Raw genomic sequence first — 288,358 nt, 5'->3', positions numbered from 1 at the left:
CAATAAACAACAACCTCTCTCAAACCATTTATTTCTTAAAAAACCAAATATCCTTCCATATAACTTTCCCAATTTGTCAAATTTCAAAGAATATCATAATTAGTTCTTTACTACTTACTACTTTTACAACTAAAAACTAATACAGTTTGTTTACCACATTAAAATACCTTCCCGGAAGGATCTTAAAACCGTCTTTGTTTTCGACCACGATGTCCAACTCTCTAATCACCGCAATGTTTGTTCATTGCCCCGTGCATTTCGTCGAATCACTTATTAGTCGTTTCACTTTTTCCCGAAACACTTGCTTAATAGCAAAATTAAATTCTAAACAATTTTGGTAATATACAGGGTGATGAAAAACTATGATTTTATGGTCGTTGATATAAATTTAATTTTTTTGAATTTTCTTAAAAAAACAATTCCACAACAATATCTTAGTTTCACAGAGAGACAGGAAAACCGAATATATACGAAATCAATAGCGCTTGAGTTCAGCTTTTATGCGGTGCCTAACTAAACGGAGACACATTGAAAACCAGACAGAATCATGTCTACACAAGAAGAAGAAGAAGAAGAAGAAGAAGAAGAAGAAGAAGAAGAAGAAAAAGAAGCTCTTTTTATCTGGAATATTATGTGCGCCACTCATTTTTACAGAATTAAGCGGTTTTTTATGCTACAAACAAAGTGTGTTTAAAGAAACGAGATTTTTAATGCGATTTTCTACATTTTTTACGTCTAGTTTTATATGAATCTGCCGCTTCTATCATTGATAACTGATCGATAACTTTCTCTATGTTTGATGCGAATGGATTGAATGGCAAATATGTTTTTGAGACTAATCCGAAGGGAAAGTCACATTGAGGTCAAACCGCATCACAGCAACGGTCATTCCATTAATCAAAAGTTGCGGACTGGTGATGATTATTATCAGTGTGGCTAAAACCGGTGGTTATTTTTGGTACTTTTTTTAATGTACCTAGTTTGTCAATAGGAAAGTTTTATTTTATTTTTTAGTAAGGAGCCGAAATGGAGAGATGAAAATATTAAACGTAATGTTGAGTTGTGTATAATTAAACAGATTTTTAAATTTCTCGTTAGAATGAATATACCAGAAAATTGAAAAATAAATGTTGTGGTAGGGGAGTCCAAACGTGGATGTTTGCAGTTACTTGAGCGCGTCAGATCATCATATTATGGGGAGAAACCTTGTACCCTGTAAATGTATATCTACCAAATATTGGCTCTTAATACAGGGGAGTTCGTTAAGGGGCCGAATAAAAATCTTCTTCGTCTTCTTCCTACTTTATAAATAGGCTCAATGCCTGTTTTACTTCGGTTTTTAGCCTCAATTGACATTGTCTGAAAATCTTTTCCTCGGTCGTCCCAATGATATTCTTCCATTTGACGATTTGTATTTTTCTTTTCGTACTATTCTAGTTTTTGTCATTCTTTCTATATGCTGATTCCATTTTATTTTTCTTCTTTTGGTCCACATGTGTATTTCTTCTATACCACATCTCGCTCGTATTTCCTCACTTCTTACTCTGTCTCTTAGAGTTTGATTTGTTATTTTTCGTAAGACTTTCATTTCTGCTCTTTCTAGCAGTCTTTGTGTTTTCGCCATTGTTTCCGCTGTGTACCTACGTCATTATCGGTCTTATTGTTTATTTTTATATCCTGGTTTTCGTTTCCATTGTGAGGTATTTGTTTCTCCAGATTGTGAGATTGTGTTGTTAAGACATCCTGCTGCTCTGTTCGCCATGTTTACTTGTTTTTGTACTTCTTCTTCCAGATCTCCGTAGCTTGACAGTCTCCAAAAAAATCTATCCTTAGAAAAACTTGAAATCGTCAGATTAATATAAGGTAAGTTTAGTACATGCAAAACAGTGTATATTTAAAAAATCTCACGATTTGAGCGGGGCGTAAGGAAATGGGTGAGTCACAAAAAGCGAATATGTTGCGAAATAAATGACAGAATGAAAAACTAAAAAAATGCGTGCTCAATATTTTTCAAAAATCTATCGAATTATACCAAACACGACTCCACACAAAGCGGGGTGGGTGGTAAATTTAAACTTTTAAATAGGAAACCCGTGATATTTCGCGAAATGAACATCAGATCGAAAAACTGAAAAATACACATCAATATTTTTTAAAATCTATTGAGTGGCACCAAACACGATCCTCAACGGAGGTGGGTGGGGGGTTACTTTAAAATCTTAAATAGGAGCCCCCTATTTTTTATTGCAGATTTGGATTCCTTACGTAAAAGTAAGTAACTCTTATTCGAGACATTTTTTCGAATTATGGATAGATGGCGCTATAATCGGTAAAAACGATTATTGGAAATGGAAAACTAAATTAAAAAATGAAAAGTCCCCACCAAAATGGAAAACTTAACATCTTTTGGTTTTAGGATCTAATCTTCACAACCCAATAGGTCTCCATAACGCTCGAGTGACTGCACATCTAACATACTTTCCTCCCCTACTTAAGTTAAAATTACTGTTATTATTTAATGGCAAGTGAGTAACGAGTGTTATAAAATCTGATGAAAATAATAGGGAGGAGAAAGATAAATGTAATAGTATTGACTATTCAACTCCTATTTTTAGCCTTTACGTTATTTATTGATTGGCTAGGCCAACGACCTTTCTCTTCTTTTTTATTAAGTCTTTCAATATTTCATATTCGTCTTTGGTGTTTAATATAACTGTACTCTAATTATTTCGTTTAAGCAACAGTATTTCTACCTGGTCTGATAAGTTTGTTAGTTTTTGTTGCATTTGGCTGGTGTCTTCAATCAGTAGACAGACACCGTAAATAGACTCTAAATCTTATAGTTTTAACATCGTTCATATCAGTTCTAATTTCTCATGTTCTATATTTATCTACTACTACTACATGTCTGTTTATAACGTTCTCCGCCCTTTTTAAACTTCCAATCGCCACTTCGTCTCGTTGTTCCATAGGTCCGCTTCTATGTCTCTTTCTCTCAGCTCTTTGTGTATTCCTTCGCTCCAACTTTTTCTCTGTCTACCTCGTCTTCTCTTTCCTTCTGGTTTTCATTTTAGTGCTTCCTTTGGTATCCGTTGTTCATCTGTTCTTTGTATATTAAGTCCCAACCAGATAAGTTGCTTTGTTGACAGGTCATCCGTTATTGTTTGTTTGATTCCCATTATTTCTCTTATGCGTTCGTTGGCAATCCTTTCTATTCTAGATCTTCCTGCAGCTCTTCTCCAAAAATCCATTTCTGTTGCTCTCAGCGCTGCCAGTGTTCTTCTTTCAGTGGCTATACCTACTTACCTCACAGCTGTATATGAAGAGTGATACTTTTCACTATAGTCTCATACATATAGTTTCATAAAATCTAAAAGAATATTTATTAGTTTAGAGCAGTGATTCCCAAAGTGGTCCATGTGGACCCCCAGGGGTCCACGAGAGACTCAACGAAGGTCTACGTTGGCGTGAAATAAAAATGAGGGTTCACAAGTTGTAAGTGATGGTCCACGAAAATTTAATAGTGATTTAGTATTTATTTAAACAAATTTGCATTTTTTTATCGTAAAATAGCGATGGGAAAAAATACTGTTTTAATAGTAGGGACTTAAAAATGTCATTAAAATATATTATAACAAGTTATTTTGATTAAAAACGAGTTTTTGATCAAATTTTAGTGTAGAAAACTTTAAAATGCCGTAAAAATTAATAGTAAACGAGATAATTCCATAATTATGCTCTAACTGTCACTATTTTCGCCACATAACTCGGAAAATATCGACGGCACAAATAAATTTATGATAAAGGAAATTATGGAAATCATATTTTTAACAATTTCAGTCAAAACAGAATAGAATCTTGCTGGGGTAGCTCGGCATGCTAGATCAAATGCTAACCCGACTGGATTACCTTTTCTTGTATTGTAAAACTACACAAATTCTTTTAACCACTTAAAGTCCTGCGTTTTGGCTATCTGTTGGAAAATTATTAGCCAAATAGAAAAACATATATTTTGGGAATGGAGGAAAATGTAAAAACAGTATTTTAACGCTTTCCACACTAAAATTTGATCAAAAACTTGTTTTAAATCAAAAAACTATTAGTGTTCATTTTAATTCTTTTAAGTCTGTTATCATTATCATTTTAATAAATAGATCGTAAGAAAATATACCTACTATTTTTTCTTTATTTTTACCACTCCGAATTTAGCACTATTTTCGAAGACGACGAACAGGAGTTACCGATGTAATTTCCCGAATTGCCACCCTGAAATGGAACTGGGCCGGACACGTCGCCCGAATCAGTGATGAGAGGTGGACGAAGAGATTAGTTGAGTGGAGGCCGAGATTAGAAAAAAAGAAGAAGAGGAAGACCACCTATTCGTTGGACTGATGATCTCAAGAAAATGTCAAGAAATGGGATGCAAAGTGCTCAAAATAGAGCACAATGGACAAAAATGAGTGGGTTCCATGTCCAGCAGTGGACGCAAAGAGCTGGGTGATGATGAATGCTGATGAATTTAGGGTTGGAACGCACCCGCGACGCCATATTACATCGTTAGATCTTCACATTTGGGACGAGTTTTGGGAATATGGTAAAAATGTAGCAGCAGGGGTCCACCGAAACCAGTAAATTTTTAAAGTGGTCTACGAGAAAAAATAGTTTGGGAACCTCTGGTTTAGAGTTTCACGAACTGAATTCTGTTTTAATTTAAAAAAATGTTACGGGAAGGCAGAAACAGTGTCTGCCAAATTAAAATGCGCATTTTAGAAGACGCCCAGTATTAAAACCAACTAAAAATGCTAAAAAATATTTTGTATATCTCAAAACCTTCGTTTGATTAAATATTATTTTTTTTTATATTTAAAAATTGTCTTTTTCCGACTAAAGTAAAAGTCCCCTTAAGATAACGATTATTTGATATAATTCCTTTTACATAAAAAGATATCCGCTACTTAAGATAATTCTTTTTGTTCGAACCTTCCTCGACATTTTCCAAGTCATCTACACATACGAGAGTTAAATTTAAATTTTTTTTGCATTTTTTATTCTTTTCATTCGAACCACGTTCCTGAATACAAAAGTTATCGGTGGCTCAATAAAAGTGATGCCGACCCCTCGCTGCTGATAATTGAAATTTGAATTTCAAAGAAGAATTTCTATTCATACCACTGCGATGTACTAGAATGTACGTCGACAATTTTTATTTAGCAAAATTGGTTTTCAAAATTCTTTTACTCGTGTAATTCCCAGCGACATTTTGAAGTATTACCGAGATTCACTTGTTTAATAACAGACGTACTGGCAGATTTGTTGGGACTTTTAAAGAAGGTTTACATCTACACGATATTTTTGGGATATTTATTAAGAAAGGGAAGAGAAAATATAATAAGATTTTTTATAATGATAAATTCTTGTCAATAAATTGTAAAAGAGAATTTTAAACTAATTATGTATCCTAGGAAACAAAATTCAAGTTTTGAACTAAAAGGTAATCAATGGAAACCAAATCTAGTAATAGACGGGGCTGTATCGTCGCCCCTGCTAGCGAAATTAATGTGATTTACTTTTTTTGCACAAAATTACTCAAAAAGAGATCCTTATAACAAATACACAGGGTGCCAGGCGGTGCCGTGTTCGAAAAATCGTTTAAACAATTTTTTTAAACAAATTAACAAATTTTTTTTTCATTTCGAACAATTTTATTTTAGATAAGTTGGGTAATTCTAAGTAAAAAATGTCTTGTCAGTTTTCTCTAAAATTAATTTTTGTCGAAATATACGCGATTTAAAATTTGAAAGATGCAAAATTGGACATTTTTAAGGCTTAATAATTCGATTAAAAATTATATTATAAAAGTCAGAAAGTGATCAAATTAAAGTTTATTACCCCTTCTTCAAGATGCTGAAGAAATTTTTGTCATTATTTTATTACAAAGCTGTTATTTTTAATTATTAACAATTAGCGCTATAGTCCAGGCTTTATCGTCGCCCCCGTTAGCGAAATTATTTCGATTAGATTTTTTTGCACAAACTTACTCATAAAGAGGTCCTTATACGCTCTGAGCTTCGCTGGTGTCGCTCCTAGCGGTTATTAATTCAATTTTTACCGGTAATTTTTAAATGTATTATTTAATTGTTATCGCTTAATATTTACAACGCAAAAAAGTAATTAAATTGTAATCGATTTTTTTAAGATTTTGCTAATCATTTTGACGTTCTATTGATGAAATATTAATTTCTTACTTCGGATACTTTCACAATTATCGTGTAGATGGCGCTAAGATTTTTAGATTAAATTATAATTACATATTACGGAATATTAAAAAAACTTAAATTCAGTATTTATAACGTAAGTATATTTAAGGTAAAAATATATACCACAGCTTTGACCAACTAATATTTTTTATAATTAATGTTTTTAATTTTAATTTTAAATTAATCACTTTGACATTTATGTCAAATTTCCGGTAAAGGTTTACAGACTTGCCACTGCTGGCGCTCGCGAATTTGTCAATATCCCCTCTACGTACGAGCTCACAGCGTATAACAAATCCACAGGGTGCCAGGCGGTACCTTGGTCAAAAAATTGTCTAAATAATTTTTTTTAAACAAATTCACAAAAATAATTTTTTCACTTCGAACAATTTTTTTTAGATAATTTGGGTCATTCTGAGCAAAGGTCTGTTGAGATTTTTCTCTAAAATTGAGTGTTACCGAGTTATACCCGATTTAAAATTTGAAAAATGGCCATTTTCGCATTTTTCAAATTTTAAACCGCGTATAACTCGACAACAATCAATTTTAGAGAAAAATCAGAAGAAAACTTTTTTGCTTACAATGACATAAATTATCTAAAAAAAGTTGTTTGAAGTAAAAAAAATATTTTTGTGAATTAAAAAAAATTGCTTAAACAATTTTTCGATAAAGGTACCGCCTGGCACCCTGTGAATTTGTTATAAGGACCTCTTTTTGAGTAAGTTTGTGCAAAAAAATCTAATCGAAATAATTTTGCTAACGGGGGCGAAATACAACCTGGACTATAGAGTTTATTGTTATTAATTGAAAATAACAGTTTTGTAATAAAATAATGACAAACATTTCTTCAGGATCTTGAAGGAGGGGTTTTAAGCTTTGATTACGTCTCTTTTGTCTTTCATAATAATAATTTTTAATCGAGGTATTAGGCCTGGAAAATGGCCATTTTCGCATGTTTCGTATTTTAAATCGCGTATAAATCGACAAAATTCAATGTTAGAGAAAAATGACAAGAGAACTTTTTTACTTAGAATGACCCAAGAATCTAAAAAAGTTGTTTCAGATGAAAAAATTAATTTGTAAATTTGTTTAAAAAAACAATTTTTCGACCACGGCAGCGGCTGGCACTCTGTGGATTTGTTATAAGGACCTTTTTTTGAGTAAGTTTGTGCAAAAAAATTGAATCGGAATAATTTCTCTAACGGGGGGGGACGATACAGACCCGTTTATAACTAGAGAGTGACTGATATACCAATACCAAACTTAAGTCACAAATTTTGGCCTTTGGAATTGTAGTCTTGGTTATTAACACCTTATTTTTAGGTCAAGTCAAGACAAGTCAAAACATTTATTTATGTTAATAAATAAAAGTACTTACATACTATACATACGTCACAAATAGTGTACAACTTTGGTTCACAAAAAATATAAAATACAAATATAAAAACACAAGGCATAATATGAAATACAGAGGTACATTAATTAAGACAAACACGCTATCGACATAACAATTTCCAAGTCAGAAAAAAGAAAATTTTTAAATATGTTCGAAGAAAAAAGTTGTTTTAAGATTAAAAAAAAATTTACCAGTTTAAGTCAGTTTTCACCACTACAGAGGGCGTCTTCTAAAATATGCAGTTTAATTTGGGAGACATTTTTTCTCCTTCCCGTAACATTTTTTTAATTCCAACAGAATTCAATTCGCGAAACTCTAAACTAATAATTTTAAATTTTTGGTTTTACATATTATTTATTTTTAAATAAGTCTCTTAGGTTTCGCCTATCTTTTGTTAGATGTCGCTATAACGTCTATTTGCAAATTATTATTAACGTCTATTTCATATTAATTTGGTTACTCGACAGTTAAATTTGGTTTGGATTCAGAGCACACCACAGGCTATTCTGATGATACCAAAGTGTTGAAACCATGGGAGCCCATACCCATGGTCAGGGGGGCCGTGGTTCCCCTAGCTTTTCGGGTGCTGTAAACTATATATGGTTATCCAAAGTATACAAAATATAATGTGCAACATCTTCACGTCTGCCCCCCTGAAATTTTTTTTATGGGCGCCCGTGGTTGAAACTTATGTAAACAGATGATGGTAGACTAGGAATCAAATTTGTTGACCACTTTTGATTTTTGACCTAAGAAATCTTTTAGATTTCTGTTTTTAAATATTATTTATTTGAAAATGGAGTCTCTTAGTTTTCTCCTATTTTTTTAATAGACCTTTAAAAAGTATTTTTTTTTTATATTTTTAGGTCCTTTATACGCAATTTTATAGACAGTTCGAAAAAAAAGTGTTTTTGATGGTGAATTTACCCCTGTACCAAAAAGGTGGTGTTTTAAACTTTTTAGAGGTTTAATTATGAGTAACAAAGAAGTTTCGCACCAATGTGAATTTAACCATAAATAATAAGCAAGTTGAAGGAGTTACGTCCTACAAATATTTAGGGGTTTGGTTCACTGATACTAATGACCAGACAAGCGAAATTAAGAGGCCAATAGAAATAGCGAGACAATCAATAATTAAGTAAATTCGAAATTAACAACGAGAATGTTAAGGTGCTATGTTTTCTCCGTACTACTGTACGGCATAGAAGCTTGGACACTGAAAAAGATAAACATCAAAAACATTGAGGCATTCGAGATGTGGTGCTACAGGAGAATGTGGAAAATACCATGGACAGATTGAGTAACAAATCAAAATGTTTTATTGAAGATGGGGAAGGAATGTGAAGTCATAAAAACAATACAAACGAGAAAACTGGAATATCTAGACCACATAATGAGAGGGAAAATGTACTACCTGCTACGGCTCATAATCCATGGAAAATCTCTGGAAAGAGAAATGTAGGACGTAGGAGGATTTTCTGGTTGCGAAATTTAGTGGAGTGGTACGGGTGCAGTTCAATACAATTGTTCAGAGCTGCAGCCAACAAAGTTAATAGCCAACCTCCGATAGGAGACGGTACTGCAGGAAAAAAAAAGAAACAAATTCAATAAGTGGGCAAAAACAACCATAGTTTATTCAAAATTGCAGAAGTATGTATGCGGTAAGCATACCTACATACTTAGCAAAAACTCAAATGTTTCGGTATCCTGGTAAAATGTTGGTCCTCCAAGGGTTAAAAGTCGAATGTAAAATTTGCAAACAGTAGAAAGGATTAACATGAGTCTATTGTTTGCAGTTTAAAAATAGCTATTTATGAAACAGCTCGTGAAGCATGCTTTTTGCGAACGCACGCGATATTTAGAGCACGAAGTTCATACATCGCGTAAGTTCGCAAAAAGTACTTCACGCACAATTTCATACAATATTTTATCTACGTTTCGATAAACAAATAAAAAAACTGTAACTCTTTGTCACTGGAATTGATTTCTATTCTACAATTTTTAGAACTTTGACATTTAAAAATCCTAACTACTTTCAAACCACAAAACTGTCAAAAATGTTGTTGTAAGTCATTGCTCATATTGTCATCACCATGACAACGCGACAGTTAAGGATATTTGATTTATGAAAGTCTGCCAAAAAATCCATTGAAAGTGTGCGAAAAAGTAAATCTCATTTAAAATACATTGTTACTTCACGCACACTTTAAACCCTTCACGCACTGCTATCTGTAATGACAGTTTTCACAAACTAAAAACTGATACATAATATGACATAGAGTAGAAAAATATTCTTTTCCGCAAATCGCCAGGAAATTTTGACATTCCTGTCAAAATTTCTTGAAGAAAAAGTCAGGACTTCCTTACTGTAAGGAAATGTCATTTCCTTACTGTAAGGAAATGATATTTCCGTACAGTTGTTAGTGTTCTACATAAATGATAGAAAACACATTGCTATTAAAACCTTGTAAATTACCTTAATCATTAAATTTTCTTTATCTGGAGCTTCCTGGATAAATTTTTTAATTTCTTCCTTCGTTAAAATCTTAGATTTCTTTGCCCTATAACCTTGAGCTTGCCGTTTCAATAAAGAACGAAGTTTTGAGTATGTAGATATATCTACATTGTGTTTAAGTGCAAGGGTTGACTTCAGCATTGAATAATTGGCCCATAATGTTGAAGATTTCATCTTTAAACAAAGGTCTAGGAAGTATGCCATTACAACATTTTCTGAGAAAGAACTCGTATTTTTACTCATGCGATAATCCATAAAACGTCTGTATGCATTTTCGTACTTTTCTCTTGATTTCTTTGGCAATAATTCTAATGAAGCAGTATTCACTGCCTCAACCAGCTCTGGAGGAGTCCCAGGAATGGAAATTTCATCATCACTTATCATTTTACTTTCGAGAACACCAGCAATTAAATTTATAAGCGTCAAGTTTGACAATTCAACCTCAATACGTTTCCATAGTAACCCAAGTAATTTTATTAGGAATTTCAAAGCACCATTTATTTGGGAATAAAATTATCGCGTTTTTTTTTAAATCAATCAATATCTGTCGAATTTTAAACGATTTGCGGAAAAATAGTATGTTTACCTCGTAGGAAAAGCCACATTCCTGGACTCTGTGTTGCTAAGTCTCGGCTTGCGCCTCGACTTAGCAATCTTCACAGTCGTCCAGGAATGTTAAGCTTTTCCTACCCGGTAAACAATGTACTATTACTTTATACAAATTTATTTCCAGACTTAGGCAAAGATGCACAGATCATATTCTACATATTTTTTTTATTTTATGCCACTTTTTGCATATTTTTATATAAATTGAAGTAAAATGCATAAAATTGCTAAAGTAATGCTCGTATTTGGGTACAACTCATTTAAATATTCTCGGTATTTTACAACGGATATAAATCTCTTTAATAACAGGAAGAAAGGTCTATTTATTCGTAGTTTGAATGGAAGGAAATGGTGCTGTTAAATGTTCTTGATATTTCTCACTACCTATATCATTAACGATATACATAATCCCTTTAACGACTTTATGAGATGGGAAACTACAAATCTGTTTGTTGTTAGACTTTAAAAGGTATAGATTGATAATATTCGACATTTTAGAAAAATTAGAAGATAGGCGGACGAGGATTAGATTCGTTTTTAAAATTCGTAAAAAATGCCTAAAAGTAAATGTCCCCTTAATTGAATTAAGCATACAATTTCTTTTAGTTTTTACTATTTAAATTAAAGGCCCTTATCCTGTCTAAAATGATTAGCAAATTTCACCTATACCGGCTCTTAGACTATTATGTAGTTAAATAGTTATAAATAGTGGAAATAATAATAGATAAGGCATAATTTGGTAGGTACCATAATGTTAAAAAGAAAATGCAAACAATATTCTTCTGTACCGCAATGCAGTAATTATCGTTGGGAAGTAATAAATATGCACTCTTTTCCTTGAGATAATAATGTACAATGTTGGTGGGCCCGAAAATTAAAAATTGGGAAATCAATAACAAGAGGTATGAAATGTTCACATATTAACACTGAGGTGAAGTCAAGAATTTATAAGGCCAGTGTAAAACCAATAATGACATGACATACGTATCAGAAACAAGACCCCATAGAGCCACAACACAAAGACTACTGGAAACGGCAGAGATACTGAGATACAGGCGGGAGTACTGAGAAGAATTGCAGGAAAGACGCTGAGAGACGTCCATCAAGTTAGCAGAACAAGGTCAGCAGAACACAGTTATTCTTATACCATAATTAAGTGTAAATTAAATGCAAATTTAATGTTCCAAGAAAAAATTTATTGCTCTTCTTCTTTAAAAGTTATCGCATGTTCTGCTAACTTGATAATCAAGCTAGCAGAACACTAGTTCAAAAATTTGATAAATCATTTATAATTGAATGCCAAAGTATTCTCTGAATTAAATGCTAATTTAATGTTCCAAGAAAAAATTTATTGCTCTTCTTCTTTAAAAGTTATCGCATGTTCTGATAACTTGATAATTGATAATCAAGCTAGCAGGACACTAGTTCAAAAATTTGATAAATCATTTATAATTGAATGCCAAAGAATTCTCTGAATTAAATGCTAATTTAATGTTCCAAGAAAAAATTTATTGCTCTTCTTCTTTAAAAGTTATCGCTCTGTTTAAAAGCTCTGTTATAAGTATCATTACATTAGTGTAAAAGAGTTTAACCCAATTCTAAAAAATTCACCCCAATTTAATTCTACATAGAGGCATGTTTTTCCCGATTTGCTCCGACGAAAATTTTCCTCGGAAAATGTGGGTTTTCCCAACAAAATCTCGAATTTTCAAATAAATTTTTTTGGCAAGTAATTATTTATCAATAATTAAATAACTTGGTGAAATAAAAGCTTTCTTGGTATAGCTTATAACTGCATAAGCCGGTGAAAATTAAACGAATATTTTAGCAACAATTCAATTGTTAATTAACAATTTACAGTCGCAATAACAACCAAAATAATCATGAGACATTGATCAAACTTAGAAAGATTATAAAGATGTGATGTATATTTAATATTTTGTCGACAAAATATAAATTTTTAATTTTTTTGCATAATCTTTAAATGTTTAAAAAATAGTTATAAACAAATTAACATTTCTCAGAAATTGTTTATTATATTCTAATTTTAAAAAATACTTAAAATGCGTATTTCAAAGGTCTTGAAAATTAATGCTTTAAAAAAATTTTCCAACTACAGTAAAACCTCGATATAACGGACTTCTATTTAACGGACTTCGGATATAACGGACCAAAAATCCGGTCAAATGTAAAAAAATTAAAAACTTCCTGTTAATATTATACATACTTAACCCTGCCCATACCAAGATACATTGCATAACAACGGGGTCCCCGTGGATCCCAAACGCTATATTTTACAAAGAATTTCAATAAACTTTTTATTATAGCATAATGAGGACACATTTCTAAATAGTCTGATTTATTTTAAACCTATTTTTATATAACGGACTTTCGGCTTTAACGGACACACCGTTCCCCCCAATTAGTCCATTATATCGAGGTTTTACTGCATTTGCAAAAAAGTTATGAAACAGCAAAGTAAATATACGATTGCTCCGTTGTTTATAATTTGTTTTAATGGTTTCAAAGCTTAAAAGTGAGTCTGTGGTACAATCTAATTACTCACAAAGAATATCAAATATTAGTTCAATGGTTATATTTTAATCAAAGATTAAAAATACTTTTTTTTGTAATTTTTAGCGCGAAAGTAGGCTTGATACAGAGCCGGAGCTAAAATGTTCACTCGAAGCGACTGACACGCAGCATACATAATACTATAATTTTATTTATTAAGTGTACGTCGCGCGGCGGTCGTCGCTTCGAGTGAAAATTTTAGCTACAGTACTATATTAGTCTACTTTCGCGAGTGTACATTACAAAAAAATATATTTATAATATTTAATTATAATATAACCATTAAACTAATAATCTATATTTTTTGTAAATAATTATCTTGTACTTTAAACTCACTTTTAAGCTTTGAAAAAATTAAAAAAATTATAAACAACGTAGTAATCGTATGTTTACTCTGCTGTTTAATAATTTTTTTGCAAATGGTTGCAAAAAAGTTTTAAAGCATTCATTTTCAAGATATTTGAAATATAATAAAAACTTTCAGAGAAACGTTAATTTGTTTATAACTATTTTTTTAAAACATTTAAAGATTATGCAAAAAATAATAAAAAAAATAATCTTTTGTCGACAAAATGTTAAATAGGCATATCATCTTTATAAAGTTTTAAAGTTTGATCAGTGTATCATAATTATTTTGGTTATTATTGCGACCGTAAATTATTAATTACAATTGAATTGTTGCTAAAATATTCATTCAATTTTCACCAGCTTCTGGAACTATAATCTAAACCAAGAAGTCTTTTAAGTCACCAAATTATTTAATTATTGGTAGATAATTACTTATCTAAAACTTTATTTGAAAATTAAAGAATTTGTTGGGAAATCCCGAATTTTCCGAGGAAAATTTTCGTCGGAGCAGATCGGGAAAAACATATCTCTATGCAGAATTTAATTGCGGTGAATTTTTATTTGAGTGTTTTTGTTGTAAAATTAAAATCTTCGGAGTTTTAGAGCAATAATTCAAAGAAACACGATTTTCGGGAGCCATTTTGTTTATAAAAAAAGTAGCGCACTATCTGCGGACTTTGCATACCTATATTATTAATATATATAATCATAAGCTTCGATTTAAGCAATAAAATTGCTGGTAAATAACTTTTCCCAAAAATGGCCTATTCTCCGATAATCAGCCCAGACTACTTATTGATTATTTCATTCTAATCATTTAAACAAAATTTTAGCTTCTGAAATATTTATTTTTGTAGTTTTGGATTTTTATCATCAAGAGTAGTTTTCACAAAAAGTACATACTGTTTAAAGAGGAGGCAAGATAGGCTTAGTTTCATATGTTAAATGAAAATCTATATTATTCGGAAAAATTTCTCGTTAATAACACTTTAACTGTCAAAGGATGAACTAAAATAAATACTTTATACGATGCAAGTAATTTCGCAATTAATTGCACAATTTCTTGCAGCAATAGAAATTGCATCGTTTCATACGAAAATTGCACAGAAAAGTTGCTGCAACTTGTTTCATTAGGAAGTTGCAGCTAAATAGAATCTATGTTATTTTTCATGCAATTTTTTCTGCAATTTTGTTATATTTTTAGTAACTTTTAACTCTAAACTCTTGCCTGCCAAGGTAAAACAGTATATGTGAAAAAAATCGATTTTTGAATTTGCCGCCGAAACTGGGTTATTTTTTCTGCTCTTTCTGATGCCATTTTTAGTTTATTTCTATCTCATTTAGTTTTTAAAATGTGACACTGGTAAAACAGTATATGAGTACGTGTACTTGCGTCTCTACTATGGTAAAATAGTATATTTGACAAACTCTACAAAGGCATAATAGTATACATCGTCATACACTGCTTATCCCTGGTATTATGTTATATCTATTTATTGAAACTCTATTGGTAAAACAGGATATATGTGGTATATAGGATATATATACAGGTATATATATATAGGTATAACAGGATATATACGGTAACATATTTCATAAAAACGGTGTCCCAATTCCAATGGTAAAATAGTATAAACACTTAATATACTCTTTTACCATAGTATGACCAATGGGAATTTTTATCTCCCCCGATGACGGTATATACGTATAAAGTCTTTTATATAGTCTTTGGGTATACTGGAAAAATGGTAAAACAGTATATGTCATTTTACAAGCACATTTGAAAAAACTATACCTATCTGCTGTTGTAATAATTATTATAATAACATACTTTTTTATATTCCAAATTTGACTTGTCTAACTTTATAAATGACAAAACGGCACAATAAAAGAACAAAAAGTCATTTATCTCAAAACTCACTTTTTTCACATATACTGTTTTACCTTTGCAGGCACGCGCTACACTGTTTGTGTTTTCACTTTCTGATGACATTGATATTCTGTCATCCTCAATTTCAAGGTCAAACTAAGAAAATTGGGTTTCATACGCAGTAGCTTAACCTTGTTAGTTCCTAATGTTGTATTTTATTTGTTGTAAGTATGTTCAATTTGCAATTTATATAAATTTTGCATTAAATTGTTTTTGTCTTTGCTTTTATAGCTTATATACTGTATATTGACGATTTATCTAATTTTAGTAAATTGTAGTTGTTATTTGTTATTGATATAATTTTTCTTTTGACTGTATGTAAGCTTTGTCCATAAAATTGTAAAAATTTTTAGTTACAATATAGTATACATATTTCTATTCTATTCTAAACTTTGCTTGATACAAAGATCAGTCTTGATTGTTTACCAATTTTAGTAAGATTGTAATAATAACATAATGATGAAAGTACAATAAAATGTTAAATAGGTACTCAATATAAAGTGAATAAATTTTTAACCTTTATAACAATTTAACAGTAATTATAGAAAAAGGCGGCTAAGAAGAAAAAGACAGAAATGCAGAACAACTATAAATAAAAGCATGTTAAATGAAATAAGACTTTTGAGAGTTTCTTCTGTGTTAACTGTCAAAGAAATTTCTGTCTATTTTATGTTAGTTTATGCAATTGTTTTCACCGTGTAATCACTTTATTGCAGAAAGTTAGTTGCAACTTATTGCACAAGTTCTTGCGCAAGAAATTGTGCAATTAATTTCGCAAATGCATCGTGTAAAGTGGCCAAAAGACTTTCATGTTGTTTTAGATATCTATATGAACTAAATTATCCATCTTCTTCTACACAACAAATAAAAGAATAGAACTAAGAAAGAAAAACACAAAACTAATTTAAAATTACTTATTCAGCGTACACAAACGATACTGGGTAATATCGTAAGGATAAAAAATCTAAAAAATCAAAAGGCAAGACCAAAGGATGACAAAGGTAAAAACTAAAATAATAAATAAGAATGATGCTACAAAAAACAATGGAACAAAAACTAACGACAGAAAAGAATGAACATGAAAATGTACGATTACCGTAACTTTAAAATAAAATTCAGTTTAGGTAGACTCTCTAAAAGGAGCTCTCTACAAGAGAATATAAAACCAATGAAATCTTATTTTAATATTTAGCTTAAGATCTGCTTCACTCATTATATCAAATTTAATTAATAAAAATAATAATATTAGTTTAAAAATTTTGTATCCTCAATACATGTTTTGTTAACAACAGACCTGACATGTGTTACCAAATCTGTTTTTTATTGTTATTTACATTTGCTTTAAACCAAATTTGCATACATTAACCTTTGTCAAAGGTAAAAGGGGTGACGAATGGTTGGATAGAGTAGCTTAGAAGTCACTTCCGACCTTTTACTGTCCCAAGCCAGGATAAAGTAGAGACTCTTAGCCAGGCCTGTAACGGCCAACAGATGATGATTTACTCATAAAACCAACAAACCGTGTCAGATTAGAATGAAGTGAAAAGAAGGAAAAATTAGAAGTGAACAAGGACAATATGAGAATAGCGACCTAAAATATCAAGACATTAAAAACAGCGACCAAAAAATAGTCAAGATGTTAAAGACCACAAAGTAGATATACGCGTAATGCAATAATTTTTTTTTTTTTTTTATTTTGGCTTAGACTTACCGTCATACTGCCAGACACATAAGGAATACATAATGCAATAATAATAATGCAAAAATAACAAGAAAAGAAAGATAAAAGGCAGTAATTGACTAAGGAATCAGTTGAAGCAATAAAGCACTGAACCTCCGAAAAAAGTCTTGTCGAAAACGACAAGGCGGATATTAATAATTCTTTTTGCATTCTAGCTATGAGATAATATTGAAAAACTGCATACAAAAATGCATTTTGAAGTGCATCTCAAACAGACAATAAAGAAAAATCAGAACTCGTCAATTTAGATCAATCAAGTTAGTAAAAAATAAGCCGTTTTTCGACATAATTGAAAAGACGAGGTTTGACAGTTGAAATGTGTAGTATGAGATATTATAAAAATGCTGCCATCTTGGGATTCATCAATTTTTTAGTGGAACAATTTTTAAATAAACAATCAAAACGTCAAACTTAGTTTTGTGCTCATCACTTAAAAACTTGTTTATTTAGAGATTTGACGTCCACAGGTAACTTTTTTAGTACAAAAAGATACATCGAATGAGATATGCTAAATGAAGATCGGTTAATAAACAAAAAAGTTATTGCAAAACGGACGACAAAATCACTGTTTTTGAATATTGTTAATAACAACTTTATTGTTTATTAAAATGTGTTTAAATATACCTAAACTTGAAGGCATTACAGAGTTTGAATGGTGTGCAAAAAATGGTCCAGATCTGCTAAATAGTTTTCGCAAAATTGAATTTGTTTATAACATTTTTTGAAAAACCAGCTAAGTTCTGACGCTGGTCCAGTTAATATGGCTAAATGTATCTCAACAATCCGGGGCTCATTTCCTTCATTAAGATGTATACTAATAGCCTATGAAAAAAAGTAAAAAAAAATTACATGTACGTACACAAAATTAATTGTTAATAAATAGCAGTTTTTAAGCTTATAAACAATTACAATAATTTCGTAGAAATTAGATTAAATTAAATGGCAATAAAAAATGCGGAAAGCTGATTAAAATACACAACTTTGAAAAAAAATTAAAGTCCTAGCGCCCTGGGGGGCTGAGATAGCCCCTTTTTTTGAAAAGATCACTGTTACGTTAATTAAAAACACTAAGATCTGAAAGTAACCAATCTTTTATAAGAAAAGTCAAAGTGTTTAAAAAAGTATTTAGCAAGAAAAAATGTTAAAAATTGTTTAAACAGTAGTGTTATAAACAAAGATTATTTTGCGTTGCGACTAAAGTAAAAAAAATAATGGGCGTAGCCGAATGAGAATAAATTCGCGGACTACCATTCGCTAGCGCTAGACCGTTGCAGCCCATTTTTAACATTGAGAGTATACCGGATTTGAAGCTTAATATTATATTTATATATTTTGGTAGAAACTTGAATTTTATGAATATTATTATGTTGCACATTTATTTAGTAAAGTTATATTTTAAATAAATAAATTTAAAAAATAACAATAAAAAGGCCACTTCAAAAAAGGTTTATACATCCCATAAGCTGCTTTGTTTTGGATAATGTTGCAATGAAAATATTTTAAACGTTATTATTTTAATGTGGTACCATAGATAAAAAAAAAGTAAACTTGGTACAGTAGAACCCCATTGGTAGGTATAGGCCATTTTTTCTTCTCTATTTTGAATCCGTGTGTAGTCCTGTATCGTCAACCCCGTTAGGTAAATTATTCCGATTCGTATTTTTTGCACAAACTTACTCAAAAAAAAGTTCCTTATAACAAATCCAAAGGGTACCAAGAGCTACCACGGCCGAAAAATTGTTTTAACAATTTTGTCATTAGTTTTATGTTTACTTATAAAAGTTGGGTAACAAACTGTTTAGTTTATAATTTTAATCAACGCAGCATTAAAACATAGGTCCTGAAGAAGTTTTCTGGAAAATTTCAAGTCAAAATATACAACAGAAAAAAGTTACGCGACTTTATAGACGAGTGGTTCTCCCAAAAAAAAACGCTCATTTCTCGAGATATCAGCCACGGTGTGGTGAATGGCTAATTTTGGTCTTACTTTATATTTTTGATGGTGCTGAAAACGAAAATGAGTTTTATTTTGAATTTTAGATGGGGAAACATTGTCAAAATCGCAATTTTACCCTAAAAATAAAAAAATGAAATCACGTTTTTCTTAAAATTAATAGTTACACCACTTTTTTGCTATAAAACATTTTGTTCTCTGTACCCTAGATTTTAATATAAAATTAATTAAACAGCTAAATTTCAAATTTTGTCACTCAACTTTTGCGATTAAACTTTGCAATTCAAGAATCTGCACCTTTTACTTGAAACAATTTATAACTTTCCTTATAGCAAGACAAAAATATTGAAGCAGGTCCCATTGTCTTCAAAAAGGTGAGAAATATATACAATAAAAATTTTAGAAAAAAATATTGCAATGGAACAGAATTGTAGCAAGTTAAACGCAAAAAAAACGTGATTTTTTTTTATTTTTAGGGTAAAGTTGCGATTTTGATAATGTTCCCCCACGTAAAATTCAAAACAACCCTAATTTTCGTTTTCAGCACCATCAAAAATATAAAGTATGACCAAAATTAGTATCAGTATCTCGAGAAATAAGCTTTTTTTGGGGTGTGCCGCTCATCTATAAAGTCACATATCATTTTTCCTATTGCATATTTTAAATTAAATTTTTTTGGAAAACTTCTTCATGAATTATATTTTATTTCTGTGTTAGATAAAATTATAAACTAAAAAGTTTGTCACTCAACTTTTTTAAGTAAACATGAAACTAACGAAATCTGACGACAAAATGTTTAAAAATCAACAACTTCTCTTTTAATGTGTTTAATCATTTTGGATAAATCTCATTGTTATCTAAATGCTTCAAAGATAACACAGTAAAATTTTCAAAAGGAAATATTTACAGCTACCAAAAATACAGTGAGTTCAATTTCAAAAATCATCAAAATTGATTTTTCGCATTTTTGCATAAAATTTGATTTTTGAACATGTTCCACTAATTCTAAAAAAAAAATAAAATCCATATTAGGATTCAGAGACCTCGAAAACATAAGGAGTGACGAAAATTTGTCATTTACCTTAAAGTTGATTTTTGTGGTCGGTATAACGTAATTTTAGGAGTTGCTGCCGGTCGCCAACCGCGCCCACTATTCATTCAGTCGACTACGCCCGCTATTTTTTACTTTAGTCGGAACGCAAAAGACTATTTGTTTATAACACTCCTATTTAAACAAGTTTTAACATTTGTTCTTGCTAAAAGCTTCGTTAAAAACTTTGACTTTTCTTATAAAAGATTGGTTAATTTCAGCTCTTAGTGTTGTTAATTAACGTAACAGTGATTTTTTCAAAAAAAGGGGCCATCTCAGACCCCAAGGGTCGTAGGACCTAAAAAATGTTTTTAAAAGTTGTGTATTTTAACCAGCTTTCCGTATTTTTTATTGCCATTTAATTTGATCTAATTTCTATGAAATTATTGTAATTGTTTATAAGCTCAAAAACTGCTATTTATTAACAAATAATTTTGTGTACGTATATGTAATTTTTTTTTTATTTTTTTTTCATAAGCTGTTAGTATACATCTTAACGAAGGAAATGAGCCCCGGATTATTGAGATACATTCAGCCATATTAACTGGACCAGCCTCAGAAGTTAGCTCGTTTTTCAAAAATTTTTATAAACAAATTCAATTTTGCGAAAACTATCTAACAGATCTGGACCATTTTTTGCACACCATTCAAACACCATAATGTCCTGAATTTTAGATATATTAAAACATATTTTAATAAACAATAAAATTGTTATTAACAATATTAAAAAACAGTGATTTTGTCATCCGTTTTGCAATAACTTTTTTGTTTATTAACCGATTTTCATTTAGCTTATCTCATTCGATGTATCTTTTTTTTGAAAAAGTTACCTGTGAACGTCAAATTTCTAAATAAAGAAGTTTTTAAGTTATGACCAAAAAACTAACTTTACTGTTTTGATTGTTTATTTAAAAAATGTTCCACTAAAAAATTGATGAATCCCAAGATGGTAGTCTTTTTGTAATATCTCATACTACACATTTCAACTGTCAAACCTCATCTTTTCCGTTATGTCTAGTAAAAACCTAACTTGATTGGCCTAATTATCGGTGGAAATATCGGTTAAATTTTGTTACTCAGGTGGTTTTTGGGGTCGCTGACGACGAATATGATATCGGAAGTGATCACCGGTGTACCTGGTGTCCAGGGTACCTTCTGTTTATCTCGTGACTAATGATTTTTGACTAATTTTTTAAATGAATTTGCCTAAAACTCCAAAGGGCAAGGTAAACAGTAGGTACCCTGGGCACCAGGTTCTCCGGAGATCACTTCCGATGTCATACTCGTCGTCAGAGACCCCAGAAACCAACAAGTAATGAATTTTGACTAATTTTTTAATGACTTTACCGAAACTCCAGAAAACGAGGTAAGTAGTAGGTACTCTGGGTACCAGGTACTCCGTAGATCACTTCCGATGTTATATTCGTCGTTAGCGACCCCAAAAACCCCCTGAGTAAGGATTTTTGACCAATTTTTTAATGAATTTGCCGAAAACTCCAGAAGACGAGGTAAACAGTAGGTACCCTGGGCACCAGGTACTCCGTAGATCTCTTACGACGTCATATTCGTTTTCAACGACCCCAAAAACCCCCGAATATTAAAATTGAACTCATTTCCACTGATAATAGATGAGCTCTGAATTTTTTATTGTCTGTTTGAGATGAACTTAGAATGCATTTTTTGTATGTGCAATTTTGAATATTATATCATGGCTCGGGGTCACAAAGTTTCCTGGCGCATTCACGAATCGAATGCAAAAATAATTATTAAATCCGTTTTTGTCGTTTTTTTTTCGGAGGAAAGGCCAATTTTAATGCTTTATTGCTTCGCCTAAATGACCAACTCGTGTATACGAGAATCGTTAAGAAGAAAAGAGCAAAAGAATGCGTGGCAATTATAGTAAGACACAAACAAAGACAAACAACATTGAGAGCATAGACTATGCATTAGAAAGAATATTAATGGAAGAAATAAACGTTGATGACCGTTCATTAAAATGAGTAAGATACGTACGTGAACAATGTGAACTATAAGAAGACAGATCTAAACCTAAAGAAGAACAACGATCTTCAAAGAGCAACAAACACAATACAATTGTACAATACGAAATCCAAGAATTGACAACGATATAAAAACTGATAAAAAAGAAATCTAATGAAGATATACTTTATTACAATAAAGGCAGTGATCTGAATTTCGTCATCATTATCCAACCAATTTACATCCACTGCTGGACATAGGTCTCCCCCAATTGTTTCAACACTTCATGGTTTTGTGCTGATTGTTGCCAGTTTTTACTAATCCGACTGATATCATCTGTCTATCGTGTAGGCGGCCTAATTTAGTTCTGAATAAAATACAACTGATTGTGAAGCTATATAGAAGCAAAGAAAATTAACAGAATAACTATATGATGACTCCACCAAATATTTATATCAGTCCAGACTAGAAGTAACAGTAGAACAACAAAGGGTCACACAGGAGGAACACCTAAATAATAGTTGGGAAAAATTAAAAACAATATAAGAACAGTGATAAAAGAAGCTTTTAAATAAGGAAAAAGAATAAAATTTTAATTTAAAAAAAAAACGAAAATTACTTGGAATGTGCATTGAAAGAATACAAGAAACCTATAAAATATACAAGAGAATTTGTAATAAGACACATGCACTAGTAAGAGAGAGGAAAACAGAATGGATTTTACGGATTGTAGAAAGAGGTGTAGAGATTGATATGAGGAAAAGGGAAGAAAATGAAACATCATGTAAACGTGAAATATATTATCAAAGATGAGTGAACGACATACCTTATACGTTTGAAACGAATAATGTAAACTAACAAAATTCCTGTGAATACCTTTGAAACACCAGGGATAAGAATCATCAAATAAATTACCGCAAGTACGAGAAAGTCAAATGGAATAAGCTGGAAAATAGGAAAGATGGAATAACAAACAAGCGCATAAAATACGGTCGACAACTAATGCAACATAACAGTTAACAATCATGTTTAACGAGGTAATAAAATTGGGTCGAATATACGAAGAATAGAGAAACAGTAGTACAATCTATATACGATAAGATTAGGATGAATATATGCGGAATAGAGAAACAGTAGTACAATCCCTCTGTTTAAGACTGGCCAAAAAGCGACCTTAGCAGTAACAGGCGCATAATCCAGTTCAGTACCATTTTTACACTCCAAAAAAAGTACTGATGAATAAGTCTTCTATTATATGCTTAAAATATGATATAAACAAGAAGGTTTCAGAAGCGAAAGATCTTGTAACTATACGGTATTTTTAATTAGTCAAACCAAAAAACCAGTCGAAGTGTACTTCGTTGAATTAGAAAAGGTATTAGACAGAGTGTGAATATCAGATGTTATACATATACTAATAGACAAGTACCATTGGATATCATAAAAATGATAAAAAATGGATACATGAGAAACAAAATTAAATAAAAGTTCATGCAGAAACAACAGAGCCCTTTAAAATAACAACTAGAATCAGACAAGAAGAGTCATCAAGTTCTACAATATTCAACCTCATACTGAATAAGGTGATAAAAAAATAAGTGGAAAGAGAATATCAAATTAAAAATAAGAAAATAAAAATAATATGTGATGCAGATGACGCAGTCTTGATAGTGAATTAAATTAAGTGATAACAATATCGAGGAAGCAGTCAGGAAACAAGTAGCAAAACATATGTATATAGAAAGCCAACATCTAAACTTATAAACGAAAACACCATACATCACTAACACAAGACCAGAAACTACCACAACAAGAAGATACACGGAAACAAGTAAAATAAGCATCCTAATGCCGTGTCCGCATTGGTAAATTTTTCGTGCGTACCAGCTGTTCGTCGCAAACATTTGCGTGATCGTAGTAAATTGTGCTAGTGTGGACGTATTCGTCGCATAAATCGGACGCAAGAATTTTCGACGCACACAACGCACACGCTCCATCGGTTATCGTTTTCGAGCGAAGATCAAATGATTTGAGCACCGCGTCCTCACTGGTAAAAATTTTTGCACTCACCGCGTCGCAAATTCTTGCGACGAACTATTAGTTCAATACGCACGAAAAATTTACCATTGCGGACGCGCCATAAGAAGAATAACAGGAGAGACGATGATGGGAAGATCAAGAAGTATCGACATCAGCAACACGAGCCGGATAGACAACATAAAGTAATGGGTGCAGTTTCGAAAAAAATAATTGGACTATCCCGAGGTAAATTATTTATCGCAAGAGAAGGTCGACTACAAAGGAACGGTATGACAGTATTCTAATGGAATAAGAAGCAATGTTGAGGAAAACGTGCAGTATATCTAGACAAAAGTATGAAAAGCAGAAGAAAATTGTTTTTCTCTTAGTGTTATAGATTTCAATGCAGTCTGTTTCGTTTAGAAAAATATTCAGAGATTATTTATTTTATTTTTACTATCCGTTTCTAAGGAAACTATAAATTAATCGTTTTATTGCACTCTATTTTCAATATTTTATATTAAGTTTGTGCGTCTAAGAGCTATTAACTGTATCATTTTTATTGTACGCTTTTTGTAGATTTATAAGAAAATGTAAGCATTCATAAAGGCTATGAATTATATATTTTAAGAAATATAATCGTTTTTTCTTTTTCATGGCCAGATTTATTAGTAAATGCAAAAGATCTGGATACTCTGGATAATTTTTTGTATGTAGAAGGTGATTCAGTAAAACGGTACGATTTGAGAACGCTGCTGACGATAAAATAGAGGAGTTGCAGGCTTGCGATGTAAACATTGTGAATCTAGAGAGTGGTAAAAATGAGAGATCTAGAAATCAGAAAAATCTAGAGAGAAAATGGTAAAAGTTTTGTGCGTGTACAACCAGCATTTCTTTTACACTACCATTTGACGCCCCGCGCTGCAGTTCCGTCTAACATGGCTATTAAGACTTGGGTTAGGAACTTTAAAAGTAGTAGTTCAATATCACAGAAAAGAGGTGGCAGTGTCGGAACTGCTCGCACACCACATAATATTGAAGTGGTGCCAAATTCATTAAATGCGAGACACCGCTTCAATATTCTGTGGTGTGGGAGAAGTTCTGACACTGCCACCTCTTTTTTGTGATGTTAGACCACTACTTTCAAAGTTCCTTACTCAAGTCTTGTAACTTGGTCTTGTGAACGGGGCGGCAAATGGTAGTGTAAAGGAAATGCTCGTTGTACAGGCACAAAACATTTACCATTTTTGTAATAAGCTTTCACAATAAATGCGCCTTGTTCACAAGACCACGCCTCTATGATAACTATACTTCCCACTCTCTACGTAGATTCACAACGTTTACTACAACGTTTTCTATTTTATCGTCAGCAGCGTTGTAAAATCCTACCGTTGCACTGAATCACCCTTTGTTATAAAAAAAAATTATTGTATTAATAAGAACATTGTCATATTAAAATTTTAAAAATATTTTATATTTCTCATTATTACCTTCTATCTATCTATCTAATCAGCCCTAAACATCCATCCTTGGATATAGGCCTCCTCTTCCTTCTTCCATGCCTCTCTATCTTGGGCAATTTGCATCCATTTTGACCCAGTGTGTTTCTTCAGGTCATCTGACCATCGCATCTGTGGCCTTCCCCTTTCTCGTTTGTGGTTCCACGGTATCCAATGTATAATCATCTTAGTCCATCTTTCATCCTTCTGCTATAGGGTGTGTCCGGCGAACTTCCATTTAAGCTTTGCTACTTGGGTTGAGACATCGTTCACTTTTGTTGTGTTACGGATCGATTCGTTTTTTTTTTTCCTGTCTGATAGTTTAATGTTCAGCATTTGTCTTTCCATGGATCTTTCTGTCTTTGCTATTTTCTTTTGTAAACGTCCATGTCTGAGAGCCATATTATATTAGAAACAGGGAGTATACATTGATTGAAGACTCTTGTTTTTAGGTATTGCGGGTATTTTCTGTTCTTTAGGATATAAGACAGTTTTCCGAATGATGCTCAGGCCAATGTGATTTTCTTCATTTAATCTAGTGATTTGTCCTAGATATATATACTCTTTTACTTGTTCTATTCTTGTGTGTGCCACTGTAATTATTAGTTCTTCTTGTTGATTGGTCATTGTTTTTGTTTTACTTTAATTCATCTTCAGTCCTATCTTTGTCGATTCTCTATCTAGTTCTTCCATCATTCTTTGTAATTCTTCACTCCTTTCTGTTATTAATATAATACCATCAGCATATCGTAAGCGATTCAGATATTGCTCGTTTATGTTTATACCCAAGCCATCCCAGTGTAGTTGTTTGAGATGGCTTGGGTATAAACATAAACATGCAATATCTGAATCACTTACATATTCTGATGATATTGTATTAATAACAAACATTACCATAAATTGAATTTTTATTTTAGCCTAATTTATCTATTTACTTAAGAGTAACTGGTTATATTCTGTATGGAATTTCTAGTAAATTTCACAGTTTTTTATATTATAAAACCTACAAAAATTAAGAAAAACTCTCCGTATTAGACACATCCAAGCATAGGACGATTCCACTTGAGATAGATCACACAAATACCTCACCTGTACAACAAGAAAAGTATTCAAGCACCGTTTACAGCTTCCACTAGACACTCTCACCACACGGTATTTAACAGGTCCAGCGGCTTATCAGCAACAGCGTCCCAATCACTTATCAACACCAGGAGAAAAACTAGAGCAGAGTTTTCACATACGCACGGATGTAGAAATAGTAGTGTCATCCCACTTTTTAAAATGTCGAAAAACGACCCAGAAATAATAGACTAATGATCCTGTTTAGCCCTATTTTTAAACTACAACAAAAGTACTAACGAATAAGTCATAAAAATACTTAAAATATCAGACGAACAATAAGATTTTTGAAGTGAAAAATCTTGTAACTGCGCGGTATTTTTGATCAGACAAATAGTTGAAAAATGTATACAATACAACAAACCAGTGTAACTGTAAGTACCGCCTCGGGCAACTGATCATCCAGGGGAAGATTGAAGGAAAATCGGATCCTGATATGCGCCAGATTAGTCTAAGTGTGATTTGTTGATTTAGAAAATATATTTGACAGTCTGTCACTATTAGACGTTATATATCTACTACATAACATTGGATACCATAAAGGTTATAAAAAATATATACATAAGAAACGTAACATAAACAGTAAAATGAAAATTCAGGCAGACACAACAAAGCCCTTTGAAAAATCAACTAGAATGAAACAAGGAGAGAATTAAGTCCTACAACATTCACCTCCATATCGAATGAGGTGATGAAATAGGAAAAATGGACAGAGGATATCAAATGGAAAATCAGGAAATAAAAATAATATGTGATGCAGATGACGCACTCATGCTACCACATAATGAAGAGAACTTACATAGAATGATATATAATTTAAATATGACGGCTAAGCAGAGTTCAATGTGATAATATTTCTACGAAAAATAAAAAGTCTAAAATAGTAGTCTTTTAATAATAGCAAAAAACAAGAAGGTGAAAATTGGAGATTAAAAACAAAATCATAAGGCAAATAATTTAGATATCTGGGAATTAATTTATTAAGTAAAATATCAAGGAAGACGTCAGGGAATAACAACTAACAAAACATATATTAGGAATCAAACATCTAAACTTAGAAACTAGAACACCATACATCTCTTATACAAGACTAAAAATTAGCACAACAAGAAGATACCTGGAAACAAGTAAAATAATCACCCTGAGAATAATAACGGGAGAGACGCTGATAGACAGAGTAAGAAGTATCAACATCAGAGACAAGGGCAGGATAGACAACATAAATTAATGGGTGCAATTTCGAAAATAAAATAATTAAACAAACACATTAACAGAAAAAAGAGTAATTGGACTATCCCGAGATACTAATTATTTATTGCAAGAGAAGGTCGACTACAAAGGGATGGAATGACAGCATTCCTATAGAATAAGAAGCAATGTTGAAGAAAAAATGCAATAGATCTAGATAAAAGTAGAAAAAGAAGAACATTTTTTCTTAGTGGTATAAATTTCAATGTAATGTTTCGTTTAGAAAAATAATCACATGTCTTTCATTTTATTTCTGCTATCCGTTTCTTGAGAAACTATAGATGAGTATTTTTATTGCACTATAGTTCCAATGTTTAATACTTCTATTTTGTACATCTAAGATCGATCAACTTTTTTTACTTTTATTGTACGATTTTTATTGCTTAATAAGAAAATGTAAGCATTGTACCTAAATGTAAATGATCTGGATGTTCTGGATTATATTTTATATTATGTATTTATATAATATCCGTTAATTATTTTAAAAAAGATATTACCTATTTATCGGTAATAACATTGTTGTATTAAAATGTTAAAACATTTAATATTTCTCCTTAATACTATGCCGTACTATACAAGATTAAATTTTTATTTTTGCTTAATATATCTATTTACCTAAGTGTAATTGGTTATGTTCTGTATGGAATTTCCTGTAATTGTTACAAAATTCTTTACATAAAACCTACCAAAATAACAAAAACTCTCCGTATTAGACACATCCAAGAGTAGGACGATTCCACTTGGGATAAATCACACAAATACCTCACCTGTACAACAAGAAAGGTATTCAAGCACCGTTTACAGCTTCCACTAGTCACTCTCACCACACGCTATTTAACCGGTCCAGCGGTTTAGCAGCAATAGCAGCAACAGCGTCCCAATCACTTATCAACACCAGGAGAAAAACTAGAGCAGAGTTTTCACATACGCACGGATGGAAAAAGCGGTGGAGCAGCTGCTGAGGCGGCCGTGGAGAGTCTACTACCTGTTGCCGACGCCGAGCGTCGCGTCCGAACAGGGAAAACCGACGGAGGAGCGTCGCGGCGCAACAGCACATAGTCAAGGCCCGCTTTCCGAAATATACTAATTAGGTTTTAGCCCCAATAACTACTTTACATGTTATCCCTTGCTAGTGTTCAGTTTCGGAATTTAACTTTGTTTTTACTAGGAGTAGTGAATATATATTCGTTAAATGTCAGCCTCAGGCTTTTCGGCTTATATATAACTTTATTATAAGTTTTAGTTTTTATATATAATATAAAGGAATAAAGTAGACTGAAGGCTGAAATAAAATATAGTAAAATATAGTCAAAGACATATAAAAACGCAAAAAAAGCAATATAAACACTTGTACATAAATAAATATATGTATATTAACTTAAAAATAATAAAAGGAAACAAAAAAGTTGATTTTGGCAAGACTCTCAACTGGAATATTGATCTTAAAAACAGCCTTCATAGGGCAAGAAACAGAGCAAACCTCTTGGGAGCATTGTCTGGAAAGTTTGGAGACAGATTTAACCAAAAATCCTCTCCTGAACACTTATAAAATTTTCATCGGGCCAGTTATCGAATGCAGAGCATGTCTCTATGCATCACTAAATAATTGCCTCAAACATTTCTTCGTGACCACTGACAGAAAATTCTTGAGAAAATGCATAAGAAAACGTACAATGTATCCATTAGTATAAGTAAATCAACTCGCTAATTTTTGTACTACGTATGATAGACAGTGCCAACAGCAGGGCTAAACAGACCCTAAAAACTTCTTGCTATCATCTAGGTCATATACTCAACAGAACGAAAATAATGGTGTATTAATAAAGTCTATAAAAGGAAAGTTGAAGCTCATGAAAAATACGTTCTTGTTCGTCAAATTCCAAATTGAATAGTTGAACGTGAAATAGCCAAAAACTTATTAAAATTTTTTAAACTGTTTAAAAAAGCTTTATTTTTATTTTTTATAAAAGTTTTCAGCCTCAAAACATAGTTTCTAGCCTCAGAGAGTAAAAATATGTAGGTTTGCTTTTATAAATATGCTAGTTTCATTTTGTTTTTCTGTAAAAAAAATTGGTTAAAATATGGCTGTTTAAAGTTTGCATAGACTCGTGATTAGTGACTCGTTCAAGCCCTTTCAACTATAACCCTTTCAAATATAAGCATTTGTATTGAAACAGGTAAAACTGACAGATCATATCAAAAATATATTAGTAAAGTAAATTGTTTGTAAAGCGGTAACTATTAAGTTCATTTGGGGTGCTAAATAGGTAGGGTTACATACGTCCGGATTTCGTCCGCACAGTCCGGATTTGAAAAACATGTCCGGATATGAGAAATGTCCGGATTTTTTTCTTCGCTAAAAAAATGTAAAACACTTGGCCCAACGGTAGGAAATGTCATTCTTTATGGTAGTAAATGGACTTTACTACCTAAATAAGAAACCCCAAACACTCATGACAAATACATAATGGAAAGAACTATTTGAAGCATTTTTAAAGCAACGTTTAATTGTGCCATACGCATTTCGCATATAGGTAATAGGTATGTACAATGTAGAGGTAGCAACACAGTCAAATTCACATTTTACATTTTCTACAACCAGTTGGATTACCCCTGTCCGGATTTGGCCTTAATAAATTATACTAACCCTATAAATAGGGTGATATTTTCACGATTTTTTTACTAAAAAAAGCGCCAACATTATTTTGAGCATAACTTGCTTAGTTTTAATACTAGAAATTTTTATAAAAAATAAAAACGAAGCTTTTTTAAACACTTTGAAAAAGTTTTTAAAGGACCGGCGTAGCTCAAGCGGTAGTATGCTTGACTCGCGTGCTGGTAGGCCGGGGTTCAAATCCCAGCGCCGGCAAGAACAACTAGACATTTTGAAAATGTCTATAGGCCCCATGTCGACTTAGCCTGAATAAAATTAGTACCTTGGATAAAACCAGGGGTAATAATAGGCGGTTGAAGGCCCTGTTACCTTCCTTGTATACTGTAGGGCCTAGATATAGCAGACTACCCTGCTATAATATCAAAGCCGCGTTACCGGTATAAAACGGGAGACTATTATTATAAAAAAGTTTTAATGGGTTTTTTCCAAAAGTGTTTCATTTTTTGGCTATTTCACGTTGAAATATTCGATTTGGAATTTGACGAATAAGAACTTATTTTTCATGAGCTACAACTTTGCTGTTGCTGGTCCTATAGACTTCACGAATAGACAACTGTTTTCGTTTTTTTCTTAGTTAATACTTAGTTTTTGAGTTATTTACGAAAAACCGCCTGAAAGCGTATTTTTTTGTCGAAAAATAAACATTTTAATTCGCAAATAACTCGAAAAGTATTGACTTACTTAACAAAATTCTATAGGACTAGAGTTGCTTAGAATTAGTCAATTTATCCATTTCCGGACTTATTTTAAACGCGCGTGTTTTCACCCCCGAGAAAGTGTTACTATCACCCTACAACTAAAAGCAACCAACGGCACAAGTTAATCTTTGAAGTGGAGGGTAAGCAGAACCTAAATCCAAATTTTCATAGAATTCGGAGTTGACCCTGAAAATTACATGGTATCACCGTATTTGCCGTTCATTTACTCTATTTATTATTCTCCTTTGAATTTGTGAAAATATGTTAAATTTTCTACAGTTTCAATATCGTCCCCTAATTCAACGATGCGTATTTGTCCCCTAGCTCTTGCCTGTGTTAGCTTTTTTGGTCTTTGGAATATTGATTTCTAGCCCGGTCTCTTTTGTCTCTGTTTTTAGTTGCGAATATAATGTCTGCCGCCTCTTCCGTTCTACTAATAGACATAATCATGATGTCGTCGGCACAGGTGACAATCTGTATTAATTTATTTGTTAAGAGATTAGTTGTTCCTATATTCAGCTGTCTTATGTTATGAGTGTCGGTGCCACCCTTTCATTGGGTACTTTAATCCTTTGAGAAGTTCTCAGTGAGCTCATTTTATATTCTGTCTATTGCTGTTGATGAGTCCATTTATGCCTATATTAGTCTCATGTATTTTTGGGGGATGTTAAAGCTGTGCAATATTTGAGGTAAGTTGTCTCTATTGAGTCGTAGGTCTATTTAAAATGTTGTGGACGAGATTGGCGTATTTCCACGATTTGTTTAGAATTTGTTTTACTGCGAATGCCTTATCAGTTGAAGATCTTCCTTGACAGAAACCGTTTTGAGATTACCCGGCAGTATTTTCAGTTAATTGTTGGAGTCGTTTATTTAGTATACAAATAAAACTTTGTATGCTGTGCACAAGAATGCTAAAGTTGGTCAAGAAACAATCTACAGACCAACTATTGGCGAACATAGTATCCAAACGGTCAGTAACCAAAATGGTTTACAGCTGATTAAACTCGCGGCATCGTTAGGAATGGTGGTAGTAAGTACGTGCTTTCCACACAAAAACATCCACAAAGCCACGTGGCAATCACCAGACGGCCAGACCATGAATCAAATTGACCACGTACTTATAGATAGTCGACATTTCTCTGATGTACTGGACGTAAGAGCATGTAGAGGTGCTAATATAGACTCCGACCACTACCTTATAAAACCAAAGCTCAGATCACGCATATCTAACGCAAAAAAAGTCACAGCACAAAATCTACAAAATAAAATACTGAGGTGCTAAAATCTGAAACTGCTAATTAAATTTAAGTATAGAAGAGCATTGGACTAAATGTAAAGAAGCCATGCACACAGCGGCTGACACTGTATTAAAACCTATCAAGACCAGAAAAAACGAGTATTGGTTCAACGAAGAGTATAGACATAATAACCAACAAAAAAATGAAGCATATAAGAGACTCCAGCAGCGTAGAACGAGATCAACTCTCGAAGATTATGAAAATCTTAGAAGGGAAGAAAAGAGAATGTTCAGAAGTAAAAAGAAAGAACAATACAAACACGCTCTAAACGAAATTGTTAACTACCACAATAGAAAAGACATACGAAAATTTTACCAACAGATAAATAGGGACGGCTCTATAATTAGTAACAAGGAACAGATACTAAACAGGTGGGCGCAATATTTTAAAGAACTGCTTAGTGGCAATTATGAAGATGTCGAGATGGAGGATCCCATGCTTCAAATTAATGAAGATGATCGGCAGCCACCCCCCTACCGAAGAAGAAATTAGAGAACACTTAAAAATAACAAAGCCCCCGGTTCGGATAATCTCCCTGCTGAACTCTTCAAAAACGGCGGCGACACCCTCTTGAAACACATGCATAAACTGTGTCCTCTACAGAGGAGATTAAAGATTAGAAACATAAAATTTGAAGCAGCTCCTAATGCAAGGTTCGGCCTGTTATTCGTCTAACCCGACTGGACTAAGCTTACAGTGTAGTGACCGTAGGTCCACCTAGGGATGAGAAAAACCCACCGGTTATAATATAACCTAAAGCCGGTTTGTTTTACTCCGCAATAATCGGTTTTACCGGTTGTTTTTTTGTCCCGGTTATAACCGGTTTTTTCATTTTAAAATAATAACCGGTAAAAAACCGGATAAGTGAAAAAAATAATGAATTCAGAAAAAAAAGGGAAAATTTTTACCCCCACACGCACGAATGAGAAATTTTAAGCTGACCGAAAACGATTTGACAACATTGATGACTGATTTCTATACCGATAGTGCTGTTTCACATTATAAGAATTTTGAACGTGCGAGGGTTTTCTCGTGCGATAGTTTTGACGTACCTATCCTTTTCACACAATAAGAATTAGATATTTTGCTATGTTGTTTGGTATATTATTTTTATTTGCACTTTGTGGCTGAGGTAGGTACATGATACGATGTCTGATATGTATCATTACGATGTATCATTACACATGGGTATTTTTTGTCCAAACTTTTGTCCTAATGTACTGTAATGCGCATTTAATTCATTTGCACTTTCTATTTTGTCAGTTATTATTTCTTATGTTTTTAATTAAAAGCCTTAATTTGTTTTTATAATCGTAGTTCTACTAAGTTATTTGTGGGATCTTGGATTAGCTCATCTAATTAGCTCATACAATATATGTAATAAACTATTCTAAATGGGAAATAAGCCACAATTGAACTAAAAAAATGATTTTATTAACGTTTCCACATCCGATTTTGGCGTCGAAACGTTAATAAAATAATTTTTTAGTTAAATTGTGCCTTATTTCCCATTTAGACTAGTTTATTATAAATATTCCCCAAGAAAACAGCTTTAGAACAACATTACAATCTATGTCTTTTATGTACAGAATTTAAAAGACCCTCTGTCATCCATTCATTTTTAAATATTGTTCTCCTCGTTTTAAATGTTGTTTTTATATGATTTCACACAAGACATGACCGCAGCCCTACTCCAGTTTTCACCGAGTTATTTACCCTATAAAACTAAATATAATTTCGTAGAATAAAAGGTATATTTTATATGGAGCGAAATCAAATTATAGCGTTGTGTTTACTTATTTATCGTCGAAGAAAGAGAAATAGGAGGAACCGGTTTTCTTCTTTATCACCTCATTCCTCAAATTAATTCATCATCCAGCCTCAAAAGTCCACTGCTGAACATAGGCCTCCTCCCCTCGTTTCCAACCCCATCTATCCTGCGCCGCCCTCATCCAGTTTTTATTTACCTTTCTTAAGTCGTCAGTCCATCTTGTAGGCGGTCGACCGACGCTTCTCTTGTCTTCTCTTGGCCTCCATTCCAATAACCTCTTCGTCCATCGCCCATCTGTCATTCTGGCTACGTGTCCTGCCCATCTCCACTTCAACCTGGCTATCCTCTCGATGACGTCATCAAATTAATTAATTCAAATTAATTCGAGCACTGTTGTGCACGACATACACCATTCAAAGCATTTCTCGTCAAGTTTCTATATATTTCTTATATATTTCTATTGTTTTGTTCCAATGAACAGGTCTCGCTTCAATTAATGTTATTAATATTTCACTATCAATCTAAGACATCATAATATAAAATATATGCACCTACTTTAAACAGTCACAAAGTGTAAATGAAAATAATGTACCAAATAACCAAAGAAACTACCTTCGTGCGACTGAACGACAGTATCATATGAAAGGATGCATTAAGTCCCCTATGCTACTGGGTGCGTAAAGACGGTACGGCTGCCGTCTGTTGTTGTAAGCGAGGGACGGCATAAACACGGCGACTTCACCGAACGTTCCAACCACCGTCTAGTGAGAAAGGCTCCATATGATTACATGCGCCACCATTGGAATGTCGTCGTGCGTTCTAACCCTCGCACGTTTAAATTCTTATGATGTGAAACAGCACATATGGATTGACATCGATTAGAATGGAGTATTGCAAACTAAAGCTCAATATAAATGTAACCTATTGGCTATTGACTAAAAAACCGAAAACCAGTTTTTGGAATAACCGATTTTTTTACCGGTTATAACCGCCAGGTTAAACCGTAGGTGAAAAAAACCGGTATAACCGAAAACCGGTGATTTGTCAACAACCGCCATCCCTAAGTTCCACCGCAGTTGGATTTCTTCGCGTTTCAACGTGTCTTTTATATTCATTTTTGGACACTTTTATATTATTTTTCGTGTATGTTTATTTTGGTGTGTTTTTTTGGTAGGAAGGATGGATAACGAACAAACCCTCGAATTTATCGAAGACTATTGGTCTCATAAATGCTTATGGGACTTAACTAACTAGCCGGTCTTACACCAACAAAAATAAAAGGACCGATGCATACCGGAATTTAGCTGCAAAGTATGGAATCACTGAGAAAGCAGTTAGAAATAAGATAATAATTAGAAATAAGATAAAAAGTTTGAGATCTTATTTTTCAAAAGAGATTCAAAAGTGTAACAACTTAGAAGAAATTGTAACGGTCACGTTACAAAATTAGCTCTTTAATTATTATTATAATTATTTTCCCTCGGTCTCCATTTAAATTCTCTAATTTCTCGTATAGGACTACTGGGGTGACGTCATACCTCGGTGATGGAACGTACTCCACCTATCGAGAATGATTTCGTTTTCTGAGAGAATTTGACGTTCACCTTGGCGGAGAAACGTCTCTCGTTCGTCACTTGGTTTGTGGCTGCTAATTAAGTGGGTTGGTTTGGTACTTGGTACTGGTACCATGAAATGGCGAATGAGTTCCATACACCTTATTTTATAACATCAATCCAGTTTTTTTAAGTAAAAAGTTACCAGCAAGGGTTGTCTGGAGTTAGGGAGACATGTGTGTGACAACTCCTGTTGGAGCCTAATAGGAATCATTCGGTGAGATTTATTTTTTTTGTAATAATTTTTTAATTAGCCATTGTCATGTGTTTTTTGTTGTGGAATATTTAAAATATTAGTCCCATTGTTAAACTTTCTTAGTCAATCTATTAAGGGAAGGGTGTAGATGATTTCGATCTTTATATTATCTTTATATCGATCTTTATATTAATGGGGTTTTTGGTTTTACATAACCAAACATTTTTGAAGTCCTCAAATTAATATTGGAAATAATTACCATTTCTCTGTAGGTTTTAAATTTATTGAACATCCAATATTTTATAAATTCAATATATTTTTACAGATATTTCCTCAAATAAATAATTTCAGTGTCATTTATTCATGTCTTCACACTTAAAATAGTTCAAGGTTACCTGAGATTGGTTTTTGTTCCATTTTTAATGGCCGGTTTTTCTATACTATTGCTTCTAAAAAGTATTTCTTCTTCCCTTTACTTTTTGCTCATGTTTAAAATGGGAAATAAAACTGGGAATGTTTTTAGCCATTTGGAAGAAACCCTAACATGAAACCGTAGCCCTTTGACCACCTAGGGAAACCACTGCAGCCACGGCCAAGTCACCATTGGGAGTATGTCTATTTGGGAGCAAGCTATGGGAGCGTTCCAGCTCAATTTTCGTCTTGGCACCTGGGCCTACAGGAGTCATGGGGTCGCACCATCCTGGTGCGTCATTTTCTAGGATGCAACCGCAACCTCGTTTGGGAACATTTAGTGAGGTGTTTTAGTAACTATTGGTTTTTTTTATATTTCAGACTATCTGTTAAATACACTATGTTTTTTTTTCAGATTTAGGTTACCTCTGGTTTTTTTTGACATTTGTATATTAGATTATTTGGTTCCCAAACTTTGTATCTACGGTAACTCCTTGTGCACAGGAATAAGCCTAGAGAAAATTAGGTTTTTAATACTTTATCATTGGTTTATGTAATTCGGGTAAATTTATTTTTTAATATTACTAGCTTGTTTCCCAAATATTTTACTGTTATTCGCTTTATTCCGTTTGTTCGGTTAATTTAGGTCATCGTCGGTATTTATCTCAACTTCATTTCTACTTTAGTCAATTGTATATTTAACTTTATTTATTCATTATTGTATTTTCCCATAGTGAGGCTTGGGCCTATTTATTTGTAGTATTTTCATCTTTGTCAGTTTCCTTTAGTTGTACGTAGCGGGCGTACTATAACCATTTGGTAGAAGACTTATGTAATTTTGTACCCTATATGTTAGTGAGAGGTACTTATACCTGTAATTTTGTAACAGATAACATTATTGTTGTTATCTTTAAAATATATATAGCTTCTTGTATAACTTATGTTATTTTAGAGTTACATGATATATGCTTGTCTAACTCAGAAATTGTTAAAAATCTAGTAGTTATTTTAATAAATATTTATTTATTTTGTATATCATGAATTTTACTACTCCTTTATGTTCATTATTACAGGTTTAATATATTTAATATTTGAAAGCAGTGTAAGATACCTGGGAAAATGATCGAAGATCATTTTCATGGCGCCCATGATTAGTTAGTTTTATTTATTTTGTTCGTTTTTAGTCATTATTCATCTCCATTCATTTTCAGTACATTATTCTTATTTTATTATTTCATCTTCTAGTCATCATTACTATCTATATAGAGCTACTGTTCTTCGACAGGCATGCAAACGAGCCGTATCCATCCTTGAGTGTCAAGTGGTTTTCTTGCATCCCTTGCTAGCCAACTCTATTCGGTTTGCCTCTGTCTCTTCCCACTTCTACTTCTATCTCTTCTAATCCCCCTTTCTTCAGTACTACTGCAAAGTAGTATTTTTTTATTTTTTCCGACTTCGGCTTCACTGCTGAAGCCCCTTCATCTCCTCTTTTCAGCCACAACTATTTAGTTATCTAGTCTTTTCTTTCTTTTTTTTTTTCCTTACTTCTGTTGGAGTACCTATATCTTTCTTTTTACTTTCACTCCAACAGAAGTTTTCTTATTTTTGTTACAAAATGTGCTGCAGGAAGTGAAATTAAATAGCACACATTCCCATATTGTATACTTATTTTTATGAGCATGATGATATCACATCTGCCACCACGGGTGTACATATAAAAATTTTTAGGAGGGGGGCAGACGTATAAATGTTGCACATTATATTTTGTATACTTTGGATAACCATATAAAGTTTAAAGCACCCGAAAAGCTAGGGGGCCCCCTGCCATGGGTATGGGCGCTCATGTCTGCCATGATTAAACTACCTTCCGACACTGTGATAAAACTGCTGCAAATTTTGCTACTCTACACTGCCTATCACCACAGCTGGAAATGAAAGATTTTTTTCTGTGCTAAGAAGAGTAAAAGGGTACCTGCGAAGCTCTACTGGTGATGAAAGATTTTCACCTACGAGGTTCACTTACGTTGATGGCGGTTGAAAGAGAAGAAATAAAAAAAACTACCACTAGACGAAGTGGTAAATAATTTTGCTGCGAGGAAACCACGACGGTACTCATTACTACACTAACGTGACATTGAGATGCACTGTAGTTATTTTGTTCCTTTAGTAATGAATCATTGGTATATATTATAAAGTTCCTAATTATTACAAATAAATCATTATAGTAATAAAATTTATGTACTTTTTTTTGTAAATTCCAATATTATAGGGAGGCACATGCCTTATCCTGCCCCTATCAAATGACGCCCCCGATCTTCGCTATAAGAGACTTCACCTAAATAATTATTCATAAATTATATAGCAGCATCAAATAATGGCTCCTTTGAAATGTAATCATCCTCAATAATTTTCACTTTGTCTACAATTTTTTTCCACTTTTCTACGAAAAATATTTCAAAGAACTCATCCAACAATTTTTGAATAGAATTAAAAGTTAAATCTACATTTCGTGTTCCAACATAATTTTTTAGTGCTGCCCAGAGAAGCTCCATCGGGTTTAAATGCGGATAATATGGTGAGAGCCTTAATACGTCATGCCCGCTATTTCTAATAGTGGAATCAACAGGAAATTTAACATATTTATTTCGGTTTACGTAGTTTTATAAAAGTATACAATCTCTATGTACAGTGTGGAAAAGCCAAATGGAATAAATTCAATATTTCGTAAACTGGCCACTTTAAGGAAAAATCCCGAAACAAATTGATTTTTATTTTTAAATTATGAGTTTTTGCATATATAGAGTGTCCCAAAAGTAGTGGAACGGTCGAATATTTCCCGAACCAAACATCGGATCGAAAAACGAAAAACTGAAAAATACGTGTTCAATCATTTTCAAAAATCTATCCAATGATACCAAACACCAATCCCCACTACACCCCCTGGAGGTGGGGTGGGGGGTAACTTTAAAATCTTAAATGGAAACCCCCAGTTTTTCTTGCAAAATTGGATTCGTTACATAAAAGTGGCAACTTTTATTCAAGACCTTTTTTCGAACTGTGGATAGATGGCGCTATAATTGGGAAAAACGATTTATCCTGATACCATAGGTAAATTATAGAAACGGTCTAATATCTCACGAAATACACTTCCAAATGAGAAAGCAAAACACAGATTTTTAATCTTTTTTGAAAACCTATCAAATAACACCAAACATGACCCTCCAACCCACCTCCTGGATGTGGGGTGGGGGTAACTTTAAAATCTTAAATAGCAACCCCCACTTTTTATTGCAAATTCGGATTCGTCATAAAAAATAAAGCAACATTTATTCGAAACATTTTTTTCAATTTCTGATAGATGGCGCTAATAAATCGAATTTTTCCAATTAAGGCGCCATCTATTAACAATTCTAAAGAATGTTTCGAATAAATGTTACTTAATTTTCATGACGGATCCGAATCTGTAATAAAAAGTGGGGGTTGCTATTTAAGATTTTAAAGTTACCCCCCACCCCGCATTCAGGGGGTGGGTTGGAGGGTCATGTTTGGTGTTATTCGATAAGTTTTCGAAAAAGATTAAAAATCTGTTTTTCAGTTTCTGATTTGGAAGTGTATTTCGTGAGATATTAGACCGTTTCTATAATAATTTACCTTTGGTATCAGGATAAATCGTTTTTCCCAATTGTAGAGCCATCTATCCACAGTTCGAAAAAATGTCTTTAATAAAAGTTGCTTACTTTTATGTAACAAATTAAAATGTGCAAGAAAAACTGGGGGTTTCTATTTGAGATTTTAAAGTTACCCCCCACCCCACCTCCAGGGGGCGTAGTGGGGGTTGGTGTTTGGTGTCATTGGATAGATTTTTGAAAATGATTGACTACGTATTTTTCAGTTTTTCGATCCGATGTTTAGTTCGCGAAATATTCGACCGTTCCACTACTTTTGGGACATCCTGTATATCATACTAGTGACATCATCCATCTAGGCGTGATAATGTAATCGATGATTTTTTAAATAATAATAAGGGTCGCGTGCTACCCCATTTGAAATGTTATTCAATTCTATATTCAGCAATATAAACATTAACATAATTATTTATACAGGGTGTTAATTTTTTTTTTAATTAGATTAATTTACCTACCCGAAAAGAATAATGTTTGTAATTTTTTTAATTTAAATTACTGCTTTTAATTTTATTTAATTTACTGCTGTCATAAAACAGAAGTGAAATGTTTATTTGAGAAATAAACATTGCTTTCTTTTCGCTTAAATTAAATCTTCAAACTGCCAGGAGGCAGATGGGTGGCAGCTTGAACATTTAATTTATGCGGAAAGCAATGTTTATTTGCGAAATAAACTTTTTTTCTGATTTCTGAGAGCAGTAAAATGTATTTTTAATTAAATAAATTACACATTCTTCTTTTTGTGTCAATTAATTTAATTCAAAATTTTTTTTGGTCACCCTATATAAATAATTAAATTAATGTTTACATATTCCATAAACAATATAAGGGAGCAAAGTATGCTAAATGTGCCGTCACTCGAGCGTTATGGGGACCTATTGGGTTGTGAAGAGTAGGTCCTAAAGCCAAAAAAAGTTCAGTCAAATTTTCCATTTTAGTGTGGACTTTCCATTTTTAATTTAAATTTCCATTTCTATCAATCGTTTCTTCCCATTATAACGCCATCTATCCATAATGCGAAAAGATATTTCGAATAAAAGTTACTTATTTTTACGTAAGGAGTCCAAATCTGCAATAAAAAATGGAGGCTCCTATTTAAGATTTTAAAGTAACCCCTCCGCCTCCGTGGGGGGTCGTGTTTGGTGCCATTCGATAGATTTTTCAAAAATATTGAATAAGTGTATTTTACAGCTTTTCGATCTGATGTTCATTTCGCGAAATATCGCGGGATTCGTATTTAAAATATTAAATTTACCCCCCACCCCTCTCCGTGGGAAGTCGTGTTTGGTATCATTCGATAGATTTTAAAAAAATATTGAGCACATATTTTTTAGTTTTTCGATCTGTCATTCATTTACACTATTTTGCATGTACATAACTTACCTTATCTTAATCTGACAATTTCGAGTTTTTTTAAGGATAGATTTTTTTTCGGACCCCCCTTAACGAACTCCCCTGTGTTAAGAGCCAATATATGGTAGAGGTACATCTGCAGGGTACCAGGTTTCTCCCCATATGCTAATCTGACGCGCTCGAGTTACTGCAAAAATCCCCGCTTTGGCTTCCCTACCATAATGTTTACATATGACCCATATTCTCATTTAAAAAATCACCGATTTCGGCATCACGCCGAGATGGATGACGTCACTAGGATGATATACAGGGTGTATGATTAAGATTGTCCAATCACTGAGTTGTAGATTCTAGACCTCAAAATATTAAGATTTAATCTATATCACCTAAATAAAATATGGCTCCTCTCTGAGTTACAGGGTGTTTTATTTAAAAGTTTATTTTATATGTAGCAGTGCCGAAAATCTGCACAGATGATGTGTTGAACTATGTTCTGAGACTCATTAACCAGGAGTTTCTTTTTCTTGGACCTCGCTTTACAAATGTTTTTCCTTACAGGATGGCTTGTAGGAGGACATATATCTCAATTTGTAACTTAAAATATTTGATAGAGGTCAGTACCTCTCGGTTCTTCTTCATTCCTCTGAGGATCTCGTCATTTGTGGCTCGGTCAGTCCACGGATCTTAAGTATTCTCCTAGATAGCCACATCTCAATTTCTTCAAATCTTCTGCACATTTTGAGTTCAGGGTTTATGATTCGACACCATAAAAAAGACAGAGAAGTTGTAGCATTGCAGCGTTTTTACTTTTGTTCTATGTAGCCCGATCAAAGAACAATCTGACCCAAAAAAAAAATAAAGGAAGGATGAAAATTTGGGAATAGGTAGTTGAAATTGTCTATTATTATATAAGAGAAGGTTTACAATTCTACATCCCCTCTATTTTACAAAAATTGGGAAATACGGGGTGAAAAATATTTTCTCGGGAGTGAAAAAATATATGTTCAAAATAGGCCAGCAATGGGATAAAATGACTATTTAGTTTTTTCACTAAATCAATACTTTTCGAGTTATTTGTGAGTGAATATATGTTCATTTTTAACAAACATAAAAGATGTTTTTGGACGGTTTTTCGCAGATAACTCAAAAAGTAAGTATTCTAGCGAATAAAATATTCTTAGTAAAAATATAGCTTGTAAAAAATTGAAAAAAATGGTGTATGGTTGAGGTCTGCAGACCCAGTATAAGCAGAGTTATAGCTAATGAAAAGTGGGTTATTCTTCGTCAAATTCCAAATCGAATATTTCAATGTAAAATAACCAAAAAACAGATCACTTTTCGGGGAAAATTCATTACAACTTTTTTAAAGTGTTTAAAAAAAGGTTTATTTTTGTTTTTTAAAAAAACTTCTAACATTAAAAATAAGTGAGTTACGCTCAAAATATTGTTGGTCCCTTTTATTTTTTGGTACAAAAATCGCGAAAATCACCCCCTAATTAGCTTCCCAAATAAAATTAATCGTTACCGCTTCACAAGTTACTTTACTTATATATTGTTTATATTATCTATAAGTTTCGTTGGTTCAAACTGCTTATTTTTGAAAAAAAATTGGGTTTAAAATAAAACATTTTTTTAATTTTGAAAAAAAAATGGAAATAACTTAAAAATGATTAGTAATACCAAACATCTTAAAAAGTAATAAAATGTACGTTTTGCTTTTCTGAATATTTTTGCTTTTTTGTTTTTTGTTAGACAAAAATTGGTTAAGCTATGGCTGTTCAAAATTTGCCTAAGCTCGTCATTAGTTACTCGTTCAAGCCATTTTAACTACAGCTTTTTCCACAATAAGCAATTTGAACCGATGAAACTTACAGATCATATAAATAATACATAAGCAAAGTAACTCGTGAAGTAGTAATGAAAAAATTTATTTGTGATGCTAATTAGGGGGTGATTTTAGCGATTTTTTTACCAAAAAATAAAAGGGACCAACAATATTTTGAGCGTACCTTACTTTAAGTTTTGTTTTATAAAAAACAAAAATAAACCTTTTTTTAAACACTTTAAAAAGTTGAAATGGATTTTCCCCGAAATGTGCTCCGTTTTTAGGTTATTTCACGTTGAAATATTGGATTTGGAATTTGATAAAGAAGAACCTACTTTTTATTAGCTACTAGTCTGCTTCTACTGAATCTACAGATCTCAAGCATACACCATTTTTTTCAGTTTCTTATAAGCTATATTTTTGCTAAGAATATTTTTTTCGTTGAAATACTTACTTTTTGAGATATCTCCGAAAAACCGTCCAAAAACATGTTAAAAATGAACGAACTCACTTGCAAATAACTCTAAAAGTATTGACTTTTGGGAAGAAAACTCTATAGAACAAAAGTTGTTTAGAATTAGTCATTTTATCCAATTCCGGACTTATTTTGAATGTATATTTTTCACCTTCGAGAGGGGGTATTGTATTGTAGAATTGTAAACTTTTTCTTATATAATAATAGACAATTTCAACTACCTTTTCCCAAATTTTCATCCTTCATTTATTTTTTTTTGTGGTCAGCTTGTTCTTTGATCGGGCTCTAAAGTCGCTGGTTTACGAAATAATGAATTTATTCCATTTGGCTTTGCCACACTACATAGAGATTGTATACTTTTATAAAATTACATAAACCGAAATAAATATGTTAAATTTGCTGTTGATTCCACTATTAGAAATATCGGACTTGACGTATTAAGGCTCTCACCATATCATCCGCACTTAAACCCGATGGAGCTTCTCTGGGCAGCAATAAAAAATTATGTTGGAGCACATAATGTAGATTTCACATTTACTTATATTCAAAAATTGTTGGATGAGTTCTTTGAAATATTTTCCGTAGAAGAGTGGAAAAAAATTGTAGACAAAGTGAAAATTATTGAGGATGATTACATTTCAAATGAGCCATTATTTGATGCTGCTATATAATTTATGAATAATTAAAATTTAGGTACAGTCTCTTATAGCGAAGATTAGGGGCGTCATTTGACAGGGGCAGGATAAGACATGTGCCTCCCTATAATATTGGAATTTACAAAAAAAATACATAAATTTTATTACTATAATGATTTATTTGTAATAATTAGGAATGTTGTTCTGAAGCTATTTCCTTGTGGCATTTTTATGATTAATTATTTATATGGGAAATAAGCCACAATTAAAATGAAAAAAATAATTTTATTAACGTGTCGACGCCCAAATCGGGTGCCGTTGTCAAAATACAAAATATTACTAAAATAAACAAAAGTGTTGTTGCTAAGCAAAAAAATTCTTCTAATAATTTATTTAATCTCACTCATTTATATTGGCAATTCAGAAATATATTATACATTTTAAAGTAGAAGACTTTAAAATGATATTGCCAATATTTATGAGTTGCGTTCCTGGGACGACTTACTGAAAGATAGTTCATTCGATTACATGAAATTAACCCCAACTCAAGAATATCCGTCATAAAAAATTATAGCATGTGATATGTCTTTAAAAAGACAACCAAATGCAACGACAGTAAAATTCTCGCGTTAGAGACTTCATAGTAAATCACAAGGGAAAACCAGGAAAAACCCTGTGATACTATCCCGACATCGTAAGTATTTGGTCTAAATTAATTTACTCTCAAAAAATAATACCAAATTCTGACTTGTAACATGTTTAAATTATAAATAATATTAATAATACTAGATATATAAGTAATATTAAAATATAAAATATGTACTAGCTCGATATTATTGACTTACTAATCTTGGTATTTTCTTTCTATTGACTTCCTCTTTCAGTATGGGTAACCACATCTTACTGCATTCTACCGAGGAATTTGCGACACAATTGGTTTCATTTAGCATAATTAGAGCCGCTTCTTTGATTTTTCTCTTTTTACTATCTGATTCTTTCAGGACTATACTTGAATCTCTCCACTGAACTCTATGTTCATTATCCCATGCGTGTTGACATATTTGAGATCTCTCAAATTCTCTATTTTTAATATAAGATTGATGTTCACTTATTCTAACGTCTAATGGTCTTGATGTCTCACCTAAATAAAATTGTTCGCATTCACAAGGTATTTTATAAATGCAATTCTTTGTTCTTTCTTGATCATTGTTAGATTTAGTTTTAGATAGAAGAGATCTCAATGTTTTTGTTGTTTTGAATGTTGTTGAAATGTTGAATTTATTTCCTATTGTTTTAAGTTTCTCGGATAGTCCTTTTATATATGGTATTGATATTTTCCTCGTATTATTTCTGGTGAATGTTGTAGGATCCCGTTCTAAGTTGTTCTGTTCCATTCGATCCAATCTTGACAATTCCTTATTTATAAACGATAAAGGATAATCATTTTTTAATAAAACAGGTGTTAACAATTGTTTTTCTGCTAAAAAGGAATTTTCGTTAGAACAAGTAATTTTGGCTCTATCATATAAGGATTTAATGATTCCCTTTTTAACGTTGATGTTGTGATTTGACTTGTAATTGAGATATCTGTTGGTGTGTGTTGGTTTTCTATACACTTGAGTCTCATATCCAATATCCTTCTTTGAGATCAAAACATCGAGGAAAGGTAGGCTGTTATTGTATTCCTTTTCCATTGTAAATTTTATTGTCTCTTCTTGATCGATTATAATATTCAGGAACGTATCCAACAATTCTGATCTATGAGGCCATATTGAAAACACATCATCTACATATCTCCACCATACTGTGGGTTTTAAATTTTGTTTAGAAATAATATTAGTTTCGAAATCCTCCATAAATATATTAGCCAATAATGGAGATAAAGAAGAGCCCGTTGCTAGACCAAAATTTTGTTTATAGAATTCATTGTTTAGTTGAAAATAGGTATTATGGGTACATAATGTCAATAACTCCATTATAGCTGATACATTTAGTCTTGTCCTAGTTGCCAATGTATTATCATTCTCTAATTTCGTTTTGATTATGTTTAAAGTTTTATCTAATGGTACATTTGTAGATAAACTGTTTATGTCAAAACTTACTAAAATATTATTTGGATTAAATTCAATAGTTGATAATTTGTTTAAAAAATGTTTTGTATTTTTTATAAAAGTGTCATCATTATTAGCAAATGGTTTTAGAATGTTTAATAAGAATTTTGATAGTTCACTACAAGGAGAATTGATGGTACTACAAATGGGTCTAAGTGGTATGTTCGCTTTATGAATTTTCGGCACTCCATAAAAATGTGGTGTCTTACTGTAGTGAGGTGTCATTAATTTTCTTTGATAGTATGTTAGATCATTTTTAAATTTGAATAAAGTTCTATATATTTTGTTTTCCAGTGTCTTCGTTGGATCCTTCGTTAATTTGCTATAAGGTCCATTTGTAACTAGATCTGTAATTTTGTCCTCATATTGTATTTTATTCATTATTACAGTTGCATTGCCTTTATCCGCTGGTAGGATTGTTATGGAGTCATCATTTCTTAAAGTTTTTAAAGCTTTCATTTCCTCTTTGCTGATGTTCTCTTCAATTTGATTAGACTTTTCCAATTCAAGTTTACATAGTACCCTATATTGTTCTTTTTCATGAGTTGGTAGACACTGGGATATTTTCTCCACTGAGCTGATTATGTCTAATTTTGGAATAGATGGATGAGTAACAGCATAGTTTAAACCTTTTGACAATACCAAATTTTCCGTTGCATTTAAATGTCTATTTGATAGATTGACAACTGTCGCTAATATGTCATTATTTCTATTTAGGTTATCAAAAGTATGTAAACTATTTTGTTCTAAAAGATTATTAAATTTATTTAAATGTATATTTCTTTGTTTCTGATATGAATTTTCATAAATTATGTGTAAACTAAAAATAATTCGATCAAAATCAGAATTTGATATCATTCCGAAAAGTAAATCTTCAATACTTACGATGTCTTGTTCGATAAAAAATAAATTTGACCTGTGAAATTGCAACCTTTCCCGGATCATCGACAAACTGGCTCTATGTAGAATATTTTGGAGTCTTCTGCTTGAGTATGCTGGCCGTAACCTCAAGCCCTTTGGTATTATGTTTATATTATGTATCATATAAATAATTAATAATTAGGAACTTTATAATATATACCAATGATTCATTACTAAAGGAACAAAATAACTACAGTGCATTTCAATGTCAAGTTAGTGTAGTAATGAGTACCGTCGTGGTTTCCTCGCAGCAAAATTATTCACCACTTGGTCTAGTGGTAGTTTTTTTATTTCTTCTCTTTCAACAGCCATCAACGTAAGTGAACCTCGTAGGTGAAAATCTTTCATCACCAGTAGAACTTCGCAGGTACCCTTTTACTCTTCTTAGCACAGAGAAAAATCTTTCATTTCCAGCTGTGGTGATAGGCAGTGTAGAGTAGCAAAAATATGCAGCAGTTTTATCACAGTGCTGGAAAGTAGTTTAATCGTGGCAGACATGAGCGCTCATACCCATGGCAGGGGGCCCCCTAGCTTTTCGGGTGCTTTAAACTTTATATGGTTATCCAAAGTATACAAAATATAATGTGCAATATCTTCACGTCTGTCCCTCCCCCCTAAAAATTTTTATATGTGCACCCGTGGTAATATCATCATGCTCATAAAAATAAGTAAGTACATATTTATATACAATATGGGAATGGGTGGTATTTAATTTCACTTCCTGTACCACATTTTTTCTAAGTTGGTACCTTTGGGAGCTCTTTTGAAAAATAGGATCTCAAACTTTTTATCTTATTTCTAATTATTATCTTATTTCTAACTGCTTTCTCAGTGATTCCATACTTTGCAGCTAAATTCCGGTATACATCGGTCCCTTTATTTTTGTTGGTGTAAGACCGGCTAGTTGGTAAAGTCCCACAAGCATTCATGAGACCAGTAGTCTTCGATGAATTCGAGGGTTTGTTCGTTATCCATCCTTCCTACCAAAAAAACACACCAAAATAAACATACACGAAAAATAATATAAAAATGGCCAAAAATGAATATAAAAGGCACGTTGAAACGCGAAGAAATAAACTGCGGTGGAACTTAGGGATGGCGATTGTTGACAAATCACCGGTTTTCGGTTATACCGGTTTTTTTCACATACGGTTTAACCTGGCGGTTATAACCGGCCAAAAAATCGGTTATTCCAAAAACAGGTTTTCGGTTTTTTAGTCAATAGCCAATAGGTTACATTTATATTGAGCTTTGGTTTGCGATACTCCATTCTAATCGATGTCAATCCATATGTGCTGTTTCATTTTATAAATCCGGACTCAAACGACTCGTGTAGGTACTTGGCGAATAATCGTCACTTGCGTATACTTGCCATGTCGTGTAAGTGGGTTACTCGTACGATTATTTGTCACTCGTTGCCACTCGTTCGTCTTCCAACTGTTGTCGGTAAAAATGATCCGATTCAAAGGGATCACAATTATTCGCACACTTGTGAAGTACATATTTGTCTATACTTGCAGAGGCGGTCAAACGAAATGTATAAATAATTGGCATTTACTGCGACTATTCATTTATACCAGTGCATTTAGCACTAAAAACACCGGAATAAATCGATTTTTAAATACACCACCTAGAGACTTGCTAATTTTGTATTGTATTCAGGATGATGTCAGGAAAAAAGTCTACAATAGAAAAATGGGTGGAAATGCCTAATTAATAATTGCTTATTAAAGTTTTTAACATGCATTAAAAAGTGCATAAACATGTCAAAATAAGCATATTACAGGCCAAGTTTTGTTACTCGCGAGGTTTTTGAGGTCGCTGAACATGACTACGCTATCAGAACCTACCCCGGAGCACCTGGTGCTCAGGATCACTGCTAGGGAACGTCATCTGGAGGTTCGAGGGCTAACGGCCCTAAATTGATGCAATCAGTTTATTTGGAGGTTTGTGCAGTCGCTGAATACGAATATGCCATCAGAACCGACCCCGTAGCCTCTGGTGCCCAGTGTCACTGCTGTAACACGTCATCTTCTGGAGTTTCAGGGGATTTTGGTACTAAATTAAAGCAAACGGATTATACGGGGGTTTGGGTGTTTCTGAACACGAATACTCCATCAGAACCGACCCCCGGGGCACCTTGTGTCCGTGGTCATTTCTAAGGCACGTCATCTTCTGGGGTTTTTAAGGTTTTCGGCACTGAATGCATGCAAATAGATTAAGTAGGCGGTTTTTGGGTCGCTGAATACGAATACGCCATCAGAACCGACCCCCGACCACCTGGTACACAATGCTAAGGCATGTTATTTTCAGGAGTTTGGAGGGTTTTTGGGCATCAGGTGCAACGGGGGGTCGGATTTGAAGGCGTATTTTTGCTCAGCTACCCCAAAAACTCCCGAGTAATCTGTTTGCATAAATTTAGTGTCGAAAACCCTCTAAACTCTAGATGACGTGCCTTAGCAGTGAACCTGGACACCAGGTGCCCCGATGCGATGGTCAGTTCTGATGGAGTATTCGTCCTCATAGCGTCCCAAAAACCCCCCGAGTAACAAAATCTGGCCCTAATACACTTATTTTGACATGTTTATGCACTTTTGGATGCATATCATGCACTTTAAAATGCAACGGCATTTCCAGCCATTTTTCTATTGTTGACTTTTTTACTGGTGTCATCCTGAACACAATGAAAAAAGTTGTAACTTTCTACGTGCTGTATTTAAATATCGATTTATTTTTTCCTAATGTCCTGGTCTATTTATTAGTAATCACACCACTGATTCATTTGTCAAGGTCGTTAAGCCAAATGTTTACGCTCGCGTACTTGTAAATTGTACACGTCGTGTGAGTGCCCTGTTTGTCATTGCAATCGCAAACTCGTATACTTTCCAAGTAGGCGAATAATTCTGTACTTGCGAAGTACACGAGTCGTTTGAGGCCGGCTCAAGAATTTAAACGTGCGAGGGTTAGAACGCACGACGACAATCCAATGGTGGCGCATGTAATCATATGGAGCCTTTCTCACTAGACGGTGGTTGGAACGTTCGGTGAAGTCGCCGTGTTTATGCCGTCCCTCGCTTACAACAACAGACGGCAGTCGTGCCGTCTTTACGCACCCAGTAGCATAGTGGACTTAACGCATCCTTTCATATGATACTGTCGTTCAGTCGCACGAAGGTGGTTTCTTTGGTTGTTTGGTACATTATTTTCATTTACACTGTGTGGCTGTTTAAAGTAGGTGCATATATTTTATATTATGATGTCTCGGATTGATGTGAAATATTAATAACATTAATTGAAGCGAGAGCTGTTCATTAAGACAAAACAATAGAAATATATAAAAATAGAAACTTGACGAGAAATGCTTGGAATGGTGTATGCCGTGCATTTAACAGTGCACGAATTAATTTGAATTAATTAATTTGACGAATTAGGTGATAAAGAAAAAAACCGGTTCCTCTTATTTCTCTTTCTTCGACGATAAAGTAAACACAATTCTATAATTTGATTTTGCTCCATATAAAATATACCTTTTATTCTACTAAATTATATTTAGTTTTATAGGGTAAACAACTCGGTGAAAACTGGAGTAGGGCTGCGGTCATGTCTTGGGTGAAATTATCTAAAAACAACTTTTAAAACGAGGGGAACAACATTTAAAAATGAATGGATGACAGAGCAGTTAATATTTAAGGTAGTACGTATGCGATAATGGCGCGAGAGTAAGACCTGATTGATTTTGTAGCAATTGTTTTTGTTCAATATCTATGCCATTTTTAACTAAAATTGCTCCAAAATTGCTCTTTTAAATTCTGTACATGAAAAACATAGATTGTAATGTTGTTCTGAAGCTGTTTCCTTGTGGAATTTTTATAATAAACTAGTCTAAATGGGAAATAAGCCACAATTTAACTAAAAATAATAATTTTGTTAACGTTTCGACGCCCAAATCGGATGTCGAAACGTAAATAAAATCATTTTTTTTTTTAGTTCAATTGTAGCTTATTTCCCATTTAGAATAGTTTATTACATAGATTGTATGAGCTAATTAGATGAGCTAATCCAAGATCCCACAAATAACTTACTAGAACAACGATTATAAAAACAAATTAAGGCTTTTAATTAAAAACATAAGAAATAATAACTGACAGAATAGAAATTGCAAATTAATTAAATGCGCATTACAGTACAATAGGACAAAAGTATGGACAAAAAATACCCATGTGTAATGATACATCGTAATGATACATATCAGACATCGTATCATGTACTTACCTCAGCCACAAAGTGTAAATAAAAATAATATACCAAAGAACACAGCAAAATATCTTCGTGCTACTCAATTCTTATTGTGTGAAAAGGATAGGTGGGTCAAAACTATCACACGAGAAAACCCTCGCACGTTCAAAATTCTTATAATGTGAAACAGCACTATCGGCATAGAAATCAGTCATCAATGTTGTCAAATCGGTTTCGGTCAGCTTAAAATTTTTCATTCGTGCGTGTGGGAGTAAAAATTTTCCCATTTTTTTAATTCATTATTTTTTTCACTTATCCGGTTCTTCACCGGTTATTACTTTAAAATGAAAAAACCGGTTATAACCGGGACAAAAAACAACCGGTAAAACCGATTATTGCGGAGTAAAAAACCGGTTTTAGGGTATAACCGGTAGGTTTTTCCCAACCCTAGGTGGAACTACGGTCGCTACACTGTGAGCTTGGTCCAGTCGGGTTAGACGAATAACAGGCCTAACCTTGCATTAGGAGCTGCCCCAAAGTTTATGTTTCTAATCTTAAGCGGGGGGTCAATAGTAGTGTAAATTTAAAATCTCGACTGAATTCCTCAGTTGCGTTAGCCGCAATCTTGATTTTAAACGAGAACCGTTTTTGCTCTATATCTCCGCCATTTTCAACTTTTCGACAAAAAGTATAACAAACAAAATTGTTTAAAATTTGATTTTCTATTCCTATAATTTTTTCGTGTCGTCGATATTTTCCGAGTTATGGCGGAAAATAGTGATAATTAGAGGATAATTATTGAATTATCTCGTTCAATATTAGTTTTACTACAAAAATGTTCCTATACAAAAATAGAGAGAATTAAATTCTATACAATTTTAATCTCTTCAAGTTTTTGCTACAGTTAATATTTAAGGTAGTACGTATGCGATAATGGCGCGAGAGTAAGACCTGATTGATTTTGTAGCAATTGTTTTTGTTCAATATCTATGCCATTTTTAACTAAAATTGCTCCAAATATGATTTCCTACAATTTCTCTTTAAGAATTTTTTTCATGCGGTTGATATTTTCCGAGTTAATTGGGTAAATAGTAAAAATGGTGGGGGGAGCATAATTACTGAATTGAATCTTGTTTCCGAGCTGATCCAAATTTTATAATTCTATCCTTTAGGGGAGATCAATAGTAGTGTAAATTTAAAATCTCGACTGAATTCTGCGGTTGCATTCGCCGCCATATTTATTTTAAAGGAGAACCGTTGTTGCTTTATATCTCCGCCATTGTCAGCTAACATTTTAATATTTCAACCCACCACTAGTTCTCTCGAAAAATTGTAGTAAATCGTAATTGCAACAATTTCAGTCTTTACACTTTTTGTCGAAAAGTTGAAAATGGCGGAGAGGTCTTACGCTCGCGCCTTTACCGCATACGTACTACCTTAAATATTGATTTTATCAAAAAAAATGAAAGAGATCAAAATTGTACAAAATTTAATTATTTTCATTTTTGTATAGGTTAAAATTTGTGGTAAAACTAATAATAAACGAGATAGTTTAATAAATAAATAATTATGCTCTAACTGTCACTATTTTTCCCCATAACTCGGAAAATATCGACAGCATGAAAAAAATTATAATAAACGAAATTATAGAAAATCGCAGTTTCCACAATTTGCCTTTAACGGTAAGTACTTCACTGCTGCTACTTAGAACCTATAATATGGTAGCTGCAATATTTTGTGCCTCTTCTGCTCACTATTCTCTAGCAGGTTTAGTGCAAGATTTTTTGGGTGGTTTTCCAATTTAATCAAATAGTGGCTGCTGCATTCACTTACTATTTCCTTAACTGTAGCTACTTGGAGATCGTCTCGAATTTCCTTGTTTGTAGAAACCAAGGTGCATTTATTATGGTTCGTAGTACCTTCGACTGAAGGCGTTTGAATATCTCTATGTTTGAGTTTGCGACCGTACCCCACAGTTGTACACCATAGGCCCAAATTGGTTTTAAGGCTCCTTTATAAACCAATAATTTGTTTTTTAAGCTAGGTGTTGACTGTCTTCCCAGTAGCTAATAGTATTTGCTGAGTCTCAAGCTAAGTTGTTTTCTTTTGTTGAAAATATGTTTTCTCCACGTCAGTGCTTTTGTAAATTTTGTTGAAAATATGTTTTCTCCATGTCAGTCCTTCGTCCAAGGACTGACAAAATAAATACTTGACGCTGTCAGTTTGCACCAGATTTGTAACAGGTGGCATTGTACCTCTGCATTTGGTAAATGTAACCTGCACTGATTTTGACTTGATTCTCCAGTTTCTTGTCCAATCCTGAATTTTCAGTAGATGTTGTTGGAGAATTCTTGCAGCTATGTCTGGGTCTTTGTGTTTGACCGTTATCACTTTATCATCTGCAAAGGAAGCTGTGATTGTTTGGTTGCTTACTGGAAAGTCAGCTGTGTACATAAAATAGAGAAGTGGACCAAGAACACTGTCCTGTGGTACCCCTGCCCCTTATCAATGTGATTTCTGATGTCTGTCCGTACCTCACAGTAAAATATAATTCTTTTAAGTAGGATTCCATAATAATGCACAGTGTGTGGGGAGACCTGAAAATAGAGAGTTAATACAGGACCCCGCAGAAACCTTATGGGAAATGGCTCTCTGTCAAATGGTCTGAAACTTTGGGTTCTGGTAGTCCTTGATGTGTAGAACAAAAGACTCAATGGGCGCGCAGCTCCAAAAAATCATGGATTCAAGATATATGCCTCTGAAGTTACAGGTACAGTGGGGACGTTTGAGTTGGAATAAATTCATTTTCTCGAGAATGGGCGATTCTGGAGATCAATTACGAATCAGGTCGATTTTTATTTTTAAATTATAATTTTTTGACATAGGTATATATCATACTAGTCACGTCATCCATCTGGGCGTGATGACGCAATCAATCATTTTTTAAATAAGAATAGGGATAGTATGATAGCTCATTTGAAAGGTTATTCAGTTCTCTATTCACTAATATAAACATTAACATAATTATTTATACAGGGTGCCAAAAAATTTTTTTTAATTAAATATAATTGAGACAAATTTTACATTTTACTGTTGTCCGAAAATAGGAAAAAATGTTTATTCGACAAATAAATATTGTTTTTCGCTTAAATTTAATATTAAAGCTACCACTTACCTGCCTCTTAGCAGTTTTGAACATTTAATTTAAGTGAAAATCAATGTTTATTTTTCAAATTAACATTTTTTCTGATTTCTGACAGCAGTACAATGTATTTAGAATTACATAAATTATATACATTCTGCTTTTTGTCTCAATTAATTTAATTAAAAAAAATTTTGGGCACCCTGTACAAATAATTATGTTAATGTTTATATTAGTGAATAGAAAATTGTATAACCTTTCAAATGAGCTATCATACCACTCCTATTCGTATTTAAAAAAATCATCGATTGCGTCATCACGCCCAGATGGATGACGTCACTAGTATGATATATATGCCAAAAAATTATAATTTAAAAATAAAAATTGACCTGATTCGTAATTTATCTCCAGAGTCGCCCATTCTCGAGAAAATTAATTTATTCCAACTCAAACGTCCTCACTGTACCTATAACTTCAGAGGCTTATATCTTAGAACTATGATTTTTTGGAGCTACTCGTCCATGGAGTCTTTTGTTCTACACATCAAGGACTACCAGAACCCAAAGTTTCAGCGCATTTTACAGAGAGCCATTTCCCATAAGATCTCAGCGGGGTCCTCTGTAGTGTCCAAAACCGGTCTTTTTGGCTCAAAGAAGCAGATTGTGAGTAAGTCTGAATTTTATTTCTGCATCCCATCTAAAGAAGAAATATTGTAAAAGGAATGATCGGAAGATGCAAAAAGGAAATATAATGAAAATTGAAAGAGTTAAGAATTAAGCTAAAGAGGATAAAAGAAGTTACATAAATAGGAACTGAAAATATCTGAGAAAATAGCATAAAAAATGTTTAAGAACACAATATACAATAATTATACGGAACCTAAAGCAAAAAAATACAAAATAAATAAAGTACTGGTAGCTAAGTTTTGGAAAAGGTTTTAAAAATTTAACTCGGTTTTAATTTCTATCATTACCAACAACAAATAAATCAACAAACTGGTTTGCTTTTTGCTGGTTTGATATTTACAAAATATTTACAAAATATCAAACTTACTCAATAAATGAGTTTAATTTATTGTAAAAACTAAATAAATTTACGAAAGTATATTAAAGTATTTATCGTTGTGTTAGATGGATGCCGTTAAACATGAAATTGTTGTTTTTCAAAGATTAAAATGTTCCTAGCTAACGATTTATGGGACGATAGGAGAATACGAAGAGAATCTCTCTTGCTCTAATTTGTCTAATACTCGAAGTCCTCTGTTTTGACACAAAATAGGATTAGTAGACTGATACAAGGGTGTTCTTATTTATTCTCATTAGGGCCTTATTTATTATCATTAGTTTTGAATCAGACACTAGGAAAACTACAGGGTAAGAATCCCTGGTGTTTAATGTATGCTGATAATGTAATATTAGTAGGCCAGAGATTTAGAAGAAACTTAGAATAAGCTACTAAGTTTTTATTCTAAAAGGGATTTAGTACATTCTTTCACGGTTTTTGCTCTAAATTTTAAAAAACCGCTTGGATTGACATCAAAATTGGCATACGTATAGCTTACATGTCAAAGAAAAAAAGTGATATTGTGCCGATGTGTGCTTTTGCCCTGGGAGTGACTTTCACCCCCTTTTGGGGGTGAAAAAATATAAGTCCAAAATAAGTCCGGAAATTGATAAACTGGCTAATTTTAAGTAGCTTTTGTTGTAACTTTTGTTCTATAGAACTTTTTCGCCAAGTCAACACTTTTCGAGTTATTTGCGAGTGAATATGTTCATTTTTCAACAAAATAACTACATTTTTAGACGGTTTTTCGCAAATAACTCAAAAAGTAAGTATTTTTTCGAAAAAAACGTTCCAAGCAAAAATATGGGCTGTAAAAAAGTAAAAAAAAAATGGTGTACGCCTTAGGTCTCTGGACCTCGTAAAGCCGGAGTTATAGCCAATAAAAAATAGATTCATATTCACCAAATTTCAAATAGAATACTTTGAAGTGAAATATCCAAAAAATTAAGCACTTTTTGGGGAGAATCGATTATAACTTTAGTTTAAAAAGAGATTTATTTTTGTTTTTATAAAAGTTTTTATCATTAAATTTAAGCAAGTTACGCTCAAAATAAAGTTGGTCTCTTTTGTTTTGGCAAAAAAAAATCGGGAAGACCACCCCCTAATTAGCAACTTAAATGAAATAAATCGTTACCGCTCCATACATTATTTTACTTATGTTGTGTTTATATGATCTGTAAGTTTCCCCAAGAGGGGGTGAAAACCACCCCCGGGGCAAAAGCACATATTGGCACAATATCACTTTTTTTCTTTGACTTGTTAGCTATGTGTATGCCAAATTTCATGTCAATCCAAGCGGTTCTTTAAAATTTAGAGGTTTTGCAATATTTACCGTTAAAGATCGGACTAATTTAGAATAAAAACTTAGTAGTAGAGACAAGCTGATGAGGAAAAAGTTTTAAAACTTAGTTGGAGAAGAACATAAATTTGAATATGTGTGACTAACTGTGATGTATGGGACTGAATGTTAGGCAATTGAAACGAAAGAAGAACAACGAATACATGTGGCGGAAATAAAAATGCCTATATGGATGAGTGGAGTGAAAAAATGGATAAAATTAAGAATGGATACATTAGGGGATGTCTAGAGGTTGCACCAATTGATACCAAAATAATAAGTTGATAAATTATAAGAAAATCATAAGCTAAGCAAGGGAACATGATCAAGTCTGGCAAAGAGATATTGCAAAGAGGAAAGCATCTTTGCATTAAGTCTTTGAATAAATATTTTCCACATATATGAAAGCACATCAAGGCAACAACAGAGTGCAGTGTCATAGTGCAGTGAAATAATCTTGTTTTAGCTTCAGTGATTTTTTAAACTTCTTTCGTATTTTTTATTTATGTTTCTTAGACTTTTAATCAAAATTTTATCTATATATTATGTTCCAAGTAATTGTTATGTCTTACTTTAAAATTATAATCTTATGTCTTACTGGGTGCTCGCCACTGGGCGGCTTCCATCTATGTTATTTTTCAGTAACTATATGTATTGCTTATTGTTTGTAATGAGACAGATTGCAATAAACATTGGATGTTAAAAAAGATATATGAAAGCACGCTAATCGTAGAATTGGAACATGTGTGAAAATTAATTAAAATTAGATGAAATTACATAAAATTAAATAAAAATTAAGTAAAATTAAATAAAATAAGTATAAAATAAAATCAAATAAAATTAAATAAAATTAAATAAAATTAAATAAAATTAAATAAAATTAAATAAAATTAACTAAAATTAAATAAAATTAAATAAAATTAAATAAAATTAAATAAAATTAAATAAAATTAACTAAAATTAAATAAAATTAAATAAAATTAAATCAAATTAAAAATAAATAACATAAATTTGAATATATGTAACTAACTGTAATGTATGGGACTGAATGTTAGGCAATTGAAACGAAAGAAGAACAACGAATGCATGTGGCGGAAATAAGAATGCCTATATGGATGAGTGGAGTGAAAAAATGGATAAAATTAAGAATTAATACATTAGGGGATGTCTAGAGGTTGTACCAATTAATACCAAAATAGTAAGTTGATAAATTATAAGAAAATCATAAGCTAAGCAAGGGAACCTGATCAAGTCTGGCAAAGAGATAATGCAAAGAGGAAAGCATATTTGCATTAAGTCTTTGAATCAATATTTTCCACATATGAAAGCACGCTAATCGTAGAATTGGAACATGTGTGAAAATTAATTAAAAAGATAAAATTACATAAAATTAAGTAAAATTAAATAAAATAAATATAAAACAAATTTAAATAAAATTAAATAAAATTAAATAAAATTAAATAAAATTAAATAAAATTAAATAAAATTAAATAAAGTTAAATAAAATTAAATAAAATTAAATAAAATTAAATAAAATTAAATAAAATTAAATAAAATTAAATAAAATTAAATAAAATTAAATAAAATTAAATAAAATTAAATAAAATTAAATAAAATTAAATAAAATTAAATAAAATTAAATAAAATTTATAAAATTAAATAAAATAACGGCCTTCGGTAGGAATGTATCGAGGACTATCACTGAGCCGTAAGCCCTTATTTCGTGCCATAATGCTTCCCCATAGGCTGATTAGACACCAGCGTATTCCAGTCTGAGCATAAGATTCATATGTTTTATTTTAAACTGCTGCGTTAGCCTTACTGTTTTTCACTGTTCGCAAAACATAACCTGCCATAATTAACATATTTACGTTGTCTGAATAAAAAAAGAGGTTGTAAATTTGTCGGACAATAGATCGACAATCTTTAGTAATTAATTATCAATACTTTCAATTAAATATTAAGAGTTTTGTAATAACAAAACTGTACCGCGCTAGAGTGACATCTTGCGGGTGTCGGACTCGACGATTGCGGCCTCTTTTTTGTCCGACAAAAATAATTTATTTTATTCTAACGCATAATCTTTTGATTAGAATTAACGATTATAGTTTTGCAATCACAAAACATAACCGCGTTAGAGCTACAGGTTTAGGCGTGGGGCGTGATGAAACGCGTCCCACCTACACTCTGAAATGTTTCGGAAAGTGGTAGACTCGCTCAAACGAAGCAGTTAAAACCATTTTTAAGACTGTTGTAATCATTTTCAAAATAGGACGATGTACTTTGGACTGTATGTACCGGGTGTCCCAATAAGAATGGCTCTCGGCCATATCTCAGGAACCGTTTATAGGAGAGCTTTGAAATAAAAAATTTTATAACAAAAGTTGCCTCAGGAAAAGCCTGGAAATTATTTTCATAATTGTGGGACCACCGCTAGAGGGCGTAATTGAATATCAAAAATTAAAAAATCAAAATTTTACAAAATTTTCCTAATGAAGGGGCACTGGAAATCCGATCGTCGTATTCTTCATAAAATTCTACGCATATTTGATTTGACAAGTTTAGGTCTACCTTTGGAAATAAGAGGTGGGGGTGAGTGGGAACCTTGTTATGAAAAACTGGCTGTGAGTCCGGTTCTGCTTAATGAAATTTTGCAAACGTGGTTTTGCTGAAGACGGATCTTTTTCGTCAATGTAAAAGTTATGATTTCGAAACAACTTACCGAGTAATATGCCAGCTAGAAGGCGTTATTTAATTTTTTTCAGAAATCTAGTTTTCCTTGGAAAATATTAAATACAAACATGCATTTTTAATACCATATTACAAAATTAGATAAAATTGGCAACAGAATAGCGAAAACCGCATGTTAATACCTTTTTTCTATCTCGAGATATCTTACAAAACGTGTAAATTTAAAGACAACTGTTACTGTCACCGGTAAACGAAATTCATTAAAAGTAGTGTGCTATGGAAACAAAAAAGAAACATTTTCCAGCTGTCAACGTATGTTAGGTCTTTTCAACGCTTCTCATTTGTTTCGAGCCTCGTTCATATCTCGTATATTAATATTATACACGGATTATACGGCATATGACAGAGGCTCGAACAAATGAGAAGCGTTGAAAAGCCCTATTACAAAGAAATAAAAACAACTATTTAGTGATGACATAAACGTTCAAATTTTTGCCCATCATTTTCGTTGCAAACATTTACTCTTTCAAGAGTAGATTGAACAGCAGTCTCAATTTCTGCTCTCGATATGCTTTGTATGGCGTTTAGTATTCTCTGCATGTATTATAGAGTAGTGTATGATGGGCAACAATTTGAATATTTAGGTCGTCACTAAGTAGTTCTTTTTGTTCTGTGTTATATTTAATTTTAATAGTATTGTTTCTCTTTATATTGTTGTTTTAATTAATTATATTTTTATACGTTGACATCTGCAAAATGTTATTTTGTTTTTTTCCACAGCACACTACTTTTCATTAACTTAGTTTACCGGTGATAGTAAAAGTGCTGTATAAAATTTACACGTTTCTCGAGATATCTTGAGATAGAAAAAAGGTATCGACATGCGGTTTTCGCTATTCTATTTCTAATTTAATCTAATTTTATAAAGTATGTTTAAAAATGCATACTTGTATTTAATATTTTCCAAAGAAAACTAGATTTCTGAAAAAAATTAAATAACGCCTCCCAGCTGGCTTATTACTTATTAGGATGGTTCAAAATTATCACGCTTACATTGAAGAAACAGATCTGTATTCAACAAGACCCAGTTTTCAAAATTTGATTTAGCAGAACCGGACTTACAGCCATTTTTTCATAACAAGGTTCCCACTCACCCCCACCTCTTATTTGCAAAGGTAGAGTTAAACTTGTTAAACCAAATATACGCATAATTTTGTGAAGAATACAATAATCGGATTTCCAGTGCCCCTTCATTAGGAAAATTTTGTAAAATTTAGATTTTTTTATTTTTGATATTCAATTATGCCCTCTAGCGGTGGAACTATAAGTATGAAAATAATTTCCAGGCTTTTCCTGAGGCAACTTTTGTTATAAAATTTTTTATTTCAAAGCTCTACTATAAACGGTTCCTGAGATATGGCCGAGAGCCATTCTTATTGGGACACCCGGTACATATCGATACATTTTTGGCAAAATAACGTAAGTGACATTTTTGGCGAAAATCATGTTTTTCCATTAAACTAACTCTATTAGTGTTTAAAAGGTACTGCCAAAGTGTAGTAAGCCTATAGAACTACTTTAAACCTTTTTTTTTACTATTTTAAAAACGTATGTCCAGAATTGTTTTAATCATACCCGCAAAAGAAACGCAACTTTAGCACTACTTTCATAATGATAACGTAAGCAAACGTCGTTCACCACCATAATAACGTAAGTACCGGTCAGTTTCTGTTACTTACGTCAGATTTTCGCAGTCAGTGTTTGGCTTACGGCAGTGACAGATTCGTGCTACAATTAGGCATTCCAATGAAACGTCAAACATGGCCGGGTGTGGGCAAAATCTAACCTTACATCGACATTAATTTGTAAAGAAAATCATGTTCGGTTGCTTTTTATGTTAATTGTGTAGGGAAATCTGCGAAATTGTGATAACAAATTAAATATGAAGTGGTTTATCGCCTACAGAACTGAATTATCCCATATTAGTTACCAGTTTGTGTCAATAACTACTATGGGATAATTCAGTTATGTAGGCGATAAACTAGTTTTTATTTATTTGCTATCACAATTTCGGTGCACAATTAACAATAAAAAACAAAACCAAACAGGATATTCTTTACAAAAACTGATGTAAACCCTATATTATTAAATTTTGCCCACTGCCGGCCATATTATATCACGTGATTTGGAATGGTCAATTGACTAAATTATTGATTTTAGGTAAGTTATAACGAAAAACATGTTTTTGTAGTTATATTTCAAAAAAATCTAAAACCTTAACTAACATTATGAACCTGTAAAACTCCTTTTCGTATTTAATTTCGTTTATTTATTACAAATTATTTTGACATACCCTAAGAAAAAATTCGGTTGAATTGTTTGTTAAAAAATCTTTGTAAATTTTGATATAAAATGTAAAATGTTTGTCAAAAAATAAGTCAAAAGTTGTAAAATTATTAATTTGAACTCTTGTATCTAGAAAACGGTTAGAAATAAAAAAATATTGCTTGCATGTTTCTATTCTGATTTGCATAGAATAGTGCAGTCACTGAACCTTTTCACCTTCGATTTCGTTGAACCTTCATCGATTTTCATGAAAATTGGTCAGTTAGAGGATACCTCAAGGAATAAAGGTGACATAATGCAATCTTGCGTTTTTACTCTGCGGGTGGATGCTCCCCTTCTCGGGGGTGAAAATTATTTTATTAAAAATAATACCATTAGTCGATAGAGGGACAAATTCTAAGCCAAATTTGTTATATATCGTTATTAAAATAAATTAATGCTTTTTGAGTTATTAAATATCAAAAATTTTATTTTTTCTTAAAAAACTGCCTGTTTTAAAGCTGTTTTTCATGTATAACTAAAAAACTAAGTATAAGCTTTTACAAAAAAGTTATTATTGACGAAATTGAGGATAATAAAAAACAAATACACCCCTTACTTAAAGACTAAACTAATGTTAATGTGCGTTATGGGTAATTAAGTGTATATTATTTTCGACGAGTACTCAAATCTAAGTATTCAAGCTTAAATTACGGGAACACGATGCACTTTATAAAATATACCTGCAAAACACTTGTCAAAGTACTTCGGAATACCTATCAAATGAGCGGCAGAAGAAGTTAATAGCTTCAAAATTAAAAAAGTTATGATGAAAATAAGAGAAACCTTTCGAATTTTTTAGGAAAAAGTGAAAAATAAAACAAATCCCATTTCCAAAAAAATTAAAAATTTATAGTAATCCTTACAAGAATTTCTTTATATTAGTATAAGTAATTATTATATAACAAGTTTGACCGGTTTAGAATGCATATTTTGGAAAAAAATGGGGAATTTAAAAAAATCAGAATTTTTAAAATGACAGTAAGTTTCATATTCTTTTAATAATAACTCTAAAAATACTCAATATACGTAAACAATGATATATATTGTCCTTTTCATGTGCACTTTTCAGTGCGTAACAAATGATAGGAAAAAGGGTAAGTCCGTGATAATACACATTTATGACATTTATTCTAACATGACATTTTAGTTAAATCTGACAGTTGTCACATTTTATTTTCAATTTGGAATAAAAACAAATCAAATTTGTTTCTTGCATTTATAAAATGGTATTTTCTTTGATTTGTATAGTCTTATAAATTATACAGATTATATTTGTAATATTATTATCTAATTAAAAAAAATTAATTTTTTTATTATGGCGCGATCTATCGACAACTAGAATAACTAGAATAAATGTTGTAAATGTCTGTAATCACGGACGTGCCTTTTTTCTGTCATATACAATTTAATGCGTTAGAAAGAAATCGAAAAACTGTGACGCACTGAAAGATGATCATGAGAAAGGTATGTATAACTAAATTTTAGTTTTTTCCGTGTCAAATATTTTACCTTTTTACTTAATTAATTGTTGTAACGTTATTTTGTGTTTCTTATAATAAACGATTGTTAGTAATTCTTTCCAAATTACTTTAAGGGCTACAAGTTCCCGCCAAAGTGACGTATGTGTGTGCTTACGTTACATTTTTTATTAAGACTCAAGATTTTAGAACCCGTAAAATAACTTAAGTATCAATTAACCGCTAAAACTATACAAAAACTTTAAAAAATGTTGTTCTTTATTAAACTGTAGACCTCAAAAAACACCCTGGTAAAGGCTATAGCGGGGTAAGATGGTCAAAAATGCCCCCGCACCGATCAGCCCATCTACTTATGTTTTCGATAAAAGATATAAAATTATGCCCTCATGCAAATTTTTAGTTTCCCAGAGGTCCTAGAACGTCTTAAATCGAGAAAAGAAGAATTTTTAGGTTTTATTTTTTTTTGAGCGCCGTTTTACTTTAAAAAATCTGAAAAAATTCAAGAGGTTGTATCTTTTGAATACAAAACAACCTGATTTTTTCAGATTTTTGTAATAAAAAATGAGCCCAGGAAAAAATTTTTGAATTTTCAAAAAATGTTTAGGTTATGATAATATGATTTGGCCAACTTTTAAATAGTATTTTTTTGTGTACTTTTTGCCGTTCTTTTGAATGGCAGAGGCAGAAATTTTAATATCTGAGCGGAAAGAACGAAAAAATCGAAAAAAAACCGTTTTTGGCTGTCTCGAGATGCATTTCGGGACAGCCAATTTTAGGATTTAGGACCCTGACTACAACAACTGAAAAAAAAACTAAAAGTGTGAATTTTGTTATAAAATTTGGTATGTTGGGTTATAACAATATTTGGAACAACTTTTCCAAATAACTTTTCGTTATCTCTAACGCGAAGCAAATCGAATCGCACATCGAAAATTCACCCTGTTTGTGGATTCGCAGTAGGCCGCATTTAAAATTTAAAGTTCAGGACCTTGATTTTTGACCCTTCGCTTCGTTATCGAACGTATTCGTTTCGTATCTGTTTAGTATACGAAGCGAATACGTTTGATAACGAAGCGAAGGGTCAAAATTCAAGGTCCAGTTAATTTTTTTAAAAAATGTGAACCATCAACCTGTATGACTGTGCAAAATTTCAAATATGTATATATTTTGATACCCGAAACATAGGGGATCTTTATCTTAAATGCGACATAATGACTAATTCACTAATTTTATCATAAAAAGTTCAAATTTATTGCATTGAAGTATCGAACCAATTTATGCATATTAATATAATAGTAGGTATTATAATAATTATAATATAATAGAGTTTTATGTATATTAGAAACCCTCAAGTATCTCGGAAACGGCTTGCACAATTTTTATAGGTTTTGGTGGGTAGGGGTTTTCTAATGCAGCCGATATTAAAGCGATAATTACATTGATTTTCGTCAGATTTTTCGTTTTTCTGGAAAATTAATGAACTTTCTTATTTCAAATGGAACACCCTGTACATTTTTTTGCTACATTTATAAAAAAAAATTAAACAAATTATAAAAATTAATTTTTACGGCCCTGTAGATATTATTTTACGTTCTTTGGATTATTGGGAACAAAAAAGGTCTGTTGTAATTTTTCTCTAAAGTTAATAGTTTTCGAGTTATAAACAATTTAAAATTAAAAAAAAATACAATAATGACGATTTTCAAGGTTCAAAAACACAAATAAAAAATATTATTTTTGAAACTGCGGAGTACCCAAATTCAAGCTAAACACTGACTTCTTCCAGGGGCTCGCTATAAAATTTTTTGGTACGTTTTATTCAAAAACATTGCTTTTTAATAAATTTTAATGAAGCGCATATGAGAGGACGGGCATTAACAACTAAAAAACAATATTTTAGAATGAAACAAGCTTTCCGCACTAGTTAGGAAAATAACTATTTTCATGAAAGTGAACCTTTTTCAGTTGGAATATTGTGTGCGCCACTCATTTTTACGGCGTTTAACTGTTTTTTATTCTAGTCCGTCAGTAACTAAACTCAATACTAAAGCCGTTAATTGATAAGTATACTAGGTATATTTATCAATCAACGCTAAAACCAACAAAGAAAGTGTCATGAACAAAATTGAAATATTTTTGAGAACTCATTGAAAATCGAGTGGCCTTGAGAATTAATTAATTTGATCATTGGAGTCTCTTTCAGAGGAACGCCAAAAATTTGTAATAAAGTGAAAACGATTTTTACACGAAAAAAAGGAAAAAATATATCATTAAAAAATAGAATGAAAATATGTAGCAGGTGAAATTTTCCTTATCTTTTATCAATTAAAAAATATTTCAATATGTTTAATAAAAGAAGATAAATAGTAAAATGCACAGAATATCAAATATACCAAACGAAAACAGAACTATTAACGAATGTTGGTACGATATTCAAAACTCGATTTTAGAGGACGTAAGGGAATCTTTAAAAACACCTACAATGTTGGCAAAAAATGAATGGATGAACCAAGAAATTCTAGACTTGATGGAAGTTCGACGAAAATACAAAAATAGAAATAATATCAAATACCGTGAAATTAACAAACTCATAAAAAGAAAAATTAAACAGGCCAAAGAATGCTGGCTCGAGAATTCATGTAAAGAAATAGAAGACCTCCAAAAAAAGCATGACAGTTTCAACCTCCACAAGAAACTTAAATATACCTCCGGAATTAGAAAACAGAATAATGCTCACGTACTTAAAACCGCAGACGGAAAAATTTGTGATCACGAACAACAGTGCAAAGAATGGGAGAGACACATCAGTGACCTTTTTGACGATGCTTCTCGAGAAAATGCTCCAAATACTACCTGTGACAACCAATTAGACAGAGGTCCCAGTATACTGAAGTAAGAAGTCATAAAAGTAATACAACAAGCCAAAAACAATAAAGCACCTGGACCAGATCAAATCCCTGTTGAGCTACTTAAACTTTTGGATGAGGTAAACATTACCTACTTGACTACTTTCTTTAACAAAATTTACAACGAAGGAAAAATACCAGATGATTGGTTGGAGTCACTGTTTATAACATTACCAAAGAAAAGCAGGCCCACCAAATGCAGCGATTTTAGACTAATCAGTTTGATGAGTCACACACTTAAGATACTTTTACGTATTATACAAAACCGAGTATTCCTTCTGTGCGAAACTAGAATGGGTAATAAGCAATTTGGATTTAGAAATGGTCTAGGAACTAGAGAAGCACTATTTTGTATGCGCGTTCTATTACAAAAAAGTTGTGAATTCCGAAAGAACGTTTATGTTTGTTTCATCGACTTCGAGAAGGCATTCTACCGAGTACAACATGATACACTTTTCGATTGCCTGCAGGCAGCAGGACTTGACCACTACGATATAAGACTGCTGAAATACTTATATTACAATCAAGTAGCCTCTATCCAAATTGGAGACAGTCGTACTGAAAAACTGCCGATAAAACGTGGAGTACGACAAGGTTGTGTTTTATCACCCACCCTTTTTAATCTGTACTCTGAAGAAATCTTTAGGGAGATTTGGATGACAGACAAGAGGGAGTAAGGCAGGCGGAGAAGTAATCAACAATATTAGATACGCTGACGATACAGCCATTCTTGCTGAAAATTTACAAGATCTTCAGACACTACTAAATCTAGTCAGTGAAGCAAGCTATCGGAGAGGCCTTAAAATCAACATTTCAAAAACAAAGTGGATGGTAGTTGGAAAGATTAATATAGATCAAGGTCAGCTTTCTCTTGATGGAGAGGAGTTAGAACGGGTAAATCATTTCAAGTACCTTGGCAGCTGGTTAAATGTAAATTGTGACTCTGATGAAGAGATAATAACTAGGATCGAAATATCACGGAAGACTTTTATGACCTGGAAACCAGTTTAATGTATTAGAAACCTGTCGATGAATATTCGAAAGAAGGTGCTGAAATGTTATGTGTGGTCTATCCTATTGTATGGTTGTGAGACATGGACGTTAAAAACCACAATGCTAAACAAAATAGAAGCATTCGAATTGTGGTGCTATCGACGAATCCTAAAGATATCGTGGGTTTCACACACTTCCAATGAAGATGTTCTTCAAATGATGAATTCGGAACGTCTGCTCATAAGCATCATAAAGAGGATAAAAACAGAATACTTCGGCCATATAATTAGAGGACCTACATACCATCTGCTTCACCTTATAATACAAGGAAAAGTGGAGGGAAAGAGATGGATTGGTCGAAAGAAACTTTCATGGCTGCGTAATATTAGACAATGGTGTGGCTGCACAGTAGAAGAATTATCTCGCGCAGCAGCCGATAGAGAGAGATTTCAGGAAATTGTAAACATGATGACGGCCAACGTCTGAATACAGACACGGCACCTAAAGAAGAAGAATAAAAGAACATAAAATGGTAAAACACCAGACTAGAATATTCTGTAGGTCATATTACGCAATTATAACGACAGGTAAAGAAGACACGTAAACAATGTTACAAAAACTATACAATATAAAAAAGTTAACACACAATTTTCTACAGAATATTAAATACAATAGGTACTTTAGGAATTCGGTGCGATAGAAATTAGTATGAGAAACAATCATACCATGACAGCCACCTATGTAGACAGATGACACAGCCGCGGTGTCAATTCAACAGAATGCAAATTTGACTAAAGCGATGATGTCTTCAAACAAATGAATCAAAGTCGGTTCATACTAATTTTTCAAGCAGCAAAGGTCATTAGTGCTGTCGCCAGGGGGTACAACGGCCTCCTTTATTCAGATGGACTTACCCAAGTTTTTTTATGTATTTTGGCCCGTAGAACATGAATTTTTTGGGTTACAGTTAATCCGGATGTCGATAAGATTGTTAACAAATAACTTGAGGAATTACATAACAGCAATTTTTCGCAAAACAAAACATTGCTTTGTATTTTTTGAGTCATTCTAAGCAAAAAATGTTCTTACAAGTTTTTTCGTAGGATGCATAGCTTTCAAGATAAACGCGGTTAAACTTTCAAAAATCGAAAAATTGCAATTTTTGAACCCGAATAATAGCAATTCTGCTTACCGCATTTGAAAATTCAAGTTAAATTATACCGGTTTTGATTATTTGCATTGCCAAAAATTAATTTTTTTATTGTCAAAAAAAGCTATAAACAAATAGTGGTTCCCGTGCCCAATGCATGCGTTTTAATACATGCTACGTAGAAATTGCCTGTTTGTAGGCCCGCTTACTCTTCGATTTTAAATGAGAGATGCATTGAAAACATAACTCAAGCACTATGTATTTATAGCTTTGTTTAACAATAAAATAATTAATTTTTAGCAATGCAAATAACTAACACCGATATAATTTAACTTGAGCTTTCAAATGCGGTAAGCAGAATTCCTATTTTATTTTTTAATCAAAAGTTATTCAAGTTCAAAAATTGAAGTTTTTCGATATTTTGAAAGTTCAACCTTTTTGAAAATACAGAAAAATGTTTTGTTTTGCAAAAACTCGCTGTTATGTAATTCCTCATGTTCTTTGTTTATAACAATCTTATCGATATCCGGATCAACTGTTACCCAAGAAAATTCGTGTTCTGTGGGTCAAAATACATAAAAAAACTTGGGTAAGTCCATATGAATAAAGGAGGTCGTTGTAACCCCCTGGTGACAGGACTACATTACTCGCTAGTATTTTTAACAGCCATCAGCTGCCAAAGCAAGAAACTGTCAAATACCTTGCACCTTCACCAAAAATTAAACTGAAAGATTTTAATGAAATTTTAAGTTTTATTTTAATGAAATCATACTCATTTTAATTCGCTGCTTCGGAATTCTCGCTTTTCCATGCAATGTATGCATGTGCCTATCTCATCGCAGAACAATTATTATGGTTCAAATATAGATATGATCCAACTTCACATGCATATTAATCAGTTACCTGATGAGATAGATATATTTAACTTCGGTATCAATAGCTTGGAGTATTAATATTAAAGCACTTACATAGAAAAATGAAAAATGAGGCTTTGTATAAATAAGTATGTTTATTTATGGTATTCATGTATATAATTACCGGTAATTGTAACCAATTGCCAGAGTCGACGGTAAATATAGGAAATATTCTTTAAAAAGCCCTTATTTCCTACTTTTACTGGTAATTGTATACATTTTCCAGAGGATCTTGGTAAAAGTAAGAAATTCAAATTATAACGATCGACACGCAAGCGGAATGCCACAATACATAACTGTAGAAATCATAACGATCCACAGTGGAACCTCGATAAGTCGGATTAATTATGACCGTGGCCGAACCGGGTTATCGGAAATCCGGGTTAGCCGTAGAATATGGTAAAAATTAATAAAATACATATAAATAATCAACAAATACACATTATAATTGCAAAAACATTAAATTCATCAGTAGGTATAAATTACGTACAGTTGTCTACAGCATTGTTTATTTCTTGGTAAAAAACTCAGTCAAAATGAAAAAATGTTTGTTTTGTCTGATGAAAATCGGTCCGGGTGAGCCGGAGTTCCGCGTTATCGGAGGCCGACTTATCGGGGTTCCACTTTATTTGGATCTGTGTGAAACTTGCCAAAGTTCCCAAAAAAGGTTTAGTAATGAAACCAATATTCTCAAAAAGAAATGAATAGTAGATGTCAAACAGATTTGATAGATATGCAAGCCCAAGCAGATAAATAATTCAAGTTCATTTTTATCTACCAATATCTCCGGGTTAGCCGGACTTTCCGGTTATCGGAGGCCGACTTATCGGGGTTCCACTTTATTTGGATCTGTGTGAAACTTGCCAAAGTTCCCAAAAAAGGTTTAGTAATGAAACCAATACTATCAAAAAGAAATGAATAGTAGATGTCAAATACACTCACCGGCACAAAAAACAAGCATCCCAAAAGATGGGCCATTTTTAATGTCTTGTATTTCCTAAACCTGATGTCCGATTTAAGTAATTTTTTTTTAATATGTTATAGCCTTATTCTTTATCAATATCGCTGTAATAATATTGTTGCTAGACGGGTACATTGTCATTGTATACAGGGTGTACGAATCAAACTGTGTTTTTTTCTCAAACTTTGGAACACCCTGCGGAATGTTCTAGCTTTTATAAAATACTGAAATTAAAACCCAACTATAGCCTCAGGTTTTCTTAACATTCTGTTTTTCGATTCATTCGCCTTATGTTGGATAATAAAAAAGTTAGGCACTTTAACAACTACCCCTGTTTTTCGTCAATACAGGGTGTTTTTAAATAAGTACGGCAAACTTTAAGGAGTAATTCTGCATGATAAAATAATGACAGTTTGCTTTATAAACGTATGCCTGCAAATGCTTTGTTTCCCAGATACAGGGTGTTGAAACTGATCTTACAAACTGACGATTTATTTATTGCTCTAAAACGGTTTGTGATATGCAAATGAAATTTGGTAGATTTTAAAAGGAAGTTATTGCGCATTTGTTGGCATACAATTAAGAATTTTATATTCACCATTAGCGTGCATACGGGATATATCTAAAATGTTTATACCCGTATGCAAATGGTGAATTCTTAATGGTATGCCAAAAAATGCGCAATAACTACCTCTTAAAATCCACCAAATATCATTTGCATATCACAAACCGTTTTAGAGCAATAAATAAATCGTCAGTTTGTAAGAACAATTTCAACACCCCCTATCTCGGAAACGAAGCATTTGCGGGCATACGTTTATAAAGCAAACTGACATTATTTTATCATGCAAAATTACCCCTTAAAGTTTGCTGTACTTATTTAAAAACATCCTGTATTGACGAAAAACAGGGGTAGTTGTTAAAGTGCCTAACTTTTTTATTATCCAACATAAGCGAATGAATCAAAAAATAAAATGTTAAGAAAACCTAAGGCTATAGTAGGGTTTTAATTTTAGTATTTTATAAAAGCTATAACATTCCACAGGGTGTTCCAAAATTTGAGAAAAAACACAGTTTGATTCGTACACAACGTATTCACCTGTATACAATGACAATGTACCTGCCTAGCAACAATATTATTACAGCGATATTGCTAAAGAATAAGGCTATAACATATTAAAAAATTACTTAAATCGGATATCAGGTTTAGGAAATATAAGTCATTAAAAATGGCCCATTTTTTAGGGTGCCCGTTTTTTGTGCCGGTGAGTGTAGATTTGATAGATGTGCAAGCCCAAGTAGATAATTAATTCAAGTTCATTTTTATCTACCAATATCACTCAACAAAATTTGTACTATTACGACCGTTAAAAATTTAACGTGCAGAAGAAGTTTCGTTAGTTCTTTTTGACATATTTTGTGCCTTTGGAGCTCCTAGCATTCTTCAAAGCGACAATGGACGAGAATAATTCTCCAACAAAATTATAGAAGAACTGTGCTCCATGTGAAAAGATTTGAAGATAGTGCACGGTAAGCCAAGACACTCAGGCACAAGGATCTGTTGAACGTGCGAATAAAGACATTGAAAATATACTAAGTTCCTGGTTGGAAAGCAACCAATCAAATAATTTGTCAGACGGTCTTAGATCTGTACAATTCGCCAAGAACCAAGCTTACCCTTCTGGCATCAAGTGCAGTCCGTATGAAGCTATGTTTGGGGTTCCTGTCAAAATTGGTTTCAAAACTTCATCACTGCCAGAAGATCCTCTAGAAAATATTTCGACTGAAGAAGATTTGGAAGTAGAAGAACAAATAGTAGAAGAAACCCAGTCATGCCCTGATTCTGAAGAACGTGAAGAAGCAGAAGTGGATGAACCAAATGAGCTTCTAACAGAACAAGAACCAGAAACACATGAGCAACCATCAGTGAATGAATCTAATGCGTGATTCTGTTGCAATAAACGGACACGTGCAAGGCAAGGTCTTGAAAAGCAGGCGAAGAAAATGCGTAAAACATCAAACTTGAAATTTCCTCCCAGTAATGTCGGTAATACGGTAAAATTAAGAGTGATATAGTTGACAGGGCACAGGGCACGGAGTGATTCTAAAATAATTGTTTTGCTGTTTATAAGAGTGTTGAAAGTTAATTATACCAATTGGGTACTAAAGAAACGCGACTGCCACAGTTGTATAGCAGAAATCAATTTACCAGCTACAAAGAATCAATCATTTCTCAGACATGGTTGCAAAACTAAACATTTCATTGCGCGAGTATGTTAGAAAAAGTTTTTATCGGATGGGCAAGGCTGTCATATCAACAACGTGCTTGCAAAAGTATATGTAAAACAGATAAGTGTAAATTTAAAAAAATGGAAAGTTTTGTAATTTCATAGTTTGCCATGTCACAATAAATAGTAAGTAAGTAAAGTAGTAGTATTAATTCAGGCAAAAAACTCCATTCAGATTAAACAAAATGTCTCTTGTTTTTAATTCAGTTCAATAAAAATCACACTTCTTGAATAGCTGTTGGAATTTATTGTTTTTATTTCACCATTTTACTTACTTTTACCACTGGTTCTTGGTAATTGTATACAATTACCGGTAAAAGTAGATAATTGAAAATAATTGCCTGCATTTACCGTCGACTCAGGTAATTTTATACAATTACCGGTAATTGTATACAATTACCAATTATCTACTTTTACCGTAACATATACACAACCAAACAAAAATAGAATATATAAAATCACCGTGTATTTTAAACCAATATTTATTTCTTTTGAAAAAACTTGTTATTGTTGCGAAGAATAAAGGTTCTTATTGAAAATAAATAGACCAATTAGACAATCAGATAGCACAGCTCGGTACGGTATAGATTATTTGCATTAGTTGTAAATTGAACGAAATTAAATAAACTAACTTTTGTGCCCAAAAACGAAAATTTCTCTTATTATCGGGCTTCCAACGGGGAAAAATTATTGGTCTTTTGGAGCAAGGAATCTCTCAGGTGGTAGGCGTAACACAGGGCGTTCTATCTAAAACCTATGCTAGGTATCAGGAATTAGGAAAGCTTAAAAATAAAGCAAAAAAAGTCGTCAAAAACTAACAACGGCTCGCCATGATCGTTTCATTGTCTAAGCAGTTAGAAGAGACCCAACCTTTCTCACTTACAGCTCTAAAGGCAGCTTTTGGAAGCTACATACAGGTATACGTGTTTCAGTTGAGACGATAAGAAGAAGAGTTCGTTCCCAAGTATGTAGTATACAACAGGAGACAGTTACCGGTTCCCGAATTATCCAGGCAGCACAAGATTGATCGTCTAAATTGGTGTCTTTACCACCAAAACTAGAAAATTGAGAATGGGCAAAATCTGCTATTTTTAGAGGAAGCAACGATTTGTGTAAAATCGGATGACCGAAGAATTCATGTACTTAAAGGTCGCGGAAAACAAGCAAGAATGAAAACTACCAGATCTGTTCACAGATATGAAGGGGGAAGTGTCATGTTCGAGGACGGCGTTGTTGTTGGTAAACCTTGTTTAATTATCATTTAATCAACTTTAATAGCTCGCATGTATGTTGATTTGGTTCTAAAGCTGTAGTTAGGCTCTGGAGAAGTGCAGTAGAAGGAAATTTAATTTCATGTATGATGCACTTCCACATACCATTAAAGTGACTACAGACTTCTTTGAAGCAGAAGATATCACTGTTCTGGAGTGGGCTCCTTGCTCACCCGACCTTAATCATATAGAGCATTTGTGGGATATGCTTAAAAGAAAAATTAGAGCTCGCCGGGATACCGCGCGGCTAGTACAAGTTGCTCTTGAAGAATGGAGCAATCTACCACAATAAAATGTTGACAATTTGATTAGGAGCGTTCCCACGCAAATTGAAGCTAGGGATGGTAATACTGATTACTAAAAAAACATAAATAAATAAAAACAATTTAAATATTATTTGTTTTACATTAAAATTGTTTATGCTATTGTTGTTGTAAAGTAAATTCTGCTTGACATCGTGTGTTAGTTTTTTTTTAACTCGCTCGAAATAATGAGAAATAAGTATCAGATGATTCCATGTACACACATGTCCAAAAGTTTGGAATACGTACAAATAATATATCTTCGCCTATGGTGGTTTCAAAACTGTTGTTGATATTCATTTTAGAGCGTTTTTAAATAAAAATGATAAAAGATTTGAACATGCTTGGGACATTCTCAAACACGCATCAAGAAGCGAAACAATCCCCCTATTACACTTCGAGAACTAAAAGATGTCGCTCGTGAATAATTGGAGAGAATTCCGCAAGCCCAGTTCAATTAGTTAATCGGCAGCATGCCAAATCGCCTACAGGCATGCATACAGGCCAATGAAGGAAATACTGATTATTAATTTTATTAAAATTTATTTTTATCTTCTTCTTCTTTTTTTATATAGACATTACTCTGTCTGTTTTTCAATGTGCCTCCAGTAAGTTGTCATTCCATCTTTTTCGTGGTCTTCCCACTGATCGTCTTCCTATTGGGGAACCGTCTCTCGCCGTCCTTACTACTCTATTTGTTGTCATTCGGCTTATGTGGTCGTTCCATTCTACTCTTCTGCTTTTCACTCAGTTAGTAATGTTGTCCACCTTACATCACCTTCGTATATCTGCACTTCTAGCTCTATCCCACAGCGTCTTACCATCGATTTTTCGTTATGTTTTCATCTCTGCTGTTTCTAGCATTCTTTTTGTCTTTTCTGTATCAGGTCGTGTTTCTGCCGCGTATGTCATTATTGGTCTGATGACTGTTTTGTAAATTTTGCCTTTCACTTCTTTTCCGATGTTTTTATTTCTCCATATTGTTTCATTCAGGTAACCTGCGGCTCTGTTTGCTTTATTCACCTGATCTTCCACTTCTGTTTCGAGCTTTCTGTAGCTGCATAGTGTGATGCCTAGATATTTAAACTCCATGACTTGTTCTATTATTTGACCCTCCAGCTCTAATTTACACCTTATTAGATCTGCTGTTATAACCATGCATTTAGTCTTTTTTGGGAAAATTAACATGTTAAATTTTCTAGCGGTTATATTAAATTCGTGCAGCATACGTTGTAAATCATCTTCACTTTGAGAGATTAGTATTGCGTCGTCTGCATAGCAGATTATTTTAAGTTGTTTTTCTCCCATTTGGTATCCTTTTTTTATTCTTACCTTTTTTATTATTTCGTCCATGATCAGGTTGAATAACAGAGGACTCAGGGAATCTCTCTGTCTTAGCCCATTGCCAGCTTCAATTGGGTCAGTTAGTTCTTCATCTACTTTTACTTTTATTGTGTTGTTCTGGTAGATATTTTCGATCGTTTTAATTATTCCTAGATGTACCTCTCTTCCGTACAATAAATGGATAACGTCCTTTAATTTGACCCTGTCAAATGCCTTCTTAAGGTCCACGAAACATAAGTACGCCGGTTTGTTGTATTCTAACGATTTTTCCTGAATCTGCCTCATTATAAATATAGCGTCGGTGCATGATCTTCCCGACCTAAAACCTTGTTGTTCTTCTGCTAATGTTATAATTTTATTCAGTTTGTTTGTTATCACTTTGGTCGTTAATTTTAGTGTTGTGTTTAATAAATTAATTCCTCTGTAATTCTCCGGGTCCGATTTTTCTCCCTTTTTGAAGAGAGGTATTAGGATGCTTGATCTCCATTCTTGTGGTATTCTGTTTTGTTCTATTATTTTTTGGATTAGTTTTAACAATTGTTTGGTCAGGTCTTGTCCTCCATACTTTAGGAGTTCATTCGATATTCTGTCCTCTCCTGGCGATTTTCTATTTTTTAATTTCTTTAATGCTTCCGTTACTTCTGCTTCTTCAATATTTATTTCTTCGTTTGTTGTCACTTCAGGTGTTGGTCGTTCGTTATCGTTATCTTTAGCAAACAGGGATCGAAAATAGTCTGCCCAAGTTTCCTTCTGAATGTGTTTCGTTTTTATTAGTTCATTAATCTCTTTTCATTGTCCTCTGATCATTCTCCATATTTCTTTTGTGTTCAGTAGAAGTCGTGTTCCATCTGTTTTGAGAAACTCTCCCAGTGTTCTCTTTTTATTTGTCTGACTAAAGTGTTTGTTTCGTTTCTAATTATTTTATAGTGGTTGTATGCCTGTTGTGTTTGTTGTGTTCCGTATTGTAAAAAGGCTTTCTTCTTTTCTTCACATTTTACCTTCACTTCCTCTCGAAACCATGGGGTTTTTCTTTTTTGATATATTGGTATTCGTTACTTTCCTCTCTCCAAGTGATTGTGTTGCTGCGTTAATTATGTTACTTTTGAGTTTTTCCCAGCTTTCCTCGATGTTATCGTTTTCTAGTATTTCATTATCAGCAATCTTCTCTGATATTCTTTTTCTATATAAGTACTCCGTGAATTCCGTACTTAGTCCTTCGACTTTGATTTTTGTTTGTGTTGGTGCCACTCTCTTAGGTGTGAAGCATTTCATGGTGATTCTAATTTTACATAATACTAGGCTGTGGTCACTACCTACATCTGTTGAGTTAAGGCGTCTTACGTCAATTATTTTTGATGGATGTATATCTCTGTTAGTTACAACATAATCTATCATAGATCTTTGTCCACGGGTATTATTGAATGTATATTTGTGTTGGTCTTTGTAGTCAAAAAAGGTGTTGTTTATTCGAAGTTCGTTATTCGTGCAGAAGTTTATCATCAGTTCTCCATTTTCGTTTTTGACATTCTCATTATGCTTTTGTTTAATTCCAGATATTACTTGGTTGCCTATTCGAGCGTTAAAATCCCCCAGTATTATCAACTTTCCTCTAACTTGATCTACTACTTGTTGCAATTGATCATAGAATATTTCCCTTGTTGTTTGTGGCTTACTATTTTCTGGGCCGTATACTCCGATGATGTTCAGGTCTTCCTTCTCCATTCTAATTTTTGCTGCGACAATCCTTTCTGATACATATTGACACTCTTTGATGTTATTTTGGTATCTTTGGTGTATTAGTAAGGCTACACCCTCTTTGGCCCTGTTTTCTTTTGCTACTCCACTGTAGATTAGTATATATTCGCCTAATTTTGACTGACCTTTTCCTTTCTTTTCGTTCTCCTGTAGAGAGCATATATCTATTTTTTTCTCTTTTAACTCTTGGGATATTTATTGATCTCTAGTGTTGAAAGATCTTATGTTCTAAGCGATTATTCTCATCTGGGTTTTGGAGGTTTTTCTCGTGTCCTTATTTCTTGCCGTGGTCATCTTCATATTATCAATCCGGTTCCGAGGCTTCATATTTTTATCTATACCAATTTATTTTTAAATATAAGTTGTACATTGTAAGTTTTTAACTCCAAAAAATAAATCTTTTTTTTTGCATATCGTTTATCTGATTTTGACAATTTATTTAGTATTCCAATAAAATATTCCAATATTCCAAACTTTTGGACATATGTGTAAGTTTGGATTTGTGTATTTAATGTTTCTTTAATACTGCATTCGTAGGTTTATAATTCTGACAGTTAGTTTGTTCAGTTTGTTATAAACAGATAAGTGAATAAATAAATAAACTATAATAGTCACATACCGAGTAAAAAAAGATTTTTTAATATATGACGGTGATTTCTAAGATTTTAAAAATGAATTTTTTGTTGGTAGTAGATCGTGAATAATAGAAAATTGCGGTATATTTAGTAGAAATAATAAGTTTTCAGCTTTGAGCAGATTATGCGGCATTTGAGGATGAAAAAGCTCCAGGACTATACCTACAACGTCAACCCTGGCGCATGCGGGGTCCGGGTCTCTACGTTAGTCAACTGTTCAGTGCTTTGCCCACCCGGCCACGGGCCCGCCTGGATCCCAATCATCGCATCACTACCTGACGCACTTCGTCAGAGGCGCGCGTCTGAGGAATTTCGTCTGATGAATGAGCCCACACATTTTCAGAATCAACAGATTGCATCGATTGTAGCAAGTTGGGGAGGTCTTTGTCTCTTAACTCATTGTGATGACAAACACGGCTCGTGACATTAAAACAAATGTTTTCTAAACGATGTTTGAGAGTTTATTAAAAGGTGTTCTTGTACATGCTAAAATCAGATTATTTTTTGCTTTTGTCCCGTATTATTGTATTAATTTAAATATGAAAAATTCTTTTACATTACAGTCTTTTATAATATTAGATTCATAATTAGTATTAAAATTGGAACAAGATTTTATTTCTCCATTTAAGATCAACGCTTAGGCAGGTAATTCTGGTCCTATTGTCAAGATTCTAAAATATATACAAATGAGAATAATATATTTTTGTTGAATATATAAAAACCTACCAGCACGTAAACAAGACAGTAACACTAATAAACAAGTACAGAGAAAAAATGGAAATCTGATATCTCATTGCTTACTGTCATAATATATAATTATGTTTACAGAGGCGTATCTTTTATATTGTTTTCAAAAGGTGCAAAATGGAGATATGTTACAACTTAAAGAGTTTTTTGTGTTGTTTTATTTATGATTTATTATTCCAATCTGATCTAAATAATAATAAATATACCACAAACAAAACTCATGAAGTTGTAACATATCTCCATTTTGCATCTACAACATAAAAGATACGCCTCTGTAAACATAATTATATATTAAGACATTAAGCAATAAGATATCAGATTTATATTTTACTATATACTCGTTCATTGTTAATGTCTTGTTTACGTGCTGGTAAGTTTTTATAATATGTTCAACCAAAATATATTATTCTTATTTTGTATACATTTTATAATTTTGACAACGACAAGGATTACCTGCCGAAACGTTGATCTTAAATGGAAAAATAAAATCTTGTTCCAATTTTAACATTAATTAGGAACCTACTCCCAAGAAAGACTGATACATATACCTGTACGCGTCTACTGCTAAGCACAGGTCTCCCTTGGCTTATTCCATATGTCCCGGTTTTATGCGGATTGCATCCAGTTACTGCTAGGACGCTTCAGATCGTCAGTCGATCTGGTTTGGTTGGTGGGTGTCATCTGCTCGGTAGTGGTTCTTGTCTTGGCTTTCACTCGACAATTGTTTTTTTTTTTCATGGGTTGTCTGATAATCTCACGACGTGTCCTACTCAATTCTATTTTAGCGACCTGCTTTTTCTGATAGTCTCTCTTGTTTTGGTTCTAGGACTTATTTCTTCTTTTGGGATTCGATTTCTCAGAGAGACCCCAAACATCTGGTGCTTCGTAGCCTCTGAGTCACGCAAATCTTGTTTACTATCGTTTTTGCGAGTGTTAATATTTTCGCTCCTTAAGTGGGTACAGCTAACACACACTGTTGAAGGTGTACACACCTTCCAGTTCTAAATCGTCAAATATTATTATTTTATGCGTCTGGTTGGTTGACCTAGTACAACACATCCAGAGAGGGGCTAAATTATGGAATAAATTCATTTTCTCTAAAATGGACGACTTTGGAGAAAAATCCCGAAACAGGTCGATATTTATTTTTAAATTACAATTTTTTGGCACATATTTCATACTACTGACGTCATCCGTCTGAGCGTGATGACGTAATCGATTATTTTTTAAATGGGAATAGGGATCTTGTGCCCCTTATTTGAAAGGGTGTTCTCTTAATATAAACAATAATATCATTATTATTCAGGGTGAACAAAAAAATTCATTTTTGAATTAAATTATTTGACGCTAAGAGAAGAACGTATGCAATTTATTAACTCAAAAAACATTGTACTGCTGTCAGTAAATAAAAAAAAATGTTTATTTCACAAATAAACCATTTTTTTTTCGCTTAAATTAAATCACAAACAGCTTCCGGCCTATCTCTTGGCAGTTTGAACATTTAATTTAAGCGAAAAGCAATGTTTATTTGCCAAATAAACATTTTTTTTTTCTATTTTCTGACAGCGATAGAAAGTATTTTAAGTTAAATAAATTTCAAACATTCTTCTTTTTTCGTCAACTAATTTAATTAAAAAAATATTTTTTTGGTCACCCTGTATAAATAATGATATTAATGTTTATATTACTGAATAGATAATAATTGAACACCCGTTCAAATGAGGTGCCACACGACCCCCATTCCTATTTAAAAAATCATCGATTACGTCATCACGCTCAGATGGATGACGTCACTACTATAAAACATATGCCAGAAAATTGTAATTTAAAAATAGAAATCAACTTGTCTCGTGATTTTTCTCCAAAGTCGTCCATATTAGAGAAAATGAATTTATTCCATAATTTAGCCTTTCTTTGTATAGTTGGCTTGTTTTTAAACGCAAAGATATAATAAAGGAAAAATTAACAATTTGCAGAAAGTTAAGATTAAAAATACTGTTTTAGTGGATAAGATAACCGATTTGCGATAATGTAAATGAATGAGGTAAAGGATTGAACAAAATAATGGAAAACACAGCAGTATTTATAAAAAACAAAATCCACATTGAGCCGATTCCAACAATTAGCGACAGGCCTTAAAAATGAGATAAGAAGCAGTCGAGAAAAGTCTTTAATATTCGTTCATTGCGAAGTTTCGTTTTCTTAATAAAAAGTCTTAAATTAAATATATGTTTCATCATTTTGTAATAATAGCAAAACGTTTATTAATCCAGAATAAATTTAGAATCAAAGAGTCAATTTCTTAAGAGGTTTATAGACAGATTTGCAATTATGGTGTTTCCAGTCTTGCCCTAATGCGATCGTAATCCTCGCTATCACTCTTTTTGCTTTTATTCCACTCGGAAAACTATGCCAGCCGAATTACTGGTTAGTGGGCGTAATCTGCTCTGTAGTGCTTCTTATATTGGCTTCCACTCGACAATAGGATTTTTTCCATAAGTTGTCTAATAATCTGGCGACGTATTCTGCTCAATTCCAAGTTAGTGACGTGATTTTTATGATAGCCCCTGTTGTTTTGGTTCTACGATGTATTTCTTCGTTTGGAATTCAGTCTCCCAGAGATTCCAAACACCTAGTGCTCCCTCTGTTTCACCCAAATCTTTTTTACTATTTTTTTTTGTGAGTGTTAATGTTTGCGCTCCATAAGAGAGTACAGGTAGCACATATTGGTCAAAGATTTTTCTTGTGAGGCATATGGGTAGGTTCATCGGTAATTCTTTATAAAATATTCCCCTGGTTGTTTGACACTTTGCTATTTTCTGGGCCATACACTGCAATTATGTTCAGGTCTTCCTTCTCTATTCTTATCTGTGTTGCTAAAATCCTTATCTGTGGTGTATTAGTAAGGCTACAACTTCTTTGACCTTCTTTTTTCTTTTGCGACTCCTCTGTAAATTAGTATACATTCACCTAATTTTAATGATTATCCTTTTCCTTTCTTTTTGGTTCCCTCTAGAGTGGATATGTATATTTGTTTTTCTCTCAGCATTTAGATTATTTCTTGGTCTCTAGTGTTGAGCTATCTCATGTTCCATGTAGTAATAATTCTAATTTAGGTTTTGGATATTTTTTTCTTTTGTCCTTATTTCTTGCCGTGGTTTTCTTTCTTCATATTATCAATCCAGTTCCGGAGCTTCACATTGTTTTTTTGAGCAGTTTTCGTTTCTACGATTGGCGGACAGAAAGCATGGCTTTTGGAACAATGCTCTTAGAGAAGCCAACCTACATTTAGGGAAAATTGAATAATACATACAGAAAATTTATTTTAACAGTATTGAGAAACGCAACGATATAATAAAGGAAACAAACTTAACCAAAGAATAATTTATAGAAAGTTTAAATTAATAATTCTGTTCTAGTGGATAAGATAACTGATTTCTGATAATCAAAATAAATGAGGGAAACTATTAAAAAAATAATGGGAAACTTTCACATTAGGTATATAGTCTAGTAAAATAAAATTACACTACATGTAAATCAAAATGTAAATTCGTACAAGTTGAAACAAATTTTTTATCAAAGTTTAGGTGGGTACAAAAGATATTTTCAAGAAAATATCCAAATCATACAAGGGGATCATTGTTTAAATAATTAAAAGGGGTCATTTTTGCAAAAAAATTACTTTTTAAACTGCTGAGGTCATTTAAATACTAATGAAGGTCTATAGTCTATAGGATTGATTTCTGCAAAGTTGAAGAGTAAATCATTCACATAAGGCTTACTAGATTAAATTTAACCCCCTATTTATTTAAATAATTATACATAAAACTTTAAAAACAAAGCAAAAAATTATTTTTAGCTTTTTAAATAAGCACTATAAAATACCTTACTTTACAGGAGAAGTTGCGCTGTTATCAGTATTAATTTGTTTATTAAATGTTACTCTATTTTCAATTGCAAAAACGCGGTTGTTGCCAAAAAAATATTTTGTTAATTAGTAAAAAATTCCCAGGAACCCAATTATCGAAACAGCATTTTAAAATATTTAATCCCGCGACGTTATTAAAAAATAACAAATTATAAACAAGTTTGAATAATTTTAAAATGCCATTTTAGGGGAAAGTTTAATTGAAATTTCAATTTATCAATACATTTATCAAAAATATACATAAAAATAAAAATACTAAGATTTAATACAGGTGATTTCTTTGGCAACAACCGCGTTTTTGCAATTGAAAATAGAGTAACATTAAAAAAACAAATTTAATATCTCAAAAAATATTAAATATTTTTAAACCAATTTTTATTTATTAATACTGATAACATAGCGCAACTTCTCCTGTAAAGTAAGATATTTTATAGTGCTTATTTAAAACGCTAAAAATATTTTTTTGCAAATTTGTTTTTAAAGTTTTATGTATAATTATTTAAATAAACAGGGGGTTAAATTTAATTTAGTAAGTCTTATGTGAAAGATTTACTCTTCAACTTTGCAAAAATCTATCCTATAGACCTTAATTAGTAATTGAATGACCTCAGCAGTTTAAAAAGTAATTTTTTTGCAAAAATGACCCCTTTTAATTATTTAAACAATGATCCCCTTGTATGATTTGGATACTTTCTTGAAAATATCTTTTGTATCCACCTACACTTTGATATAAAATTTGTTTCAACCTGTACGAATTTACATTTTGACTTTTTTTTATTTTATTAAGCTAATATCCCAACAGTTATAAGAGTTCATGTGAGCCACGAACTTCAATAATGAAAATAAAAAGAAGCAGTCGAGAAAAAGCCGTTAATAAAACTCTTTTCGTTCATTTCGTAGTTTCTTTTTCTTAAATAAAAAGTCTTAAAATCAAATATGTCTCATCATTTTGTAATAATAGCAAAACGTTTATTAAGCCGGAATCAATTTAGAATCAAAGAGTCAATTTCTTAAGAGGTTTATAGACAGATTTCCAATTGTGTTTCTGGTCTTGCCCTAATGCGATCGTAATCCTTGCTATCGCTCTTTCTGCTTTTATTCGGCTCGAAGACTATGCCAGCCGAATTACTTGAGACAATTCATTAGTCTCGTCGTTGAATAGTTTCCAACTACTTATTTCCTTTGAAACTTTTCATTCGTTGTTGTCTACAATGCCTTTTAGAGTCCAATAAATAGTTTGGCGTGTTGAGCGATTTGTTTTCGGCAGTAACAGAGAAGAAGTGAGGTTAATTAACTTTTATATTACATATTATATAGTTTGATATATCCGCTATTAGTAGGGATAAAGAAAAGAAATGTTGGAAAATTATGAATAGAATATAATAATGTAAATCCACATTTAATGTAATTTATTTTGAATAAAATAAATTACATACATTCTTCTTTTTGTGTCAATTAATTTAACTCAAACAAGAATTTTTGGACATCCTGTATAAATAGTTATGTTAATATTAATATTACTGAATAGAGAATTGAACAACCTTTCAAATGAGCTGGCACACGGTCCATATTCTTATTAAAAAAATCATCGATTATGTCATCACGCCCAGATGGATGACGTCACTATTATGATATGTAAGATTGTAAATATTTTACCTTATATTTTAAATTCCCCTGTATATCATTTTTCTTAATTATTAGTACGAAAACGGGATAAGGGTCTACACATATGGACGTTGGCCCAGATGTGCAGAACGAATTGGGGATTACGGCGACGGTAGCGGACTACTTTTAACTTTATAGTGAACCAAATTTTATTACTAATAGGGATCGAAATTTATTGCAGTAGAATTTTAATAGTTTCGGATTTTAAGCATGAAGAGGGGAAGACGGGAGATTGTTTTATCGTAGGGGTGGTATGGTCAGTCGATTATAACATCACAGCGACGACAGACGCGTTCTTAGGGATAATACTTAGAAAAAGACGAATTAAGACGGGCATTATATTGATTAGACGCAAATTATCTATAAATACATTTCTTTTTTGTAAGAATAAGAACACGTAAGATTTTGGTCGCAATTACACACTTTTACACTTTTACATTTCGTCAATTTAATAGTATCAATAATTTAGTCATCTATTTTATTAAGTAAAACTGTTAAACATCAAACGGACTTTTAGTACGATTGTCTTTAAAGAAAACCTACAGATATATAATGTCCGAAATCATAATTTAAACATAAAAATCGATAATATGTATATACACATGCACCACACTGTAATAATATTATTATATAGATACTCATTTATTGTGTACAGTTTTTATTGTGTACAGTCTCGCTTAAATCTCTGCATTTTCAAATAAGAGAGTAGGTGCCAAATTTCGGACAAATGCGTCCAATTTTTCGAAGCCTGAAAAAGCTAATAAATATTTTTTTTTATTTAAACGGAGAATAAAAGACTACATTATTATATATACAATGATGAGCGCTCTAATAACCGGCAAAATAGCGCAAAAGATGGAAAACATATTAAATTGTGAGATAAAACGAGATGAACCTAGTGGAGGTGTTAAATTGAGCGATAGTAACTTATAGATTGACATTATACTGATTGTTTCCCACCTTTAGACGTATCAGAGGAGTCAACTAAAACTGTCACTGTGACAGTGGCATTTCTCAAACTCGTCCGATACATCTAAAGGTGGGAAACAATCAATATAATGTCAATCTATAAGTTATTATCGCTAAATTTAACACTCCCACTAGGTTAATCTCGTTTTATCTCACAGTTTAATATGTTTTCCATCTTTTGCGCTATTTTGCCGGTTATTAGTGCGCTCATCACTGTATACAGGGTGAGGCAGATAACTGCCTCTATTCCGGTTATACCGGAAGTTACTTATAACTTCGTTTTTTTAAATGGGACACCCTGTATATTTTTACATTTTTGGATTCTCCTCAATATCTTCTTTCTTAAAATCTTAGGTTTTGTAATATTATACAGGGTATTTTAAGAGATATTTACGTTTTTTTATTAATTACGTAGCAACATTCACACCCTGTAGAATTGTAATAGTTTGACATTAAAAACTGTGCTTACGTTCAAGTGATTTTTAATATAGTCTACTATTGTTAAGAATCATTAGTATAGCTAATTTTGAAATTTTAGTATACAGGGTTGGTCGAAACTCGGAATGAATATTTTCTGAGTTTTCTTAAATGGAACACCCTGTATTTTAGTATTGTAATGAAATGATATTTTGTGGTACTTTTTTATTTCTTAAGCATTCCCTATACCTAACTGCTTTAATTAGTGCTTAATTATTAATCGCACCAACAATCTTAACTACGTAGGTATTTTGATAGCTAAACCATTATTGGTAATTTTAAGGATTAGTCTGGATTAATATGTATTTATTTCTGAAAAATTATTTGTGATTGAATATTTTCACGGCCAACCTAATAAAATTTTACGTATTTTTTGTTGCAATTAATGTTTAGATTGAATCACCAATAACTCACAAATTAAAGCAGTTAGGTATAGGGAATACTTATAAAATAAAAAAGTACCATGAAATATCATTTCATTACAATACTAAAATACAGGGTGTTCCATTTAAGAAAACTCAGAAAATATTCATTCCGAGTTTCAACCAACCCTGTATACTAAAATTTCAAAATTAGCTATACTAATGATTCTTAACAATAGTAGACTATATTAAAAATCACTTGAACGTAAGCAGAGTTTTTAATGTCAAACTCTTACAATTCTACAGGGTGTGAATGTTGCTACGAAATTAATAAAAAAACGTAAATATCTCTTAAAATACCCTGTATAATATTACAAAATCTCATATTTTAAGAAAGAAGATATTGAGGAGAATCCAAAAATGTAAAAATATACAGGGTGTCACATTTAAAAAAACGAACTTATAAGCAACTTCCTGTATAACCGGAAGTTACAAAGAGATGAAAATATTTTCATTAAATAGTTCATACCTCAAAACCCCTGTATTCCAATTTTCATGATTCTATTACCTTTAGTTCTCGAGATATTTCTAATAGGCCATCTGCCTCACCCTATATATACACCGTTTTTAGGCGTCAACGCCCTTCCGGAATGGATCTATGGAGGAGTGTCACCGAGCCGCAAGCCCTTATCCCTTGCCGTACCGCTTCTCCATAGGCCGATCAGACACCAGCTTATTCCAGACCAAGTCGTAGATTCTTTTTAGAATTTTAGACTACGACGTCAGCCTTTTTATTTTTCTATTCACCGGGCTAGGGCTCGAACCTCTATCGCCTCGACCGCATATCCACTATAGATTTGTCAATCGTGCGCCTCAGTCCGCTTGGCTAATCTGATCGACTACATTATTATCGAGGGGAAAAAGTCCCTGAAAGCCTCTGTAATGTTTATTTTATTAAGTTACAGAGGTGAAAAAAAAGAGAAAATTGAGTGTGATTTTTACTTTCAAATATCTCATTCAGAAGTAACGTTTTGTTTATTCCAAGGGATATCCGGGCCTCGGTAATAATGTAATCTTTCATTCTGCGTTTAGATTTTTCAAAAGTATTTATTAGTTTCTTCAAGATTCGAAAAAATGAATGCACTTAAAAAGCATTGGCCCGAAATTTGCGCCTACGCTCTTATGAATACTTTCAAAGTGAACGTGTCATTATTACACACGTTTATGTTAAAGTTTGTGATACTTACAAAGTCAAGTAATTGGACTTCGTAAGTCCTAGGTTTTCACTTAAAGTGGTCGAACGTAGAACCGGAAGTCGATATTTGAACTCTTCGTGTAACTTTGAGCCGATTGATATACGATTTCGCTAATTTTGAGTCATTTTTACTTAACTTTTGGTCATAATTGTTTAAACGGAAATGATTTTAAAACCGGACTTTCAAGAGTCTCGACCATTCAATATTATTGGATTGATATGTCACGTGTACTATTTCTGAGACTCTAATATAGCACATGCGGTTAGAACTTTTTAACTGTAAATTATATAATAACCAAAAGTATACATTTGTTCTTATCTTCATCGAATAATAATATACAGCGTGTCTACTTAAGTTGGAAACATGGTGGAAACTATTTTATTATTAATTTTACGAAGAAAAGTTATTCTTTATAAAAAGTTCTGCATGCCCCAAAACCTAAAGGCTGTATGACACTATGCATTTTCTTGTATCATTTCTAATATCGTTTCTGATATGTCAAAAAAATGCATAGTGTCATACACAGATACAAGAAACGATATCAGAAACGATACAAGAATTTGAGTCAGACACAGATTCTTGTACAAGAACTGCGCCAATTTCTGCGCAAAGAGCAAAAACGTAAAACCTGCTGGTAAAACATCTAAAATCACAATCTAAAATGTCATAATCATAATTACTTACTCATAATGGCGGCTGAAATGAAAATGGGATCATGTATTGATGAATTTATTTGTGTTTTTGTAGGTATTTTTTATAAATCTTTTATTGATACTTAATATACCGTTTGGTATGGACTACTGTTCTACTAATAACCATATATTTAGCTCCTAGTAAAGTTCAAACTATAAATTTAGGTTTCATAGTGCATAATTTTTTAATAGACAAAAATACAATAGTTCCTAATTTAGATCAAACTGAAGCTAATTATAATACAAATATTTTAGCACAAATATCAAAACAAAATAAAAACACAAATAATCAACCTCAAACAGTCAACGTAAAATTCTGGTTAACATTAAAATGTTAATTAAAAGTTTATAAATTTTATAAAATCCTTAAAATCAGCTGTAGCTGTAGATGCAGTACTACCATAACGTGACACAGGGTGACAAACAAAATTTCGACCAATCACGTGCCGAATTTCATACAATTTTCGATACAAGAACTTGCATAGTGTCATACAGGGCACAAATGTACGTACAAGAAATGATACAAAAAAATGTATACAAGAAACGATATTAAAAATGATACAAGAAAATGCATAGTGTCATACAGCCTTAAGATTCAATCATCATATCAAATTTTCTCAATATTATACGAGGTATGTCAAAAAATATGAATTTCGGTCAAGGGAGTACCTTTCTTATTCTTATGATAAAAAGTTATTTGGAATTAAAAACTAAGATCATATATGCAATTACATGCTTCTAATTGAAAAAAAAATTTATTCTCACATTTATGGATACTTAACATCGTTTTTAATTATTTCGAATATGATAACTCTTTTATTATTCATTTTACGAAAAAAAGTTATTCTTCATAAAAAGCTCTGCATGGTCTAAAATCTAAGAAACAACCATGATATATCAACTTTTATTAATTTTATACGAGGTGTGTCAAAAAATATGAAATTCGCTCAAGATTATAGTACCTTTATATTTCACAATATTTCAATTAGAAGGATGTAATTGCATATTGAAACATAGTTTTTATTCTCTAAAAAACTTTTTTAATAACCAATTTCAATATTGTGAAAAACAAAGGTACTTTACTCCTGAGTGAAATTCATATTTTTTGACATACCTCGTATAAAATTAATAAAATGTGATATCTGATGGTTGCTTTTTTGGTCTTAGGATACACAGAGCTTTTTATAAAGAATACCTTTTTTCGTAAAAGTAATAATAAAAGAGTTATCGCATGTGTAATAAATAAAAACGAACTAAGTAGTAAGTATCAATAAATTTGAGAAAAATTTGGAAAATATTTTTTTCCAATTAGAAGCATGTAATTCCATATTTGATTTTAATTTTTATTTTCAAACAACTTTCCATAATAAGAATTTTCGATATTGAGAGAAATAAAGGTACTTTACTCTTGAACGAAGTTCATATTTTTTGACATACCTCGCATAATATTGACAAAATTTGATATCTGATGATTGAATCTTAGGTTTTAAAGCATGCAAAACTATTGATATAGAATAACTTTTTTTGGTAAAATGAATAACAAAAAAGTTTCCCATATGTTTCCAACTTACGTAGAAACGCTGCATATCGGTTATACTAAACTTACGTGCATATAAATCGGCCCACTTAAAAATTTGATCATTTTTGATGTCTCATATTTCCTAAACCTGTTTGCCGATTTAAGTGATTTTTTGAACATGTTATAGCCTGATTCTTTAGCAATACCACCGTAGTAATATTCTTGCTAAACAGGTAAATTTTCATTGTATACCGGCATGAGCGCCCATACCCATGGGCAGGGGGGCGTGCCCCCCCCCTAGCTTTTCGGCTGCTTTAAACTATATATGGTTATCCAAAGTATACAAAATATAATGTGCAACATTTTCACGTCTGGCCCCCCCTGAAAATTTTTATATGGGCGCCGGTGTATACCGGGTGTACCAATCAAACTGTGTTTTTCCTTAAAGTTCGTATGACCCTGTGGAATATTCTAGCATTTATAAAATACTGAAACTAGCACCAACTATAGCTTTAGGTTTTCTTAACATTCTGTTTTTTGAATCATTCGTTTATGTTGGATAATAAAAAAGTTAGGTATTTTAGTTAGGTCTTAGTAACAACTAGACATGTTCTTCATCAATACACGGTGTTTCTAAATAAGTGCGACAAACTTTAAGGGATCATTTTGCATTTAAAACTAATAACAGTTGGCTTTATAAACATATGTCCGCAAATGTTTCGTTTCCGAGATACGGGATGTTGAATTTTTTCTTACAAACTGACGATTTATTTTATTGCTTTAAAACCGGTTGAGATAAGCCAATGAAATTTGGTGAGTTTTAAGACGTAGTTATTGCACATTTTCTGACATACAATTAAGAATGTAATATTTACCATTAGCGTGCATACGTGTAATATGACCGATCATATTACCCGTATGCACGCTAAAGGTGAATATAAAATTCTTAATTTTATGTCAAATAATCCGCAATAACTAGCTCTTAAAAACTGCCAAATTTCATTTGCATATCTCAACTGGTTTTAAAGCAATAAATAAATCTTGAATAAATAAAGCTTGAATTGAGTCGAAATTTATTTCAATAAATAAATCTTCAGTTTGTATGAAAAAATTCAACATCCCGTATCTCGGAAACGAAACATTTGCGGACATATGTTTATGAAGCCAACTGTCATTATTTTTTCATGCAGAATTACCCCTTAAAGTTTGTCGCACTTATTTAACAACACCGTGTATTGATGAAGAACATGTCTATTTGTTAAAGTATCCAACTTTTTTATTATCCAGCACAAACGAATGAATCAAAAAGCAGAATGTTAAGAAAACCTGTTGCTATAGTTGGTTTTAATTTCAGTATTTTATAAATTCTAGAACAGTCCACAGGGTGATGCAAACTTTGAGAAAAAAAACACAATTCGATTGGTACACCCGGTATACAATGAAAATTTACCTGTTTCGCAACAATATTATTACAGTGGTATTGTTAAAAAACCAGGCTATAACATGTTCAAAAAATCACTTAAATCGGCCAACAGGTTTAGGAAATATGAGACTTCAAAAATGACCAAATTTTTAAGTGGGCCGATTTCTGTGCACGTAAGTTTATTTCGGTGACTTTAAACCAGTACTTCCGTTTGAAACTCTAAAACCGGAAGTCCGATGTCAAATTTTTCATCTTTAATACCATCATTGGGTTATAAACTTTCATTTGACACCTCATTTGTCATTATATATTAATAACGTTGTATTCTCGGACGGACGGTCAGACAAACAGCCAGTAATGAAACCGGAAGTATATATTTGTTCTCGTCTTACGAAGGCGCGTCGAATAATATATCACTTGTATTATTCCTGTGGCTACCAAAACGAGCACTGAATGCTAGAATGCAAGGAAAGAGACCGGTTGGGAAGCCACGAAAGCGCTGGGAAGACACAGTAAACAGCGACGCACAAGCCCTTTTAGGAGTCCGTGTATGGAGAAGAGGAGCCACAGACAGGCAAGGGTGAAGGCAAAAAATAAAGGAGGCCAAGGCTCAATTTGGGCTGTAGTAGAAGAAGATTATTCCTGTGACTTTAGAACAGTACTTTCGGTTGCATTTCTAAAACCGTATGTCCTAGCTCAAATATCTCACCTTTAGTACCATCGTTGGATTATAAGCTTTCATTCGATACCTAACAACGGAAAAATTGATTTCGGTTTTGGTTTACAATGGTCCTTTTCAAATATTGTTATTTGTGATTAAATTTATGTTGTCTTTAAAATCAAACCTCTTTTTAATTTCATTTGCGGACACAATTAAAAATAGTCATCTTATAAAGAAATTTTCTTACCTAGTGTTTTGTGTAATTTGCGTATTTCTTGTAGCACTCTAATGCCAAGATATATTTGTTAAAGATCATTCAACTGACCATAATTATTATTTGGATTGATTTAACAGGGCACGACCCAAAATAGTGACAACTCTACCATATCGATAATAGTCTACGAGAAGTGCAGGCTACTTAAATTGAAGATGGAATTATTACAAAAAAAAATTTATGTATGTCTTTGTACAGTAAAACCTCGATAGAACGGATCTCTATTTAACGGACTTCGGATATAACGGACAAAAAATCCGGTCAAATGTAAAAAAAATTGAATATAAAAAAGTATGAAAAATCTAATTCTGGAAGAAAAATCAGCAAGGGCAGAGATTGCATAGATTCTCCTCTAATTGTTGGCAAATCTCCCAAACCTAGAGTTTTAAAAGATATAATGCATCATCTACCCGTTTCATATTATAGTTCTAATACGTTCTAAGTTCTAATACCTCTTCACAACGTTCTAAGGCAGGTTCACCGTAGATATTGTCAAAAATTGATTTTTTAAAGAATTTGTACCTACCTGCAGTGAGAAAATTTTAAGAGAAGAAACTGGGAATACCGCCGGAGGAGGTGAAATGCTCCTACTCATTCCTCTAAAAATATTCTACTTTCAGAAGATAGCAACTGTGGTTGTATGCTTTTGCCAAAAAATATAACATCGCTTACTCAACCAACCCATGGATAAGTGAATAATTTGGCAATCAAACGAATATATCAAGTGTTCAAATGAATATACAGCGTGTCCAATTAAGTCGGCATCATATGAGAAACTTTTTTATTCTTAGTTTTATGAAAAAAGTTATTCTTTATAAAAAGTTGTGCATGGTCTAAAACTTAAAATACAACCATCAGTTATCAATTTTTTTAAGCCGTATACGAGGTATGTCAAAAAATATGAATTTTACTCAGGAGTAAAGTAGCTTTATTTTTTACAATATTGAAAATTGTTATAATGAAAAGTTGTTTGGAATCAAGAACTATATTTTAATATGCAATTTCATCCTTCTAATTGAAAAAAAAATTGAATTTGTTTTTTAATTATGGATAACACAACATTATTTTCAGTTATTTCAATTATTATTATTAATTTTACGAAAAAAGTTATTCTCTATAAAATGTTCTGCATGGTCTAAAACCTAAAATACAACCATGTTATATCAAATGTTGTCAATTTTATACGAGGTGTATAAAAAAAATAATAATATGAATTCGCTTAAGAGTACTTAAATAAAATACCGTTATTTTTCACAATATACCGTTATTTTTCACAATACCGTATAATACCGTTATTTTTCACAATGGTGATTATGTAAAGTTGTATAGAACTAAAAACCATGTTCCAATAGATAATTCCTTCTTATTAAAATATTCTGAACTATAAAGGTACTTTATTCTTGATCGAAATTCATCTCATTTGACATACCTCGTATAAAATTGATCAAATTTGATATTAGATGGCTGTATTCAAGGCTTTTGAGCATGCAGAACTTTTTACAAAGTATACATTTTTTTCGTAAAATTAATAATAAACGAGTTATCATAATTTAAATAACTGAAAATAATGTTGGTTATCCATGAAAAAAATTCTATTTTTTTTTTTCTAATAGAAGGATGAAATTGCATGTTAAAATATAGTTCTTAATTCCAAACAAATTTTCATTACAACAATTTTCAATATTGTGAATAATAAAGCTAATTTACTCTTGAGTCAAATTCATATTTTGTGACATACCTCGTATACGGCTTAAAAAAATTGATAACTGAGGGTTGTATTTTAGACTTTTTATAAAGAATATCTTATTTTCATAAAACTAAGAATAAAAAAGTTTCCCATATGATGCCGACTTAATTGGACACGCTGTATAAGTGTTACAATTTAAAATCAACTATTTTAAATTTTGCTGCAGCATGGAAAGGGTGAAAGCGCCAACATTAAAAAATGGTTGGAAGAATTTGTTTAGTGGCCAAGATGCAGACATAGATTTAGAAGTGTTCGAAGTTCCTGATTTCTGTAGGATAATATAATAATACAGGAGAAAAAGTAGCTAAGGAAGATGTTTTACAATGACTAGAAGTAGATGAAGGTGACTCTAGGTACAACAACATGACTGAAAGTGAAAATAGCATATAAAGTTATAAACCTAAAAAATGAAGATGAATGCAAGTGAAGATAGCGAAGAGGACAGAACAACACTGTCAAATATGAAGGTATCAGAGGTAAGAGCGCATCTCGAAATCTAATAACATTAATTGATTATTCATCAGGTCAGATAACGAAGTTCAACTGTATTATACGTATTTTCGCAATGTTAGAAAGTTGATTATAAAAAATCAGCAAAGTTTAAAAAGTGGACATAAAACTTGATTTCTTTTTCAAAGCAGGATTACCAAAAGCATCGATATCAAACAGCAACGTCACTTCACAAGGAAGACAATTAAATACAATTTTGTTTGTGTTTTGCCTTTTTTATTTTTATTTAAATAAAGTGTACGTATTTTCAAAAAAAAAATTTTTGGTTTATTTTAAACCAATTTTTATATAACGGACTTTCGGCTTTAACGGAGACCCCGTCTCCCCAATTGGTCCGTTATATCGAGGTTTTACTATACTCACTTTATAATGCTCAAAAAATTACGGGATCTGGATTTCAATGCATATTTTTTTTATAATTCTCGTATCAAAGTTGCGCATGAGGTATCTTTTTTTATAAATTATTAGACCTTTTCATTTTACATTTATTTTCCTCCAAATATTTATTCTTCTTCTTCTTCTTCTTCTTCTGGTAGCACTACAACCCGGGGTGGGTCTTGGCTGACTACACAACTCGCTTCCATCTCGAACGGTCGTCCATGATAGTTGGGTTAGTGGGTAGCCCCATTGTTCTTAAATCTGACCATATATTGTCTCTCCATCGCATTCGTGGGCGTCCTAAGGGCCTTCTTCCTGTGGGTAGGGAGTCTATGGACATGGCCAGCTCATCTTAGACGTTGAGATTTAATTTATTGAACTACGTCGCTCGCCCTATACATCTGCTTGACCCCAGCATTTGTTCTCATTTGCTATTGATTGCTATGAGGGTCGTGATAATGTCCAAATATTCTTCTGAGGATTTTTCTCTCAAAACATCTAAGTTTTCTTTCAATTGCTTTGGTCAGAGTCCACGTCTCACACGCGTACATGAGCACCGGTCTAATCACTGTTTTATATATTCTGATCTTTGACGCTCGTGTTTGGCTCTTAGATTTAATAGTATTGTGGAGGCTATACATAAATCTGTTTGCTACCTGAATTCTCCATTTAATCTCTTCAATGATACCGTTGTCTGCAGTGATTGTTGCTCCGAGATATTTAACACTCTCCACTAGTGTTGCCCAATTGCAAGACCAAGACGAGACTTAGACAGTCTTGGTCTTGGTCTTGCGCCAGTACACCTAGTCTTGGTCTTGGTCTTGGTCTTGGTCTTGCAGCAAGAGTCTTGCAAGTCTCGCAGTTGCCTATTAGCCTATTGCATATCTTTGAACATCGTAACAGAGAGGTACATTTTGAGCTGGAATATCATAGCCATAGTAAAGACCAGACAAATTAATAAATATCTAGACCAGCGGTTCTCAATATGTGGTGCATGTACCACCATCATTATTTGCGGTGGTACACAAAACGCAAAACAGCCAAAATCAGCACCACAATTATTATAGTTAATTAAATTACCTAGCAAATACCTATTTCAGTTAGGTCTTCTTCTCCATGTACCATGTCCTTTCAGAACGTTGGTTACCATTATAGCTATCCTAATTTTATTCACTGCCACCCTAATAGCATGCTTGTATCAACACCATACCAATCACGCAAGTTCTTCAACCATGAGGTTCTTCTTCGTCCTGGACCGCGTTTGCCTGCTATTTTTCCTTGCATAATATTTTGTAGCAACCTATATTTGGGACCTCTCATTACATGTCCGAAGTACTCCAGCTTTCTCTGCTTGATGCTTTTTATGATCTCAGTAGTCTTGCTGAGACGTTCTAGTATTGTGGAGTTTCGAATGTTCTCCATCCAGGAAACTTTTAAAATTCTTCTATAGCGCCACATTTCGAAAGCCTCAAGGCGATTTAGATCGATTTTATTCACAGTCCAGGACTCGACACCATAAAATAAGACCGAGAACACGTAGCAGCGAAGTAGGCGGATCCTCAATGCCAATTTTAGGTCTCTGTTACACAACACCTTGGACATCCTTCTAAAAGCGGCTCTAGCCTGCTCTATCCTAGATCTAATTTCGCCGTGACGTTCTGCGTTACAATTTAGTTGCTGTCCAAGGTAAACGATTTTATTAACTTGCTGAAGTTTGGTATTATTTACATATATAGACGGTTTTATATGCTGCTTTTTACTAATTACAGTGAGGTGGTAACAAAAATAATAAAAAGTATTTTGTGGTAGATGACTTAAAAAGATTGAGAATTACTGATCCAGACAATTGACACCGGGTGGGGTTTGAACCCACGATCTAAGTGATCCGTGTCTATGTTCTAAGCCATTAAAGTTTATTAGAAACTGATGTATTTTATTATCCAATATAAGCGAATTAATAGAAAAAAAAACAGTAAAATCCTTTATACAAGGTATACATTTAAAATCCCTAAAAAGGGCTACATCACAATCACATAGCTAGTTTTCGATTGGTTTACCAATCATTATCAGTGCTTACCTAAAATGAATATAACCTGGTAAAATAATGCAAAGATTTTGAAAATTTTGATTTTGAAAAAAATAATGTTAAAACTTCAAGTTTTAAATTCAGTATTTTATAAATGCTATAATATTCCACAGAGTGATTTATAATAGCTCTGAGAAAAAACTCAGTTTGATTGGTACCTACACCCGGTGTACAATGACAATAATTGATTTGTCTAACAACAATATTATTGCAGCGATATTTATAAAAATAAGACCACATATTAAAAATATCACTAAAATCGGACAACAGGATTAGGAAATTCGAAACATTAACAATGACCCATTTATAAGGTAGTGAGTAAATTTTTTTGAGAAGTGTATCTCGTTATTAAATAATATTATAATATTTCGGTATTTTGTTAGGGTATACGGCATTATCTGTTCTTTTGTCTCGGTATCATACTTTTAAATATTATACGCGCTGTTTCGGCAAATGTTATTAAACCGAGTGACCTCATAGCACAGTCAGTAAAAACAATACAATTACTATTCTATATACCGATAAAATTTGTGGTGTTTAAATTCCTAGAAAACTAATAATGAAAAAATTAATTACTTATTAGGTATATTTTTTATCAGCTAATGATATATTTTTAAAAAGTTTGGATACGATATTCGATATCACTATCGGCGTAGCAAAGCAAGAATGTTATGTTATGATTAGAAGGCGACTACTCTCATAACCTGGACAACTAATTTCAGAGAAGTCATCTGCTGGGAAGGAATGTACAAAATATTTTATTTTTGCATTGTATTAATAATGACCTCTGATGACCTATGTTTCGTAATGCGCATAAGTCCAATATTCAAAATTGTTGTTACAAATTTTTTCGTTTCTCATAGAGTATCTAAGAATATAGTCGAACTAATATACTCCCTAAAACGACCCTCAGTTCTAACTGCAAGACGCAAGAGTCTCGCAGTCTTAGTCTTGTTGTTGCTCAAGTCTTGCACGGTAAGTCTTGGTCTTGGTTTTGCTAAAATTAGGCGGTCTTGATCTTGGTTTTGGTCTTGCGAAAACGCAAGAACAAGACCAACACTGCAAGACCAAGACCGATTTTGGGCAACAGTACTCTCCACTCTTTCAAAGTTATATGAGTCTATCGTAACATTTTGTTTTATTCTATCTCGTCTCTTTTGTCTGTTGATGTACATGTATTTGGTTTTTTCTTCATTTACCCTTAAACCAGTTTTCTTTGTCTCTACCTCCAATTATTGAAAGTCTTCTTCACATTGGTGACTGTGTTTCCCACAATGTCAATTTTGGTCCATTTACTGTCAGTAATTCTGTTCTAATTTGTGCTGTTCTTACTATTTTCTATATATATAATATCGGTTTACAACGTTCTTCGACGTCTTCCGATTTCCAATCTCCATCTCGTTCTGTCATTCCATAGATCGTCCTCGAATACTCTGTCCCTAATTTCTCTATCAACTCCTTTCTTACTATTTTCTCCAGGATTATATTTAAAAGGAGACGTGACAGCGCATCTCCTTGTTTCAGGCCACTGTTTATTTCGAACGATTCCGAGAGCCTGTTACCTGTCCGTACTCTGGATTTACAGTCATTTACACATGTAACAAGCTGAATAAGTTTTTTAGACCTGAAAGTTCTGCCATTGCATTCCACATTATTACTTGTGAATAAATATTTTTTCTACAAGTTTTTTTGCATTTCATTATTTTGCGCAAATCCTTCAGGAATTTTCAGATTGAAATCTGTACACTGCACACTATAATAGAGCTAGATACACAGGTAGACCGCATACGGTTACTTTAAGGATGTGCACAAAATAATGAAATGCTACAAATGCTATTCTACTCGTGTAGAAAAAAATATTTATTTTTGTTTCAGATATCGTGTTGTTGATAGTCAAGATAACTAATTTTTATAATTATACCAGGTCATTTTATTTGAAAAGAGGGGTTGATACTTGCGCATACCCGGGGAAAATATTACTGTGTTATTTGCGTAATAGTAAAGGGACTAAATTTGCATAAAGTTTATTGTATATTCCTAAATAGTAGTAGTATAAATGTTTATTAGTACTTAGCAATAAACATTTTGCCTACAAAGGTGACTTTAATTATTGTGTGTAAACCCTTCTGAGAAAATATTATGGTGAATAGCCGCACATGTATACAGTGTACCTGCAAAAACAATACTTACAAAGTGAATAAAACGCATAAGTCAGAAGAAAAATTGTTTTTATGTTACAAACTAATACTTTGTCATATCAATTTACTATTTTAGTTGGGAATAAGCCACAAAATTGGTTTATTTCCAAATAAAGTAGCAAATTGATCTGACAAATTCAATTATTATTGTTATGTATTAATTTGTAAAGTTAAAATAATAAATCTTATGATTTATGCATTTTTTTCACTTTGTAAAAATTTTTTTGTCTGCATTTTAACATAATACCGCTTATACACCGCATCCCTCAGTAGACCGCAAGCAATAGTAGAAACGGGACAGCAGACCGCATACTATAGGAACACCTCACATACTATAATAGTAGCAGCCATTTGTTTTTTCTTAAATAAGTTTTAATATTATGTTTCATATTTTTTAAAGAAGTTGATGCTCATTGATTACTTTGTATTGTTTTTATTTTTTATGAAAATAAATTATTATTATTATAATATTACTATAATAGATTAGCTACTATAATATATTACTATAGTAGATTCGCATTTTTAGTTGAAGAAATTGTAACATAATTTCCAACAAGAAAACGATAATTTTGGCAACATTGTACCAAATGACTTTAAAACGCTTTTGCATGGAGGAAATTGTTCAGAAGCCGGTAGTCCGCTTAAGTATTTAATTTTTATAATATAATTCTTTGAAAACCTTTTGTTGGCCAACTGCGTGGAGCGGAGTAGAGATAAATTACATGTAATTTATATGTTCCGATTAAGATTGAATCTATCTGTATGTTTCTGACGTATATGTGAATCACGTATATATTTAACGTCACTATTTTTATTTTTTATTGAATTTATTTTATTTTATTTTTTTGTTTTTTTTTTAGTGTGCGATTTTCTGAGCGACTATATTCGCTGTGTGCAAGTACTTGGAAGGGATACGAGAAACGATCGTGCGCGAGTAGCGGAGAAATCTTGTAACTTTCTTAAATAATTCATAATATTGTCTGAATTGAAATTGTGATATTGACATATTTCATACTTACTGTCTTTGAAGAAAATGGGATTTCGCAAATGCTGTGTTATAAATTGTAAAAATACAACAAGAAATTGTCAATTTAAGTTCTATTCGTTTCCAGCTTCTAAGCACAAATTAATACAAAGAGAAAAGTGGATTTCCATCATAATACAGCAGTAGTAAGTAACTTTATGTACTTTATGCATTTTAGTCTAAAATGAATCCTAGTTAAAGTCTACTTTAGGTTGTCACTATGAAATCGGGCATTAATGTTGCTCCACCTTATTGATATGATAGCAACTATAGGGCTTTTCATTCAGTCATTTTTTTCGAGTTTCTGTCAAATGTCGTATAATCCGTGCATATTAATATTATACACAGATTATACAACATATGACAGAAGCTCGAAACAAATGACAATCGATGAAAAGCCCTATTAAAGTGAATTTAATAAATTGTATTTCACTTTTAATACTACATTTTAGTAATTAATTTTATTTACTCATGCAATTTTTACCTTTTAATGACATAACCTCAATCTTACTTTTTTCTCTTATTCTTTTTTGAGCTATGGTCTTGACAATTATCCAATAACCAGGACTAATATAATTGGCCAATATATATAATTAAAAGTGCTACAAAGGTTGCTGAGCCATGACACTAGGTGCTGCTCTTTCGAACTTGCACGGTCTCAATATTAAACAACAAGTATATTATTGATAAGTATTATTATACAAGTACATTATTTATAATTTATATTGAACATACAAGAAGGTTAAATTGCGCCCTTTTTTAAACTCACTTTAAAAGAAACCTTCGATCTGGAAATTGAAAACTGAAGCCACAACAGTATTATTTATTGTTGTTCTGAAGCTATTTCCTTGTGGCATTTTTATGATTAGTTATTTATATGGGAAATAAATATCAATACCATACATAAAAGGACTATCCGAGAAACTTAAAACAATAGGAAATAAATTCAACATTTCAACAACATTCAAAACAAACAACACATTGAGATCTATTATATCTAAGATTAAACCTAACAATGAACAAGAAAGGACAAAGAATTGTATTTATAAAATACCTTGTGAATGCGAACAGTTTTATATAGGTAAAACATCAAGACCATTAAACGTTAGAATAAGTGAACATCAATCTTATATTAAAAATAGAGAGTTTGATAGATCTCAAATATGTCAACACGCATGGGATAATGAACATAGAGTTCAGTGGAGAGATTCAAGTATAGTCCTGAAAGAAACAGATAGTAAAAAGAGAAAAATCAAAGAAGCGGCTCTAATTATGCTAAACGAAACCAATTGTGTCGCAAATTCCTCGGTGGAATGCAGTAGGATGTGGATACCCATACTGAAAGAGGAAGTCAATAGAAAGAAAATACCACAATTAATAAGTCAATAGTCGAGTTAGTACATATTTTATATTTTAGTATTACTTATATATCCATATATTATTGATATTATTTATAATTTAAACAAAATTATAGTAAAGTCAGAATTTGGTATTAATTTTGAGAGTAATTTAAATGTAAGACCAAATACTTACGATGTCGGGATAGTATCACGAGGTTTTTCCTGGTTTTCCCTCGTGATTTACTATGAGATCTCTAACACTAGAATTTTAATGTCACCGTTGCATGTGGTTGTCTTTTTAAAGACAGATCACATGCTATGATTTTTTTTTGTGACGGATATTCTTGAGTTGGGGTTGATTTCATGTAATCGAATGAACTATCTTTCAGTAAAGTCGTCCCAGGAACGCAACTCATAAATATTGGCAATATCATTTTAAAGTCTTCTACTTTAAAATGTATCATATGTATCTGAATTGCCGATATAAATGAGTCAAATTAAATAAATTATTAGAAGAATTTTTTTTACTAAGCAACAACATTTTTGTTTCCATTAGTAGTATTTTGTATTTTGACAACGGCACCCGATTTGGGCGTCGAAACGTTAATAAAATTATTTTTTTCATTTTAATTGTGGCTTATTTCCCATATAAAGTATTATTTATTTTTATTTTAGAATTTAAACTATAAATCGAAAGAAGTAATTTTAGAAAAACCTATTCTAAATAAAAAAAGTAGGTATGCAAACTCTTTAAATACAAACAGCACCTTAGGAAACGCATCGGGGTCACAGAATCACCCACTTAAATTATGTGGGAAGCGTTTGATGGAATAATAAATAACAACCAGCAGCCAATATAAACCTTTGCCCGATAAAATCCCCCAAGAGAGGAGTTCATTATAAACGCCCACGCATCGATGACGCGCTTGCTCCCGTGTCTATATCTGATCTGGAAGACTGGAAGGGAAGCTCTTTCACCTGGATGACTATCGTTCAGGCCAGGACTTAAGGAATTTCAAATCAGGGAAATTATATTTTTGTACAATTGGTAATAAGCGAGAAATATACATCTCACAAATAATATAAGACCTAATATCTTACAGAAAAAAATAGCTCGAAAGGAAGAAACAAAATATATAGCTCTGAAGTTGTTTATTGTGATGTTTTACATTTTACTATTATTTGTTGGTGAATAGACTACAAAAATTGTTTTCACCTATTTTGAAAAAATGTGAAAACGTTGACATGTCTGTCTGTCCCAAGGACTTTGTGAACACAACTCCTCCGTCATTATTTAAGATAAATGACAAATGAGGTGTCGAATGAAGGCTTATAACCATTGACATATTAAGCCTAGACTCGGCATGCTTACCAAAAAAGCGTAACGCGGAAATAGCATGTAAACAGTCGATCGGTGGTGTATCTATCTGTTTTAACCAAGCGACTTTTGACATGTGACTGACAAAGATGGCTAGACCACTCAATCCTATGTCGGCGTTATACCTCGATGCATTGAGTGGCATATCCCTAGCCAAGTCTATCATCTTTACATTTACATGTATACCCTATTCCACGAACATACGCCTGTTTTGGATTACTTCGACAAGGAATATTTTACTGTGCAAAATAAGAAGAACGAAAGTAAATTGCAAATTACATTGTTGTTTATTGGAATAATTATTAGCGCCATTTACTTTCGCACTTCTTATGTTGCACAGTAAAATATTCGTTGTCAAAGTAATCCAAAACAGGCGTATGTTCGTGGAATGGCCTATATCTGCTTATAACCCAAGAATGGTATTAAAGCTGAGAAATTTGACATATGACTTCCGATTTTAGAGTTGTAACTAGAAGTACTGTTTAAAGTCGCCGAAACAATGCAAGCGATATTATTCGAATCGCCTTAGGAAGATGGTAACAAATAATGTATACTTTTGGTTTTTATATAATTTCTGGTTATAGAGTTCTAACCGGAAGTGCCATATAGTTACAGAAATAGTAAATGTGATATATCAATAGAGACGTATTGATTGCTAGACTTCAGGAGCAGAATGTAAGTTTACCGCTGAATATTTCACACCTACTAAGCTTCAACACCAAAGCTATTAATGATATTATCATACAATTTCTTAAAAATTCTAAAATAAAAATTTAATATGACATCTTCAATTTTCAAATATCTGTGGCAAAAACTATATCTAATGCCATCCCCTCTTTGTGAACACACACACAGAGACGTATTGAAAAGTTGAGCTTGAATCTTTAGTTCCGGTTTTGACGTCATTTCCGGTTCAAAAGATCTGAATCCTTATTGTTCATCTAATAAAGTTGTTAGTTTATTGATTTTATTGGTTAGGAATTTTGTGGTTAGCTTAAGTGCGGTGTTCAGTAGATTTATACCTCTATAATTGTTGGAGTCTTCTTTTTCTCCTTTGTTGAACATTGGTGTCATTATGCTGTTTCTCCATTCGTCTTGTATCTTGCAGTGCAATATTAGTTTTTGTATAAGTTTTGTCATCTCTAGGGTTATACTTTCTCCTCCGTATTTTAGAAGCTCATTGGTTATTCCGTCTGGTCCTGGTAGCAGGGGAGCAAAGTATGCTAAATGTGCAGTCACTTGAGCGTTATGGGGACCTACTGGTTTGTGAAGAGTAGGTCCTAAAACCAAAAAAATTTTAGTAAAGTTTTCTATTTTAGTGGGGACTTTCCATTTTTAATTTAATTTTCCATTTCCAATAATCGTTTTTTCCGATTATAACGCCATCTATCCATAATTCGAAAAAAGGTTCCGAATAAAAGTTACTTATTTTTACCTAAGGAATCCAAATTTGCAGTAAAAGATGGGGGCTCCTATTTAAGATTTTAAAGTAACCCCTCACGTGTTTGGTGCCGTTCGATACATTTTTCAAAAGTATTGAATAAGTGTATTTTACAGTTTTTCGATCTGATGTTCATTTCGCGAAATATCGCGGTATTCGTATTTAAAATATTAAATTTAGCCCCCACCCCTCTCCGTGGGAAGTCGTGTTTGGTATCATTCGATAGATTTTTAAAAAATATTGAGCACATATTTTTTAGTTTTTCGATCTGTCATTCATTTCGAGAAATATTCGCTTTTTTCTTGTGAAACTTTGGAACTCACCCATTTCCTTACGCCCGGCTCAAATCGTCAGATATTTGAAATGTACACCCTTTTGCATCTACTTACCTTATCTTAATCTGACCATTTTGAGTATTTTTAAGGATAGATTTTTTTTTCGGGCCCCCTTCGAACTCCCCTGTGTTAAGAGCCAATATATGGTAGAGGTACATCTTCAGGGTACCAGGTTGCTCTCCATATCCTAATCTGACGCGCTCGACTAACTGCAAAAATCCCCGCTTGGGCTTCCCTACCATGGTGACTTTCTATTTTTGAGTGAATTTATGGCTATCTTTTTTCTTGTGAAACTTTGGGACTCACCCATTTCCTTACACCCGGCTGAAATCGTCAGATTTTTTAAACATACACTCTTTTGCATGCACTTAACTTACCTTATCTTTATCTGACAATTTCGAGTATTTTTAAGGATAGATTTTTTTTTCGGGCCCCCTTAACGAACTCCCCTGTGTTAAGAGCCAATATATGGTAGAGGTACATCTGCAGGGTACCAGGTTTCTCCCCATATGCTAATCTGACGCGCTCGAGTAGCTGCAAAAATTCCCACTTGGGCTTCCCTACCATGGTTACTTTCTATTTTTGAGTGAATTTATGGCTATCTCTACTTCCTGAAAACTGATTTATATTTCGTGTCTTAATTCAGGTACGTTATTGTGTTGATTATTATTTTCCTTTCCTTTAAACAGTTCCGTCAAGTATCTTTCCCATTCGTTTGCTGGTATGTTATTGTATTCCTTCAATTCTGCCAATTCTTTCCGTTGGTTTCTTATGAATCTCCATATTTGTTTTTGTGTACCGTAGAAGTCGCTTTCCATCCTTGTTGTAAACTGCTCCCCGTGTTCATTTTTTGTTCTTCTTACCAACCGCTTTGTTTCATTTCGTATTCTTCTATAGGAGTCTCTGGATTCTGGAGTATTTGATGTTTTATACTTCATGTAGGCCTTTCTTTTCTCTTTACATTTCTCTTTTATTTTTTCTGAACCATGATGTATTGTTGTTGTTTCTTTTGTTCAGTATGACTTTGCGTTTTCCTAGAGCTTCTGTTGCTGCATCTTCAATGTTGTTTTTCATTTTTTCCCAGCTCGCGTTTATATCTTCGATGTCGTCAATTTGTTTCAGCTGCATCTTCTGTGCTAGCCTCCTTTGGTACATTTCTCGTGTAGAGTCGTTCCACAGTGATTCTACATTGAATTTTTTTCTCGGTGATTTCCTGTAGAAAATGTAGGACTAGTTTGTGTTCACTCCCTGCGTCTGCTGAGTTTAAAATTCAAATGAAATAAGTTTCTTACTTCATATGAACACAGTATAATTAATACCAAGAATGAACTATCCTAGAAAGTAGATATAAACTCGGGAATCAGTCAAGCAGCTCCACAACTCTTCAAGTTAATAACGGATAAAATCATAGAAGAAACTTAAAAGACAAAACAAGGATATAAGTTAGGTGGAAAACAAATAAATCTGTACCCCAGAAGTAAACTGTCGTAACTACACTTTTCAGTATTTGCCAGAAACGGGTCTCGAACATTTTGGTCCCTATATTACACAATTTTTTGATAGTATCAATTTAATTGGGCGGACCAAAATTGACTTTTTTTACAAAATTTATGCTCAAATAATATACAAAACTATTTAGAACTTCATCGCGTTTCAGGTTAGTCAAGGGGAGCAGTTACGATAGTTTACCTCAAATTTAACTGTTATGTTAAAGTAGTTGCGACTAATCTGAAATGAACAAAAATAATTAAAATAAATAAATAACATGGTATTATCAAAAAACTAAATTATTTATTTATAATAATACAAAAATAATGAATATTTAACATGATTTTAAAAGTTTCCCTCTGCTTTTTACAAGTCATTTGTACTTGTAGAGTGAGGAATGCTCTCATAGAAATGGTGGAAGCACTGTGGTACCCACTTTAATAAAGTTATAAGGTCTCTGTACTTTAAAGTGCTTATTGGTCTTCTAGTAGCATTTGTCTGTGGAATATATTCAGGCCACTTTGCTCTTCTGGTGCCCCTGCCCAGATCTACCATTTTAAAGCTTTCCTGGGAAAAAGACGTCTTATAATAAAGAATTTCTTCTCCTTTCCTTAGTTGCAAATGTACGACTTCACTGATTTTAAAATCTTCCTTTTCAGTATTTTTTTTTCTACTAATTAAAGTAGATTCTACATAATCAAACAGAACCTTAAAATCTTTTAGGTCTTCGATCGTCATGTCATAAACACCTAAAAGCTCCTTAAATTTACACTGTCGTATGAACTGTTGCCAATCCCACGGAGTCATCAATGTAGTCGAATTACTAATTTGTTTTTTAGAACGCTCAATAACAGAGTGTCCACCTACCTCCATATGGGTGTGTCCTCGAAGAAGGAACTTATGATTGATGACTTTTAATGATGGCAATACTCTAAGTAAACAAATATAGCTTGCAATCACAGTAAAATTTCTGTTTTGGCCTCCGCAAATATCTGACCAAATAGTTAATGTTTCTGTGTCACCAGTAGCAATATTATCGAGTGCCCACTTCAAAATACAGGAGGAGACTTCGCAAGCACCGCGTGCCCCAACTGTTTCATCCCACATAGCACAGTGGGCTTTTCCGGTGGTACTATTTAGAATGGTTAGGCTGAGAGTCCATAATTTTCTTAAATAAAAAGAATGTGTGTTTGCCAAATAAGGTATTGGCAAACACTTCTGCAGATCAATCATTATTGCAATTTCTTTCGATGAAAGTTCTCTTGACACAATTTTATCTGAATTTTTCAATTTATATCAAAGTTGGGTTTCTGCCCAGTGTGCTTCCAAATTAGCCTGTAACTCCTGTTTATTTTCTTCATTGGCATTCTCTACGTTTATTTTTAAAATTCATCGCAATGGTCACAGGTAGTGTTGCCAGGTCCGATTTGGTTTTAATCGGTACATAAACAAAAACAAATCGGGATTCAGGGTTGTTGATCGGGACAAATAAACAACAATAGCCCAGGAAATGACCGTTTTGGAGTGTAATTTTCCGAGTCAACTCCGAATTGCATGAAAATCTGATTTTAGGTTCTACTTACTGTCTACTTCAAAGTTGAACTTGTACCGTTGGTTGCTTTTACTTGAGGGGTGATAATTACAGTTACCCCATCTCGGGGGTAAAAAAACGCGCGTTTAAAGTAAGTCCCAAAATGGATCAACTGACTGACTTTAAAGAACTTTTGTTCTATAAAATTTTTAAACTAAGTCAATACTTTTCGAGTAATTTTGCCGAAAAAAATATTATTAGCAAAAATGTAGCTTTTAAAAATGCAAAAAAAAATTGTATGTTCAGAAAGTCTATAAAACCAGTAAAAGCAAAGTTGTAGCTCATCAAAAATACGTTCTTATTCGTCAAATTCCAAATCGAATTTTTCAACTTTAATTTTGTTTTATATAAAAGTCTCTAGCATTAAAACTAAGCGAGTTACTCTCAAAATGAAGTTGGCTCCTTTTTTTAGTAAACAAAATCGTGAAAATATCCCCCTATTTATTTTGTTTATTTATATACGGTTACAACCATTTACAGAAAAAAAAACAATAGAATAAAATATAAATTACATACAATAAAGGGGACAAAAAATACAAATTTTCAATATAAATATGTTTAGCACCGTAAATAAAATTAATCGTTACCGCTTTACCATTTACGTTATATGTGTATTGTTTATACCTGTAAGTCTTACCGGTTGGGAAGGCTTAGTTAAAAAAAAATTGGCTGTATAGTAAAAAAAAAAAATTTCCTAAAATATTGAAAAATGGCCTTTTTTCAAAATACCTTAAAAAGTATTAGGAATACTAAAAATCTCAAGAAGTAAAAAGAAGGTAGGTTTTGCTTTTATAAATATGATAGATTCATTTTGATTTCTTTAAGACAATAATTGGTTAAAATATGGCTGTTTATATTTTGCATATACTCGTGATTAGTGGCTGGTTCAGGCCCTTTCAATCGTGTAAAAAATACATAAGTAAAGTAAATTGTTTGTAAAGCGGTAACGATTAATTTCTTTTGAGGTGCTAAGTAGGGGGAGATTTTCAGGATTTTTTTTTACCAAAAAAAAGGAGTCAACTTGATTTTGAGCATAACTTACTTAGTTTTGATGCTAGAAACTTTTTTAAAAATAAAGCTTTATTAAAAAAATTTTAATTGGTTTTTCCCGAAAAGTGCTTCATTTCTTGGTTATTTCACGTTGAAATATTTGATTTGGAATTTGACGATTAAGAACGTATTTTTCATGAGCTACAACTTTGTCTATTTTGCTGGGTCTATAGAGTTCACAACGTTTTTCTTTTTTTTTTTATTATGCTACTTTTTTGCAAATAATATTTTTTTCGATCAAATACTTACTTTTTGAACATCAAATACACACTTATTTGTGAAAATAACATGAAAACGTGATTTTTTTTGTCGAAAAATAAACATTTTCAATCGTAAATAACTCGAAAAGTATTAACTTAGTTAAAATTTTATAGAACTAAAATTGCTTAGAATTAGTCAATTTATCCATCTCCGGGCTTATTTTAAATGTGCGGTTTTTCACCCCCAACTAGGGGTAACTGTCACCCCCCGAGTAAAAGCAACCAACTACACAAGCCGTCCAAATTTTCATACAATTCGGAGTTGATCCTGAAAATTACACGGTATCGCCGTATTTCCCCTTCATTTACTGGATTACAAGGTGTTTCTATAATCTGTATTTAATCCTACATAATAATAATAATAATCAGACGAAATTGCAAAAAAAATCGTAGATTAAGTAAATTATTTATTTTTTATTAGATTTTGCCGCTTGTTTTTATAACATAATTATGTAGTTATAAAATTCACTGCAAGTCCTCCTGAAATTGGTTTTCGTTGGTGAAAATCGGGACATTTAGTGTCCCGATCAGGTACAAATCGGTACGCATCCCCAGAACCCTGAAAATCGGGACGTCCCGCGCAAATCGGGACACCTGGTAACGCTAGTCGCAGGTGTCGTTTACTGGCAATTTAAATGACAAATTAAATTCCATGTTAAAAATTTGGTTGTACAACCAGTGTTTTCCTATATCAGATTCATGAATTTTCTTTTGCTTACAGTCCTCAAGATATAATGAAAACATTTTTGATAAATTAAGCTCATTCCCTAAATATTTTCGGGTAGATCTTGCCCTACTATAATGACTTTCAACCACTGGGAAACTTTTTATGTGCTCACGTATTGTTTCCCGAATATTATTTGCAACTTTATTGCTTGGTGTACAGTGGAACCCCGATAAGTCGACCCCCGATAACTCGGAAGTCCGGCTAACCCGGACCGATTTTCATCAGACAAAACAAAATTTTTTTCATTTCAACTGAGTTTTTTACCAAGAAATAAACAATATTCTATACAACTGTATGTAATTTAGATGTACTGTGCATATGGATTTCATGTTTTGGCATTTATAATGGAGTTTATCTCTAAGTATACCGTATTTTAATAATTTTTACCATATTCTCCGGCTAACCCGGATTTTCGATAACCCGGATCGACCGATGTCCCGATTAATCCGACTTATCGAGGTTCCACTGTATTTCTTCCTCTTTTATCTGGCAAAACTAAACCACCTTCAACTTTTTTAGCCAGTGCAGTTTTCACAGTTGTTTCAGAAATGCTTAGTGTATTTAGAAAGAAGGTTTTACACACTCTAATATGTCTACCATTGAATTCAAATCTGTAAATCAAGGTTGAATTTCTCTTCGAAGCATGGTTAGTTGTTTTGCGAGCAACATTAATTTTTGAAACGCAGGGAGATATAAACTGCAAGGGCGGATCCAGGGAGGGGGCCATGGGGGCCATGGCCCCCTCCGAGAATTTAAAAAAATATCAATTTAAATATTTGCAGTTCAAATGTTTTTAATTTCAAACACATGTAGAAAACAGAGGGGATACATATGTTTTCTGGACTAGAATTGAACAAAGACAGTAACAGAAGCTTCAAGAATGACATTGGATGTTTTAGAAATCAAAATGTTGATAATTTTACAAAGTGCCAATTCCTTGACAGCCATCAAAATCGTATCAATTTCCATATTCTATATACACAAAGAATAAAAGAGAAATAAACCGTTACTTGGGTCACTAGCACTAGTACTTAGAACAAAGGAGTTGGTTAGTATTTTCGCACAGTCAAAAGGAATTGTTTTACAAGTATTGCGTTTTATTTTTCTAATGAAAAATATGGTCACAATAAAGGGATGACAGCCCAAAGCCTTGTCATGAAACCTTAAACATCTTTCACTAAACTCATGACCAAAGACGGAGCCATACAAACCCATGAAAAAACATCATACCACAAGGACTGCGTTCAGCTTGAGCTGGATTTTCTACAAAGTTATCGCAACCCTCAAAAGTCAGTCATTAACCAGATAGACTCCCAGAGGTCTAAATAGATACAAAAAAAATAAAGAAAGACTACGACCAATAGTAGGGTCTATAGTGTTCTTATCTTAGGTCGACAAAATATTCCTCTCTAAGAGACCATCGTGATAATGGCCTTCTGCTTCTGGACGAAGATGCTGGATCTAGCAATGAGGGAAATTGTTAAGGTTTAAAATTGCATCAGGAGATAAGACTCTTAAATAACACCTATCCACAGCATCTTCCTAAGCAACATACATAGTAGCTTTAGTAGCACCAGTCATAATCAATTAATAACATGCTGTGGTGAAGAAATAATTGAACAAATAATGAATCAGGTTCAAAGTGCAAATTATTACTCTGTTTGTCATATTTGACGAAACGACCGACGTATCCCACGTGGAACATCTTTCTCTAAATTTGAGATACATACACAATAACAACATTCGTGAAGACTTTGTCAAGTTCATTGGCGCTTATTAGAACCTAAAAATAATTAGTGAAAATCAAGAAAGAGGGAAAGAACAATGCCTGACAAGAGAAGCATTGGGAAAAATAATATTAAACTTGTTTAAAGAACTGCACTCGGATCCGAAGAAAAATGTGTAGGAAAAGTACCTTAAAACTCACCATTGTAATCCTAATTTTTAAAAATTACCCCCGTACTTACGGTACCTCTCCCCAAAAAAAGTTCATGGCCCCTCCCGAAAATCGGTCCTGGATCCGCCCTTGATAAACTGACGTTTAAGATCATTACTATTGCCCTTTTTGTGGAAATTGTTGAATATATTGAGTCTAGCATTTTCATCTATATTCTCTGAGCACTTACTGATACATGATGGCATACATGGAGGTTTCAAATGTTTAGCTGCGATCAAGACGCCTTTTTTATTAGTATATTCTTTTCCTGCTTCCTTTTTTACTTTTCGTATGCTCGTTTTCCAGAGATCTACTTTACGTTTTCTTTTTCGGCCGTTCTGTTGAACTTCATCGTTTATGTCGTTTAAATCCGTCTGTAATACAGGAAGTTGTATTTCATTCACTATGTTAGGAACCATTTCTACTTGTTCAGTTTCTTCTTGCTCGACGTCAGACATATCAGGTACGTAGTCCGGGTCTTTAACTGAATCATGATCAGAAAAATCTTAATGGTAAACTTCTTCGGAATAAAGTTCGTCAACCTAAAAGCCGTAAAAGTCTTTAAGAGTGCGCTACCAAGAAATTTTTACGGAAAATAGAATTTGTAAGAGGGACTTTTTATTTGGTTTTTTATTCAGGTTTTTATTCGGTAGTCCAATTCGGTTATAATATTATATTATACACCGAATTTATACTCTTATTTAATTAGACATATAAAAAAATGTACGGTTTCCGACTCTTACAAATATACTTAGAATAAATCGTAAATCTTAACGAATCTTCACAAGATTGTTCTTAAATGAGCGAAAAAAGACCAAGCTATGTCCGTGCTGTAATATATTTTAAATTTTGTTTTTGACGTATCCACAGTAAAATTTAAAAAAATACCAAAAAATTGCAAAAGTTCGGATTCAATTTGTACAAATTAGGACGGACATAAAACACATATATCTTAAACTAGCAAATCTTTTTATTTTAAGCTAATTTGTTGTACCGTTTTCAAGTAAGTAAATAGTTTTCAAGTAAATAGGTTAGAGCTAAGCCGTTGCAGTATAGGAAATTTAACATAACTACGAATACTTACATTCTCATAGTTTACATCAGACGGATGAGAGCTCATATTATCGTTTTCAGTAATTATTATTATTGAACTTGAATTATTATCAACAGCAGTAATTTCATTTGTTTTGTGATTAAGCTGGACTTCTGTAGGAATATTATTGTTTATCAAAAATAATTCATTATTTTCATAATCTTCGCACATACTCTACAAAAAAAAATACACTTCATAATATACACGAATAAAATTTACACTAAACAACTCACTTTATTTCTGCAAAGTTCTACTAAAACTTTTCCTCTGCCTGTCATAATGTACTTTTTCCTGTTGTACAAAAGTAGGATATTATTAAACAGACACACAACTTTCATAAAAAATACTAAAATCGCAGCATTGCCTCTATTATTACTTTTAACTGAAAGACGTAACCTCACATTACTATTGCTATGAACATAATGACAAACGAGTCAAGCCGTAACTGCTCTAGGAGTGCGAGTACAGCCGAATCAAATGGAAGGGAGGGGTGAGAGGTAAACAATCGTATAATACATTAGGACAGTTTACTTCTAGAGGTGTTCAAAGCTGTGAAGTGAGAAGTAAACAATCGTAAGGTATATTAAGATAGTTAACCTTCTAAGTAGTTCTCTACTATGAGACAGTTTAAAAACAGTGTTTTTGACTTTGCTTACATATTGCAGTTTTGATACAGTGAAACCTCGATAACTCGGATTAATCGGGACCGCGGCCGATCCGGGTTATCGAAAATCCGGGTTAGCCGGAGAATATGGTAAAAATTAATAAAATACGGTATACTTACAGATAAACTCCGTTAGAATTGCAATAACATAAAATGTATATAAATATGCACAGTACCTACACATCTAAATTACTAAAAACACGCAAACACAAACGTAAGCAAACGGAAGGGAACAATACAAGACTCTACTACTACACACAATACAGTCACAATCGGAATGATTTAAGAACAGTGAAAACTAAGACCATTGTTTAAAAAAGAATTTTTTAAATAGTCTTTTAGTCTTTTTTAAACAATGTTGTTTGAAATGAATAAAGGAATACTACAGACAGGTGCCTGTTATTTCTACCGGCGTGTGCCATGAGTCATTTTTACTAATTTATAGTTCAAATTACACAAATACACATTATCTCTCAAATATTATATTACATACATTTTTATTGTTGAAATGTTTATATGATAATTAACTATTTTGATGGGCAATAAGCCACTATTAAATTGAAAAATAATTTCATTAACGTTTCGACGCCAAAATGGGGTGTCGTTGTCAAAATACAAAATACTGAAAATCAAAATGTTTATCTGATGAAAATCGATCCGGGTTAGCCGGATTTCCGGGTTATCGGGGGCCGACTTATCGGGGTTCGACTGTACTTTACCACTAAAAAGTTTAATATTTTTTTATGCAGTTACGACAATAACCTGAAAATCGCAATTTTTGTAGTTACGACAGTTTACTTCTGGGGTACAGAAATATTCTTTGTTATGTAGATAACGCCATTCTAATCTCAGGTAACGAAAATAACATGTAACGAATGGTACAAAATGAAGACACAATTCGGGTTTAGAATTAGCTGGGACACCACGGAATCATTGTTGAGGTTACAAAAATGCTGTATTGATTTCGGAAAAACATTTTAAAACTATAAATTCAGAAGCTCTTTAACAGAATAGCACAAGCTGAAGTAGATGGGAAATATATTCTCATATTAAAAAGCCAGTACGCAGATCAGTGGGTAATAGGGTGGGCCGAAAAATTTTTTTATTTTTCTTTTAAGTTGTAATACCGCGGAAAACTTGCGAATTATAATTAGAAACAAAATAAAAAAAAATTCAAAATCGGTTAATATCTTCCGGTCCCGCATTAGCCTTAAAGTTTGACTATTTTTTAAAAAAACTTCATTTTTCTTATTTTGTGAAAAAAAATTTTTTTTATATTTATTTTTTAACGTAATAGTTATTTGTGCGTTGAGATAGACCCTAAGAACATTGTGTTTTAATTTGATTGTGATTACTGGATATCTTCCGGTCCCGCATAAGCTTTAAAATATGCCGAAATATTGAAATTTCAACATTTTTTCGTATTTTTGGAATTTGATAATTAATTGTTTTTTAAAAGTAATAGTAATCGTTTATATTCACACAAACCTATTGTAGGGAATTTAGGAATACTGCCAAGTTCAGTAATCATTTCCCGGTTGCGTAACAGATTAATAAAGCTAACGTGCCAGAGAGATTAGAGCAGCTACCGGGCGGACGGTGATTGGTGGGTGAATCATGGTTCCCGCTATGCGTCTCCCTCTCCGCCCCCCCCCCCCTTCACTAGCCTTCCCCCACTACCAGCTTCCATGAATCACACAACACACAACCTGCCGCGACTTGAGCGTCAGTTTTGATGTGTCAGAAGTGGTCGCTAGACGTATTATTTGTTTACTCCATTTTCGTTTGCTGTAAAAGTTGACGTTTTGTGATGTGGTGTGTTTGTTGACTGTTATTGTTTGATCGAGGCGGTGATTAGATCATGGCTGTGTCAAGGAAAGCTGTAATTACTAGACATGTATTTGATTGCCCGATTTTTGGTTCGCCTAAAGACCTTCCCAATAACAAACTGCCTACAGGCGAGGAAGTACTTAGGTCTCGCTTTCAAGAAAGATATAATGTAGCAATTGAAATTAATAATATTTCCGTCAGTTTTAAGCAAGTCGCTCAAATAGTCACAAAAAAATTAATCGGCTTGTATCAAAGGTCGTCATTCCCTACCGTGACGGACAAGCGAATCACACAGCTCGTAACAGCGTTATATGATAAATACTCCAACTTTAAAAGGTCCTACAATCGTGACAAAAATAAGGAATCGTTTAAAAACCATTGCAGTATGGATTCAGATAATAATAGTGACTCTGATTTTAACGATGGGGAAATTAAATCTAGAAAGCCTGGTTGGCAGATGAGAGTAGAATTAAAATCTACTGCCATATTAAGTGACCGCTATGGGGTTTCCGATCGCGCTACTGCGGCGATCGCATCAAGTGTTTTGCATGGCTTAGGTGTTGTTACCGATTCCGATTCCTCCCACGTTGTTGATAAGAACAAAATAAGAAGGGAGAAGCAAACTGTTAAGATCGAACTGTGTAGCAAGTCTGCTGCTACACTTCCTCTTTTGGGTCTCTATTTTGACGAAAGAAAAGACGACACGCTGTTCATAGAGCAAGCTCACTCAAAGCGGTTTCGTAGAGTAATTAAAGAAGAGCATTACTCGCTAATACAAGAGCCCAGCTCAGTATACGTTGGCCACGTTACTCCTAAATCAGGAAGCTCTGAGGATATTGCTAAATCAGTAATAACGTATTTGGGAGATCGAGGCATTTCTACTGAAAGTTTAACTGTAATCGGATGTGACGGCACTAACGTCAATACAGGGTTGAAAACTGGGATAATTCGAAGAATTGAATTATATTTAAGGAGGCCCGTCCAATGGGCAATTTGCCTGCTCCACTTTAATGAGCTGCCGTTCCGGTACCTCTTTGAACATCTAGATGGCAAAACAACCGGGCCTAGTACTTCAAGAGGACCAATCGGTGAAAAACTTGTTGCCTGTCAAAAACTGCCGGTAATTAAATTCCAGTCTATAGATTATCAGATACCGGAGGTAGACAGAAAGGTTCTCAGCAAGGATCAACAGTACCTACTTGATATCTCCACTGCGATAAAATCTGGGACATGTAAATGGGATTTGTCTGTACGAGATCCCGGACACTTATCACACTCGAGGTGGTTGACCAAAGCAAATAGAACTTTGCGACTTTACATAAGTGAAGAAAACCCCTCACCTGAACTTCAAGAGCTAGTTTTGTTTATCTTGAAATCGTATATGCCAATGTGGTTTGCTATCAAAAAAAGCAAAAACTTCACAGATGGTCCAAAGCTTGTTTACCAAGCAATTGAATCAACGAGATATTTGCCCGAGCCTTTGCTTGCTGTTATAAACCGAGTGATTGAGCGAAATGGTTATTTTTCCCACCCCGAAAATTTGATGTTGGCAATGATTGAGGACGACAATAAACTGATAAGATAGCTCGGACTTCGTCGAATTCTAAAGGCAAGGCAAATAGATTCAAAAAGGAAGAAAGTAAGGACATTCACACCGCCGAAAATCAACTTTGATGCTCAAGAGTACTCAGATATTGTCAACTGGATGAACTGCGACTAATCTTCTCCCCCACTGTTGGCCAAGGTCAGTGATGAAGAGACAAAATCGTACATCAACAGTGACTCCATCCCTAACTGGAACATTAATTACAAGAAATTCCCAGTTCACACACAGGCAGTTGAGCGTTGTGTGAAACTAGTGACGGAAGCTTCGGGAAGAGTTTGTGGCGCTGAAGCTAGAGACGGATTTATCAGAAGTACAGTGGAACCTCGATTATCCGTCTCTCTATTAACCGTCACCTCTGTTAACCGTCAGGATCCATATATAAGTTATATTGTACAGTGGTACCTCGACATACGAGGGTAATTCGTTCCGTAACCTTACTCGTATGTCAAATTGCTCGTATGTCAAAGCAATTTTCCCCATTGAAATTAACCGAAATGTCATTAATCCGTTCCATTCCCAAAAAACCACCTTAGTTGTTTTTGTTAAGTGTTTTTAAATAAGAAAAATGTTTTTACAAGAAGAAACATTTATTTATAAGTAACAAAAAATACATACACATTCTGTAAAAACAAAAGAAAAAGTGAGGTGCTTACGGAAGCGCTTAATTTTCGTCAGTGGTCTTCGCTTTCTTCGTCACACTTTGCTCATTTTCATCTGCAGCTCGTTTAAAAAAACTGTCCAAAGAGGTTTGTTTCTTCCTCCCTTTCATAAATCTCTCGTGCCTTCTCACATATGATGCTTTGTGTCAAGGTTCCTCCTTGAAGCTGCTTCTCTGTCATCCATACCATCAGTAGTTTCTCCATCTTTTCTTGGAGAGAAGTCCGGAGCTTGGAAATTATTGTAACGCCCTTAGCTGGCATTATACCCTTTATCGCCTCCTTCAAGTTAGAAGTAGGTAGTCAAAAAGAGGCATGAATTTTAATAAAATGCGGTTTCTCGTTTCTCAAATTTTGCTCTCATCTCAAAGCAAAACATCGCTCGCTCGGCGGCTCGTATCTCAAAACACTCCTATATTGGGGCGCTCGTATATCGAGGTACCACTGTATACATAAGTAAAAATTTAGTCATCAATTCATTTTGTTTGAGCATTGCGATATGCCAAACGAAATTCGTTGAAATGTACATGTACAGTTATGCCACCACCGCATTTTTTTATGTAAATAATTTTTGTTCTTATACAGGGCTCTGGATTAAATTGCAATTTAAATAGGTAAGGATAAATGATACCGTGCTTTTAGAGTTCTATTTTTTGAATCGCAAGCCGAAAATGAAAACGCACAGCACAATAATTATACGCATTAATTAGTCGATATCTGTATGTCACCATAATTCAGTGTGTCACCATAATACTATGAATTTTTTTAATGTTCTGTTAACCGTCTTTTCGATTATCCGTCATACCCTTGGTCCTGTGCCCTGACGGATAATCGAGGTTCCACTGTACTCTACTGTCGCGAACAGCCATGCCAGACTTCGCCAGTAAATCAGATTTCAAAGTACCTTCTTCAGCTACAAAATAGAGGCAATAATGCAGACAATTAACTAATAATTGTATATTGTACTTTTTTTATAATAATACAGATATAAGTTGAAAGGTTCTATGCTCGTTGTTATTTATAATCCCTATTATGTCACTCAGTTATAACTAAAAAAATTCTGCTTGTATAATTAGGCTTATTTAGCAACCAGAAGTGTTTTTTAAAAAAATATCGTAACTGGAATGATTTAAAACTAATTAAACATAAGAAAAAAAATTCATAAAAACTGTAAATTTCCAATATTTTGGCATATTTTGGAGCTTATGCGGGACCGGTAATCACAATCAGATATCCAGTAATCACAATCAAATTAAAACACAATGTTCTTAGGGGCTATGTCAACCCATAAATAACTATTACGTTAAAAAATAAATAAAATAAAAAATTTTCACAAAATAAGAAAAATGAAGTTTTTTTAAAAAATAGTCAAACTTTAAGGTTAATGCGGGACCGGAAGATATTAACCGATTTTGAATTTTTTTTTGTTTCAAGTTATAATTCGCAAGTTTTCCGCGGTATTACAACTTAAAAAAAATAAAAAAAATTTTCGGCCCACCCTAGTAGGTAACTATCGTATAGAACAGCGTTTCCCAACCGGTGGGTCGCGGGCAGATTTCAGGTGGGTCGCGGCGGGGCTCTTACAGTAGCTGAATAACGTACATTTATATCATCATAGGTGAGGGATGGGTCGTGAATATGAAAAAAACATCAGAAGGTGGGTCGCCAGACATAAAAGGTTGGGAGCCCCTGGTATAGAAGATGAGTTTTATATAGCACAAGTTGAAGTAGATGGGAAATATATATTCTCATTATAAGAATCCTGTACGCAGATCAGTGAGTAACTTTCATATAGAAGATGAGTTTTCCAAAAAATTTCTCGTAAAGAGAGGAGTCAGCCATAGTGGTAGATTCTCACAAACTGCAAGTGAAAAACTTAAGTATAATAGTTCTTAAGCTCACAGTTAAAAAAATCATGATTACCTCCTGAGACTTCGTTTATTCAGTTATTCATGTCGAGTCGGACCAATTTTTTCGTAAGGGGTGCGGAGAGAAAATGCATGAAATCATCAACTTTGAGCGTCTGAGAACTGGAGTACCCTTAAAAATTTGTCGGACAATATTACCAGTAAATCATAAGTATTTTAATTAAACAATCCTGCAAAAATCAGCTTTGATGGTTAACATTTTAGACCAGGGCGCATCTGTAAAAATATTAGTACATTTGGACGTTGAGAGGTGACTCAAATTTTTTTGCAGAAATTGCTTGAAAATAACTCAAATAATAATATTTGAGTTATCCTCCCGCTCAAAAAGGTCCGGAACATTGTTTAAATAATCCAAATGTCAAAAACTGAAGGGAAAATTCGATTTTTTTTTCTTCGTTTTCTGATTATAACTTTAAAAGTGTTAATTTCCAAGAAAAGTTGTACTGATATAAAAGTTGCGTAATAAAATTTCCTACAATATAGAATTGGATAGAAATTTAAAAAATAGTCGCCCTTGTTGCAAAATAGCAATAATTGCGAAAAACCCATACAAAAACAAGTATTCGTATTTTACTTTTTTCAACCATTTATGCTACACTTAGGACCTTCATATTTCACCCAGAAAAACTTTATGATACAGTAGAACAATACTGTAAATTTCATTAAGATCGGTTCAATAGATTTTGCAAAATAAATTTTGCATTTCAGCTTTCGCAAAAAAAATTCATTTTTTCAAAATGTTACAGGATTGAAAATAAAGCAGTTAGCAAGTTGAATTTTTTTTGCTTATAGAAGTGTACTTTACCTTTCATTTGCAATTTGCAAAACTAAAATCGATTAACTACCACGACGTCAGGAATTTTTTTAAATAAACATTAATTATTAGTGTTACGCGCAGGACAGTGGATAGTTTGCTCTGATTGGGCATTCCAATGACCTTTGATAATGATTGATACATTTTAATTTTTATTACATTTCGATATAAATAAATGAATTTGTTTATTGCAAAATAAAAACACATACTCTATCCTTTGAAATACCACTTTTTTTTAGCAAAAACTTTCTTTGTTCATATATTTTAACTTAGAGAATAAAAGTTTATTATTTTTAAACATATGCAATTGTTTAAACAATATTTCACAAGCAATAATAAAATTAGTTTGATTTTTGTGGAATTAAAATATTAAAATACAACAAAATATAGAGTAAGAAAATAATATATTAAATAAAGATTGGAAGAAATTTTGGTGGAAATCAACTTGTGTGAATCGAACACCGCTGTCCTGCGCGTAACACCAAAAATTAATGTTTATTTAAAAAACTTCCTGACGCCGTGGTAATAATTCGATTTTAATTTTGCAAATTGCAAATGAAAGGTACAGTACACTTCTATAAGCAAAAAAAAATTCAACTTGATATCTGCTTTATTTTCAGTCCTGGAACATTTTAAAAAAATGAATTTTTTTTGCGAAAGCTGGATTGCAAAATTTATTTTGCAAAATCTATTAAACCGATCTTAATGAAATTTACAGTATTGTTTTACTATATCATAAAGTTTTTCTGGGTAAAATATGAAGGTCATAAGTGTAGCATAATTGGTTGAAAAACGTAAAATGCGAATACTTGTTTTTGTATGGTTTTTTTCGAAATTATTGCTATTTTACAAGAAGAGTGACTATTTTTTAAATTTTTAACCCATTCTATATTGTAGTAAATTTAATTGCGCAACTTTTATGTCAATACAACTTTTCTCAGAAATGAATATTTTTAAAGTTATAATCAAAAAACCAATAAGAAAATCGAATTTTTCCTTCATATTTTGACATTTTGATTATTTAAACAATGTTCCGGACCATGTTGAGTGGGAGGATAACTCAAATATTATTATTTGAGTTATTTTCAAGCAATTTCTGCAAAAAAATTTGAGTCACCTCTCAACGTCCATCTCAAAACAGATGCTCCCTGGACTATTTTATGATTTTATAAATTTGCTGCGTTTGGGAGGGCATTATACAGAATCATAAAATTTATAACCTCGCAGACGATTGTTGCAGGATTGTTTGATAAAAATCTTACAATTATCTGGTAATATTTTCTGACAAATTTTTAAGGGTACTCCAGTTGTCGGAAGTTCCAAAGTTGACGATTTCAAGCATTTTATCTCGGCCTCCTTCCGAAGTCTCATGAGGGAGGTAGTCATGTTTTTTAGTGTGGGCCCAAGTTCCATAAAAATGGAGATATTGTTGAGTGTATTTTTGTATACAAAAAATATACAGAGTGAGTTTTATGTATGGAAGCAATCAATTATTTTGAAAACGGCTTGCACGATTTTTATAGATTTTGGTAAGTAGGAGTTTTCTAATGCGGCCGATATTATAGGGCTAATTACATTGTTGTCATATTTTCCGTTTTTTTGGAAATCTAATAAACTTTCGTATTTCAAATGGAACACCCTGTATATTTTTGTGTTTTGAAGTCCTTAAGAAATACTGATTATTTGTCATGTTATATTCCCTATAAGTAAATGCCACAATTTCGGATATATTGCTACATTTATTTTGAAAAAAAAATTAAACAAATAATAAAAATCAATCATTTTTTTGGCCCGAGTAAACACTATTTTAGGTTGTTTGGATCATTGGAAACAAAAAGATCTTGTGTAATTTTTCTCTAAAATTAATCGTTTCCGAGTTATAAACAATTTAAAACTGAAAAAGAAAAACGAATAATGACGATTTTCCAGGATCAATTGTTTCATTTTAAAACATTGTCCTTTTAGTTATTAATGCCCGTCCTCTCATATGCACTTCATTAAAAATTCAAAAGCAATGTTATAGAATAAAACGAGGCAAAAAATCTTATGGCAAGCTATTAGAAGAAGAGTTGGACTAGAATTTAGGTACTTTGTAAATTCAAATATTATATTTTTACTTGTGTTCTTGAACCTTGAAAATCGTCATTATTCGATTTTTTTCAGTTTTAAATGGTTTATTACTCGGAAACGATTAATTTTATAGAAAAATTATAAAAGATCTTTTTGTTCCCAATGATCCAAACAACCTAAAGTAGTGTTTACGCGGGCCAAAAAAATTGATTTTATAACTTGTTTAAAATTTTTTTAAAAAACAAATGTAGCAATAACTCCGAAATTATTGCATTTAGGTATAGGGAATATAACATAAAAATCAGTATTTATTAAGGACTTCAAAACGCAAAAAATATACAGGGTGTTCCATTTGAAATAAGAAAGTTCATCAAAGTTCAAAAATCTTCGAAGCTGTTTTCGAGATAATTCAGTGTTTCCATACATAAAACTCACTCTGTATACAGTGCACAGGAATAAGTGTTACGCCCCCCCCCTTATTAACTTATTTATTTTTAGCACATAAGCAAAACGCTCGGTTTTTAAAATAATCATAGTATATTATAGCATCAATGTTTCGAGCTTTACACTATCCCTCTTCAGGTGACAGGCATAACTTTGATTTTTTTAAAATGGGAAAGTACATCATGTGACACCTCACTTAAAAGATTTTGAAATACTGATTACAAAAACGTATAACACTTTAATCCTTTTTGCGAGCGTATGTGCCAAATTTTGGTCGAACTCATTTTAAATGCATTCATTTTTTTTTTTCGATTCGTAAGAAAATTAATAAGTATTTTTGAAAAATTTAAACGCAGAATGAAATATTACAGTGTTATCGAGGGTCTAAAGGCCCTGAGAACTTCTATAATGTTTATTTTAATGACTCACAGGGGTGAAAAAAGAGAAAATTTAGTCTCATTTTTAGTTTCAAATATATCATTTAAAGGAAATTTTTCTTTATTCTAAGGGACTTTCAGCACTCCGTAATAATGTAATCCTTCATTCTGCGTTTAAATTTTTCAAAAATAGTTATTAGTTTTCTCAGGATTCGAAAGGAATGAATGCGTTTAAAAATATTTCGACCGAAATTTTGCATCTACGCTCTCAAATAGGATTAAAATATTACATATTTTTGGAATCAGTATTTCAAAAGCTTTTAAATGAGGTGTCACAAGATGTATTTTCCATTTAAAAAAATCAAAGTTATGCCTGTCACCTGAAGAGGGATCACCTAAAGTTCGAAACATTGATGCTATAATATACTATGATTATTTTAAAAATCGACCTGTCCAAGCATTTTGCCTATGTGTTAAAAATAAATGAGTTAATAAGGGGGTAACACTTATTCCAGCGCACTGTATAATATAATATAAAATGCAACTATTATACATTATTATATATTTTAATAAAAATAACTTATTATTAAAAATAAATTAAAAATAATTCAAAATATTTTTCTTACTTTCATTAAAAATCTCACAATGTTTCCTTTTTTAATGGCAATAAATAACGCCTTTATTAAATATAGTAAGGAATTAAATATAGTATTTGGAGTAACCAAATATGGAATAGGTACCCATATATGGAATATCGGCATAAACCACCATATCGACAACAAAAATAGACATAAACATCTGAGATCAAATAAATTTAAATAATAAAATTGTGAAAATGAAAGAAGTAGCTTAATTCACTTGCAGACATCACAGATCCATATATGAAACTCTGGACCAGCACAATCATAATGAGCCCACTTACCCTTAATCCACTATTCCATAATTAGGCACCAACGACTGTCCATATTTGGATTTGTACATTAGTTCAAACTAGTACCAACATTTTTTCAAGTCGTAATGTTTTAATTACAGAAGGTCATAAAATATCAAAATAAAGGTACTATTGATATACGCAATAGTATAACAAGTCTGTATAATAATTAATAATACTCGTTGAATATATTTACCTTCGAAATTTTCTGCGAGACGATAAAACAAAACGCGCCTGTCAGACACGTATCGTTCGCGCATCTGACAGAGGTGTGAATACGATAATAAAGAGAGCGACTGAAATAGAGGATGGTCTTGTAGTACGCTTCCAACTTATATTTTCGGAGAAATCAAGGAATTCCCTATTAGGGCACTATTCCATATTTGGTTACTTTCCTCTATTATTACATCTACTGTTTTTTCATTTAGGTTGTTTACATCTCTTTTTATTGTATTCCCGAGTATGTTCCTGCTGATATATTTTTTCAAAGCCTAGTTCATCGGTTAGGCATATGCAATATCTATTTTTTTTACTTTTTATCATCATAAGTCCTTCTTGCTTAATATTGATTTCTCAGTTGCTCGTACCATTATATGATCGCTTGCGACCAAAAATTAATTTAAGACTTTAATTTAATTTAAGGTTTATCTGCCGTAAAAACAGAAGGATTAAGTTTCATTTTATAAAGTAGGTTTTTGGTAAGTATGTACCCCTATTTTTGTTTTCTAGAATCAGCAATCCCCTGAACATACTTATCACCTGCAGTCACTGTATGGGAGCCTTTGTGTTAAAATTTAAATATGTTTTATATACTTGTAAAACTGGTTAGTAGTTATTCAGCGGTCGTTTTTGTTATATGGCAAAGATAATGCAATAAACGTAATTATGTTTTTAGTTTCTATACCATGAGTAAATTGTATTTTGTTATGAATGTTTAAATATTTCAATATTTCAATTTAAATAGGTATGACTAATGTTTCCAAGACTTCCATTGCCAAGTTTGTAATTCTGGCCGAAATTGGTGAGCCCGTGGCTACACTAGAAATCTGACAGTAGTATTCCATTTCATGATGATAAAACGTGAAGTTAAGACATCATTTTACACCCTCTAAGAATTCTTAAAGAATAGAAGTTCATGCATTTGTCGAACATAACGACGAATTATGTCACATAAAAGCAGTACAACAAAACAATTAACCAAACACTACCCACATAACAATTTCATGTTCTTAGTAGATTCATAGAATATACTTTTCAGAAAAAGTATATACTGAGAATATGCGTAATTACCATTGGGAATGTGCAGAGCACATACTGAGTATATACTACATTACAGTACTTAAACGTTCTATGTATATACTTAGAATGTACTACCGAACTTCTTTTCAGTATATACTAAGAATATACTTTTTAGGATATTCCAAGGACGTGCTATAAACCTTCTATTTGTATACTTAGAACGTATTACCCAGTGGCGGCTCGTCAGAGGAGGCAAGGGAGGCTCAGCCTCCCCATAAATTTTTTACACACTCTACACTGTTTTGTTTATCATGAATCGCGAAAACAATAAGCACTCTCACTATTATACAACGTGTAAATTCCATATTATCACTAATTATCCATACGTACGGAGCATTAGCATTAGAACGCATGATCGCGTCTCAATTTTATTAAATATTATTGTAGGCAGGACCCTGGGTTATCCCGAGATGCATGGACGGAGCCGAGAAGCCCAGCAATCTCCGTTGCTAATGCTCCGTGCAGCGCAACAGGCGTTTAAGGAGTCCCGGTCTCCTAACAGTGGCATCTACGGCGCCATCACACGTTGCCCGGAGATATACCAAGGGAGGCAGAGTAGCTTCTCGGCTCCGTTGCGTGGTTGCGTGCGTCTCGGGACAACGAATTTTAGGGTCCTGACTAAAAATAATGAAAAATCTAAAAGTGCGAATTTTGTTATGAAATTTGGTATGTGGGGTTATAATAATATTTGGAACAACTTGCTCGAATAACTTTTTCCGATATCTCTAACTCAAAGCAAAATATCGGTAATTTATCGTGTTTTTGAATTCGCAGTAGGCCGCGTTTAGAATTAAAAAAAATCAGTTGAGTATCTTAAAAAATTTGAAGCTTCATTATGTATGGACTGCAAAACTTCAAATCTGTATTTATTTTGATATGCATAGGTATCTATTTACAAATAGATGGAATTGTTAACAAATAAACGACACAAACTTTGGTATTAAACTTTTACAATTAGACTAACTATTTTTAAAATGATATGATATCATGAAATTATGAATTAGGATGATATTATGAAATGTAAATAAAAAATGGTCAAAAAATGGAGCCTTAAATTACATTTTTTGGCGCAATTTTTTGCTAGTGCAAATTTGTCTAGATATTTTACAGTTAGGTATAGCCTCCCCTATTGTAAAAATCACGAGCTGCCACTGGTATTACCGTACATCTTTTTAGTATCTGGGAAGAATATACTTTTAAGAATATCCCAAGGAAGTGCTATATTGCTCAGAAGTATGTTTTCAGCATCACCTAATCTCATCTTAGGTTCTAGTGGTTCTACCAAGTACCTAGTTACATATTCTAATTGCATATGTTAATGTAGTTAGTGCATTCTACAATATTATTTAAAAAGTAAGTATGTATAAATTTTAGTTATTTATTATAAATATTATATAATATTTATCTAAACTAACCTATAAGTAACTAAAATTTATAAATAAATATGTATACTTATCTACTATTTAAGTAATATTGAGTTACCAAAATGAATCATATTTTGAAGCACCGCAAACAAAATAAAGAGACTATGTATGTTCCTAATAGTCCTACTCCTTTTAGTACTTTATTGTTCGCCTTCATCCTTAACACTGCATAATTAGACACAAATGTCTGTTTTCGTTTTCATATTTTACCGTTGCGTACTTAATCCATATCCAGGTAGGAAATGGTCAGAATGAGACTGGCCATTTGCAGTTGAATGGAATGGCCTATATCACGTCGATATAATTCCGATCCGATCTTTTATAAATACTTGCTTTTACGATCTGATGATAAAAATGGTGGATGATGTATTCTTTCAGTTATTTGTAACTGAATGTACCTAATCCAACGATGTAAAAATACTCATGGTAAACTCGAAATGGTAAATTCATTTCAATTATGAAAACGAACATTTTTGTTTCGTTAATACAATTAATGTTTAAACTTTTTACCATACAATTAAAACAATTTAAAAAAATTAATTCGTCCAATACTAACTACATACATAAATTTTATTGATTATTCTATAAATAACGAAGTTAATAATTATCCATAAAGCTAACATTATTAGATATATAATATTTTTAAGATATTTTAAAAGTATGTATGTACTTATAAGTATGTGTTAAGAATATACTCAAATATACTTTTAAAGAATATTCGATGAAGGTATATTCTAAGAATAAACTTTTACGAATATTCTGAGATACTACGTAGTACACGAATGTGCTCAATATATTCGGTACGAGAATATTCTTTGAAGTATATGCAAAGAACATGAAATTTAGGATGTTTTTTAAGGTACATGCTATGCATGTACTACGCATATACTAAAAAGAATATACTCCAACAATGTTGGTAGTATATGCTTTGAACATGATGCGAACGAACATCACTGTTATGTGGGTACAGCCTTAGCCTTAAGCATTTCTAGAAAAATAACCACTCTTTCGATTTTAAAAATATACAGGTTTTAGAAAGGGAATCAAATTATAATAAAAATATGTTCTGGAGATGACATACCTATAATAAAAAGTAACCAACCTGTTTACCGCATTTATTTAGAAAAGTCTTTTCTGAACAATAGCGGTCCTACCCTGCCAATATTTCTGCCCAAATTGAAGTAGGTTAGTGGAAAAATCTACACAACAGGTAAGTGGGTCATACGCGACGCCGAGCGTCTTCAATGCGAGACGTCGATGCCTTGCCGTCTTGAAAGTTTATTTAGCATCATCCATCTTACAGTTTTCTCTTTTTATTTTTCTTTTAAGATACATGATTGGTTTATTTCGATTTAGACGAAGACGGAATTATTGGAATAAGGAGTAATACGTCGTTTGGAAATAGAAATAATGTACAAGATACATATTAGAAAGAGAAGTTTATAAGGATATCAGTATTGGATTATTTTTAATTTTTATGTATTTTATCAGCAAAGGAAGATGGATAACCTAATGCAATACCAAGAACATCTCCATTGAAATCGGTAAACGTTTTCTTCGATGTATCAGAGAACATCCATAAACTACGTCGTAGGAAAGATGGAGGAGGACTTTGCTTATTATGATGGTGTATTACTACTACACCATCATAATAAGCGTTTATGGATTTTGAAAAGGTCTTTAAGAGTATTTAATATATTGCTTTTGTGGATTTTGAAAAGGCCTTTGACAGTATTGAACACTGGGCCATACAATCATCGCTAATAAATGGAAGGATCGACTATCGATACACAGAAATGTTGAAAAACATCTACGAAAAAGCTTCTTCTTCTTTTTCTTTTTGTATAGGCATGACTCTGTTTTGTCAATGTGCCTCTAGTAAGTTGTCGTTCCATCGTTTTCGTGGTCTTCCCATTGATCGTCTTCCTATTGAGGAACCGTCTCTCGCTGACCTGACTACTCTATTTGTTATCATTCGGCTTATGTGGCCATTCCATTATATTCTTCTGTTTCTTACCCAGTTATTAATGTTGTCCACCTTGCATCTCCGTCGTATGTCTGTACTTCTAGCTCTGTCCCATAGAGTCGTACCATCGAAGTGTTTTCATCTCCGCTGTTCGAGCAATCTTTTTATCCTCTCTGTGTCGGGTCGTGTTTCTGCCGCGTATGTCATTATTGGTCTGATGACTGTTTTGTAAATTCTGCCTCTCATTTCTTTTTCGATATCTTTATTTCTCCATATTGTGTCATTCAAGTAACCTACGAAAAAGCAACAATCACAATAAAACATCCACACCAAAACACCAAACCAATAAAAATAAATAGAGGAATTAGGCAAGGGGATACAATATCCACCGCCGGATAAAGGGGCGGGCGAGCCGGGCGACCGCCGGTGCGCCAAATTTTGAAGGACGCCGATATTAAAATATATTTTTTTTCATTCATTATTTTTTTTATTTTATATATTAGCTTTGAACATTTTTCCTATGACATTGTTTGAATATTTCTAATATTATTAATAAGAAAAATATTTCTATCTATAGTCAGAATTAGAGATTGCAATTGCTGGATCCAGCATCCAGCAATCCAGCTGGATCCATCGCTTTTTTTCACATGCTGCATCCAGCAACTCATGCTGCATCCAGCATCGCGGATCCGCAAACGTGTCAAATTCGAAATAAGTTACTTAATGTCTTCATTAGCCTCTTTATTCAAAGCCGTGAGTTGGCAACTTGCCATTCAATCGTGCTGGCAGTAGCTCAGTGTGCTGGAAAGTTTCTATACCTTAAAAGTTTGCATCGATAAAGTGTTGATATACATTGATTCTGCGATAAAATTCTCTGCTGGCGAGTGGTCAATAATCAATGAGTTAATTGCCACTTTTAACCGGCTGTAGAAGCTCTTTACAGAATAGAGTCCACTTTGATAACGGCCGACACAACCATGGAATTTGTCTTAGACAAACTAAATAGCCAGGACTTTAGCCTTAATGCTGATCTATCGGAAGCACTACGCAACAGAATCACGGAACGGCGTCTCTATGAGATTACAGGTACATTAATGTATTTACAAAATCAAAAAAAGTATAACGAAGGGCTAAACAATTCTGGTTACTTCCCCATGCCGAAAATGAATGCAATAATAATAATAATAATAGAGTTTATTTGTAGCAACTAACAACATAATAAATAAATAAACCCAGTTTCTCACTGAAGTTGTTAGTCACATAGACTACAACTTGTGCGTGAGGGTTAAATTTTGATTAAGCATATTAAATAACATTAATTTATCTTATAGGTTAACAAAAAGGAATAAAATATAGTCTTTTTCGATCATCTGACTTCAAATTTACCCGTGTTGAGCTGGCCCCCCCCCACTTGCAAAAATTAAAAAACAAATAGCCCTGATTTATGAGCTATTTATGAGCTCTCATATTCCGCAAACTAAAAATTTTGAGCTCGTTCCACTGAGCAGGAATTTAGTACCCTAGTGGGGGGGGCTGAGTCAGCCCCCCCCACTACTTAAAAATAGGAATATTGAATCGGTTTTTGCGGCAGAATTACGAGCTATTTATGAGCTCTTGAAATTATATAGTTTCGATTTTTGAGCTCATCCCCTTCACCCCCAAACAACCCTTTAATTGATTTAACTTAAGAGAAAGATGCTGAGAAAACTTAAAATATATCGTATTGCGGATATAATTCCTATAGCTTATATACTCTCAGAATAAACTAATAAATCAAGGGCATTTCGATTATTGAGCTACAACCCCTTCGCAAGAAAACCACCCTATCTTCCCGGCTTAAGAGAAAGTTGTACTTAAAATGCGTTAAACTAATTATTTGGCGACTACATATCATTTAATAATTTATAAGCTTCCAAATTACGCGCATTTAGATCAGTAAATTGCAATTTATTTTGTATAGTGCAGTCACTGAAGGTAAAAATCAACGATTACCTTCAAGTTCGGTGAACCTTCATCGATTTTCACGAAAATTGGTCAGTGGTTAGAGGATACGTCAAGAAACAAAGGTGACATGGTACCACCTTGCGCCTTTACCCTGAGGGTGGATACCGCCCCTTCTCGGGGGTGAAAATTAATTTATTAAAAATAACTGCACAAATCAATAAAAGAACAAATTAAAAGCAAAATTTATTATATAAAGTTAATAAAATAAGTCAATACTTTTTAAGTTATTAAAGATCAAAGATTTTAATTATTTGTGAAAAAAATGCATGTTTTGAAGAGGTTTTTTTTAAATCACTGAAAAACTGTAAGTTTTTACAAAAAAGTTAATAGTAGTTTAATTCGAATAGCTTATATTCTAAGAATAAACTCTTAAATCACGCACCTTTCGATTATATAGCTACAACCCCTTCGCAAGAAAACGACCCCATTTTCCCGGCTTAAGAGAGAGTTGTTCTTAAAATAATTTAAATTGATTATTTGGCGACTACATATCGTTTAATAATTTATTAGCTTGCAAAATATACGCGTCTCAATTATTGAATTGCCATTTTCTTTCTATAGTGCAGTCACTGAAGGTAAAAATCAACTATTACCTTCGATTTCGGTAAATCTCCATTTATTTTCACGAATTGACAATAACAACTTGGGGTTTTAGCCTGGGGTATATGTCACCCCTTCTCGGGAGTGAAAATTACTTTATTAAAAATAACCCCACAAATCGAGAGAGGGACAAATTGTAAGCAAAATTTGTTATATAATGTGATTAAAATAAATCAATACTTTTTGAGTTATTAAAGATCAAATATTTTAATTTTTGGAAAGAAAATGCATGCTTTAGAGCGATTTTTCATAAATGACTCAAAAAGTGTAAGTTTTTACAAAAAAGTTTTCATCACGAAAATTGAAGCTAATAAAAAATATAATAAATTGCTTACTTGAAAAACCTTTAATGTTAATTTAAAGTAAGTTATTGGTAATTAAATGTATATTTTTTTCCGCGACTGTTCAAATCTAAGGGTTCAAGCTTAAATAACGGGAAAAAGATGCATTTTATAACACTTAGGTACTAAATACTTGTCAAAGTACTTAGAAATACCCATCAAAAATAAGATCCAGAAAAAGTTGATAGTATCAAAATCCGCTCACCAATTTTCGTGAAAATGAATGGAGATTTACCGAAATCGAAGGTCATAGTTGATTTTTACCTTCAGTGACTGCACTATAGAAAGAAAATGGCAGTTCAATAATTGAGATGCCTATATTTTGCGAGCTCATAAATTATTAAATAATATATAGTCGACAAATAATTAATTTAAATTATTTTAAGTACAACCCTCTCTTAAGCCGGGAATATGGGATGGTTTTCTTGCGAAGGGGTTGTAGTTCAATAATCGAAAGGCGCGTGATTTTAGAGTTTATTCTTAGAATATAAGCTATACGAATTAAACTACTACTAACTTTTTTGTAAAAACTTACAGTTTTTCAGTGATTTACAAAAAACCTCTTCAAAACATGCATTTTTTTCACAAATAATTAAAATCTTTGATCTTTAATAACTTAAAAAGTATTGACTTATTTTATTAATTTTATATAACAAATTTTGCTTTTAATTTGTTCTTTTATTGATTTGTGCAGTTATTTTTTATAAAATAATTTTCACCCCCGAGAAGGGGCGGTATCCACCCTCAGGGTTAAGGCGCAAGGTGGTACCATGTCACCTTTGTTTTTTGACGTATCCTCTAACCACTGACCAATTTTCGTGAAAATCGATGAAGGTTCACCGAAATTGAAGGTAATCGTTGATTTTTACCTTCAGTGACTGCACTATACAAAATAAATTGCAATTTACTGATCTAAATGCGCGTAATTTGGAAGCTTATAAATTATTAAATGATATGTAGTCGCCAAATAATTAGTTTAACGCATTTTAAGTACAACTTTCTCTTAAGCCGGGAAGATAGGGTGGTTTTCTTGCGAAGGGGTTGTAGCTCAATAAACGAAATGTCCTTGATTTAATAGTTTATTCTTAGAGTATATAAGCTATAGGAATTATATCCGCAATACGATATATTTTAAGTTTTCTCAGCATCTTTCTCTTAAGTTAAATCAATTAAAGGGTTGTTTGGGGGTGAAGGGGATGAGCTCAAAAATCGAAACTATATAATTTCAAGAGCTCATAAATAGCTCGTAATTCTGCCGCAAAAACCGATTCAATATTCCTATTTTTAAGTAGTGGGGGGGCTGACTCAGCCCCCCCCCCCCACTAGGGTATTAAATTCCTGCTCAGTGGAACGAGCTCAAAATTTTTAGTTTGCGGAATATGAGAGCTCATAAATAGCTCATAAATCAGGGCTATTTGTTTTTTAATTTTTGCAAGTGGGGGGGGCCAGCTCAACACGGGTTTCAAATTTGGGTTCATTTTCTCACCTAATTCAGTTACTGTTAAATTTTGTTTATGGGACCTCCGAAAATCTCTCATAATATTCAAGAAAGGATTGCAAACAATTTCTGATGGGATTTTTCTGACGAACTTCGTTTTCTATGAGAACCATAATGAATTTTTTAAAGTGTTTTATCCATCTTTACCATAATTTTCACTGATGAAATGCGACAAGAGATGAAAAATTTGTTGATTCGTATAAATAAACAAGTAACTGTCGAACCAGTGCAAGAGATAATGGAAGAATATGGGCCCTAAGAAGATAAGAACTAATCCGGAGCCCGTTAATTTTACTTTGGAATTTGGAACAAGTATTTGAGGTTGAATTGAAACGAGAAAGAGAAAATATTTGTAGCCAAAAAACTGATTCTCAAAAAAATTACGAAAAGATTTTGGAAAAGGATATGGCCGTTTATGAGCCGGAAGGAGTGAAAGGCGATCGTTTGTCAATGGTCTATGACCTACGACTATTTGATGACCCTAAAACCGACCAGCACAGAGGCCGGAAGGGCTTTCTCCGCAACCGGCTATATGTGCAGTTCTGTGCAAAGTAGGTAAGGCCATGTTTTTAAGGTATCACTTTCATAAAACTAAATAATTCATGTTTCTGTTGTTTAGGAATTTAGCATACAGACAAAAAAAAACATTAAAATCGTGTTTATATTTTGATTCCACATTTTGCTGGATACGCGCAGAATTGCAGAATTCATAACTCAAAAAAAAGAATATTAGACTAAAACCAAAGCTCATTAATAAATATAATGCAACCTAAGAATTGTTATGGTTTTTATCACTCATACAAAATTAATGCAGACAAATTCTTTTTACGATCTACAAAGGTTGTTCATTTTTTTGGGTCATTTGTCACGTAGGTGTAGGTACCACAATATGTCAACAATCTGCTTTAAAAATGGACGAAGATCAAATTTTAAATTATCAACAAAATTATGAATAGTGATACTATAGTGATACTATATACCTACTGGCGCCTATGCCGTAAAACTCTTTGGTTAAATAATTTTGCCTTTCTGTAAATTTGCATTTTTATTAACACTGGCGCGTGTGTTTTAAAGTGGAATAAAAAAAGTTTTGTAAAATGTTGGTTGTGGATTTAAAATGGAATTAATAATTTTTTATTATTTTTTCGTTACACAAATTTTGGTAAGTAGCTATCCACGTAATAAAAAAAATAAATGATTAATTAAATTTATGGTAGGAAATCATAATATTAACTTATTGCACATGAGGTCATGAGGTAAACGACGAGAATTTTGAACATTTGAAGTGATTTTTTAAAATTATTATTCTCATCGGTCTTAGTAATTAAATTTATCTATTCTTTCATTGTAAAGTGATTTATTTCTTCCTTTAAAAAATTTTTCTACCCATCTGGGTATGTATGAATTAGGAATGACAAGTTCTTCTTCATATGAATGTATAGAAACCTATTTCGAATACCTTGTAAGCGTTAAGATGTTTTATTTTTTGCATAAAAAACGGCACGTGGTATGAAAAAAAGAGTAAATTTTTTGTCACAAATTGAACGAGGAAATCCAAAATGATTTTTTATTTGAAATATAATTAAATCGTCAGTTTGTTAGAAAAATTACAACACCTCGTGTCTCGGAAACAAAACATTTGCGGACATACGTTTATAGAATAAAATGTCATTATTTTTTCATGTAGAATTATCCCTCAAAGTTTGTCGCACTTATTTAGAAACACCCTGTATCCTTTCTAATTTTCATAGTTTTCAGAGTATTCCTTCACTCAACCGTTCTCTCCAGTTCTTTCTGTTTTGCCAGTCCCCTTCCTGCAGATTTCTTCTTTCCATTGTTTCGTCCACTTCACCTCTGAAAGATCTTCGGGACTGCCTTTCTTTCTTCTTCCTATCGGGCTCCACTCTATTATGCTGTTGATCCAACGTTTTTTGTCTGCTTTTCTTCTTGTCCGTACCAGGTTATTTCCTTCTGTTCTATGTAGTCTAGTATATCTGAGTTCATTTCCAATATTTTCTTAATATCTTTGTTGTTTATTCGATCTCTTTTCGTTGCTCTTAGCTATAGCTGGTACTCACAGCTTTTCCTTAGAAATTCCATATCTGTTGCTCTTATTTTGCTTTTGGTTTTCTTATTTATTATACAATTTTCACACCCATAAGTCAGGATACTTTTTGTCATGGTGTGATATATTCTTCTTCTTGTTTTTATAAGGATGTTCTTGTCCAAGAACACCGGATTAATTTTCAAAATTTTCATATTATGCAGTCTTTTGTTTGTCCTAGTCTATGTTTTATATTATCTTCTTCAGTTGTTCCTTTGTTTGATATTATGAAACCTAAATACTAGTACTCGTCTGTTCCTTTGATTTGTTTAACTTCGTCTATTTCCAGCCTATTCTTTTGTTATTGGTATACCCATTCCTTCGCACTTTCTTCTCCATGGTTTCAGGGTTTTTTCCAGGAATGTTTAAAATAGGAAACGGATATGGAACAGCCCTGTAGCAGTCTATTTTTCGTCTTAAATGGACTGCATATTTTATTGCCCGTTTTGATACTACTTTTGAGCTACTTTGTTTTTCTTGTATAGTGCTTATACTGCTTTTTTTAATATTCGTGGAACTTCGAGGTCTTCCATTGTTTCCCATAGCCTTAGTTCTAGGTATCGAGGTATAGGCCTGCTCATTATATAATAGAACAATGAATGATTTTAAATTGAATTTAGATGATTGTAGAGGCCAGTGGCGGCTGGTCTGTAAGTGAAAGGGGAGGTCATATCCGGTGGTTCAAGATTTTTTTGGAAAAACAAGACCTACAAATCCTATTTTAAATAATTTCTTATTCCATCATCTGTATTGGTTTCTTATAACTTATTTTGCAATATGTTGTTTAAATTTAAGCGGATCTTTATTTGACAAGTAAATATGAAATAAGTAAAAGGAACAAGTCTTCATTACTAATTGTCAAATAAATCAGATAAATAGTATGATATAATATGTAATTATAACAGCCAGAATATCAACAAACTACTTAAACTCAAAACCTATACATTTTTATGCGGATTTAAAAAGTAAATCGATTCTTCTGGCCTTAGATTTTGCGAAATGATCGATCACTTGCTCGTTGAAATTTGTGATCGTTCGAATACCTACCGCTCAACAACGAAAACGATACCTACGATCTACGGTCAATGACCACGATTTAGTACCAACTTGCATATAAGCGTATTTTCGTGAACGTTCGGATTCAAAGTGCTGTATTCTCACAGTGAGGTCAAATAAATTTCTTGACCATCGTGAATGTTCGTATTTAGCTGTTTAAGAGGGTTTTTTCCAGGAATGTTTAAAATAGGAAACGGATATGGAACAGCCCTGTAGCAGTCTATTTTTCGTCTTAAATGGACTGCATATTTTATTGCCCGTTTTGATACTACTTTTGAGCTACTTTGTTTTTCTTGTATAGTGCTTATACTGCTTTTTTTAATATTCGTGGAACTTCGAGGTCTTCCATTGTTTCCCATAGCCTTAGTTCTAGGTATCGAGGTATAGGCCTGCTCATTATATAATAGAACAATGAATGATTTTAAATTGAATTTAGATGATTGTAGAGGCCAGTGGCGGCTGGTCTGTAAGTGAAAGGGGAGGTCATATCCGGTGGTTCAAGATTTTTTTGGAAAAACAAGACCTACAAATCCTATTTTAAATAATTTCTTATTCCATCATCTGTATTGGTTTCTTATAACTTATTTTGCAATATGTTGTTTAAATTTAAGCGGATCTTTATTTGACAAGTAAATATGAAATAAGTAAAAGAAACAAGTCTTCATTACTAATTGTCAAATAAATCAGATAAATAGTGTGTATTTAGCCGAAAACGAAACATTGAGCAGGATCATGTAAAACTGGGACCTTATAATTTCCAAATAAAAAATGTAGTGAAATACTTAGGATTATATCTAGATCGGAAACTGCTATGGAAAGACTGTATACATCAAATAACTAAAAAGTCTGAGAATGCTATTAACATACTGAGAGCTTTCTGTTATACCAAATGGGGAGCTGACCCAAATATTGCCTTGTTGTTTTATAGAACTATGATAAGATCAATCCTGGATTATGGTAGCCATTTGTATGGATCAGCGGCACAAACGCATTTAGATAAAATAGAAAACCAAAAAAACAAAAGCTTGAGAATATGTCTTGGATATCTCAAGTCAACTCCAATAAATATTATGGAAGCAGAAGCCGTAGAACCACCATTACAACTGAGAAGGCAACTAATTAGTAACAAGTTCATCACGAAAGCATTTTCCAAATCCGCAAGTTATATAACACTTATCCATGAACTTTCAGTTTCAGTACTCACTCAGTCGTATTGGCTAAAAAAGAAAACTCCACTTATCTGTGAAAGTTACACCACTCTTTCTCAATACAGGTTGTCACTATACACATCAAAAATCCAACCAATATTTTCAGAACGTCCACATATTCTGTTTTCTAAACAAATCAAGACATTTTTTCAGATCGACAAACACCACTTTCTCGAAACGGTTAATCAACGATGGCCCGACTACAACCAGATTTACACCGATGGATCAAAACAAATTCGTACAGGCGCCACTTTTTACGATCACACCACAAAATATCACGAAGAGATCAGATTACCAGATGAGGCAACGATATATACACCAGAAATGTTTGCAATAAGTGAAGCTCTAAAGTATATACTTAGGACTGATAGATCGAATAGTATTATATTTACAGATAGCAAAAGTGTCGTGGAGAGACTAAAGAATATAGGTGCGTCGAAGAACTTAAATCATCTAGAAGTAGAAATATTACAGACCAATTACGAAATACGTAGCTCACAACGAAAGGTGATAATAGTTTGGATAAAAGGACATTCGGGTATTCAAGGAAATGAAATTGCCGATAAGTTTGCAAAGGCTGCGTCAGACTTAGACAGAGAGTGTATTAATCAGCGTATTCCTTATACCGATTTGAATTCCATACTTAAAATTCAGCTCAAAACCAAATGGCAAGAATTGTATAACAGCAAACAAACAGGACTAAATTACAAATCATGTCAAGTCCAGATCCCGAGGCTAAGATGGTTCCACAACCAAAACAACAGAAACTTTATTATTACCATTAACCGAATAAGAGCAAATCATGCAATGTCACCAACTTATAAATTTAAAATTGGTTTAATTGATGATTCTTCATGTTTATGTGGTGAACTGGGAGACTTAACTCATATTATACTCGGGTGTTCATTAAATAGTGCAAGCACTGATAAATTCTATAATGAAATAGTTAATAACAACATTTTTTTACCCATAAATTTAAATTGTATAATTTTCAATACGAATAATAATATATTGTATTTCTTATATAATCACACCAAGAGGTGCAAAATGAAATTGTAAATTACTAACCACATCTTTGTTAGCAATTCTGCAACTAATTATATTTTGTACGTGTGCACCGAAAAAATATAAAAAAAAATATAAAAAAAAATAAAAAAAAAAAAAAAAAAAAAATTTAAAAAAAAATTAAAAAAAAAAATAATAAAAAAAAAACAAAAAAAAAAAACAATAGTAAAAAAGAATATAAAGAAAAAAAAAAGCAAAATAAATTATACATATAAAAAGATAAGTAAAAATTAAATTATAAAGAAAACAAAAGAAAAATTTGCACACATTAATCTTACCTTACTAATATTTTGAGCATTGTAATCGTGAGGAAGGATGAGTTTTAAATTAAAAAAAAAAAAAAATAAAAAACAAAAAGAATTGTTATAGTTAAAGAAAAAATTGTCTGGCTAATTGGTCCCTACCAAAGCCATCAAATTAATTAAAAAAAAAAGCTGTTTAAGAGTAATATTGCAGTAGTTTCAGTCAAAGATAAATTTGGCTATTCGGTACCGTCAAACAGCTCGTATTTCATGTTTATTTATCGGTAATCTTTTGGCGGCATCTTTTTCGCTATATTTTACAACAACAAAATGACTGAAAAGTCAATACAATAAAAGCAAAATTTAACTTTGAACGCAGAGGCGGCTCTAGCCCATGTAGCGCCCGTGTGCAGTTGATGTCCTGGCGCCCTTTTAGTCCTTGGGCCCACATATAAAATTATGACCACACCGTCGAAACTTTTTGTACTTGTTATTTGGGTGGAGTCGGCAAATTTGGAGCTTGGCGCATTGTGGTAGTGGGGCGTTTGTCTGTCAAGCTGTCACGAAGTTATCAATTTTATGCAAGAAAAAAATGTGTAACCACATTGGTCATTTTATTTTATTCAATGGTTTTTATCATATAAACAGCGAAAACAATTTTGCCGGACAAAAATATTGGGCCATATATGACGCGTCGGACACGCTAAATTAAATGTCAATTTATGAAAATAATAAATTTATTATCACATGACTAACTTTAACACAATGTAACAAACACAATCCAAAAATAATGGGTCTAAAATTTTCAAAAAATTTCCGAAATTTTCCCTCTTGTCGGAAATTTTTTTTGTAAATTCTAGAAAAGAGACTACAGAACGATGTTCGTCATTGTTCAAGGAGTATGTACACAAATTTTCAGATCAAAATTTTTCCAAAATTTTCCGTCTTGTCGGAAAATTTTTTGGAAAATTTTGTGTACAACTGTACGTCACGCTCTTTTAAATGTTGTACTTGGTGTGTGTACCAATTTTCAGCTAAATCGATTCAAAAGTAACCGAGAAAAACTGTTTTAAAACATTTTTTTACCAAGGCCTCCTCTTAAGGGCGTTGATAACCTAAAAGAATTAAGTTTTTTGTTCGTTTGCATAACATTTTTGTCACACAATTACATTTTTAGTTTAAGAGGATCGGTACGTATTTTCGGCTGCAATGCTATTCAAATGGGGATTCATTTTTTTCGAATCCTGAGAAAACTAATAAGTATTTTTGAAAAATTTAAACGCAGAATGAAAGATCACGTTATTAGCGAGGGCCGAAAGTCCCTGAGAACTTCTATAATGTTTATTTTAATAAGTTACAGGGGTGAAAAACTAAGAGAAAATTTAGTGTGATTTTTAATTTCAAATATATTATTCCAAATAAACTTTTTATTTATTCTAAGGGACTTTCGGCCCTCGGTAATAATTTAGTCTTTCATTCGGCGTTTAAATTTTTCAAAAATATTTATTGGTTTTTTCAGGATTCGAAAAAAATAAACACAATGCCGTGGTAATATTTTCAAAATCTATCTTTGTCTTACAACGCACTCAGCCGAATATAATATTGTCAGCATATATTGTCAGTCAGACACTGACAATCAGTGATAATTTTAAATATTGGACATTGCATCGGGAATATGTTGAGTTATTGATTAAATATTATTGAAATATAGTATATTTGATAATTAATTGATTTAAGACGTGAACTTAATAAAAAGTTATTTATTGTGTATTATTTGTGGAAGATCCAAGCAGAGAATACATCAGGATAATATATTCTGTGATCCAAGTATTTTGTTGTTAAAGATAAATTGTAAGCGTTCCATAACAATATATTATTAAAAAATCACTTTAACACTTTTCTTCTTTTCTCGATTGAGTATTAGTCTTTGTTGTACAAATAAATTATTACAATAACTGAATACATAGTTAGTGAAAAAATTATCACATTTATTAACTGAATTAATAATTTCCAATTATAAAAATAACAGTTATCCAAGAACATTCAAAACCCATCTCTTTAAATTAATGATGACATTTTCAAGTAGAATGACATTCTAGTAATGTTTACATATCAATACCAGTGTGAATTTTACTACACGTAATTTGCCGTGTAAAGACAGAAAAAGTAGGGATACACGTAAAATATTTGCGAATTATGTACCCATAGCCTTAAGAATATAATTACTTGTAACCTACTTCTTTTGTCGGAAAAATGGTTATGAAGATAAGATGCAAGAATCTAGCATAGTTTAAAAGTGTAATTTACTAATAAAAAGTAAACTTTTTGTCCGACTGTCGATTTGCTCCAATATTTTTGTCGGACACTTAGATTTTTGAGTTAGAATATAATTACTTATAACCTCCTATTTTTGTCGGAAAAATGGTTGTAAATAAAAAATTCCACGAAATTGACATCTTCGGCGCATCCGACTGCGCATAAGCCCCGTGAAAATTGTCCGACAAGGTATTGTAAAAATTTTTTATGGTGGATTCTGTTAAAAATAGCCATGTGGTAATAAATTTATTATTTTCATAAATTTTACATATTTAGCGTGTCCGACGCCTCATATGGCCCAATATTTTTGTCCGACAAAATTGTTTTCGCTGTTTATATGATAAAAACCATTGATTAAAATAAAATGACCAATGTGGTTATACATTTTTTTCTTGCATAAAATTGACAACTTCGTGACAGCTTGACAGGCAAACGCCCCACTACCATAATGCGCCAAGCTCCAAATTTGTCCGACCCCACCCAAATAACAAGTACAAAAAATTTCGACGGTGTGGTCATAAATAATAATCTTATATGTGGGCCCGAGGACTATTTGGTAGACGCGCAGTCAAAATGGAATAGTGTACAAAGAGTGTTATGTACGCTTATAATGTACACAAAAATCCAGATGCAAATAGTGCAATATAAATGATATAATGTATTCACAGCGTCAGAAGAACCTACTCGAATCTAATCTACGATGAACTACGTATTTTCAGTATTACTAAAAAAAACCATCAACAAATTGTTAATACGGATAATTTTTGAGAAGCTGTGACTCTGCTGAAAGTCGCAATAATTGTGGTAGTAATAAAAGAAAATCTTCCTTTTAAATAATTTTAATCAAAAGAAAAGCCGCTTTACTCTATATTTACATGTTAACTTAAATATAATACATAATCCATTCCGTCAACGCTTATTTCGCAAAATTACCCCGCGGCACGTGTACAAACGCCTTTGAAAATGCCCGGCGAGTCCCAAGCAATTTGACCTTTATAGGTTCCACAACCTATTTCGAAATCATTGTCGATGTCTTCAAATGAATCAAAAGATTGTCCATTGGAGCGTTGGACGGACAGACGGGCGGGCGGCAATCTATACATCGCGCCTAATTGCCAATGTAATTTTTGATTCATCGTTTTAAAGCCTATTTTATGTTGAAACAAAGTAAAGGACCCGCTTTTTGGCGCTCGGCGCCCCCAACATGCCGGCGCCCGTGTGCACCGCACACCCTGCACAATAGGTAAAGCCGCCTCTGTGAACGATACTATTGTATTCCGAACATTTTTAATACAGAAAAATTTCTTTTTTTAATTAAATATTTACATTATAATCGTTTGATTGTACAATTATTACAGGGAGGTCATTGACCAATTGATCTAAAGGGATAACTGCCACTGGAGAGGCCAAGGATATGAACAACTGCTCTAATATGAAGGGAAGAAATAAAGGTGTACAAGCTCGTGTCTGCAAAGAATATCCTCCTTAATTTTTATGCTATGTGGATCCAACTCCCTCAATTTAGTCATTGGGGATGCAAATTGTGCGCACAATCAACATATTTTTTTGGTCTGGTAAAAGTACAACGTTTTATCTTTATCTTTTGTCTCGCTCCTTCGTTGCTTGAATTTCAAATGCGCTTGTTATGCTACGCCGTATGTTGCATTAGCTATAAATAATAACTGACTATTGTACTATTTTTTTATTAAATATATTGTTACATAGTTCTTTATAATGAAATTTTTATTTTTTGCCTTTTTTTACTATTTTTGTTATATTTGCACTATATAATATTTCGTATGAAAGGGCGCCAAATTTTGTTTTGTCCGGGGCGCTCAAAACCCTAGAACCGGCCCTGACAATATCCCCAAAATGATTTACAGAAGCACTAGAAGATATATTCAAAAAACTTAAATGGCCCAACAAAGGAATTATAGGACAAGGAAGCAAACGAGATAGGTCTAAAAATGAACTACACAAAAACTAAATATATAACATACGTAGAAGAGGACAACGAAACCATGCACATAGGAACAAGTACAATGCATAAAGTCAAGGAGTACATACATATACCTAGTAGCCCAGTCGGGATAGCATTTGATCTTGCATTACGAGGTGCCCCAAATTTTATTTTTCTAATCTTTGGGGGGGGGGGGTCAATAGTAGTATAAATTTAAAATCTCGACTGAATTTGACCGTTGCGTTAGCCGTCATCTTGATTTTAAACGAGAACCGTTTTTGTTCAATATCTCCGCCATTTTTAACTTTTCGACAAAAAGTGTAGAAACTGAAATTGTTTAAAATGTGATTTTCTATAATTTTTTTAGTATAATTATTTACGTGCGGTCGATATTTTCCGAGTTATTGGGAAAAAATAGTGACAGTTAAAGCATAATTATTGATTTATTGAATTATCTCGTTTATTATTAGTTTTACAACAAATTTGAACCTATACAAAAATGAAGAGAATTAAATTTTGTACAATTTTGATCTCTTTAATTTTTTTGATAAAATCAATATTTAAGGTAGTACGTATGCGGCAAAGGCGCGAGCGTAAGACATGATTGATTTTATAGCAATTGTTTTTGTTCAATATCTCCGCCATTTTCAATTTTTCGAGAGAGCCAGTGACGGTTCTACGAGGGGGGAATGGGAAAATTCCCCCCAACAGGGTCCAAAATTTAAAAAAAAAATTGTGCAAATATTAAAATATGTTAGCTGACATCCCAAGTAGCAATTTTACGACCTGCAACCAATTTTGTCTTAATGGGACGTTAAATTTAAGGACAAAATTGGTTCACAATAAGCCTTAACCAAGGACAACGTCTGTTTTTCCTATGGACCAACGTTGCTGCTAATAAGTCATATAATCTGATGACCAACCGACATCGGGAATAACGACGTCAATTATTAGGATAAGGTTTGACGTTAAGCTGACGTCGCTCTTAACCTATCTGTACTATAAGTGCAATTAAGTGGCATACATCAACGACTACTCAACGTCGGGAATTACAACGTATTTTTTAGGATAGATGCCAACGTTCACAGGACGTTGGTGTTTTATCGAGTATGGTAGACGTATTTTTCGGGAAGACGACAACGACAATCCAACGTTGAGAATACCAACGTTAATTATTAGGTTAAGGTTTAACGTTAAGCTGAGGTCGGGTATGGTATAACCTCTATACTACAATGTAATTTACTGGAAGACATTTAACGACTGCTCAACGTCGGGGATTACAGAGTATTTATTAGTATCGAACCCAACGTTCAGAAGACGTCGGGTGTTTTCTCAGTAGGTATATGGTAGATTGCTGCGTGTACTTGCGGGAAGGTGAGAACGACAATACAACGTAGGTAATAACAACGTAATACTTAAGTAAAGTTGTATACGTTAACCCTAAAGTAAATTTTCGACAATTGGTTGTTTAGTTTCCAACTACAAAACGACGTAAAAATTTGCTGATTAGGGCCTATCTGACTTGACTTGTATGACTATAATATGACAGATATTACATTGCAAACATAACCTTACTTTTTTACACTTGGTTTTTCTAGTTTTTCTATAAACAGTATATTAACAATAACAATTTATTGAATGAAAAACCTATATAGTTAAAAAAATATATAGTTGTTATTTGAGAAAAAGAATGTCTCAAAATGAAGGGTAAATGCATGGAAAAAAGAAATCAAAAGCTCTTAGACATTCAACATCCTTTTACAGACAAAAAGCTAAACTTTTGAAAATGGCACATACAGAACCTGAACAGCTAATTACTCAAAATGGGACTAAAGATTTTCATGAGGTAAACATATGCAACAAATAAAAATAACCAACTATAAGTAGAATAATAAATGCATTCATAAAACCCTTTGGTTTAAGCTGCCTGATATACATACACAAGCATCTACCACCAGATTAAGGCGTGTTCACGACGACGACCGGTCGTCGGGAGTCTGTCGTCAAGACCAGGTTGTTTGCACTTACTTTAGGACGTATTAGGTATACCAATAGGCAAATTCGAGGTGTGCAACGTAAAAATAGGTTATACTAAAGGTCGGCAGGGGGTGTCCTTGTCCAAATCAGTTAAAATGTAGTGCAATTTAGGTCGCGAGTCAACTCCGCCATTAATGAAAGATCGCCATGGTTCAGCCATTTTTTGAAACATAATGTTTGGCAATTTTTTTGCTAGATTTTAATGAATATTTGATTTTAATTAACGAATTTTGTTTATATATAAATCAAGGATAATTTTGTATGGGTCTAGACATAATAATATGTTTTTTTAATTACGATGGTTATTTCTATTTTTACCGTTTTGTTCGATTTAACCTGTAAATTTCTGAGGCGCTTTCAGTTTTTAGCAATTTTTATACCTAGTTTAACAGTACACTTCCTTGCGTTTGTAAATTTTCGACCGCATTATGCAATGAGGCAGATGATTAATAAAATAATTATACAAGTCACTTAGGTTATATTCTGAATAGAGTAGGAACCTACTTAAATAAGTATCAACAGGCCGTCATGAATCTTAGTTTCTGATGATTTAATATCCTCCAAGATTATTAACCTATTTGGTAGAAATTAAGTGTGTCGGCCGTACTTCTGTGGTAGAGAATATTATACTATTACTTTACAAGACCAAAGTCCTAAAAAACCAACGTAATTTGACGATAAAATATCTCGAGCTGAGAAGTCGAGAGGGGGACGTCGAGGCAACCCGTATTTCTATTCCCCACTTAGGTGCAAATAGCGGTTTTCTGACCGTCGTCGCAACGTCGCGTATTAACGTTATGGCATTTAATCCAACGTTAAGACGTCGTAATATTACGTCCAATTGCTTCTTGGGATGAAACTTAATTATCGACAGACAAATCCAACCAATCAAACCCGCTAGTTAATAAAACTAAGTGAACTTAATGCATATAAGTTATTATTTATGTCTTTTATGTACTTAGTTTGGTTGGGGTTTCGTTGGAAGTTTCAAAAATTGTATAAAATATAATTCTCTTTATTTTTGTTTATGTACAATTATGTCGTAAAGTTAATAATAAATGAGACAATTCAATAATTATGCTTCCCCTCCGCTTCTACTATTTCCCCCCTTAACTCGGAGAATATTGATCGCATAAAAAAATTGTGGAAAAAATTGTAGGAAATTTCGTCTCCAACAATTTTAGTTCCTATCATTTTTGTCGAAAAGTTGAAAATGGCGGAGATATTAAGCAACAACGGTTCTCCAATAAAATCAATATGGCGGCTGATGCAACGGCGGAATTCAGTCGAGATTTTAAATTTACACTACTATTGATCTCCCCTAAAGGATAGAATTATAAAATTTGGGGCAGCTCAGAAACAATATTCAATTTAGTAATTATGCTCCCCCCACTACTTTTTACTATTTTTCCACTTCTCGAAAAATATCAACCGCATGAAAAAAATTGTTAAAAAGAAATTGTTCGAAATCATATTTGGGACAATTTTAGTTGAAAATGGCGTAGATATTGAACAAAAACAATTGCTACAAAATCAATCGGGTCTTACGCTCGCGCCATTATCGCATACGTACTACCTTAAATATTAACTTTAGCAAAAAAATGAAAGATATTAAAATTGTGTAGAATTTAATTCTCTCTATTTTTGTATAGAAACATTTTAACAAAGGAGATAATTCAATAATTATGCTCCAACTGTCACTATTTTCCGCCATAACTCGGAAAATATCGACGGCGAGAAAAAATTGTAAGAATAGAAATGATAGCACATCATATTTTCAACAATTTTGGTTGTTATACTTTTTGTCGAAAATTTGAAAATGGCGGAGATATTGAGCAAAAACGGTTCTCGTTTAAAATCAAGATGGCGGCTGACGCAACAGCGCAATTCAGTCGAGATTTTAAATTTACACTACTATTGACCCCCCCCTAAAGATTAGAAAACTAAAATTTGGGGCAGCTCCTAATGCAAGGTTAGGCCTGTTATTCGTCTAACCCGACTGGACTATAGAGCAAATAATGAAACTGGGTAAAGAAAATCAAACAGCAGAAATAAAAAAGATTCGGAAAAATGAGCTATATCCTGAAAAACCAGTTCACAAAGGAAAATATGGAAAATATGGCCAAGACTCAAAGGGCAATGGAAAGGCAGATACTGGGTATTAAGGTATGTGAACGCCAGCCACACGCATAGCTCCTCAAAAGTTTTAACGTTATATCTAAAATAATTACTTCTTAGTTTGTCTTTTTTAAGGAGATCTTTTCGGTATCATGTATATTTTGCTTTCTTGACTATAGTTGACCATGTTTTCCTTTCTTTTAGTTGTTTTTCCCATTCTCGGCCTATCCATCTCTTTCTGAGCCTACCCCTCGGTCTCTTCCGGTTTAATTCTTTTGTATCCCTCTTATCATGCATCCTTTTTATGTGTCTCAAACGCCTCAGTCGTCTACTTCGTATTTACTATTCGTATTTACTTCGTCGTTCATTCTTACACGTTATTTCCCATTCTCATCATTATTTTTAAAGCTTTATTTCTACACTCACTGTTTGTAATTTACATCCCCACAAAAATACCGCAATGTGCTTAGGCAACTTTTTTTTTCATGAGCTTTGTCAGTTATAACTAGTGTGACCAACTAGCCCGAAAAATCCGGGACATGGCCCGAATTCCGAAATCGTGTCCCGGCGTCCCGGACAAGGCTTCCGGGCCATCCGAACTTTCAACGTTTTGGTAAAATTCCATTTTGAAAATTTTAATACATCATTCTTCTAAGAATTCACATCAAATTGAATTGGTGGGACGAAAAAAAGTCGACAATTTCTAGACTGTTATACCAATACTACATCCAAAACGCATGCATTTTATATCGTCTTACTATATTATGTAGTTCTACGAAAACTCAAACTCTGGACTTTTTCCGGTGTCTGTATTTCAATTATCTTCTTCTGAAAAGACGATTTAAAAACATCAATATCAAAAAAATGATAAATATATTCATAGGCGTAACTAGGGGGCGGTTTTGGGGGTTATAACCCCCCCTCCATTTGGATGTACTTTGAGCTCTATACGTTTAACACCATTACTATTCCATACCCCCAGAGACCATCAAGTACACGTAACCCCCCTTAGGATCATCCTGGTTACACCTCTGATTATATTTTTTCCCAAGGTTCAATTTACATGGAAATCCAACATTAGTAGATTTTCTAATTTTTCGTTTTTTGAGAACAACTTCCGGAGTGGAAGTCGAAACGTCACAAACTAACCAAAATGTTATTATCATTAGGTACAACCCATTCAATCAAAAACATTTTTGTCAACATAAAAATGTTAAATAGTGAATAAAATGATTATAAAAGTTAAATTTTTATTTATTAAAGTTTTATATTAAAAAAAATGGCCCGATTATCATTGAAAAGTCCCGGATTTTAGGTAGTTTTTTCAGTCTTGTCCCTAATTCGACTAAATTGGAGTTGGTCACACTAGTTATAACAGAAAATCTACTAAGATGTAAATGGAGCTAGAGGGTCAGATAATACAACAAGTGATGGAGTTTAAATATCTAGGCATCCCACTATCTAGCTATGGAAAGCTCGAAACAAAAGTGGAAGATCGCGTGAATAGAGCAAACAGAGCAAATGAAACAATATGGAGAAATAAAAATATCGTGAAAAAAAGGAAAGGCGGAATTTACAAAACAGTCCTCAAACCAATAATGACATACGCGGCAGAAACACAACCTGACGCAGCGAGGACAAAAATATTGCTCGAAACAGCGGAGATGAAAACCCTTCGAAAAATCGATGGTAAGACACTATGGGATAGAGCTAGAAGTACAGATATACGACGGAGATGCAAGGTGGAGAACATTAATAACTGGGTAAATAACAGAAGAGTAGAATGGAATGCCCACGTAAGTCGAATGACAACAAATAGAGCATTAAGGACGGCGAGAGACGGTTGTCCAATAGAAAGACGATCAGTGGGAATACCACGAAAACGTTGGAACGACAACTTACTGAAGGCACACTAAAAAACAGATTAATGTCTGCAAAAATAAGAAAAATAAGAAAGTTAATAAAAAGTAAAATAAATATGTATATCAAATTACGTTTCAAACGTAATCATTAAAAAAATACGAAACCATACAACTAAAAAAAGCAAAAAAGTAATTTATTTTCTCGTCTAGGGGTCCATAATATATTTATTAGGGGAGATTTTTACTTCGGAAAAAATCAAACAAGACAGAACTTTTTGTAATTTCATTAAGAAATGTTTAATAAACAACATATCAAAAAGTTCTACTCGAGAAGTGGGTGCTTCATTTTTTATTAATCAAATGAACTACGAAATTAGATGCTTTTTTAAATAACTCCGAAAATATAAATTTTAGAAAAAAACTGACTTAATCATTAAAAAATTCAGAAAATTTTACAAAAAAATACCTTATATAAAGAATTTTCTAAAATTAAATCTGTATCTTCTATAATTGTTTATTTATAACGCTAAAGTCACGCTATTTTAATCTAATTCTTTAACTAATGGATCAAATGAAATTTTACAAATCGAACATGAAAGAAGAATAATTAAGCTATCTTATGATTATTATAGAAAGAAATAAAATGTATGAGCATAAGTACGGTGTGGGCGGAAAACGAGCCTTACATGAATTTTGTTTAAAAATGATTTAAAAATGTGTAACTTACACCATTTTTCTTATAAAACTCTCAATTTTGCACAACTTACCTTTCAAACATCTTACTAAATGATGTTTTATTCAAAAAAAATCTCAAAAATTTAATTCAAATGATATGACGTCTCAAAAAATGTAATTTGTGAAATCTTCGTAGTTTTATAGAATTACCACCACTTTAAGACGGTATTACTCAAATTTGAAGAGATCTGTTACAGTTTTATAAGTGATTTTTTTAAGCTTAGGAAGTAATCTTTAAAATGCACTGAATTATTTTACTTTAGAAATGAAATGAACTATTTCTTTTTAAGAAAATTAAGGAAGATAACAAAAATATAATACAAAAACCGAAAATTACCAGCTAAAAAAATGTTTATACAAAGTGATCAAAACATGTTTCCGTAAAACCTACCCAGCTATTTAATAATAAGCTTCAACAATAATAAATGTTCAGTAGAAAAAAAATTTAGCTCTTATACAGTATGTCTGCGTAACTTGGAACCTATTGATAACTTTTTTATTATCAGTTTTACGAAAAAAAAGTTATTCTTTATAAAATACTCTGAATTGTATATATAATCTAAGATGCTATCATCAAATATAAAATTTAATTAATGTTATACGAGGCATGTCAAAAAATATGAATTTCACTCAAGAGCAAAGTACCTTTACATTTCACAATATCGAAAATTATTATTAAGAAAAGTTGTTTGGAATTAAAAACTTTGTTTTAGTGTTCAATTACATCCTTCTAATTAAAATATTGTGAATAATAAAGGCATTTTACTCTTAAGAAAATCTCATATTTTTTACATACCTCGTATAAAATTAAAAAAGTTTGATATCTGATGATTGTATCTTAGATTTTAGACCAGGGAGAGCATTTTATGAAAAATAACTTTTTTTCGTAAAAGTGATAATAAAATAGTTATCATAATTGTAATAAAATGATCATGAGTATCCGTAATTTCAGACAAAAATTAATTTTTTTTTTTCGATTAGAATGATGTAGTTGTATATTTAGACATAGTTTCTAATTTCAAACAACTTTTCATAACAGCATTCTTTGATATTCTGGAATATAAAGGTACTTTACTCAACGAAATTCATATTTTTGACATAATTTATTGTATAAAATTGATAAAATTTGATATCTGATCGTTGAGTTTTAGATTTTTGACTATCCAGAGCATTTTATTAAGATTTAACTTTTTTCGTATAATTGACAATAAAAAAGTTTTCCATGTGGTTCCTAGCTACATGCTGACACACTGTATGAGAGCTTCTGTATAAGAATTTTCAAATTGCAATGCCATATTCGGATTCAGCATAATCAAAAACAAAATAGAAACATATTTGATCAAAGTAAAATTATTAATTTAACGATATTTTAAAAATTATTTATATGAAACAATTGTTATTCTTTAAACAATTAATAAACAATTAGTGGCCAAATCTGCGAGTAGAACTTTTTACTTTAACATGTATATAAACTAACAAAAACAGTTTTAGAAAAATATAAGCTTGTTTGAATTTTTCCGAAACAATGCATGTTTTCGTTCCAATTGCACTCCCCTATATTTGTGATGTAACATGCTGAATATAATAAATTTAGATGTTTATACTATAATTTTTTGTTGATGTGTATTGATTTCGGTTTATTTCTCATTTCTGATGCAATGGGACAAACCCTGTATATACGTTAGTAAACAACATAAACAGGTGAGACCGCCATTGTATCAACTCTGTCCCAGTTAAAGAAACTAAACAGCTAGAAAGAATTGTATTGAATCGCAGCAGCGATTATAACGAAAGCCTATTTGATGTATTGACGAAAACGAACTGTCGAATAATGACGAGAATCGACTCGAAGCAGAAAGAGAGAGTTATAGATAATAGATTGCGGCCTGATCCTGACCTACATCCAATAACCAATTACGCACCGACGCTGGAACAGGAACATGTTGCCCGGCGGAAATGGTTAAATAGGGAGGGGGAAGCTAAAAGTGAACAGGAAAAGACCTCGTGACCGTAACCTACTTTCGACATTTGCAAATCCGGTGACGGGAGACGGGAGAGCGAGGATGATTTTACACAACATACAACAGGTAAGCTGAAAACAAAAACAGGGTACTTTATCCAACAATGCAGGCAAATTTCATTTATAAAAAATATTGCAATATTGAAATTGAAATGAATATGACGGTCGTTATTTAAATATAGAACGAGGCTAGTTTTTTAATAATATTCGTATTACCAATTTATTTTGTTCCATGATAGTCCAGTCACTGTTGAGGAAAACAGGTCAATATCTCTGAATTTTTTATAACTGAATCTATTTTGTTGAAAATTTAGAAGTAGTCTTATCGTACACCCTCTTCAAAAGTTGTATATGGGCTAGGTGAGGTTCTTATTTTTAAGGGATGAAAATCACCCCTTATTGAAAAAACATAATATTACAGCATTTTATGGATTTAAATCATGTTAAATTATGCAATTTTAATATTTTCAATCTTAAAAATCATCCAGGTAAGAAATAAAACTTCCAGGAAAATCCAAACATGTAAAAATATAGGTACAGGATATTCCATTAAAAAATAAGTTTGTTTCACCCTGTCAATATTGGTTACCCTGTTTAGTTGAAATATATTTTTGAAGTTATACTTCTTTAGACGCGATTGAGAGTAAAATTTCATAATACTACGCGCATGCGCACACAGACAGTATGGCGTTTAGTTGCTAAATCTTTCAAGTTATGTATAAATATATCAGTGCAAGAAAAGGTGTGAAAAGAATATATTAGTATTTTTAGTAAATATATTTATTATAATTTTTGTGTCTTTGGATTTGTCTTCCTCAGGAGTAAGATGAGTATTATTAAAACATTTTATTGTATATTTATTATACTTCACCTTGTCTGTTTGTTATTGTGAATTGTCATTAGGTACGTCCGAACCGATACAGACACAGTCCTCGTAGCGTATTTGGTATAGCATTTGGCCAGAGATCGAGAGGTCTTGAGTTCGAATCCGGAGCAATCCTATATTTTTTTTATATATTTATTTTTTTTTTTTTTTTGAAAGCGGTAAGCAAAAATTAGTTAGGTGTTAAAAAAAATTAAAACAAACTGTTTAAAGTATATTTATTTTTAAGAAATCATGTAATAGAAGTATAACTTCTTACGTGCGTACAAAGTACACACATATTCTTTTTTAAATTATGGTCCGATCCGATCTATGCTCCAACTTTTGCCTAAATAAATTTTTTCGTATCTCTTACGACAAACGAATAATTGAACTTCCTCGTACTAATGCCGTACCCTGTAAGGTCCCTGCTTCTGTATAACTGCGAAACATGGACACTCAAACAAGCAGACATCAACAAGTTAAACGCATGTGAAATGTGGCTGTACAAAATTGAAACGAAGACGATCAACTACCCCAGATAACTGTAACAATACTGAATAATATTTCAATCATCCGTAATAAACCAGGGCATTTAGCACTAAAAACACCCGAATAAATAATTTTCTAAATACAGCACCTAGAGACCTGCAGTTTTTTGCATTGCGTTCAGGATGATGCCAGTAAAAAAGTCTACTATTCAAAAATGGGTGGAAATGCATAATTGCACTGTAAAGTGCATAAAATGCATCCAAAATTGCATAAATACAAAAATAAAGTCAAAATCAGTATACTAAAGAACAAAATTTATTATTTGGGGGGTTTTGGGGTCACTGAATACGATTACGCCATCAGAACTGACCTCCGGATCACCTGGTGCCCAAGGTCACTGTAAGAGACGTCATAAGAGACGTCATCTTCTGGAGTTTCGATGGTTTTTGGCATTAAATCGATGCAAACTAAAGGCGTTACTCGCCGGTTTTAGGGGTCGCTAAGTACGAATATGCCATCAGAATTGACCTCCGGAGTACCTGGTGCCCAGAGTCGCTACTAAGGCACGTCATCTTCTGGAGTTTCAAGGGATTTCGGCACTAAATTGATGCAACTGGACTATTCGGGGGTTTTTAAGTTGGTTCAACACGAATCTGCCATCAGAATAGACCACTGGATCACCTGGTGCCCAAGGTCACGGCAGGGGACGTCATCTTCTGGGGTTTCGAGGGTTTTCGGTATCAAATTGGTGCAAACGGATTTCTCGGGGAGTTTTTGAGGTCGCTAAACACGAATATACCATCAGAATAGACCACCGGATTACCTGGTGCGCAATGTCACTGCAAGGGACGTCATGTTCTGGAGTTTCGAGGGCTTTCGGTATTAAATTAATGCAAATGGATTAGTTACGGGTTTTTGGGGTCGCTAAACACGAATATGCGATCAGAATTGAACTCCGGAGAACCTAGTGCCCAAGATCGCTACTAAGGCACGTAATATTTTGGAGTTTCGAGTGTTTGTGGCAATAAATGGATGTAAACGGATTACTCACTCGTTTTTTGGGGTCGGTAAACACGAATATGTCATCAAAACTGAGCTCCGGAGTACCTGGTGCCGAGGATCGCTACTAAGAAACGTCATCTTCTGGGGTTTCGAAGATTTTCGGCATTTAATTGATGCAAATGGATTACTGGAGGGTTTTTGAGGTTGGTAAACACAAAATGGATTACTCGGGGTTTTTTAAAGTCGTTAAACATAAACATGCGATCAAAACAGACCATCGTAGCACCTGGTACCCGCGGTCACTGCAAGGGGCGTCATCCTCTGGGCGAGGTTTTTCGGTACTATATTGACGCAAACCGATTACTTATAGGTTTTTGGGGTTGCTGAACACGAATATGCGATCAGAACAGACACCGGACCAGCTGGTACCTAGGGCACGCCATCTTCTTGAGTTTTGAAAGTTTTCGGTATTAAATGAATTCAAACGGATTTATAATGGCTTTTTGGGGTTGCTTAATACGAATACGCCGTTAGAACACACACTGGAGCACCCGGTGCCCAAGGCACATTATCTTCTGAAGTTGCGTGAGTTTTCGGTACCAAACTCATTCAAACAAATTACTTTTGGGTTTTGGGGTTGGTGAACACGAGTATGACTTAGATGAAGGATTCTGGAATATCTAGTGATTATGATGATCAATAATAACGCCAACGCATAATAACATTGTCATAATAGAATATAGTAAATCGATCTGGAAATAAATAAAGAAAAAATATTGTCAGATATAAATAAAGTTTATATAAATTTTATATATACATAAGTAAGAAAATTGAATAGCACAGTCAGTCCCTTGCAGTGACCATGGTCACCAGGTGCCCCATGGGTCTGTTCTAATGGCATATTCGTGTTTGGCGACCTCAAAAACCCCCCGAGTAAATCATTTGCATCCATTTTAAGCCGAAAACCCTCGAAAATCCAGAAGATGACGTCCATTGCAGTGATCTTGAGCACCAGGTGATCCGGTGGTCTGTTATGATGGCATATTCGTGTTTAACGACTCAAAAACCCCCCGAGTAATCCATTTTTATCAATTTAATGCCGAAATCTCTCAAACTCTAGAAGAGGACGCCCCTTGCAGTGAACTTGGGCTCCAGGTGCACAGGGAGTCGGTTTTGATGGCATATTCGTGTTTAACGACCTCAAAAACCCGTAAGTAATCCGTTTGCATCAATTTGATACCGAAAATCCTCGAAACTCCAGAAGATGACGTCCCTTGCAGTGACCTTGGGCACCAGGTGATCAAGAGGTCTGTTCTGGTTGCATATTCTTGTTTAACCACCTCAAAAACCCCCTGAATAGTCCAGTTGCATCAATTTAGTGCCGAAATCCCTCGAAACTCCAGAAGATGACGTGCCTTAGTAGCGACCCTGGGCACTAGGTACTCCGGAGGTCAATTCTGATGGCATATTCGTATTTAGCGACCCCTAAAACCCGTGAGTAATCCGTTTGCATCGATTTAATGCCGCAAATCATCGAAACTCCAGAGGATGACGTCTCTTGCCATGACTTTGAGCACCAGCTGATCCAGAGATCACTTCTGATGGCGTAATCGTATTCAGTGTCCCCAAAAACCCCCCAGATAATAAATTTTGTTCCTTAGTATACTGATTTTGGCTTTATTTTTATATCTATGCAATTTTGGATGCATTTTATGCACTTTACAGTGCAGTTATGCATTTCCACCCATTTTTGAATAGTAGACTTTTTTCCTGACGTCATCCTGAACATAATGCAAAAAACTCCAAGTCTCTAGATGCTGTATTTAAAAAATTATTTATTTTGTGCTAAATGCCCTGGTCTATAATATAGCTATCGTTCACCCTGGCCTAGCTCAATCTCCCAAGGTGTGTGTTCGTCTCGTCCTAATCTTAAATATGAACTATGAAAATTCAGAATGGAAGCAAACAAAACAATATTTTAACTAATCATGTTTATTGTTCAATAAAGATATAATAAAAATATGACTTAGTAAATGCGTTAACAAATATATTCAAATTCTTGCCAAAAACTAACAATTTTTAGATTATACTCATGGCTTTTGGTACTGGTTCGATGGTAATTTTTTGATGTCGAATGGTACTGCTGTTGCTACAACTGGCACTGGGGTTCTAGAGGCTGTATTCCACCAGGCCTACAGATGTTGGTCGTTGCAGTCTAGGTGACATGGTTGCAGTCTAGACGACATGCCCTCGTTGTTGTATCGCCGGCGATTGAGGATTCTTGAAGCTCCCGGAGGGAGGACGGTGATCTTTATCCCAAAAACTAGAAGATATAATGCGTATAAGTGACAATCAAGAAGTCAAAAACCAAAATGTACCTTTGCCAAATAGTATTCAAAAACTAGCAGATGGCAAGGGTAAATTAAATGGAATTATGATTGATACTAGTTAAAGGTAGGGAATAAAATGCAACATAAAATGTTGCGAATAAGTTGGACCACAAGCAACAACCAACGTAGAAGTGTTGTTAAGAATGAATGCTCGCCCAGATCTGTTAAGATCATAAAAAATAGAAAAACCTTATATTTGACATATAATGTGCCACAAAAAATCTTAACGAAGAGACCAACACCTAAACTTGATTTCTATCATCCCAAAGAACAGGCCTTCACGGCAGGATATGGCACCAGTGGCAATTTGCATACCATAAAGATATTAATTCAAAAATGCATCGAGTACAACATACCACTGGTTCTTGCATTTGTAGATTACGAGAAGGTTTTTGATTCTGTAGAGTTTGAAACAGTACTGGAAGCCCTAAACACAAAGCCGAACACACTACAGGTATACGTCATTTAACCAATCAAATATATCTACGAGGACGCTATACATAAAGTTACAACTACACGAAGACAGAAAAATTCAGCTTAGGTCGAGGAGTAAGACAAGGAGACAATATTTCACCTAAATTGTTCACGGCAGCTCTAGAGTCAATATTTAAGAATAATGGCAAGATATTATCATCAATATAGATGGAGAGAGATTAAATGATCTGAGGTTTGCGGATGATGTTGTATTAATCGCAGATAACTTACTGGATATAGTTTCTATGATACATTCGCAACTCTGTCTGAGAGAGCAGGATTAAAAATAAACTTTGAGAAAACTAAATGACAAATCTCGTAATGAATGGAAATATAACTGTTGACAATAATACCATAGAACCAGGCACGTAGTCAGGGGGGGCTTGAGGGGCTTCAGCCTCCCCCCCGAAAATTTCAGAGAAAGGACAAAAAAGGCTACATTTAAGTTTACATAATATGTATGGGGCAGACCCGACATCAACCCATCAAATTAGCCCCCCCCCCCCAATCAAATCCTAGCTAAGTGCCTGCATAGAACAAACAGACACTTACAAATATCTGGGACACGAGATCAAAATAAGCAGAGACAATCAAACACATGAAATACAGAGGCGAATAGGCCTTAAACGGGCATCATTTGGCAAACTTAGCCATATTCTAAAAATAGAAAAAGACTGGTTGACTTGTACACACTTCTATATAAATCAAAACGGGAAATGGTGTATGTTTTCAAAAAAACTGATAGTGTGTAAATAAATTTATTATAATTCAGCTAAGTACTTTCAGCATTTTAAATGCCATCATCAGAGCTATCCTATAAAAAGACTAAGTTTAAGAATCTTATTCATAAAAACTATAATGGTGAAAACTTACTTCTCATAGTTGTAAATACCTCAAATGAAGAGAAATCATTGAACACATTACAATTTTAAAAATGACCCAGGGAATAAATCACTGGTCAGGGTAAAAACCCTTAAAATATATATAAAATAATCACATTTAATGTTTTAAAAAATAGCTACCATTTTACAATTAACAGCTGTTACTGACAATACAGTGGAACCCCTATAAGTCGGCCTCCAATAACCCGGAAGTCCGGCTAACCCGGACCGATTTTGATCAGACAAAACATTTTTTTTTTAGTTTGACTGAGTTTTTACCATGAAATGAAAAATACTGAATACAACTGTACGTAATTTAGATGTACTGTGCATATGTATATCTTGTTTTTTGGAATTATAATGGAGTTTATCTGTAAGTATACCGTATTTTATTAATTTTTACCATATTCTCCCTCTAACCCGGATGCCGCGGTCCCGATTAAGCCGACTTATCGAGGTTCCACCTGTATTGCAAAGATTAGGACGGAAACAAAATTCCTAGCGACATCTATGTTATTAAATAATAATTAAAACTTTTGAAAATGAATAAGTTGTCATATGTAGGTTAAATTGGTTTGAAGTTAGAAGTTAATATGAAATTCTAAAGTTAAATTTAAATTACAATCGTTAAGTTTAAAGTAAAAAGTTAAATGTGTAAAATTATCAAAGTTATCAAAGTATTTTTAAAGACAAAACTGTCAATTCTGACTAAATATAGAAGTGGGATAGATGAAAAACCAAGGAGAAGTACCGTTGGACAAGCTCAGAGTTCCAAAGCTGTTTCTTTAAAAACAATATTATTATTAAATTAAGCCAAATCTAAAATGTTTACTTATGTGTAATCAATGAAAGAAAATTTAAGTATATTATGAAGTAATGTTCAAAGAACTTGAGCAATTATTGGGCATGTTGAACACAAAATTTATAATTTAATTGAATCTGGGTGTTAACATGCAATTGAACGAAATCATAAGATCCACAAAAAAAGATGACATATTGTTGGTGATGAGAGATTTCAACGCCAAGATTGGAAAAGTAAAAGTGGATGGATGTGTGGGAGAATTTGGCTTGGGAGAAAGAAATGAAAAGGGGGACAGACTTGTCGAATTCTGCCAAAGCGAGGAGCTGGTAGTAATGAATACATTATTTAAACTACCTAAAAGAAGACTTTATACCTGGAAATCCCCGGCGGATTCGGAAGATCACATTGTAAGAAACTAGATAGATTACATTTTAATCAAATCCAGATATAAAAACACTATAAAGTCTGTGAGAACATACCCCGCAGACCATAATCCACTAGTAGGCGTAATGAAGAGAAAATTAAAAAAGATCCAAAAACAAACAAATATACCACGATTCGATGTCTCAAAGATAAAAGAAGAACCTATACGTCAGAGCTTAAAACAAGAAATAAATAATAACTTTAAAAAAATCAAACAAGACGTGATAAAGACAACAGATGTTAATGACAAATGGAACATGATACAAGAAACGTTAGTAGAGGCAGGAAAGAAAATATTACAGACAAAAATAAGAAAAAAACAGAGATGGATGACTTCAGAAATCCTAGAGTTAATGGAGGAAAGAAGAAAACATAAAGGCAGGAATAAGGCAAAATACAAAGAAATACAGAGGTTAAGAAAATAAAAGAGGCCAAATCCACCTGGCTGACAAATCAATGCAGTGAAATAGAGGAATATTCTAAAAAACATGATAGCTTTAATATGCATAAGAAAATAAAGGAAATCACAAATACACAGCGAAAAAAGAAAGATGGCCTTCTTAAAGACATAAATGGAAAAATTATTATAGAAGTCAACGAGAAATTAAAAAAGTGGAAGGCGTACATAACATATCTGTTTGAGGATAATAGACAAGAACCGGAAGAAATCGATAGCGAAACGGGACCAGAGATCATAATGGAGGAAATCGAACAAGCAATACGAAATGCAAAAAACGGAAAAACTGTAGGTCCAGACGAAATACCTGCAGAATTACTGATGAAACTCTACCTGTACTACTGGATCTGTTTAATGAAGTATATAAAACCGGAAAAATACCTCAGGAATGGTTGGTGTCCACCTTTGTAACAATACCTAAAACAATATATGCCAAAGATTGTTCAGACTATAGGACAATATCATTAATAAGCCATACCCTCAAAATATTTCTAAAGGTGATTCATGGAAGATTATACAGAAAGCTAAAATATGATATGGATGATACCCAATTTGGGTTCCGCAAAGGACTTGGAACAAGAGAGGCATTATCTGCGTTTAATGTCCTCTCTCAAAGATGCTTAGATATGAACCTGGATATTTATTCCTGTTTCATCGACTTCGAAAAAGCGTTCGACAGGGTCCGACATGAAAAACTAATAGAATTATTGAAAAACAGAGGTATAGGCAGACGAGATTTATGAATTATCATAAATCTGTATTGGAATAAAAAGGCCAATATAAAGATAGAACAACAAGAATCCAAGAATATTGATATAAAGAGGGGTAAGACAGGGTTGTGCTCTGTCACCGCTACTGTTTAACCTATACACTGAAGTCATATTTCAGGAAGCGATAGCAGAGCTAAGTGATGGAATCTCTATAAACGGAAGAATAGTAAATAACATAAGATTCGCTGATGACACCGTTATAACGACAGACACCCTGGAATCACTACAAGAATTGCTAAATAGAATTAACGATTATTGCATTCGATACGGACTAAAAATAAACAAGAAAAAAACTAAATTTATGATCGTCTCAAAAACAGAACATGGAAATGAAAGGTTAATGATAGATCAAACCCAAATAGAAAAAGTAAAGACATAGAAATATCTGGGAACCTGGGTTGATGACAAAAATTACCAAAGCAAAGAAATTAAAGTCCGAATTGAAACTGCAAGGCAAGCATTTATAAAAATGAAGACACTGCTTACAAACAAAGACCTTCAGTTGCCGCTCAGATTGAGGGCTCTAATATGCTATATATTTTCTATATTGCTATACGGAATGGAAGCTTGGACATTGAAGAGACAACAGATAAGAAGAATAGAAGCGTTAGAAATATGGTGTTACAGAAGAATATTGAAAATTCAGTGGGTTCAAAGGATTACCAATGTTGAAGTGCTACGACCTTTAAATAAGGAGTTAGAAATTTTGAAGAGTATAAAAACCAGGAAACTGGAATATTTGGGTCACATTACCAGAGGAGAATGGTTTAACTGTAGTTTATTACAACTGTTCAGAGCAGCAGCCAACAAAGTAACCATAGCCATTATGATATCCAACCTCCGATAGGAGAGGGAACTTTAAGAAGAAGAAGAAGGCCCAGTGTAGAGAACACTGGGAAGAACTGAGAGAGGCCTATGTCCAGCAGTAGACGCGATTGGCTGATTGACGATAATGAATATGGTACGAGGAATACGAGCACCTACAAATAATTATTGAGGGAAAAATTTAAGAGAAACTGGTGTAGGAAGAAATCACAAATCGTAGCTCAGGAATGTAAGAGACTGGAGCTGGAGCAGAAGTGAAGAAATGCTGTCATATATCAAGACTACAATAGACAAAGCTTTGCCATTCTGATCGCCAACCTCAATACAGATGGCACATATGAGGAGGAGTAGGAGGAGGAGGAGTAACATTTTCCATAGATAGTACATTCTTTCACGGTTTTTGCTGTAAATTTTAAAGAACTGCTTGGATTGACATCAAATTTGGCATACGCATAGCTAACATGTCAAAAAAAAAGTGATATGGTGCCGATGTGTGCTTTTGCCCTAGGGGTGAGTTTCACCCCATCTCGAGGGGTGAAAAAATATATGTCCAAGGTAAGGCCCGAAATGGATAAACTGACTAATTTTAAGTAACTTTTGTTCTATAGAGTTTTTTCACCAAATCAGTACTTTTCGAGTTATTTGCAAGTGAGTATGTTCATAAAACAATGTTTAACAAAATAACCACGTTTTTAGACGGTTTTTCGCAAATAACTCAAAACGTAGGTATTATGTCGAAAAAAATATTCTTACCAAAACTATAGCCTACAAGAAAGTGAAAAAAACGGTATATATATTAGGTCCCTATACCTAGCAAAAGCAGAGTTATAGCTAATGAAAAATAGGTTCATATTCGAAAAATTCCAAATAGAATAATTGAATGTGAAATATCTAAATAATGAAGCATTCTTGGGGGAAACACATTACAACTTTTTTAAATTGTTTAAAAAAAGCTTTATTTCTGTTTTTATAACAAAAACAATTCTAGTATCAAATGTATCCAAGTTACGCTCAAAATAAAGTTGGTCCCTTTGGTTTTGGCAAAATAAAATCAGGAAGATCACCTCCTAATTAGCAACTTAAATGAAATTAATCGTTACCGCTTCACAAGTTACTTTATTACTTATGTTGTGTTTATATGATTACAGAGTATTACAGAGTATTACAGAGTAATGGAGAAATAGATGGAGATGCATGCAGTAGAATTAGGGCTGGATGGATGAAGTGGAAAGAAGCGAGTGGTGTGTTGTGTGACAGAAAAATTCCAATGAAGCTGAAGGGAAAATTCTATAAAACAGCCATAAGACCGGCTATGATGTACGGAACTGAATGTTGGGCAGTGAAAAAGAAAGAGGAACAACGAATGCATGTGGCGGAAATGAGAATGCTTAGATGGATGAGTGGAGTGACAAAGAAGGATAAAATTAGAAATGAGTATATTAGGGGAAGTCTAGGTGTGGCACCAATTGATGCCAAAATGAGAGAGCATAGGTTAAGATGGTTCGGTCATGTTCAACGTCGAGACGTTAATCACCCAATACGAAGAATAGCTGAAGTGCAGATTCCTGGAAGGAGTAGGAGAGGAAGACCAAAGAAGACCTGGGGGGAGGCGATAAGGCAGGACATGTTGGTAAAGGGGATTAACATTGATATGACCCAAGACAGAATTGTGTGGAGAAATGCAATTAGGGAAGCCGACCCCGCATAGGGATAAGGCAAAGAGAATGATGATGATGATGTTGTGTTTATATGATCTGTAAGTTCCATCGATTCAGAGTGTTTATTTTTGAAAAAATTTAGTTTTAAAGTAAAATTTTAAAACATTTTAATTTTGAAAAAAATGCTTTTTTTCAAAATAACTTAAAAATTGTTAGAGATACCAAAAATCTTAAACAATAAAAAAAGTCGGCTTTACTTTTCTGAATATTTTGCATTTATTTGTTTTTCTGTAAGACAAAAATTGGTTAAGATTCGGTGTTTCTAAATTTGCATACACTCGTGATAAGTGACTCGTTCAAGCCCTTTTAACTACAGCTCTTTCAAAAATAAGGACTTTGAACCGATGAAACTTACAGATCATATGATCAATACATACGCGAGTAAAAAACTTGTGAAGTGGTAACAATTAAGTTCATTTGAAATGCTAATTAGTGGGTGATTTTCCCGACTTCTTACCAAAAAAAGGGACCAACTTTATTTTGAGCGTAACTTATTTACTTTTGATGCTAAAAATTTTTTTTAAAAAAAAAAAATAAGCATTTTTTTTCAACACTTTAAAATAGTTAAAATGAGTTTTGCCCAAAAAAGTGCTTCGTTTTTTTGTTATGGCACGTTAAAATATTCGATTTGGAATTTGATGAATATAAACCTATATTTCATTAGCTATAACTCTGCTTCTACTAGGTATAGTGACCTAATATATACACCATGTTTTTCACTTTCTTACGTGCTATATTTTTGATAAGAATTTTTTTCGACCAATTACTTACTTTTTAAGTTATTTGCGAAAAACCGTCTGAAAACGTGGTTGTTTTGTAAAAAAAATTAACATATTCACTCGCAAATAACTCGAAAAGTATTAACTTGGTGAAAAAACTTTATAAAACAAAAGTTGCTTAGAATTAGTCATTTTATCCATTTACGGACGTATTTGGAACATATATTTGTCACCTCCAAAAGGGGGTGAAAGTCACCCCTAGGGCAAAAGCACACATCGGGACAATATCACTTTTTTCTTTGACTTATTAGCTACAGGGTGGGGCATTAATGTGACAAAGTGTAATTACTCGTTTGTCGTAAGAGATACGAAAAAAAGTTATTTAGGTAAAAGTTGGGGCACACATAGTACCATAATTTAAAAATATTTTCAAATATACAGGGTTGTCCGTATTGACAGGGTGACACAAACTTATGTTTTTTTTAATGGAACACCCTGTATATTTTTACATTTTTTGATTCTCCTCGATGTTTCCTTTCTTAAAATATATGGTTTTGTAATATTATACGAGGTAGTTTAAAAGTTAGTTACGTTTTTTTGTTAATTTCGTAGCAAAATCTACACCGTGTAGAATTTTAGTGATTTGATATCAAATTTTTATTTTATGTTCAAACGTATTTTAATATAGTCTACTATTGTTAAACATTAACAGTATAGCAAAATGTTTAATTTTAGTATACAGGGTGGGTCGAAACTCGGAATGAGTATTTTCTGAGTTGTCTTAAATGGAACACCCTGTATTTAAGTATTGTAGTGAAATGATATTTTATGGTACTTTTTTATTTCTTAAGCATTCCCTATACCTATGTGCTTTAATTTTTAAGTTATTCGTGATTCTTTAAGCCAAACATTAATTGTAAGAAAAATTGCGTGAAATTTTATTAGGTGGCTGTGAAAATATTTAATCAAAAATAATTTTTGGAAAAGAAAATACATCATAATCTATCTGATCCTTAATTTATTACTATTGGATAAAATATCCAAATAAATTCGTAGTTAAGGTTGTTGGTGCGCAAAATATTAATAAAAACATACAATATTCTACCTCGTCGGCTATGACACTAAATTTTCTTAAAAATTTGACATTATACTATTTTTATAGATCCAGTTGCTTTGTTACCATTACTAATATGTATTTCTCTTATGAGAAACTGATTAATAAGATTTTGGTGCTAGTGGAATATAATAAAAATGTGCTACTAGCAACAAGAATTTTTCATCAGAAATTGCCTGATAGAGGACAACTAAGAAGAGAAACGTTTAAAAATATACTAGAAAGGTTTCAACGGACTGATCACTTAGATTATGATAAATCTGCTCGAATAAAAACGTGAGTAAGTGAAGAAAACAGCAATTAAATGTAATCCTTAGTGTCACTGAGGATCTGCATATTAGTACAATCGTTCTTACAATCTAAGTATCTAGTCTGTTGAAACCGTTTTAGTATACTTTCAAAAGTTTCTCTTTTTGGTTGTCGTCTATCAGGGAATTGCTGATGATAAATTTTTATTGCAAGTAGCTCATTTTTGTTATACTCTCCTAGCACAAAGCCATTTTAATCCGTTCCTCATTAGAAAAATGAATATTAGTAATGGTATCAAATCAACTGGAACTATATAAATAGTATAATGTCAAATGTTTAAGCAAATTTTGTGTCATAGCCAACTAGACCGAATTTTGTATGTTTGATTCATATTTTAAGCACCAACAACCTTAACTACGAATGTATTTGGATGTCTCATCCAATATTAATAAATTAATGATTAGGCTAGATTATTATGTATTTTTTTTTTTTCGAAAAATTACTTTTGATTGGATATTTTCACGGCTACCTAATGAAATTTTACGTAATTTTTGTTGCAATTAATGTTTGCTTAAAGAATGACTTTTAAATAACTTACAAATAACTTTAGAATAACTTACAAATTAAAGCACTTAGGTATAGGGAATGATTAAGAAATAAAAAAGTACCATAAAATATAATTTCACTACAATACTAAAATACAGGGTGTTCCATTTAAGAAAACTCAGAAAATATTCATTCCGAGTTTCGACCCACCCTGTATACTAAAATTAAACATTTCGCTATACTATTAATGATTAACAGTAGTAGACTATACGAAAAATCGTTTGAATGTAAATAGAAAATTTGATGTCAAATCACTACAATTCTACAGGGTGTAGATTTTGCTACGAAATTAACAAAAAAACGTAATTAACTTTTAAACTACCTCGTATAATATTACAAAACTATACATTTTATGAAAGCAAACATCGAGGGGAATCCAAAAATGTAAAAATATACAGGGTGTTCCATTAAAAAAAACATAAGTTTGTGTCACCCTGTCAATACGGACGCCCCTGTATATTTGAAAATATTTTAAAATATGATACTATGTGTGCCCCAACTTTTACCTAAATAACTTTTTTTCGTATCTCTTACGACAAACGAGTAATTGGACTTTGTCACACTAATGCCCCACCCTGTATGTGTATGCCAAATTTCATGTCAATCCAAGCGGTTCTTTAACATTGAGGTTTTGCAATATTTTACCTTTAAAGAACGTACTAAGAATGAATTTTTGAAATATTTAAGACGTATTTTGTAGTAATGATACCAAAGTAAAGAACCACTATAATGGTTAGATATAGGTCGACAGAAATATCTAAAGCCACCAAGGTCAGACCGATCGAAAATTTTGGTTACACGACGTTGTCAAATCAATCGGGTTTCAAAGGTTTGTATGTTTTTTATTTGTTACCAGTTTCACAGTAAAATTTTCTTCTGCTTTCTCCTGCGTAAATTTTAAAACATTGTGAGATGATTTTACGAGATTGTACACTACTTAGTGTCCTATTTTTATAGTATTAGTAATAGTTCGCATGATCTTCAAACTGTTTAATTTTGAGTTCATCAATCTCCTCAATAGTGAAAGAAGATCAAACACTTAAACAAAATAACTTTATAAAATACGTCTATCTAGATAATAGCCATTTCCTAATAATTACATTGACAGTAGGTACATACCGACTTAACGTTTCACTTAAGGCCATCGGTACATAATTTACAAATATTTTACTGCTATCCCTACTTTTTCTGTCTTTACACGGCAAATTACGTGTAGTAAAATTCTTACTGGTATGGATATTTAAACATTAATACTTGACAATGTCATCATTAACTTTAAAGAGATGGCTTTTGAATGTTCTTGGATAACTGTTACTTGTATAATTGCCAATTATTAATTCAGTTAATAAATATGATAATTTTATCACTAACTATATATTCAGTGATTGTAATAATTTATATACTGTACAACAAAAACTAATACTCAATCGAGAAAAGAGGAAAAGTGTTAAAGAGATTTTTTAATAATATATTGTTACTATGGAACGCTTACAATTTTGAACATCTTTAACAACAAAATACTTGGATCGCAGAATATATCCTGGTCAGTTAGATATCTGCTTAGATCGTCCATAAATAACAAACAATTAACTTTTTCTTAAGTTCACGTCTTAGATCAATTATTTATCAAATACACTATCAATATTATTTAATCCACACCTAAAATATTTAAAATTGTCACTGTCTTGTTATCATATTCTATTTGACTCAGTGCGTTGTATGAAAAAAATAGCGAATGTTCGATTTGGAAAATATCACCACGGATGTAGTGTCCTTTTTGTTCAAATTCTGAAAAAACTAATAAATATTTTTAAAAAATTTAAACGCAAAATGAAAGACTAAATTATTATCGAGGGCCGACAGCCCTTAGAATAAATAAAAAGTTTCTTTTGAACGAGATATCTGCAAATAAAAATCACTACATATTCTCTTAGGGCCGATTGTTCAATTGGAGATTATCTTCAGATTAAAAATAATCGTCAATTAAACTTAATATTGCGTTGTTCAGTGCAAGTTTAACACTTAACCATCTGTTAACAAGAGATTATCTTAATCGCTCAAAAACGAAGGATTAACGGTGTTAACTAAAGATTTGTAACCTTACTTTCTGGTTTTAAATTAAATATTTTCAAGAAAATTCCAAATTGGAACAACCATAGTTATTGCACTAGCTAGATATGTATGTATTTCGAATTGTTGTTTCTATAAATTTTCAGTCGTAGATAAGATTTGCAGTAATAATGCAGTAATAATCTATTACAATTTCGTGTCTCTAATAATAATGGCTATTTCTCTTTTATTTTGATAACAGAGATATGACAGAGGACGAATATTATTTCTTAGCTGTTTTTAATATAATTTTTTTGACTTCAAAAAAAATGTGTTGCTTAAAAAATTTATATTATTATAACCCAGTGATATGCACATATAGCCAGTACAAAAATAAATTAGATCTCTCAGTGTATAGGTACTTATGCTTTCTACAAATTTATGCATGATAATTATTAATTATTTATAAATACATATTTCTAGAAGTTTCACTTTTTTCATTTTGTGTAAAAATCAGGTAAAAACAAATTGGAAAAACTTTTAATGACATTTTTGTGAATGAATAAGAATTATTTTTATAAGCTAAAAAATTAACATTACTATTTAAACATGTTTTTTTACGCAAAGTTAGCAGTTGTACTTTTAATACTTTCTTCTATTTTAAATATGTTTAATAATGTAAATTAAAATCTTTTTCAGTAGTAGTTGACATGTACTAAACACTACATGTCAAAAATCATTAACTTTATAACACAGAACACATTTTTATGTACAATTTTCATGATAAAGTTTGTTTTAAGTCGTAAATTAATAACTGGCAACGTTGTCGCCGCTTCAATACTCGGGTTTAATAAATCCGAAAGTTAACTAACAATGAACAACTTCTTAAAAAATAATCTTTAGATTAAATTTAATTACGGTTTACTTAATCCATGAGTTAACTACTGATTGAACAACTGGCCCTAAGTTTTTCACCCCTGTACGAGGTTAGATTGATATTAAACTAGCCTTTGATAGATGGCGCTACTTGATACCGAATTGCTTTCGGTTTTGAGATTTTCCATTCATGTCATGACGTCTGTCAAAATTTTAAGTTTTAAAAACAATTAGTTTGGTTTTTACAGCCGTCAAAAGCAAGCAAATTTTGTGTTTTCTGAGAAATGGAAAAAATCGAGTATCCTTCGGTGATAAAGTTCCTCCACAAAAAGGGTAAAACGAATGTGCAAATCAAAGCCGACCTAAACGAAGTGTATGGTGAGCCTGCACCTTCGTTAGCAACAGTAAAATTTTGGAAAGCTGAATTTGTTCATGGTCGTACGAGTGTTTTTGATGATGAGCGTCCCGGGAGGCCAAATGAAGTCACCACGCCGGAAATGATCAACAAAGTCCATGACATGATTATGGCAGATCGTCGAATTAAGCTCCGCGAGTTAATAGAGGTCCTAAATATTTCCTACGAACGCGTACACAACATCATTCACCATTATTTGGACATGAAAAAGCTATCCGCGCGATGGGTGCCGCGTTTGTTGACAATGGACCAAATGCGAAAACGTGTGACCACCTCGGAGACGCTTTTGGCGATGATACGGCGTGATCCAAAGGATTTTTTTGCCGATTTATCACCGTTGATGAAACCTGGGTGCATTATGGTGGAATTATTACACACCGGAAACCAAATAACAGTCAAAACAATAGCGCAAACGCGGCGAAGGCCCACCGAAGAAGGCAAAGAGTGCACATTTGGTCGGCAAAGTGATGGCGACTGTTTTCTGACATATGCGAAGGGCAATATCCACATCAACTACTTGGAAAAGAGAAAAACAATCAATGGCGAGTACTACGCAGCATTATTGGATCGATTCGATGCCGAATTGCGTCGAAAACGCCCTGGTTTGGAACGCAAAAAAGTGCTCTTTCACCAAGACAACGCACCGGCTCACCGATCGGCCGTCGCCATGGCAAAATTACACGAATTGGGCTATAAATTGGTTGAACACCCACCGTATTCTCCATATCTTGCCGCCAGCGACTTTTTCCTGTTTCCCAACCTAAAAAAATGGCAAAAAGGACGCAGTTTCGCAACAAATGATGAAGTCGTCGCTGAAACTTCGGCCTATTTTGAAGAGCTCCAGCAAAAGTACTATTCGGATGGGATAAAAAAATTGGAACGTCGTCTTACTAAGTGTATCGAGCTAAAAGGGGACTATGTTAAGAGGATCGGTACGTATTTTCGGCTGCAATGCTATTCAAATGGGGATTCATTTTTTTCGAATCCTGAGAAAACTAATAAGTATTTTTGAAAAATTTAAACGCAGAATGAAATATTACGTTATTAGCGAGGGCCGAAAGTCCCTGAGAACTTCTTTAATGTTTATTTTAATAAGTTACAGGGGTGAAAAACTAAGAGAAAATGTAGTGTGATTTTTAATTTCAAATATCTCATTCGAAAGAAACTTCTTATATATTCTAAGGGACTTGCGGCCCTCGATATTAATTTAGTCTTTCATTTTGTGTTTAAATTTTTTAAAAATATTTATTAGTTTTTTCAGTATTCGAAAAAAATTGACACCATGTCCGTGGAAATCGAACATTCGCTATATTTGTCATACAACGCACTCATTCGAATATAATGTTATGACAAGACTCAAGGCAGTGACAAGTAGAGATGTGTCCGACCCGCTATTTTGATATAGCAGTTCATTCTGCTACTGCTTTTTAACGCTTTTACGATGATAAGAAAATCAATCAAAGAGTTGTTTATTAAATAGTATTGATAGTGTATTTGAAAAATAATAATTAATTTAAGGCGTACAATTAATAAAAAGTTATTTATTGTTTATATATTATTTATGGAAAATCCAAGTATTTCAAGTCATTAAAGTTCAAATAAAAGAATTATTTTATAAGAATTTGTTCCGATAACCGTAAATTGGTACGAGTTTAGCTATAAAGTAAAGTGCCCATGGTGGCATAAAATGTAGTAAATGCTAATGCTTCAAGTACGTACTACATTTTTGAAGATTTCACTACAAAAGCCATTTGCTTTTCTCCGTAGTATTTGCTACTATTTACCAGCCTACATAGAAGAATGTACTACGCTTTTGAAGTATGTGCTTGTTTAGTAGTATTTTGCTTCAGTTTAAGTGAAGTTGGTGGGTGGACGTCTTCGGCGTAGGTATTTTTTTGTTACAATATGGCAGCATTTATGAATGTGTGTCATAGAAAAATTTACAAACTAAGAAGAAGATTCTTAATTTTTGGGGTCATTCTTTTATCAAATAAAATTTAATAATTGTGAAGAAGATTAACAAATAACAATTGTTCATTTTTATCGTCGCGTAACTCTTTTGTCACTTCGGATCTGAGTCACTCATTTTTACTCATGTACAATTCTAATAATTTGGTACGTAAAAATGTGAATTCACAAATCACAAGCACATGGAAAACTAATTCCATCACAATTGGTGTAATGCAGACACGGCTGGCGCTACGCTTTGTAGTAGATACTTCTGGTCAGTAGTAGGTACTTCAGTTGTGTAGTAAGTTCTTCTCAACAAAAGCACCTACTTTTATGTAAAAGAAAATGCTAGAAAGTAGTGACTATTTGCTGAAGCAATAGCATCTACTACGTTTTATGCATTCCGCCCATTTTCTTGAGTGAATTATTAAATGTTGACTTTATATTTTAATAAAGATGATTTTAAGATTTTATAATTAAAGGCTTCGCTTTTTACTGAGAGTTTTGACGCTTTTTTTTTCTCGAAGAAAAATAATAAAATAATATTTTCGGCTCCTTTTCCTACGTGACTTCTCTATTGAGGTTGGCGGTCAATATGGCAAATTTCTCTCTATTCTGGGCTTGATGAAGTTTACCGATAGATTTTATAGATCATATTTTCACTAGAAATTTAAAATTAATTTGAAAAATACAAAAGTAATTAATTTGATTTATGTAAAAAAGTACTTACTTCAATTGAGCTAACCGTCTATTTGTTCGCTTTTCAGTAACACATTTCTTGTAACAACGTCCCATATTTTAATTTGCGCAAATAAAGAAATAAATTAAGTCTTTATAAATTAATTGAGTAATACTACATTTATACAACGCAGTTCTTCACATGTTCAAACCTTATCTAAGCTTTCCATGGTAACAGGACATTATTAAAATAACTTTACAACTTTTTTTCTTTTTCGACTATTTGTATAGTATATAAATAATGGTAACCACTGAATACATAATTAGTGAAAAAATAATCCTATCATTTATACAAGTAAAGGTTATCCAAGAACATTCAAAAACTGAACGAAACCGAAATAGTCATATCTACTTTTCTAATGACAATGTCACTGTCAACCTAATGTTTACATCTGCAGTTTCCATACCAGTGAGAATTTTACTACAAGTAATTTGCCGTGTAAAGACAGAAAAAGTAGGGATAGCCGTAAAATATTTGCGAATTATGTACCCATATCCTTAAGGCCTTAAGGCTATGGGTACATAATTCGCAAATATTTTACGTGTATCCCTACTTTTTCTGTCTTTACACGGCAAATTACGTGTAGTAAAATTCACACTGGTATGGATATGTAAACATTACTAGAATGTCATTCTACTTGAAAATGTCATCATTAATTTAAAGAGATGGCTTTTGAATGTTCTTGGATAACTGTTATTTTTATAATTGCAAATTATTAATTCAGTTAATAAATGTGATAATTTTTTCACTAACTATGTATTCAGTGATTGTAATAATTTATTTGTACAACAAAAACTAATACTCAATCGAGAAAAGAGGAAAAGTGTTAAAGTGATTTTTTAATAATATATTGTTATGGAACGCTTACAATTTTGAACATCTTTAACAACAAAATACTTGGATCACAGAATATATTATCCTGATGTATTCTCTGCTTGGATCTTCCGCAAATAATACACAATAAATAACTTTTTATTAAGTTCACGTCTTAAATCAATTATTTATCAAATACACTATATATCAATAATATTTAATCAATACCTCAAAATATTCCCGATGCAATGTCAAATATTTAAGATTGTCACTGATTGTCAGTGTCTGACTGACAATATATGCTGACAATATTATATTCGGCAGAGTGCGTTGTCAGACAAAGATAGATTTGGAAAATATTACCACGGCATTGTGTTCATTTTTTTCGAATCCTGAAAAAACCAATAAATATTTTTGAAAAATTTAAACGCAGAATGAAAGATTAAATTATTACCGAGGGCCGAAAGTCCCTTAAAATAAATAAAAAGTTTATTTTGAATAAGATATTTGAAATTAAAAATTACACTAAATTTTCTCTTAGTTTTTCACCCCTGTAACTTATTTAAATAAACATTATAGAAGTTCTCAAGGACTTTCGGCCCTCGCTAATAACGTAATCTTTCATTCTGCGTTTAAATTTTTCAAAAATACTTATTAGTTTTCTCAGGATTCGAAAAAAATGAATCCCCATTTGAATAGCATTGCAGCCGAAAATACGTACCGATCCTCTTAAGAAATAAATCGATTTACTCCGAAAAAACTTGTTTTTTCTATCAAATGCTAGTTTTATATCAATCCACCCTCGTAACTTATTAAAATAAGCATTACAGAAGTTTTCAGGGACTTTCTGCCCTCGGTAAGAACGTAATCTTTTATTCAGCATTTAAATTTTTCAAAAATAAAATTATTCGTTTTCTAATAATTAATCCCATTTAAATAGCATTAGAGCCGAAACTACGTACCCATCCCTTTAATGTTTTGATTTAACTTGTTTGCAAATCAATCATTACGTTTGTAAAAACTGTCTCTGGGATGATTTTATGAAAAGTGATAATATACTAACCTGTATAACTCCTATAACAATAAATTTTATATAAAGTCTTCAATATAAATGGATTTATAAAATATAGCAAACATAATTTTTCTGTCGTCGTAAAAAAAGGGATGTAACGAAAATTAAACATGAATTTTGCTGTAAAGCAAACACTCCCGTAGAAAAAAAAGGGAGAATATATTATTTTATGACTTATTGCGGTTACTTGACAGTATATTATTGGAAGATATTTTGATGGTTTAGGTATGTTATCAAGGGAAATATGTTTATAAAATTCTTTTTGCGCCCCAACCAGCAATCTGCACATTTCGGTTCATATATGTTTACCTTTTTCTATTTTTAGTGACTCCAATATTGGGATCCCTAAAAAAGACAAGTGTGTAATATGCTAAGGAAGCAGGGAGTGTGATACGCAATCAGAAAGCTTTGCACCTCATATAGGTATAGGGTGAGGCAGATAACTGGCCTATTAGAAATACCTCGAGAACTAAAGGCAAGAGAATCATGAAAATTGGAATAAAAAGGTTTTGAAGGCTGATCTATTAAATGAAAATATTTTCATCTCTTTGCAACTTCCGGTTATACCGGAAGTTGCTTATAACTTCGTTTTTTAATAGGACACCCTGTATATTTTTACATTTGTGGATTCTCCTCAATATCTTCTTTCTTAATATATGAGGTTTTGTAATATTATACAGCGTATTTTAAGAGATATTTATGTTTTTTTATTAATGTCGTAGCAACATTCACACCCTGTAGAATTGTAATTGTTTGACATTAAAAACTCTGCTTACGTTCAAGTAATTTTTAATATAGTCTATTATTGTTAAGAATCATTAGTATAGCTAATTTTGAAATTTTAGCAGAGGCGTGCGGTCCATGGAAGCGGCGGAAGCGCCGCTTCCCTATTTATACGTCGATATAAGAAAATATATTATTAATTAATATTTAATAATAAAAAATTTTCCCTAATCCAAGTAATCTACATATTACCTAGGCAATAGGCATTGAAAAATATTAAAAATTAATCGCGTACGAACGAACTCAATATGCACACAATTCAACTATTTGGTCCACTCCTGACAGAAGCGCATCTCAAAATCGCCGCTTGTCGTACAGTTGTCCCGTTTAAAAAGTGGTCAGGGTTCAATGACCGCACCCACTAGTCGCGCGAATTTTGGTACCATGGAAGCGCTTATCCTATCGCCTTCGCGAAAGTGAGATGCTCCGACTGTTACTGCTGGTATTACATACATTCGCTTAACCCGCCATTACACGCGCTATGAGGAAATCCCTCACCATATTTGTTTATAACCAATGAAATTGTGTAAACTAATACGATAACCTTAAGCACCCAGGAATGCCTTTAGCATGGTTTATGAGAGGGTATGAAAAAGTTATTGAATATTTCAGGCGGCCAGTGTGCTGTGTGATAGTTGAAAGAAGAGACATCCCTCTTCAAGTGAGGGAATTCCTCACTGCGCGTGCAATCACAGTGAAATCACGTTTCTATTATCTCAAAGAAACTTTTAGGTTTTTATTTAATATTTAGGTAGGTTTAATTAAAATATTATTGTTTGGATTAGGTTAGGAACAGTGGCACACCGAGGGGGGGTTTGGGGGTTAAACTCCCACCCAGAGCATATATAAAAGAAAGTAGGAAAATGTAACTTGTCTTTCACAAATAATACAAAAAACTTTCGGTGCCCAAGCAAACCCCCCTCCAGAGGAAAATTCTACGTGCGCCACTGGTTAAGAATCCATTTTTAAATTTACCTATTCTAATTGGGAAATAAGCCACAATTTAACTGGAAAAATTGATTTTATTGACGTTTCGAATTCCACCTCGGACGTCGTTATCAAAATACAAAATATTAATAGTTAGTTACATAAATGCCACAAAGAAATAACTTCAGAACAGTTTTAAAATTTTAATTTGTATTTTTAGTAAAATGAATTCGCGTAAAGAACGTTAATTTCTTCAGTGGCTTGCTGAAATTGAAAATTAAGAAAACTTGCTTTTGATCTATATTATTGTTACTTTTGTTTTGTTAAATTAATAAAAAAAAAATTGGTTTACGAGACTTTCTATAATATGTGAGTACAACCCATTTTATATTTTTACATGTTGACATTCATTCTTCCTCGAAATAAGTCGAATTTATGTAGGTGAGGGCGACGCTCATACGCGTGCAACCACGTCACAATTGAAGACGCGTGTAATGGCGGGTTAAAGAATATTTCGATTTAAATTTTTTGCAGAGATTTTTCCTTTTACTGATTTTTTATTTGACATTTTACAGAACTCAAATGGTATTGCATTTTGTATAAGACAAATTGATGACTTTATTAATACGATAATTAAAAAAACGAGAGCAGTTTAAAAATATTTGGGATAAAACTGAACATGGGGTTTGAACATGAAAGAAAAATAATGAAGATTGATAATTTCGGAGACAGAGAGACAGAGAAAACATAGGAAACAAAGAGACCTTTTGATAATATTCTACAACAAATGAATTCTAGCTTTCAAAATTTTAACGATTTAAAATTTGTAGAATTATATATATAATCTTAATATTTCTAATTATAATTCATCAAAATTTCCTACAGAGGAATTTATTTCATTACGATTAAATAATGAAAATTTTTTGATATCCCAGCTTTGCATTCTCAGTTAAGTGTCGTTTATGAAACAACTGACATTAATGATAAAGAAATACCCAGAAATCTGGGATTTCTTTATAACTACTGGTTTAAACAAGTCACTGTGTGAAGTGGTCAAGTTGTGTGAATTAGTACTACCAACTATCCCAGCCACAAGTATATCAGTTGAACGAAGTTTTGCAGTATTAAGATGCATTAAGAGTTTCAAATTAAGAGTTTAAAAGAAATTCAACAAGCGAAGACAGATATTGAAAGTTAGCCCTATTATCCATTGAAAAAGACTGCATTCAACAATTATCAGAAGTTGATAGGAGAATAGACCTCGAGTATAAATAAGTGTCATTTTAGTGAAAGTTGTGTGTTGTGGAAAATGCCTCGGAGTATAAAAATTTTTTTAAATAGGATTCTTTTTTAGAAAACCAAGCCCGGCGCGAGGACTCAAGTCCCGAGCTAGCAATACAGATCAATGATAGGTCACTAGTCACTAGAAATAGCGGGAATAGGGTGCCTCACGCATTCACGCGTCACGGATTTAGTGTGTGAGTCCTTGTACGCAGGACGTCTCACATAATTAAGTACTTTGCTGATAGAGAGCCCCTGCGCATCACAGTGTTATCAGGTGGGAAGTGGCTCGACCCTCGACCCTTAAGAAAATATTTTTATATCCTTATTGAATCGCTTCCCCTTTCAAAAAAGTCACCGCACGCCACTGAATTTTAGTATACAGGGTTGGTCGAAACTCGGAATGAATATTTTCTGAGTTTTCTTAAATAGAACACCCTGTATTTTAGTATTGGAATGAAATGTAATTTCATGGTACTTTTTCATTTTGTAAGTATTCCCTATACCTAACTGCTTTAATTAGTGAGTTATTGGTGATTCAATCTAAACATTAATTGCAACAAAAAATACGTAAAATTTTATTAGGTTGGTCGTAAAAATATTCAATCACAGATAATTTTTCAGAAATAAATACATATTAATCCAGACTGATCCTTAAAATTACCAATAATGGTTTAGCTATCAAAATACCCACGTAGTTAAGATTGTTGGTGCGATTAACAATTAAGCACAAATTAAAGCAGTTAGGTATAGGGAATGCTTAAGAAATAAAAAAGGACCATAAAATATCATTTCATTACAATACTAAACTACAGGGTGTTCCATTTAAGAAAACTCAGAAAATACTCATTCGGAGTTTCGACCAACCCTGTATACCAAAATTAAAAATTTAGCTATACTAATGATTCTTAACAATAGTGGTCTCTATTAAAAATCATTTGAACGTAAGTAAAGTTTTTGATGTCAAACTACTACAATTCTACAGGGTGTGAATATTGCTACAAAATTAATAAAAAAACGTAATTATCTTTTAAAATGCCCTGTATAACATTACAAAACCTCATATTTTAAGAAAGAAGACATCGATGAGAATCCAAAAATATATACTTCCATATACTTCCGGTATAACCGGAAGTAGCAAATAGATGAAAATATTTTCATTAAACAGATGACTCTTCAAAACCCCTTAATTCAAATTTTCATGATTCTGTTGCCTTTAGTTCTCGAGATATTTCTAATAGGCCCTTTATTTGCCTCACCCTGTATAGTTGAATCCATGGGCCTTTACCCGTGCGTCATCATTTAAAGCATACGAAGTAAGTCGGAAATTTATTCCACGCAATAGCAAGTGACAGAGAGTGGCTACTGCTCCGATTACGGATTATATTATAAAATTTGACGTTATCAAATAAATAGAATGTAAAATGTTAGTTTTGCTTTAAAATTTTGGTACAGAATTACAGCTACATTTGAAGTAGCATTAGCTTACATTAACTACATTATTAATTTCATGAATAAATAAACAATTTAGGTATAAAAAATTCAATTAAATCTTTTCTTTTTGTCATTTCTTTCACTTTTGCGGAAACAAACAAAAAATAATAATCGCCAAATGCCGTCAATACTACTCTATTTTGCTTCCGGGGCACACCTACAATCTAGCCGTTTCTGTGCATTCTGTAATAGAATCAAACTATCGATCGCCAGAAAATCTTCTGGGTTTCCACGGGATGGCCAACGATTATTACGAACAGTAGAACAAATTCAAAACCCTATGATCACCTGTACTCACATAGTATTTCAAAATTGGAAATTAGTGCAGCTGGAAAGTTGAAGCGGCTAGCTCACCTTTCTGTAAATTGAAACCCCTCAGGGGTGTTGTTCGGAATAAACTAATTAATATGAAGAAATTAGGAATTATTAACGGAACAAGTTTTCAACACGTATTCTTTATTCAACCAGTACTCAATTACATCTTATTGCTGATATCTTACTATGTAACCAAATTAATAATTGACAACTTGAAAATTAAAATCAGCGAATCAGGAATCGATGCTCAAGCCAAGTAAAAAAAAAACTGTGGACTTAACTGAACTTTCCCAGGAGTTCCTGTTGTTGTGGACTCTAGTCGACAGATGTTCGGCTGGCACCGACTCTGTTTAATATATGTATGGAATATGTCATCAGAAAAATGAATGCAAACCCAAAAAATTTACTGTTTAATAATAATAATAATAATCCTCCTTCATCAGGAGATAGCTATCAAGCTGGGAGTTTTCCAAACGGACCATCTCCCATAATATCAATACGTCCCTGAGAGTATGCTTGAGGATGGCAACTACAAGCTATACTGGGGCCGCACTGTGCTCACAGACTAGGGATGGCGGTTTTTGACAAAACACCGGTTTTCGGTTATACCGGTTTTTTGCTTACGGTTTAACCTGGCGGTTATAACCGGCCAAAAAACCGGTTTTTCCAACTGGTTTTTTAATCCAATAAGTTACAATGTTACATTTACAATGCACTTTAGTTTTGCGATACTCCACTCGACTCGATACTCGATATCAATATTATGATCAAAATTAGTACTATCGAAAGAACATCAATATCAATATAAATAAAACACAATTTTTAATAAAACCATTTTATTATATTAATTATTATTATATTTATTTATTATTTTATTATTATTATATGTTTATTGATTATTATTAAATATAATATAGAGTAAGATTAATAATACATAGTGCAATAATAATTATTATATAATATACAATGTATATAATAAATAATTTAACCCAACCATTTCAACTTATAAAAATTTTCCCAGACTCTTTCAAATGTGATTTAATAAAAATAATATCAACATAAATATTTTACTTAAAAATAAATTGGATAATGCAATTTATCTTTTATTTTTACTACCATCAAAAAAAATTTATCATATATTTCTTTTAACACGTTTGTATATTTTTGTATAATAGGTACATTTTAACTCATTTAATACTTCCTGTATGGGTGTATCGTTTTGAAAACGTAGGGAAATCCTTGGAGATTCGTATTCGTAATCGGTAATTCGATATTCATAGTCAGAAAATTATTTTTGGGAATCAGAAAAAGTCATTCACCCACTTTTAATGTCAAGAGTCAAGTGTGAAAAATAGATATTATGATGTTTGCGTCTATTTCTACCAGATCACTTCTTATGTAAATATTATGATTACAAATACCTTTTCAACTAAATATTATAATAGAACTTAATTGATTCTGGCTGATGTGAGTTTGCACTTTCAGTTTGCTTCTGTATTTATAAAATAAAATTTGAATTATGGTTGTGTTTGGAATAATTACTTGAGAATATTAATTATGATTGGGATACAAAATAATACCTAACCTAATCCTAATCACCGTAAAAACCTAATAACCGGTTTTTACTTTAAAAAGAAAAAACCGGTTATAACCGGGACAAAAAACAACCGGTAAAACCAGTTATTGTGAAGTAAAAAAACCGGTTTTCGGTTAAAACCGGTATGTTTTTCCCATCCCTATCACAGACCAAACAGTGGCACATAATAGACCAGATCTCGTACTAGTTAATAAATTAACCAGACAAACAACACTAATTGATGTGGCGATACCTAACAACAATAATCTACGTAGTAAATTTACTGAAAAGATCGCCAAGTACAGAGATCTGGAAATTCAAATACGAAGAATGGAGAATGCAATGTACCCAGAAAATACCTATTGTTATGTCTACTACTGGAGTCATTCCGAAGAACCTCCTTGAAAGCATAAAAAGGCTGGGTCTAAATGAACATATTTACAAGACCATGCATAAAGCTGTACTACTCGCAACGGCCAGATGCGTACGAAAATATTTGGGAGATACACCTGCATACCAAGTCACCTAGGGCTCGATAACACGGAAAGAGTCCCACCAGAGCTCAATCCTTTTGATACCCTAGGTATCTGGGATGAGTCAATTTTCCCCTTAGAGGGAGTGTGAGCCGTATGGCTAAATCTGGATAATAATATAGCCTGTTAAACGAAATGGCACGAGCCGTACAAGAGTTTAGTGGAACAAACCCACTTATCAGATCACCGCTACCAAGAATAAACTCTTGTAAGAAACTAGGTGCGCTGTTACAAATTATGAACACTGAAGTCCTACCCAATTATGTCGTAGAATCTCAAACATTGGAGTATTTGCATATGATGATCTACTGTGCAGCAACATCTATTGCTAATGTAATGGGCGTTAAGATCAGAAAACGACGGGGTACTAACAACGGAAGGACTGGTGACAGAATTTCACCTTGGGAAAAACGGCTGCAAAGAAAAATTGAATCGTTGCGAAGGGATGTTCGTCAAATAACGGAATATATTCGAGGCACAACGAGTAGAAAATTAATTAGAAGAGCTGAAGAAATAATGCGAAATACTCCGAGACACTCACAGCATGATCCAGAAAACAACACAGCTGAACATTGCCTGGACACATTAAAACAAAAATTCTCCGTTTATTCAGGCCGTCTAAGGAGATACAAAGTCAGTAACAACCGAAAATGTGACAACATACTCTTTGAGCATTCAGAGAAGGCGTTTTATAGGAAACTTAACTCCACTGTAGAAAATGAAAATAAAGTATACCCAAGCCAAGAAGAAACGAGTTTCATGAGTTTTGGGGAAACCAACTTTCAACGCCAGCTACTCATAACAACAATGCTGGATGGATTGAAGACACGACGAACAACTGTCAACATTACAATAATATTCCTTACGAACCTTTCACCACTGAAAAAGTCTCGAATACTATCAAAGAGCTTCCCAACTGGAAATCTCCTGGCCCGGACGGAATCCAAAACTTCTGGCTAAAGAAGATTTGGAGTGTTCATGAGCGATTGTCAATTTTAATTAATTATATTATTTCTAATCCGCAAGAAATACCATCATTCCTTACTAAGGGGACCACTTATTTAATACCGAAGGATCAAAATAACACCCAAGATCCAGCCAAGTACCGCCCGATTACTTGTCCACCTACATTGTACAAATTCGTCACATCCTGTGTAGCTCGGCGTATCTACCAACACTGTGCTCTAAACAATATCATAGAGGCTCAACAGAAAGGATGCGCTAAGGGTTCCATGGGCTGTAAAGAACACCTTATTATCGACTCAATCATTTCTAACCAGGCATATATCAAAAAACGAAATCTCTTTTCTGCTTTCATTGACTACAAGAAAGCGTTTGATTCAGTGCCGCATGCATGGCTTATCGATATATTGAAAATATATAAAGTCGATGATAATATAGTGACCTTTTTAAAGCATATAATGACTGAATGGAAGACAAAAATTCACCTTCAAATACCTGATGAAAACAATATCGAAACTGAAGATATCCCAGTTAACCGGGGGCTTTTTCAGGGGGACTCCTTGAGTCCACTTTGGTTCTGCCTAGCAATGAACCCACTATCTCAGCTACTGAATTCCACTGACTCGGGCTTTAGCATCAAAAATAACAATACTGTTGTAGCGAAGCTTAATCATTTGTTGTATATGAATGATTTAAAATTAATGGCTTCAACTCGAAAACCCCTAGATCAGATGCTAAAAACTGTAGAAACCTTCTCTAATGATATTAGTATGCACTTCGGTCTAGACAAGTGCCGTATCTTAAATATAGTCAGAGGACAGGTTCAGCCCGGTGGTTTCGATATGCAAAATGGCCAGAACATCGAGGCCATGGGTGAAAATGATATGTATAAATATCTAGGTGTAAAGCAAGCGCGGAAAATTGACCATAAACAAATGAAAACCGAACTAACTTCTGAATTGGTACGAAGGGTAAGACAGCTTAATCGGTCATATCTGAATAGTAAAAATTTGTTTAAGGCATTAAATGCGTACGCCTTTTCCGCGCTTAGCTACTCATTTGGTATTATCAAGTGGTCAAAAACCGATATAGAAAGTCTTCAGCGGAAAGCAAGAACACTTCTCACAAAGACACACAACCATCATCCTCGCAGTGCAGTAGAGAGAACAACATTACCGCGGTATCTAGGAGGAAGAGGACTCATGGACATAGGTGAGCAATTGGATAAACAAGTGGCTAACTTAAGAACTTATTTTCAGGCACAGGCTGAATCATCTACTTTACATCATGCAATCTACGCAGTAGATGACTCAACGCCGCTTAAACTGAGGGAACAAGAAATGCGCATAAACCACCTATCTAAGGACGAAAAAATGCGCACCTGGATGGGTAAACCACTGCATGGACGGCATCTCAATGAGGTCAACCAAGAATATGTCGACAGTAGAGCGTCGAACTATTGGTTGGTATCAGCAAGATGTTTCCCGGGACAGAAGGTTTCCTACTTGCCATTCAGGATCAGGTTATTCCAACTAAAAATTGCCTGAAGTACATTGTAAAAGATCTTCAGGTCCAAGACGACAAATGCCGATATGGATGTCAAGCCCAAGAATCCATCCACCATCTTACCGGGGGCTGCCAGGCGTTTGTCGGAACTGATTATAAAGAACTCCACGACTCAGTAGGAAAGATTCTCCACCAAGAACTAGCACACAAACTTGGACTTCTCCAAACCGACCATTTTCGTTATTATCAATACGTCCCTGATGGAATGCTTGAAAACGACAACTACAAGCTATACTGGGATCGCACTGTGCTCACAGACCAAACAGTGGCACACAATAGACCAGATCTCATACTAGTTAATAAACTTACTAGGCAAACAACATTAATAGAGGTGGCGATACCTAACAACAATAATCTGCATGTTAAGCACAACGAAAAGATCGCCAAGTATAGAGATCTCGAAATACAAATAAGGAGACAATGGAGAATGGAAAGTGTCCAGACAATACATATTATTCTTTCTACTAAAACATCAAAAAGCTGGGTCTAAATGAAAATATTTACAAGACTATGCAGAAAGCTGTTCTACTCTCGACCTCCAGATGCGTGCGGAAATTTTTGGGAGATACTCCGGCGTACCAAGTCACCTAGGGCTCGATAACACGGAAAGAGTCCCACCAGAACTCAATCCTTTTGATACCCTAGGTATCTGGGATGAGTGAATTTTCCCTTTAGAGGGAGTGCGGGTCGTATGGCTAAATCTGGATAGCAGTTCTACTTATTAATGACTTTTCTACTTGTTACACCTCTTATATATTCTGTGACTTGATAAAATATCCCTTCGCAGTAATTCAATTTTTCCGAGAAGTCTTTTTTCCCAGGGTGCAATTCTGTTACCAGTCCTTCCGTTATTAGTACCCCGTCGTGTTCTGATCTTAACGCCCATTACATTAGCAATTGCTGTTGCTGCACAGTAGATTAGCATATGCAGATATTCCAATGTGTGGGCTTCTGGATAGCAGTTCTGTCTAGCTATGAACCCACTATCTCAGCTATTGAACTCCACTGAGGCAGGTTTTAGCATCAAAAATAACAACAATGTGGTGGCGAAGCTTAATCATCTGTTGTATATGGATGATTTGAAATTAATGGCTTCCACTCGAAACCAACTAGATGAGATGCTAAGAACTTTTATTTTTATTTTTTATTTATTTATTTATTTATTTATTTATTTATTTATTGTTTATACATATGACCTGGCCTCTAGTGACTAATCCAGGTCGTTTTTTCCTGATGCTAAGAACTGTAGAATCCTTTTCAAATGACATTAGTTTGCACTTCGGACTAGACAAGTGCCGTGTTTTAAATATAGTCAGAGGAAAAGTACAGCCCGGATGATTCGATATGCAAAATGGCCAGAACATCGAGGCCATGGGTGAAAACGATATGTATAAATATATTGGAGTAAAGCAAGCGCGGAAAATTGACTATAAGCAAATGAAAACTGAGATAACTGCGGAGTTTATACGAAGGGTAAAACAGCTGCTTCGTTCACACCTTAACAGTAGAAATTTGTTTAAGGCACTAAAACCTACGCATGTTCCGCGTTTAGCTACTCATTTGGCATTGTTAAGTGGACAAAAACGGACATAGAGAATCTTCAGCGAAAAGTAAGAACACGCCTCACAAAGGCACAAAAACACCATCCTAAAAGTGCAGTAGAAAGAACAACATTACCATTAATGGAATTACCACTATTGGAATCTAGGAGGAAGAGGACTTATGAATATAGGTGAGCAATTAGATAAACAAATTACTAATTTTTTCCCCTTAGAGGGAGTGTGAGCCGTATGGCTAAATGTGGATAATCTATAAGAACCACAAGAGACGTCACAGAACTAATATAGAATAAGTAGAACATCTCACACACTTTTGTGTACAGATAACTGAGAATGGCGGCGAGGAGGAAGAAATACGGAAACGGATAATGCTTGCTAATAAAGCATACTTCTCTCTGTCGCACGTGTTTAGATCCAAAGACATCCATAGCTAGGTAAGTAAAGTTTAAAATATATAAAATCATCATACGGCCAATAGCAACATATGGTGTAGAAACATGGATCATGACTAAAAAGATAATAAACCTTATTAATACTGTAACAAAATAATTAATCACCGACCACAAAAAAAAGCGGTTCCACCTCAACGTAAGCCGAGATTGTTCTAGCGAGAGCGAGAGCACGATATGGATAGAAGTACATAGTGGGAAGATACCTGCGGCAGATGGAAGTTGGCACAATAGCTAGAGATGGCGAAGTCTATAATACTCGAGAATGACGTTATTAAATATATTTTTTGCACGATTGATCATTTTTGACTGTTTACCGTGACAGATTTTACATCAGTAGGTGACATTTACTAGCAACTCGACGGTAAGTAATCCAACTCGACGGTAAGTACTCCAACTCGACGGTAAGTAATTCACTTACCGTCGAGTTAAAAAATCTCTTAATTATTTATTTTTGTAGAATTTCTAAATATGGAATTTTATCGTCTGGTTTATTAACGACTGTAAAAGTACGCTGGATGTTCGTTTTTGTATTGGGTACTTTTACAATCATTAAACCATCGGTTTGTTGGATGTCATTCATAGTAATATTATATAATTCTTCTCTTCTACAGGCACCAGATATTCCCAATATCATTGCGACCTACAAATTATGTAAAATATTTGGAAAGAAAATGATTAATGAATCATTTTCTCCAAGTCACCTACACTAGTGGTCACAACATTTACTTATTGTACCTAACTTGTTTTACAGATTGTAAATAAATTGGAAGTTTAAAAAAAAAGTACGTCCAAAAATAGTCATTATTGGTAGATTTGGAAAATCTAATAATCGTAAGTAGGTAGGCATCTTTCAGTACGTCACAGTTTTTCGATTTCTTTCTAACGCATTAAGTTGGGAGTAACAGAAAAAAGGTACGTCCGTGATTAAAGTCATTTATAACATTTATTATAGTTGTTGATAGATGGCGCTATAATCGAACAAAAAATTATTTATGTATTATCTATACGACTATAATCTGTACAATTTATAAGACTATACAAATCAAAGAACGTTCCTTTTTATAAATGAAATAAACACAATCGATTTGTTTTTATACCAAATTACGATTACGATCCTGACAACTGTCAGATTTAACTAGAATGTAATGCTATGATTCATGAAACTATAAATAACAAGATAATATATTGCACATCCGGAAGTCGTGACGTAAGTGGAGACCCGCAAGTTCGTAATCATTCGTAATGTCCGATCAGTTTGAATTGTTCGCGGTTGTAAGCTAAGTGTATTTTATATTTTATCTTTGACAGTTATTTTGACAGGAATCTCACACAAATTTTTGTTTTCGAATACATTGAAGTTTAATGTTATTTTGCTAATTGAATAATTTCATCACATAATACATATAAATCCCATTTAACTTGAACAAGAATTCAAATTCAACTTCCGATCTCCAGTTACGTCATCATGCGCGAACTCGGACGTATTTGCGCTACGGGAAGATACTATCTCGTTATTTATAGTATCATGATATGATTCTCTAAATTTTAAAAATCATATATTACATAATTAATGACACACTGGAAGACTGAGAAGAACTTTAAATTATAGTCGTATAGATATGTAATAGGGCTTTTCATCGATTGTCATTTATTTCGAGCTTCTGTCATATGTTGTATAATCTGTTTTACGAATATTTATAAATGACTGTGAATGAAAAGCCCTATAGGTAAATGATGGGTAAATACCTAAATATTTTTTTCCGATTATAGCGCCATCTATCAACAACACAATTGGAATAAATATTATAAACGTGTATGTATCACGGACGTACCTTTTTTTCTGTCACTTGTGACGCACTGAAAGGTGCCTCTGAGAAGGGTTATACCTATTAGTTTAAAAAATATATTTTCCTATTTTTAAACGCTTTTATTTAGTTCAATAGTATGCGTCAAATTTTTAGACATTAATTTTACTGCCTTTTCTTCAATGGAAATGAATGAAATTTTGCAGACATATGGATTTGTGGGAACAATACACGAATAGTCGATCAAATTTTTTTTATGTTTATGAATTGTTTAAATAAAAAAAACTATTTTAATGGAACATGCTTAAATTCTGTTGTTTTTTACAATGTAGAAACTTGAAATTTTACAGATTGTAGCTAATTATATGAGCTATACATAATTTCACTTTTTACGTTATTTGTTTACGTTATGCTTCACAAACAATAAAGTTTTAAATTTATCCAGTTTCTGTCCGATTTCTATCCAGTTTTCAGCGAAAAAATGTTATGGCACCGCAGAGGGACGAATGCTGCCCTTAGTATTGTCGTGGGCTTCGACTGTCCATAAAATGCAAGGTTCGACTGTTGACTACGCTGCGCTGTCGTGAACTTGGGCCCGAAAGTGTTTGCGTAAGTACAGGCTTAAAAGCCTGCATTGAGCCTGCAAAGCTTACGTTTTATTGAGCCGAGTGCGATCATTAAGGTACGTATCCATACAAGGGTGAACCCCGCTCGGTGTAGCTGCTCAAATGGATACAGCATGCGCTCCCTTACATATAAACCGCAAACCGGTTAAAAAGAAGAATGTACGCGCCAAGCGGCGGTCACCGACGTATCCGCTAAGTGGAGCTACTACACCGAGCGAGGTTTACCCTTGTAGGGATACTAGTATAGTATAGTTGATCCAAAAGATGGCATAGCCCAGACATCCAAAGTGAAAGTTATCCTTCAACACCAAATTGTTCTATATGGTCCACACAATGTCGAGAAAAAAGTCACACCATTTTGAGCGTCGGGTTTGGGGGGGAGAGGGGGGAGAAATCGGTAAATTCGTAGTTTTTTTAAGTTTTTCGCCAATATTTCTAAAACTATGCGGTTTAGCATGAACAACCTTTTATACAAAATTGTTCTACATTAAATTTGAAATAAAAAAGGCCCGATGCATAATCTTTCTAAAATGAATGGTTCCAAAGTTACGGAGGTAGTATAGTATAACTGGTCCAAAAAAAAGGCCTAACATCCAACGTAAAAGTTTTCCTCCAACACCAAAATGTTCTATATAGTCCACATATTGTTCAGTAAAAAGTTACACCATTTTGAGCGTCCGGTTTGGGAGGGAGATAGGAGAGAAGCCGGTAAATTAGTAGTTTTTTTACGTTTTTCGTCAATATTTCTAAAACTATGCTTTAGCGTAAACAATGTTATATACAAAAATGTTCTACATGAAATTTAAAACAAAAGTTGTTGTATACATAATTGTTATAAAATCAACGGTTCCAGAGTTACAGAGGGTGAAAAGTCGAAGTTTTCGATACTTTTTATATTTTTTGGGCAATATTTATGATATAACTATACCAAAAACCCAGACATCCAAAGTGAAAGTTATACTCCAACACCAAATTGTTCTATATGGTCCACATAATGTTCAGAAAAAAGTCACACCAATTTAAGCGTCGGGTTTGGGGGGGGAGAGGGGAGAGAATTCGGTAAATATAAAAAGTATCGAAAACCTCCACTTTTCACCCTCCGTAACTCTGGAACCGTTGATTTTATAACAATTGTGTATAGAACCTTTTTTGTTTTAAATTTTATGTAGAATATTTTTCTATAGAACATTCCTTACGCTAAAGCATAGTTTTAGAAATATTGACGGAAAACATAAAAAACTACTAATTTACCGACTTCTCCACCATCTCCCCTTTAAACCGGACCCTCAAAATGGTGTAACTTTTTACTGAACAATATGTGAACCATATAGAACAATTTGGTGTTGGAGGATAACTTTCACTTTGGATGTCTGGGTTTGGGTCTAACTATACCATACTATACATACCTTTAGACGGCTTGCGCATCGAAGAACTGCATTGCGAGAAATTAACAGCGTCTACACCGTGCAATAGTAAAGTATTACAAGAGATGGAACTACTGCGAAAACTGTAATAGTCGTAAATGATGATTTTGATTTAAGAAATGTATGAAGAAATTACAGAAAATGTACAATGTATGTCGTATCAAAAGTTAAAATAAATGCAAAAAGGTATCTGTCATATACCTACATCCTTTTTTTAAACATGACGATATATTTTAATGTTTGAAAAGTGTAAGACTAAAAAGTAAAAAATAAAACAATATGAAAAAAAAATTCTAAAAACGCTTTTATTTAGTTATGAGTGACTAAAAGTTAAAATATAAAAAAATCAACTAAAAGCAAAAAATAAAAAAAATCAAACTCGACGGATTATTCGAAAAAACGTTCGTAAAAAAATGAAAAAATCTAACACATTCGTTAAAGAAAAGCGTGGGGCGCGTCTTCATCGAATAAACGGTTTTCGCACCACGCTTTTCTTTAACGAATGTGTTAGATTTTTTCATTTTTTTAACGATCGTTTTTTTCGAATAATCCGTCCAGTTTGATTTTTTTTATTTTTTGCTTTTTAGTTGATTTTTTTATATTCTAACTTTTAGTCACTCATAACTAAATAAAAGCGTTTTTAGGAATTTTTTTTCATATTGTTTTATTCTTAATTGTGAGCATTATGTTTCACATCCTAAACGTACTGTATAAAATGTTCAACGAATTTTGCGTCGTTTCCAGATTGGCGCAATTGTTTGGTGATCGAAAAGCACCTCCGCAGTTGCATACTTCAAATATTGATCTATTTGTTATAGAGATATAAGTACGGTTCGAGCAAATTGCCGAGATTCTCTGCTACTTGAAATGTAATCAGGAAAGCAAAAATTTAATCATCTCTTTCAGAGTTCATAAGATGCTCCTCTAACCTTCACCTAGTTTCGCGTCGCGTAAAATGCTACACTAACAAATGTGGCTCTGTTTATGATATTCCAAAGGTTAAAGCTTGTCACGCACGGGAAGCTATACTATAATATTAGTATATTAAGTATGGATAACGGTAAGGGTTTTATACCGATCGAAGACAATTGTTTGGAGGAGGAGCGGAGCGACGACTCCAATTATTGTCTGAGATCGGTTACCTTTAACGTTCGACATGCTTATAACGTTTTTTGCACGATTGATACCATTATAAATTATAAAATTAAACATTTTCGTCATATTGACTAGTTTCATTCATTTTATCAAGATAGATACTTTGGTTGTTAGGTAGTAACTAGGGTGCATAACAACAATGGAGAATTGAGTTTTTATTTAGTTGTCAATAATTTTAAGTACAATTTTGATTATTATAAATTAAAATACGAGCGAAAGTGAATTTGAAGAAATTGAACGGGCTTGGGAAGAAGGGTGTTCCGCAATTATTCCCGAAAAATCCAAAATCCGTTATCAAAATACCTACCAAAGTTTTAAAAAATGGTGCGAAGGCAAGAATTTAAGAATCGAAGAAAAGACTCTATTGGCATATTTCGTTCAAAGACATATGCAGTTGAAAGCTCCTGGAAGCCTCTGGGGAGAATATTCAATGATTAAATCCACCGTTTTTCTTTATGATGGCATTGATATTTCCAAGTTTTCAACTTTGATCGCGTATTTGAAGAGAAAAATGTTGGCTATAGGCCTAAGAAAGCGAGCATTTTTACACGGGAGCAATTTGAAAAATTTCTGATGGAAGCACCGGATGAAGAATTTCTAGTTCACAAATAATTTAACAAATTGTACCATAAGTTTCAATATTAATAAATAATTCGTTAGTTTTCTTTATTCTTTTAAAAAATAAATGAAAATTTAGAGATTTTTTAACTCGACGGTAAGTGAATTACTTACCGTCGAGTTGGAGTACTTACCGTCGAGCTGGATTACTTACCGTCGAGTTGCTAGTAAATGTCACCCACTGACGTAAAATCTGTCACGGTAAACAGTCAAAAATGATCAATCGTGCAAAAAATATATTATATCTCATATTATATTACATCTCATATCTCTCACGAGCCTGCATACACGGAACCATAGTATACAGGGTGTACCTAATAAAAAGGCAGGTCATAAATTAAATCACATATTCTGGGACCAAAATGGTTCGACTGAACCTAACTTAATTTAGTATAAATATGTATATAAAAAAGTTACAGCCCTTTGAAGTTGCAAAATGAAAATCGATTTTTTTTTCAATATATCGAAAACTGTCAGAAATTTTTTATTGAAAATGGACATGTGGTATTCTTTTTAAACAAAAAACATAACATGGATATCTTAAAAAAGATAAAAGTAAAATTCGTGCACCTCATAAAAATTTTATGGGGGTTTTGTTCCCTTAAACCCCCCAAACTTTTGTTTACATTCTAATTAAATTATTATTGTGATGCCATTAGTTAAACACAATATTTTTAAAACTTGTTTGCCTCTTAGTACTTTTTCGATAAGCTAGTTTTTATCAAGATATTTTAAACATTTGTAAAGTCCGCCATATTTTAATGATATGAAAATTTATTTATTTACATTTTTTAGGTATACAGTGATGAGCGCGCTAATAACCGGAAAAATAATACGAAAGATGGAAAATATAATAAATTGTGAAATAAAAAGAGATGAAACTAGTAGATGTGGAAATTATCGATATAAACATATAAACTAATATTACGATAATAGTTTCCAACTTTAGACGTCTATGACAGGAGTATTTTATAAATTTTTCTGTATGTAATGTAATGTTAATTTATACGTTTATATCGATAATATCCACCTCTACTAGTTTCATGTTTCCCCTCTTTTTACTTCACAATGTATTTTATTTTTTATAAAATAAAAATATATACCATTTTTATTCAGTTGCAATGCGAAGCAAAATCTGTCTTAATTTTTACTTAGTTCGGAGATCGCAACCAGCACTCTTATCGACGATTTCACCACTTTTTAGTGGTTCTTCAGAGAATGCATAGGTTGCTATCTCTGTCCCAAGTTGAAATGTTCGACTCTTTATCAGTCCCCGCATGTATAGGTATTATCTGTATTGGTATATTAACCAAAGAAATTAAGACACGTATTGAAATAGCACGTGCATCATTCATTAAACTTAAAAAGTTTCTTTGTTGTCGGGATATAAGGTTAGAACTACGCCTAAGGATGTTTCGATGTTATGTGTTCTCTACTCTTCTTTATGGCTTGGAAGCGTGGACATTGAAACAAGTCCATTTGAATAAGTTGGCCGCCTTTGAATTTTGGTGTTACAGAAGAATCCTACGAATATTATGGATTCAAAGAATGTCAAACGTGGAGGTAACTAGAGGGATACGAAATCAACCGGAAATAATACTAACTATCAAAAGACGAAAACTTGAGTACTTGGGACATGTGATGAGAGGGCAAAAATACTCATTATTACAACTTATTATGCAAGGCAAAATCCGAGGAAAGTGAAATGTGGGAAGACGAAGAACGTCCTGGTTTAAGAACTTACGGGAATGGTTCGAATGCAGTAGTGCAGAGCTATTTAGAGCGGTAGTCAACACGATCCGCATTGCCATGATTTCCAACCTTCGATAGAAGATGGAACTTAAAGAAGAAGATTAGGATGAAAACTTTTAGGACTTTTATTTAGCAGATGCCGCTACGCACCTACTACCATCACGTCAGTTGCAATCATCATCATCATCATCATCATCATCATTTGGCTCTACAACCCTATGTGAGTCTTGGCCGCGTTTACTATTTCCCTCCATTGTTGTCGGTCCTGAGCAGCTATTTCCCATTGCTGTACTCCCATTTTGCGTAGATCGCTGGCTACTGCGTCCTTCCATCTCTTTCTTGGGCGACCAACTGACCTTTTTCCATCAGGCCTTTCCCAGAATGTGGCGTTTAGAAGTCTTTCGTCACTTGATCTTAGTACGTGACCCGCCCATCGTATTCTGTTTGATTTAATGTAGCGTACTATGTTTTCATCTCCGTATATTGTCTGGAGTTCATCATTGTGTCTTCTTCTCCATTCTCCTGTTGTCTCTTCTCTGCAAGGCCCATAGATAGTCCGCAGTATCTTTCTTTCAAGTACCAGTAATTTTGTTGTTTCCCGCTGATTCAGAGTCCATGTTTCGCTTCCATACGTTATTGTGGGACGAATTATTGTCTTATATACTCTTATTTTTGCTGGTCTTGAGAGTATTTTTGATTTAAGTAGGGTCCTTAATGAGTAATATGAACTGTTTCCTGCAATAATCCTGGCTGCCACGTCCTTTTCATAGTTATTTTCAGATGTTATGATCGCTCCCAGGTACTTAAATTCTTTGACGACTTCAAAATTGTATTCATTAATTGTTACGTTTTGTCTAACCCTTGGTCTTGGGTTCTTCGTAACCACCATGTACTTGGTCTTGTCCTCGTTGACCTTAAGACCAACTTCCTTGGCTCCGTTCTCGAATAGGGTGAAAACTTCTTTTGCATCTCTGGTGGATTGTGCAATAATTGTGTCCACGTCATTCGCAAAGGCTAATAGTATTTTTGATCCTTGGGCGGCAAATCCGTTTGTCAGTTGTGGCTGAGCTTTCCTTACTGCATGTTCCAGTGCGAAGTTACACAGCAGGGGGGCGAGAGGATCTCCTTGTCTAAGTCCGGTGTCAATGAGAAATTCCTCCAACGTGGTGCTGCCAATTCTGATTCGTGCGGAAGCGTTCTCCGTGCTCACCTTTGCTAATCGTACCAGTTTTCCAGGTACTCCCATTTCTACCATAGTCTCCCACAATGCTTCTCTGCTAACAGAATTGTAAGCTTGTTTGAAGTCCACGAAGATTTGGTGTACATCGCGGTTGAATTCCCAGTTTTTTTCCAACACCTGGCGTAGGACGAAGATCTGGTCTATAGTCCACCTTCCCGGTCTGAATCCGCTTTGGTAGTCGCCTATTATTTCCTCTGCGTATGGAGTTAGTCTTCTAAACAGTATTATGGATATAATCTTGTATGCTGTATTAATTAACGATATTCCTCTATAGTTCCGACATATTTGTTTATCTCCCTTCTTGTGAATAGGTATTATATGGCTTTCATGCCAGTGTTTCGGTATTTCTTCTCTTTCCCAGACTTCTCTTATAAGATGATATATCTCAAGATGTAGTTTGTCTCCCCCTTTTTTTAGTAGTTCCGCCTGTATGCCGTCTGGGCCTGGGGCTTTATGGTTTTTTAGGGACGAAATTGCTGACTTTACTTCAGCTAGTGTGGGCCCTGGTATTTCAGGTTCGGCTAACTGGTACTGTCTTTGTTGCCCTGTCGTTGTGGGGTTTTCTGTATTTAAGAGTTGCTCAAAATACTTTCTCCATTGGCGGCTTATCTCTTCGTCGTCTGTGAGCAATTGTCCTGCATCGTCTTTTATAAATCTTGGGCTGTTGATCGTGTTGCCCGTCATTGTTTTTATGTCCCTATAAAACTGTCTAGACTGACCGGTTCTGTGTTCCTCCTCGAGTTGCTGTATTCGTGCTTCTAGGTACTGTTTCTTTTTTCTTCTCAAAAGTCTTCTCGTTTGAGTCCTTACTCTGTTGTAGTCTTCCCTGTTCTCTTCTGTAGGTCGCGTTAGTAACTCCACCCTCTTGATTGCTTTCTGCTGTAAGCTTTGTTCGCAATCCTGGTCAAACCACTGGTTTTTCTTCTTGTTATTCTTTTGTTTCCCTATAGTTTCCGCTGCGGCGCTTTCTATGGCGTTTGTTATATTTTGCAATTTCTGGTCTATGGTCAATTCTGGTGTTGATGTTTCTTCTTCTTCCAGTGTCTGCAATTTATTTTGGATCAGTGACTGATATTGGCGTTCATTATCAGGTAGATCGAGTCTTGAAATGTCCCATCTGTTTCGTTGTTGGCGTTGCTTTGGATGTCTCGTGTTTAGCCTTGTTCTCATTTTTATTCTGACCAGGAAATGGTCAGAGTCACTTTCTGCTCCCCTTAAACTATGTGCGCCGATGATATTGCTAGAGTCTTCCGTCGATGAGCACGTGGTCTATCTGGTTTCGTGTGATTCCGTCATTTGACACCCAGGTTACTTTATGTATATTTTTCCTTTGGAACTGTGTAGTTTTCACTACCATATTGTTGGCTACAGCGAACTCTGCCAATCTTGATCCGTTATCATTGGTGTTATCGTGTAAGCTATGTGTACCGATCACCGCTCTAAGATGACCCTCTTTACCTAGTTTGGCATTGAAGTCTCCCAGTATGATTTTGACGTCGTGTCTGGGTGCCATTCTGTACTGTTGTTCTAGAATTTCATAAAATTCCTCCTTGTCGTCTTCATTTGCTTCTTCAGTTGGTGCGTGGGTTGAGAAGAGGGTTAGGTTAAACCATTTTCCTTTAAGCCTTAGAGAACACATGCGCTTGTTGATTGGTTTGAAATCAATTATGGCCGACTTGAGTTTTCCGTTAACTACAAACCCACATCCAAATTCGTGCCTTTCCTCTTCTCCTGACCAGAAAACCAGGGAATTTTCCATTTGCAGGCTTCCCGATCCTGTCCATCTCATTTCCTGGATCGCTGTTACGTCCATCTTATATTTTTGAAGCTGTTTTATGGCATGTGTTGCAATTCCGGGCCTGAACCAGCTTAGCACGTTCCATGTGCCTAAAAGAATGTCCTTATTTCGTAGCTTGGGTCTAATCCGTGTTTCATGTCTATTCCGAGGCAATAGTATTCGATTCGTAGCGTCTTTCTTTTTCCTTGTATGGGTTGCTGGTCCATAGCAAAACCCCCTTTTCGGAGGACCATTTCTCCCTTCCTCGTCAGCCCTGACCCTGCCTTCCACTGGGGTTGGTTACCCAATCTCCAGCAAGGTTGCTCAGGTTCTCCGGGGTTCACCCGTGCAGCCTAAGCCACACTTCGTGGAGGTGAGGATAGGAATTGAGTAGGAGAGGCTAGAGATGCTAACTGGAAACAGCATCATGTATTGCGCTTCACTACCCCATTTAAACGTCAGTTGCAATGCCAGGACTAATAAAGTAGAAAATTTCAGCTTGGGACAAAGATAGCAACCTGTGCATTCTCTGAAGAACCACTAAAATAGGTGAAATCATCAATAAGAGTGCTGGTTGCGCTCTCTGAACTAAGTAAACATTAAGACAGTTTTGGCTTCGCATTGCAACTACATAAAAATCGTATACATTTTAATTTTATATTAGTATCCTCCTTTGAGTAACATAGGTCCATTTTCCGTTGGATTTTCCCACGCTGAACAGACGGGGTCGTGAATTGCAAGTTTTAGAATTCCATCTTGTCTTCTTCGCTTCAGCATCCATCTGGCATGCAAATTTTAGAAGCCTTGGAGGTGTTACCAGGAAAATGGTCCAATTGGTTTTCAATTAAATATATTTTAAACATATTTTTAAATATTTTTATTAGGATGAAAACTTTGACTTATAGTCCATTCTTTCACGCTTTTTGCTCTATATTTTAAAGAATGTCAGAGAAAAAAAGTGATATTGTGCCGATGTGTGCTTTTGCCCTGGGGGTGACTTTCACCCACTCTTGGGGGTGAAAAAATATAAGTCTAAAATAAGTCCGGAAATGGATAAACTGACTAATTTTAAGTAACTTTTGTTCTATAGAGCTTTTTCGCCAAGTCAACACTTTTCGATATATTTGCGAGTGAATATGTTCATTTTTCAACAAAATAACTACATTTTTAGACGGTTTTTCGCAAATAAGTCAAAAAGTAAGTATTTTGTCGAAAAAAACGTTCTTAGCAAAAATATAGCCTGTAAAAAAGTAAAAAAAATGGTGTAAGCGTTAGGTCTCTGGACCTCGTAAAACCAGAGTTATAGCCAATGAAAAATAGATTCATATTCACCAAATTTTCAAATAGAATATTTCGAAGTGAAATATCCAAAGAATTAAGCACTTTTTGGGGAAAACCCATTATAACTTTTTTAAAGCGTTTAAAAAAAGCTTTATTTCTGTTCTTATAAAAAGTTTCTAGCATTAAATTTAAGCAAGTTACGCTCAAAATAAAGTTGGTTGCTTTTGTTTTGGCAAAAAAACTTGGGAAGACCACCCCCCTAATTAGCAACTTAAGTGAAATTAATCGTTACCGCTCCACAAATTATTTTACTTATGTTGTGTTTATATGATCTGTAAGTTTCATCGATTCAAAGTGCTTATTTTGGAAAAAATTTGGTTTTAAAGTAAAATTTTAAAAAATTTTAATCTTGAAAAATATGCTTTTTTTCAAAATAACTTAAAAATTGTTAGAGATACCAAAAATCTCGAATAACAAAAAAAGTCAGCATTGCTTTTTTGAATATCATGTATTTTTTTGTTTTTCTGTTAGACAAAAATTGATTGAGATTTGGTGTTTCTAATTTTGCATACATTCGTGATGCGTGACTCGTTCAACCCCTTTTAAGTACAGCCGTTTCAAAAATAAGGACTTTGAACCGATGAAACTTACAGATCATATAAACAATACATACACGGGTCAAGAAACTTGTGAAGTCGTAACGATTAAGTTCATTTGAGATACTAATTAGGCGGTGATTTTCCCGATTTTTTTACCAAAAAAAGGGACTAACTTTATCTTGAGCGTAACTTGTTTACTTTTGATGCTAGAAATTTTTTTTAAAAAACAAGAATGAAGCTTTTTTAAACACTTTAAATAAGTTGTAATGAGTTTTCCCTGAAATGTGCTTCGTTTTTGGTTGTTTCACGTTAAAGTATTCCATTTGGAATTTGACGAATATGAACCTATTTTTAATTAGCTATAACTCTGCTTCTACTAGGTATAGAAACGTGATATATACACCATTTTTTCAAATTTTTTACAGGCTATATTTTTGCTACGAATGTTTTTTGGACAAAATACGTACTATTTTAGTTATTTGCAAAAAACGGTCTAAAAGTGTGGTTATTCTGTTGAAAAAATTAACATATTCACTGGCAAATAACTCGAAAAGTATTGACTTAGTGCAAAAACTCTATCGAACAAAAGTTACTTAAAATTAGTCAGTTTATCAATTTCCGGACTTACTTTGGACGAATACTTTTTCACCCCCAAGAGGGGGTGAAAAGCACCCCCGGGGCAAAAGCACATATCGGCACAATATCACTTTTTTTCTTTGACTTGTTAGCTATGTGTATGCCCAATTTCATGTCAATCCAAGCGGTTCTTTAAAATTTAGAGGTTTTGCAATATTTTACCGTTAAAGAACGGACTATTATATTTTTTATCTTTTGCGTTATTTTGCCGGTTATTAGCGCGCTCGTCACTGTATTTTGAAACAATAAAAAGAAGCCACATCTCGATAAGAACTGGCTTATCGAAAAAATACTAAAAGGAAAAAAGTTTTAAAAACATTGTGTTTAATTAATGACACCACAGTAATGATTTAACTGAAGCGTACACAAACATTTGGGGGTTTTAAGGAAATAAAACCCCCATAAAATTTTTATGTAAACATACTAAAAAGGAAGCCGCATCTCGATAAAAACCGGCTTATAGAAAAAATACTAAGAGGCAAAAAAGTAAGTTTCAAAAACATTTTGTTTAACTAATTTTTTTTTTATTAGGCAATCTGTTATAACATATAACAATAGGCACATTTTATCTGAGAAATAATGACATGAAGAGATTGTGACCAGCGCCACACATATCTATAGAGATAGTATTAAATTACTGTATTACATATTTATATTAACTTAGCTACTGTAACAATATTAATGTCTGTGCGGTAAATCTAATGGTGTCTGTCTCTTTAACCGTTTTGTTTCCTGACTGTTGTCTAACAAATTAATTGCAAGCACATTCGCGTGGCTTTCAAGACGTACGATGTATTTTGCACTTAACTCCACTATCACTTCACTGACGGTTTTCGTTTCCAGATCATTGTAAATATCCCTTTAGTAACAAACCACGGAGCATCGATTATTGAACGTAATAGACGGAGAGGCAGCGCTGAAAAATCTATTTGAATTTACTAAAGCTAGATTTTCACAGTTGATTACTGTGGGTGTGTAGAGAAATATACTGCGGTCGGTCAAGCGAATCGTAGAACAGGGGTTACTGAGAGGGTATCAAAGTTGCTTTCCTACGAAGGTAATTATTTCCATTTACTAAGGCTGAAAATCAGTACACACATTCTAAATTAAATATAAATAAAAGTTATTATAGTCGGTCAGCTGCATGACGGGACAGAGCCGGTCGGTCGGCCCCAATAGTCGATTGAGAAAATGAAGCATTTTGGCTCGCAATTTTTTCGTCCAGCATGGATTTACTTGAAATTTTCAGAGAAGGTAGGGAATAGTCCAAGGATCATTTTCTATATCATGCCGCTATCATACGCTAAAACCTTGGGGGTGGTTCCCACCCCATCTCGGGGATGGGAATTTTTTATTACATTTTAACCATGTAATTCGATGGAAAACGTGATTCTAAGAAAAAAATGTTTTTGACATTTTCTTCGTAAAACTAATATTTTTCGAGTTATTCGCGCTTGAAAATAACAGTTTTTCGACGAAAAAATCGACTTTTTTAGAGGGTTTTTTGAGAATACCTCGAAAAATATGCGTTTAATCAAAAAAACTGTGGATATCAAAATTATATCTTTTAGTAACACAAACCAAATTATTTTCCAATAGTATCATTAAGACCAATTCAAACCGAGATACGGCATGTTAAAGGTTAGCTTTTTTCGTCAAAATGCATAATTTGAAATATTCAAAGCCAAATAATGGGAAAAATTTGCATTTTTAGAGGAAAACTTAAATAATATTTTTTCAAGTATATAATTAGACCTTTCAAAAAAAATAATAAAAAGTTTTTAGCATGAAAATTAAGCGACTTATAATCAAAAAAATGTCGGTACCTGCTTTTCTCTACGAAAAAATCAGTGAATACAACCCCCTAACTACCTTCCTAATTCAAAATTTGTCTTCACCTTTCTGTAGTTCCATTTATATTTATATTATCAATACACTCAAGGAGTTTGACCTATTTAAAACGCCTAATTTTGGAAAAATATTATATCTCACTGTGTATTGATTTTCAGCCTTAGTAAATGGATTTAATTACCTTCGTAGGAAAGCAACTTTGATACCCTCTCAGTAATGAGACCTCTCAAAAATGATTTTGTAGGATTTTTAAAGAGCTATAAGACTGTGTAAATTAAATTCCGTAAGATGCCTTAGTTTTTAATTAGGGCGGGTTTAAAGGGCTCGAATAAGGGGGTGTTTGCTGGTAAATAGAGGTTTTAAACAGCTATATCTGGGTAACTATTCACTGTAATGAAAATATATGCACAGAGTAATTTTAGTCATTAAAAAAGCTACAATTTAGTAATTTATAATTTTTTTCATATCTTCAGTATTTTCGGAGATATTTTGAAGTAAAAGGTAAAAAATACCAAATTGCAAAAAATCAATTTTTCTTTATATAAAGACTTAAAGATATTATAGGAAAATAATTTGGTTTGTGTTACTAAAAGATACAATTTCGATATCTACAGTTTTTTTGATTAAATGCATATTTTTCGAGGTACATATTCTCAAAAAACCCTCTAAAAAAGTCAAGTTTTTCGTCGCAAAACTGTTATTTTCAAGCGCGAATAACTCGAAAAATGTTAGTTTTACGAAGAAAATGTAAAAGACGTTTTTTTCTTAGAATCACTTTTTCCATCGAATTACATGGTTAAAATGTAATAAAAATTTCCCACCCACGAGATGGGGTGGGAACCACCCCCAAGGTTTTAGCGTATGATAGCGGCATGATATAGAAAATGATCCTTGGACTATTCTCTACCTTCTGTGAAAATTTCAAGTAAATCCATGCTGATCGAAAAAATTGCGAGCCAAAATGCTTCATTTCCTCAATCGACTATTGGGGCCGACCGACCGGCTCTGTCCCGTCATACAGCTGACCGACTATAATAACTTTTATTTATATTTAATTTAAAATGTGTGTACTAATTTTCAGCCTTAGTAAATGGAAATAATTACCTTCGTAGGAGAGCCACGTAGATACCCTCTCAGTAACCCCTGTTCTACGTTTCGCTTGACCGACCGCAGTATGTTTCTCTACACACTCACAGTAATCAACTGTGAAAAATCTAGCTTTAGTAAATTCAAATAGATTTTTCAGCGCTGCCTCTTGGTCTATAACACCTTGGACTGGAATCTCTCAATTATGGATACATTCGACTTGGATGCTGTTCCCCAGAGCTGCAGACCATATGCCCAGACTGATTTGAATATTGTGTTGTAGACTAGCAGTTTATTTCTTGTCGTGAGCTTAGACTTACGCCCTAGAAGCCAATAATGCTTACTAAATTTTATGCCCAGTTGTTTCCGTTTGTTCCATATATGGGTTCTCCAGGTTAATCCCCTGTCCAAGTGCATGCCCAGATATTTTACAGAGGTAACTGAGGGAATTACCTTATTATTTATTGTTACTGTAGGTGATTCACCGTGACATTTTGTAAAAACAATATGGTTTGATTTTTGTTCATTGTTTAACTAATGATACCACAAAAATAATTTAAATGGAACGGACACGAAAGTTTGGGGGGTTCAAGTGAACAAAACCCCCATAAAATTTTTATGGGGTCCATTTTCAATGAAAATCTCTAATAGTTTTCGATATATTGAAGAAACTCCATGTAACTTCAAATAGTGCTCTAACTTTTTTATGTGCACAGTTGTACTGAGGTACATCACCGAAAGGTACAAATGAATCTACTGATTAAGTAAGTTGTACTAAGGTAAGTTAGGTTCAATCAAACTATTTTTGGTCCCAAAATCATCATTATCATCACCATAAGTGATTCCAATAAGTGGACATCATAAGGCTCCAATCACCATAAGTGACAATCCACTGTGGATCTTGGCCTGCTCGCAAAGAAGTCTCCACTCCTGTCGATTCCTGACAACTTACCTCCAACTTTCTTACCCTTAGAATCTTTAGGCCTTCTTCCACATCATCAATCTATCTTCTTCGTGGTCGTCCTCTACTTCTTGTGCCCTCTGGTTTTGAAAATGTTAATCTCTTCTATAAAAATAAAAATGTATACCATTTTTATTCAGTTGCAATGCGAAGGCAAAACAATCTTATTTTTCACTTAGAATACGGAGCGCAGTCCAGCACTCCGAATCGACGATTTTCGACTCTTATTGGAGTCTCATCGGAGAGACGTAGGCCTGCTGCTCCATACTCCAAGTGACCAACAACGAGAGTTTATCCCCCACACCCCAGATAGCACAAGTACGTTTTATGGACATCCAATGGACGTACATCTGTGTACATTGGAACGTCCAATGGACGTCCCGCTAAGGTACAATGGACATCCGATGGACATCCAACGAACGTCCAGAGTTCACAAAATTGGACGTCCATAGAACGTCCGCTACAAACGTACAGCGTACGTTGTTGAAGCTTTCAGTGTACATCTTATGTACATTCAATGTACATCTGATGTACATTCAATGTACGTCTTATGGACATTTTTGTTGGGCACTTTTCAGAAAGCAATCTAGTGTCCATAATTTTTTGAATACATACATAGAAAAAAGCCTTTAGGTATCGGAAATAGTTCCTATAATACGAAACTTATACTTTAAAATATTACACAAAATACCTTTTTTATTTCTCTTTATTATAACTTTATTATGTATACTTTATTATAGGAACTTCATTAATGCACGACTGCACTTGCACGATAAACAGCAAACACAACGATATCACAGGATGTATTTTATATTGTTTTTAATAACTTAATAAAGACAAAATTCAGATAATGGCGCCCTATGAAGCATGCACATTAAAAGAGGTTTATTTCTGTTCTGTTCCTTCCAAACATTATTTCTTAGAACTTTAGAGTCAGTACGGTTGTATATTGCAAGCGGGTTTGCCATTCTGTGAATTATCATAAATAAATCCTCCTTCAGTATTCCACAACAATTAACAGCGATAATCCCCTAAAAGGACCTGCCTAATACTACCTTTTACGACCGATAGCGTGAAGAGCGACAACGTTGTCAAGCAGATTCTCATTTAGTATGGCGGGAAATTTAACAGTTACAAAATGCACATTTAAGATTTAAATTGGTAGTGTCTAATTATTGTAAGTTCTATAATTACCGATGCGCGATGTAGCTCCGTTATTCTGAAAAAGTTTACCATCCTTTTATCATCATCTAATATTACATAGGTTTAATTAAAATAATTTTAGTGGTTCAGTGTTTTAATCCAATGATGAAAAAATATGTGACTACATTTATTAGAAACTTCTTGTATTCTACTAATAATATTGCTTTGATTAAAACAAGAAGCTATATATAATTACTCACAATAATAGTCGCATTTTGTGTAAAATCTCCATGGACCACAAATGGATGTCCAATGTACGTTGAAATCAAACGTCCAATGGACATCGCGTAATGGACGTAAATAGTACGTCCAGTTTTGGTCCATGGACGTTTGGACTTTAAATGTACGTTATATGGACGTCCATCGGACGTTGTGTGCTATATGGGACCGCAACTGACGTGAATGGGTTAGGTGACTAGCGTCATCTGGCAATTGAAAGCTAAAGTTTTTAATCCTAATAGCGACATTAATAATATTGAAAAATATTAAAAATATTACTAAAAGATTTTAAATTTTTTTTATATTAGTATTACTCCTATAGAGTAACTAGGTCCATTTTCCGTTGGAACTTCACCAAGCTGCAAATGGGGGCTGTGAATTGCATAATGTAGAATTCCTTCCCTTTTGTCTTCACTGCAGCATCCATTTGGCTTGCATATTGTATAGAACCCTTGGAGGTGTCACCAGGGAAATGAACCAATAAGTTTTCAATTTAAAAATCTTTTAGTAATATTTTTAATATTTTTCAATATTATTAATGTCGCTATTAGGATTGAAAAATTTAGCTTTCAATTGCCAGATGGCGCTAGTCACCTAACTCATTCACGTCAGTTGCGGTGTGGGGGATAAACTCTCGTTGTTGGTCACTTGGAGTATGGAGCAGCAGGCCTACGTCTCTCCGATGAGACTCCAATAAGAGTCGAAAATCGTCGATTTAGAGTGCTGAACTGCGCTCCGTATTCTAAGTGAAAAATAAGATTGTTTTGCCTTCGCATTGCAACTGAATAAAAATGGTATAAGTACATTTTTATTTTTATATTAGTTTACTCCTATAGTAACTAGGTCCATTTTCCGTTGGAACTTTACCAAGCTGCAGACGGGGGTTGTGAATTGCATATAGTGTAGAATTCCTTCCCTTTTTGTCTTCACTACAGCATCCATTTGGCTTGCATATTGTAGAAGCCTTTGAGGTGTCACCAGGGAAATGGACCAATAAGTTTTCAATTTAAAAATCTTTTAATAATATTTTTAATATTTTTCAATATCATTAATGTCGCTATTAGGATTGAAAACTTTAGCTTTGTTAATCTCTTCGTGTATTCGTGATCTAACATCCTATCAATGTGTCCAGCCCATCTAATAAGTATCTGCACTTTAACGAATTTTACAATATCGGATCGGTGTAATATTATAATACTTATAGCTCCCCGTGCGTCACCAGCTTTATGATGGATGAGTTTAGATTCAAAGTGTATGGGTGAAATGAGGGTGAAAGCAAGGTAAAGGCGGTAAAGGGTTTAGGCATGATACCATAAATAACTTTATTTATAGTATCATGGGTTTAGGTATTGTAAATATGGATCAAATATATTTGGGTCCATCCTAATGGGATTATTTGCTGAGTGTGCCTAAATTAGTTATGGCTTTTATTCATCATAAATGTAAAACTACGAAAATTGTGGTAATCTATTTTTCGATTTATGCTTCAATATTTATTATTTGAATCCAAAAATCTAAATGGCTGTAAACCTTAGGCATAAAGGTCAACTTTTTAAACGTCAGTCAAACATTCATAAAATCCTAACCTCAATTTGAATGCTTGATCAAAAATCAAAAACAAAGTTTATTTAAAACTTTTTAATGAATAAATTCAGTCGGTTAGTGTCTAATGCACCAAAATGCAGTAGATCTCTAAGTGGAGTTAAAAGAAAATATCCAATAAATCGTGAAGAGGAACAAAAACTTCCTGGTAGGTTTATTTTTCATTGTACATATCATGTAAAACAATTAATGTGCTGTTTGTAGTATTCGAATACAAAACCAGTAAAACTAACTATAGAAGAGTATTTTCTTGGGGAAATATATATACGGGAGCTTTGGGCAAGCCATATAAAACCAGTGAAAAACTAGAAAAGCAACAATGTCTCAAATATCCTAAGAGGATAGGATTTGGTGAAAGACAAGAGGTAAGCACTAAATATTCGATTATTTTATTTCCTTCACTAGCTTTACAACTCAGGGTGAGTCTTCGCTACATCCACTATAGCCGTCCATCTTCTAGGATCTTGCGCTTTCATTTCCCATTGTTGTACCCCAATTCTAGATAAATAAGCTTCAACATCATCCTTCCATCTTTTTCTGGGACCGCTTACTGATCTTCTACCATCAGGCCTCTCAAAAAATAGTGTCTTGAGGCTCTCTGTTTTCCTCTGATCTTACCACATGACCTGCCCATCTTATATGGTTAGCTTTTATAATAATATGTCTTTTATATGTATGAAAACGATGTTTTCAGTGCCGTACAGAGTCACCAATTCAGCATTACAGCACCTTCTCCACTCTTCTGTCAATTTATCTCTTTAGCCTCTTAGGGCCGGTATTTCCAACCTCACTTGAGCCAAAGCTTACTTTAAGCCTTTGCTTAAGCTTAGATCCCTGTATTTCCACTTTAATTTGAGGCTTAAGCCTAGGCTTAAACCAAATAATTTTAAGCTTGCGTGGGAGTTGGTTTAAACCTTTGCTTAAAATTTGTTTTCTGTTTTTTGAGGTTATTTCTATAGATTATTAATTATAGAGTTGTTTTTAAAACCAACTTTTAAGTAATAACGTTATTATTGGATTATTAAATAATAATCTATTAATTTATTAATCGTAATAATGATTATTAAAATTCTTACTACTTTTGGAAGGTGTAGGCACATGAAAATTGTTTATTTCTACAATGCTTGGTAGGTATATTTATTTTACAAAAATAAACTTACATTCCAATTTGACATTTTAAGGAATATATCCAATAAACAAAATTACAAAGACGGATCTATTGCTTATGCAAAATAACAGTAAAAATATAACCAGAGAAAATATAGACAATAAACTAAAAACACATGTACCATGTTTACACAAAATTAAGTGAAGTAAAAATAACATTGATACAAATGACAAGATAAAATTAAATGTCAACAGTAGTGGTTTTTACCTCAGAACAGTTAGCTCTGGCACTTTGACGTATTCAGAGGTACCAAACCAATTAACTTTACAGTTGAGCATCAGTTTAGTTAAGAGGATCGGTACGTTACAAATTTTGTATAGGTAGTTTTTAAGAAAGTGTTTCGGAGAAGTGTTTACGAACCCCAGGAACAATACGACTCAAGTAAACAATTAGAGTGATGTTTAAAAAGAAAGTGTTCGTGGAAAGGTTGTCAATAACCACCGATAACTCATATTCTAGTAAATAAGATAATAGGTTATTAAATTTGTAAAGAGGATTAATGTGGAAAGTAAAATTGAAATGGGGAATATTATTTTTTCTTGAAATCCATTAAGATATTTAGAAAAAGGAAAGTTTGTTTTGGTAAATACGGATAATTGAAAGTTGCTTGGGATTGGTTGATTTTTGAATGCTGGAAGGGGTATTTTGGAAGGAGGAGAATAAATGAGCAATGAGAGTCAGTGGTGTTTTGAGCGAGGAGAGGCGAAGTCCAGTTTTCGAGAAGAGTGTACAAAAAAGTGAAACGCCGGGTTAGTTAGTTTTGTTTTTGAAAATTAAAAAGTAAGATATCGTGGAACGAGTGATAGGCTGAGTCGAGATAGTATATAACTCCTTGAGTCTAGAGTATCCCGGTTTGTTGAGGTGTTTAAAAAAGGTGGAACACGGCATCAGGAGAAGGCAGGAACGAGTGCTGTACGAGGCGTAGTTTTCAAAGGAACAGAGGCATTACTGGAAGACTTGGACGAGTCGTTGGATCGCAACCCAAGCCAATAGGAAACGTGTTTTGTGTGAAGACATTGTCAAATCATCAGTAAAGGTCAGTCTAATTTGTTATGACATGAATGGATGGTTTGTGTATTAAATACCACATTGAAAATTGAGCCACACAATCACTATTAAAAAAATTTTAACAAACCTAAATCAATTTGTTACTGATAAATCATAATAGTTCATTATAAATAAAATAAATTTGGAGACAAAAAGAAATAAGATTCCCATTTTTGTAACTGTTGTATTAAATAAAGATAGAAAGATAAGATATAAGAAATATTAAGCAGTTATTGCCATTTAGATAAAATAAAGATTTTTATAATTTCTAATTGAAATCCGTATGTGTGTATTATTTTACTCTCTTTTATCTATCCCGATTAGGAATCCACTGAGAAATACTTTGAAGCCACGAAAGTAAGTAATTGATATTATAATTTAGCCCTGAGATTGACACTATATTGGTATTTGATCTGTTTGATTAATGAGATAATTATTGATTAATTAATTAAGATAAATTACATCTGAGAACATCATTAGATCTCAAAAGTAAGATCACAACAATACATATTTTGTAAATTATAATAATTTGACTCATATCTAGTATTTATATTTTGGTTTTTGTAAATATAGAAATTTCTCGACGAGAATTTTCTGGGCAAGAATATTCTCGTTCTTAAGAATATTCTCTTTTTACATCACTACTTGAAAGTGAAAAATTTTTTTCAGTTTTCTATCATTTTTTATTTGATTATGTTATGCTAAAGATTATTTATTTTTAGGTCACAACAGCTGCATGTGGCTTTGGTTTCACCGTTTTTGGTGTAAGAAGTGAAACAAATCAAAAAATATGGGGCACAGGTATTAATACTGATTCTCAAATTGGCTATCATGAAGTAAGGAGAGATCATCCCTTAGAAGTACTTTTTTACCCCAAACCAATTGACTTACCCCTTAAAGAACCTGGAAAAACAAAAGTACTGAAAATATCAGCAGGTAGGGCTCATTTATTAGTACTGACAGATGAAGGGGTGTTTACTTTAGGAAATAATGCTTATGGACAATGTGGTAGGAAGATTATTGAAAATGAAGATTACATTAGAAGTAACTATATCAATCACATTCAAGATATAGATGGGAAAAATATAGTGGATGTCACATGTGGACAAGATCACAGGTAATGAAGGGTATAGTAGGCTCGGAAATTAGCTAGAAAATTTAAACCTAATATAACGAAATTTAGTTTGGCAACATTGCATGAATACCAGGTCTTCTTAATATCGTACCGTGAATATCAACAGAACCGTAATTTAGTCCAGACAAGTTAATATATTTTTTTACTAACAAAAATGAGATGTTTTAACCAAATAATGTATCAAATATGATGTGCAAAATAATTTTGAATTCGGTTCCGTAAATGAACTTGCTTTTTTGTCCTTAAAAGTAGAAAAATATGTAGTTTAATTTCTACTGCGTAATATTTATCTTCTAATAATTTTAACTGTACTAATATGCAAGTGTTTACTGTAAGTTCTAAAATGACTAATTTAAATGTAAGTTATTTTTAGCCTCCTTTTGACTGAAGATGGGTGTGTATATTCTTGTGGATGGGGAGCTGATGGCCAAACTGGTTTGGGACATTTTGAAAACTGTAGTGAATTTACAAAAGTTAATGGTGACATTCAGTATGAAAAGATAGTTAAGTTGTCGTCAAAGTCAGATTTTGTGTTGGCGTTGAATGGTAAGTTAGTAAATCAATTCATCATCATCATCAGCCCATAGTCGTCCACTGCTGAACATAGGCCTCGTCGAAAAACTTCGATTCAGATATATCTTGCGCTGCTGCAATCCATTTGGTACAAATCCTCTTTATGTCGTCAGTCCATCTTGTGGGTGGTCTTCCCGGGTTTCGTCTATCCGCTCTCGGTCTCCACTCCAAGATTTTTCTGGTCCACCGATCAGCTTTCATTCTATCGACGTGTCCTGCACACTTCCATTTTTTAATTTTGGCTATGTGTTTTATAATGTCTTCTACACCACTTCTACGGATTTCTTCATTTCTTACCCTATCTCTTAACGTTATGCCTAACAATGATCTTTCCATTCTACGTTGCGTCACTTGTAGTTTTCGTGCAGATATCCTTGTTAGAGTAAGTGTCTCTGCGCCATATGTAAGAACAGGCAGGACACATTGATTAAAGGCTCTTCTTTTTAAGGTCAAAACGGCAAACAGGTGTATGTTTTCAAAAAACTTTTGATAGTGTGTAAAAAATATTTTATTATCAGCTAAGTACTTTCGACACATAAGGTGCCATCATCAGAGCTTCGTCCTCTTATAAAACCTTCATAGAAGAGCAATTGCTAAACGACACAATAAAAAACATGGATACTGGGCAAAAGCCACAGATATAGGGTATAATAACCCTTTAAAGTGAATAAAATCACATCTAAATTCTTTTAATAATTAATAAGACAACATGGCTGATCAAACCACTTTGAGCCCACGTGAACAGCAGATCAGCTGAGGAAGACTAGCCTAAAAAATGGGTCATTTTTGATGTCTCGTATCTCCTAAACCTGTTGTTCGATTTAAGTAATGTTTTTAATGTGTTATAGCCTTATTCTTTAACAATATCGCTGTAATAATATTCTTGCTAGACAGGTAAAAATTTCATTGTATACCGGGTGTACGAATCGAACTGTTTTTTTTTTCCTGAAAGTTCGCAACAACCTGTGGAATATTCCAGCATTTATAAGATACTGAAATTAAAACCGGTTATAGATTCATGTCTTCTTAACATTCTGTTTTTTTGATATATTCGCGTATGTTGGATATTACAAAAGTTAGGTACTTTAATAAGTGCGACAAACTTTATGGGGTAATTCTGCATTAAAAAATAATGACAGTTTGCTTTATAATCGGATGTCCGCAAATGTTTTGTTTCCGAGATACGGGATGTTGAATTTTTTCTTACAAACTGACGATTTATTTATTGCTTTAAAACCGGTTGAGATATGCAAATGAAATTTAGTGGGTTTTAAGACGTGTTATTGCACAATTTTTGACATACAATTAAGAATTTTATATTCACCATTAGCGCGCATACGGGTAATATGATATGAATGTTGAATAACTATCTCCTAAAACCTACCAAATTTCATTTGCATATCTCAACCGGTTTTAGGGCAATAAATAAATCGTCAGTTTGTAAGAAAAAATTCAACATCCCGTATCTCGTAAACGAAGCATTTGCGGGCATATGTTTATAAAACAAACGGTCATTATTTTTTTCATGCAGAATTACCCCTTCAAGTTTGTCGCACTTATTTAGAAACACCCTGTACTGATGAAGAACATGGCTAGTTGTTAAAGTACCTAACTTTTGCATTATGAAACATGAGCCAATGAATCAAAAGACAGAGTGTTAAGAAATCCTGAAGCTATAGTTGGGTTTTAATTTCAGTGTTTTATACATGCTAGAATATTCCACAGGGTGTTGCGAACTTTGAGAAAAAAAAACACAGTTTGATTCGTACAGCCGGTATACAATGAAAATTTATCTCTTTAGCAACAATATTATTACAGCGATATTGCTAAAGAATAAGGCTAAAAAATGTTAAAAAAATTACTTAAATCGGACAACAGGTTTAGGAGATAGAAGACATCAAAAATTGCCAATTTTTTGGGGTGCCCGTTTTCTCTGACGCGCAGTGTATTAAATTTTTTATTTTATATGAAGTCCCTCTAGAATTGATAGGTTGGTTCTATGTTCTGTGCAGAACACACATAGAATTCTTCTATAGACCCACATTTCGAAGGCTTTTATCTTACTTCTATCGACTTTTTTGATAGCTCATGTTTCAGATCTGTTTGTAGCAATGGAAAAAATAAGGGCATTGACCAACCTGAGCTTAATAATCCTTGTTATTGTGTTAATGTTCAGACTTTTCATATTTTAATTAATTTAGCTGCTGAGGTTCAGGCCCTTGCTAGTCTAAGCGATATTTCTGAAGAGCAATCGACATTGTTGGTTGTAGCCCAAGTATAAAAATCTGTCTACTACGTTCTTTACTTCACATATGCGTGGTAGATTATTATTTGCCTTGTCTACGATCATTATTTTTGTTTTTCCAGTGTTGATCTGAAGTTCTTTGCTTATCAGGCTTAATTGTTTGATGATAATAAACATTTCCCGTTCTTTCGTGATAGTATGTGGCTGTCTAATTTCTTCTTCTGTCTTTCTCTTTTCTTTAGTCTGTGATAAACGAGAATACGAAGATGTAGTTATTAATTAAAGTCTTTTGTAGATAAAGGACAAGTTTTTGGCTGGGGAAACACAGAATACAGTCAGCTAACTTTGGATAATGGAAATCAACAGATTTTTTCACCTATGCATATAAAAATGTTGGACAAGCTGGGACCAATTAAGAGTATAGCCAGTGCTGGATCTTTCTGTCTTGTTTTAAATGGTACGTATACAGGGTGTTTCATTGGGAAAGTAACATACGTTAACTGTAGAAAGAGGACACTTAGGCGGTCTGAAAAATACCATACTTAATGGGTCTTACTTCATTAATAACAGAGATACTGGGTGTTTTATCTATTTTGCCATTTTCTTATTTGGTTCATAACTTTTTAACCATACTGTATATTTATTTTATATTTGGCACGCAAATATTTTTCCAATATTTTTTATCCGGCCCTGGATTTTTTATAATTGTAAATAAATTAATTGATTGGGCACCTTAAATAAACACCTTAACTTTTGTGTTAAATATAAAATAAATATACAGTGTGTTTAACAAGTTTTAAGTCTTATTTCAATTTTTTTTCTACTTCGAGCTCTCGCAATTCGCATAATTTCAGAATTCAAATTCAAAATTTTACCAGAAAAATAATTTTGCCAAAAATTAAAAGTATACCAATAAATTTAGTTTTTCATACTTTTATCAAATACAAAATCCATTTTAAAAAAATTTAATGTACAGGGTGTTGTTTTTGGGTCGGAACATTTTGCCAATATTTTTTAATCCGGACCTGGATTTTTTACAATTATAAATAAATTAATTGATTGTACACCTTAAATAATATTTCCGTGCCAAATATAAAATAAATATACGGTGGGGTTAAAAAATTATGAACCAAATAAGGAAATGGTAAAATAGATAAAACACCCAGTATCGTTGTTATTAATGAAGTAAGACCCATTAAGTATGGTATTTTTGAGACCGCCTAAGTGTCCTCTTTCTACAGTTAACGTATGTTACTTTCCCAATGAAACACCCTGTATAAGTAGAAGCTTTGTTTAGAAAATAATATGGCAATTTATAATTTCATGGATACAAAATGTGAAAGCTTGAATTTCGTAACTTTTTTAACTGTAGAGGGGAAACACCAAACATTTATTTATAACTTTTGGTGAAATTCCTTCTACAGTTTTATTGAATCAAACATAAACTGTATGTATTTTTGTAGATACCGGGCAAGTGTTTTCCTGGGGCTATGGTTTGTTAGGTTGTGGTCCAAATGCTCAACAATCAAAAGAACCCATGCACATTCCAGATGTCTTGTTTGGCAAAAATGAGTACAATACTGACAGTAAAGTAGAGAAAGTGGAGTGCGGACTGTACCATGGTGCTGCAATAACCAATTCTGGAGATTTGTATATTTGGGGCAGGAACAAAAATGGATGTTTGGGACTAGGACATGAAAAAGATCAGTACTTTCCGTTAAAGGTAACATACAACTTAAAATATCAAATAATATCTATAAATTAGTTTAAAAAGTGTAATATTATTTAGTATAAGAATATCCTGAAGTGTAAAACAAATATTAGCTAAGCCTGGGAGCAATATATCTGCCAAATCGTTGTAGATTTTCGAAAACCCTGTGACAACATAAACAGAAATAAAATATATACTTTAATTATGCAAGAATTTGGTATACCAAGGAAATTGGCATGACTCACGCAGAAGCACAAGTATGAGTGCAAAACCAAATGCAGACGACATCGACATTGTAGCTAGGTCCACAGAGTCTTTAACTGAGGGATTTCGATCATTAAGGACGAATGGGACTAAGAATAATAATTGATGATTTAGAACTGGAAGGTTGGACATCTTCACATACGCTTGCTGTTAAGGTATATGATGAAGATATGAAAGTTTGATGAACCTAACGTTGTAAAATTCATTAAGATAGCATGTCTTAGATGGATAGGGCTTATAATCAAGCAAGAGGAAAGTGCAACAGTAAGAAAAGTTTTTGATCGAAGAGTGCAACGAGCCAGAGAAAGACTGAGAACTTAGGTGGCAAGACAACATAGAGAACGACTTAAAATATATTGGAGTTAGAGCATGGAGACAAATTACCAGAGATATAAGTGAATGGAGGCTATTTCTGAAGGTTCTGGCTCATAACGAGCTGTGATGCCAATTGCCAATGGTGATGATAATGAATAAGTCTAACAGAATAATCTAACAGATTGTGATGTTCACAGACAATGTAAACTTGATTTGACAAAACATAAGAGACATTACAGAACTTTATATGGAGCTTGAACAGAACACCTAGTAGAACGTTTAGTAGAGCTACAGTAGGATGTCAGCCAGTAGGAAGAGCAAAGCAGAGGTGTATAGATGAAGTAAGAACAAGAACCATACAAAAGAGATATTGAGGATGGATAACTGAAGGAGAGCCGCCAAGGTAAGGGATGCTTGGAGGTGGATTCTGGGGGAGGCCAAGGCCCAACTTGGGCTGTAGCGCTATACTTCATCATCATCATGGTGCTACAGCCCTTAGAGGGCCTCGACCTTCTCAAGCGTTCTACGCCATTCTGTTCTGTCCCTTGCCTGCACTTTCCAGTTGCCGACTCCGATCTTCTCGGCATCTTGTGTTACCCCGTCCATCCACCTCAACTTTGGTCTACCTCGTCTTCTCATTCCCACGAGTTGAGCTGTTAGAATCCTTTTTATCATGTTCGATTCAGGGGCTCGGGCTACATGTCCTGCCCACTGCAGGCGATTTCGCTTAATTATAGTGATAATATCTTTTCCACCAAACGTTTGCTTGTAGATATTCTGCAGTTCAAAGTTATATCTACGCCTCCATATTCCGTTCTCACAAACCGCTCCGAATATCTTGCGTAGTACCTTTCTTTCAAAAATTGATAGAGGGGATTCATCTGTTTTAGTTAGCGTCCATGCCTCTGAGCCATATGTGAGAACGGGGACTATCAATCTTCTATACAGCCTTATACGAGTTTTTTGAGACAGACGTTTGTTAGATAAGTACTTTGATAACACCTGTTTGCAATTATTATTCGCCTTTTTATTTCCTCAGATGTGTCATTATTGGGGTTAACCGATATCCCTAGATATATGAACTCTTTGACCGCTTCGAAGTTTTGGTCAGTGATGATTAGATCTGCATCAACATTTCCAGCTCTTGTGTTTGTGTTGGTCGCCATGAATTTTGTTTTATTTTGATTTATATGTAACCCGATTAGTTCTGCTGCTGCTACTAGATCGGTTAGGATTTCCGCAGTTCTCGCCCTGGTTCTTGTTATAATGTCCACGTCATCTGCATATACAAGAATTTGGACTGATCTATTAAATATTGTTCCTCTGCTATCTAAATTAGCGTCTCGTACAACTTTTTCTAAGGCTACATTAAAAAGCTGACACGCCAGCGCATCTCCCTGCCTTAACCCCTTATGTATTTCGAATGGGGTTGATGAGTCGTTTTGAATTTTTACTGCTGATAGCATCTTCGCCATTGTCACTTTTATCATAGATATGAGTTTTTTTGGAATTCCCAACTCATTCATAGCATTGTAAAGACTTGGTCTTAAGACACTGTCATATGCCGCCTTAAAATCGACAAAAATATGGTACATATCTATGTTAAACTCTTGCGCTTTTTCGAGGATCTGTCGTAGTGTAGCGCTATACTGCCGTCCTCAATTAAAACGCGGTTTCTGCAAAAAAATTGAAAATCGAGTTTTTGCTATATGTGGTTTCCTTGTGACCTTATTGATGCTTCTGCAATGTCTGAAAGCCGTATCATTTTATTTACTACCAAAATAAACAAATTGGAATATGCTATATGTGCTAAATTTCAATAGTTGTTTAATTAAAGTGCGGTCTGTACAAAGTACTCAACTAAAAAGCGGTATGTGCTAACGAGTAGCAAGTATCATCTACTTATCGCGTTTTAATTGAGCACAGCGCATTTACCGCGGTTTAACTAAATTATTTTTTCATTTTTTAAACATTACGATTATTTGTATTTTGAACATTTATGACCTGTAGGTATTATTATAGTATAGTATAAGCTATTTATTTTTCTTTTTTGGTAACTATTCTTCCTTGCAAAAAATCCTATTTGTAAATAAAATGCAGATACGGCACTATTTCTGATCCAGTAATATGTCCGCTGCTCAATTAAAACGCGGTATATGACTTTTTATTTACAGCTTTGAGAAAAACTTAACTGTTTTTTTTTAAGAATATATTTTTAAATAATGTTTAACTATCATTAGAACATGTTTTGCGTTAAAAAGTTGTCAAAACATAATGAGTCCCGAGAAAAAACTTTGAGAGCCGATTTCTCGGTTTTAAGTTGGCTGCACATACCTGTATAGGAGAAAGAATATCCTTCTATAATTATTAATCTTAATTTTATTTTGAAGCAACTCAACGTGATTCATTTTGTAAATAAAATCTCTGTGGTCAATGGCATATTGATGTGTTATTAATGTTTTGATGTTGATTGTTTGAATACCTAATGAAAAGACTGCATTTTGTGTTTTAGGTTGCAATTGGGGGCTATGTGGAACAAATACATTGTGGGGTGGACCACTGTATAGCTATTTGTAAACCATTTATTTGAAGTAACCAAAGTTTTTATATAAGCTGGAGAATACAAGAAGATTAGAAACTTTGAGATAATTTATTGATTTTGTTTGTAAATGAAGAATGTAACATTAAGTAAAACGTGTTATAAAGTTAACTTTTTGTATATTCATTGTTTAATTATTTTTTACTACTGGTTGCATTTATCTTCAACAAAATTTGTCTGGTGAATTAGTTATACAGCAAACCAAATTTTACTTGTGACTGACTTCAAAAATATACAATTTGTTCTTTCTATACTCCATCTAATTTACTTACCGTTGCACGTCATCCGCGTCATAGCCCGAGACGTCACATGATACCAACACGAAATATTTAGGCGGTAGGTGTGTTCTATTTTAGAATCTCTTTGCCGAGTACACTGGCGTTACAGCCACTAGGCATATTTTATTATATACGCGTAGAAATAATATTCAAAGATTTCTATTAATTTTAACTTAAAGAAATACACAATAATATGTTTCATTTAATTTGTATAAATCGATTATAAAGCGTTTTTATGAAGCACATTTGTTCGGAATACACTGTAACTATAATCGAACGAAGGTGATATTTTGGCATAATTTGGTAACATTTATTTGACAGTTGCGGTGATGACACTTCATATTTGTGTATATTCTTTACTCTCAGTATTTGTTTCATTATATTTATTGTTTTTATTATGTACTTTAACGTAAGATTATAACTTAATTCTTGTTTTATATTTCTAAAGTTTTTATTTATTTACATTGAATATTAATTTGTTTTGCTGTATAATCCACTTCCGCAAAAATTGTGTGATGTATTTGATTAAAAATGAATTCAAGAATTTTTTGTAATTGGGCAACAATGTCAAATTAGATCTCTAACGTAAATAATGACGTGCAACGGTAAGTAAATTAGACGGACTGTATTTAATTTTCAAGCTGTTATTTTTGTTTCTGGTGTATAGTCCAGAGAAATAAGGTTTTTGTTGGGACACTTGACCAGCCAGGTTGCAAATGGGTTTTTTTGGCTACTATATGCCTAATACATTATAAGAACAAAAAATGCCCGTCACAGTTCGGACGAGAATTTTAATTATTAACAAATAAGTCTCAAAAATGGCAATTTTTTCGTTTAAATCGCTACAGGTAAAAATGGGGTAATTAAATATTTTATTTGGAGTATTCATCGTTTAGTAGATGAGCAAAGGTTTAAAATGGCGGTTTTTGAATTTTGGTCACGTCATTTGTTGCTTCGGAAATTGCAAAATAAGGGTAAAAGTTGGAAAATGAAAAATTTTCTGTAACTTTTGCGAAAATGAACTGAAGACTTTGATATTGCACAAAAAGTTGAGTCAAACAGCATATAAATATAATGTACAAAAAATTTCAAGGCGATTGGTCAATTAGTTTAAATTTTATTCAATTTGTTTATCCTATAGCAGTGGCGGTTGGTATATAAGTGCTGCGGAGCTGCAGAACCACCAAAATAATCCAAACAAAATTACTTTGAAAATTAAATAAAAAATATCACTACTTATAAAATCTAAATTCATTTAGATGGTTTTCGTGCATGGCCGCCTTTATTTTAATCTGTCGTCCGTCGCATCTCATGGCGATAGCAAGTCCCACTTATTTGACCGGACCGGTGCTACTCCGAGCTGTGAACTGTTAAAGATATCCCCGATAACACCCGCTCAACCCTCGCCTACACTTTTCAGGCGACGACTGAAAGCAATATTTGAGCTGCATTTGTCGCAGTTCGAACTAGTGTGTAGAAACCTACGTTTATTGTAATTTTAAATAATCGGTGATCGCGACGCGACGACTGTTAAAATAAATTGCCCTGCACGTAATTCGGTATTTATATTAAGTATATGAGAATAAAAGTGCTGTTCAGGATGGATGTTATTTATAATTTGATTAATGTTAAGAGATTCTTTAAATATTCTTATGACGAAAAACTAGAATTAAAATGCAAAGGACGTCCTTTGCCGGATATTAAAATCGAAAAAGAAGGATCAAGCCGAGGGAAAAATTACAAACGACAATTTAATTGCGATATTTATACGAGAAATAGTTGGATATGTGGCTGCAACAGAAAAAACGCTCTTTTCTGTTTTCCTTGTGTACTCTTTGGAGGTGATAAGTCATGGACGCAAGTTGGTGTAACAGACTTAGTACATTTAAGTGATAAAATAAAAAAGCACGAAACTTCTAAGCATCATTTGCACAATCAAATGGAATATGCTTTATTAGGCTCCGTGAATATTAAAGAACAGTTAGATTCTGCATACTGGATAAATATTCAAAAATTCAATGAAGCTGTAACAAAAAATAGGTATGTTCTCTCAAAAATTATAGACTGCATAAAATTTTGTAGTGTTTTCGAATTGGCGCTTCGGGGACACGACGAGACACAAACATCCGACAATCCTGGAATTTTTCGCGGTCTCATAAATTTTACTGCTGAATTGGATAGAACTTTAGCACAACACTTGGAAGAATCGACGGTTTTTAAGGGCATTTCTAAAGAAATTCAAAATGATATTTTGGACTGCATGTTGGAATTATGCCAGGATAAAATTTTGGAGGAAATTCGGGAATCTCCATATCTAGCTGTCATGGCCGACGAGACTACAGACATTTCAGCAAAATCACAAATGGTTGTAGTATTTAGATATTGTCGAAATGGAGCACCGGTAGAACGATTTTGGACATATTTGGTACCTTCAAAATTAAATGCAGATATTTTAAGCAAAAACATTTTCAGTGTTTTGGATCCTATCCTGGAAAACTCAAATAATAAACTAATTGCTCAGAGTTATGATGGGGCAGCGGTCATGTGTGGACAGCACGCAGGAGTTCAAGCCAGAATCAAAGAAAAATATCCATTTGCTCATTTTGTACACTGTTACGCGCATCAATTAAATTTAATAATGTCTAAGGCTTGTTCCGAAAACTCTCAAGTTAGACTTTTTTTTGGAAATTTAAATGAAATCCCTACCTTTTTTAAAAATTCGCCACAACGAGTGGCAGTTTTAGATAAAATCGTGCAAAAGAAAATTCCTCATGGCGCTCCAACTCGCTGGAACTTCAATATTCGAACTGTTAATGTTGTGTTTGAACATCGATCTTCTTTTATCGAATGTATGGAAGAAATAGAAGAATCGTTTGATAAGGCAGCTGTCTGTAGTTCAGCGTCTTCCATTCGAAGAATACTAGTGGATCAAAATTTTGTTTTTTGTTAACATTTTTCCATCGCATAATGCCACAAGTAGACGTTTTGTATAATGCCCTTCAAAAGACTAAAACGGATCCTTTGGAAATCAATAAAAAGGTGACAGATTTCGAAAGATACATGAATTCAGTTAGAAATTCAATAGATGATACCATTGACCAAGGTTCTAGTTTATGCGTTGAACCATTACCAACTAAAAGGTTACGGAAGGATAACAGTCCAGTAGATCATCGGAGAGCATCTATCGAAGTTTGTGATATAATCATAAATTGTGCAAATGATAGATTTGCTTTTAAAAATCACCTACTTGCAACTTCATTGCTTTATCCTGAGCAATTTGATAATTATTGTGCTAATTTCCCAGATGATAATTTAAGCCTGACTTGCGCGTCATATCCAAATTTAGATAGGGAGCGCTTGAAGACTGAATTATCTGTTATTTATTTTAGAAGAGACTGTAGAGACATTAATGGGGCAATACCTTTTTTGAAATTTTTAATTGAAAATAATTTAACAGAGCCTTTTCAAGAAACTGTAAAACTGCTACAAATTCTAATTACAGTGCCCATGAGTACGGCAGAAGCTGAAAGGTGCTTTTCGAGTTTAAAACGGATTAAAACATTCTTGAGAAATTCCATGACTGAAGACCGACTTGTAGCATTAACCATGTTGTCAGTAGAAAAAACACTTATAAAAGAAATACCAAACTTTAATGAAAAAGTTATAAACAAGTTTGCTTTAAAAAAAATCGACGAATCGAGCTTATTTATAAAAAAAAATAATATATTTGGCTCTGTGTGTAGTTAGTTCGTAAGACCCTATAATGCAATTATTGTTGTGGCGATTTTGTTTGTAGTGTTTTTTCGTTTGCATTCCTTAGTTTCGCGTATTTATCGATAAAATTCTACTAAAAACATAAACTATAAAACAATTACTAGTGTGCCATAATGTACCATTGCTATTTTTGATATAATTGGATTTATCTTCAATTTGAAAAGAAGAAAATCGGTAAGTTCTTTATTATTTTTTAATAGATATATAATGAATAAATATATGGTGTAAAATATCAAACTAAAAGCCTCGTTGTAAAATACAACGATTAAAAGATATTGAATTAAAAAAAAAACAAAAAATACTGCAGAACTACCAAATTTTTGAGTCACCAGCCGCCACTGTCCTATAGAGCTTTTCTTTCGCAATGTTATTGCTCAGAAAAGCACAACGTGAACGAATAATATTTATATTTTCAATGTATTTAAAAAAAATGAGCAAAAAGTCATTTTTACCAATCCGAAAATATTTTTCTAAATTAGAGTCATTTTTGGCTTATAAATAATTTGAATTACTTTATTAATATTGACTGTAGACTAAATCTACTTTGGTATTTGAAATGCTAGATAAAGATATTTTAACACGAATTTTCAAAAAAAAAATTTAAAAGATTAATTATGGTCAAAGTTAGCCACTTCTTTTAATTAATTCACAGCTACCTCTATAATATATAAAATTCTCCTGTCACAATGTTAGTTACCATACCCCTCCGAAACGGCTTGACCAATTTTTATAAAATTTTACACGTTTATCCTGTACGACTGAGAATAGGTTGTACAGTAGACTCGCGATTATCCGAGTCTCGGTTATCCGAGCCCCTCGGTTAACCGAGGCAAAAGTCATAACTGGTGAGTTACAACTTTCAATCTTGGCGCAACATCGACGCCCCAAAAAGAGGAATGAAACTTACGCAATAATCAATCAAAGACTTTTTAAACAGTAATATTGATAAGGTAAATGTCTTTATCTTTTATAGACAGTACTGTATTAGTTTTGTCATTAAAATATCCACAGTTATCATTATTTACGTGTTTTTCTATCAATAAAATCAATCTCAGTGTTAACCGAGTTTTTCCGTATCCGAGGTAGTCACGGTCCCAGTTACCTCGGATAATCGCGAGTCTACTGTACTCTATTTTTCATACCCATAAGTGATAAGAAGGTTGCCCCCCTGACTTTTTATTTTATCTTTTTGGGCAAAATTGTCTACCTTAATTTTATATGATTAAAAAATACACAAACCCTTAATTTTCACCCGTTCTATCACCAAACCTATTTTTTAATAGCCATCTATATATTCACATCTATAAAATTCTCCTCTCACATTGTTAGTGGCCATACTCCTCCGAGAAGGCTTGGTCGATTTTTATAAAATTATATATGTATATTCGGTAGGTCAGAGAATCGGTCGTAATCCATATTTCATATCCCTGAGGGATAAGGGGGGTTCCCCTCTAACATTTTGTAATATTAGGTGAGGATATATGTACATAATTTAAAAAGAATAATAATCAAAATCCATCGACAAGCTCCGAAGATATTAATCGCAGCATATATTTGAAGAATCAATTTCATTTTTTGAGTGCACGGATTTTAATAATTTCCTCCACCGACCCAAAGCCGATTTCATTAGGACTTCATTTTTAAAACTTCATTAACCGCTCTATTGAAGTTCAAAGTGTACTCAAACTTTTATACATAAACTATATACCTTGAACTTCAAAATCGCTAGTTGCGTTACGTTGCTGATTGTTATTGGGACCGTGCAAGTTCGGAATAGCGACACCTGGTTTCATAGCTCAGCAACATTTTTAGCACTTTTAATTATATTGGCCAATTATATTAGTCCTGGTTGCTGGATAATTGTCGAGGCCATAGCCCAAAAAAATTATAAGAAGAAAAAGTAAAACTGAGGTTATGTTATTAAAAGGTAAACAATTGTATGTAGTAAATCAAATTAATTATTAAAATGCAGTACTGCAAGCAAAATACAATTAATTAAATTCAGTTTTATATAATATTTGCATATCATCTCAATATTGTGGCAACATATAATTTTTCGTCTTCAATGACAGTAGGTATGAAATATACGTCAATTTGACAATTTGAATTATTTAAGAAAGTTCCAAGATTTCTCCGCTATTCACGCACGATCGTTTCTCGTATCCCCTCCAAGTACTTGCACACTGAGAATAAACAAAGTAGCTGTGAATTAAATAAAAAAAAAATGGCTAACGATGCCTTAATTGATCCAGGCGAAATTTTTTTTGTTAAATTTTGTTAATTTTAATTTTTTGCGTAAGTTATTCAAATTATTTATAAGCCAAAAATGACTACTTTAGTAAATTGTTTTTGCAATGGTAAAAAATGGCCTTTGCTTATTTTTTATTAAATATGTTAAAAATATAGGTCTTCTTCTTTCAGTTGGTACTCGCAAAATCGCTATATCATCATTTTCTTAGCAATGACATTGTAAAAAAAACCTCTGCGGAATGAACTACACTTCTGGCCAAAAAAAATGGGACACCTTAAAAATGGGTCATTTTTGATGTCTCGAATCTCCTAAACCTGTTGTCCGATTTTAGTGATTTTTTTAATATGTTATAGCCTTATTCTCTAAGAATGTGGATGTAGTAATAGTGTTGCTGAACATGTAAATGTCATTGTATACGGGGTGTAACAATAATACTGTTTTTTTTCCTGAAAGTTCGTAACACCCTGTGGAATATTCTGGCATTTAAAAAATATTGAAATTAAAACTCAATTGTAGCCTTAGCCTTTCTTAACATTCTGCTTTTTGACTCATTCACTTATGTTGGATAATAAAAAGTTCTTAAAAGGTACTTTGACAACTAGCCATGTTCTTCATCAATACAGGGTGTCTCTAAAAAAGTGTGACAAACTTTAAGGGTTAATTCTGCATGAAAAAATAATGACAGTTTGCTTTATAAACATATGTCAGCAAATGCTTCGTTTCCGAGATACGGGATGTTGAATTTTTTCTTACAAACTGATAATTTATTTATTGCTCTAAAACCGGTTGAGATATGCAAATGAAATTTGGTAGGTTTTAAGAGATAGTTATTTCACATTTTTTGACATACAACTAAAAATTTTATATTCGCCATTGGCGTTCATACAGGTAATATGACCCGTATGCACGCCAATGGTGAATATAAAATACATAATTGTACGTCAAAAAATGCGCAATGACTGCCTCTTAAAACCCACCAAATTTCATTTGCATATCTCAACCGGTTTTAGGGCAATAAATAAATCGTTAGTGTGTAAGAAAAAATTGAACACCCGGTATCTCGGAAACGAAGCATTTGCAGACATATGTTTATAAATCAAACGGTCATTATTTTTTCATGCAGAATTACCCCTTAAAGTTTGTCGCACTTATTTAGAAACACCCTATATTGATGAAGAACATGGCTACTTGTCAAAGTACCTAACTTTTTCATTATCCAATATAAGTGAATGAGTCAAAAAGCAGAATGTTAAGAGAGGCTAGGGCTACAACTGAGGTTTAATTTCAATATTTTTTAAATGCTATAATATTCCACAGGGTGTTACGAACTTTTAGGAAAAAACACAGTATTATTGTTACACCCGGTATACAATGAAATTTACCTGTTCAGCAACACTATTACTACATCCATATTCTTAGAGAATAAGGCTATAACATATTAAAAGAATCACTAAAATCGGACAACAGGTTTAGGAGATTCGAGACATCAAAACTGGCCCATTTTTAAGTTTTTTTTAGCCCGGTTTTTTTAGCCAGGAGTGTAATTGACTCCTGGCCATGTCCTGACTTGAATTTTTTTGTGTATTATACGGACTGTTTGACTCAACTTTCATGTAATATCAAAGTCTTATGTTCACTTTTGCAAAAATTATAGCAAATTTTTGATTTTAGAAATTTTAGTCTTATTTTGCAATTTCCGGAGGAATGATCCGACCAAAATTCAAAAACTGCCATTTTAAACCTCTGCTAATCTACTAAAAGATGAATACTTTAAATACGATATTTAATTACCCTAATTTTACCTGTAGCGAGTTATACGAAAAAATTGCCATTTTTGACCCTTATTAATAACTAAAATTCTCGTCCGAACTGTCACGGGCATTTTTTAATTTATAATGTGTTAGGTATATAGTACCCAAAAACCCATTTGCAACCAGGGTTGTTTTGTTTTAAACATTTTGTTTTAAACAACTGTTTTAAACATGTTTAAAACACTTAAATTAAACAAGCGTTTTTTTTTCATTTTTTTTTTTTTGTGAATAATACATAAATATGAAAAAGTCTTATACATATTATTATACAGACTTTGTAACAAATATATTTTTATTTATTAATAATGGGAACACAACAAAAATTGGAAAACTCAAAACATTTTGCATACAAGAGTTAATAATTTTCTCAAATTGTTCTAGTCTCATAGTAATCTTGTAATCTAAGTCATCAATTTTATCAGCCACGTGATCACTTATAGAATTAAGCTCTTTAAAGTACACACTTTGTCTGGTAATTAATAATAATTGGCAATGCTTCTGGATGTGAAGTGAAGTTTCTACATATTCCGTACCAGTTTTTATTTGCTCTTTACTAAATTTACTTCCACTAAAGCGATGAGCAAGCAAACTTGTCAAGAAATGAGCCGGGATCAAAGCCATTTTCATAAGCTCCTTGACTTTATTCGTATCATTTACCAAAAATTCGCCATTTGCGTGTTCAGTCTCGAATGCTTCCAGAAGTTCTAGCCATATCTCTGTAGCCTCTCCTTTGGTGCAAGTATTTGTTTGAACTTTGTCCCTGCACTGCAATATACTTTAATTTTTATAAATACCTAGTCTTTGGCATTTGCCTTTAACTTTGTATCATTTACAAGCTTTGTTACATCTTTATCAATACTTATTCTAAAAAATCCACAAGGAAAAGAAAATGTTTTTCCTGTAGTTGGCTGTATACCATCAATCACAAAATTGGAAAAAAATCCTTTGTAAAAGGTATACATTTTTGAAGTTATACTTCTTTAGGCGCGATTGAGAGTAACATTTTTCATAAATCTGCGCTTGCGCACACAGACAGTATGGCGTTTAGTTGTTAATCTTTCAAATTATGTATCAGCGCAAATAAGCCATTAAAATAATATATTAGTGTTTTTTAGTAAATGTATTATTTATTATAATTTTGTGTCTTTGGATTTGTCTTCCTTGAGCGTAAAATAATAAAATATCTATTTTTATATTTTACTTGTCACCGTGATGTGTAATTATGTATATCTGAAACGTCAGTAGCATGAGCCTTGATGGTATGGTTGGTAGAGCATTGGACCAGAGATCGAGAGATTGCGATATTGCGGGTTCAAATCCCGGACGATTCATATACTTTTTTCTTTTTTTTTTTAATATTTGGCATTGTTTAATTTTTGGTTAATTTTTGGTAATTATTGTTAATTTTTTGTATTGTAACTGTTAAGTATATTTATTTCGTTAAAATTATATAATAGAAGTATAACTTCTTATGTGCGTACAAAGTACACACACATTCTTTTTTTTTTATTAAAATCCCTTAAAAGTGCTATATCACAACAAAACGTTATCGATTTTTATAAAAAATCATCATCAGTGTTAGATGCTAGCTGACCCACAAAAGAAAAAGAAAAATATCCGGGTAAAAACCCTTTACATGTAATATAGATGCCTTAAAAGTGCATACTTCAATAAAAAGCCCTGTGATGGTCACATGGCAAAAAGGATAATGCCTTGAGGTAATGTATTGAAATTTCCCAACACGTGGGATCCAAATTGAGTTGTTTACATTTCAATGACTTAATGGCAACTGAATGCGAAATGAGTGATGTTTCTGAAAAAAGGGGTTCAGAAAAAGAAACATCACTCATTTCGCATTCAGTTGCCATTAAGTCATTGAAATGTAAACAACTTAATTTGGATCCCACGTGTTGGGAAATTTCAATACATTACCTCAGGGCATTATCCTGGTTGCCATCTGATGTAGCCCTTTTAAGGGATTTTAATAAAAAAAAATTTATACCTTTTACAAAGGATTTTTTTCCAATTTTTTTAATACTTATTCTATTGTTTAGAGCAAATGTGAAATAATAATGGCCAGTTTTTCAACTAACTTTCTAAGCATTCCGATAAAGTATTCCAACGAACATCCTAATGCAATACAAGAGCAGAATCACCAGCTTCTCGGAATTTTGCGCTAGCAAAATGTACATTTCTGAAATATTTGCAATTTTTTGACACTGTTCTTTATTCCTGGCACTTCTATATCGTGTGCAAGTAAGTTTATAATACGGGCTGAACAGCCATAAGTTATTATATGTATCTATGCTGCCTAATTCCTCAAACAGATCCTTCTCATTGTAAGAAATATGATTTAAACAATGTTTTTTTCTACGTTTTATTTGTTTAAAACATTTAAAAACGAAAAATAAAACATGTTTAAAGCAAAAAAAACCGTTTAAAACAAAAAAAAACGTTTGTTTTGTATAAAATAAAAAAACATGTTTTTTTTTTCAACCCTGTTTGCAACATGGCTGGTCAAGTGTCCCGAACATGGTATATTTTTGCCCTATTTCCCTGGAGTAGTATGGCGTCGTGTGTATATGACGTAGGTGTAAAAAATCAAAAATAATCCATAAGTATAAAGAATTTTATTACTTAATACATTTAACAACATTAAAGATGGTTCTAAAAGTCAATATATAGAACAAAATTGTCAAGAACATGCAAAAGTCCATCCCATTACAAATTTCAGTCTCGTTAGCAAGTCATATTATATAGATCCAAGTCCATATAGTACTAAAATGATTCGAGGGGTGATATTTTATAAACTACATCGACACTGACTTAAAGCTTCCACATTAAAATCGCTTATACATAAAATATAAAAATAAAATGAATAACAGTAACAAGAAAAAACATTTAAATACATTGATGAAGTAACAAAAATCATATCTCTTAAAAAACCTTGCAGGTTTTAAACAACTTATGAGGTTTAAACAGTGTCAACTCTATGTCTACAAATCTGCAATTGGTCTATACCATTTTTGCTATTTTTCAGTACATATCTAGATGTTGATAAGGATTATAATTTGTTTTTATACACTTTTTTAAACTGTCAGTGGCTTTATGCTACCAACACACAGTAAAGAGCTTATTCCAACCTTTTGGTTGCAATGTAAAAGAATTCGTAGAGTTGAAAAAATTGAACTCAGTAAGCACAAATGTTCTCACATGTAAATATAGACTTCTTTTTGTAGCCCTACAACCCAGGGTGTCTTGGCTGACTGCACAACTTGCTTTCCATCTTTGGCGGTCTATGATAGTTTGGTCAGTGGGTAGTCCCATTGTCGGTAAATCTGACCATATATTTTGTTATCTTTCCACCGCATTCGTGGACGTTCTAAGGGCCTTCTCGCTGTCAGATCATAGGCACATTCTCGTTAAGCTGGAGGCTCTTAACCCATTAGTGCCTAGCGTTACAATTATGTAAGGGCAAAGTGGTGCCATCTAAATAGATCCTCTGTCGCATACGTCGCAAATTTTCAGTTGAAAACAGCTCAGTTCTTGTCAGAAGGTTATAGTGTTTACATTGTTTGAAGTCTGCTATTTCATTAGAACTTTGTTTTGAATCTGTGCCTCGATAAAGGATAACAAAACAAATAAAGCTTCAAATAATGGACTTCGTCGATAAAGAGTAAGTATATAAATCTCATTTTGTATAATAAAGTTAATATTAGAAAACAAATTTTTTGTGTAAAAAAGCTTTGATATTTTTTCAAATAAAAAAGTTGCTAAGTTAGGAAGTTGACTGTTACATATTTGTAACGCTAGGATGTAATGTAAGCATATTCTACAGTTATTTTGTACCGATGTATTATGTGTCTTGTTTTCATTGTATGGTATTTTAAGTAACATTTTTTTAAATATTAGTATACAGAGTGTTTATAGAACTTAAGGAAATTTAAAAATGCAGTATGTACCTGCTAAGTTGTTTTTGAAGTTGTACTTCTTTAGGCGCGATTGAGAGTAAAATTTCATAATACTGCGCGCATGCGCACACAGACAGTATGGCCATTGTGTATGGCTTTTAGTTGCTAAATCTTTCTAGTTATGTATAAATATATCAGTGCAAGAAAAGGTGTGAAAAGAATATATTAGTGATTTTAGTAAATATATTTATTATAATTTTTGTGTCTTTGGATTTGTCTTCCTCAGAAGTAAGATGAGTATTATTAAAACATTTTATTGTATATTTATTATACTTGTCTGTTTGTTACCGTGAATTGTCATTAGGTACGTCCGAGCCCATACAGACACAGTCTTCGTAGCGTATTTGGTATAGCATTCGGCCAGAGATCGAGAGGTCTTGAGTTCGAATCCAGTGCAATCCTATACTTTTTTTTTATTTTTTTGAAAGCGGTAAGCACAAAATTAGTTTGGTGTTTAAAAAAAAACTAAAACAAACTGTTTAAAGTATATTTATTTTTAAGAAATCATATAATAGAAGTATAACTTCTTATGTGCGTACAAAGTACACACACATTCTTTGTTTTTATTTCAGAGGCCTTGCTGCAATTCTTAAAAGAGGCCTGACCGTTCAAGAAGCTATCGATATAGCCTTTGGAGAATACGAAGGGATAGATGACTCTATAGAGGAAGTAATATACTTTGACAATTTATTTACTACATTCAGTTTATTGTCTTATTTACGTTTGAAAGGATACGGAGGCACGGGGACTATAAGAGAAAATCATTTACCGAGCTGTCTTTTATTGGCTAAAAAAGATCTTCAGAAACAGGGAAGGGGATACTATGAAAGTGCTATTAGTAAGACAGATGCTGTGCTAGTAGCAAAGTGGGTCGATAATTCCGTAGTTTGCATTGCTTCCAATAGATATGGTATCAATCCAATAACAAATGTTAGACGTTATTCGCAGACCAGCAGTACTTGCAGAATATAGCAAAAAATGGGTGGTACTGATCGAATGGATCAGAACGTTGGACAGTACAGGATTCAAATTAGAAACAGGAAATGGTACTGGGCATTGTTTACATGGCTTCTTGATGTTTCAGTCAATAACGCGTGGTGTTTGTATCGAAAATCAAACAACTCTCAGATGTCCCAAATAGACTTTCGAAGGGCTATCGTGCCAGTTTATTTGAAGAAATATTCGTCACCGGCCTAAGGCACAAGGCACGGGCAGAACTCCATCTTCTAATGCGCAAAGAGCAGTCGATGGAATTAGATATAATAGGATGGAACACCTAGTGGATAAAATTCGAAACGACAAAAGAAGGCGCTGTACTGGAACATCTTGCAAAAGTTCAACACGCACGATGTGTAGGAAATGTAACGTAGGTCTTTGTATTGATTGTTTCGTTACCTATCACACAAACCAAAATGTTTAAATTCCTTTTTCTTTATTTTCCGTATTTAAATAAATAAAACTGTTTGCAGTTATATTTTGTATTTTTTGCACCCATTAGCTCCTAGCGTTACATATATGTAACGTCATAATATATTGAGTGATCTATAAATCCGAATGCATAAATTCATTTATTTTTATGTTTTTTAATCAAACTGCTCCCAATAAAATATTAGCATCACATTAAAAACTGGAAAAAAATAATCTGGGCACTAATGGGTTAAGCTCCAGAATGTATCATATAGTAATCCAAGAGTTACAGACTAGGGACTCTTTCGGGAGGAGCTCAGCCATAACCTGGTTGGTCGCCCCTTGTGTCGAAGCGGAGCTGAGGAGATACAGATCTCTCTGGATCACTTATTTGGAACCCTAATCTCGGCATATGAACCCTCTTGTACAGAGGACAGTTGGTTCCGCTATTCCTTGGTGGACACCTCAGCTAGAAAGACAACATAAATTGACTCGGGGTGTCTTCAATAGGGCCAAGAGAACTACATAGTCAGCCTGCTCACTGGGATTCTTAAGGAGGCTCAGGGTGGAATACAAGTGTCTGATTAAGAGATCATCGGACACTGTTGACTCCGGCGGCCACCTTTATCTGCTTAGATAGGCGGATGGCCCACGGTGCCGTCTGCCGTCTATGTGATAAGGAGGAGGAAACCTCCTTACATGTCCTCTGGCAGTGCTCGGCATTCGCCTATCAGAGGAGGCAGATCCTTTTATGCAGCCGAGCCAGGTGATGGAGTTGCCTTTGAAGAGACTTGTGGCTTTTTGTGAGGCCATAAGGTTGCTGAACGAGTAGACGTTCAGGGCTGCAGGAGGAGCTCAGATTTGTAGGCCCTGCTGATTCTGACAAGACATGGGAGGCCGGTGCAGCCTGGGACCCAAAAACGCTTAAGAACAGGTTTTTATGGATGAGATGGAAGGGAGAGGAGGTGTGATACAATGGATCCGCCGTAGGAGGTCTAAGGCCCGGCGCAAATTGAACATAACCGAGACACAACCTGCGCCGGCGGGGCGGATGACCAGTGCATTTATTTTTCTAGCGGACTGCATATTGAACACAATCTAACCCAAGCGTTGGCTGTCAGTGCTGGAAATAGAGACGGGCAAAATCAGTGCGGACGTGTAACGGTTACTTTTGATACCGGTTCTCAGTGGTACTGAGTACAAATACTGATGTATTATATCTCATCATGTACAATATCTCATCCTTGTACTGGATTGAGTAGGCAACTTTAAATCGGTATTTCCGTACTTGTAACTCGTAACGTTTTAAATATCTTACACGTCCCCAGTACTAGCGGTATGACTTTCGAAAATATCGAATTTGTTCATAAGCGGGTGCACAAAAAGAGACCTTACACTAAGTATTTTATTTTTGCACATAATACCTACATATGGGTGATTCGCCAAAATAGACGGCAATTTCGAGGTAGAGAAATTTAATTTAAAACATGGTTTAGAATTAGTTCATTTTTAAATATTTTTTATAAAATGAGCTATTCAACTTACCCATGATACCAGCAGAGATCATTTTTAAATATTTTCCGAAAAACGGAAATGTGACTTCGGAGTTGACTAAGTGTCCACGGTGTTCACGTAATTCTCTGTTAATTGAAATTTATGATCGTAACAATTAAATAAAAATTGGTATGTAATAAAACTAAACAAAACACTTCCATTTTGATATAAACTACTAAAGAAAATTATGAAAAATAGGTAATATCAATTGCGTCGGAGTTGATTTAGACCGGCCTTCGTGTTGACAAAACTTTCCAATATGTAGCCGTGTCTTCTCCGTTAAACTTCAAAAATCTAATCTGCTTTTGAACACAATCTTGGCATTTCCTTTCTATACATTCTTCTGTCTTTTCTGCGCAACATAATGATTTGTTATCCGCTTCCACGCATGAGCTCCATGCTTTCACATAATGTGCATACATAGACAGATGTCTCTTTTATCAATATTAGAGAAGACTACCCAAAATGGTATATTCTTACAGAAATAAGCATAGCTGCATAAAATATCACTTTCTTTCATAAAATCTTTATTTAACGATTTTGGGGGTTTTCGCCTTCATTTTTCCGTCGTACTCCAGTGTATACGAGCCATTTTCTATAAAAAGAAGATAATATTACCAAACCGACCGAAACATCTTGAGAGCTTACCCAGTAACCCTTTTCCTATATCAGACTAAATTTAAATTGTATTTTTTTAGTTTAAGAATGACCACTCACACACTTTCAACAACTTCGAGGCACGTTCGTCAACTCCGAGGCACGACTGGGCTTCGGAGTTGATGGCTTCGGTGTTGATGATTTCATACATTTTTAATTCTACTGTCTACAAATATTAAAAATAATTCTGCTTTATTCATGGGGTGTCAAGATAACTTTATAGCGCATACTTAAAAGAAAAACTTATTAAAAAAATTAGCAAAATTAAGTTTTTACGAAGGCTTCGGTGTTGACTGTATAAAAACATACGCTCAGCTTAAGACACTTTGAAAAATTTTCTATCGCTTAACCATATCATGTTCGTCCACTTTCTTCTACAATTTCGGTTAGACTGAAGCGGTCCTCTCTTGTTAAGCTGCCTGTAATACAGTATAGTGCAATTTGGCTTAAATTTTCATATATTTTCATGAAGCCTCGGTGTTGATGCACAAAGTTGGTTACAGTTTTTAGTAGTAGATTTTTATGGTTTAATTTTAAAAATGAAAGTTATTAATTTGACAGTTTTATATTACATTGGATTTTTAATTAATTATTGATAAAATAATCTGCACTTTTGTAACCTCTCAGTGTGCAATACTATAAAACAGGTCAAAAAACAAGGTGGGTTACAGCCTCGGAGTTGATATTTTGGCATTAGAATTGCATAAAATACTTGTAAAAATACTTTTTTTTTTAAATTAATGTTAAGTGGCTTCCATTCATCTATTGTATAACTTAACTTTGGCAACATAATTTGAAACACAGTATGTAAAGGACTTAAGAAAAAAGCGAGTTACACAATATGCCGCTTATTTTGGCGAACCACCCATATTTAAAATAATCTCAGGGTTATTTAATAATCCCTCCGCTACTGATCGGTCATAAAAATTAACACTATCTGCATATTTCGTTGTTAATTTTTAAGCATAAACAAAAATGTAATATGCCGACAAGTTGAATTAGAGAGTATAATCGGTTCGCTAAACTCAGACACAATTGGCTATTGATTTTAGAAGTAATTATGCAAATTTAATTAATTATGTAAAATACTAACTACTTAATAATTACTAAACAATTAGTAATTTTGCCAATTTTAGCAAAATTGGCCAAAAACAAAAAAATTACCTACTAAAATCACTAGCCAGTTGTGTCTGAGTTTAGCGAACCGACTATAATACGTTATTTTTATTGATCACGGTTTTAAGTGACATGAATCACTTTTCATTGATAATCTGTAGATTTAAGGAATTATATAAAATTTTTATACCTATTGAAAGGGGATTACGCCATCATTATTTGTGACATTCTATTTAATTTTAAAGAAACCTTATTTTTCTAATATGTAATGTGTTATTGTAAAGGCATAACTTTCATTATTAATTTCGTATCACCGTTTATTTAGTCTACTAGTAATTAAATAAATAAAGTTATATCTAATGACAAAGACAAAGCCGTTTTCACTCGGGGTTTTGACTATGCTAACATTTTTATTTATCACAATAAATTGTACTTAGGTACCATTCCGTATTCATTTCATTTCCTATTTTCTCCCATACGTCGTGTTTCCACGGGTATATCCCGAACGAGTTCAAGCAACAACAGGTAAAAATAAACATCTGGCGGTGAGTCACGCGTCCCACGACCCAAGAAAACTGTACGCCGATGACAAACGTTCCCAAGCGAGACCTGCGAAAGCATGCACTGATCGTAAGATGGGTTCAATTTGCGGTCTCTCGCTTATAAGCGTGCTTCACAAAACTGTCCACGTGCAGGCTGTGTCTCGCTTATGATCAATTTGCGCCGGGGCTAAGTGTCTGAACGGTTCACAGTGGGCCCTACCCGGATGTACCATACAATACCAAGGACCTTCTCCCAGGTTAACTTGGCAATGCGGTTATTTATCCTCGGGATTCGGTATGAGAACCGAATGAAAAATATAAGCTCTGTAAAATAGCAAGTGCGGTGGAAACAGTCTAACAAGTTGTCTGCAACATAATTGTTCGCCAACACTTGAACGTGCCTATTCAAAATCCGATCAGGTACCAAACCTACCTTCAAACCAGATAATAGGTTATCTTAATAAATGTCTACTAATTCTGAGGTAATAAGTTTAGATCTATTAGACCAAAACATATGTAGTTGTTACACAAAAGATCTTTTAGTTCGCAGTTTCTACAGTTTTTTGATTGCTTGTGTATTATCAGTAGAGTTATTGTTATGAGTTGAAGTTAAAATAAGAGTATTTTACAATTTATTCTTAAGAAATTTCTGAGTATGACTGCAATCAATCAAAAACAAGTCTGGCTAATGGACCGTGAGAGTCGTGACGTCAAATCAATGTTGGCTACTCTGAAAAAGGTTTCCAAACAAAATAAACAGCTGTCAGACACACGTGGTTTTTGCGGCTAAGTTTTATTTTCGTTTTTATAAATGGAATATATTGCTTGTATGTACTTTATTTAATTTTTACAAAATTGTAATGTGTTTGTAAATTGTAATGTGTAATGCTCAAGGAGGAGAACTTGCTAGTCTTTTAAGTTTCTGAAAGAGACTGATGTTCAAAAACATTGATTATCATTTGATATATCGTAAGTACTAAAATATTATATGAAATATCTTTAAAACAGTTCAAAACTTCATTAATTTTAATTAACTTTTTTTGCCATTATTCCAATTAATCAAACGCAAATGATTTTTAAAACAAAATAAAAATACAAATTATTACACAAACCACGTGTGTAATCAATTGACACATCTTTGTTTTGTTTGGAAACCTTTTTGACGTCACTATCACGGTCCATTGGCTCTGTCAAAACCATTTTTCAGAAAAAAATCTTTATTTTTGTTACCTCATCTATAAAAGAAATGGTTCATAAATACACGAATTTTAAAGATGACAGTCATATATGATAAAAACTATAAAAAATGTAGTTTTAGGACCAGCCTAAAACCATTCGCAGACATCTATAATAAACATCGACACACCACCAGATATCGATTACATCAAACAATCATGTACGTGAAACATGATATTCGGGTATCTTTGACAAATCGAACAAGAAATCTGCAAAAAAAAGTACAAAATTATAGCAAATACATTAGACTCTAATACATCTAACTCTCACAGAAATCTGGAAGCACGTTGCCACTAGCGCCTCTGCCGGCTTGAGTTGAACTACGTTTTGACAACGTAAAATTTGACGTAAACATTCAAATTTAATTTTATTAATTTTTGGATAACGAGCTAATTTTTCTAAATTGTGTTTGTACTTTTACAAAAAAATGTTTTATTTATTTGTTTCATCAAGTCTAAAATAAATTATAATAATTTTTTCAGTAAATACAATGATATTAACAGGAAATAACATTGTATAAAAGAAGCATAAAAACTTGAGGTTAGTCCATTAAATTTTTAACAGTATCACAAAACATAAAATATATAAAATTACTAATCTTTTGGTAGTTAAAATGTTTTAATTTTATCTGACAATAGTTTTTGACACTGAAATTTTTCATAAAAACCTGGTTGTCTATTTCAAATGGATTATTATTAGCGTCTCGTAACTGGCGTCGCTCTAGATTTAAATCATGTCAAATGTAGATTTAAATTCTGTCTGATTCTGCCACATCATTAAGTTCATTTAGTAATAGCATTACAAAATCAATTTTTTTTTCAAAGTACATATATATAATAAACATTAAACACAAAGCAAAAGTTAGGTTAATAATATTAATATGGATTAACTGACAGATCTTCAGTCATTCATAGTTTGTGGTTAACAACGCAGACCACTAGGTGGCGCTATATCGTTTGCTTCATCAAAATTAATGGGAAATGTCAAGAGTTGTATGTATTACAGTCTAATGTATTTGATTACAGTATTACATGAAAGTATCTAGTGCTATATTATAAATCAAGAAGATGAGTAATCGGCAATAGCCAAACTTTGGTTAATACTGTATCATTTGGTAATTAATTTTCTAAACAAATTATTTAAAAACCTGTAGGATTTTTTGTTCCCTTCTGTATAAAGTTTTTTTCGCGTATTTCAAATTCCATCATATATAAGATTTTAATCTACGTATTACAAATCTTAGAAACAGAAGGAATTGTCATATTTAGATCGTTTCTATTAATCGGCTGAGAGCCAATCATGCTCTTACGCCATCTTACATGCATAGAATCGGCTTGTCAGATACTCCTAATTGTACTTGTGGCAAAATCGGAGATCTAACACATGTCATATTAGAATGTCATTTACAAATAAATAATATAAACGACCTTTATAAGGAATTAAAAAATTTAAAATGTTTTTCCCAATAAATCTTAATACTTTAATATTTACAAATGATATGGAAATTCTTCATCTCATTTATAAACATGTTAAATTATGTAAATACAAGTTGTAAATGTAATATATACCTACTAACTAGGCATAATTTGTTAATGTGGTTTGAAAAAATTAAAAAAAAAAAAAAGAAAAAAATATATATAAAAAACACATAGTAAAATAATAACAAAAAAAATAAATAAATGAAAAAAAAATGAAACAAAAATAAAAAAGAAAAGAAAAATAAAAAAAGAAAGTAAAAAAAAGTGTTTAGCACAAATTAAAATATATATTAAAAAAAACAGTAAAATAATTAAAAAAAAATAAAAAAAAGCAACACAATGTACCTATGTATCTAAAAATAATATTGTAGTATGTACTTATGTTATGAAATAAGAAATTTATGACTATGAATCTGCAATCAATCACAAACAAGTCTGGCTAATTGGCTCTGCCAAAGCCATTTAAAAAAAAAAGATCGTTTCTAGGGGAAATCTAACTGATTCTGACGGAAACATCATCTTATACAAACACAGGGTTAAATAACCTCAAAACCTGGTTCAATACAACGTCTGTGCAGCTTTTCCGCGTTGCTGCAGATAAAGTGAAGATTGCCATGATGATCGCCAACATTCGTTTCGGATAGGCACATCAAGAAGAAGATCGTTTCTCTGTATATCTCATAAGTTCCTATTTGATACCTTTAGAATTGCGTCTCACAAATAAACATAATAAGTGTTTGTCTACAGTAACAATCGAATGTGGAACTGGAAATAAAATTGCCGCCTTGAGGATGAGGATTTCATTGAGATCCATTGGGGGTCTAGGTCTAGCCTTTTGGCGAGTCTAGGTCTGGGATTTCGCCAATTCAGTGGTAAAACGCTAAACAAATTAGAAGCATTCGAATTGTGGTGTTATCGACGAATCTTAAAGATATCGTGGGTTGCGCACACTTCTAATGAAGATGTTCTTCAAATGATGAATTCAGAACGTCAGCTCATCAACATCATAAAGAGGAGAAAACTAGAATACATCAGATATATAACTAGATGACCTAAATACCATCTACTTCGCCTTATAATACAAGGAAAAGTGTAAGGAAAGAGATGAATTGGTCGAAACAAACTTTCGTGGCTACGTAATATTACACAATGGTGTGGTTTCACAGTATAACAAGCCGATAGAGCAAGGTTTCAGGAAATTGTAAACATGATGATGGCCAACGTCTGAATACGGCTGAAAGAAGAAGAAGGTGACGCCAGTACTATAGATTCTCGATTGAGATCTTGAATAGGTTGAGGATACCATAAATTCCTTGGCCAATCTTAGGTTCAAGTAAAAGTTGTTTTATTCTTAAGAAACCTATTATGGTTTCCTTAAACCACCTGTCTGCTTATTGGAGTAGAGTTGAAACAGTGTCCATATTAATTTAAGGGGATAGGCGTAAAATTTCCGCTCCAATGCTTTTTACATGCATTTATATTTTTTCGAATCCTGAAAAAACTAATAAATATTTTTAAAAAATCTAAACGCAGAATGAAATATTACATGATTACCGAAGGCCGAAAGTCCCTTCTTCTTTTTGTGCCGGCAAAATTAATCAAAAAAGAAAATGTTAATAAAGCCTAGGGCTACAATTATTGAGTTTTAATTTCAATATTTTTTATGTGCTAGAAGCTAGAATATTCCACAGGGTGTTCCGAACTTCCATAAAAACACAGTATGATTCTTACATCCGGTATAAAATGACATTTACCTGTCTAGTAACAATATTATTACATCGATTTTCTTAAATAATAAGGTTATAATATAGGACAACAGGTTAAGGAAATTCGAAACATCTAGCATGTCCCATTTTTAAGGTGTTCCGTTCATTTTGCCACTGTGGGCTAATTTAAAAAGAGTGGTCTTAAAAAAATACGATTACTTTTAGTATAGAAATACATATATCCAAAATGCATTTTTGTATAAATTCAGTAATGCTGAATTTGCTAAAAGAAAATTGGCGTTCCGAATTGTCCGATACGAATATGTATAGTTATACTAAATTCGCTCTATGGAGATTCACTTTGACACTGAGGTTAGTAATTTCTTTTTTGGAAATTTCAGTTGTCAGAAGTGACTGAAAATTACTACACAACTAACGCACCTGCTCATAGCCAATATTATTAATAGTAAACAGACATAAAAATAACATAAACCTTACGACAATCAATAATTATTTATTTACACCATTATAATTAATGTATTGATAACAAATGAGCAAATTATTTATTGACAAAATAAAAATATTTTGTAGAAATAAACTCCACAAAATTTTATGACATTGGTAGACACTCCCACTATTTCTAATAATTCTTCTTTTTTTAATGAAAGATTAAGTTGATTTTAGCAGTTAATAGTGTGAGGTAGGAATTTTTGTGTTGTATGTTTCCTATTCCGAATGTGTCAAAGTGAATCTCGGTAGAGCGAATTTAGTTTACGAACTGTCGCTGTTACGAAGTGTCGCCATTACGAATTGTCGCCGTTACGAATTGTCCGTTGCCAATTGTCGGGTTACGAACTGTCGCGTTACGAGATGTTATGGAACCGTTACACAGATATATGAGATTGTTGAATTACTCCGATGTGAATTTATGTAACATCAGTTTGAGTCAATTTAAAAAGTCTCTTGCAAGGGGAAATATTTATTATGTAATAAATTCGTCTAAAATTGTGACATTTGTATAGATTATGTATTTGACTTAAATGTCTGTTAATGTTTTTAGGTTTACTGTTCTATTGGTTCTATGTTTAGTTGTATATTCACAAGTTTATTATTTCTGATTCGTGGAAACTTTTTCTTAATTGTATTTTATTGTTATTTGGGTTATCACGTTAATAATTAAATAAATAAATTTATTCGCTGGGAGGCGGTTCCTCCAGTTGTTCTCGTTTACTTATAATAGGCTTACCATCCGTCACGGTCCCGGTTTCAGATCCCTGTCCCGGCCGGTTTTCATTAGCGTCCCGATCAAACTTGAACAATACCGACACCCCGGCCATTCATCAAGGCCCACCTAAAGTGCTCGAAACACAAGGCCAGCGCAAGCTCATCTACCATAACATCGTTTTTCAAATATGCCGTACCCGCAGAAAATGAAGTTTCCATTGTTGCTAAAGAAGCTACTTTCGCATTCCATACAGCAATGCACGACATAAGTTTTAAAACATCTGATTGCTCCTCAAAATTAATATGGAAGCTGTTTGAGCCCGAATTCAGGTCTGCGCGTACCAAGTGCGAAGTGATCATCATGGGAGTGATCGCGCCGTTGGCAAGAGATGAACTACACGAGCTAAAAGAATGCAATTTTTTGAGCATTTCACAAAACAGATATTTTGTTTCATACATCAAACAGACATGATGTTAAATATTCCGATAGTTATTGGGAACTTTACCTGAGAGGTATATCTGTAAAGTTACTCGATTTTCGATCTGTCGCCGGAGAAACGTCTGAAATCTCGGCAAATCACATGTCGATAGTCAAAAAACACGAAATAGAAAGCAAGGTGGCTGCTTTCTGTGGTGATAACAACTGTAACACGAATGTTGGACGGGTAAACAGGCGAGGGCCAATAACGTCTATTCCAGGCTCAAGCAAGGTCTCGGCTTTAACATAAAAGGCATTGATTGCAGCGCACACATCGTTCACAATAGGTACAATCCAACATGCAGTTGATGGTCTTCCTACCGAAATAGAGCCTATCGTTGTAAAAATATACAAATATACAAAAATATACAAATATACTATACTGTACACGTTACAACAAAGTTTTGTGAGACAGCTGACATCGAGTACAAACAATTAGTGAAACGTGGAAATACGAGATTTCTGTCCTTATTACTGAAAGGATTCTGCGGCTATAGGAAGACCTGAAATTTTATTGTCTTGCTCAAGTAAACTCTCCTCTCGCATTGCGACAGTTCTTCACAACATAAATTGGAGTACTTTACTTTTTGGTTTGTGCTCGGACAGTTAAATGTATTCAAGAAAACCATCGACTATATCGAAAAAACTAACTCAACTGCGACAGGTTTGGAGTTGACAAAGTTAAAAACTCATCTTCAAGACAGGATGGAAACAAAGTTCTTCGACAAGCAGCTAAACAACTCTTAAATAAATTGAAAGATTCCATATCTAAAACTTCATGAGTGACGTTCACGCTATTTATAAGCGCTGCATTTCGTATTTAGAATTGTTGTGAAAAGAGCTTCGACGGAGCCGAAGATTTTGAGTGGATCTGCTTGAAAAATGAGCTTAACTTGAGTGAAATCGAAAAAGCAGCAGAAACTGTAAATAAAATGCAAAAATCTCAATCGAAAGCCCAAATAATGATTAAATATTGGCAAAGGGCTTCTTCCAAAACTCAAGCTCTCAAAGCTGATTACTCAAAGAAATTAGTCCAGATATTCACTCATTTTCACAAGCAGCATATTGAGAGTTCATTTAGAAATTTAAAATAAAATAATAAAAAATGATGAAAAGCCAAATTTAAAAAATAATTGTGGAATTTGCTATGTGTCTACCCGGTACTTCAGCGCCGTGGAAAGATTTTTTTCACAGATAAAAAAAATGTGATCTGACGATCGGGGGATGATGAAATAATGCGTGGTGTGCTCTTCCACTTTTGCGTCCCGGTTTGGCTCTTCGTAATTATGGTAAGCCTACTTATTAATAACGTGTATTGTGATATTTTTAACAAAAAAAGATTACAATCTTTAAATGTCCTGAATTGGCACTTAAGATATATAAGATATAGAATAAAATGTGTCATTATAAAAAATTACCGTCAAAGTTACCTGTTACTTACCAGTAATTTGGAATCTATCTAATTAGGGAAAAAGTCTAAGTAGGCTTTGGAAAATGTACACCAATACTTTTTTCAGTAGGTGGATCGTCAGTATCGCTATCGTCTAATGGTTCTTGTGATTCGGGTAGACGTATAAACGGTAAATGCTCGCTACCACTCCACATCGAATAAAGATTTGCGTGTATTCTGATAGCTTCCTAAAAACAACATACAAAATCTCTTTAAAACGCATATATTTAAAAAAAAATCAGTAAAACCCTTTATAAAAGGTATATTTAAAATCCCTAAAAAGGGGTACATCACAATCACATAACTAGTTTTCGACTGCTTTACCAGTCATCATCAGTGCTTACGTGAAATGTACATGCTAACCACCAAGATATAGAACAAAAATATGTGGGTCAAAGCCCTGTAAAAGTAGTCCGTCAAGGAAACATCGGTTTAAAATGCTACATTAAGCATGGATGTTTAAAGTATTTTACTAAAATGCCCCAGGTAACATCTGAGCTGTGGATTTGACTTGTTCACATGGTGAAAGTATGACAGCAAGTGACCTACTTTCACCATGTGAACAAGTCAAATCCACAGCTCAGATGTTACCTGGGGCATTTTAGTAAAATACTTTAAACATCCATGCTTAATGTACCATTTTAAACCGATGTTTCCTTGACGGACTACTTTTACAGGGCTTTGACCCACATATTTTTGTTAAACTATATCTTGGTGGTTAGCATGTACATTTCACGTAAGCACTGATGATGACTGGTAAAGCAGTCGAAAACTAGTTATGTGATTGTGATGTACCCCTTTTTAGGGATTTTAAATATACCTTTTATAAAGGATATTACTGTTTTTTGTATTATATGGTACACAGCCAACTACAGGAACACTTTTTCCTTGTGGATTTTTCATATATTTTAAATATCTTTAAAAATTTTAAACCATTAGTACAAAATATATTAGAAAACTGTGGATTTTTAAATTTTCTGAAACAGTTAATCCAGTAAATATACTGGGAGTAAACCACAATTTCATTGCAAAGAAGTCGTATTTGTGATTTCAATTGCAAAATACTTAATTTATAAAATGGTTTAATTTATATTTGTATTAAATACAGTAGATAACACAGGAAGGCCAACAGAAAATCATTTCAGAACCAGTAATCAGTATTCAGTAATCTATTCGCTGTGAGCCGATGAGTAGAGGGGATTAAATAGTTTTCGCCAGAGCTAGTAGTAGCAGTTTTGTGCATTTAATTTGAACAATTTTACAAGAAAAGTACAAGTTTCAAACCGCGAGAGAGCGCACCGGCGAACTCACATCGAATTAGTTATAAACATTCTAATAATAAGCGTCTTTCGAGGTTCGAAGTAAAAAATTCACTTTAAAGTCGAATGAATGGACCTCTATGATTTGTTTTTTAACCAAGAGGAGTGATTCAAATTTACCGCGCTGTATTGCTTGTTTGTAATTGGTCCAACCGCAGGCAAGTTAGCTCCACTCTTGTAAAATGTTGACACTAATGACAATTATCAAATTTTGAGACTAGTGACATTTCATAGGTTAATTAAGTTATATCGGCGATTTTTGTGTTTTCTGTGTTATTCGTTTAATTTTTAGATTTTTAGTCTGCTTTTATATAAAAAGCAGTTGTTTTTGGAACTCTTTAGCGACGTATTAATTTAATATAATATTTATGGATTACTGTTGAGGGCCGACTAGATCAACCAAAAAACAAGATGTATTTGGTTATTATTCTAGTGACTTTCTTGGGTGTGAATCTGTCTTTTTAGTTTACTCCTCCTGGTTAAAAAATAAACTATAGTATGGAACAAACATGACATTCCGATAATATGCTATATACATATACATGCACTTCAACATTTACAAACTTTCACATTTGTTTCTTCTAAACAATACACTAATTGGTGTTGCAATCAATTACTGATGTTATTCAATTTTATTATTATTATTACTAATATTAGTTAACGCTACAAGACGCATTATCTATATGTAAGCAAAACTTAAGAACTAAATGGGCAGACAAATGGACAATAATTAGATCTAACAATGCATTTCAGTACTGCACAACACCTCTTTCCAACACTTCCTTCTACAAAGCTTGCTAAAAGAAGCCATCCCAATAGAAAAATTAACACCAAATACATTAGGTGCCTCTTCGGACACGGAGCGGTCAACTCCAAGCTTTATAAGATGAAATTGGCCACATCCCCCCTCTGTGACTGCAGTGAGAGTTTTGACGACTTTAATCACTGGATTTTTCAATGCAGTCATAATTATAATGCCACCTCTTACCTTATTACGGAACTAACTAAACTAAGAATCCCGTTTCCTCAAAATCACCTTTCTATTATGCTGGAGTGCATCCATAATCCCGAAGTAAGAGCTAATTTTTATAACTTCTTGAGTCGTACGAGGAGACGCTTATAATTTCCTCAACTTTTAGGTATGTATCAACCAATCCAAATTGTATTCAGTTAGATATTAAATATATATGTATAGATTTGTAAAAACTGTATTTGTACCAAATAATTGTATTCAGTTACTGTATTTATATGTATAGATTTGTAAAAATTGTATTTGTACCAAATTGTGTTCAGTTATATGTATAGACTTTCAAATGTTATAAATTTTCTCGTGGCAAAACGAGTTCTTCCCAATGCCAATAAACCAAAAAAAAATTACTAATATTAATTCTGTAAGTAACAAATGATCGATAATTTTCTCATTATTGGCATCAGAAACATTAGTCCCAGGAAAATATAAAACTATTCCTAGATTTGCCCATTATCCAATCTGGCCACGCCTACTATATTTTTTTTATTCTAATTAATGGCGATATTTACAATCCTATTTCAACAGACGGCAAAAAGAATGTAAAGTTTAAAAATATCTCTACGAGAGGTTGGGTGAAAGAGGTACATTTCTCCAAAACTGGATACCGTACGAGCTACATATACATGTCAACATCAGTAGTTGCAAAATCATTATTCATCCCGAGCTACACTTGAGTCCGACGTTCTTTACCCGTGCGTCATCATTTAAAGCACACGAAAAAAATCGGAAATTTACTAAACGCAACAGCAACTGACATAAAGTGACTACTAATCCGATCACGAGGTATATTATAAAATTTAACGTTATCAAATACATAGAATGTCAAATGTAAGTTTTGCTTTAAAATGTTGGTGCAGAATTAAAGCTACATTTGAAGTAGCTTAATAAATTCTTTTAATTGTCATGAGTGATTAATAAACAAATAAACAATTTATAAAAAAATTCAATAATAAATTTTCTTTTTGTCATTTTATTCACTTTGACGGAAACTTAAACAAACTTAACTGTGTGAGTGAGGTTAGCTTTGTATGTTGTAAAAATAAATTGCAAAATAAAATAGATACACTTATAGCCACTTTACACGATGCTAATTGCGAAATTAATTGCACAATTTCTTGCAGCAATAGAAATTGCATCGTGTCATACGCAACTTCTTGCAGCAATTTCTTGCTGCAAGAAGTTGCAGCTAAATAGAACATGTCCTATTTTTCATGCAATTTTTTCTGCAATTTCTAGTGACTTTTAAAGCTACACTGTTTGTTTTTACTACATTTTTACCAATTTCACGCTGCACAGTGCACAGATAACATTATTCTGGTGGATAACTTTAAATATGCAACATAGGGATTAAAAAAAACTATTTTCTATTTGTATTTCTTACAACTTGTTTCCTTTTGTAAATGAATAATGTGTTATAGGTATATTACTGGGTATTTCTTGATTTTGTTATAATACATAATTATTATTATAATTTTCTCAAATTATAATCTAACATTTTTAATTTAATATCTGATAACTCTACTTAAAAAATTACATTTAATTTATAAAAACAACATAACCTAAAATTTATGGTATTTTGTCAAAGTTTCTGTCAGTTTATGCAATTGTTTACACCGTGTAATCACTTTATTGCAGAAAGTTAGTTGCAACTTATTGCACAAGTTCTTGTGCAAGAAATTGTGCAATTAATTGCGCAATTACTTGCATCGTGTAAAGTGGCTATTACCTTCAAATTTCAAACTCCAATATAAAATTAGTTGTCAAAACAACTGTTTGTGTAATATAAAAAACTTCAAAATGCAAAAATTCGACAAAAAACAGCAAAAAATTCAACAAACTGACAGCCACAAAAGTAAACAAACCAAAAACGTCACAAACTGTACTTAACATCTGAAAACATCCACAAGCGTATTTTTTTGTTCCTATCTCTTTTCAATGTACCTACTGAGTCTAGAGCGTTCATAAAAATAACATGTGTTTTTACTTAATAACAGGCGGTAGCTGGTTTGTCATTAGTTTCATACGTGGAAGAGAATGACGCTAGATAAAAAGTATGTTTTATATCGTCAGGTATTAATGACGCACGGGTGAAAAATCGTGGACTCAACTGTAAGTATATGTAGAACAATTATATCAAAACGATTACCAGAGTGGCAATCAGAACGTCAAAAATTTTTTGGTAAAAATGTAATTGTCATTACAATCAACTGTGGCCAATCCCATGTAAACACAATATTAATATACAGGCTGTCCAGAAACTCTCCCGCCAAACAAACACCGGAGATTCTTCAGATAATTTTAAGACAATTTAACCCAATTCACCTAGTCCTAAAATGCTTCCTAAGGGAGCTAGAGCTCTTTAAACATGGCGTCTTGGAATTAGTTTTTCTTAAATATCTCCAGAACATTTCTAAAAACAAAAACTGGTAAGTTTATTTATCTTCCAGAGATAAATCGATTCCATCAACTACGAATTTCTAGTAACGGTCATAGGCGCCCGTTTTGGTAGGCCAACGGTTATTTTATCGCATAATTTTTTTGTCTTTAACTTGTAAGCATTTTTGACACTGGATTATTAAATTGTGAGGTATTCAAGTACAAAAAGGTACTCGTGTTTTAAGTCGGTCGGATGCACCGTTTTCTAGAAAAATCGATTTGAAAATTTTTCGTTTTTTGAATTTTAAAAAGATTTGAAAAAAATTTTCAAGAAAAATAACGGTTTATGTGACCGACTTAAAGCAAGAGTAACTTTTAGTACTAGAATACCTCATAAATAATCATCGAGTGTCAAAAATGCTTAAAAATTAAAGCCAGAAAAATTATCCGATAAAATAGCCGCTGACCTACCCAAAACAGACGCATATGACCAGTACTAGAATTTCGCAATTGAGGATATCAATTTATCTCTGGAAGAAACGTACCAGCTTTCGTTTTTCTAAATACATAGTTTTTTTAATTCTTTTTCAAATTCAACAAACGAAAACTTTTCAAATCGATTTTTCTAGAAAACGGTGCATCCTACCGACTTAAAGCAAGACTACCATTTAGTACTATAATATCTCACAATTTAATTAAAGTTATAGAGAAAAAAGTTATGTGATAAAATAACCGTTGCCCTACCCAAAACCGTTGCCTATGGCCGGTACTAGAAATTCGCAATTGATGGAATCGATTTATCTCTGGAAGATAAATAGGCGTACGAGTTTTCGTTTTTCTAAATAGAAGCGTTCTGGAGAAATTAAAAAACCAATTACAAGACGCCACCTTTAAAGAGCTCTAGCCCCTTAGGAAGCATTTTCGGACTAGGCGAATTGGGTTAAATTGTCTTAAAATTATCTGAAGAATCTCCGGTCTTCGTTTGTCGGGAGAGTTTCTGGACACCCTGTATAAAGTTAATACTACTTACCGCACCACTAGCTTCACTTGCAGATCCCCTTTCCGAAGAGCTAGTCGTAGATCTGCTGTGAATAGACAAGCACGATGACGAATCAGTCGATGAGCTACTTTTTCGCGAAGTTAATGGTAATCCGGATGGGAAAATATCACAATGCTCTGTAACTGACATACCGCTAGAATGTGGCACATCTATGGATTGCCAGTTGCCCCTAAAATTAAATAAAAGAAAATTAAAACCTGCTGGTATTGCGATACTGTTTCTGAGATTATGAAATTATATAAAAAAAGAGAGCATTATTACTACAGTGGAACCTCATTAACTCGGATTAATCGGGACCGCGGCCGATCCGGGTTATCGAAAATCCGGGTTAGCCGGAGAAAATGGTAAAAATTAAGCAAATACGGTATACTTACAGATAAACTCCGTTATAATTGAAATAACATGACATATATATGCACAGCACACATCTAAATTACGTATCAATTACGCCTTTATCAATTCTACCTAATGCTTCTAGTTTCTTTTCCATTGTCACTACAACATTTTTACGTTTTGTTGCCATTACGTAGACAAAAAAACACGCAAACACAAAATCTGAAAAGATTTACGAACGATTACAGAACGGAAGCGAACAATACGATTCTACTACACACAATACAGTCTCAATCAATCGCAACGATGTTATGTTATTTAATAACAGTGAAGACTAAGACCATTGTTTAAAAATAATTTTTTAATAGTCTTTTAGGGCCAATTTCTCATATCAAGTTCAACTCCAGTTTAACCTGAACTTCTAGTAAAAGTCAGTTTAAAGTCAAAATCGTCTTTCTTAATTCACGTTCAACCGATGGCAGTTTAAACTTGAACGGTGGAATTCGGCCGTTCAAAGATTTCAGAACTCAGTTCAGATGATTTCATGGACTACGCATGCGTTGTGTTAACACGAAACGCTGTCATAATATAAATATATCCTATTTTATTATATTAAGCCTAACGATAAACGATAACATTATTTTTGTTTTTATAATATTTATTTATAATTATTAAAATGACTATTTGACTATAAATACTTAAATTTAACTTTATTCAAAAACAGCATTAAAAATGTAGTTCAAAATGGCGACAGTTTTTTACCTTTTGCCATCTATTGGCATTTCTCGAAAGCTGTAGAACGAGCACTGACATGAACGTGCAATGAGAAATGCATTCCAAACAAAACCGAAGATCACCGGCACAGTAAATAGAGGTTCCACAGTAAAATCGCTCTTCTGTCGGCGCTTTGATCTCAGGAAGTAATACTCGCAGTACGCAATTGGTAATTGACCAGTGGTGGATGCGGGTTTTCCCTGTCAAAAGCCGTACGTTTCTATGCGAATAGCAATGCGAGAGTGGGGCAAAAGCGACTGCCAACATTGCGCGGTCGCCATGCGCGACTACAGATTTTACTTTCAATTGTTCGGAGAGTGGTTCTACTGTCCCTCTTTATACTGTGTCACCGGTGAACCTGGTTCAACTGAACCATAGATTACCGCAGGTATGAGAAATCGACCCTAAGTCTTTTTTTAAACAATGCCAAGACAGTTTGAAATAAATCAAGGATACTACAGGTGCCTGTTATTTCCGATAACACGACAATGAACGTGCGTCGTGTGCCATGAGTCATTTTTACTATCGTATATGTAGTTCAAATTACACAAATACTAGACAAGGCGAAAACGGCGGGTTCTTTGGAGAAAATATTCCCATAAGATTTTTTTGCATAATCACATTCGTGAGACATTCCAGAATAAGATTCAAGAAGTCGCCCACGCGAAAAGTGGTCCAAATTTTTTTAACAATTTTTTTTAATCAAATTGTAAAAATCAGTAGTTTAAGCCGAAACAAATTTTTTTTAGGTTTTTTGGACCATTCTGGATAAAAAAGGTTTCTTATAATTTTTTTCTAAAGTTAAAACTGAAAAACTGAAAAACTGAGTTTTAAAACTGAAAAAAAAACGAAAAATGTCTATTTTCAAGTCTTAATAACTCGGTTAAAAGTTATTACTATGAAAGTCAGAAAATAACTAAATCAAAGTTTAAAGCCCCCCTACAAGATCCTGAAGAAATTTTTATCATTATTTGATTATTAAGCTGTTATTTTTAAGTAAAAATAATGAGCGACATGCACGTATTAGGCGGCCGTCCATGTTGAGTGCGAAAGAGATGCCGTTCAGGCAGTCCAATGGCGCATCTCACTCGCACTCACATTTACAGCCGCGTCAGTACGATCTTACCACTCATTATTAATAATTAAAAATAACAGCTTAGTAATAAATTAATGACACAAATTTCTTCAGGACCATGAAGGGGGGGCTTTAAATTTGATTTAGTCACTTTCTGACTTTCATAATAATCATTTTTAATTGAGTTATTAAGTTTAAAAATGGTAATTTTCGCGTTTTTCAAATTTTAAATTGCTTATAACTCGAACACGATCAACTTTAGAGAAAAATTATAAGAGACCTTTTATGTCCGGAATGGTCCGAAATCAAAAAAAATTTCTCCGTGCCAAAAATATTGATTTTTGCAATTTGATTAAAAAAATTGGACCACTTTTCGCGTGGGCGACTTCTTGAACCTTATTCTGGAGTGTCTCACGAATGTGATTATGCAAAAAAATCTCATGGGAATATTTTTTCCAACGAACCCGCCGTTTTCGCCTTGTCTATACCCATTATCTCTCAAATATTATATTACATACATTTTTATTGTTAAAATGTTTGTCTGATAAAAATCGGTGCGGGTTGGCCGGACTTCCGGGTTATCGGGGGCCGACGTATCGGAGTTCCACTGTATATGTTATATTCGATTCAACTCGCTTCGATTCGATTTTATTTAATTTATTTTATTTTATACAAAAATATTTTAAAATCAAATTATAAAAAATATATAAAATTATAATAAGTGTATAATGTATGTACCTGTATAAACTGTTTGCTCGAATAATCACTGCCAGAATTGAGAACAAGCTAGAAACATGCCAACCTAGAGAACAGGCAGGTTTCCGTCCTAGGTATGGTACAAATGACCATCTAACTTGCCTAAAGGTCCTAATCGAAAAAACTGTGGAGTACAACCGGCCGCTAGTTCTAGTATTTGTTGACTACAAAAAAGCCTTTGACACTATCGAAATGGTAGACATCTTAAGAGCTTTGAGAGATTGTAGAATCGACTACCGATATTCCAACATTATTCAACATATATATGCAAATGCCACAACAGCAATAAACCTCTATACCCAAACTCAAAAAATAAAACTAAAAAGGGGAGTTAGACAAGGAGACAACATGTCACCAAAACTATTTAATGCCGTAATGCAGCATGCATTCCAGATGTTAGAATGGGAAAACAGAGGTTTGAATGTCGATGGCGAAAGGCTGAACCACCTACGATTTGCAGATGATATAGTTTTAATAACCGACGACTTAAAGGAAGCCCACGAAATGCTGTAAGAACTACAACGGGTTTCTCAAAAAGTAGGGTTGGAAATAAACTTTGGGAAAACTAAAATGATGACCAATTTAGTACCTAGCGGACCACTGACACTAGAAAACTGCCATATCGAAACAGTTCACAAATACATCTATCTCTGGGCCACGAAATACAAATAAGTAGAGACAACCAAACATACGAATTATCTCGAAGAATAGCTTTAGGGTGGGCAGCATATGGCAAACTAAGAGACGTGTTCAAGGAAAACATCCCAATAAAGCTAAAAAGAAAAGCATTTAACCAGTGCGTACTTCCGGTTCTTACTTATGGAGCTGAAACACTGACATTGACTAAAACATCAATAAGAAAACTACAAGTAGCACAACGAAAAATGGAAAGATCTATGCTTGGCCTAACTTTGAGAGACAGAATACGAAATGATGAGTTACGGCTAAGAACTGGAGTGGAAGACATCATAAAGCGCATTACGAAGTTGAAGTGGAAATGGTCAGGACACGTCGCAAGACAAAGAGACAACAGATGGACAAGGAAGATCTTAGAGTGGAGGCCAAGGGCGGACAAACGAAGTCGTGGAGACCACCTACCAGATGGACCGACGATATCAAGAGAATAGCGACAAACTGGATTGCAGCTGCCCAGGACAAAGAAGGGTGGAGACATCTTGAGGAGGCCTATGTGCGACAGTGGACAAATTTGGCTGTGTGATGATGATGATAATGTATGTATATTCGTCTAACGTTTGTCTTCCATTCTTCCTATGTGTCCTCTTCAGTTCCATTTTGATCTTTTGGATTACATCTGCTACTTTTGATCGTCTTCTTATTTCTTAATTATTGGATTTGCGGTCGCTGAGCTTAATGTTGAGCATTCTGTGTTCCATAGCTATGTGAGTCACTTGAAGTTTGTGGACTATATTGTTGCTAAAAGCCCATGTTTCAGTTTCACATGTCAGAACCGGTAATACGTACTGATCGAACGTTTTTGCCTTTAAAGTATTTGGTACAATCTTCCAAATGCTGCTAATGCTAAGGAACATGTTCTATTTGTTGTTAGTAATCAATCCACTCCCCACCGAAGGCGACCCTGCCCCATCGGCAGCCACTCCCCACCGAAGAAGAAAATAGAGAAGCCATCTTGACACTTAAAAATAACAAAGCCCCCGGTTCGGATAATCTCCCTGCTGAACTCTTCAAAAACGGGGGCGACACCCTCTTGAAACACATGCATAAACTGATAATTGCAATTTGGCAACAGAAAGAAACACCCACAGACTGGAAGTTGGGTATACTGTGCCCTCTACACAAAAAGGGAGACATGATGGTATGTGATAACTATAGAGGCATCACTCTACTCAATATGGCATATTAAGTGTTGTCCAACGTATTGTACAAAAGACTTCTCCCCTACGCTGAAGAAATAGTAGGAGGATATCAGTGCGGTTTCCGTCCTAATAAATCAACAACGGACCAGATATTTACAGTGAGGCAGATCCTTGAAAAAACCCTAGAGTTCGGCGTCGACACCCACCACATATTCGTGGACTTCAAAGCCACATACGACTCAGTTAATAGAGGCAAACTTCTACTTACTATGGTAGAATTTAAAATACCGCTTCATCTTGTCCAATTAACTGAACTTACGCTCACAGGAGCAGAGAGCGTGGTAAAGATCCAGAACGATTTCTCAAGACCCTTTCATTGCAAAAATGGACTAAGACAGGGTGATGGACTATCGTGACATCGTAATTATTCAATTCTCTATTCAGTAATATAAACACTAACATAATTAAAAAATACCAAGTTTCTTGTAAAAGGTATATATTAAAATACCCTAAATAAGGGTCACAATACAAAACGTTTTCGGATTAAGGAATCCATCATCAGTGTTTAAAATCCAAAATTTGCATGCCTGAGCCACCAAAATGTATCGGGTAAAAACCCTTTAAATGTAAATAATAAGGATGTTTTACATATTTATATAAAATTCATTGGATGATATAGATAAACCTGGATGTTACCCAGGGCAACACAGGACTCTCCCCACGTGGTTGGAACTTTTTTTGGAGAAAACCTCACATATTGGATTTCAATGGCCAACTGACCAGCTAGGATCATCCAATGAATTTTATATAAATATGTAAAACATCCTTATTATTTACATTTAAAGGGTTTTTACCCGATACATTTTGGTGGCTCAGGCATGCAAATTTTGGCTTTTAAACACTGATGATGGATTCCTTAATCCGAAAACGTTTTGTATTGTGACCCTTATTTAGGGTATTTTAATATATACCTTTTACAAGAAACTTGGTATTTTTGTGATTTATGGTATACAGCCAGCTACAGGAAGTTTATTTTCCTCCTGGATTTTGTTTACTAACATAATTATTTATACAGGGTGTCCAAAAAAAATTTTGAATTATAATTTATATTGACATAAAAAGAAGAATGTGTGTAATTTATTTAATTCCAAATACATTTTACTGCTATCAGAAAACAGGAAAAAATGTTTATTTGGCAAATAAATATTTTTTGCTTAAATTCAATATTAAAGCAGCCACCCACCAGCCTCGTGACAGATTGAACATTTAATTTAAGCGAAAAGCCTTGATTATTTGTCAAATAAACTTTTTTTTTTCTGTTTTCTGAGAGCAGTAAAATGTATTTTGAATTAAATAAATTAAATACATTCTTCTTTTTATGTCAATCAATTTAATAAAAAAAATTTTTTTGGACACCCCGTATAAATAATTATGTTAATGTTCGTATTAGTGAACAGAAAATTAAATTACCTTTCAAATGAGCTATCACACGACCTCTATTCTCATTTAAAAAATAATCGATGACGTCATCACGCTCAGATGGGTGACGTCACTAGTATGCTATATATGCCAAAAAGTCGTAATTTAAAAATAAAAATTGACCTGTTTTGGTTTTTTTTCCAAAATCGTCCATTCTCGAGAAAATGAATTTATTTCAAGCTTTACGTGCTCACGGTATATGTAATAGCATGACATCATTAATTCAATTTCTAAATATATTCTTCCATGTAGTATTTTTACTACAAAAGCAAGATTACGTAGGTCAAAATTTCTGACGTAAAAGCACTATCAAAACATTAGAATGTGACTTTTCATCATGGCCACGTTAATGTCATTACTTGTCAGATATTTTTCTTTGTTTTTGTTTACTATAAAAATAATATCTATAATAACCGTGATCTATAATTCTTTATTCTAATTAATGATGTCAATCGGATCTCATCAATTACCGAAATATATTAATCATATGCCAAAATATTTGTTAATGTTAACGAAAATAATGATATTCCATAAAATCAACTCTAGAATTGAAATTTGTGTAGCACAAACACAGCTAAAATACGACACCAACAACTGCCCGATCTTGTATAAGCGTCCACATGGTATTTTAATAAGAAAAACTTAATCGCGATTACATTGAGAATTTTAGAATTATATTAATTAAATAACCAAAAACATGTATTATTATCAATAATATAAATTTTCTAAAACAATTATTTAAGTTCAATATTCCAAAAAATAATAATTTTAGTTAAATATTTTAGACATTTGTACACTACTCATACATTCAAACGCAAATGACAGTTCAGTGTTGCTGGTTGATGTCACGGTTATTAGACTTTAATACGGTTGTCTTGTCCGACGGTGGTGGGGAGACTTATATTTTTGACTTTACGTCACAAGAGTTTACATTCCCATATTTTTAAATTATTTTCGATCATTGAATGTGTGTTATTGTGTATATATGTGTATTATTTGTGTTATTATGAAATAATAAGACAAATAGTACACATTTTATCTTATACCGGGTGGTGAATCGTAAAAAGGGCCATAGGAAACTCAATGTAAAATTCTGAATTGTTGAATTCCTGCTTCCCTAATTATTCTACATCAAAAGTCATGAGAGAATACTTGTAGAGAATTAAAATCTGTATTAAAATCAAAAGTTAAAATTGTTCTACGATTTAAATGCATTCCAAAATTTTGAAAAATATGATACATTGGCCACAATAGGTATGCGTGTAAAAGTAAGGCCACACGTTACTATTTAACTGACAGTGCTCACACCATTGACTGAATAAAAAAATCTTTATTATTAATCCTTTCTCCGCAACTCAGGGTATCTTATCAACTGTATTGTTTTTAAACAATAGATGATAAAATAAAAATATTGACAGTTCAAAAATGTGAACATTATTGCATTGTGTGTGGCCTAAGTTTGGGCTGAAAACTAAAATCATTGTATAACTAGACCACAATGCTAAAATGTATTACATTTTTACAAAATTTTGGAATATGTTTAATTACGTAGACCAATTTTAAGTTATTTCCAATACAGATTTCAATCCTCTTCAAATAGTTTCTAATGTCTTTTGATGTAAAATAATTATTAGGGAAGCTGGAATTCAACAGTTCAGAATTTTACATTGAGTTAATGCAAAACTTTGACGCATGTCAAAATTCTCAATGTGTTTTAATTGTATTCATTTTTTTCGAATCCTGAGAAAACTAATAAATATTTTTGAAAAATTTAAACTCAGAATGAAAGACTACATTATTACCGAGGGCTGAAAGTCCCTGAAAACTTCTATAATGTTTATTTTAATAAGTTACATGGCTGAAAATAAAAGAGAAGTGTGATATTTAATTTCAAATATTTCATTCAATAGAATCTGCTTGTTTATTCTAAGGGGCTTTCCGCCCTCGGTAATAATGTAATCTTGCATCCTGCGTTTAAATTTTTCTAAAATACTTGGTTTTCTCAGTATTCGAAAAAAATCATATTACGATTCAAATGACAGTAAACTCTCGTGACGTAATCTCACCCTTAATGTTCATTGGTTAGTCGATTTAGGCAACCGTAGTAATGTCTAAGAACCGTGGGTTGAGGTCAATGGACCGCGATAGTCGTGACGTCAAAACGTCAAAAAAAGGTTTCCAAACACGTTGTGTCTAGGTACACGCTAAAATGTACGCAAATAAAAAAGTTAAACTTCATCAAGCTAGTGACTATTTAGCGTGGGCAGTGACTGTATATTTTGATACACGCTATTTTGATATGTTTAGGGCCGGTTGTTCGAACGCTAATCAACAATGATCATTATCAAATATTTAATTACTGTCACCAACTGTCAATGTCAACTTTGATTGGGTTGCTGAAATTATAATTATTGATTACAATTATGAAATTACTTAATCAATTATAGTAATAATTGTTATGTTAATTGATTAACTAATCTCATAATTATAATCCATTGTTTTCAGCAACCCAATAAAAGTTGACATTGACAGTTGCTGACAGTAATTAAATATTTGATAGTGATCATTGTTGATTAGCGTTCGAACAACCGGCCCTACGTGTTTGTTTGATAGAAAAATATTTGTTATGACCTTTAATTCTACCTAACCTTTTTATTTGCGTACACGTTAGCGATACCTAGACACAACGAAAAATTTTGACGTTTTGACGTCACACTATCACGGTCCATTATGCTGTGAGCTGTCAAATAATCTATTTTAATGATTATACCTACACTATGATAATATTGTTGCTAATTAATATATTTCGGCAAGTAATGAAAACCAATTGACATCATTAATTAGAATAAATAATTATAGATATTATTTTTGTAGGATTACATTCATTTAAGTTATTTCATTTTATCATAAACGCGAGCCGAAAGCCAGTTAAGTGGCATTTGCCTAATAATAAAAAAAACGCGATAGATCTATAGGTTCAACATATCATGGCCAAGTGACAGTAGTCAAAAAGTCAGAGAAAAGTCGAGTTGACATTAAGACGCTGATGATAGGGGGCAGACGGCCTTTTTCATCAGAATAAAGACGAACGACGAAGTAAGACTGCATATTTTTCTATAAACCGTTTTAGATGTTCAGTGTTAATTACCGTTCGCATTAGTTGTTACATTATCCTTGTAATTTACGAGTAAAGTATTTGCTGTATCCTAAAATCGACCTGTGACCAAAGAATCAACCCTAGACACTAGACAAACAGAAGATAAAAGCCTACATTTTTATAGTAAACAAAAACAAAGAAAAATATCTCTGACAAGTAATGACATAAACGTGGCCATGATGAAAAGTCACATTCTAATGTTTTGACAGTGCTCATACGTCAAAAATTTTGACCTACGTAATCTTGCTTTTGTAGTAAAAATACTATATATAGTTATTTTTGTTAATATGTATGCGAGTTGGGGTGTTATGATTAGGATCGTATCCAACTTGGTGTCTATGCATTTTGACTTTGCGACCCTGACAGAAATTGTGGGGTCATCTGGTGACTGTTTCAATTTGAATCAAACAAATTTTCCTATTGGACTGACCAACTATCCCTATATAAACAGTGATATTACCATTTAAAGTAATCATGGTGTCAAAACGTTCCATGGTTAATAGAATTAATTGTTATGATGGACGATTACGTTGACCATAAAATAGATGTAGTGCGCGGTACGTTTTTCGATCAGAACCATGATTCTCAAAATAAATATGCACAATTGGAAATTGCTAAAATTGAACCAAACTAAATATCAAACCAAACTAAATAAGTCACTTGACAGCTGTCAAAATGGCCGCCAGTTAAAAAAGTGTTGCCAACTTATATTTCTATACCTACCTCTAAAAAACTAGATATTCTCAGATCCTACCCATTACAACTAGATATTCTTAACAGGCCAATGCTTTATTGTGACTGGACACTCTTTTTTGTACTATTAAAAAAACAGATTACCTTTGAGATGCTGGTCCCGGATACATCATTCGTCTGTGCATTCTTTCTTCGTGTGTCTCTCCCCAATGAGGCATATAGTGCTGGCTTGCAGTTTGGGGAATTGAGCACCGCGCTGGCCGGCAGGACAATAGATGAATTGCTTCAGCCAATCCTTCGGTACTGGGAAGAATACCAGGGCCTGCAGAGGGTGGTTGTGGCAGTGAGGGAACTGTTTCTATAACGGAAATAACTACCTACAATATGTTTTAATTCACTTCTATTTCTTTTAGGAATAAAATGGTTGTAACAAATACATTTTTCGAGTTACCTATAATTTGTTTTTAAACCAGTATAAGTAATTCAAATGTACCTCGCCGTAATGCGTGTTTGTAATTGGTCCAACCTCAGGCAAGTTTACTTCACGGTTATGAAATTTTGACACTAATGACATTTATGAAATTTTGACACTATTGGCATTTCATAGGTTAATTAAGTTATATCATCGATTTTTTGTATTTTTGCGTCATCATTCCTTTAATTTTTAGTATCCTTTTATATACAGAAGAGTCGGTTTTAGAACTTTTTACGACGTATTAGTATAATATAATCAGCCCTGTGATGGATGACCTAAGTTATCTTTAACGTTTGCGTTAAAGTTAAGATAACTTTGACATATAACTGTCTCGATAACTTTTTACGTAAATTCCGTGTGACGTATCCGTCACCGTTATAAGATGAGTTATTTCTTAAACGTTAAAAAAGAAGTAAGTATTAGCACGTATTGGTTTCTCTAACAAAGAGAACCATATGTAGAAATAGTACAAGTTGGAGCGAGAAAGTGAATCATGAGAAGACCTACCCGCCGTCGGCCACCGCCGATGACCGAACAGCAAACAGCTGTTCGGGTTCGGTGGTGTATCAAAAAGTAGATAGAAACAGATTGCCAGATTAGGGTATTTTCCCACAATTTTGGGGTAATTTGAAAGCGTCTAGGAAAATTTTTCTAAGCAGAAATTGTTGTGGGATTTTTGGGGGGGGGGGGGGGAAATTATGGAGGATTTTAAGGGGTCATGGTAAATTAAATTTGCGAATGTACATAGAACTGTATATTATACTCTCACATAATCAAACACGATAGGACCTATGAATTATTTCGAGGGCCCTCGTTGATAAGTAGTATAGTTTTGGTTTACTGTTCTCTACATTTGACTACTAATTTATGAAAATGCGGCAAAAATTTTAATTTGGGGGATTTGAGCTACAATTTGAGGGAATTTCAGTTTCTAGTGGGGGATTTATAAAATCTCATCTGGCAACTCTGGATAGAAAGAACAGTAGGTAGGTACTTACAAACCCTATGTTTATAAATTTCAACTCAGATCTCTCGATTTGATTTTTGTATAATTTTTAAAATTGTATTACCCTTCTATTCTTAATTATTAAATTACTAGCTTCTAAATTATTAGTTTTATTTTTCATTTTTAATTATTGTTTTGATTTTATTATTACCTACGTGTGCCTACGTGCTTTTAATTGTTATTTTAGATCTATGTTTTTGATATTTTTAATTTTGTACTGCTTTATATTTGATATTAAATTAATAAAATACCACACAAAATCCTAGAACAACCTGCAGCAGCGTTCTTCGTTGAATATTCACTTGATTTCTATCTAAAAACAAGTCAAAAGATGAACCTCACTTTACACATCCTTACATAACTACAAAGTTATCTCATAACTTGAAGTTTAACGTCACGTTATAAAATGGCAGTTGATATATCAGATCAAGAACTGTCAAGAAATATCGCAAATAGTTAAGTTAAATATGATACATCACACCAATTTGGCGATTATATGATACATCACACCAATTTGACGATTATAACTTAACTACAGGATAACTTTACGTTATATTTAACGTGAGTGATTCATCGCAGGACTGTTTATTTATGAATTACCGTCGAAGGCCGATATGATCAACCAAAAAAGAAAATGTATTTGGTGATTTTTCTAGTGACTTTCTTGGGTGTGAATATGTCTTTTTAGTTTACTCTTCCTGGTTTAAAAACAAGGCATAGTGTATAATAATCACGATAGAGAGAATTCGACAAACTACGATGCACTGAAAGAATGGTTTAGTATGAACTTTAACAAACATTTTTGTGCAAAATTATCTCAGCTACATTTCTTGTTTGCAACATTTTTGAAGATATTCTTCTTTAGCGGCGAATCGATTGAGGGTAAAATTTGATTGATCCCCGCGCATGCGCACACCGACAGTATGGTATTAGTGGTTATACGGGCTCTGATTGGGTGTTGAAATTTTGAAATGATCTGTCAATAATAATTGTTCAATATGGAGATTATCGGTAAACAAAAATATTGTATAATATTAGTTTTTATTGATAATGTGTGGACAGAAATAAAATCAAATTTATAATTATAGTGACTTTTTAAATAGTTTTGAAAAGCCGCAGGTACGTAATTCTAAATGTTTCAGTTGGAAATACCTAATAGTTTCAATACCTTCCATTTGGAAAATGTAAACATAATAATGTAGTTACCTATTAGTAGACAATGCTTTAATTTACATAATCTGATTACGAACAAACTTTCTACAAATCTTCATCTCATATATTGTTCTTACACTATATTTTGTTGTATTTTATTTCGACAAAAATCAAACTAATAATTTTATTAAATTCATATAAATTTATGGTGTAAACGTTTAGTTTGTGTATATTCCCACATAACGTACACACGAATGTGGTCTAGTTTGAAATGCCGTCAGCTTTCGTACGGCGCGGTAGACGTGAAGTGGGTTCGAGCCCCAAGCAAGTTATTATTTTTTTATTTTTTTTTATAGATTTTATGATTGTTAAGTATATTATTATATAATTTTTGAAGATATTCTTCTTTTTTGAAAGTGGTAGATAAGAAAGTTAGTTTGATTTTTAAATAAAATAAGTACAAATAACCTTTTAAGTATATTTACTTCGTTTAAATTACCTATTATATAATAGAAGAATATCTTCTTACGTGCGTACAAAGTACACACACATTCTTTTTTTCTACGTCATACATATTCTTGGTAAATTGATGTTTTCCGTTTTCTCTCCGTACGAGGAGAGTTTTAGCGGGAATTTTACGACCTGGACTGTAACCATAAATTTGAAAACATCGAGAAGGTGTTCTTACCTGAAGGGGACCCCCGTACGAGACTAGATGGAAACTGGTCTCGATCATTCCAGAAGCAGGGTTGCTTATAAATAGGAGAACTTTGTTTTGTAAAACTTAGTCGTGATCGAAATGTCGGAACGTAAAGATATAATTTAGATGTTAGGCGCGTGGTTTAAAATGTAAAATAAATTGTACAAGTAATTAGAGATAAATTATCTGTGTTAGTTTTACTATATATGTTTTAATGAATTATATTAATTTTTTCGAATGTCACTTCTAAATATTTAAATTGTAAAAATTATGGTGAAAATGGATAAAACACCTTCAAAATATCATGAAAATTCTTATAGAAAACGAAGTCACGCCAGAAGAATCCCGTCGGAAGTTTTTGCAATCCTTTGTTGAATTCTATTAGAAATTTTTGTAGGTCCGATAAACAAAATTTAACGTTAACTGAATTAGTAAGAAGAGGAGCCCAAATTTAAAGACAGATGAGAGAACAAGAATGAACAAGATTATATTCGATTCCTTTTTGTAAACTTTAAGATAAGTTCATGTTGTTTTATAATCTAAATTTAACCCTCACGCACAAGTTGTAGTCCATGTGACTAACAACTTCAGTGAGAAACTGGGTTTATTTATTATGTACTAGGTTGCTACAAATAAACTCTATCCAGATTTAGCCATACGGCTCACACTCCCTCTAAGGGGAAAATTGACTCATCCCAGATACCTACGGTATCAAAAGGATTGAGCTCTGGTGGGACTCTTTCCGTGTTATCGAGCCCTAGATGACTTGGTATGCAGGTGTATCTCCCAAAAATTTTCGTACACATCTGGCCGTTGCGAGTAGTACAGCTTTCTGCATGGTCTTGTAAAGATGTTCATTTAGACCCAGCCTTTTTATGCTTTCGAGGAGGTTCTTCGGAATGACTCCAGTAGTAGACATAACAATAGGTATCGTCTGGGTACTTTGCATTCTCCATTGCCTTCGTATTTGAATTTCTAGATCTCTGTACTTGGCGATCTTATTATTATTATTATTATCAGATTTAGCCATACGGCTCACACTCCCTCTAAGGGGAAAATTGACTCATCCCAGATACCTACGGTATCAAAAGGATTGAGCTCTGGTGGGACTCTTTCCGTGTTATCGAGCCCTAGGTGACTTGGAATGCAGGTGTATCTCCCAGAAATTTTCGTACGCATCTGGCCGTCGCGAGTAGTACAGCTTTCTGCATGGTCTTATAAAGATGTTCATTCAGACCCAGCTTTTTTATGCTTTCGAGGAGGGTCTTCGGAATGACTCCAGTAGTAGAAATAATAATCGGTATCGTCTGGGTACTTTGCATTCTCCATTGCCTTCGTATTTGAATTTCTAGATCTCTGTATTTGGCGATCTTTTCAGTAAATTTACTACGTAGATTATTGTTGTTAGGTATCGCCACATCAATTAGTGTTGTTTGTCTTGTTAATTTATTAACTAGTACGAGATCTGGTCTATTATGTGCCACTGTTTGGTCTGTGAGCACAGTGCGGTCCCAGTATAGCTTGTAGTTGCCATCCTCAAGCATACTCTCAGGGACGTATTGATAATACGGGAGATGGTCTGTTTGGAGAAGTCCCAGCTTGATAGCTATCTCTTGATGAAGGATTTTTGCTACTGCATCATGCCGTTCCTTGTATTCAGTTGCAGCAAATGCCTGGCAGCCCCCTGTAAGATGTTGGATGGTTTCTTGGGCTTGACATCCATATCGGCATCTGTCGTTTTGAACCTGAGGGTCTTTGATGATATATTTCAGGTAATTTCTGGTTGGTATAACCTGATCCTGAATGGCCAGTAATGAACCCTCCGTTTCAGGGAACATCTTTCCTGATGTCAACCAGTAGTTCGACGCTATATTGTCGACATAGTCTTGGCTGACCTCATTGGGATGTCGCCCGTGCAGAGGTTTACCCATCCAGGCGCGCACTGTTTCGTCCTTAGTAAGGTGGTTTATGCGCATTTCTGGTTCCCTCAGTTTGATCGGTGTTGTGTCATCTACTGCGCAGATAGCGCGATGTAGAGTAGATGTCTCAGCCTGCATCTGAAAATAAGTTCTTAAATTAGCAATTTGTTTATCTAATTGCTCACCTATATCCATAAGTCCTCTTCCTCCTAGATTCCGTGGTAATGTTGTTCTTTCTACTGCACTCTTAGGATGGTGTTTTTGTGCCTTTGTGAGGTGTGTTCGCACTTTTCGCTGAAGAGCTTCTATATCTGTTTTTGTCCACTTAACAATACCAAATGAGTAGCTAAGCGCGGAACATGCGTAGGTGTTTAGTGCCTTAAACAAATTTCTACTGTTAAGGTGTGAGCGAAGCAGCTGTTTTACCCTTCGTATAAACTCAGTAGTTATCTCTGTTTTCATTTGTTTATGGTCAATTTTCCGCGCTTGCTTTACTCCAAGATATTTGTACATATCTTTTCACCCATGGCCTCGATGTTCTGGCCATTTTGCATATCGAATCCTCCGGGCTGTACTTTTCCTCTGACTATATTTAAAATACGGCACTTGTCTAGTCCGAAGTACATACTAATATCATTAGAAAAAGTTTCTACAGTTTTTAGCATCTCGTCGAGTTGGTTTCGAGTGGAAGCCATTAATTTCAAATCATCCATGTACAATAAATGATTAAGCTTCGCCACCACATTGTTGTTATTTTTGATGCTAAAACCTGCATCTGTGGAGTTCAATAGCTGAGATAGTGGGTTCATAGCTAGACAGAACCACAGAGGACTCAACGAATCTCCTTGAAACAGGTCCCGGCTGATTGCGATATTTTCAGTTTCGATGTTACTTTCACCAGGTATTTGAAGGTGAATTCTAGTTTTCCACTCTGTCATTATATGTTGTAAAAAGGTCGCTATATTATCATCGACTTTATATATTCTCAATATATGTATAAGCCATTCATGCGGCACTGAATCAAAGGCCTTCTTGTAATCAATAAAAGCAGTAAATAGGTTCCTCTTTTTGGAATATGCTTGATTAGAAATGACTGAGTCGATGATAAGTTGTTCTTTGCAGCCCATGGAACCCTTAGCGCATCCTTTCTGTTGAGGCTCTATGATATTGTTCAGCGCACAGTGTTGGTAGATACGCCGGGCTACACAGGATGTGACCAATTTATACAAAGTTGGAAGACAAGTAATTGGGCGGTATTTTGCTGGATCTTGGGTGTTATTTTGATCCTTCGGTATTAAATAAGTGGTTCCCTGAGTTAGGAATGATGGTATATCCTGCGGATTAGAAATAACATAATTAATTAGTGTTGATAAGCATTCATGAGCACTCCAAAACTTCTTGAGCCAAAAGTTTTGAACTCCGTCTGGTCCAGGAGATTTCCAGTTATGAAGCTCTTTGATGATATTTGAGACTTCTTCAGTGGTGAAGGGTTCGTAGAGAGTAGTAGTGTAGTGTTGGCAGTTCTGTGCCGTATCTTCGATCCATCCAGCATTGTTGTTAAGAGCAGCTGGTGTGGAAAGTTGATTTCCCCAAAACTCATGAATTTCTTCTTGGCTTGGATAAGACTTATCGAGATTTTCTACGGTGGAATTGAGTTTTCGATAGAACGCCTTCTCAGCAGTCTCAAAAAGGGCATTGTCGGATTTTCGGTTGTTACTCACTTTGTACCTTCTTAGTCGTCCTGAATAAACTGAGAGTCTTTGTTTTAACGTATCCAGGCACTGTTGGGCTGTGTTGTTTTCTGGATCGTATCTTGAGTGTCTTGCAGTATTCCGTATTATTTCTTCAGCTCTCCTGATGACTCTTGTACTTCTTACACCTCGTATATATTCTGTGACTCGACCAATATCCCTACGCAGCAATTCAATCTTTCCGAGCAGTCTTTTTTCCCAGGGTGCAATTCTGCTACCAGTCCTTCCGTTATTAGAACCCCGTCGTGTTCTGATCTTAATGCCCATTACATTAGCAATTGCTGTTGCTGCACAGTAGATTAGCATGTGCAGATACTCTAATGTGTGGGCTTCTACGACATAATTGGGTAGGACTTCAGTGTTCACAATTTGTAACAGCACACCTAGTCTCTTACAAGAGTTTATTCGTGGTAGCGGTGGTCTGCTAAGTGGGTTTGTTCCATTAAACTCTTGTACAGCACGTGCCATTTCGCTTACTAGTTTATCATGTAGCTCGTTGTTTTCCTGCTCTGTATTGTCAGGTTGAGTTTCTTGTATGGCAAGCTCAGGAATCTGCTCATGCACTTCATTGGGGACTTGATCTTCAATTACAACATCGTTATGAATCTCCCGTTCGACTTCGCTTCTGATGATATTGCGTCTAGTCTCTGGGATAAGGTTGTTTCTTATAATTACCCGGTATTGGTCTGATACTCGTTGCTCTGATACTTGAATATCTGGGTACGTCCTGCAAAATTCGGCATACAGCTGTTGTCGGTAGCCGATTGTTTCTTGACCGAGGTTTGTCACCTTGTAGTAGAAGCGCAAAATGTTCTCATTGATGGACACAGTCCATTTCATGCGCTGCCTCGGTCGTCCCGCTTGAGTGAGCGCCGGCTGATGATCCAGCGCAGCACCTTCGGCGGGTGGAGCTCTTGTTGTTGTTTGGCTCGCTTGTGGTTGTGGTTGTGGTTGGGCTGTAGCTGATTGTATGACAGGGGCCCGCCTCCTCAACACCCAAATAAACTCTATTATTATTATTTCAGATTTAGCCATACGGCTCACACTCCCTCTGAGGGGAAAATTGACTCATCCCAGATACCTACGGTATCAAAAGGATTGAGCTCTGGTGGGACTCTTTCCGTGTTATCGAGCGTATTATTATTATTATTATTATTATTATTATTATATATTATTGTAAATAATAAATGAATGAGTGTGTAATTAAAGAATATAAATAAAGTGTTAAAAATATAAACAAAGAAATATAAATCAAAGAAAACAAAGTAGTTTAAATGTGAACTATTATATTACTTACTAATATTAATATTAAATTAAGAAAATTAATATTAAAAAAGAAAACTGCTCATAAAACATTCAAACAGACAGGTAGGGAAGAAGATTATAATATATTTTCAAGTATTAGAACTCAGTGTAAAGAACTTACGAATTCACTATATAAACGACATGTTCAGGAAACTGAAAACAATATATCTGAAAACCCTAGATCATTCTGGAAATTTATAAATAGTAAAAGAAACTCACATATTTTACCATCAGCTATTAAGTATGATGAGTATACTGGGGAAAATAGTCAAGAAACTGTCTACAATGATGTTGTAGTTAATCAAATTCCTATTTTTAAATTTGAGAAATCTGCGAATGTAAGCAATTATGTTGTTGACATTAAGGAGATAGTTGATAAGATTCTGAGTAGCCCGTGGAAACTTACCAAGGGACCTGACGAAGTTTCATTGTATTTTAAAAAAATATATGTATACACTTTGGCAGAACCAATACACCATTTATTTAACCTATCACTAACATCAGAGATATTTCCCGATTTCTGGAAATCTAGTTTTTTAAAACAAATTTTCAAGTCTGGTCAGAAAGATAAAGCTGAAAATTACCGTGCAGTTTGTATATGTACAGTCAGAGTTACCAAAACTATTAGATTTTTTTTGTAAATAGAATGTTAAGTTTTGGTTGTAAAAACATAATAATTGGTGAATAACATGGTTTTAGCCAAGGTAAATCCACAGTTACAAATCTCGTGTATTATACAAATTTTATCATTAACTAGTTGGAGTCTGGTTCTCAGGTCGATTCAATATATGCTGATTTTGCAAAAGCTTTCGACAGAGTCAATCATGATATCTTGATTGCCAAACTGTGTGGCTATGGCACTAGCGACAACATCTCAAATTGGATTAAACATTATTTGTCTAATCGTTCTCAAATGGTTAAGTATGGTATTTTTTTGTCAAAACCAATTCATATAACATCAGGTGTTCCACAAGGTTCTCATTTGGGTCCACTGCTTTTTAATATATTTGTTAACGATTTACAAACAGTAATTAACTCCGACCAATTTCTCTTATTCGCTGATGACATAAAAATTTTTAGATCTATTGCTTGCCTCTCTGATTGTGAATGTTTGCAGTTGTCCTTAAATAATTTTTCACGTTGGTGTGAAGTAAATGTTTTAAACTTAAATCTAAAAAAAATGTTTTAAAATCACGTTTAGTAAAACGCAGGCTTCTTTTTATAATAATTACACACTTAATGGGTACTGTTCTGCAAGAGATACATCAGGTACGGGATTTGGGTAGAAAACTGAACTTTAATGATCATATTAATGACATAACTTCACGTGCCCTTAAAATGTTAGGATTTATCCAGAGAAATTCAAAGGACTTTTCAGTTTTTACGTTTAAAATATTATACTGTTCGCTAGTGCGATCAATTATAGAATACTGCTGTATTATATGGTGTCCTTTTTATAGTACCCAGAAAACTCAATTAGAAAAAGTTCAAAACAGATTTTTAAGGATATGTGGTTATAAAATGGGTTTAAGACGTGGAGATTATAATTACCGTTATATACTTAATCAACTTAAAATGAACAAATTAGAGACAAGAAGAGCTGAATTCGAATTATAATTTTTACATAAGTTTTTAAATGGATTTATTAATTGCCCTGAAATTTTCGGTTTAATCTCATTTAATATACCTATGCGAAGAACCCGTAATTCTGACTTGTTTTTTGTAGATTTCCATTCTACTAATTATGGACTTAATGAAGTTATTTCTAGGATGTTACGTACGGCGAACAATTACCAAACAGATTTAGAATTATTTAATACTTCAACTGCATCATTTAAAAACATGTTAAAAAACTGTTGTAGCTAGCTTATGTATCTTACTGTATTTTATACATATTGTACAAAAACTGAAAAAGGGTTTAGCCCGTCAATAAATAAATAAATAAAATTACTATTATTATTTATGTGAGCTATTAGAGAGATATCGAAACCCTATTTAACAACGTCCTTTAATAAAAGATCCTTTATTTTGACATATACGCAAGCGCAGTATCACGTCCTTTATTTTTGTCCTGTAATAAAATACAGGCCGCCCATATTTAAGGAAAAATAGATGACAAAAATCTTTTAATAAAGGATCCTTTATTTTGACGTAACGTGTCAAAAATGTGATAAATTTGTCAAATTATGTGAAGAAACAAGAAAAGAAAGGCGTCTAACTTCACTTATATTTATGTTTTTATCAACAAATAGAATTTTATAGGTTATTTTAATATTTACAAAAATATTTAATGTGTCATTTGTCAAAATAAGAGATTCCTTAAAACTGCGTTTCCGATAACTCTCATTAGACAAATCCTTTATTTGTCCTTTATTAAAAGATCCTGTAATAAAGGAACTTTTAACTTAGGGTTTCGATATCTCTCTATTAATTTCATAAGTACAAAATGTCTATCGCCACAGTTGAACAACTTGTAGCCAAACTTATTTAATAAATACATTTTAGAAGTCACGTTAGACTATGTTTTCGGTTCGTGTAACTGGAAACAAGTGTCTTTGTATCAATTATAAATAAATACAAGAATAATTACCTGTAAAATGAATCAGAACTGTTTGTTTTACGCTAAAGTAGAAGCCACAGTTAGAATCCAGTGCAGGTAACATAGGGCAATGTATTTCTTACCAGAGAACGGTCGACCACGTTGCCGGTTTGCCCCGAGCGGTGCATTAGGACCAGATTTAAGAATCAGAGCACTGGAATGTACGCGCACACAACAATTGCCTACGGTTGTATACACGCACCTACAACTACACTTGTATACACGCACTGTTCCGACATGGGCGGCATCCATGTGCGCCGTAAGACTAACACTGCATTCTAACTCTGGCTTTTACTTTAGTAAAAACTTATATTATGACATATTCAGAAGTAAAATATTGATTCTTACCTGGAGTAGTGCTTCGACTTTTTTCTTGGGAATACCCAGATGGAACAGCCAACTTTGATGGTAAATATCTCTGTTGTCCTTGGCTACCCGACTCTCCCCATGCTGAATCCCAAGGCATTGACCATCTTCGTCGCTGTTCGTCACCACTCTCTCCAGAGGAATCGGCAACTCCCGCTTCAGACCATCTGCGTTGGCAACTTAAGGGAAACAGTGGGAAATGAAGGGGGGATCTCGAACCACGGCCAGGAAATGGCGATTTCATGGTATGAAGAGGGCCTGGGATAGGAAAAGGACCTAAAAAATTTAAGAATTGTAACAATATGAATTCGTTGTTTGAACTTCTTACTTGTACCTCTTAGTGTTTCCAAGGGTCCTACCCCTTTGCTACTACCATCTCCAAATACATGAATCGGGCTTTGTCCACGATGGATTCCCTCGGCATGTGGAGAATGTTCTCTTTCGGAATGGGGACTTTTCTGTCTCGGTACTTCCCCCCTGGATATATCGTGACCTTTGGGACTTTCCATCCGTTCGGATGGTAAATGTGGGCTTGATCGTTGTGAAGAAGATTCCTGTGGATAAAGTCTGTAAAACAGAAATCATATATTTTAATGAAATGTTCTATTAGTGAAATTATTTTTATATTATGTGAGGGTGATTTATTCAATATTAATAATATTGCTATATGCAACATATTCTGAATTATAATTTATATTATTATAAACTAAGAAATGAAGAAATAACGAGAATCTCTTCATAAACGTAACCAATGTCGAACGAGTAGACCAATATGCATATCTTTGAACAATGATTAACTCCACATGTGATTACTTTCAGGAAATCAAAATCAGAAAAGAAAAGGCTAGAGCAAATTTTAACAAAATGAAAAAAGTGTTCTGCACAAGAGATTTGAAGTTGGAGCTAAGAGTTAGGTTGCCTAGGTGTTACGTTTTCTCTACTCTGTTTTATGGAATGGAGGCTTGGACCTTGAATGCGGCATCAATTAAAAAACTAGAATCATTCGAGCTGTGGGTGTGCAGAAGAATTCTGAAAATATCGTAGACAGAACACGTCACAAACAAAGAGGTTCTGAGAAACATGAATAAAGAAATGTAAAAATGCCATCAAAACAAGAAAATTAGAATATCCCGGACAGGGCCGGATTTAAGGGGGGCAGGCTGGGCAGCTGCCGGGGCCCCCACAAAGCTCCAAACGTAAAAAAAGCAACACATGAGTTATCAGCAGTTATGAGTGGACAATACAATTTTGTTCAGGCTAAAATAAGAGAACATAACGTCGGTATACTACGAAAACCAGATAAATGTCGAAATACCGAAATTGAGAAAAAACGTTTTTAAAGTTTAGTGCTTTATTTTGAATTAAGCGTACCAGTTGTGTTTGATATTCGATATGCTAGTGAAAGATGCATATATCAGAAATAATATTCTATCATTAGTTTGAAATAGTTAAGAGACCTAGCTGATTAAACCTAAATTTAAGATCGAGTTGCGATCACTTACCTGGTTTTACCTGTAAATCAAAATAAATCACACTGTATTAAAGACACTGATCACCTTTTTACTGAATATGGTAGATATACAGCAGTAGAAATATATTGTTGTCCGGCAAATATATATGTGCGCTTAGTTGGTTTTACATGCAACAGAACTTTAATTTTATGGAAGTAAGTAGCGATATATTGTTTTATTTGAAAATGAAAAGTTGGTTAGGGAGTCCGGTCCTGAACATGGTAACACAAACTGTGTTTACATTTCAGTCCCAAAAAATCATCTTTTTTCAAGTAGTTTATATCCAAATAAACTTGAAAATAAGCAAAAAGTAATAGTATATAGTGCAGTTACCTTACGGAATAAACCAGTGAGTTTTTATTATTTATTTATTCAAAACATTACAAAGCATACCGTTTGTAAGGTTAAGTGACGGCCGAAAGGCCAGTTCTCGGAACTAGTTCTGGTTCTGAAACTGGTTTATAATTACTAATGAGTATACCAAATGATACCAGATCCGACCAAACTAATTTGTCAACAATCATGACTGAAGATCATCAACAACCTCAAAACAAAACCTCATATTCAACTGTGCTTAACAATGCTTCTTCAATTCAATTTCCTTCAAAGCTGCAAGCAATTTTATTTAATTCGCTACCTGATACTAAAATAGAAGAGTACTTAATAGCACTTGGTGAAGTTGTTCATCCACGGAATATTTTATTTTCATCAAGGCTATCAAATAACAGAATATGTATTTATCTCTCCAGCGAATCCCTGGTGGAAAAATTTATGTCCGGTCCAGCAGAAATAACAATTAAAGGCGAAAATCTAAAAGCACGAAAATTGATAACTCCAAACGAAAGACTGTTACTATCGGGTGTTTGCCCTTCTATTCCACATATTCTAATAGAGAATGAGTTAACCAAATTTGGTCTTAAATTAATGTCACCTTTAACCTTCCTTAGAATCGGTAGTCAACTTCCAGAATTTCAACACGTCCTCAGTTTTAGAAGACAAACTTATATTCAACCACTTGTAGATATAGACCTTCCCTCTTCTTTCTTAATGACATATGATCAAACTTCGTATCGCATATATTTAAGTTTAGATAAACCTTCATGTTTTATCTGTAAGAACACAGGTCACGTTGCAGCAAATTGTTCAAATCATAATCAACAAAATGATTCCTCTCATATCCAACACCAACCGCAACAACCAATACAACAACAACCAATACAACAACAACCAATACAACAACAACCAATGCAACAACAACCAATACAACAACAACCAATACAAAAACAACAACCAATACAACAACAACCAATACAACCACAACCAATACAACAACAACCAGTACAACAACAACCAATACAACAACAACCACAAGAATCCCCCAAGTCTATTCCATCACCCCTAGAAATGGAACCAAATCATCCAGTCAGTAATTCTAGTGCCGAACCTTCACTTAACCAACAAACAGATACTAATTTAATGCCCCCCGTATTAATTATGGAAACTAATTGTATATCTAAGGATCAGTCAACGACCAATAAGAGAACAATTTCGGAAATTAATACTACTCCATCTCCCACTGAAGAATTAAATAAAGAATTTAAAGTACCAACACAAACCAAAAAGAAACAAAAAAAGCAAACTGAATCTACCAGATCAATTCAGGAAATAATGATGCCAACAAAAACAGTATTTCACGATACGTCAAATAATTTTAACTTAACATATGAACAAACACTTGACTTTTTTGAAAATTATACTAGCTCGACTGATCCCATTAGTTTATTACAAACATACACAACGGATATACCCAACTTTATTTACATGTTAACAACAATTAAGCCATATTTTACAGAAAAAAGCATGAAAACTAAATGCACTAAATTAATAAACAAAATCGAAAAAATGCTAGACGATCCCGCTTATCAAGATAGTGATTGTTCGACAAATTCAGCTCCAGAAATAAACTAAAATCTTCGAACCGATACTACAATGGAATGTTAACGGGTTTTATCCCCGTTTAGAAATGCTTAAACATTTATGTTCAATAATCTCACCATCAATAATATGTTTACAAGAAACAAACTTTAAAGGATATCATAGTTATGACATGAAGAATTATTCTTGTTTCCATAAAAACCGAGAAAACGCAAATATCGCTAGTGGAGGAGTTGTTACGTATGTTAACAAAAAATATGAATCAGAAGCATTAGTAATCAATAGTAATTTAGAAGTAGTAGGAGTATCAGTGTCCTTTCCACAAAAAATGAATATCTGTAATATTTATATTCCACCTGACTTACCTATCACAGAAGCAGATATTTCAGATGTATTAGATCAGATTCCCACTCCCAGAATAATCGTTGGTGATTTTAACAGCCATAATCCAATATGGGGATCTCTTGGAATAAATTCCAAGGGCAAAATTTTAGAAAACATAATTACCTCAAAAAACCTAAACGTACTGAATGATGGACAATCAACAAGATATAATATTCATACAGGTACTTCATCAGCTATCGACCTGTCATTATGTGATCCTCTACTGTCAGCAAAGTTTTCATGGGATGTAATTCCGTTTTTATTTGGAAGTGATCATTATCCTATTAAAGTCTCTTTTAACAGTAATTATGAAGATACTAATACAACCCCAATTCCAAAATGGAATCTAAAGAATGCCGATTGGTATTTATTCAAAAAGTATATTCAACAGAACTGCCATAGCTTAAAAGAAGTCACCGAAAATCATCATATAGATGAACTTTTGAATTCGTTTATATCATTAATCCATCTTGCCGGTGAAAATCATATAGGTAAAACACAAACTCTACATAAAAGAAATTCATTACCATGGTGGAACGCAGAGTGTACTGATATAATAAAGAAATATAAAAAATCCTTTAACAAATTGAAACGTCACAAAACACTTGAAAATACTATAGAATATAAGAAGTTACGGGCTCAAGCTAGATATATAACTAAAAAGAACAGAAAAAAATCTTGGCAAGAATTTATGTCCTCTATTAATTCCACTATGCCTATAAGCACCGTATGGGAAAAAGTTAGAAAAATATCTGGAAGTAATACCTATAAAAAGATTCCATTTCTATGCAATAACAAACAGATAGTAACATCTAATAACGAAATAGCAGATTTATTAGCAAAACAATTTGAAATGAACTCCAGCAATAACAACTTTTCTAAAGAATTTATCAATACCAAGATGATTTTGGAAAATAAATTAATAGATTTTAATTGCATTGAAGATAATCCTCTTAATATAGCATTTACCATGGAAGAGCTTAATCACTCTTTAAGTACCAGCAAAAAATCGGCGCCAGGACCAGACGATATTCCTGTTAGTTTCTTACAAAATCTACCAGATAATGGAAAACAATATCTTCTTAACCTATACAACAGAATTTGGACTAATAATGAGTTTCCCACAAAATGGACGCAGGCGATAATAGTTCCATTACTAAAACCAAATAAACCACGAACTGATCCCGAATCCTATAGGCCAATTTCGCTTACCAACACAATGTGTAAAATCTTGGAAAAAATGGTGAATAATAGACTAAGGTGGTTTTTGGAAAATAATAAATTAATAATCAATGAACAAAGCGGCTTTCGCAGGAACAGATCCACTTTAGATAATTTAATTGACCTAGAATCCGAGATAAATGAATCGTTTGCAATTGGACAGGAATGTCTTGCGGTTTTTTTCGATATAACAAAAGCGTTTGACATGGCTTGGAGATACGACATTCTTAACACACTAAGTCAGTGGGGCGTCAAAGGTAACATGCTATATTTCATTCATAATTTTCTTAGTAAGAGACAATTTAAGGTTAAGAAAAATGGTACACTATTCAGCACTAAAGACCAAACAAATGGAACACCTCAGGGATCTGTTATTAGTTCAACACTATTCTTAGTAGCAATAAACAAAATCTTAGAAAACTTTCCACAACTTGTTAAAGCGAGATTATACGCTGACGATTTAGTCATATATTCAAGAGGAAAAAATATTCTTTCTATACAGAAAAATTTACAATGTGCATTAAATCACCTTGAAAACTGGTCGAAAGCTATAGGATTGCAATTCTCTACAACCAAAACTAAATGTATTTTATTTTCAAAAAAAACGGCAGTCTACAACTCCAGATCTTCAGTTATATGGAAACAACTTAACTTATGTGGAACACTTAAAATTTCTAGGAATGATCTTTGATAAAAAGCTATCTTGGAAGTACCACATTATGCACATTAAACAATCCTGTCAATCTGGTCTCAATTTAATGCGTACACTGTGCAATCGTAATTGGGGTTCAGATTGTAAAAGTTTGATTCTTATTTACAAATCTCTAGTACGATCCAAACTCGATTATGGATCAATTGTATACTCATCTGCAAAGAAGACACTTCTTGCTCAACTAGAAGTCATACAAAATACAGCATTAAGAATAGCCACAGGAGCATTCTGTACTAGCCCCATTAATAGTTTACAATGTTTAACCGGAGAACCACCTTTAAATTTCCGAAGAATGTACTTGTCATTAGTCTACGCATCATCCATATATGCAATAGAATCGCATCCCACTTTCCACCACACTATTGCAGAACGTTTCAAAGAAACTTATGTAAATAAAAAAAGAACTAACCCTCCCTTTTACGAGAGAATCAGAAAATATCTCTCTCTCAATAATATTCAATTCCCAAAATTTTTTAATCAGACAAATACAGTTACTCCTCCGCCCTGGACCTTTCCTCCTGCAATATGTGATCTAACTCTCTCTAAATACAATAAGCTTGATACCCCCCATGCAACAATTAATCAATCTTTTCTCAACATACTTGCTTCTTTCCCAGATCATTGTTATATTTATACAGATTCATCTAAGACTGCTGATGGTGTGGGATCGGCAGTTGTAGATTCAAACACTATATTACAATTTAAATTATCTTCCACTTGCAGTATTTACTCTGGAGAACTATATTCAATTCTGCAAGCCCTCATTCACATTCGTACTCAAAAAATTCCAAAATCTGTCATAATTACCGACTCACTCAGTGCATTACATACGATAGAACAGTTATATACAAGTAATCCTATAAGTATTTTAATAAAAGAACAATTACATTTACTGAAGAACACGATGCAGCAAGTAAGCTTTATATGGGTTCCATCACACACTGGACTTCAAGGAAACGAAAAAGCAGATTTCCATGCCAGAGAAGCAATACACAGTGCGTCTTCAGTGTTAGTGAACTTAGTGCCTGTTTCCGATTACAAACCATTCCTTAAAGAAAAAGTGTTAAACAAATGGGAAAACGAATGGAATCTTTCACAATCATCTCTACACACAATAAAGCCCTCAATTGAACCTTGGTGTGAGATAGACCTAAATCGCCAGCTGTTTGTGAAGCTAAATCGTTTACGCATAGGGCATAGCAGACTTACTCACAGCTACCTAATCTCTAAGTCAAATCGCCCTATTTGTGACCTGTGTAATTGCGACATCAATGTAACACATATATTAATAGAGTGTCCTAAATATCTTAATGAAAGACAAAAACACTCCATACCTCTCAATATAAAAGCAGTCTTAGGATCACACTGTAAGCTTACACATTTGTTTAATTATTTGAAAGACATTAATGTTTTAAGCAAACTATAACCACTGTTAACATTTTATAATTCTTAATTTGTAAATTATATTGTTACCTAAATGTGAACTTATGTAATAGTCAAAATGTTATTAGATTTAAGTAACCATGTATTAATGACAGTACAGCTAATAACCCAAAGTGGTTGATGCTGATAATAAAAAAAAAAAAAAAGTTGGTTAGGTGTAACTTATTTGTTTATTACACAAATTATCTGCTGAATGGTAAGTCGTATCATGTATTGGGTTTTACCTGTATGTAGAGCGTAAAAGCTGAGAATTTTGGTATACTTAATTCAATATTTTAAAATTTGTCATTTATCTGGTTTTCGCAGTATACCGACGATAATATCTGGGCGTTGTGGATTTCGTGTGCCATCCACTCTCTAAATTTAGTTGCAAAAGTTGCAGCTGAGTGTTGTCCTGCTGCCATAGCATTCCTTGATTTCTTAGAACTATATGAACTATATGTATTTTTCACTTCCTCTACATATAGATACAACTTGTTAATCGAATGTTTAAAAGCTGAATATCTAAAAGCTAATCGTGGCAGAAATATTATTGTTCATAAAAGTAAATACTACTAGATGATCATCTAGAAGTGATGCAGCAAAAGCACTAGTTAAAGGTTAAACCGTTAACTGATAAATATACTGGTGTTACTCCAAGAACCTCGTAGTGGAAACTTCCCCCTCTTATACTTGAGAAGAGAAATAACAATTTTTGGCACAAATAACGTTATGAAAATATGCTTACCTGTTAAAACATTGTTGTAACGCAGCCAAGCTACACTCAGAACTATGAATCCCACCAGGGGCAGTCTGACACAAAGGGCACATGGCCATGGACCCAAAATTTTCACAGCCAGCGATAGAAAATTGATATTGGAGATTAACAAAAGCCAGTAAGTTTTCAGTGATGATCTGTTGATTGTGTTCTTGTTGCCTTTGAGCATCTCCTTCAGTAAAAGTATCGCCTAAAATCACATAAAAATGTAGATGATCGTAACTGAAAGTCTGTAATTCTGACAGCTGCATAGTTATTTACTAAATCAGTCGAACCCGCTTATTGGAATAGCCTTCGTGCCAATCAAAACTATTCCTATAAGCGGGATATTCTAATAACCGATCTTTGGTGACTAGTAGAAACGTTTCGGAACCTCAAATTTATATTCCTTAAAGCGGAATATTCTTATAACCGGTATTCTAATTACGTTCGACTGTACAGATTATACAGGATGTTTCATTAATAATTGGAAACATTTTAACTGTAGATTCCTGGGCTCAAAATATTAAGGTTTAACACAATTCACTTAAATAAAATATGGCTCTTTACTGAGTTACAGGCTGTTTTATTTAAGAATTTAAAAACTATTTGTAGCCAGTAGTTTAAAAAGTGTTTGACATATCCTTGTCATACTTGGAAGTGTAGGTAGTGTACACCCACTAAATTAATTTAAGAGTCCCACTAAATTAATTAATCAGGAGTCCCACAAGGTAGTATACTGGGTCCACTTCTTTATGTACTATACACATCCGATTTACCAACCTCTCCACAAACCACCATTGGAACTTTCGCTGATGATACAGCAATATTTGCAACTGAAGAGAATCCAACAGCTGCAGTATTAAAACTTCAAGAACACCTAGACCAAATTGGACAGTGGTTAAAGAAATGGAAGATAAAAGCTAATGAAACTAAGTCAACACATATAACGTTTACACTAAGGAAAGACCAATGCCCAAATATTAGCCTTAATCAAGTCAACATACCCCAACAGAATATCGTCAAATACCTCTTCATCTTGATTCTAAATTAAACTGGAAACAACACATTTTAAAGAAAAAGAAACAAATTGAGTTGAGAGTGAAAGAAATTAATTGGCTTACAAGTCGAAAATCTGGACTCTCAATTGAGAACAAACTGCTCATTTATAAAACAGTCATCAAACCTATATGGACGTACGGAATCGAACTATGGAGTGCCAGCAAATCAAATACAAAAATAATCAAAAGAACTTGATCAAAAATTCTACGCACCATCGCAAATGCCCCTTGGTACATTTCCAACCAAACACTTCATAGAGACCTAAACATACCGTTGGTCAGCACAGTGATTCAAGAAAGAGCCAACAGACACCATGAGAAATTGGAAGGCCACCCCAACCAATTAATATTACCACTACTGCAGCCACTAAACAGCAGAAGATTGCGAAGATTATGGCCCATAGATTAGATCTTCGCTGAAACTGAGGTGAAACCGCTGGGTGATGTACCTCTTAACGCCATGTTAGTGTACAATTGTACAATATTATAGTTTATATAAGTTATTGTACTTGTTATCAAATTAACTCAGAGAATGTGTAATTCTGATTGTTAATAAATGATTATAAAAAAACTAAATTAATTTAACACGTTGACGGACAGACGTCTATAGACGTTTAATTTCCATTGATGTAATGTGACACAACGTCTATAGACGTTGCATTTTTCCATATTCTACTTTGCAAAATACATATAGTGTCAACACTTGCTTATACATTTGACGCACTGTCCGTCAACGTGTTAAATAAACGTTTCTAGCTACTACCAGAGGCATGCGACAGGGAAAAGCGAATTGTTGACTGTTACCAAATTCTACTCTATTGGTGGAATATTGACAGTTGTCATACTCCTCTGATACGTCTAAAGGTGGGAAATTATGTAATGTAATGTTAATTGATACGTTTATAACGATAATTTCCACCTCCACTAGTTTCATCTCTTTTTGTTTCGCAATGTATTACGTTTTCCATCTTCTGAGCTATTTTGCCGGTTATTAGCGCGCTCATCACTGTATATTAAACAAACTGCAAGTTTGATTGAATGTTGAAAGTACATAAGTGAAATTAAGTAATTTAAAGATTATATGGTCTGTTTTTAAACCAAGAGGAGTAATTCAAATTTACCGCGCCGTAATGCATGTTTGTAATTGGTCCAACCTCAGGCAAGTTTACTCCACTGTTATAAAATTTTGACATTTATGAAATTTTGACATAACTGGCATTTCATAGGTTAATTAAGTTATATCCGCGATTTTTTGTGTTTTCTGTGTAATTCCTTTAATTTTTAGATTTTTAGTATACTTTTGTATAAAAAAAAAAGTTGTTTTTAGAACTCTTTAGCGACGTATTAGTATAATATAATATATGTGGATTACTATCGAAGGCCAATATAATCAACCAAAAAAGAAGATGTATTTGGTGATGTTTCTAGTGACTTTCTTGGGTGTGAATCTGTCTTTTGAGTTTACTCCTCTTGGTTTAAAAACAAACCATAGTAACAATTGATCTTACCTATGCTCATGTCCTGCATGGCATTGGCTATATGGGTTTTGACAGAATTACTAGCAATTGCAGTTGATTTTGACAGTTCTTCCCAGCTAGACTGGCATTGCAGAGCAAAAGGAATGTTTTGCATCTGAGATAAATTATTCAGGGATTGAGATAGGCGCAGACCAGCTGCACACATACTGTTTAACATCTGAAAATATAAAAAATTACAAAATCTGCAGTTAACGGTTCAGATTTTTTGGATATGTCACAATTTAGGATGTGTTATTTCCATGTTGTTTGTTTATTTTTTCTCAAGGAAATATTTTACTCACACTATTTGTGATTACTCGATAGCATAGATAAAAAAAATTATTAGGTAGTAGATAAATTGTTACAATTTTTTAACTATACCATAAGTTGCCTAATAGTGCGCTTATACAGGCAATTTTTGAGAAATAATTGATCTACAACACAAATGGACCAATCTGAAAAAATTAGTGGAGAGATATAAAGCAATTTCAAAAAATGTGGCAATTGTTTTGGCGATTTTGTTTCTAATAATTTTTACATATATTCCATATTGCACAATGTCACTGATGCTAATTGCCGAATATCCAGTGGGTATGGAAATTCAAGTAAATTTGTTTTATACCTTGTGTGCATTTATTTATTCTATGGCTTCTGTGAAAAGATTATCTAATTCACAACATAATGAAGTTTTGAAATGAATGTCGACTCGATTGCTTGCGCGAATGAATGAAGTTTGCTTTCATCTTGCTAAAAACTTTGCACCCATATACGCCTATTTTGTTTCTTTTTTTTTTTTCTTTTTACTTATATTCTGTGATCAGGCGCGGATCTAGAAATTCATAATAGGGGGGTCAGACGTACCGCAAATATTTTATTGTCCAGATTTAGCCATACGACTCACACTTACTCTAAGGATAAAATTCAGTCATCTCAGATACCTACGGTATCAAAAGAATTGAACTCTGGTTGACAGAAAAAAAAATAATAAATAATAAAAACAATACTTATTGACTAAATACAATAGGGGGTCCATGGACCCCTTGACCCTCTGTATCCGCGCCTGTCTGTGATAATAAAAGTGCTACAAGCCACTGCTGTATGAAAAATGTCGTTTGTGGCAAATTCAGTTTTTCAACTGAATTGCTCACTCCTGTATGAAAGTATTATCTAGTGTCTACATATTGCTTCTTATTGTGGTCATTTTGCCAAATCAATGCTTGTTGCTGTTTTCGTAAACTGCTTGATATTTTGTCACATCATAATAGGGCTTATCAACGCTTCTCATTTGTTTTGGGTACTTGTCATATGTCATATATTAATATTATACACAGATTATACAATATATGAAGACCTGCCCGGAAAAACGTTGTAAGTGACAAATTTTTATAAAGTAATGCTTTAGTGCAGTGGTCAGCAAATTAGCCAAAGAGCCTAATATGAACACTATAAAAATTTAAAAAAATTGGGATCCAAATCTGCTTGTTCAGTGAACTTTTATTACACTAAATAAGTAGTACACTAAATAAACTATAGGGTCTAGCCTAGCCAGTTAAGATAGTGAAAAAGTGCCCCAGCGATATTCCAAAAATAAAAATACCATGTTGTTTTACATCAAAAAGTATTCGACTAAAAAAATTTTTAGACCCCTAGCCCTACTCATAACCCCCAAAAAATTAAAACGTGTTTTTTCGTCTTTTGTGATATCTTCGTTTCAAATCATCATGGAAAGTTCAATTTTCTTTCGTTTTGTAGGGTTTTTATTTCCTACAACATTGTATTTTTTACAAAATTGTTGGTGCAAAATTTAATTTTTATTAAATTTTGATATGTAGTACCGAAAATGGAAAGAACATCAAATGCAAGCTTTTTCAGCTGATCTTAAGAATCAGGAATAGTATTCCAAGAGTTGAAAATGGTCATGTCTTCCTTCTCCAAGATCACACTTTTTCTTCTCCAATATTTCCAATTCAAGACAAATACTCGTATGTTAGAAATTAGAGCACCATGCTTCCTTGTTTTTTTAAATCCAGCAATTGTATTTCAAAGCTACCAATGTCAATTTCAAAAGCAGAAAATTTTTATTTAATATAAGGCGTGTAGAAGCCAAGGGATACAAGTGCATTTTTGGACCCGTGTTGAGCAGCAGCCCCCCACCCCCCCCCCCCCCTACTTAAAAATAGGAATATTGAATCGATTTTGCGGCAGAATTACGAGCTATTTATGAGCTCTTGAAATGATATATGTAGTTTCGATTTTTGAGCTCATCCCCGTCGCCCCAAACAACCCTTTAATTGATTTAACTTAAGAGAAAAATGCTGAGAAAACTTAAAATATATCGTATTGCGGATAAAATTCCTATAGCTTATATATTCTAAGAATAAGCTATTAAATCACGTGCATTTCGATTATTGAGCTACAACCCTTTCGCAAGAAAACTACCCTCTTCCCGGCTTAAGAGAGAGTTGTACTTAAAATACATTAAATTAATTATTTGGCGACTATATATCATTTTTAATAATTTATAAGCTCCCAAATTACCCGCATTTAGATCAGTAAATTGCAATTTATTTTGTATAGTCAAATCACTGAAGGTAAAAATCAACGATTACCTTCAATTTCGGTGAACCTTCATCGATTTTCACGAAAATTGGTCACTGGTTAGAGGATACCTCAAGAAACAAAGGTGACATGGTGCCACCTTGCGCCTTTACCCTGAGGGTGGATACCGCCCCTTCTCGGGGGTGAAAATTATTTTATAAAAAATAACTGCACAAATATAAAAGGACAAATTATAAGCAACATTTGTTAAGTATATAAAGTTATTAAAATAAGCCAATACTTTTTAAGTTATTAAAGATCAAAAATTTTAATTATTCGTGAAAAAATGCATGTTTTGAAGCGGTTTTTCGTAAATCACTGAAAAACTGTAAGTTTTTACAAAAAAGTTAATAGTAGTTTAATTCGTATAGCTTATATTCTAAGAATAAGCTCTTAAATCACGCGCATTTCGACTATTGAGCTACATATCCTTCGCAAGAAACCCATCCCATATTCCCGGCTTAAGAGAGAGTAGTACTTAAAATAATTTAAATTAATTATTTGGCGACTACATATCGTTTAATAATTTATGAGCTCGCAAAATATACGCATCTCAATTATTGAATTGCAATATTCTTTCTATAGTGCAGTCACAAGGTAAAAATCAACTATGACCTTCGATTTCGGTAAATCTCCATTCATTTTCACGAAAATTGGTGAACGGATAAAGGATACCTCAAGAAACAAAATTAACAATAACAACTTGCGGTTTTAGCCTGGGGTATATGTCACCCCTTCTCGGGGGTTAAAATTACTTTATTAAAAATAACCTCTCAAATCGAGAGAGGGACAAATTCTAAGCAAAATTTGTTAAATGTTATTAAAATAAATCAATACTTTTTGAGTTATTAAAGATCAAATATTTTAAGTTTTGTGGAAGAAAATGTATGCTTTAAAGCGATTTTTCATAAATAACTCAAAAACTTTAAGTTTTTACAAAAAAGTTTTCATCACTAAAATTTAAGCTAATAAAAAATATAATAAATTGCTTACTTGAAAAACCCTTTAATATTAATTTACAGTAAGTTATAGGTAATTAAATGTATATTTTTTCAAAAGGATTCAAGCTTAAATAACGCTAAAGAGATGCATTTTATGTAACACTTACTAAATACTTGTCAAAGTACTTAGAAATACCTAGGTATCAAATGAGCTCCAGAAAAAGTTGATAGCATCAAAATTTATACTCCAAAAATTTTTCCAAAAAAATGAATTTTTTTTGAATAACTCTGTTAATTTTTATGATATCAGGCAAATCCAACTATTTGAAAGGTAATTTCAAGAGCTATAAAACTGTATTACATTTAATCTTGTAAATACTTTATTTTTTACATATACAATAGTTACAATACTTTATTTTAGTTCTTGTAGTAAAATTTAGGCTTAAACGTTTCTATCTTCGTTATTTTGACTCAAATTTCGTTATCTATCATTTTTTACGTGTATCGAGTATTGTTGGAGTTATTATCAAAAGCAAATAAATTACGAAAATTTGAAAAATTTTGATTTTTTAAAATCATATTTAAAATAATAACTCCAACAATACTTTACTTTAAGTACAACTCTCTCTCAAGCCAGGAATATGGGATGGGATTTGCGAAGGGGTTGTAGCTCAATAGTCGAAATGCGCGTGATTGAAGAGTTTATTCTTAGAATATAAGCTATACGAATTAAACTGCTATTAACTTTTTTGTAAATCCTTATAGTTTTTCAGTGATTTACGAAAACCGCTTCAAAACATGCATTTTGTTCACGAATAATTAAAATCTTTGATCTTTAATAACTTAAAAAGTATTGACTTATTTTAATAACTTTATATAACAAAAGTGCTTATAATTTGTCCTTTTATTGATTTGTGCAGTTATTTTTTATAAAATAATTTTCACCCCCGAGAAGGGGCGGTATCCACCCTCAGGGTAAAGGCACAAGGTGGCACCATGTCACCTTTGTTTCTTGAGGTATCCTCTAACCACTGACCAACTTTCCTGAAAATCGATAAGGTTCACCGAAATTGAAGCTAATCGTTGATTTTTACCTTCAGTGACTGCACTATACAAAATAAATTGCAATTTACTGATCTAAATGCGCGTAATTTGGGAGCTCATAAATTATTAAAAATATGTAGTCGCCAAATAATTAATTTAATGCATTTTAAGTACAATTCTCTCTTAAGCCGGGAAGATGGGGTAGTTTTCTTGCGAAGGGGTTGTAGCTCAATAATCGAAATGCACGTGATTTAATAGTTTATTCTTAGAATATATAGGCTATAGGAATTATATCCGCAATACGATATATTTTAAGTTTTCTCAGCATTTTTCTCTTAAGTTAAATCAAGTAAAGGGTTGTTTAGGGGTGAAGGGGATGAGCTCAGAAATCGAAACTTTATCGAAAAATCGATTCAATATTCCTATTTTAAAGTAGTGGGGGCTACCCCCACTAAACCCCACTAAAATATTAAATTCCTGCTCAGTGGAACAAGCTCAAAATTTTTAATTTGCGGAATACGAGAGCTCAAGTCAGGGCTATTTGTCTTTTAATTTTTGCAAGTGGGGGGGGGGCAGCTCAACACGGGTCATTTTTGGTACTTTTGAGAAAATCAAGTTTGAAGTTTAACACCTTTCCTACATTCTACCGCTTGTTTTTCAAAATAATTATTGATTGGCTGGTCTTTTTAACTTTAATAGTTATTTATGATATAAGTGTTAAAAGTACACGTTTAAGGCACGCATGTGAAAGTTTGCAGAAAGAGCGAAGCGAGTTCTGCAATTCACATGAGTGCCTTAAAAATGTACTTTTTAACACGCATATCATACAATATTTTTTCTACAAACGTAATTACAGGACAATATCTACAAAAACTTTTACTTGAACTTGACTGACATTCCATTTTTATATTTTTTTGACATTACATCAAAATTGCCTAACGCTCGTATGGAGTGCTAAAAATTGCATTTTTAACACAGTTGTAGAAAAAAACTTTTATGTAATAGTATATTTATATCAGATTGAAAAAAAACTTAGCATTTTATAAGATATTTTAGAATTAGAAACAGCACTTATACCCATTGTCTTCCAATTAAATACTTGGACTGTACTTGTACCTTTATTCTTTTAAATACAATTTAATTAACAAAACACCGAATTTTTGTAAAAAAAGTGAACAATTGCCATATGAAATGTAAAAAGTAGGAAACACACTAGAAATAAACTTAACTAGTCATCATCGCTTTCAAAGCAGTTATCTGGTCCGTCGGGTTCTTCCTGAATATTATCCTGAGTACCTTGATCGGGGATTTGTTGTCTTTCTCAAAGACAACGGGTAAGGCAAATTTCTGTAGAAGTTGTGATGGATAGGAGGCACAAACCGTCACTAATATGTTGCCTGTTTTAATAATGGCTTTCTAGTTTCACATGGTAGATTGTTTTGTAATATTTGAGGTTTTCCCCGACAATTCGGTTTCATGCTCAAATTTTCAAAAAGGGATTCAGTTCCTATACTGTTCTTGAAAAACAATGTATCAGGATGATCTTTATATATTATAGGTATTATTAATCAACATAAGATTTTTGTTATTTGTTTGTTTACTCTTAATATTGGTTATGAACAAGTGTGCTTGGTTGTACAGTAATTTCCAGCCACATCTAAAATGTAACTAACTTCGCAAAAATATAATTACTAAAATTACTTAGATAGGTATAGACAATAGATTTAGTTTAGAATTACTAGACAATTACTAACAAGTATTAACGAGTTGGTTGCCAAACGATATAACTAACACTTGTTTGGAGGCCAAGGGATATAAGCGTACTCATATCCAATGGCTGCCAAATTATAAACAAACTATTATCAGGATATAAGTGAAATATCCATAGATGTCACTACTGGTTTCTAAATTTACTTGTATCCTTTGTCCACAACATTAAAATGTGCATTTACTATCTATTACTGTAATTATCTCCAACTTGGGCGAAATTGCACTTCTACCCCTTGGCTTTTAGACGCCTCATATATCCTAATTTATCAAAATAAGATGTAACCGTTCCTTTGTTAATAAAAATATTATTGTGCCGTGGATATTTGTGCCAGAACCACACTTAATGAGCCAAAGAGCCACATGCGACTCCAGATCTTCATTTTGCTGACCACTGCTTTAGTGGAAAACATTATTTATGCGTTAAGCAAACTAGTGACGCTAGTTATTTATTAGCATTAATTTCAATTCATTAATAGTAATAGTCAAGTAATACAAATAAGTAACACTTAAATTCACAAAATTTGGTGAGTAATATTATTAAAACAATTTTTTGCTATTATCTAAAAAATTTGATTTTGGTGTTTACAACATTTTTCCGGACAGGTCAAGTTTTCATGACAAGTTCCCCTAAACAAATGAGAAGCTTTGAAAAGCCCTACTGACCATAATTGTTCATCATTGAGCATGTTTTGTGTTTTGTTGCCAATGTATGTGCAGCTTAACATGTAAATATGGACCATTAAGAGGCCTCAACAGCTTTTGTAAACTTAAAGGAACACCAAGCTTTTAACATATATTTTAAATGCATGATCATGATTAGTAGAAGAGAAAAAGTTAGTTAATCTAAATCTAAATAATTAATTATATGAATAAGACAAAAACGATGGTAAAATTGCTAAAGAAAATTGTTAGAGAATCAAGATAGGGACCTTATAGATTCTCACATACAGACATTACCCAGCTAGCAAGATAAAGTTACATTAACATTAAATTTAGGTTTTTTTGTATTGTTACGTAACATCTATCAAAAAATGACGTTACTGATACGAAATTTTAATACGTATGTTATACGTATGAATTTATTCGTTTCTGAAACCTGGCTCTTTGGTAGGTTTTAATGCGTATGAATTTATTCATCTCTAACACGTGGCTTTTTGGTAGGTATAGACACGTATAAGATCTCGTTTGAGATTGCAGCGCCATCACGTATTTATTTCGAACCTTTCATTAACACCTAACCTTACCTTTCCATGATTAATATCGTGTTTGTTTTTATGGAGTATGGAGTTATGTCAAAAAAATTGAATTATTATTGTTGTGTGCCTCAATGTGATTCTTGGATAAAGAGTACCTAATAGTAATTTATCGTTTCATTCTTTCCCTAAATAGGATAAACAAAATAGAATTCTATTCAATGACAGTTTAGTTGAAAAACGAAATGTATGGAAATATCTTCTAAAAATGGAGAAGCAGCCTAGTCCTTATATGAAAGTGTGCAGTTTACGAATGAAGATTACTTCAAGGGTATGTTTATGTATTGTAATATAAAGTAGCTACTAATAGTTTTGTCTCTTTCTCTCACATAAAAGTCAAATACAGTTGTATATAATAAATGTTTATTTCAAATATTTAATAAATGTGTCAGCATCATGTATGTGGTTTTATTTACACAATAATTTTAAGTCCTATTTATAAATATCATTTATACCGAAAATTCTCTTAAAAGTGACGTTTTTGTAACGTTAAAAAGGTTACGTAGAAATAACGTAAAATTGTTACGTAACATCGCTGTGACTTTTATACGTATATTTTAGGTAAAATTTGATGTAACTTTTGTCATAACTTCTCCCAAAATGTTGACGTTTGTTTGACGTTATATATACGAACACTGTTAGCTGGGTAATGTGGGGCTTTTGTGATAAAACAGCTTACTGTACCTGTAAATAATGAATCCAGCTATTTAAACATTCTGCAGCAGCAACTTTCAGTGCGTTTGGACTAAGTTGTTGCTGAGTTTCTTCAGACTTCTTATCTTCCCTTCCTTCCCCTTGCTCCATTTCGATTCAAAGAAGTCAATTTCTAGAGGGAAAATGATAAGATATGAAATACATTCCATGGAAAGTTGTCTCAATGCATATTCTAGAATATACATGAATGATAATATAACTTACCTGTAAGGTCCTATGTAAATAATTGTCAACTATTAAAGCAAATTAATCTCAATTTATAAACAAAAACATTTTATCTATGGTATTTTAAAAACTAATAAAATCATTATGCAGTGTTTGTAAATAAAAATAAGATAAACAAACCACACCAACCCAGTTATTGACATGACACTAATGACAATGACACAGATCCACACAGATCTGGGCATGGGCAACCCGCAACCCACCCACTGACAGAAAAGTTCATCCTCAGAGCACCCTTTACGGTAGATTACTAACATTACAGTCGTTCAACAAAAATAAATGAGTAGGTTACTTTTTTCTTTTTATTTATTTAGATCTAATAGGAATCTAGAGTAGCTAGGGATTTATTGTTTATTATAATGTAATATGAGGCCATGAGATCCAGAGTGGCCTAACTGATTTTAACACTACTTGACATAATCAAAGAAAATGATCAGAAGCTATCAACATCCGATTGTTTTAGTAATTGTATGGTGGCCAATAATGATTCTTGGTCAACATAAAACTACTAAAACAATCGGACATTGTTAGCATCTGATCATTTTCTTTGATTGTAAAGTAATGTTAAATCAGTTAGGCCACTCTGGCCCTCATTGCCTCATATAATATTTCATGTTATCGTTACAGAAGAATTAC

The 288,358-nt window shown here is 33.2% G+C and overlaps 2 protein-coding genes across 5 annotated transcripts; one reads left to right on the top strand and one right to left on the bottom strand.

Moving 5' to 3' along the window:
• Positions 1-156,931: 156,931 nt before the first annotated feature.
• LOC114332467 (uncharacterized) lies at positions 156,932-287,871 on the bottom strand. 4 transcript variants are annotated; one of them, XM_050657394.1, is made up of 10 exons: positions 287,702-287,871; positions 287,468-287,609; positions 279,169-279,355; positions 276,591-276,810; positions 268,986-269,224; positions 268,640-268,933; positions 257,529-257,757; positions 247,253-247,451; positions 241,489-241,685; positions 156,932-157,204 (listed from the first exon to the last, which is right to left on the bottom strand). In XM_050657394.1, exons 2-9 carry the CDS (start codon positions 287,585-287,587, stop codon positions 241,524-241,526), a joined length of 1,650 nt encoding a protein of 549 aa, XP_050513351.1. In that variant the 5' UTR covers positions 287,588-287,609; positions 287,702-287,871; the 3' UTR covers positions 156,932-157,204; positions 241,489-241,523. The 4 variants fall into 4 exon arrangements, with proteins under 4 accessions (XP_050513351.1, XP_050513343.1, XP_050513364.1 ...); XM_050657386.1 differs by lacking the exon at positions 156,932-157,204 and adding an exon at positions 227,294-235,370; XM_050657407.1 differs by lacking the exon at positions 156,932-157,204 and adding an exon at positions 227,294-235,370 and having other exon boundaries at positions 257,529-257,742.
• On the top strand, positions 205,462-216,686 carry LOC114332473 (RCC1-like G exchanging factor-like protein). The gene is made up of 7 exons (XM_028282268.2): positions 205,462-205,655; positions 205,712-205,872; positions 208,445-208,839; positions 209,231-209,403; positions 211,971-212,132; positions 213,139-213,398; positions 216,478-216,686. The coding sequence occupies exons 1-7, from the start codon at positions 205,547-205,549 to the stop codon at positions 216,553-216,555; spliced, it is 1,338 nt and encodes a 445-aa protein (XP_028138069.2). The 5' UTR covers positions 205,462-205,546; the 3' UTR covers positions 216,556-216,686.
• Positions 287,872-288,358: the final 487 nt, after the last annotated feature.

This window comes from Diabrotica virgifera, chromosome 1, assembly GCF_917563875.1.
Source record: "Diabrotica virgifera virgifera chromosome 1, PGI_DIABVI_V3a".
NCBI classification, from domain to species: Eukaryota; Metazoa; Arthropoda; class Insecta; order Coleoptera; family Chrysomelidae; genus Diabrotica; species Diabrotica virgifera.
The sequence above is the reverse complement of the archived record's forward strand: the minus strand, read 5'-3'. Positions and strand labels throughout refer to the sequence as shown.

Bases quoted from the DNA above. Each gene is read 5' to 3' on its own strand.
- LOC114332473 (XM_028282268.2), top strand. From the start codon at position 205,547: ATGAATAAATTCAGTCGGTTAGTGTCTAATGCACCAAAATGCAGTAGA. The intron at 205,873-208,444 runs GTAAGCACTAAA...ATTTATTTTTAG, and splicing joins GATTTGGTGAAAGACAAGAG to GTCACAACAGCTGCATGTGG. The intron at 208,840-209,230 runs GTAATGAAGGGT...AGTTATTTTTAG, and splicing joins ACATGTGGACAAGATCACAG to CCTCCTTTTGACTGAAGATG.
- LOC114332467 (XM_050657394.1), bottom strand. From the start codon at position 287,587: ATGGAGCAAGGGGAAGGAAGGGAAGATAAGAAGTCTGAAGAAACTCAG. The intron at 279,356-287,467 runs GTACAGTAAGCT...TTATATTTTCAG, and splicing joins GCTGGATTCATTATTTACAG to ATGTTAAACAGTATGTGTGC. The intron at 269,225-276,590 runs GTAAGCATATTT...TCTGTTTTACAG, and splicing joins TTACAACAATGTTTTAACAG to ACTTTATCCACAGGAATCTT.